This window comes from Orcinus orca, chromosome 8, assembly GCF_937001465.1.
Source record: "Orcinus orca chromosome 8, mOrcOrc1.1, whole genome shotgun sequence".
Lineage (NCBI taxonomy): Eukaryota > Metazoa > Chordata > Mammalia > Artiodactyla > Delphinidae > Orcinus > Orcinus orca.
Window position 1 is genome coordinate 33,747,818 of NC_064566.1, and position 288,358 is coordinate 34,036,175.

A 288,358-nucleotide genomic window follows, 5' to 3' on the forward strand; every position below is an offset into this window, starting at 1 on the left:
CTCAATAATAGTGGGGGACATTAACATGTCACTTATACCAAACGACAGATCATCCAAACGAAAATTAATAAGGAAACACAAGGTTTAAATGACACAATAGACCAGATAGATTTAATTGATATTTACAGGACATTCTAACTGAAAACAGCAATTACACTTTCTTCTCAAGTGCACATGGAACGTTCTCCAGGATAGATCACATCTTGGGTCACAAATCAAGCCTTGGTAAATTTAAGAAAATTGAAATCATATCAAGCATCTTTTCTGACCAGAACGCTATGAGATTAGAAATAAACTACAGGGGAAATAAAACATAAAAAACAGACACATGGAGGCTAAACAATATATTAGTAAATAACCAAGATATCACTAAAGAAATCAAAGAGGAAATCAAAAAATACCTAGAGACAAATGACAACAAAAACACAATGATCCAAAACCTATGGGATGCAGCAAAAGCAGTTCTAAGAGGGAAGTTTATAGCAATACAACTCTACCTCAAGAAACAAGAAAAATCTCAAATAAATAATTAACCTCACACCTAAAGGAATGAGAGAAAGAAGAACAAACAAAACCCGAAGTTAGTAGAAGGAAAGAAATCATAAAGATTAGATCAGAAGCAAACGAAATAGAAACAAAGAAAACAATAGCAAAGGTCAATAAAATTAAAAGCTGGTTCTTTGGGAAGATATACAAAATTGATAAACCTTTAGCCAGACTCATCAAGAAAAATAGGGAGAGGATTCAAATCAATAAATATAGAAATGAAAAAGAAGTTACAACAGAGTCCGCAGAAATACAAAGCATCCTAAGAGACTACTACAAGCAACTCTATGCCAATAAAATGGACAACCTGGAAGAAATGGACAAATTTTTGAAAGGTATAACCTTCCAACACTGAATCAGGAAGAAATAGAAAATATGAACTGACCAATTACAAGTAATGAAACTGAAACTGTGACCTAAAAATCTTCCAACGAAGTCCAGGACCAGATGGCTTCACAGGTGAATTCTATCAAACATTTAGAAAAGAGCTAACACACAACCTTCTCAAATGCTTCTAAAAATTGCAGAGGAAAGAACACTCCCATACCATTCTATGAGGCCACCATCACCCTGATACCAAAACCAGACAAAGATACTACAAAAAAGAAAGAAAATTACAGACCAATATCACTGATGAACAAAGATGCAAAAATCCTCAACAAAATACTAGCAAACAGAATCTAATAACACATTAAAAGGATCATACACCATGATCAAGTGGGATTTATTCCAGGGATGCAAGGATTCTTCAATATATGCAAATCAATCAGTGTGATACACCATATTAACAAATTGAAGAATAAAAACCATATGATCATCTCGATAGATGCAGAAAATGCTTTTGACAAAATTCAACACCCACTTATGATAAAAACTCTCCAGAAAGTGGGCATAGCGAGAACCTACCTCAACATACTAAAAGCCGTATATGACAAACCCACAGCAAACATCATTCTCAATGGTGAAAAAATGAATGCATTTCCTTTAAGATAAGGAACAACACAGGATGTCCACTCTTGCCACTATTTTTCAACATAGTTTTGGAAGTCCTAGTCATGGCAATCAAAGAAGAAAAATAAATAAAAGGAATACAAATTGGAAAAGAAGTAAAACTGTCACTGTTTGCAGGTGACATGATACTATACATGGAGAATCCTAAAGATGACAACAGGAAACTACTAGAGCTAATCAATGAATTTGGTAAAGTAGCAGGATACAAAATTAATGCACAGAAATCTCTTGCATTCCTATACACTAACATCAAACAATCAGAAAGAGAAATTAAGGAAACAATCCCATTCACCATTGCAACAAAAAGAATAAAATACCTAGGAATAAACCTACCTAAGGAGGTAAAAGACCTGTACTCAGAAAACTATAAGATATTGATGAAAGAAATCAAAGATGATACAAACAGATGGAGAGATATACCATGTTCTTGGATTGGAAGAATCAATATTGTGAAAATGACTATACTACCCAAAGCAATCTACAGATTCAATGTAATCCCTATCAAACTACCAATGGTATTTTTCACAGAACTAGAACAAAGAATCTTAAAATTTCTATGGAGACACAAAAGACTCTGAATAGCCAAAGCAACCTTGAGGGTAAAAAACAGAGCTGGAAGAATCAGACTCCCTGACTTTAGACTATACTACAAAGATAAGTCATCATGACAATATGGTACCAGCATAAAAACAGAAATATAGATCAATGGAACAGGATAGAAAGTCCAGAGATAAACCTATGCACCTTTGGTCAACTAATCTATGACAAAGGAGGCAAGGACATACAATGGAGAAAGACAGTCTCTTCAATAAGTGGTGATGGAAAACTGGACAGCTACACGTAAAAGAATGAAATTTGAACACTCCTTAACACCATACACAAAAATAAACTCAAAATGGATTAAACACCTAAATGTAAGACTGGATACTATTAAACTCTTAGAGGAAAACATAGGAAGAACACTCCTTGACATAAATCACAGCAAGATCCTTTTTGACCCACCTCCTAGGGTAATGGAAATAAAAACAAAAATAAACAAATGGGACCTAATGAAACTTAAAAGCTTTTGCACAGCAAAGGAAACTATAAACAAGACGGAAAGACAACCAACAGAATGGGAGAAATTATTTGCAAACGAATCAACGGACAAAGGATTAACCTCCTAAATGTATAAACAGCTGATGCAGCTCAATATTAAAAAAACAAACAACCTAATCAAAAAATGGGCAGAAGACCTAAACAGACATTTCTCCAAAGAAGACATACAGATGACCAAGAGACACATGAAAATCAGCTCAACATCACTAATTATTAGAGAAATGCAAATCAAAACTGCAATGAGGTATCATCTGACACCAGTTAGAATGGGCATCATCAGAAAATCTACAAACAACAAATGCTGGAGAGGGTGTGGAGAAAAGGGAACCCTCTTGCACTGTTGGTGGGAATGTAAATTGATACAGCCACTATGGAGAACAGTATGGAGGTTCCTTAAAAAACTAAAAATAGAATTACCGTATGATCCAGCAATCCCACTACTGGGCATATACCCTGAGAAAACCATAATTCACAAAGACACATGCACTCCAATGTTCATTGCAGGGCTGTTTACAATAGCTAGGTCATGGAAGCAATCTAAGTGCCCATCGACAGACGAATGGATAAAGAAGATGTAGTGCATATATACAATGGAATATTACTCAGCCATAAAAAGGAAAGATATTGGGTCATTTGTAGAGACGTGGATGGACCTAGAGACTGTCATACAGAGTGCAGGAAGTCAGAAAAACAAATATCGTATATTAACGCATATATGTGGAACCTAGAAAAATGGTACAGATGAACCGGTTTGCAGGGCAGAAACTGAGACACAGATGTAGAAAACAAATGTATGGACACCAAGGGGGCAAAGCGGTGGGTGGTGGGGGTGGGGGTGGGGGTGTGATGAATTGGGAGGTTGGGATTGACATGTATACACTGAGGTGTATAAAACTGATGACTAATAAGAACCTGCTGTATAAAAACAATAAATAAAATTCAATAAATACCAAAAGCAAAAAAAAAAAGGTTGTGTCTGCTTTGATTAAATCATTCATGTGACAAACTGAAATACTTCCTCCCTGACTTTCTGGAGCAAGAAAGGTGGATTTTGTCTTTGTTGAAAAATGAGGAAATGACAAATTAATTTCGCCTATACTTTTTATTTCAGGGCAGCCCTTAAAGTACTGTTTATGATAAAACCTAGACTCTCTGCTAAGGAAAACAAACACCAGCACCACTCAGCTATCCAAAGTGAAGAAGTGCTAGGTAACCATAATTTGACTCTTCCTTTAGCTCCCAGGGGACGTTGCCATTTGAATATGATCTTTATTTCAGAATGAAGCATTGATATAGAGACAGGTAAAATTTTTTAACATCTTTTTAATTCTTCAATCAGTGAGGACAATATTTTGCTGTTTATGGGTACAAAACAGCCCTGTCCTAGGTATACAAGGGTATACATAAGTCTGTAACATTATTAGCTACAGTGAAATTACTTTACTAGACAGCACAGCAAAGTTGGATTAACTAAAGATATAATAAGAAAATGCTTTGAAATAACATGAAGTCAATGGACATTTGACTGTACAATTTACTCTTTCAAAATATAAACGTATGTCAGCTTATGTGTGTGAATTACACTCAGTCTCAACACAGCCACGTGTCTAGGAATGTGTAAACAACTCATAAGCCATTCTCTAAGGGGTGCAGTGAAAACTTCCAAAAGTGCCCCAGGTGTTTGTTCAGAGATAAGGGATAAACTTTAAGGCATTCTTCCAAGTGAATGTAAACTTTTCTGAAGTGGCCTTTCCAGTAACGTATTACTGTCGTAGATACACTGTACTTTAATTTATAGTGCTGTTGGATATTTTTAGCAGCACATCATCACACTAATTGTCACTTTTAAAAAATCAGCTTAAAAATCCTGCAATTATAAAAAATGTCTGGGGTGTTGTTATTCTGTACACATTAGGCAGGCACTTTCTGTTGACTTAACTGTAAATCCTATTTTCTTCTAATAATTTTTATCTTTAGCTAGAATTGTATTGCTAGTATTGTGTTCTAAATACCATGTTCACATATTGAGAAACAATGATTTGCCTACAATTTGTCTAATTTAAATCTGAGTTGATAATTTCTTTTAATAGGTCATTTTCTACAGAAGCGTTCAAAATAAATAGTGCTACTCTTTGAGCATGTTTCAACATGATGACGTCTTTCTATCTGTTATGTCTTTTTCCAAAGTAATTTTCAGAGCATGTGAACTAAACTGACTACTGGAGATGTGGATACAGGCCATTATGAGAGTCCCCTTGTAGTGACCAACTAGTTTCATTTAATTTCCTTCTTTCCCTTATAATTGGCAGAGACCACCAGGTAATTATCTGGATTCATGTCCTTGAGGGTTGGAGATTTGCTCTGGATGGGGGATGTCTTGCCATCCACACGGGAGATCTGCAGCATCCGGCAGGGGTCGTGTTTCAACAAATACCCTGCAAAAGTTTCCCAACCTCCTCCCACACGGACCATGACATGCTTGTTGTGCAGCATCTGGAATGAAAAGAGAGCAAAAGAGTTAAATTCTGAGAATTCTTGCAGTATCTCAAATCAGCTTCCAGCTCTAGCGTTATTGTTTTCTGTTTTGTTTTTCAAGCCCCTATTGTCCTTCCACTTCTTGCACAGTGTCTGAGTTAGCATACAGTTTATGAGAGAAGCTTTGTTTTTCCCATGCAAGTGGATCTTGCATGGTACATATCCCCAGGATCCTGCTTTGCCCTGCTGTGGGAATCAGGGTGTAGGTACAATCCCTTGCTTGGTTCAGCGAGTCTAGAGGCTCCTTGCTGACACTGACACCTGATTTTGCATCACAGCCTCATCATTGCCCAATTTCCTGCTTGCTGCCTCAGATCAGAGCTCTGTACTCCCCACTGGGTTATTCCCCTCTGAACCAGGACTTAAAAGACCATGGAAATGCCTGCTATGGAATATAGCTTTTTTTAATTGAAGTATAGTTGATTTACAATATTGTTAGTTTCAGGTGTGCAGCAAAGTGATTCGTTTATACATATATATGTATATATATTCTTTTCTTTTCAATTCTATCCCATTATAGTTTATTACAAGATACTGAGTGTAGTCCCTGTGCTATACAGTAAATCCTTGTTGTTTATCTAGTTTTGGAATATAAAGTTAATAATCACACAAATACTCAATGCAAAATAGAATTGAAAATGCACTCAGAAAAATTGAAATCTTCCCTAGTCACTGTCTGAGGCTTTCAAGGAAAGATACTATGGAATGGCCAAACATTTATGTTGTCTTTACTCTCATTCTTCTTAATTATGATAGAATCCTTCTTTAGAAACAAAACAAAAACAAAAAAAAACAAAACCCTTACCTTCAGGGCCATGAACCATCTAGAGCTCCAGGGTTAACAAGGCTACAGATTGAAAAGGTGAAGAATATGTGGTTCTTTCTACCTAGTAAAAACATGTCCGAGTTGTGGAGGATTGGCACAGGGAGCCAAAGATTTGATCTTGGCTTCTTTCAAATATCACAAAATGTAAGAATAAGGGGGAATGTCGCACCTTCACCAAAGACCTCTCCCCTGCCCGAAATACGATGAACACAGAGTGGCAATGTAATCTTGGGAAGGGAATATAGGTTTGGGAGGGGTTTGGTAAGTACTTTTCATGGTAGAGCCTATGAAATCTCTCTGAATTTCTCTCACTCTGTGTTACCTTCAGATCTGGATTTTTTTGACTCCTATCCAGTGGGGGAAGACTTTGCCCTTAGCTGTTGAGATTCTGATGAAAGTTTTGGATTCTCTTTCTGTATGCCTATACCCACAAAATATTGCATATATATTTAGGGCTTTCACAGACTCCCCAAAATCCATCCATAGGCTCAAGGTATGAAATCCTGAAACATGGGGTTGACATAAGGCAGTTTTCAAAATCAAATATCGTGGAAAGTAATAAAAATGTGCTGAATAACAATAATTAAAACTATTAGACTCATGAGAATTAAGTGTAACTATACTGGTAATTCTCACTTAGAATATTAGAATTTTAGATAGAAAGGATCTGGGGAAACATTTTCTAACAAGAAGGCTTCAAACTTATTTTAGCACCAGCATCTACTCATTAAATAAAATCTCAGTGGGAACCCATGAAATATAAAGCATATAAGAGGAGACAGGATTTAGCTTATAACCATTCTGCCTCCCCAGGTCCGCCAGTGGTCCCATGTTCCTGTTGTTTAGGATGGAGATACTGAGGCCCAGATCTTTAATGTGATTTCCTGACTCCCAGTCTAGTACTCTTCCCACAACGGTTCCTCCTTATAAAATCCATCAAGGCTTTTATAATTTTACGGGCCTATTTTCATTGCCACAAGTTCCTGGGTGTGCCTCTATTTCCTGTTTTCAAAACTTGGGAGTTACTGGGACAAAAACTGCAAAGGCCAGGGTCAAAATAGCACTTTGACCCTTTCTCCCATTGTTCCAAGAGCACTGCTTTTGCCTATTGTTGAAGTTCTGGTACCTCCTAGCCCTGTAAATTACATTTAAGAATTGTCTCTAAAGGTCCTTGGTATGAATGTCCCTGGAAGAATGCCCAAGTTCACTTGACTGTAAGCAGGCTGTTTCAACCAGAAAGAACCGCCAGCCAGAAGCGTCTTTAAACAATTAGTGAACTCTGGGAAACAGTGACAGAAATGCTTTTCAGCCTGGAGTATATGATCATGAAGGTAAAAACTCTGCTTGCGGATTCTTTAATGAATCCATAGGACAATGCAAAGTGGATTCAACATGAGACAGAGTCATTCTGAATGTGAGTAACATAGGAATTAAATTTCTGCTCATCTCGTCTTCCAGAATCTTCTTATAGCTAATCAGCAACGTATAACTTCCCAAAGAAAGCCAATGGTCAAACTGGACAAGTTTCAAGCATGGGATTAAGGTATAAGAGCTACAGGTATTCCTATAGCCTGATTGTAGAGATTTAAATTCGATGCCTTTTCTTAGAACATGCTCAGTCTCAAGAAAAAAAAAGGAAGAAACGAATGCCAACCTCATGTCCATAAACAAAATCCCTATTGTTTAACCTAAAAGCAAATCAACCTGCTATAAACTAAATTGCTCTCAACCCCTCCTTCCCTTCACAGCATTTACCGTGTCAAACTCCAACCTTGGATTAAGTGTATAATCTTCTTCCTAAATCAGGGCTGAGCTGCTGAGCTCTTCGGGAAGAACTCCTTCCACCTCAGAGATTAGTGACATTAGATCAAGTGCAATTAACTGAGCCTTTTATTTTTTGTTTTGGTCAGTCCCATTTCTTATTCCTCTCTATTATTCTCAAGTACACTACCCATTTCATCCTCATCAGTCTACCATGACTTCATCTTTGTCAGGCATGGCTTCCTCTCTCTTGGTACCTCCACCGGCTAATTCACTCCAACCTATATTTATCCTTTACCCTGCCTTTCTTGTCACATAAATAAGTCCTTCTGTTCAAGGTCAAGTCCTCCCCCCCCCACCCCCGCCCCGTCCTAATCCCCATTTCCGCTCATGAAGAACCCAGCTACATCAAACATCTTATCCCTCTTCTCTCTCTTTCCAATTTAGTGTATAATGGTCCTTACCGTTTAGGAAATAAACGTATCCAAGCCCCTCCCACTCTTGTGCAAAGAAAACTCTTCTTCTTTCATCCCAGTCTACTTTGCTCTCATACCTTCTCCTTACACCTGAGCTTCCTGACAGTTAAGTTTACACTCAATGTTTTCACTTCTAATTTCCTATTTACTGTCCAACCAACAGTAGGCATTGCTTCTGCTTAACTGACTGCATGAGAAAGAAAACCAGATGACTTCTAGAATTATCAAATCCAGTGGACTGTCCCTAATCCTTGTCTTCTTTGATCATTCAATAAGGTATCTGATAGTACTGACACTCCTTCCTTGAAACTCCCTACTCTTTTACTCTCCATGACAAGACTCTCTTTCCTGGATGTCCTGATACCTACCTGAGGGTTCTCTCTCTGCTTCCTTCACAAGTTGTATTTCTTCTACTTATTTTTAAGTTTTGCTTTTCCAGAGGATTCTGAAGTTATCTGTCCTTTCTCTACTGCTTTTCTCAGTCTAACCACTCTCTATTTGCAACCTCATGGTTTTCACTGCCATCTACTTTTGCATCCCCAAACTATAACTCTAGCCCTTGTTTCTTCCTGGAGCTTCCAAATGCAAAGGCAACCTGCCCTCTTCCTTCCACTAGGGCCCCACAGGTCTTTCATCATAGGGTTGGTGACATGAGCAACCTCCATACCTAGTCAGATACCAAAAACATTCATTTCCCACTAAATGTTTCTCAGGATTTTTGCTACCACTGCCACTACTTAGTTCAGGAATTCATCTTTCCCTGGTCTATTGTAGAGGGCTCACTGCCTCCAGGCTTGCTGTGTCCAATCCATTTAGTAAACTGCCACCAAATGGAATTCCATAAGTGCAAGTGTGATCGTGTCCTGCCTAAATACTCTCACGACCTCCCTGTCTCCTGTAGGGTGAGTCACTTTATTTGCATATGTTACTCTCCGTGACCACTCCTGCCAGCCTCATCCCTTCCCTGAGCCCTGGGACCCATGAATACTTGTAGTTCTATATTCCCAGATAACATACTCTTTCTTTCATGCTTTTTGCACGTTTGCCCCTAAATGTGGAACGTCCTTTCTGTTCTTCCCTCCCTGCTCACCAGGACCATAAACATTTCCCCAATTCAAACATCACCTCCACCTGAAAAAATCTTCCAGGGTCATACCCCTCATGGATGAGGGAATCCTTCCTTGACATGTGCTGTTTAGTTTACACATGATTTCACTGCTTTGCTCATTCTAACGAATTGTAACTATTAATTTACCTGTATGCCCCTTTTAATAATATGGCGCTCTCTGAAAAGAGTGATGATGTACCTCTCATGTTTGGACTCTCACATATGTGATCTCAGAACAGTGTCAATAGTGTAAACATATAGTACTCCTTTTCATGTATCTTTCCATACTACTTACTTTGCCTAATGTAAGATATCAGTATCAGTATTACTCCCATTTTATAGATAGCAAAACTGATGCTCTTAGAAGAACTGATGCTCTTAAACAACTTGTGCAAGATCACACAACAAATCAGTGGCAGAACTGGACAAGAATCCTTTTGTTTTTGTCTATTATACCATATCCACTTATTCTGTAAAGCTCCTAGATTTAGATTTTCATACCTGCTTAGTTACTTACAAGTGATAATTTAGCACAGGCAAGGAATTATCAATGTCAGGAATAGTTATAAGTTGCTTAAGCAGATTAAATGCTCACATAAAATGATTTATAGTTTTATGTCCTAATAAACTTTAAATAAATATTGCATTTAATTTAAGAAGGTTATCCTCTAAGTGGCCCTAATTATTTCAGAAATAAATATGTGTCAAGTACAGGTAATACAATAAAATATATTTATAGGTATCTGTTGGCATAAGGAGAGCTGGGCTTTGATTCTCTGTTCAGTGTGCATTTTACAGTTCCTTTATTTTTAATGCTTCACAATGTTGAACAATTTTGTGTTCTCCATTCCAAAAGATAACTCATTTTGGCTAATAGGGCTAATATACATGTGAATTGAGTATTCAGTGTAGTTTTCTATGTTGTTTGTTGCATTTTTCTCTTTTTAAAATATCTTTATTGGAGTATAATTGCTTTACAATGTTGTGTTAGTTTCTGCTGCACAACAAAGTGAATCAGCTATGTGTATACATATATCCCCATCTCCCCTCCGTCTTGAGCCTCCCTCCCACCCTCCCTATCCCACCTGTCTAGGTCATCACAAAGCATCAAGCTGATCTCCCTGTGCTAGTTGCACTTCTCTTGAGTAAAGAAAAATAAGTTAGAGTTGCTACAAATATTCCCCAACACTGCACATTGCAAAGCAGTAGTTTTTGCATATTAGGCTTATTCTAACATTGCTATTTTCTACAGTTGACCTCATTCCTCACCATGCCCCTGATTCTAACAAAGGGAAAAAGATTCTTTACCAATTTAGCAACATTTCTCAATGCTGAAGGGGAAAAGAACAAAATAACAAAAATCTTGTCTCAACATTTCTCCCAAAGGCCTTAATGAAGTTTCATAAGCAGATCTGGGTTATTGTAAACATTTTTTTTTTTTGATGTCTATGAGTGACATACATACTTTGCCCAGGGAAAAGAATCAGTAGGTCTCAAAGTTATGTTTTTTAATAATTTCTTCTAATAATGGGAAAAAGAACTCCCATTCTTACCAAGGGCATTTTGATTTCTGCCTTTGTTCTATTATGATATTTAACTACATGTTGTTTTCTTAGTAGGTCTCTTCTCTTGTGCCAGCAAAGGGAAACTTTTTTCTTAGTTGACACAGAGTCGTAATATTAGAGCACCTACTATGTGCCAGATAATCTACAAATATGCCTTCTTGAATTAAGGAGGATAAAAAAATTGAGGTCATTGGCAATGCTGTCATTTCACAGATGTACAAACTGGCAGACACAGGGTCACACAGGGGGTTCCCAGAGCCAGGCTAGAAATCACACCTCCTTTACTCCCAATCTAGTACATGGCCTTACAATTGAACAGCTATACTCTTCCAAAAATTATTATTCTAAAAATGAATCCAATCTTGAAAGGTGGATGAATCACTTAATATATTGACCCAGTAGTGGTTTATAACATGTCAGATAAGTCTTTTGATTTACTGGATTCAGTGCACATCTTGTCAGGCTACACTATGTTTACCTAAAGCCCACTTTCTAGTACCACCTTTCAATCTTATTTTCCTAACATAGTAAGGTAACAAACTATCCCATAAACAACAAATTCTGTAACTCATCCAGATACTTAATTTAAAGAAACAAATGGGTTGAAAGGAAATAAGTTAATTCTCTTATATCAACTTACAACATAATGGAAAATCCAAAACGTTGTAGAAATGATTAATCAATAGCTTCCTACAAATTCTGAGATCACTGCGGTATCAGGGGGTCTAGTGGTCTGGCTCTTATGATGTGTGATAACAGGACTTCAGGAAGAAGATTTTTTTTCCTTTCTAATTATTGGAGAGACAGACTGCAATCACATTATATGCAGTTGTTAAACTTAAAGCAAGAAAAAATATGTATTTTTCTTCTTCTTGGGCACATTAATCAGAATTACGTCGACTCACTTTTTGTTGACAAGGCAGAGCTGATATTTATGTATGGATCACAGAAAATCATATGTTTTACTAAATGAAAAAAATGGTCACATAAGAGAGCCAGGAAATATTATGGATTTACTGGTAATGTATTTGGTTTTTAAGGTGACCAGGTTGTATAAATTTATATTATACAAACAAAAAACAAGCAAAATACCACCAACAAAAATAACTAACTAACAGGAAATGTCTTTTAGGTATGCAGAATTTAAAGTTAAATGCTTTAGGTCCATATTTGATAGCTTTATTTTATTAATTCCCCAGTACAGATCTGCTTGCATGTTCACATCTGTCCTAAATCATAATTCCTATGAAATGCTTCAGGTGTCGCCACCTTCTCAGCAAAACACTGACACATCTCTTTCATTCTGATTTGAGTCTTTTGCCGGTGAACTTGAAAATGCAGGGAAGCAGGAGTGTCTCTCTAGTGCTCTGAATACAAATGTCATTAGACCCGGAGGATGTGAAAGCTTTCCAGCAGGATGCCCTCATCATCCCTCACACTTCACTAATCCACCCTCCACTCCAGTGCCAGAGTGATCTTTGAAAAAGGAAAATCTGATCAGGCTACTGCCTTGCAGTGGACCTGTGAGTGGTTCTCCATTGTCTGCAGTGTTCCTCAGCCATTTTTAGTTCCAGTCCATCTGAGGAATATGACTCTTTCTCATCAGAACAAAAGCCCATGGCAAAGATTCTGGGAAAGCAAGGGTGTGAGCGTGCGAGCATGCATGGGTATGTGTGCTTGTGCGTGTAGGGATGGGGCAGGATCTGCATCTCTAGGGTGGGCAGAAGAACACATAATTTGAGGAAACAATTTGCCAGTGTTTCTGATATCCCTTCCCCTACCTCTGTCCCTCTCCTGTCCCCATGAGAACAACCACCCGGAGACACCAAGCACTTCACAGTCCAGTTCCTTTCCCACCTTCTTTCTCATTATGCCTTAATGATCACATACTGTTGTGCAGGTTGCACACTGCACAACTATGCGCTATACTGTGGCCCTACCTTTCTGTACCCATGACCACCTTCCAAATTATTTACCCAACAAATATTCTGAACTCCTTAGAATCCCATGAAAGTTTCATCCCTTTCTACATGCAGAGAATTGTTCCACATTCACCAGGTGAATTAAAGTGAGTCTCTTCCATTGGCCATTCAACAAATATTTGTTGAGTGCCAGACAAGGTTATTCCTTGCTAAATTTTATGCCCTGAGGGCCTAGGGCAGTGAAAAGTACATAATAGGCAATCAATAAATGCTCGTTAAATGGATGAATGAACAATGTTAACACCTACTAATGCTCCACCCAGGCATCACTGCCTTTATGGAATATTTTTGCACTCTCTGACATTTAGATTACCTTCTTTGGACCTTGAGATTTTCCTGCACAGACCTCAAGCAAAGCACCTACAATACTTTGTTGCCTTATTTCTTGTCCATCTTTCCGACCTCTCTAAAGGGTACCTGGCAACTATTACCATATGTGCTATGTAAAACATCACATATGGAAAGATAAGAAAAAAGAAAAGATGAAATGCTTTGTCTTTAGAAGGAAGAGTCTAAAAAACAAACAAACAAAAAAAAACCAGGATGTGAATGATAATCCACATCAAACATTGTTTAAAGAATTCCTTTGAGAGAGACAGATTTTGGGTCAGAGAAGGAAGCTTTAACAGAGATCATATTTAAAAGGGGGAGATTGTATTGAGAATCAATAGAGCAATGGACAGAAGAGAGAGAAAGGAGAAGGGGAAAGAAGGAGAGAAGAAGAAAGCGTCCTGAATGAATCCAAAATATTATTCTCTTCGTTATCTCCCTTCACAAATTCTCATAACACCAGGAATGCATATTTTTTAAAAATATAGTTCACTATAGTAACAAACCACTTGATAAAAATTTCAAACCCTCCTCTTTCTCTTTCAATGCTTAAGTGTTTGGGGCCACTCTCATTAAGCCCTTCCCCACTTAACTGACCACAGTGGCTCATATTTCTGCCCAATCTGTGAACTGCTCTCCGCCTGAGCCATCCTTCTAAGAGGCAACCATCTCTGACACGGACTGAGGAGAGGAGACAACCCACCTAAATTTAGATCAGTTTGGCTTCCTGGGACATCATATGTTTCCAACCCTGCTCTCTGTATGCTTTTACAAGCCCTCATAACTTGAGTGAAAATATTGTTTTTAGAATGCAGTCATCCAGAGAAAGAGTGTTAAATTAATTTATAGGACAACAGACTCTGTCATCATCTAATGTTATATTGAAATGGCATACGCTGAATATTGGGCAACTGGGAATTCAGCTCTCTGCCTAAGGTACCCTGACACCTGGAGGAGTAAGATGGCAGGTGTTCAATCCCTAGTTGAAAGGCTGAAACCTGCATTTTCAAGATACGTGTTGAGGTCGCCTGTGAATAGGGCAGCGGAGGCTCTGTTAACCACAGGTGACATAGGAAGGCTCCTTTTTGTCAAAGGTTGGGGATTCATCTCAACATCTCTAGCTACTTGAAATTATAAACGGTTAAATACTACCCAAATAAACAAGCTTCTGGAATTATTGTTTACAAAGAATTTTTCATGTTTATTGTCTCATTTTTATCTACCTAACCATCCTTTTGTTTATTACGCCCTTTTCCTAAATAACGCTTCAGAGATTTGAACTACAGTCACCAGAGCAGAAGCTACCATCTGTTTTGTCTTTACCAGACTGCCTAGGTATGGTTAACACTAACTAGCTGTACAACCCTAAGACATTTATTGAATCTCTCTGTGCTTCAGTTTCTCATCTGTAAAATGATTATAGAGTTTTTTGGATAAAGGTATTAATATGTGCAAGCATTTAGCCACGTTGCCTGGGGCATGATACTCAATAGCAACCTGCCGTTATCATAATTATTATTGAAAGAATAATACTGCTATTGTGATAATGATGATAAGCTTCTTATGGATTTTATTTCAGTTACTTCTTGTAGCAACTCTAAGTGGCTTGCATTATTATCGACATTTACAGATGACAAAATGATAGCTCAGAAAGGTGAAGTAAATTGCCCAAAGTCACTTAGCTAGGAAGTGACAAAGTTTAGATTTGAACTTGAGTTTCTCTGACCTCGAAGGCAAGACTCAGTACCCCTTAACTATACATTCTAAAGGGGCTTCACCAGGAGTCATGGTTGCCTGAGTTCTTACCTAGACTCTTCCCACGGACAAACCTCTTTTCTTTAGGAATAGGTGTTGTCAATTTATGATGTCTCCATTTATGATCCTATCGCCCAGCTCTCAATGTACCCAGACCCAGAACATAAAGGAACTTAATACATGCTTGGAAGGATTTGTTTAAATTTGAACCTGATTGTTTAACCCATACAAGAATACTGAAAATTAGGTATACCCAGAGTGCTTTGCCCTGGGCCCCATACTCTGAAAGGAAACTGTAGAGCAGAAATCTCTGACAGCCTGCAAAATACTTTCACTTAAATCATTTCATTTTGTTATCACACCTGCTCAGTGGTTTGGCAGGTTAATATTTGTTCCCATTGCACAAATGGGGAAAAAGAGGTTAGGTGGGTAGCTCATGGACACACAGCAAGAACACAGACCTAGTCTCCTGATTCCCAGTTTTGTGACTTGTTGTCTTCAGTAATAAATCACAGCAGGGGGAATGTAATCCTCGAACCCTCATTTGAAGGGTGAACTGTTGCAGTGTCCTAATGATGAGAGCCAATCCTCCAGCATGAGCAGGGCCTTGAATCAGAAACCTTCTGGCTGTTGAGGCTGGCCAGAAAAATATTCCTGGCCTGCTTTTGTTGTTTCCCTCTGGAGGGGTAAAAAGTTTAATTCCCAGGCTCAATGTAGACAAATGACTCTCAGTAGCTTCTTTCTGGAAGCAAACATGAGAAAAGCAGCTAGCAGACGAATGTAACCATTGACTGGTAAAAAGTTCCCTTTGCATCTGCCTTGAAATATGTGCAGGAGCCCTTACTGCCAACTGTCTGTCAGTTCTCATCTCCTCGTTATGTAAGGTCTCCATTTTCCCAGTTCTGCACCAAAGGAAATGAAGAAGCCTTAGCCGCAATCTAATTACCAGTCCATGGCAACATTTCAGACGGGGAAGGCAAAGTTACCATAAATATTTAATAGAATACTCAGCATAGTGAAAGCAGCGAGCTGGAAAATGATGGTGCCGGAAAGGGAACACTTGTCTACAGGAAGGATTTGTAGCTGGTATACACCCAACTGAAACTAGAATTCATCTACCCCAAAGATGCAACATCTATTCAGGAAGGGGAGCTGAGCTCCAAGAGGCAATGAAAGCCCAACCCTTCCACTAATCAAACAGGGCCATGTTTGTCTGACTCAATCTGAACTCCATTCTCTTCTACGTACTGATAACAAAACCCAACAGACTGGAATCAGTACTGGGAGAGCCAAAGGTTAACATTGCCAAAGGTGGCAATTCAGGTCCTGAAAAGTAACAACAGTGTCTGGAATCCAGACGCTGGAAAAATTACTGCTTTGCCCCTGTTTTTAATGTATCTTTAGTATATTGGTAGACCCATTAAAGTGGAAAACCAAGTATTACTAAATATATTCAGAACTTTTATATTGACAAAATATTTGAAAACCTGAGTCTCCTTTTTCTCAAAGCCCCATTCAAATGAAAGGCAAGGAATAAAGATGTTATAAAGCTACCAGGGCAAAGAGAAATTAAGAGGATATAACAGTAGACAAAAAAGGTCAAACACAGTTTTAGAAGATGGAAAAAAGATAAATGAGTCATAACTGACTGAAGGTAGAGAGAGCTGAAACTAAAAACTTGAAATGACAGCTGACAAAGTGAAGCAAGTCAGATCAGGCCTTGAAACTATAGGAAACTCAGGTTTTAAAGTCCTCAGGTACTTCCATCAGGTAAGGAGAGAAATATAGCTGAAAAAAAAGAGAAATGGCTGAAAATCAGTATAAGGATCAGTTAGCCCCCAGATTTTTACTGCACCCCACTCCAGAGTTGCTATGCCTGTGACTATCTCCATGGTGCCAATGACCACATCATCACAGCAGGAGACTGAAGGTTTCTCTTTGTAGAAATTGAATCAGAGATGCTCCAGACTAGGGCTCAGGAACAGGATGAAAAGATGGACAGATACATGATAAAGCAAGTCCAGCAAAGTGTTCATTGTAGAACCAGATGGTAGTTCTATGGGTATTGACTTCTCTCTGAAATATTTTCACAATAAAGTGTTAGAGGAAAAATTCATCCCAAATCCGAATCCAATCTGTTCTCACCGTCTCCACTGCTATCTCCCTCATCCCAAGGTTCCTTCATCTCACCTGGATTTACCACAATAACCTCCCAACTGTTTTTCCTGCTCCTGTTCTGCCCCTCGGTACACTCTCAACAGAGAAACTAGAGGGATCTTGTTCAAACAGAAGTTACCTTGGGTCACAGCTCCACTCGAGACACTGCCTGGCTTCCCATTTCACCGGGAACACACTACAGGGTCCTTCCAACAGCCTCCAAGTTCCTCCGTGACCTGAACTCCTGTTACTTCTCTGACTTTATGCGCTACCACGGGGCCCTTCATATGCTCTGATGCAGCCACATTGGCCTCCTTGCTATTTCTCAGACACTCCAGGGCTACTCCAGGCGCATTCTTGACCTGGTGTTCCTTCTGTCTAGAAAACATTTCCCCTAGACAACTGGAGAGCTAACTCTGCACCTCTTTCATGCCCTTGCTAATCTCTCATCTCCTCAGTAAGCTGACCTTAACGACTCTTAAAACTGCAGTCTCTGCTCCCGGCACTCCCAGCCTACCTTACCCTGCTCTACTTTTCCTTTCCCACTCCAACACAAAACTTATCACTTCTAGCAAGCTCTATAATTTACATATTTATTATATTTATGGTTTAGACAGTAGAATCCGTCCCAACTAGGGTTGCCAGATTTATCATATAAAAATGCAGGGCACCCAGTTCAGTCTGAATTTCAAATAAGCAACAAACACTCTCTCAGTATAAGTATGTCCCCTGCAATATTTAGAACAAACTCATTCTAAAAGGTATCTGTTGTTTATCTGAAATTCAACTGTAATTGAGCATCCTGTATTTAATCTGACGGCCCTACACACACACACACACACTCACAGGAATATAAGGTCCTCAAGGGGGCCAGGGATCATCTGTTTTGTTCTCTGATATATCCTCAACTCCCAGAACACGGCATGTTTCAGAGTATATGTTGAATAAATATATGTTGGGTGAATGAATGATTACATTTTCTCAGGTGCGCTGTAAGAATACAAGGGAATAATCCCCAGAAGACACGTGATCCAGGAAATAGGGAATCCACCATCAAAGCAAGTTTAAAAAACATCAAAGCAAGTTAAAAAAAATGTCTCAGATGACACTGTGAGGCCAATCTGGGGGAGGAGGACACATGTGAAGAGGCCAGAAATGAAACCAACAGATGAACTGGTGCTTCTGCCTGTGACATGATCATTGTGATGGGCTTCACAGTTCTTTCAGGGCATCTGATAGGGGTTCTTAGTCATACTTAGGACCAAAAACAAGACATTATTGACTTCAAGGAAAATAAAAATGGTTACAAAAAATAAAAGTAATCATGGCACACTACAATATTTACGTGACCATTATAAAGTAAATACTGACTACAGTACTGATTTGACCAACATTGTGGTACCACCAATGATGCTCGGCAAATAGGAGGAAGGAAAGTGTATGTGTGTTGGGGGGTTAGGCGGAAGCATCAGATTGCTAAATTGTCATCTTCCTGCTCTTGCTACCTTGGGTTTATAAGCAGACCATAGAAAACGTTTAAAATTTAGAAACTAAGGAAGAACAGCATGATTACATAACTTAGAAATTTGGAGACAAATGAAAGAAGAAACAGCTTCCAGAGGTGAAACTAGCTGCCTCTAGGGAAAATTTGGGAGAAGAAGAATGGAAAAGGGTAGAAAGGGAAGGGGCAGGTTTGCTGGTTTTGAACATAAATCTTACAGCACCACTTTATTAACTATATATATATATATATATTTACAAAAATTAAAATTTAATTTAAAACCCTCAGTTCTGCTACTTAAGGAAACAAAACTAAAAGGGGAAAAATAGAATTTCTAAAACATCAACATAGAAAACATTTTATTATCCACAAAATTATATTATTGCTATAAAAACTTTATTCTTCTTTTGCAAACTCGCTGGCAGGCTCTCATACACTTCACTATATAAGGATGCAATGTTACATGAAATTACTACACATTTAATGATGAATCTTTTTTCCTCTTTGACATACTTCAGGAGTAGTAGATAATGGAAGAGTATTCAGACCTGAGTTCCAACCTGGCTACCTAATCTCAAATGTTTACTAACATTTTATTAAGACTTTTTGGTTTACAAAATCCTTTATACCACCATTTCATTTGATCCTCTAATGTTACTTTAAAAGTTATTTTCATATTATACATATTTGGATTTCTCCCAACATTAAACAAAAACATCACAATTTCCTCAGATAAGATGGCTACATGAACTTAGGAGGGCAAAGCTTTGCTACTTGCATTGTTTCCTTATAGTTTACTTTATCCTCCCCTGTTCTTTCTGACTCTTGAACAATTATAAGTCTACAATTAAAGCCTTAGCATTTCTTTTCCAGAAACTTTCCTTACAAGATCACGCTTCCTGGTTCTTCCTATTTCTCCCTCCATGCTAATTAAATGCCAGTCACTGCTTTCCTTGTAAACCTCATTGTCTCCAAAAACCTTCTCTGAGGCACAAAAGTATTGCTTTTCCTTTCAGTTTTTCATGCTATTAAAACAGTTCAAGAGCATAGAAGAAGAATATACACCAATCTCACTTACCAATATATACGTAAAAATATTACTTTTGCATGTGGCTTTTAAAAAAATCTTTATCTTCCACACAGTTACTCTTTGCTACATCTTTTAAATAGATTGTACTATTCTGAACTCAAAAATCTTTCTTTATTGAATACTCTATTTCCAGCCTTCATTTTCCAATATGAGGAGGTGAAGTTTGGAGCTCACTTTCAAATTATTCAGTCTTCCTAAAGACCAAGTGCAGAACAATTAAACAATTCATCACTGACTGTGTCTACCCACCCTTGCTTCAGGGACTGGTCATACGTTCACTTATAAATGAGCCTACTGTTCCATGGGGCCACCCAGAGGTTCCCATAGGGAGGATGACACACACTCTCTTGATAAAAGCCACACCTAACTAATACCCTAGGAAACGATCACCTGAAACTGCTCAAATTCACCATATTCAGACAAGAACTTTCAAAGCTCGCATATTGATTTTCTTTGCTCTTAAATTCACTTTTGTCTCCAAGAATTCAGGTATCTCTTTGTCTGTCCAAGTTTCCATGAAAGTTTTCAGCAGTCTATCTTTTCTTTTTATGTTTCCATAATTTTATATTTCTATTCTCTCATTTCTGTAATTTTACTCATGATTTTTTAAAGTCTTTCATACATGCATGCATGTGTGTGTGTGAGAGGTGTGTGTACAGGTATGTTATAGCAATAAAAGTTAGAGCAATAATTTTTATAAATGTATCCCAGCTGATATAAATATATATACATCCATCCCCATTACCATGTCTTTTCTTCCTTCAACTATTGTTGGAGGGATGTTGTTTGTCTAACTAGGGCCTGGCTGGAGCAATGGAAGACTTTCTTTCTGGTTTAGTCCATCTGTCTTAAATAATGTGAATTTTCTCATCACAAAATCCACAGAACCATTCCTCAGTCATGTGGGTTCCACTTCATTTTCTCTCCTCAACAACCCACTGCACATGATGATATGTTTCTGTTTACACAAGTGTCCTCACATATTTCAGGAACCCACCTGCACAGCTATACCTCTTCATGTCAATGAGAAATCGTGGTTTTTCTGATAAACACTTCCCTGTGTCCTTTTATTCCAAGTCAAATTATGATGTTGAAGGAGCAGCAATGCCCACTCCTCAGTGACAAATCTAGTCTGTACTTCCTAGTGCTTTGTTTCCAATTCAGCTAAGCCTCTGGTAATGTGTGTGTTAATATAAGGGCCTCAGATACAGACTCTGTCCCTAGCTTGCTAATAAAAATGTCACCACTGTAGACAGGTTGAGGCCATCCCCTTATCTGCAGTGTAGGTCTACAAGAGGGAAAGCCACCAATGATGTAAGTCGCTCTGATTCTGCTCTTTCCTTCTTCAGTCTTAAATGTCCTCTTTTGTTTGTTCTAATAACTTTTAAGGCCACTCAAAGTTCTTTTCTGTCACTTTGTGATTCATGCCCCCTAGCATCTAACCAGCTTATGTTGCAAGATCAAAACCAAAAATTTTGTAATTAATGTTAGAGTCACATCAGTGGCCTTCAGAAATGGATACTCCATATTTTGCCCATTAAGTAGTTATTAAAAGCATGACTGTCTGAGATCTTGAAGACTTCAGCACTGAGGCCTACAAGCTGAGATGTACTTTCCATCTACATCAGCCTGGCAGTGGTCTTTGAAGTGTGACATCTTCACCTAATGCCCTCCTCTCCGCGCTTTGCCTAATTTTCCATTTAGAGAGCTCTCCCTGCCCTCTATACCTTTACAAGCTCTTTGTGCAATTTCATAAAACTCCATTAACCAGTCTCAGCACATTCACCATCTATTCATTCTTAACTCTCAAGTCTACCACCCTTTCTTCCCTGTCTCTCCCATATCCTAAGAGGTCTTCAGGAGGGTATTTAATCTTGCCTGACTTATCTTTTTTTTCTTTCCATTTTGAGCCTATTTGATCCTTTTATTCTAACATAATTTAAATTATCTCCCACATAGCTTTGTCAAGCTTATGCTGATAAAGGTTTGCAAAGGATGTTATGAAAGAATCTTAGAGATACCTTCAGCTTAGTCTTGAGGGGCAAGAGTTCTTGAGAATATTTCTTGGAGGAAATGATCTGAGTCTCAAAGAGAAGTAGGATTTCACTGGATAAAGAAGGGCTAGAAGGGCATCCCGGGTTGGGGGAAAAGCACATGCAGAGGGACAGAAATATAAAGCAGCACAATCTGAACATAACACCGAGTAGTTCACGGCTACCATGGCTAAAATGTGAGAGGGATGAGGAGAGACTGTTAGGAGATGCAGCTAGTGAGGTAAAGAGTGATCAAGAATAAGATGACCCTCATGGAAGCAACCTACATGCCCATCGACAGACGAATGGATAAAGAAGATGTGGTACATATATACAATAGAATATTACTCAGCCACAGAAAGGAACGAAATTGTAGAGACATGGATGGACCTAGAGACTGTCATACAGAGTGAAGTAAGTTAGAAAGAAAAACAAATATCGTATATTAATGCATATATGTGGAACCTAGAAAAATGGTACAGATGAACTGGTTTGCTGGGCAGAAATAGAGACACAGATGTAGAGAACAAATGTATGGACACCAAGGGGGGAGGTGGTGGGTGGTGGTGGTGGTGGTGGGATGAATTGGGAGATTGGGATTGACAGGTATACACTAATATGTATAAAATACATAACTAATAAGAACCTGCTGTATAATAAATTAATAAAATTAAATTAAAAAAAGAATAAGATGACTTTGAATTCTGTACACATGGGACAGGGAGGGCCACTCATGGGTTTAAAGCAAGGGATTGGCATTGCAAGATTTCTATTGCTCAAAGATCTCCAGCAGATCCATAGAAAAGTCAAAGCTTGAAGGAAGAGAGGTTGGATAAGAGGTTTTTACAGTATTTAGGAAAGAGGTGAAATGACTGAGACTTGGATCGAGGTGAAGAGAAAGGGACAACTCGACTGATCTTGCTGGTGCCTTCTCACCTTCGAGTAACTTCATAAGTTATCTCTTCCATCCTTGGACCTTTATTTTGATTTATAAGAGACAACATAAAATTATGAGCATTATGTTTCAACTCCTAATCTTGAAATCCCTTCTAGCCTGGGGTTAGGACACCAGGAGGTCACGGGATTTCAGGATTTGAAAGGGTTTATTCTTGGGAATGAGCTAGAAGAAACCTCAATGAGGAGTAAAGGAAGCTTTGGGGAATGTTTCAGAGAACATGGCTTTGGACAGGGGACGAGCAGTACAGACTCAAAACAAGACAGATAGCTGATAAGCCAGCCCACACTAAGAAGTTAAGACGTTGCCAAGCTCAATAGGCTTTAATTTCTGATATCTCTCAAATCAGTTCCATACTTTCTTACTTCTATCAACCATTATCAGATTTTTGTTCTCTTTTTGAACAAACAATAATTGCTTTCGGTTTCTCTGCCCTTCTTCTCAGGGCCACCGTACACACTGCTATGGGACTGAACTTACTGTGTACTGAGAAATCTTTGATACATATATTCCAGGTTCTTAAAATATGGCCTGAACTCAACTCTTCAGCTTTCTTCCCCATATATACCTACCTTACGTAGACATTAGCCAAACTATATCACTCACTGTTTCCTGAATACTGTCATTTTCTTTGAATAGGATACGTTCTCCCTGATGACATATAGAAAGTCATCCCCAATCTACTTCTTATCTGGATGCTTTCATGGCTTTCATACTTTCCTATCTCCAAATCAGATACCATTTGTCCCTCCTTTGAATTGCCCTCTTGAAAATTTTTTTAAATTATAATGACTTGTTTATTTGCCTTATCTCTTGTAAAATGCTCCCAGTGAGCACCGAGTCTCACTCAACATTTTATCTTCCACATTGCCAACTAGGTCCTTTGCACTCTTTATTCTTTCTTTCCAAAGATATTTATTAAGCAACTACTAGGTGGCAGATAATATATTAACCACTACAGAAAGCATATAGTATAAATCCAATACATCCTTGCCTTCATGAAGCTTAGAGTCTACTGAGGAAACAGACATTGAACCAATAAAGGTAAATATGAGTACCATCAAGGATCATTCCAGGGGGCTAAGGGATCGAAAATCATGTTTTGAAAGTCAATTTAGGTTAACGGACTCAGTAGCCATTCTCAATCTCCTTCTTTCTTTTTGCTTCTTTGCTAGCGACTGAGAAATCAAAACACCCACTTTCTCAGCTTTCCTTGCAGTGGGGGTGACTATATAACTCTACTGGCCAACAAGGGATGAGAAGATCTCCAGAAGGAAGTCATTACCAGTACCACTTCTTCCACCTTCCTCCTGTCTTAAACTCAGAACCACTGGCCCCAGCCATCTTAAAACCACAGGGAAGAAACATGAACATGGAAGCCAATACACTCAGGGCAGCAGAGCAGAAGATGTAAAAAGCCCATGTCCTTAGTGGGATACCATGTTGGTGAAGAAGCAGCAGCGGTGATCTCTGAACTTCACTGTCTATGAAGTTTAAGGCACCATCAACGCATTTCTTTTGTTACATGTAATCAAGTGCAATCCAAATACATCCAAAGGAAAACTAACAGTGTTGGGAAGTCTAAGAAGGCTGCCTGGAAGATGAACCTTTTGTGCTGAACCGTGAAAAATGTGTATATGTTAATCTGTCAAAGGAAGTTGGGGGCAGTAGTAGACAGAGAACATTGCAGACATAGGAATCAAGATGGTCCCCGATGTGGGGCACTCGACTCACTGAAGATGCTACAGAGTGTATGTGGCGATGACATTGCAGAAAACAAAGGGAATAGTGTCATCATACCAGCCTGAAGAACCAGGCAGGAGCCCTGTAGAGCCATTTAAGGCTTCTGGTCTCCAACTTCAGCGAAAAGCCTTCTACAGACTCTGAGGGGGGAAATAATGTGTTTGCATTTTTACAAGCACTCTCTAGCGGCACTGTGATGACTACATAGAAAGGAGGACGGAGTAGATGTAGTGGGCCAGCTTGGAGACTGTTGCAGCAGTCCAGGCTAAAGATGGTGGCCTGGGCCAGCAGGCTGTGCCTCATAGAATATTTTTCATAGTGTCCCAATTACCTCATTCCCTCACCCCCCAGGATTGATGTTATCTTCTTCCCAGAATGCACCCTGGATTCCCAGGTGGGAATCATGACATGATGTAAGGCAGATGAAATGGGGAGGGTATACATTCCCTATTTGACAGCAGAGAAAAGTTAGACACAGAAGGCAAACTGCCTTGGCAAACATTTCATCCCTTTAGAGCGACTTCCAGGATAGGTTCTGAGGCCCATGCTTGTATATCATGCCAAGTTAGAAGAACACTTTGTCATAATTAATGTGTTATAATAAACCTTCACTCTGAACTCTTATTTTATAACTCAGCATAAAAGTGAGTTACAAACATAGGTAAAACATATTTCAGAGGTAAAACATATAGCTTTTCTGCTAATTAATTTCAGAGTGTATAAGGTGGTATAGGTTTTTTAGTCTAGGGGCCATGAGAAGGCTCCAGGAAGTAGGATTTTTCTCTACTTCAGCTGATTGATTATTGACTAGCAGTTGATTCTCTAAAAGCATCTCTGTCATGTTAGTATCATTCCCAGTAAAATGACACCTAATAGGGTCATGTTCTTCTCCTTCATCTATCACAATAGCAATCAAAATAATTATGTAAATCTTTATTTAATTTCGTTCTCCACCACAACGTTAGTCTATTTTGGAAAAATAGGTTAACCAGCATTATCTCTCTAGTGACTGGCATCATCCCTGGCACAGAGCATTTACTAAAAATATATGTGAAACAATAACCAACAATTATTGAGCAATCACTAATTAGTAGATACTGTGTTAAGGACTTTAAAGGCAACATCTCATTTATTTTCATGCTAATTTTATGAAGTAGATATAACTACTCTCTCCAGTTTAGAGTTGAAGAAAATGGAACCTAGAGATATCAAGTTGTTTAATCACAAAATTTAGTAAGTGGCAGAGCTGGATTCAGACTCAGACCACTTATTAATATATGATACTGCCTTTCTTGAATATATGAGTGAGTGAGTGAATAAATCAATGAATAGATTGACTGAATTTTCTGACAATGCACCAGGCATCATACAATCTGTTTCCAACTAGTACAAACCCTAGACTTAACTAAAAAGTATAAAAATCACCTGTTCATATACCATAACATGCTGTCACATTTGTGTTTCTCAACCCAGGAGACATGCGGCAATTTCTGGAGACGTATTTGGTTTTCACAGCTAGAAGGGGGGGTTGCCCTGGCATCTAGTGGGCAGAGGTCACAGATGCTTCCAAACCTCCTACAATGCACAGGACAGCCCCCCACAACAAGAAACTGTCTGGGGGCTTCTCTGGTCCCGCAGTGGTTAAGAATCCATCTGCCAGTGCAGGGGACACAGGTTCAAGCCCTGGTCCAGGAAGATCCCACATGCCGCGGAGCAACTAAGCCAGTGCACCACAACTACTGAGCCTGCACTCTAGAGCCCGCGAGCCACAACTACTGAGCCTGAGAGCCACAACTACTGAGCCTGCGCACCTAGAGCCTCTGCTCTGCAACAAGAGAAGCCACCGCAATAAGAAGCCCGCACACTGCAACGAAGAGTAGCCCCCACTCGCCCCAACTAGAGAAAGCCCATGCACAGCAACGAAGACCCAATGCAGCCAAAAATAAAAATAAATCAATCAGAATATATCACTAAAAAAAAAGGAACTGTCTGGTTCACTATGTCAATTGTGCCAAAGTTGAGAAACCTTGTTCTATTATCATATGACTGTTCATATGAAGTTAGATTAAAATCATATTTAAACCACTCCTGTAAAAAAAAAAATTCTCATCAGGTTAAATAACATGCAAGACTCTCACAAAATAACACTTTCCTATAGGAATAATAAGAGTGATAATAGAGGAAAAGTGGTGGGGACATTCCTTTTTCCTGTAGGTCAGCAGTGCCTTGCTAAAATGCAGAGCTGAGGAGGAAATGTACACCATTTCACTTTGTAGATACACCTTGACACCTTAAAGGCAGACAAGCCACATGACCAGCAAGGAGCCAGTAACCCATTCTGCTTGGGCCTGAAGCTATCAGCTATTACATACTTAAAAAGGGAAGGGGAACAAATAAATTCCCACAGACACATCTCAACGTTATTTAACATCTGTTTCAAAATAATTAACAAGGTACCAAGCTGTTTTACAACCTTGAAAAACCTGTCAAAAAAGGAACGCGTAGCAAAATTGCAGTTGTTGAATCTAGGCACTAGGGGGAAGCAGCACATAAGAGCGTGGGTTCATCCCTGAAGAAAAATTTAGTGCTGCATTGCTTAAATTCTCTTGGAACAAAAGAAGTAAACATGCTTTTCCCCAACATTTCTCACCATTGCCTTGTATTTTTTTTATTGGACTTAAAATTATTAAGCTGCTTTTGTTTTCTAAATAAATCTTTTATTCTCGAATATTTGTTTCTCTGTGACAAATATGTAGTGTGTATGTAGACATACAATTATGCATATTATATGAACATAAATTGCATATATTGTATGTAATTATATAAATTATACATATGCCATTTATAATAATAATGCTGGTGAACAGAATCCAATAATATCTGTCACTCTCTGTCAAGCATTTTATCTCACTTAATAATTTTAACAATTTTATGGGGAAAGTATTAGCTTTTTCCTTTTGTAGTTTAATTTCCAAGGATCAGAGGGATCAAACAACTTGGCCAGGGTACCACAGCATAATGAACTACAGAAGTGGGATTCATGTTACACATTTCAGAGAACCCAAAGTCTGCGAGCATTTTGAGATCAGGGGTCTTGTCTTAATTTCTATTCTTCCTCACCAAAGTTAAGTGCTACAAATGTATCAGTTGTAATAACAGCTTGTGCCCATTTCATGGCATTCAAGAAAAATAATTCATATGGGAAAATGAAGGAAATTACTAGGATGCATGTTAAAATGCAGATGACCAGGCTCACTCTGGACTAATTAAATCAGAATTTCTCATGAAGGGTATTTTTCTTAAAGGTCTCCAGGTGATTCTAATACACAACTATTACTGAGAATCCATAGGGTAGTGACTATGAGAGTCAAATTTTGAGTAGTTTGAGAAGCATTTTCTCACTTTTTGGTAAGTCCTCAAAGACAGAACTGAAAATGACAAATAGCTGTGGAGAAGGTTATGAAGGTGATGTTTGCCACTGAAGGAGACACAAGTTTGCAGCCCACCAACACTGCTAATGTCCCACTCAATTGTGTTCTATTCCATTTGTGGTCAATTTTGTGACTTCAGTGACAGAGGCAGGAACCTATTCTTGTCTATTTCCATAAACAGCATTTCCATGCAAGGCCAACAACATTCATAGAAGTTCGTGGTAGATACAATTAGAATCATTTCTGTCCTACATCACTGATTACCTTCTAGAACTTCAGCAGAACGTCCAAGATACATCTCGAGATGTGATTTATCATTAATACTAACTCTAAATTACTATTATTGAACACAGATCCTTGCACATAATGAACAAGTGACAACCTTTTGCTGTGTGGCTAAGTGGATAAACGGACTGACAGTGACTTATTAATTGATGAGATCCCTTGCTGGTCTTATTAGTTAATCTTCAAAAACCCACCACAAGGCTACTTAGTTATCTCTACCAGTACTTCTATCTACCCAATTGCTTAAAAAATACAAATCGATGTTGACAGCTCAGATAAGTTCTCCTTTTCCCATTTTTTTTTAAACTCAACTGAGGTAAACGTAGATCTGAATTTAGAAATGAAGGAAGGTCTGAAAAGCTTTGTGATTGTTTTAACATAACTATGAGATATAATTAGGAATATTTTATTTTATTTTATTATTTTTTTTGTAACATTTTTTATTTTAAAGCCTATTTTATCTGATATGAGTATTGCTACTCCAGCTTTCTTTTGATTTCCATTTGCATGGAATATCTTTTTCCATCCCCTCACTTTCAGTCTGTATGTGTCCCTAGGTCTGAAGTGGGTCTCTTGTAGACAGCATATATATGGGTCTTGTTTTTGTATCCATTCAGCAAGCCTTTGTCTTTTGGTTGGAGCATTTAATCCATTCACGTTTAAGGTAATTATCAATATGTATGTTCCTATGACCATTTGCTTAATTGTTTTGGGTTTGTTTTTGTAGGTCCTTTTCTTCTCTTGTGTTTCCCACTTAGAGAAGTTCCTTTAGCTTTTGTTGTAGAGCTGGTTTTGCGGTGCTGAATTCTCTTAGCTTTTGCTTGTCTGTGAAGCTTTTGACTTCTCCATCGAATCTGAATGAGATCCTTGCTGGGTAGAGTAATCTTGGTTGTAGGTTCTTCCCTTTCATCACTTTAAGTATATCATGCCACTCCCTTGTAGCCTGTAGAGTTTCTGCTGAGAAATCAGCTGTTAACCTTATGGGAGTTCCCTTGTATGTTATTTGTCATTTTTCCCTTGCTGCTTTCAATAATTGTTCTTTGTCTTTAATTTTTTCCAGTTTGATTGCTATGTGTCTTGGTGTGTTTCTCCTTGGGTTTATCCTGTATGGGACTCTCTGCACTTCCTGGACTTGGGTGGCTATTTCCTTTCCCATGTTAGGGAAGTTTTCAATTATAACCTCTTCAAATATTTTCTCAGATCCTTTCTCTCTCTCTTCTCCTTCTGGGACCCCTATAATGCGAATGTTGTTGCATTTAATGTTGTCCCAGAGGTCTCTTAGGCTGTCTTCATTTCTTTTCATTCTTTTTTCTTTATTCTGTTCCACAGCAGTGAATTCCACCATTCTGTCTTCCAGGTCACTTATCCGTTCTTCTGCCTCAGTTATTCTGCTATTGATTCCTTCTAGTGTAGTTTTCATTTCAGTTATTGTATTGTTCATCTCTGTTTGTTTGTTCTTTAATTCTTCTAAGTCTTTGTTAAACATTTCTTGCACCTTCTCGATCTTTGCCTCCATTCTTTTTCCGAGGTCCTGGATCATCTTCACTATCATTATTCTGAATTCTTTTTCTGGAAGGTTGCCTCTCTCCACTTCATTTAGTTGTTTTTCTGGGGTTTTATCTTGTTCCTTCATCTGGTACGTAGCCCTCTGCCTTTCACCTTGTCTATATTTCTGTGAATGTGGTTTTTGTTCCACAGGCTGCAGGATTGTATTTCTTCTTGCTTCTGCTGTCTGCCCTCTGGTGGATGAGGCTATCTAAGAGGCTTGTGCAAGTTTCCTGATTGGAGGGACTGGTGGAATATTTTAAACTATTCTCAGGTGGCACAAGAAAAGTGGCTTGCCTTTGGGAAGACGAGAGGGTGGGGTTTTTTTTGTTGTTGGTTTCCGTTGGATTTTAACCAAACCTCCCCATGAAAAAACGAAGTCATTCTACAGGACTTTTTCAAGAAGCCTGACTCCTATGTGTTGTACTCATGTGTTGTACTCATTGTGTTCAGAATCCATTCAAATCACTACATATAACTAACTCATAGTCAGTATCAGCATGAAAGCAATTCCTGGATGTGCTAACATGTTGATATCTTCCAGAATTATCATGCCAATTCCCACATAAAAGTAAAACCGTCTATGCCAATTGTTTGTCTGTTGCTTTGTTTTGTCATTTATATTCCAATAGGCACATCATTCTGAAGAGTGGTACTCAGGAAGCTAACAACCCTTCCAGTGAAGGTGGCATAATATCCAGTACTTTGAATGGCAGAGAGCTCAGAGCAAAAACTCCAAGTGTTGCAATGTAGTAACAAAAAGTAAAGGTGGAGACACACTTAGCAGAGTTCCCAAAGAACCTTGTAATCCACACAAAGTGTCAAGGCACAGCTGTGGAGGTGACTGGGGCATCCCCTGGTTCCCAAGACACCAGCAAAGTTCTTTAATCAGCACGAATACTGTTCTGTTCTGTATGTAATATTGTTCTTAAATATTAAGCAGCTGCCACCTGGCAGCTCTGATACAGTAGGAACGTGTCAGGAGCAAGGAAGAACAGTTTCCAATGAGAATACTAGGTCAGAGTGAATCAGAGAGACCAAGTGAGTGTGTGAGAGAGGACAGACTACACACCCACCCAGGATTAATAGAAAAAGAGGGGGTGGGAGGGCACTAGATACCTCATGCCACTGACCTTCTTTGTCCACCCAGCCTGCAAGGATGTACTTTCTGAGTGTGTGGGTTGTTTGGCTTTTTTTTTCCATCAGCAAGGATGTTGTGCAGTGTTGAGTCTGTGATACACAGAGTAGGTTGGGTTTAGATGATAAAACAGCCACGACTCTCGCGGGCCAAACAAGCTGTCCTTGTCATTCAGAATTCTGAAGATGAAGCCTTTAGAGTGTGACAGAAGAATTTTAGAGTTTTTTCAATCCCCCCTGCCCTTTTGTTCTCCAAGAGGAAGGATGTCCTTGCAATTTAACCACAGGCTTTTGCCTGTCTCAGGTTTACTGGAGCCTTCTGTGGCCAGGCCAGACGATGGAATATGGTCTGCCAATGACTCTAACCCATGATCTCAGACCTCACAGTTAGAGGCAACAACCAGTTGAGAAATAGTGTCAAGAGAGATGTCTCAGAAATGAAGCTTAAATGCCCTTACAGGAGAGTGGAGATCGAAGGTAGGCAGAGGACCTAGACCCCTTCTGAGAACATGTGTGCAGGACTGGGTCTGATTCCCAGGCATAGTGGGGGAAGGATAAAGCCCGCTTCAAGTGTGCCCAGAGGATGGCCAGGAAGGTGAAGAGCCTAGGAAACCTTGGTTGTGAGAAGGGCTGAGTGGACTCCTTAGAGCGATCAGCCTCCACTTACAGTTCAAGCAATTTCTACTATATGCCAGGCTCTTGATATGCAACAAATCCAGAAGGCACATGTTTCTATATCCATTTTGTAGATAAGGAAACTTAGGCTCATTGAGGAGCAGTTACCTGCAAGAAATCACTGTCCACGTAAGGCAGAGCTGGGGAGGGGAAGTCTTGGTTGGGCGGTGAGGAATATAAACTACCTAAGCTACAAAGTACCTTACAGATCAGCATCCAATACTTTCCTTTTCACAGATGGTGACCAGGAGCCCTTTAACAACATCATGACTTGCTCAAGCTGGCTTTGCCCACATCAGCTGAGTCTTATCTTTGTTGGGTCTTCAAACAGTGCTACCCAATAGGTTCTCAACTAAGGAAGTGATTTACTTTAATTTTCTTTTAAACCCCCATGTGTTGATGGAATGAGATAACTTTGAGGATGATGATGATGGTGATGATAACCATCCTTTAATGAAGTGACTACTATGTGCCCGTTGCTGGGCTAGCTTTCCTCTCTAGCTCCCACAATGACTCTGTCATAGATATCACTAATCCCCTTTGCATAGTTGAGAAAATTCATTCTCACCGTAGTTGCCTGATTCACTCAAAGTGACCAAACAGTATCAGGTCTCCATCTTATATTTTATTCTAAAATCTGCATTCTTTTTACATATCATGCTGAGAGAATTTGTCTGCAAAAATTATTCATTAAGAAATAACTTAGTCCCCATTTAAACTAATCAAAAACAAACAAAAATGCTATGTAGAACATCCATTGATTAGTATAAAGAAACGATTATTATACTGATTTGACCTAAAGCCTAATGCTTTGGTGAGCTCATGCACCCTTGCCTTTGATGAAGGTACAAGTTCCACTTTGCTTTTTGAGATACTAAAATTAGCCTATGAAGCCCCATTTCTGCAAGTACCAGACACAGGGAATCTAGATATCTCAAGTTGAGAACTACTTTGTTACAAAATATTAAAAATAATTCCTGCTGATTTTACACTTTTGGACTTTGTATTACACTGAATTAAATGATAAACCTCAAGGAGTTTACTCACACATTTTTGGCTAAAAGCACAGACCAGCATTGTGATTTGATTTCCATTAAGGTTACCAATGAAAATCTATGAGTTGCTAAAGGGTTACAAATCTCTTCCTGTAGCAACAAAAGCACTATAAATCCGCAAGAGCTTTTCCCTCTGAGGGAGAAAAATTACAAAAGAGAAATGATAGATGGGGCTTGCTAGAAATTTTAATTAAAGGTGTGAGTGAAAAATTCTGAATCAGGCCAGTGGCAGCTGCACTCAGACATGACCTGCTACAACAGCAGAGGCGGGGACACGTGTCGGGAAATAGCTATCCTGTGAGAACAGCCATAATACCCTTGAATTTCATTTCATATGGCTCTCCATAAAGTCTAGCTCTGAAAGGCCTTGTGCGAGACCTCCCTAGCTCAGAGAATAAGTCAGAATACAAAGAAATCGGCTCTTGGTTGCTCAGTGAAACCAGAGTGTAGACCACAGCATGTCTTTAGTGTGTGTGTGTGCTGTCCCTTGTTTGTCAAAGGACAGTATGCCCTGCCACCGTGCACTGCTTGCTGCAGTAATTAAGTAGTTAAAAGCCCTGGCCATGGAAGGTTCCGTATGAAACTTCTTTAAGAACTAGGATTGAAGAATATCAGCTACCCATATAAATATTGTAATGTTCTCCTCTTCTATTGCAGGCTTTACCAACAGGGCATTTAGGAGATGCATCTTTTCTTATCCCTACTTCCACATGTTCACTCACCAGGTTTTGACATGCTTTGGGGGACAGGAAGAAGAACTTGAACTTAATATCACATGAACATGGTTCCATCTCGACTCCATCACTTATAAATTGTCTGACTCCGGTCTGTTAATTTCTCAGGTTCTCATCTATAAATCTCACTAGCCTTGAGGGCTATTTGTTATAAGGTCATATGCCCTTAATTCAAAGTGCTTGGTAAATAGTCAAGCATTAAATAAATATAAGATGCTGTGACTATTTTTTCCTTTATTTCTAAATCACACTTACTCTCCTTTACCATACTTATTGAAAGTTAAAGACTTCTATGGCTGATTGAATTTAATTTTGACTTTAAGTTAGAATCAGACCGCTTACAAGTCAATACATTTCATGAGAAAAGCATGCTACTCCTTATTACAATCATCCTCATCGTTAGTCTCCTGTATGGATTCCCCCAAAATAACAAAGCAAACACAAAAACCACTATTCAAAAGAACAGATCATTTTAGTAACAGTAATAAGTAACTCTTATGCCTTTAATTTTTGTTACAAATTATAGAATCAAAGCCTTAAATCCAAGGGCACAGGATGATCTGCTAAGTGGTCACTCAGATATGCCTGATCTCTGTGATGTGTACCCTGACCTCCTGGGAAAGACATGGTGGATCCCTAGACCCTCGTATTTTCCTCCAGAGCAGTAGAAATCTTAGTTGGGCACACAGCTGACTAGAATAAAGGCTACTTTCCTAGTCTCCCATGCAGGTAGATATGGCCACATATCTAAGTTATAGCCAATGAGATGTAAGTAGAACAATCGAGTGAATCAGGAACTCCCCTTAAGTGTCCCTTCTTCATCCTTCCCTCCATGTTTCTGCCTGGGACACAGAGCCACCCTGGACCATGTGTCTGAGGCCCACCACTAGTGATGGTAGAGTGTTGAGCTGGAGCAACCGAGTCTCTGAGAACTTTGAGGAGCAGAGTCATGAAACCAGCGCTGGACTTTCATGATGGAGAAATAAACATCTATATTCTTTAAGTCACTGATGTTTTTCTTGTTTCTGTCACTCACAGCCAACTTATGATGTTACTTTTCCACAGCTTTGTTTCCAGAGTCCCTCAACTTTCAAAAATCCTGCGTTATGCCTTAATATTTGTTTAGTTTAGTGCAATACATTTGACAAATATTTATTAGGCAACTTTCATATGCAAGACCAAGTACTGGAGAGTATGTTGTACTGAGAGAATCAGTGAGCAACTCCAACACAAGTCACACCCCTAAGATCCTTAATAGTGAAAGAAGAAGTTATAGGGTGCCTAGGATCAGTACCTCTTAACAGAGAAAACTAATCTATCAGGGGCCCAATGTGCGGAAGGATGAAACATTAGGAGTGACAACTTAAAAATGAGATGTTAGGCAATGGGCAGTGAGTGGAGGTGCATTCCAGGAAAAGGAACAGTATTTCCAAAGGCCTTTGAGCAGGAAACAACATAGTGTGTTGAAAGAGGAGAAGTCAATATAGTTAGAGCAGAACAAGGGAGACACCAGATTAAGTGTAGAGGGAGTCAAGGTTGAAAATCTCTCACTCTATTCCTTTTTGTCTCTCTGTCACCTTCTAAACTATGAGAATAAACCGAACAATGAAAAAAAAAATGACTACAGTTCATAAAGAACAAAATTCTAGGGCCTGTTTTTCAGAATTTTCTCGTGGGTGAGGAGATGATAGAATGTAAACCCACACCAATCAAAGTATTTCCTGATTCTAGTGTTTGATTTTTTTCCCCAAAAGGAAAAACACTGAAGTAAGCAAAGATAACACTTAATGGGGTCATTGTTTTGCCCTAGTTTATATAAGAATGAACAGACCAAACTGAAACATGCAAGTCATCCCTCAACAGAACACTGTTTGTTTCCCTCTGTTTCCAGTCCTTCTCATTTGCAAAAATAAATAAACAAATGGAACTCTCTTCTTTGACAGAAGCTGGCCTCTCAGAATTTTTTGTTTCCTACGTAAGAAAATATTAATGCATTTCACTGAACCAATGTGTGCATACATCCTTTTCTCCATGGTACTGAGAAGAGTTGGGGAAAGCCTATTACAAGGATTAAAATGATCCATGGAGCACACTAGAGGGCAGGTATCCCTTTTAAATCTGCTGTAATGTCCACCCACAGACTAACAGCCAACCACTACCATTGTAGATAGCGCTCCTAGAGTGGCCCCATTTTCCCAGAATTGTTCAAATATAAGGTAAAAAATTTGCTACCTTGCTTCTCAAATAAGCCAAGCTTTGCTCTTGTTCCTCCTGTCACCTCTAAACTGTTTTCCCTGAATTCCTCAAGCCCGGCTCCTTCTCAACATCTAAGTCTCACTTCCGAAATCACCTCCTAGGAGAGGCCATCCCTTAGAGCTTTTCCTGAAATAACCCCTCCTGCTTTATGTTACATCACATGTTTCCTTCTAACATTTACCAACCTCCAAATTGCCTTGTTATATGTGCTTACTTAAAATGCATCTGTCTCTTCTAGAAAGTTACTCCTTAAAGGCAGTGACCTTGCCTTACTCACTACTCTATTTTCAAGAGGTAGAAAAAACTTTGTAGAGTATCTGGTGAATGAGTGAAACAATGGTCCTTTAAAATGAATATTATCATAATTCTCATTACAGATAACTCACAAAGATTTGAAAATAACTTGATCAAGGTTATATAGCAAGTTGATGGCAGAATCACTTGACCTCAGGGACTCTTTTAAGCTATCAATGTTTCTTCTCTTAAATTTTTTGGGAAAAAATAATGTATCTTAAGAAAATCTTCATTTTCAAAATTCTAGTCTCTTCTTTGCCTTTTCCCTCTATTCTATTAATATCCAATCAAATCTACTTTCAAACTACTATTTACATTGTCCATCCTTTTTCTTTCTACTCTCTCTGCCACCATTTTAATTAATAGTCATATCCTATGAACAATTGGAATAGCCTCCTAATTAGTTGCATTGCCTTTAGTTTCTTCCTGCTCCTGTCTATAATTCTATATGTGTCTCTCCCAGATTAATTGCCTTAAACTTCAATTTTATCATGCTATTGATCAGCATCTCCAGTTGTTGTCTGTTGCCATCAGGTTAAAATGTAAATGTTTTGGCTTACATTCAAGGCCCTTCACAGCTGCCCCCAACCTACCTTTCTCACATTATCCTCTCCTTAAACTCTCTACATGATCTCCAGCTAAACTGGCCCACTCACTAGTCAAACATCTCTTGAGTTCTTCCTATTCTTCAACCACACTTACCCTATTATTCTCCAAAAAATGTCTCGCCACATTCAAATTACATTTATTTCTCAAGACACTGAAGAATTTCCACCTTCTCTTGGAAAGTTTTCCAGATAACTCCAATGTACATGGATCCACCTGTCTCTAAATTCATCAGTACCTAGAATAGTGCCCAGCTCATTGTAGGTATGCAGCAAATTTTTGTCCAGTGAATTACTGAATCTGTGGTTGAAATCATGCTCTGTCTTATGGCAGCTTTTATTTTGTCTTATTTTATTTTACTTGTATGATTAAACCTCGGGTCCCTTTCCAACTGGGTCTTTGAGATATGAGGCCATGATTCCTATTCATCTCCTTACACACAAGAAGTAATGCCTCTTGTCTAACAGATTACTCCACATGCTTTAACCAAGTAAGCCAAATGTCACATTGTATTACTGATAAACGTACACTTTCTGATTTGTTTTATGGCTCAGGATTTAACAACTACTAAACGTAAAACAACTGACCCTACAGATCTTATCAGAGACGCACTTGAGATTCAAAGTATATCTCTCCTTTTTCTTCCGTGAGTATTTTACCATCACTGATACATTATGAAAGCAAATCGTCAATCTGAGCCATCTCTTGTTGGAATTCTAGCTGCATTCTTTTTTTTAACTTTTCTGATCCTCATGAAATGATAACCCACAGTTATGGTGTGCCAACAATGTAAGGACACCAAAACACACTATAGGATAGGTACCTATAGCTATCTACCTATAGGATAGATAACTATTTCTATCCTATTCTATACTAGGATAGAAACTAGTATAAAACAGGGTCCATACACTTCTGGGCAGCACACACAAAAGGCAGCATATACAAAAGACATACTGACCAATATCACTTCTTCTCAATACTATGTGAGTATCGTCAGTTAATAAATGTCATGGAAATTCGAAGGAAGTATGAATTAATGAAGGCTGGGGCATTACAAGAAGATACCTGAAATTCTCTTCAACAACAGTGCAGTTATTTTTGAGTCCATGTACATGTCAACCTGCTCTATACAGTCTCTACCTCCTATAAATATGTAATCTGCAATTTAACTTTACTACCTTCACGTATGTTTTTAAGAGAAAGAAAAGTAGATGATATTGACAACTTGCTCTTTAATCGCTTGGACATTGATTTAACGCAATCACAAAGAGGTCTTGCATCCACTGTAGCCAAAGCAGCTACACCCCATATCTCTCTTCCACATTATCCTATTCTGTTCCATTTCTTACTAGTACATGAGAACAGCTAATTTATTTATTGACCTATGTCAGGGGCTGCCAAAATATAGCCCATAAAACAAATATGACCCTAATTCTACTTTTATAAATAAAACTTTATTGGAACACAGTCATGTTTACTCATTACATATTGCCTAAGGCTGCACTTGTGCTAACACAACAAGGTTGAGTAGTTGTGACTGAAACCGTATGGCCCACAAAGCCTAAAATATTTATATCTGGCTTTTTCCTATCTTACCCTTGGCCTATGAATCTCTTGTCTGTCTCCTCACTCTCAGAACTTGAAAAGAGACTTTTTTGTTTACTGCTTTGACCATGACATTTGTACCTGGGACATAATAGATGCTTCATTCCTGTTGCTGACCACTCTTGGGGACTTATCAGGAGGAGTGTAAATTGTGTTAACATGGACCCAAAGCTCTGAACTCAGCTGCACATCTGGAATCACTGCTTTCTGGGTATATATGTAATGAACTCATGTAAAGAAATTTTTAAATGGCCAAAGAATACTCTGGGGAGGATTCTTGGCCCAAGAAACAGTTTTATAGAAAATGTCTTGGCCTCACTGTTGGGCTTACTGGGAGCAGAGCACTGTATTTTTCATAGCCCTGCTATGCTAAACAAAACATGTACCAAATCACCAGGCAGGCCTGGAGCTGAGAATCTGGGTAATATTTGGAGAATAAGAGTTTAGGGTAACACATTTCTAAAAACTTGTTGATAGGACCACCAGCCTGTGCCTTTTAATTAATTTATTTGACTCTTGTCAATTGATATTACCCAGAGGTTTTAAGAAAAACACACACACACACACAACAGTTGTAAAATATAAAAACACCACTTCCCATCATTCTCTTCTAGTTTCTAGGAGTAACTTACAATTTTATTCTATGCAACATTCTCACCAAAGAAACTCCTTATTAACAAGTGCAAAGTCTGACCTATTGAAACCCAGCCAATTCCTCTATGCCAGGCAGATGTGTCAGAACAAGTCAACACCAGCATGTCGATTTTTCGATACTCTATTTAAGGGACAAAGATGAACGTAACAGTGTCTCAACGTTAAATAACCTATACACCAAGATAGAGAGCCTTGCCCAGTAGATCAGAATATGTATTACATCTGGAAGTTTTATCAGATAGGTCTCCAGGTTGAGCTGCCCCTATCATGACCCATACACTCCTCAAGGCAATATGGGTGGACGGCATTCCTCCAATTTTACATCATTTCAATCCATTCTCCACTCTATAGCCTTAGCAATTTAAAATGTAGTCTACTCACATCTCTCCCCTTCAAAAAATTCTTATCTCCACACTGCCTTCAGGAGCTAAAGCTCTCATAATACAATATTATGGACATAATACATAATACTCATGAACTCATGGTTCATGAGTTAGCTCTGTGCGTCTGCCTGCCTGTCTCCCCTTTGCTACAAGCCTCTCTCCACCCACTCCCTCCCTTGTCCTCTGCTCTGAAGGCTGCACTTCTAAGAGTTTTGATAATGTCTCATTCTATCTCTGGCCCCCATTCCTCCCTTTCTATCTTTTACCCTATCCCTTTTTCTCTGGCGCTTCTGAGCCTTTGTGTATGCTGTTTCTTTTCTGATTCTGATTGAAACACTCTCCTTTCTACTCTTTTTTGGCTAACCTAGACTTATTATTTTAGTCTCATTTCAGATTATTCTTTCTCCTGATAGCTCTTCCTGATTCCTGAAGCCCACATTAATAGAAAAACCCCATGATAGGTAACACTTTATTTGGAATTCCACCCCCAAATCTAACCCCCAAAAATGTTTTACCTGAAAAGACTAATGAAAGGTAGAGCTCTAACTTAACTGTGATGTCTCCCCCAACATGATCTAAATTCTTCATATCAATGTACTAAGTACAGCTTTAAGTACTCTCCCAGCTCTCCCAAGCAATTTAACTATGCATCTCTTGGATAAATCTTTAAATGCTTTGCTATTTAAAAAAAAACAAAACCACAGAGATTGTTCTATTAAAATATGGAAAAAGTGCTCTGTTTAAAATGACACACTAAATGTATTCTAATCAAGGACATAAGACTTGTTTTGAAAGCCTTTCACTTTAAGGAAATCAAAGACAGAACACAGATGAAGGCAAGCCACTTGTAATAAAAAGCTCCAATGCCTATAGTAATATGAGAAAACACCTGTTATCCTGGAGACGTACTTGTAACAGAGTAAGTAGGCTTGCAGATAACAATATGAAGTTGCATGTAAAATAAAAATGGAGTGTTAATGTTTTTAACTGGACACGTCCGGGCAGCAAACACTGCGTGGAGGCATTTTAAGTACATCAACAGCTCCCTCACTAGCTTCTGGTTATGTGGATATTGCTGTAATCTAAGTGGTTAAAATGATGCTTGCCACCTTTCTTATAACCTGCTGTGGGTAGAGGGTCAAAAAGTGGTACCTTGGGAGTGAAGAAAATTGATCTCAGAAGTGCCAACAACAGTAGGCAGAAGAGGTAATCTTGCTTCAGAGAGAACCAAACAAATCCCAAAGCAGGCACCCAACTCTAGGCCTATACAGACCTGGCCAGATCCGAAGCTGGTGTAGATTTCAGAAACTAAGGTTGAGGTGTGGCATTGGATATAAGGAGCAAAGATGACTAGAGCATAAGTCCCACCTGTGGAAAGGGGTTTGAACGAGGCAGGGAGAACTGAAAACTGGGAACAGAACTGGGTGATGAGGCTCGGGAATGAAGATAGCTTGGCAGGCCTCCCTGGCAAAAGTTGGAGGGGCCACAGGGCTGAGATTCCTGCGGGGAATAGTGTGAGAGCAAAGTGAGACAACGAGCAGCAGACTGCAGCCCCCAGGAGGAGGAAGGACTAGGGGCTTGGCCTCAGCTGGCCTCTGGTATTTCAGCCTGCAGGTCCAATGTACAGCAAAGCTTTCTAAACTGTGCTCGTCACAGCCTAGGAAGCTCTTACTGTTCTTCCAGAACCTCCTGCGTTCACGGGTGAAACTCCCAAGAGGGGCTGTACCCACCAAATGATAAAGCTCAGCTCCAAACTCTTGCTTTGGGCATCATAGGGTCTCTGAGAAATGCCTCCAGGAAGCAAGTCTGATTTTAGTGCATTTCACTTCAATTAAGACAATGTCCCTGTTGTCATTCTATGTTTGTATTTGAAAGAAAACCAAGGGACCAGAATGGGGATCCCACCCCCAAAACTTAGCAAAGTATGCTCTCTTCCTCTACTCATCTTCTTAGGGGAAAAAGGGAAGGTAAAGAAAAGGAGAGAAGAGAATTCTGCACCATTTTTAGCCTTCCCAAAGGAGATGTTAACTGCCTGCAAAAGAACTAGCCTGCCAGCTCCATTGCAAACCTCCCCTATAAAATCCACGATGCCTACTGAAATCATACCAACTTCAAATACAGAGATCCACCCTAAAATGTGAAGCACTGTGATGAGGGTTATCAGATAACTATATTCCTGACTTTCTAGTTCAATACCCATGCCCTTTTAAAAGATATGTATGAAAAATTTTTAAAAAAGAGAAAAGCAAAGAGAGGTGTGGCAATTTTAAGTCGTGAAAAGAACACAGACATTCATGTTCTTTGAACAAAGAAAACCTGTCAGGCAACATCTTCCTCTTTAACCAAGTGACATCTGAAAAGTCAAAAGGGAAACTTCACACCCAGCTAGGAAGAGTGGTTCAGTCAATTTTGGTGATCGATGGGGGTCAAGGCTGTCGTAGTCAGATCAGAGCAACGGATTTAGGTTTCACGTTCATTTAGCAGTAAGTTGCTTCACAGGTCATTATGCAACGACTTTCAACAGGTCCAAGGAAAGTTCTGTGTGGTGTTTTTCTGCCACCCAAAACAGTCATGTGCTCTGTTGTTCTATAACATTTTCAGGTTCAGTGAGGAGATTTTAGAAGTGCTTCTAAGGGAACTCATCTCCTTCTCCTGCTTGTCAATTACTAATGTGGATAACCGGTTAAGTTATACTTCATTGTCAGAATTATCAGTAGTGTGTGACCAATTATTTATATAATTAAGCATGATCTTTATAAGGAAACACAGCTTACAGAGGAACTATATCCTTGGAATTTCTAAAAGTTCTTTGCACATGCCTCATACTCGTGCATTTGGTGAATGAGTGCAGAAATAAATTACAGATAAGTAGATGCATTCAACCACACTTCTTCTGAAATCTAAACTAGTTCTCATAAAGTAGTTTCAAGATATATTCATCCTGTTTAAAGAAGAATTGACAAAATGGATCTTTTCTAACAGTTATTTGTTTATGTGAAATAGACAAGACTTACTCAAGTAAGCTATTCTTTCTAGATCACAATTATTAATACTTAAAAACTAAAAATGAGCTAATGTTTCTGTCTACACTGGAAACCTCAGGGCCTCAAATTCGAGTCCTATCCCATTCCTATCCCCTGTAACTTTTCTTATACTGAAGTAATAAATCACACATGTTAATTTAAAGTACTACTGATATATCTGGAGGTTAGATATGGTGTCAGGAGCAGAAATTTGGCAAAGGTCCGTGGGGTTCCATGTGTTAAACCACACAGGGCAATTTGTGCTATGGGAGTAGAATGAAATTATAATTTCAGAATTAAATATTCTGAAATTATATGGTGTTTCATTTTTATTCCACAAGTGTATTCTTTTAAATGTTTTAAAGTAAAGGCTAAGATGATACTGCATACAGAAGCTGAACTCAGGTTTATACTTTCAAATAATTTAAATAATAAGCTCAATGAAGGAACACACTGGAGTATGGGAATTACACTAAGAAAAGACAAAAATTACTAGGTTACTGCCTACCACCTATCCACAATAAGCTCCAGATTGCCATTTTTACAAACTGCTACAGGAACACTAAAGGAGAAGCAACATTTTAATACCTCACCAAAAAAAAAAAAAAAAAAAAAGAATAAAAAACTGGAAAAAGATTCACTTTTGGATGCCCAACTTCCCTCATTTGATGGGAGGCCAAGGCTCCACAGTGAAAGCAAAGTGGAGAGGTTTTCCCCTAAGGTTTTAAATTACTAAATCATTACTTAAATTATCTAGGTAATTACCTTAAACGTCTGCTTTGCTTTGGCTGTGGAGACATAGTCACAACCATGAAGACCCTACTGAAACAAGAAGATATGAAGTTCATAAAATGTTCTCCATCTCCACTGCAGAAAGGAACACGAACGTTACCTGAAAATGCAAACTGTGATCTTTTGTGATGAGATTCAAGAAAACCTTTACTTTCAAGTTATAATGACTATTCCTATATTTCTTCATATCCTATAGTCAAGGGAAATTTTATTGCCTAATTATCTACATTAAGTGATAACTAAAGCATACATAGTCTGAGAATTGTAGACTGTGTTAGTCATTCACATTTTAAAACATAAATGTTTAGAACTATCCATTTTCTGGGGTCCTTTGGTCTCTTGTTCCTTTCTGAGTTCTTACTATAACAATAAGAGATACATGTAAGGAAATAATTTTTCCCCAAAAATAACATCAAGTCTGTGTCTCGATTCCACAAGTGAAATATACCAGGCTCTAGAGAATGTTTCATGAAACTGTAGAGAAAATTGTTAAGTAAATGAAGTGTTTATTTTCTGTACGAAACTTCCTGTTTTAGGGGAATATCCTGCCATCTTGACCTTACTTCCCCACTTACTTGGTCTATTGCTTTTATTCAAGGCCTTACCATTGTATTTCCACTCAGAAAATTGTGACACGTGGGTACACTACCATTTCCTTCTGTTGTAATTAAAAAGGTATTTATGCAGTGTTCTAATCTCACAATGGTCACATACTCACAGCGAGATGCCTAGTTTATCTGAAAGGTCATTGGTTGAAAGTCCTTCAGTCAGAATTGAAGGACAGGTCCCAGATTCTCAGCTTAAGCGTCAGGGTTCCAAAGTAAAGTTATCCTTGGGAAACATTCATTTCCCTTCCCATGATCAGATAGTATTATGTCTGTAACTTATTATTCAAGGCTATCTTCCATTTTATCCTTAGAATATTTCATCTTTACCTTTCCTCTAGCTGATATATATAATTGTGTTATCCACCAGTTCTATGGATGCTGTACATGAAGAAAGACCTTACTCAATCCTTGGTGCCAGGATGTCAGTTTAAAAACCCAGGCTTCTTTGGAATTCTTTCAGTGCTCATTGGAGGATTTCTCTTTGTTATAAGACGTTGAGTAAATACAGGAGATAGATGAGCTTTCCAAGGTTGGATATGACACACACTCCGCTCTTGGCTTCTGAGAACACTTTGGCTCCTTGTCATGTTGGTTGTAGATTGTTAGGGAACTTAGAAGAAGGTAGAAAGACATTTTGTAAACATCACCATGGGAGAGGGATTTTTTGACATATACATTTTGGTCCAAAGTTCCTCTCTGTGCAAGGCTGAAGCCTACCTTAGCCTTAGGTAGACAGGCTAATAAAACTCCTAAGGTTCTGTGTGCCATATGACTTTCCATAATTTTTCTATTAGCCCAGGACTTCTAAAGACCATGATTATCTAAAGAGTCCCAGACCGGGTGACATTATCATGGCTAACACACTGGTGGATGATGACAAATTAATGTGTTACTATTTGTCTGGGTGTTGCAGTTAGGGAATGGGATCCTTGGAGACGTTATGCCTAATGCCAAAGTTAGAAGTGAATTTGAAATCCCAGGTCTTCCCTTTACCTGCCTTCAAATGAGGCCTCAGAGAGACTATCCAATCATCTCTGCCCCACATGTTCTATGAGGCTGGATTTCAAGAAAAATACAAGTGACCATCTTTAGAGTAAAAGTTAAAGACTGTTAACTAAGGTGTCAGTTTCTGTGAAAATGAACCCCCAAAAATTATAGAGTTAGTTTAAAAAAAAGAGAGAGAATGAGAAAGCCCTTTACATGGTGATAGCTCAAATAATTATAATTTTTCCATGGAGTTTATAGTGCCCTAAAATGTAGCTGTATTACAAGTTAGGTTATAAAACCTCTGCACTAGAGAGAAGGCATTTCTCCATAATAGCCAAGAGCTCTGGAAGAACAAGTTGTGAGTATAGTGCAGGAGAATTAGAAGTTGGCAAGAGAAGCTAGTATGTAAAAGGAAATGAATATAAGAGAAAGCTGCAGCTAGAAGAAGAGTGATTTCTTGCTGATGTTCTTTTTAGAGAAACAGGGCAAATATCTCTAAATAACTCACTGTGATGTAAAATTTTTTTGGTAACATCAGGATTTTCATTATAGTAAAGCAAACTGAGTATATATTCTATTGAGTATATATCCTAAGGCCAATATTAAACCCAAATTCTTATACCTTGTTCCTCCCAAAATCTACACAACTATTTCCTCAAGATCTTAGTATGCTTCTAACAAGATGGCAGGAAATGGCAGAATATATCCTGAACAACATACAACCAAGCTTCAGATGAAAATGTTAATACTAATAAGAGCGGAACACACCATTCCAGCGAATGAAAAGTTGACGTGAATCAGTAAGATTCCTGAAATAAAAGTCTTGGCAGTTAGGTGGTGAAGGCACCTGCTGGGTCCAGAACCAAGATTCCATGTTTTTACTGAGGAACTGAAATTCAAAATGTCAAGTATTAGAAGATAAAGACAAAGCAAGGTCTAACATGACCAAGTCTGCAGAAATTTAACTCATTGATTTTATGAAAAAGATACCACTAAATAAATGAGCTTTAATTTATTATCGTCAATGTTGTAATGACAAAATTGCTACCATGCTTGACTACATTCAGTACAAACTCAAGATGGCCACAGTGGCAAAGTATGTTTCTTAATGAATCTGGCTGAATCCTGTTTATGCAACTTGAGCCCTTGGAAGGATTACATACAATTTATAATGACAGACATTTCCCAGGTTTGTTCTCTGGCTGCTAGAAGACTCATCAATAATTCAAGAACACAATACCCTTTGTGTATAATTGTTCCATTTCTTTCCCTTTTGCAAAAAATCATTCAGATTTCAATCATTAAAAAATCATTCACATTTATACCAGCATAGAACATGTAAACCAAGAAATGTTCTTGTTGGGAAGACTACAAAAGGAAGAAAGAAAGATCTTATAAACTTTACAATTTCATATTATTATGTAACACAAGGCAAATGATTCTTAAATCAAAAACATAAGGAACAACAAAGGGTTTTCAGTTATGCTAAAATTTATAAAAATTAAAACTTCAAAGCGAAATTTTATTGTGTGACATTTTAAATATATGGAATTTAGTATATAAAAATTATAATATGATTTAATCCTGGATCAACCACTTACTAGCTGGATTACCTTGGGAAAGTTCTTAAATCTCTATTATCTGCAGTTTCCTCATCAATAAGATATGTAGATTAACAATCACACTGATTTTTTTAAAGAGTAGTGATTAAAAAAAAGACATAATGTATAAGTAAGTGTACTTTACAAACCATATAAAAGTAAGAAATACTCTAGCCTCCATCAAGTAACACGATAAGGAAAAAATGTTATTTAAAAATTACTCAAAACTTATTTTTAGGAAACTTGCTTCAAAAGCATTAATTTCCATGCCAAAAATTTTCAGTTCATACTTCGTCATAAGTCTAATTTAATCCCTTTAATAAAAATATTAAAAGGTACAAAAGGCAATTTCACCTCCCTACTCCACCACAGTATGTTCAGAAAATCCTTTCATATATAATCAAATTAAGGGGATTTAATCTTAATAACATAAAAGCAAACTGGAAACGGAAATATATAATTGCAGTAAATTGAGAATATTCCTTAGTTTGTTCATTCATCAAATAAATTGTTGCTTTGGGAAGACTTTTCAAGTATGGTCAATATATGAAAAAAAAATCAATAACTATGTTGAACAATGTGAAAGCTATCCTGGTTTTTCTGAATTGTTTGGGGGGGGATGGTTTGCTATTGTTTTATAAGACTGTTTCCTGGGTACTCTCTTCTGTCTCTCTAACAGGGACTGGCTATTAAACTCCATGTTTTACCAAACCACATCAGCAAAGGAATAAGCAAATTAGGAGCTGCACATTAAGAACAGGTCAAGCATTAGTGGATGTTGAAACGCTGAACAGCAATACTCACAACACCACATGCCAAATGACTAGATAGTCCGAAATAGAATGAATAGCATGTAGTTAAGATCATGGGCTCTGAAATCAGATATATTGAATTCAAAGAAAGGTTTTGACTCCTACAGCTGCGTGACATTTGGCAAGTAATTAACTTCCTAATACTGGTTTCCTTATTGTTAAAATGGAGATAATAATTGCACCTATCTCAAAGAGTTGTGAGGGCTAAATAAAAGAATCCAAGGAAAGTACTTAGAAAAGCACCTGACACACAGAAAACAATCCATGAGTGTTAAATCGTATATGTAAAGAAATGTAGACAAAATAAAAGATTAATTTTTCTCACAAACTTCTTGATAAGGAATTCAAATCTCTGGCACAGAAAAATCAACCTGAGATCTCTTTTAAAATAAAAAATGCCAAATCATTGGACTTATTTAACTCCCTAAATTGTGCTTTTTCACTACGCACACGCGCATGTGTACATACACACACATACATATACCACTATATAAGATGCATATAGATGTGGGCTTCCCTGGTGGCGCAGTGGTTGGGACTCCACCTGCCGATGCAGGGGACACGGGTTCGTGCGTTCGTGCCCCGACCCGGGAGACTCCCACATGCCGCCGAGTGGCCGGGCCCGTGAGCCATGGCCACTGAGTCTGCGCTTCCGGGGCCTGTGCTCCAACGCGGGAGAGGCCACAGCAGTGGGAGGCCCGCGTGCCGCAAAAAAAAAAAAAAAAAAAAAAAAAAAAAAAGATGTATATATATGCAACAAATTTATCTTAATGTCAGGAAGGGTATAGCAATGCAGAAATTGGGAATGCAGATCAGAGGACCTGTGTATTTCCTCAATGAAGCCATTTAATTTTTCAATGCTTCCGTAAGTTTAAATAATTTTGATTTGTGGCTAGTGAAAAAAAATTGTCCATTTATTCCAGAGGCAGTGTACTGGCAAAAGAAAATGATTCAAGGTGGAATAGAGTCACACGTGTATTGTACAACTTAAAGGCATGCTAAACCTTGCTAATTCAGTCGGAGATGAATAAAAATGCTTATCAGTTCAGGTAAAAGGAAGACACAAAATTTTTAAAATCTACTCATTGCTAAGTGGCTAATAATGGTAAATTCTCAGGGAAAAAGGATTTTTGGTTTTGAGCTCTCATTTATTTATTGTTCTTCACACTTGATGTACTTCCTAACAATTCAACGGGAAGAGAATAAGTGAATTCCCTAACTTAAATAGGAATATGGAAAATGGCCCAGATACACCACTCTTTCCATTCTTGTAAGAGATATCAAATTGCATTTTTTCTTGCTTTCAAATTTGGTGTCAAATGTAGTGTTGGGTGTAATCTTAGACAAAGTCTGGTATAAATTTTTCTATGTTTAAAGGTTTTCATTCTCAAGGAATAAATCTCAGAAGGGCAATATACCATCAGCTGATTTTTTTTTACAGCGGTGGTTGATCACTTTGTTTATTTTGCACTCATCCAAGATATATGCCTTTCTCCGAAAGAAGAGGTTAAGAAGACATTAACATTTGCAAAGTCCTTTGAGAGATGTGTTACCAAAGTGTAAATTATATCCTATTAGACCAGCCTTATTGAACATGAATAAATTACAGAGAAATGAGTGTCTTTAATAGAGCAAAGATATTATTAAAAAGAAATCTGAATTTAAAGAGTTTGAATATATTTAAAATTTTGAATATGCTTGCTTTTCCTGAATTAGTGTTCAGTTTTGAGGCAGCTGGGCAAAGAAAGGTACTAAGTCTGGAAATATTCATGTGCTAGTAACAGCCATGTTTCTCTCATCATGGATTAGAACACTTATAAATGTTTTGAGATTTTACATATATCAGTGGCAAACATAGCCATATTTTTTCCTAGAAATTAATATAAGCCATTAGATAGTTTTGAAATCATAATCACTGCTCCCATAAATTGCTAAATTAGATGAAATATTTATATCCTTGTTATTCAAAAAAAGTGAATTTTCAACATTCAACTGCTGAGTAATGGCTGTTTGTGCAATGTTTCCACTAAGATAAATGAAAGTTTTACTCCTTGCTACTAGTTTAAAACTCCTTTGCATTTTTACACAAGAGCCCATTTTTCATTACAAGGAAAGGTATGCAATTTGAACCATGCTACTTTTTATTCACAGTAAATCAATATGTGTCATAAGAACAGAAAAGAAAGTAATATTACTCGCTATCATTGGACCTTCCCTTAGAGCAAGTCCTAGAAGACATCGCCAGGTTGGGTTTCTATAGCAACAGAGCTCTGGTACCTCTCTTGCTTGGCTTGTTATAGTGAGTTGATTTCTACCACACAGATATAACCCAGAAGAATTTTTATGGTAAAGAAGTAATTACAAAGAATCAACAGCAATGTGTGTGACTTTTCCATTGATCTGCGATGATTTAATTCAGAACTAGTATAATGACTCTATAACATTTCAAAGCCCTTTGCTGACTTCCAATTAAATTATTCATTGCCTTTTCTTTAGGCTTCTTAAGTAGTCAGATTTCTTAAAATGTGAAGGAAAAAAGAATACCGAGACCCTTTAGAGTGTTAGCATGAAACCTGATATGGTTTTACCCAACTATGAAAATCTGCTATTAAAATGTCTTGAAATAATATTAATCCACTTAAAAATATCAACAATTAGTAAGAAGACTCAAGAAGACTATACTGGCAATATAAAAAATTATCTTTTGACTTCTAAAAAGATATCAAGACAGAAAAGAATATATCTTATTTTCTTATATAGGCCATATAAGCCATTTTGAAGAGTGTCTGACATACATGTAAACACCTAATAAATATTGTTATAATTTTATTACTATCCCAATACAGTCAAGCAAACAAATTATATTCCTTTCCTTACATTACATAGCACTACTGATTATGCAATTGTAATGCCCTTTGTATTCTGAATATATGTAAAGTAAAAATGATATAAGGAATACACTACTATACAGCTGAGCCTTAAACATATTGTAAAAAGTCGCAAGTCCTTTTTAGAGGACTAACTAACCTTGTGAATAAAAATCTGCATCTGATGGACATTCCATAGGGAAGCTGCTTGGAATGGAGTGTGTTATGGGTTTGGGAGACAGGATCTAGATTTTGTGTATCATACTATTTACTTGAGATCTTAACCTAAGTCTTTGTCTTTTTACCTGTAACAAAAGGATAAAAACATTTTCCCAGCTGAGTGGTAGAGGATTCAGTGAGACAATGTATGTAAAGCACCTGTTACAATGCCTGGCACAAATGATACTTTAAAAATTTTAGCTGCCTTTCCTTTAAAGTTTTCCAGTCATTTCCTTGAATCATAATTTCCAAATGGAACTTATAGGTAAAACTGAGTATAAATTCAGTATTTCTTAGAAGTACTTTGATATATATGGATTTTAGTTCTGGAAAATGTAGAAAACTTTCATTTCCATATAATTCTATGTTACAAATTATTTTTTAATTGATTTGATTGATAATGTCTTTCCCAAATTATGTTTTCATGACCCCCTAGCCCAGGATAATGCTCTGGGGAAAGAAAAAAAAAAGGTGGCAGAGGGACCATTTCTACAGTCAGATACATTTGGAAAATGCTACATAATACATCTCATTCTAGTGATTAATAGATCACATTAGTATATTCAACCCTCCAAGAAATCCCAGATAAATAAATCAGTATTGCTTAGTGGTAAAGAGTGTAAATTCAGGAGTTAGGCTTTTGAACCTCACTTTCCTCACTTATTCCCTTATAACCTGGGAAGTTACTTAACCTCTATGTTTCTCAGCTGTAAAATGGGAATGGCAACAGTGCTTCCCACACCACAATGAGAGGTTAAAGTGAGATATATCACACCTGCTCAGACAGAGGCTGAGTCAATTATCAATAATAAGAGTTATTAAAGAAGCCTGTTTAAACCCATTACTATGACCCTTCTTCTTTATGAATTATATTTTTGAACATCTTCTGGAACTATAATTCCTTGGAACACGCTTTGAACAATGCTAAAATTAGGGTAGTGGTAAATTGTAATTAAGTAAAAAATTATTCATCATATTAGTGCCCAAAGCAAGTAGCACCAAAAAAGTCAGCTACTTCACAACATGTGACCCCACTGGCTTGCTCTCATGCTTCTACTATCAGAACACTAGAGCAACTGTGTTAAGTGTAAAGATCTTACCCCCATGGATGTTCTACTCATTAGAGCCATTTACACCCATTTCATGCATTATCACAGATCAGTTTATTGCGTAATATTAGATTATTTGCATGTCACTAAAAATTGAGCCTTAAAGGAAAGAGATATCAAATGATTAAAGCCTTAATGACTAGCAGAGAGAAAACTAAGCATATGGCTTACTCATGGGGTCTGCAAAGAGAAGGGACATTATTAAGATGTTTACACATTTCCTAGTGCTAACGGAAAACAACTTGAGTGAATTTTCAAAATGGAGAAATAAAATAGTACAGAACAATAAGGAAAGGTAAGAGGTTCATCCCAGGAAAAATATGGTACAAGTGCACAACAAAATGCAAAGCCCTCCCTGGTCTAGACAACACCATGTCTCCAATGAACTTCCTTACCCTTGTCCAGAAGATCGGAAGCTTAGGCAAAGGACCAGAAAAATGAGCAGTCAGCTGATTAATCTGACACCTTTTAGAAATCCTTTTATTTATTCTCACATTTGCAACTGTATCAGGTTGCTGACTTCTCTTCTTTTAAAGAGTTCTTATTTTTCATCATCAGAAATAAATGCAAAACAGAAAAAAATAATCACTCATAATTTAATGACCTCTGAAAATTAAAAACCATTTTCAATTATTCCTGTTCACTTCAAGTCTTAATCATAATTATACATCATTTCTACACGGGTATTTTTATATGTAAACACAATTTCAAAGCCTGGGTTTTTTTCCACTTAACATTATATCTTCAGTTTTTTTCTCACAATGGTACAGAGAAGTCTTCAAAACCATCATTCCTAGTACCTGAATGGTTATATTCTTCCATGATCAAACATGCAAGTGATTTCCAATTGTGCTGTTATATTGATACAACAAATCTCTTCCTTCATATAGTTAGTTCTTTCTTTTAGATTAGTGGTTTCAAACTTTAGTATGCATCAGAATCACCTAGAAGGCTTGTTAAAGCACGGGTGTCTGGACCCCACCCTCAGAGCTTCTGATTCAATAGGTCTGGGGTGAGGCCCAGGAATTTGCATTTCTAAAAAGTTCTCAGGTTTTTCTGGGAACCACTTTTAAAAATTACTGTTAGATTGTTTACATGGACTATTATCGTTGTTGCATTGGGGTTGACAAATCAAATAGTATAGACATTTTCATGGCATCTAACACATATTTCTGAAAACCTTCCTACAAGCTTATTCAGCTTTATATTGTCAAGTGACTTCTCAATACTTGAAGCCCGGGTAGATACCAACTAACTGAATGAACAAAAGAACAAAGGAAAATTCTTACTTCTCTCCTCCTCAAAATCATAACATTAGGCTGAGATTCATCTATTTACATTTCAAAGATACACAGCATGGCTAAATAGTAATATCTAAATCTGTTACTACAGACATCAGCAAGGAGGTTTTATCATCGCTCAAAAGTCAGTGAAAAATAGCTGTTATATTTAAACCTTGGAAGAGAGTAAATCTGTATCTGTACCACACAGTTAGAAATTAGCTGCATTTAGCTTTGTCCACCAGATAGTTCAAAAGCAGTGTTGTTCATTGCAAGGTGCAGGGCAAAAATCTGGCTATGAGAAATTGTGTTTGATAAACTAGAAACAAGAGAATTCCCACTTTAGCGGGGGATTATTAGCATATTTGCCTAAAAGCCACTGTCAGAAACCTTGGAGGTTTCCCCTTGTACTAAAGGATTCTTTATATTATATATAATATATATAATATATTATATATATTCTTTATATTGAGATTACTCCTTCACCTTTAAATGGAGACCTGTGCATATAAACAAACATGTCTACATGAGAATATAGATGCATCTACATAAGTAACATTAGATAGCCATGTATGCAAAGTATCTATTCATACATTGGTTTCTAGAAACCCGCAGACAAAACATATGCTTAGCAAAGATATCATCTGGAGAAATGTCTTCTGCACTCTTTCTCTGTAATCTGCACACATTCTTAATTTTTTCATTCTTTTGTGTTGTTACTGTGTTGATTTGAATGCATAATGAGAAAATGTGTTCATATATATGATAACCATAAAACCATATATAAGTCAAGTCATTGGGTGTTGTCAACAAACTTTGGAATTTGGTTAGACATAAAATTGTTAACTCTGGCTCACGTTAAGAAGAGTAAATCAGGAGTAATTGTGTTAGATAGAGACATTAATAGAATCATGTATTTATGACTTTCTAAGGGATAGTGTTTTCTATTTCAGTGTTTTTTGGTGATTGTGCTCTCTTTATTTTTTTTTAAACAGTAAGCAATTTATTATAATGTTAAAAATAAACCTGCCATACAAATCAGGCTTTGCATTCCTAGGTATTTACCCAACAGAAATTAAAGCATATGTCCATACAAAGATTTATACATAAATGCTCATAGCAGCTCTATTTGTAATAATCTCTAACTGGAAACCACCCAAATGTCTTATTGATATAAGTGAATGCATGGACACATTTTAGTGTATCCATATAATGGAATGCTACTTAGCAATAACAATAAATTATTAACACAGGCAACAACGTTGATGAGTCTTAAAATAATTATGCTGAGTGAAAAAAAGCCAGAAAATAGAGTGTATACTGTAGAATCCCATTTACATATATATATAAACCTTGGTAAAATGCAAACTAGTGTGTTCTCTTTAACTAAAAGTAAGTCAACATTCTTAATAGCTTGAAAGGAACCTAAATTGTTTTTTTTGCATGGATAGGTTCATTATGACCACAGGAAGACATGGCTGCTCTCAGGACAGACAGAAAACTAGGAGACAGATGCTAAGATACCATATATATTTCATGTTATGAAATAATATGCATAAATGTATCCACTTACTATGTACTATGTCGTAAATATGACTATATTTGGAAGCCTTAGCAAAGAGGACAAAGTTTAAAATACACCAATGTTAAAAATGCAAACTTAAGAAACCCAGAACAGCAACGCAGATACCATGAGGCAATCATTCCCCTAGTGTGTCTGAGAATTTGACCAAAGGCACTCTCTACTTAATTCAGGTGTTCAAAGAAACTTAAAGTTAAGATATTAGCGGCAACAACCATCTAACTATCGTTTGAAAATCAATACCTCTGAGTTTTTTTTGACTAATAACTGCCAACTCCTTATAATGTGTTAGTGCAGAATGACAATCAATTAAATATAGCCCCTGCCACAAATCCAAAAGTACTGGCCAAAGTGCGCACACATCAATGAGACATTTCTAGTTCATCCATTCAGTGCAGAGAAAGAAACAGGGAAAAATATGTGTTGAAAGGTGCATATGGCCTGCCTGTGAAATTTCAATTCCTGAACTCCAGGGAATGAGAGGTAAAAAGTCTCTAGGGATAACCAGATACAAGAAAAGTTTTGGTAGAATCCCTTTACTCCATCAGGGTAGAAATGGACCCCTGACAAGCCAAAAGATAAGAATTGAAATGAAAATATATTAATGGATATTTTCCTTTTTTGACAAGTAGTTTCTTTTGCAATTTAGGCAGTAATAGATTCTTTCTTTTTAAAAAATTAAGATTAAAAAAAAATGGGTCAGGGCTTCCCTGGTGGCGCAGTGGTTGAGAGTCCGCCTGCCGATGCAGGGGACACGGGTTCGTGCCCCGGTCCGGGAGGGTCCCACGTGCCACGGAGCGGCTGGGCCCGTGAGCCATGATCGCTGGGCCTGTGAGTCCGGAGCCTGTGCTCCACAATGGGAGAGGCCACAGCAGTGAGAGCCCCGCGTACAGCAAAAAAAAAAAAATAGTACAAATTAAAAAAAAAAAATTTTATTGTGGTAAAAGTCACATAATATAAAACATACTAGTTTAACCATATGTAACTGTACGGTTCAGTGGCACTAAGTACATAAAAAATAAAATAAATAAAATAAAAAAGAAAAGCTGATGGGGCCTGAACTAAGGCTGTGGCTTTGGAGAAGAGGTAATTAGAATGGTTGCTTCACTCAAAACTGATGAGGTTAAAAAAAAACCCAAAAAAACTGATGAGGTTACAAGAAGGTAGGAGGGTTTAAAAAAAGAACCAAAGGAGAACAATAAAAGAAAGTGTTGTTATTCCACAGGCAAGGTCATGCTCCTCTGAGATCTTTAGCCCTTTGTTGGGGGAAATGACTGAATGGGCCCTTTGGTTACACAAATGTAAAATAAAGGTATGGTCTCTCCACCAAATGGGGAAGTTTCCACCAAAAAAAGAAAAAAAAAAGTACAGATTATATGTGGATGGAGCAAAATGAGAAAAAGTGAATGACTAAAATTCACAAAAACACTATTTTAAAACATCTATCACAGCAACATGATGCTATAACTTGCTGGGCCAATCAGTGAATAACCACATTACAGTCAGTTCTCTTACTGCAGGCTCTCCTGGAACTATAGAAGCATGAAACTGCACATTATGTTCTACTGTGGTAACTGATATTAAATTCGAATGCTGTCACTAAGGAATCTGATGCAATTTTCTTCAGTAAAGTGAGTCTCAATTCCTTTACAAACAATACATGCATAGGTTCACCAAAAGGAAACTATTTACTGAAAAGAAAAATGGAACATCAAAAAATATTTTAAATGTTAAATATGATACACTTATGTTATTCACAAATATAGACATCAAATTCTTTGAGAGTTGACTAAATATGGAAGACCAGATACAAATAAATGTATGTAATATATATATTTTTGCCTAAAGATATTAGGTTACATTAGAGGGAAAAACATCTAATTTATTAATCATGTGTTTTGTCAACACTTTCATTATAAAAAAGAATAATTGGTTAAATAAATAAAACCCTATGTTTTGATTCTAAGCTTCAGGACTTAATAGTCTCAAGAAGGCTGAGCTTCAGTTGAGAAAGGCCAACTTAGTAAAATTTAAACACATCTGTGGAGGTACTACTAAATCACCATTTACTAATGTGTTAAAGCAAAAGCAGGCTGGTTGGCTAAAATAAACATGTTATCCTTGTAACAAAAAACAATAAGTGATGACTGGGCCAATTGTCTACTCTAGGGAGGCCAATCTCCTAAACTGGTTCTCAAGCCCCTAATAATAACATATCATTATATCCCTTTCATTGCCTTTCCAAAGCAAAATAGCAATTATTACCTGAACATTTTTGTTAGATCAATAAACACTGACCTAATGTTAGATTAAAATACAAAATGATTGACATTATTTTTGAAGGCTAATTATAATTCAACTTTTCTTTAAATTACATCTTGTAGAGCCTTAAAAAATTGTCGTACAAATAACTTTCAGTCAAAAGTGGTCATTAAAAAGAAAACTTTACACTGGAAAAAATTTCTACTGGGTCATCACTGATTTGAGTATGTTAAGAATGTTCATTTGATGTATTAGATGTACACATCCAAATTATTCAGCTCTACAAAATAAAATAAAAAGGAAAATATTTTAACTTATTCAAATGACAAGACAATATAGCTTCTCAGAATCATAACCTCTATTCTTTAGGAAATGACTAAAAATAAGCTAGAAGGACTCATACTTATTAATTGCAGATTTCTAGGAGTATATCAGTGCTTTATTTTTCACTTTCTTATTTTTGAAAAGAAGAATTCTTGGTCTCAGGAAAAGCAGCAAATGTAATTTGAGAGATTAACTTCTCTTGATTATTAACAAAACAGATCACAGCCTGAAATGCTACCTTATTGAGCCAATAATTACAGTCAAGAATTGTTCATGACATCTAGTCAGATTTTTCATTAGGATGATTGTAAAATGGATAGAGGCCACCAAATCATTCATTGGCACAGGCCCATGTTTCTTTATTCTAACCCAGAAAACCAGTAAAAAAATGGCAGTCATCATTTAACCATGCCGTTGTAACGAGTTTTGACTGTCCTCACTCTGGTTTACAACCCAAACTTTTTGAAAAGTCATGTTCCAATAATTTGAAAGTTATCAGGACCTATAGGTTAATCATTTCCCAAACTTGAGATATGGAAAACCAGGGCAGAATACTGTTTTTATTACCCATTGAGGTGGATTTTCTTCCTTTGAAACTAAATGCATAGACAAAAAAGGAATTTGTTTTCTCTTCTTTTCCTCATTCTATTTGATTTCTATGACCTGTTTGGGGTATATGTTTGTGTATACATAAAAAAAGATGAAGTTCTATTTATTTAGCTCTCAGTGATAATTATGTATGATAATAAAAAATTTTCATACCTCATGTCTTCAAATCCAATCGTAAGCACCATAAGGGAAGTTCCTGCTGAGTTACTGGTCATATTTTCCCTGTAACCTGCAACTTAAGTCCTGTATATGCTCTGAAAGGACAAGCTGTCAAGTGAAAAGTAAAACTTTACCCTAATGAAGAGGATCTTCTCTCCCACTCGGTATCTTCCTTGCGAGAGCCTCTCCACACAGAACTTGCTTGGGCATTTGCAAGGAGGATCTTCAGAAATCCGTTTCACCTGAAATAGAAGAGCAGGCAAGTTCATTCTCCTTAATCAGGTTGCCTTTAGATTAATTTGTTCCATGGGTTCAAAGGCCCCCGAACCATTAATGCTTTTAAATTTGTTCTATATCAGACTATGGACACGATGTGAGCATAGACATATCACATTAAATCTTAACTATGTAAAGGTCAGGCCCTGAAGGCACTTTGTGAAGGTCAATAGCTGCACTAAGGCATAAGCTGGATGATGACAATGATAATGATGCTGGAGGATAATCACAAGCAAATCAACTGGCAGTGTAGGGATGACGAGCTGGGTTCTCACGTTTAGAGGATTAAAAAGATCGTGTACATTGGATTGTCAAGATAAATATATTGAGAACTAGAATACAAGGCACGTTAACATAGTCTATATATATATATATATATATACACATATATATAAATTGTGTTTATTGCATACTATTGCTAGAAACAGTACAGTTTTCCTTAGCACCACAATAATTCCATGAGAAAAGAAGGAAAGGAGGGAGGGAGGGAGGGAGGGAGGGAGGGAGGGAGGGAGAAGGACTTTGGCCACCCTGAAAACAAATCCAACACTCAGCAACATAAAAGCACATGGCCCAGACTTTAGGAGAGTCATGCCTGGCACAGTTTTACCGCGATGTAGTAACTGAGCAGACAGTAAATTGGTGTTCAAGTGGTTCCTCTGCTAAGAAATGACAATCACAAGTATGGATGGAAAGTATTTCCATCTTGAAGTGTTTTTAGACAAAATACAGAAACTATTGGTACCAAATGAAATAAAATACAAGAAACACTTTCTCAAGTGGCCTGTCCTTCTCTAATGCCTTCCTAAGCTTTGAAAATATACTTGCTTTTTAAGATCAAGGGTTTTTGTGTGGCTGTGTGAGAGCTGGAAGCAGAAATGGAAGAGACAAGGCCAGGCTGTGGGGAGTTAAGTAAACAGTGACTGATGACATCTTGCTTCTTACATTACCTTGGGGTAAGTCAGTCTGGCAGGTGTTCTGGTTTTGGCCAGGAACCCAGCCAGCTTTTGTTGAAATGGGATTTCAAGAGGAGCCTGATTACTCAGAATTATACTATCTCTCATCCCCAGACTGAGGAAGTTGATGGAGAAGAGGAAGAAAGTAAGAATGGCTTCTTAGAACTGTATTCAACTCATTGTGTGGGAACAGGCTCAACACGAGGGCACTAAACCTGACCCCATCATTTTATCACAGTCGAATCACTCTATCAGGACATCAGGGGAATAAATTAATCCGAATGGACTCCACTGTGTTTCTCTTACGATGTCTGGCTTGATTAAAGAAGTTGGGATGTATTATCCACATAAAAGGTCACCTATTTTGTTTTTCAATTTTCCACAATTCTCCTAAGTAGCAAACAAAGAAATGTGAGGACACACTGAAAGTTTCAAAACTGGCAGTCATTGAAACGGTTCACTGGAATATGACATCTTAGCACAGGTCTGCGTCTCTTTCTTTTTCTTTACTCTTTTCTCCATTTTTTTTTTTTTTTACTCCCCTTCTTTATTCTCCTTCTTTTCTTTTCTCTTTTTTTTTTGATGTAAATAATAACTTTGCCAGAGTAGAAATAGCCAATAGTATTAACTAAACACAGGAACTTTGCAAGCAATATTTTATATCCCTATTCTAAAGAACATGTTGGAGTATATGAACTTCAACTCCCCAATGGCTATATATGCCTCATAGGCAGTGAAGCAGTTGCCATAGGAACTATTTCCTTTTTATATCTGACATATGAAGCTCTGATTTAAGCCATTAGTGAGGTTCATATGTTTTTTCTCTCTGTTCCACTGTCCCTGAAATAAAACACTCAATGAAAAACTATCACTTAAACAGAATGCAAATATTTCAATGCAATTTCCCCAATGTAGAATGAAGAAGACTGTAAGAGGCTTCTGTGGCCAAATAAGCATGGAAAATTCCAGGTTAAACAAGATCTTATTACGGAACGCACTAGTGCCTTTGATATGCCAGAATGCATTGCCAAACTCTAGGTAGGGACTATAGTCAGCTGTATTTCTCAAACTAACCTAAGCATGGAATTCTTTTTCCACGGGTCATCTGGTGGTGTGAGTGTTTGATTAAACATTCAAACTAGCATGAGAAATGCTAGTTTGAAGACTGTGAACATAGTATTCTAGCTGGCAACAGTATAGAAATATATGCTTAGAACATTTCCTACATTCAATGAAAACCCCTTCACTATACAGATGGTTATGTTCCCAAACCCTGACAAACTTTAAAGCTTCTCTGAAACCCCCTTCATTGTTTCCAGCTAAGAGAACAGAACTTGGAGTAGGGAAGAACAACCACAGAGCGACAGTCTTGCCATTTTGAAGAGAGTCCCTATCTCATCTACCTCTTCTGAACTGGAGTATAGGTAAAACTTTTCCAAAATCCCTTTCATAGTTGTTTCACCACCTTCTCCCTCCTGTCCTTCTTCTCCCCTTCTCAAGGATGAGGGATGGCCACATGTGAGACAAGCTGGTGAAGAAAGGGAACCATTCTAACTACTTTTCCCAGGCTCATGGAAATGGTTTCAAGGGGCGACATCTCCTCACTCTGCAAAGCTACAGCAGAGCTGAGAAGTGCACATATTTCCAGAGCACATGGCCATTCCAGATAAATAGAAAAAGGGAGAGTCTTTTTTAAACTTTGATTACCCACATTAATAATTTATCCAATAAGCATGGTACTAGATCTAGCTGAATAAAATATGGTCCTTGTCTTTGAGAGCAAGGACCATACCTAGAGAAGAATAGGTATTTATGCCCAATAAGGTAAACACTTCATTAAATATATAAAAGAACTTGAGGTACCAAGGACAAATTTGTCAATTTTACCTGGGATGAGAGATGCCAAGAAAAGCTTTCTATAAAATTCAGAAAAACCTGAATTTTAGAAGATGAAAAGGTGTCTAAAAGTAGATTTCAAAGATGAGCAGTGTGAGAAAGCCAAGTGAGGAAAAACACAGGGTATAAAAAATCCTTGGGAGTTTGGGATTAGAGTATAGGTTTACAACAGATACATCAGAATGCAAGAATGAATCCATAGGGCAAAAAAGTCTGGGAAAGACAAAATGGGCCAGAACATGGAGGGCTTATGTGACACATACCTGAGTCTGGGCTTTACCCTGGATATTATAGAGCCCTTATACAATTTTAATCAATTCTGAGTTGCGTTTAGGTTGATCATTCTGGTAGCAATAAAGTTCATGGAGAAGAATTTCAAGAACAGAGTGCTCAACAGTGTCAAACACCAGAAAGTGGTCTCATAATTTGAGGACTAAGAAATTCATTTGATTCAGTAATTCATTCATTAGGAGGTTAAGGGTCAGACCTCTGACTCTAATGCATTAAAGGAAGTGAATAGAGGTAAGAGCTGAGAGGAAAAGGCCTAAGATCAAGCATAGTAACCCCAGAAAAACACTTTTATGAGAGAAAGACTAAAAGGAAGATCTTACTCTAAAGTAAGTCTAATCAAAAAAGTATAACTGAGAGAGAAGAAAAAATTGTTGGGCTTCCCTGGTGGTGCAGTGGTTGAGGGTCTGCCTGCCAATGCAGGGGACAGGGTTCGAGTCCTGGTCCAGGAAGATCCCACATGCCGCCCGTATGCAGCAACCAAGGCCCAACGCAGCCAAAAATAATAAAATAAATAAAATTAAAAAAAAAAAATTGTTCTCATCAATATATAAGTAATGTGCCATTATCTACTATTAGTACAATGTTATTCAATTACCTTACAAAATAAAAATGAAACAGCAGGATTCAAGACATGTGGCTGATCATTAAAAACATTCCTGTGATTTTAAAGTCCTTTTAGGTGTATTATTAAAATGCCCTGCCTATCCTTTCATTTCTGAGTGGATTGAACAAAGGAAAACTAAATTAACCTGGCATTGGATAAGATACCTTGATGGGCTAAGTTTATGTGTGCTACCCTTGGCAGAAATAGGAATTCTCAATCGGTCAGACAAATTGTTATATTTCTGCTCATTTAAATCTGCAATATAGGTTATAGTGTCACATGGAAGAAAGAAAAGATGGGGGAATCTTTCTTTCTGCATCCTACAGCACCAAACAGCCATTTCCCCTGCTCTTTTCAGCTCAGACCCTTGGGAAGGAAACTCTCAGCTACAGGCTAGCTGTCCTTTTCAATCCTGCCTATTCCTTATAACTGGCATTATAGTTGGTGCTAGTTTCTAAGAACTCTCCTTGTGTATGTGAGACATACTTCAGTCTGACATCCCCGAGGTTTCCATTTTTTATAAAACCCATAGGTTTTTCCTTATTTTTTTTTTTTTTTTTTGCGGTACGCGGGCCTCTCACTGTTGTGGCCTCTCCCGTTGCGGGGCACAGGCTCCGGACGCGCAGGCTCAGCGGCCATGGCTCACGGGCCCAGCCGCTCCACGGCATGTGGGATCTTCCCGGACCGGGGCACGAACCCATGTCCCCTGCATCGGCAGGCAGACTCCCAACCACTGCGCCACCAGGGAATCCCTCCCATAGGTTTTTGACATTTACGCTCAAAACATATGTGCTGGAAGTAAATGCACACACATGACACACTACTTAAGACACAACAGAAGTAGCCAGAGAATTTTATTTCATCCTGTTTACTGTTACACCCAGAATCTGTTTTCTGTAATTATGAGGGTATAATGAAAATATTTCCTGATCTGCCAAAGATGGTGTCTCAAGAACTCTGAGGGTTGGTGACCTCAGAGAGTTAGACAAAATTAGGTTGGAATCTAAGCTCCTCTCTTCCTCTCAGCAGGTATTTCAACTTCAAGTCTCAGGTTCCTCAATAAGAAACCTGCCCTAAAGATAACAAGAGCACTTGAAGAATACTGGCAGAACCCGGCCCATAGCAGGCAGTCAATAAAGGGCAGTTATCTTCTCCATGGTATTTTGCTTTTCCTTCTTTAAAGATCCTCAAGTCCCATGCCTCAGGCTTCTTATCAGTGAATAAGGAAACAGGAACCAATAGTATCAAGGCTTAAGTGTTTTCAAAGACAATTTTCGGGAGGATGACTTATTATCCTAAAATTTTAGATACTACTCAGCAGAATTAAGTGACGCTTTATTTTAAATAAGTGGCTCAGTTTTGAATCTCAAAATGAATTGCAGGACTATAAACTTCCTCATAGGATTTTTTTTTTTTTTTTTTTTTGCGGTACGCGGGCCTCTCACTGTTGTGGCCTCTCCTATTGCGGAGCACAGGCTCCGGACGCGCAGGCTCAGCGGCCATGGCTCATGGGCCCAGCCACTCTGCGGCATGTGGGATCTTCCCGGACCGGGGCATGAACCTGTGTCCCCTGCATCGGCAGGCGGACTCTCAATCACTGCGCCACCAGGGAAGCCCCCCTCATAGGATTTTAAAATAAATTTCAATAACATTGGAATAGGTAAAGGTTAGACTGATCGAAGATTGTCCAGAATAAGTTTTGAAGTTCAAAAAAGACCAAGTGTTGATAAGAAACTTGACCAATTTTACTTACTGCATCATCCAGTAAGTTTCCCGTACTCTTTTTTCCAGAAGACTTTGATGAAGGCGAAGGTGAAGGAGAAGGGGCAGAGAGTGTTTCTTCTTGTTCAATTTCTTTTTCCAACTTTATCAAACCAGGAGGCTCCACACCATACCTTTTTAAAAGACACCAGATCAATACACATGCATAAGTTGTAATAATGATACACTTAGCCGTATGTTGCATCCAATTATACCATAGGACCAAACTGCTAACTTTTCAAAACAACATTAACTTTTCTCTGGCATTGAAATAGTATGTTCTTAAATTGGCACCCTTTTAAGCAGGGAAAAACACGCACACCCCCATACATACATACATATATATTTATAGTTACATATACATATGCATATATGTTTATATCTATATATGAACATATAAATGAATAGATGCATAACATACTAAAAATAAATTAAAATACTCCATATATTAATGAGTCAATAACATGAATTACCATATTAATTTAGTCTTCAGCTTTCAGATTTACTAGCTTTAATGATATTAGTGCTATAATTGAACTCCTATTTTGAATATAAGCTTGTTAAAAATGGAAATAAAATCAGAGAGTCAGAGTCAAGTTGAAAACAGCAATTTCCCCAAATAAATGTCCTTAAGTGAATTAACAGAGAAGAAATTCACTCTTACGTGTATATCTTTATGGGCCCAGATCAAGGTAGAATGGGTAATACAGTACATTGGTTATGCTTTTAAGACCAACATAATGAAAGCATGTACAGTATTACTGAGGAAGAAAATGAATAAAGAAACAAAAAATAATTTAGAATAACAATATGTTAAAAATTATGTGTTGTAAATTGTAAATGCCACAGCAGTTCAAAGACAGAGATGTAGTTGTTAACAGCATTCTAATCTCCCATATTTTTCTTAGGCTAAGTTTAAATTTGGTTTGGTTTCCTAGATGCATATCAATTGTACCTAAGTGAAGGAGGCCAAAGATAATTCCAGAATTTGAGAATTGGGAAGGATCTTTGGGTTCATGTAGTTATACCCTTTCATTTTTACAGAATAAATAAAACAGATCCAGAGGAAATATAGAACGAGCTAGGAACAGAATAAAGATGCAAATCTAGGTTTTCTTACTTCAGGTTTTCTCTGACATTTTAATCAGGTGATCACGTGTTAGAAAGAAGAGGAAAAAGTCACTTGGAAATTTTTTCAAAATAGGCTGTGGACTACCTACAAAGTAAATAACCTATATAGAGAGAATAAATATGTTGGCAATATGTCTAATACCTTAGAGTGAGTGAATAGTATATTAAAACATCATTAAATGTAAAAGCTTAGGTTATCGTCATCCTGTTCTAAGGGCTTGTTATTTTAACTGACATCATCACACACGTCAGGTGGCCTTTGAGAGCTGGAAAACTTATATCAGAATTCAGTACAAAACAGTGTAAGCTGGCACAACTCAAATAATAATTGCTGCTTTGCTAACTGCCTCTAGTGAACAGAGTAATTTTTAGTTACATAAATCATTAGCTAAAAGACTTTAGGCACTATTTATCACATTTCAAACCTTTTATACAGATTAGCCAGTTAACAGGACATTTGTAGAAGCATGCAATAGACCGCAGATTCTGTAACAGTAGAGACTGTCTGATTCACAGCATACCTAGCAGCCAGTGTAGATCATGGCACACAATAGATACTTAATAGCTACTTTTTTTGAATGCAAAAAATTTCCATATTCTCATATAACAATGAGTTCAGGCTCCAAAGATGAATTAGATTTCATTGTTTTGGACCTTTAAATGCATATCACTTTAATAAAACATATCGACATTAAATGTAAATAAGTGTTTTACCCCCCAAGAATGTTCTTCTAGAAAACTTTAAACCCTATTCAAAACTAAAATACATTTTTAACTTTCTAGCACTCATTAATTACACTTAACTCAACCTAGCATCTCATTACTGTTGACAAGTACCAGTAATATTCACTTGAAGATTTGGGTATCATTCTTCCCTGAGGCAGACTTGAGCTAACTATGCCATTAACCTACTCTTTAAATTTAGCAAATCACTTAACCTCTAAGAGTCTGTTTTCTCTCAGGAAAACACAGATGAAAGTGGCCTGTCGTAGAGGTCTGATGTAGCAGGAGAGAGAGAGAGGGAGGGAGGGGAGGAGGGAGGAAGAAGAAAGTTAAAAGAGCAACTGTTACTGAACGTCTTCCATGTGTCTGGAACTTTTGGGCATCTTGACGTACATTATTTCTGAGCCTCAGTTTTAGTTCACTGTAAAATGCAAGTTCTAATTCCTGTGTTTTAATACAGTTAGAAGGAATTAAAACAGTATCCATTACACTCCCAGTACAGTGTCTGACACATGGCACCATCTCTGAGACGGCTGTTGATAACTGATGTAACAAAGCTTGCACAACCAGGAAACTGCAGCATTGAGGTCCTTTTGCCAAAGTTTTAACTTTTTAAAATATACCACCCAATGAAATTACGTAACAGCCTCAAAATTAAGATGTAGTGTTATTACTATTGTTATATTATTACTATTGTTGGTATCCTTTACAAAAAAACTCACCATAGGCTTTCTTTAAATTAATTTTCCTAGAATTGTAGGATGGCAGGAATATGTTGGTGCTGGAGCATAGCAGAACAAGTTATAAATTCATTTTTGCTGCTAACTCGCTGGATGAACTTCAACAGGCAACCCTTTTTAATCCCTCTAGACTTATGTGAATTCTTAGTTCCAACAAGGTATAACATTTTGCTACATTTAATGTTTTCAAGATAATAACATAAACTGGGCAGTGAAGCTAGAGGAATTTAACATGCTAGAATTCACAGCCAATTAAAAGTCAATCATAAATGAAAACATCATATTTGAAAGTATAAATTGGGTCAATTGGAAAATATGATTTCATTTGTAATTGTAGGTGGATTCATGCCACCTTTCAGGAGCAGGCTGGTTGGGTTGCACAATTTTTTCTTTTTCTTTTTTAACAAAGTGAAATAATAAGAAATATGTTATTAAAGTAACAACAAGTTCCACTCCATGTTGAATACAAAACAAAATTTGAATGAAGTTGGTAACAAAGTCATACATGGAAAAATTTGCCCTGGAGATTTTTCTTTATCTGGGAATGCTGAAAATTAGCTATGCCACTGCATAGAAAATCAACACTAAGCCCCAAATTTCTGCTTATATTGGCTTTTGAATACTTCAAGCTGCTTAAGGTACAGTCAGCCAGTCCTGAAATACACACTTCAATATGATTCATTGGCTTCCTGTCTGTCTGGAGGTGTCAACAGTCTGTAAATCACGAAATTCCCCTTGGGTTGGGGGTCTGCACCTGAAGCCAGCTTAGTCACCAGTAGGTCTTTTTTCTGCTCTCCAAAAGGCTGCTTCATTCTGGTTTCCATGATTAACTGTATACCACTCTACATTTTGATTTTGTTTATAAGGTTTTCAAAAATTTATAGTGTTTTCTATTCTTGTCCAACTACAAGATTTCAAAGCTTTGCGGGAGAAGGGGCAACTGTTGCTTTCAAACTGAATAAGGGTAAACTAAAGATAGCAAGAAGGCTGAATCCACTAAAACCAAATCTTTGCATCTGTATACCCCAGTGATGTGAAAGTAGGGGGGGATACTGAAAGGGCAATATCATATTATAAATTTTTGGTCTCATTTCAAAAATGCATAGTGCTAGGGAAATGGTCTTATGGTTAATAACTTTATGATGAGATCTTAGAAATGGACTTTTCATTTTTCTGGCACAGGATATAGCTTTTGAGATTGGTCTAGATGAAATAATTGAGCCCCTAAACTAAGCCCTGAACTAGAAAATTTACTCAAACTATTTACTACACTATAATTTTCAAAGAAAAGACATCTGGAGCCTATTTTACTAGAGTTGGAGGGATAAAGTTTAGAAACTCCCCCTTCTTAAGGCATACAACAGATAGTTTATAGATTCTTACAAGATGGTTTTTGCCCCATTTTTTATTCTGTTTTAAAGTTATTTAAAGATAGATTTAAATTTGGATGGAAATTTCACTCATATGAAAACAAATTTTATTCTTAGCAGTCAGAGTCAAGCTCTTTAAATAGGGTGAGTTAATTAATAAGTCTTGTATAAGAATATTTTCTTTTAAGTAACATTTCATTAAGGCATGGATTAAAATAGGAGACTAACAAAAATATTCACAAATATTTCTTTTGAATGGTCATAAATTTTGTTGAAAATGAAGAAAACACTCAAAAATAAAAATATAAAAAGCTTCCCTCTGATGTTGACTATTCATCACAGCCCCAAACCAAAATATCAAAAGGTTTTTTTAGTTTTATCATAAAGCTAATCTTAATTCTGCAGTCTTAAAAAAGGTTGAATTCATAGTAACCTTTTTTAAACAATGAATATCAAAGCACCCTCATTAAAAAGATCTTTTTATTGACCTGTTTTTGCTGAATGTTTTATTTCGCAGAAGACAAACATGCATATTTTACACACAGAAACTGACATGGTTTCTGAAATATTAACAGAGGGATTTCACTCTCCAGTGATGACAGCTCTGTTTAGTTGAAAATAAAAGCAAGTTTCACCCATGAGAACAAAAATAAGTGGTCTCATTCTCCCACCCCACAGCTCTCAAAGGAGCTTCACGGAGTGTTCCCAGGCAAAAGAATACAGCAGGGAATTAGAAATATTTAGTGAATCATTTCTAAAGTGATGTTGATGCTTTTAAGATGACATCTATGTAAATTTGAGAAATAAATGTTTAGAATCAAGTGTAAAGAAACATCATCTATCAGTGGAAAAAACACAAAACTTGCAAGGTTGTATTAGGATTTTGTTATGGTCAAACTTCATCTGTTATGTGTACAAATTAATGTGATTCTTGAGAGCTCTCCAAATACCACTTCTGGTTTTGTCTAATGCTGTCTTAATTCAATAATTCAATAACTCTGTCTTAATTCAACTCCATAGAGGAGTACAGGGAGGAGGAAGCACACATACAATGATCTAGATAAAGGTTTAATATATCTAAAGAAAAAATTAGGAGTAAAATAAGATGGAATGATGAATTTCCCTTTTTTCCTTCAACTATTATGCTTCAACGCGGGGCTAAGGTAGTGATGTTTGGGTTTATTGGGTTACTGTTTTTAAAGCACAATTGAACTTCCATTAAAATTTTGATAAAATCTTCAAATGTGTACAGAGAGAAACTTAAATAGACATTTATACTTAAATGTTCAATCTATCCATTTGGCATTCAGCTGTTTAACCTTATGCTGCACACAAAAGTGATGCCCTGAATAATCTGTTAGCGTGTTTTTTTCTTTTTCAGGGTAAGTGTGCAATACTTCACATCACTTAAGTAGGTGAAGAAGATAAAAGGCAAAATTTACAAATTGAATATTGTAATGTATTGTCTTAATCCTTAGATCACTGCGCTGTGAAATTAGTAATTTTCTTTTGTAATGTGAATAATCTCTGCTTTTATCACATGGTCATAAAGTGAGGTCAGAAATGTAGCCACCCATTCTTATTAATAATAATAATAATGATGATGATGATGATAATAATAAAGAAGGCAGAGGAAACTTTTGGAGGTGATAGATATATTTATGGCATAGATTGTGGTGATGGTTTCATAAATGTATACTTATATCCAAACTCATCAAGTGGTTTGCATTAAATATGTACAGCGTTTTTTGTATGTCAACCGTATCTCAATAAAGTGGCTTAAAAAAAAAAAAATCAGGCTTCCCTGGTGGTGCAGTGGTTGAGAGTCCGCCTGCCGACGCAGGGGACACGGGTTCGTGCCCCGGTCCGCGAAGATCACACATGCCGCGGAGCGGCTGGGCCCATGAGCCATGGCCGCTGAGCCTGCGCGTCCGGAGCCTGTGCTCCGCAACGGGAGAGGCCACAACAGTGAGAGGCCCGCGTACCACAAAAAAAAAAAAAAAAAAAAAAAAAAGAAATGGAGCAACCCAGAATCTCAGTTTTAAAATATTTGGGGAAAAACACACACAAAGCACTTCATATAATGCTTCACCTTCAAACTGACCAGGCCATTATGATTCCCTTTCATTAACCAAGATATTAATTTGTTTTATATACGATGGCAAGGGGCAATTCATGACAGACTCAGTAGCTGGAGGAAAGGTGATTCCTAAGGGAATTTTGTCATTGGATAGCATGCCTTCTTCTTTGATGACTTGTCATAGTTAAAATGTTTAGTTCAGCAAGATTCCTAACAGTGTTCAGATAATAAAGAGTACAATTACAAAAAATAAAATAAATCCAGAAAATAGGTAAATAATTACACCAAGCAAGGGGAAATGACAACTCCCAGCTAATTCTGTAGATAGTGCCACTCCTTTTTACCTCTATCACAACTTTCAGAATCATGACGCCTGTTTGATCCACATATTTAGGTTATCAAAGCACCAAAATAGAATCTGGCATTTCAGAATATTCTAATGATATAATTAAAATAACCAAGTAAACAAAAAGTTTTCTGCCTAATCTCCTATTACCCAGGAACTCTAGACAATCTTTCTTTTACTCTAGCATTTCAGGGGCAGCAGCTCATTTACTGAGATTTTACTTTGTGTGTATTCCTCCCTCCTGTATTTTTAATATCACCTTTCTTAGGGGATATCTGCTGAGCCCAAGGACTCAAGGCTGAGTCCTTTGACTCATAGCTGTTTGTCCTGCAGGTCAGAAGGCTTAAGCATGGTAGGGGAGTGGCTTAGCGGAGTCCTAAAAGCAATAGGTACCTTTGTCTCGCTCCCTCTCAGAACCCAAGAAAGTGACAGCATTGAAGGGGAATGGGGTCCTAAGAAACAGTCAGATACTATGAACTGTCCCTGAGTAGTAGAGACCTGAGTGGTCAGAAGACAAGGGGACCCTCTCCAGAGGCTGTCACACAATATAGCTGGGAAAGGTGTGGGAGAAAGTAGGGACATCCCTAAATGTCTCAAATTGATTTTTTTCACTCCTTATTGAGTGGAGCCTCATTCTTATTTAATTCAAATTTTTTAAAATTAAAACAATCTCTCTCATCCAATTATTATGATAAAGTAAAATCCATACCTGATGAACAATTTGTTAAGATTATGTTGACTATGATGTTTTAAAGAACTTGGGGTTACTTCTGATTACAGTGAATTTTCCACTGGCTCAAAAAAAGGGCTATTCATTGGCAACAAGTTTTCTACCCATTGCTGTAATTTGCTGATGTGCTCACCTTGTCTTTTCTTTTCTTTATAGCTCTCCCTTTAAGAATTAACACCCAGAGCAAACTCTTACTTTGTCTTATTGGTTCATCTGATCTCAATGCTAGAAGTATAATCAGATCTGGATGAGAAATGAATTCTAATTAATTCTGAAGTTTTATTTTGCATCAAGATCTATTGAAACATTTATATCTTCATTTATAATTCTTTGGGCTTTATAAAACTGTCAGAAGCCTTGTTTGAGGATTTGCAATGTAATAAGGAGAAGACATGAAACCAAATCAAGTCAGCTGAGCTAATAAAGTCCCTTCTCCTGCTTATTTAGCTACAGTTATGATTTCTACAATTACTTCTTGTTTTTCTTTTCTAGAAAAAAAAGATTCCAAAGATATCTCTACATATGAAGGATAATATTCTTTTTCCAATCAAATTATGGAGAATAATTTTAAAACTATCCATCCACTCAGGAGTAGAAACCAAAAGAGTTGAGGGATGAGATGTTAAATGGGGAAAATGAGGAAAAAGGAACAAAAGAAGAGGCTGAAAATTATTAAAGAGTAAACAGGAAGAGAGGGGTGAAGGAGCTGAGAAAGAGAGAGAATAATGGGAATAGACTTTCCACTAAGGAAAGCATAATTGTCACATACAGTTTCATGTACAAGATCCTCCCCAGCCTCCCAAGAAAGAGTTGCAAGGAAAATGTATTCAATTAAAGGATATTTAGAAAATGCTTAAACACAGTGACTTTGACGATAAGGCCACGATGTTAAGAATATTGGTGGTCCACTTTTTTAGTTTGAACAATTGCTCTCAAGATGTTTATACTGATCATATTTGAAGGAGTTGCTTCTCAACACCTAGGTTAAACATCAGCGATGAAAAGGCAGCAAGCTTCTCAGCTGCTTGAATGCTGAGATGGTCAAGTCTTAAGTAGCGGCAGTAGTATGACCTACCTGGCTGCAATCCGGCCAAGCTCCAGCAAACAGAGACACACTTCTCTGGGTTGCTTGTGGAGGACTGAAAGACAAGACAAAGGTGGACACCTTTACAATAGAAAGGACAGTAAAGCAGCTCAATGGGGAGCAGGATGGACTCCCTCATCGCTCATGGTCCCAATAAATGAGCTAGTCTTCATTCTGATATTCATAGAAACCATCCTATCCCACAGTACAGTTAGCTTTACTAAAGTCCTAAAGCAGTTTTCAAAACTCTTTGCCCAACTTCCTCCCTAAAAGCCATGAGTCTCAGGAATCCCACCCTGAAAATATTTTCTTCAATTAGTTAATATTTGTAAGTCAATATTGGAAACACATGTAGCTATAATTATGATATAAATAGTTGATGGATTACTTAAAAACAGACAGCAAACATAAGACTATGAAGCAAAGTCTGGTCTTTTAAAAATCCTAACTCTATCTTCACCAGTGATTTTAGCAGAAATAATGCAATGAATAAGGATTAAATTACACATCACGGTCCTTTGTTATCCTCCAAACAATAATGTCAAGTGAGCCCTCTGAAACTTGATGTCTTCTCCTAATGAAATTTGATTAAATGATACTTTAGAAAGAAACACTTTCAACGGACTGAATTTTGTAAATATGTACAAATATATACCATCAGCCAGTTTTGCCCATAAAATGAGCAAATTAGAAGATGGTTCTTTGCATTGATATTTCTTTTCTAATATAATATGATTACTTAATAAAGCTGCTTTATCAATTGCTCTGGACACATTCAGTAATGTTGACAAATCATACTTGCATTTGTTGAGCCTACCAGAGGAGTACGTACTGCTTATACTTTTTTCTTTTTAAACTAAGATTAGAGAATTTTTAAAATGTTATTATATACAGCACCTAACAACAGATATTGGGGGGAAAAGATTGAATTGAGAATGGTCTTTACATAGACACAATGTCCTGATAAAAGAAAATACTAGCTTATTGATAAACATTAAGAAAAATAGCAATATTGCTTCAATTCTTAAACATAGAATTTTATAGTAATTTAATTTCCCAGCTTTATTCTATTCCCCGCACTTAAATATCTAATTCCTTCTCTCCACAGGTTATGGCGATGGCAATATTTGCCACTGACGCCAGGATGGAATTTGTTGGGAGTGTGTGGTGAATAGAAAAATACATTTACTTAGATTATAAAAGTATATGATTTCACTTGGCTTTAAACAAACAAAAATTTATTACCTTGCTATAAAATGTCATCTTTAAAGCTTTTAAAATAAGTTCTAATATCATCAGCAATGTTCATTAAAATAGAATTGATTATGGGAAATCTGAATTACAGAATCTTTCCATTCTTGGTAATATAAACTTGAGTTTCAGCTAACGCTTAGTGAATTGTCATAAAATCCAGGTTGGGGAAGTCTAAAATTACTTTAAGCTAAAGGGCCTTAAAGCAAAGATATTTACTACCTCCAATTTCAAGTGCGCCATTAGCTGACTCTGGCTAAATGATACAACTTTTGATATATTAAATCGACTTCAGTGCAATGAAATGTACGGACTGTAATATCACATAGGCACCAAATTCAAACAGAGAACAATAACAAAAATCATAAAACAAAAGCAAACAAATGAAAATCAATCTTCTTGTCTAGATAATCAGTTTCTTCTGATTTGGACTTTTTTTATCCTGTCCATGGTACAAAATAACAAACAGGAAAAAGGAATACATGAAAGCTGAAGTGAAGAAGATGTTTAAGGCCCTGCTAATACCCTCATCTTCAGTGAAAGCTGTGTGAAGCAAGTAGCTAAAGCTCAAGGAGACTTGGATACAATCTCATGCATTTTGTGATGGAAACAGTGTTAAAATATGAAAATTATTAGTGAACTGACCAAACTGTGCCAATATGCAGTCAACACCAACTCTAAAAAGCAACACCTGACTCAACTATCATGATTCTTTAATCAACGTATTGTACTTAATTTGAGAGTATGTAAGAATTGGAAGTAAATACCAATAGATACATTCAATGGAAAATAAAATTCATTCTGAAGAAAAACAGTAATGTGGGTAATGTAAGAAAGACAATGTGATATGTAGGATGCATTGCTATTGTGTATTCAGCTATCAATTTAAAACAGCCTTTGCATGCCAACACTAAAATATTGAATCTACCATGGACTCATTAGAAAATCAATTTGGCAAACCGAAAAGTAACTGCATGATTCTCCTTTTTATATCCTTAACAGAACCAGCTTATAAAATTTAAGACAAATAAACATCTCACTCAGCATCATTCCTTAGGAAAATGATAATAGAAAGGTGATGTTTTACTTCCCAGTTTTCTTGGAAGTGTTATCTTTAATAAAGCAATTGCTTTGTTGCTTCAAAACACACCTATAATATTGTCTCACTTGTTAATGGCATTTTGAATATTGGGCATATCATGCCTGATCCATAACGGCCAAAAATATCATGTTTGGGGCTTCCCTGGTGGCGCAGTGGTTGAGAGTCCGCCTGCCGATGCAGGGGACACGGGTTCGTGCCCCAGTCCGGGAAGATCCCACATGCCGCGGAGCGGCTGGGCCCGTGAGCCATGGCCGCTGAGCCTGCGCGTCCGGAGCCTGTGCTCCGCAACGGGAGAGGCCACAACAGTGAGAGGCCCGCGTACCGCAAAAAAAAAAAAAGAAAAAAAGAAAAAAAAAAAAATCATGTTTGATGACTTGTAAGCAATGAATGAGTTAAATCTGCAGAGGCATAACAGCACAATGACAAGAACAGAACAGAGTAATTACTCAGTAAACACCATGTCACAAATTATCAAGGATGATGACAATTATGTCGTGATGATAATGGTTGTGACAATAAACTGAATAAAGGCTAAAATCTTACCTAGCATATTTAGAAAAGGCAAGAATTTAAATTATGTCAAAGTTTATTTAATTGTAAAAGCAAACACTCTTACCTTATTCTATAAAATTAAATTCAGGTGTCTTTAAGTAGTATCTACCTTATACCAAAGATGTGACTGTGTTTGGCTTTTGCACTCAAGAAAGTTCTAAACTAAAGTTAACAGATGGAAAGAGAATAGTGACCATGGGATTTGAGCCACAAGGATCTGGGTCTGAGTGTGAGCTCTAACATTTACTAGTTTGTTATTTTGGGAGATTATAAAATCTCAGTTTTCTGAGGGAAAATAATGGTGTGTATCTTGCAATATTTTTGTGCGGATTTAACACAATATTATTCGTGTTATTCCTAGCCAATGTTTGGCACATAGAAAAGAATTCCCAAGGTTACTTTTCTTTCTTTATTTTTATTTTTGTTGTAAATTATTTGCTTAAAGATTATCTTCATTTAGCTTAGTTAATATTAATACACTCTTTTTTTTTTCCTATAAGCATTTTTTTGTCTGTGCACCTGTCATATGTAAGCCACCATACTAAGCAGTGGAAGAAACTTCAGAATTAAAAAAACTACTATGGATAGATGTGTATAATTTAAAGCGGTTATTATAATGAGTGTATTTTGAATATTTTGTCAGTTATATTATATCAGAAATAGTTAATTCTAAATTTAATCAAATTTAAGGTTAAGTAGGTCAATTTGGCCGGCATATATAGACAGATATAAAGGAGAGAGCCTATCATTATTATGGGTTTGTGCTAAGCATAAAACTTAAGTAACAATTACATTAGAACATGTCATTTTATAAAACACTAAACATCTTACTGTCAATTTTTCTGCATCTCTGGGAATAAAATAATTTAGATGAACCCATTTTCAGTAAGTTACCTAAGTTGATTATATATTGTATATATGAATGCATGTTTTTGTCAGGATGATTAGAAAGACAATTTTTAGTATATTGCATTTGAACTAAAGCCTTTATGTTGAGTTGTATGTACTACTCATTTTAAAGACATTTTACTGATTTGTCTTTTCAAAAATATAAGGAAATTTATACTTATATTGAGGTTTATGGTAGGAAACATTTTTTCACTCTATCATTACAATATTAATATGGTCTTTTGCTTTGAGTTATGGTTAGAAGGGGGGATCACTATGGCTTTCTGAACAAATTATCTTTAAAACAAATTATCTTTAAAACAAAAAGCTGTCTAGTCACTGGTGATTATTATGCAAAAGGTCTTATCATTGGAGGCTTCTTTTTAAATAATCAAAACTGTTTCGAAGAAAAGTATAAGGCAGAACACCTCTGGGAAAAGCAACATAGATCCCTGTTCAAAATATGTGGCAATCTTATAACCTAGATTCTGTTAAAATCTCATGGGCATCAAATGTCAAATGGAATGCTGCTAGCTCCAGGAATAGAAAATGAGACCTTCTGCTAAGGCAAGGGGTAGAGTTTTAATGTCACAGAATCTGCAAGGATAAAATGCATTAGACCATGAATGTATAGTTTTCCTATATATATTAAGTTTCAACAGATGGACAAAAAATGAAAATAAGAAAATTTCATGATCTATTTGGTTTATATACATTAGAGGCAATAGTATTCATTTTGGTTTTAAAGGAAACTATATTTTAGATTTATATTTAAGAAAATATTTGCAAAACTTTTATTTTTGACTGAATATTAAATTGTGAAAATATCATAAATTTAATAGCTTCCCACCTCCCCAGAGCAGAGAACAGATTCTCATACTCAGAAAGAGTGACATAGTAGAAGACATTAAACTAGATGTCAGAAGAACTGGTTTTACACCTTTGCTACTTAAGTGATGGTCCACAGACCAGTAGCATTGGTATCAGCTGGGAGCCTGATAAAAATGCAAATTATTGGGTCCCACTCCAGATGTATTGAGCAAAATTTACATTTAAGCAAGGTTTCCAGGTGATGAATATGCACATTAAAGTTTGAGAATCATTATATTAATCAATGTTATGATTATTACAATAAACGTCAATTATAATTCTATATCTATTTTCTATATCTATTTATCTAATTATAAATCTATATCTGTATTAAAATGTGATTTGATATATGGAACATGTTCTAGAAATGTTTAAGATAACGGTGATGATGATGATGAAGATGATGATGAATGGAGGAAAAAATAATTTGTGAATTGGATTAGCCCTTAATGGGTATTATGGGCATTTATCACCTACCAGGATCTATAAGGTACAAAAGATGCCTCCCAAGAAAGTAAAGGGATGGCTGTCTACATCATGTCACTCCCAGAAAGTCACACGCAGAAATCCTTGAGTTTAAAGGTAGGGAGCAATTAGGAATAGCAAAGAATTTAGGTGCCTTAATACTGATCTGAGGGAAGCTAAAGAGAAGAAAAGGCAAACAAGAATAAACCTCACAAGCTCAAGAATGCTGAGTGTGTGTGTATCCAAATTTCTCAGAATCACTGTTCCCATTTAAAACAGGATACAGCAGCCATATAATTCACATAAACAAAGAGAATTCATTCATAATCTCATCAGTGATGGAAGATGTATAGAATAAAATATAGTTAATTGCCTTTGCCACTAAGTCAAAAAATGTCCCAGAGCAAGGAGTGCCCTTTCTGTCTCTAGCACCCAGACCTTATGTGAAATTAATGGATTAAGTCACTATCACTCAGAGCAGCAATAGGAGTCAAGAGTCTCTTCTAATTTGGTTTTTATTTATATTTTACTTTTCCTTTTACTTGAAATCATCATATGAACTTCTAAAATTAACTCATACGAAGCATAACTTTCTGTAACACAGGGATATGATCTTTGAAGGTTAATGAAGCTGAATTCAAATCCTAGCTGGGTCACTGAGAAGTTGTTAATATTGGGCAAGTTATTTAATTCTCTTGGTCCTAACCTAGTATTTTCATTATAAAATGGTGGTTGTTGGGAAAGTAGATATGATAGCACATGTGCACTGCTAGGCTATCCTTATTGAGCATATAACTATTGTTATTTAATATCGCACAGTGAAAATTTGATTCTGGGAAAGCTAAAAGGCTGTCCCCTCTCCTAATTCAACCCTGACTCCATCAAATCCTTGATACTGGGAGACATTTTGTTCTCTCAAAGCGTGAGCCATGGCCGCTGGGCCTGCGCGTCCAGAGCCCATGCTCCGCGGCGGGAGAGGCCACAACGGTGAGAGGCCCACGTACCGCAAAAAAAAAAAAACAAAAAAACCCCAAGATGCTAATAAAGTACTTTATAAGAACAGGTGTCAAAAAATCCAAAGTCTAAAATAAATTGTTCCTGGGGAAGAAATAATGTGAATATAAATGATCCAGAGCTAATTTGGTATCCTGAAGTTGTTATTCTACATTAATATTAATAAAAGTAATATAACTTTTTTTCTACAGAAATACTCTTATAGTCCTCAATACAGACAACAACAACACCAAGGGATGATTTATCAAACACTGGAAGGCAGGCATAGATTCTTTTTCTGATGCAATATGTATAAAACAGAAAATGTTAATGTTTAAAAATCCACACACAATCCTTTTCACTTTTGTGCAACATCAGACCAATACTGTAGGTAGGTCAGTGCTTGACCAGTGTTCAATAGAACAAAGAATTGTATAAAACTACTCTTTAGAGTCATGCATCAAAAGAAGACAGTGCCACACAGCAAACACAAATACAAAAAATAAAAAACAAATCACACACATTTGCATGCTAGCACAGCAGATAGCAAACCCTTTTCTTGCTGAGTAGATTCTTTCTCAGAGAAATAGATGAAGAATAGTCACTGGCCTCCAAATCCTATAATCATCCAATAACATAATAATATTGACACAATTACAGCAAGCAAAAAAATGTGCATTTTTCAAATATTCCCTCCCCCATCCTTTTATCTTTTTCCATCTTCCAGCTCACCGGAATGTACATAAGTAAAGCAAAATAAACAAAGCTCTGAGGAAAAAATTAAGCTAACTTAACAATTTCTAAATCAGTGGGCTAAAGTAAATTACAAATAATAAATCCTCCATGCAAGAGTATCACTAATTCAAGGAAATAGTTTCTACTTAAAATATCCTAGAAAAAAATCATATAGGAGTATCAATTTTAGGGCTCATAACTTAAAATTTTTTTAAATTGAGAAAAAGTCATAGGTATTTGGTCCTAATATAAAACAGCCCTTATAATACATTGATATATAAAATATACTGATGTATAATATACTGATGTCAATAAATCTCTACGCAACTTCGTTCAAATTATCTTAATATAAATAAAATTGTTCATGTTTCAGATTACATGCCACACCTGTTCACGGTCTAAAGTGTGTTAATAGAGAACTGAAGAAGAAAATGATATTACTTACAACCCAATTACTATTTATCTTACTTTCAGATTCTGAATATAGTATTTTTTTTTGATATTTACTAAGGTAAATGCTGAGACCTCATGTTCATATCATATCATAATTTTCCCATATTCTTAAATAGTCTCAAAAATATTATGAATATTATTTTTGCTTGGTATCTATGAATGACTACAGTTTAAGCTACCACCAAATAGATTCATTTCATCCCCTTTTTTACTCTTATAAAAAATGTTTCAATGGACATTCTATTGCTTATCTGTACTTACTTCCTCCAAATAAACTTTTAGAAGTAGAACAACTTGATAAAAAGATATGAGCACTTCTTAGATCTTACAAACTGCCCTCCAAAGAAGGCATGCCAACTTCCAGTTTTTTTCAGCAACGTATAGAAGATCCCACTTTCCTCTATACTCAGCACTAAATATAAAATTGTTAATCCTCACTAATTTTTCATAGTTTTTATTTGCATTTGCCTTATTACTAAGATGTCAAACATTTTAATCTCTGTTTTGGGCTTTTATAAGTCTTTTATGAATAAGCTGTTCATGATATTTATCCATTTTTCTATTGTCTCACTTCTGAAACACTATTCTGAGATATTTGTAAACTTATAATCCAAGAACTGACATTTGACAGAGGAAAAATTCTCTCTCAAGAATGTCTTAGAAGGTAAATGGAAGGTTACACCCTGTATGTGATCGCGTCATGTGGCATAGAAAGTTATCTGCCAAGAATCAAAACGACAAGCACGAGAGAAGCATATGGAATAAGATGCTGTCTATACTCCCTAGTTCATCCCTGGCATCCCTTCCCCACCCACTGAGATTTCTTGTCATTAGCTGTTGTGGAAAGAGGACAGATAGAGTGAGTCATGAATTAAGATCCTCCCGCAAATAATCGTACAAAAAAAGCACTGCAACAGAGGGTAACGTATCAGTTGCCACAAAGATAAGAATGCTTTATGCAGGCGAAGACCTTTGAAGAGCTAAAGACAGAAGCCTCTTGATACACATTCAGTACAATGATCTACTTTATCATTCATTCAAACAGATTTTTCCCCTTCATCAGGGCATCTTGTCCTTTTATTTGGTGTTCAAAACACTAGGACACAAAGGATGCTCTTCATCTTGTGTGCTACTGAAATGAAATCTTGAGGTAGGGAAAAAAGAAAACACCCTTGCCCTAAATTCCCTTTCAAAAGTGAAGTGTGAAAAGACATCAAGCAGAGTACACAGTATTATTGTTGCAAGAAAGTCAATTCTGCAAGTGCAGCGGCTCAATCACTTCCTCACTCACAAGCGAATAATAAGAAAAATCCAAGGAGAATGGGTTCCACCTGGGGAAATGGAATTTCTCATTGGGCTTCCTCCTGATTATCATTAACATCTATGGGTACAGCTGTTTCCTTTCTCTGAATAATCCTGAAGTCAGTGCTATAGTATTGGCTCCCTTCTTCCATCTCCACAGGGCCTATTGTACATCACCTCATGCCCTATTCTGAGCAGCAGATATTTCAAATTTATCTTTTCATTGAGTAGCAAACTAGAAAGCCTAACTATTTGATTTGGTTTGGTACTGAGAGGATTCAAAATTATTTTAAAAATTTATAGCCTTGAAAATTTGGTCTTATTAAACCTTCTTGGCTATATAAATACATTTTAATTGCAAGGTATAAGTGAAGTTATACTGTAGAAGGTAACCAGAATCAAAGATATTTTAACAAACTACTCAACAGTTATGACATATAAATTATCATGTATTTAATTTTTATATAAAAATTTCTTGTTTATAAAGTCAGCTTTTTTCAAACAGGGTGAAGAACTCGACCATCTAAAAATTCTTCATGACATAATTTTATATGCTACAGAGTATGTATTTATATACCAGGACCATTGTTACATGAGCTGCTTTATGCTTTATTGTTTCAAAATAAAATGTATTATTTATTACCTGAATGGGGTTTTAAAAAGCCATCCAAGCTTCTTGGAGTCCAACTGAAAGTTTGGTTAGTTCAATTAACAAAAGAACTCATGAATAGTAAGAAAATTGAGACAAGACCATATTTACATTCAGAGCTCCTAGTAGTCCACTTGGCCTACAATAGTCACTGAAAAAATGTTTTTTTTAATGGAAACCTGTGTAGTAAACAAATTAACAAAAAATAAAGCAGTTTCCCCATGTGGCAGTTCTTCAGCAATGCAGGGGCACTCCAGAATTTTAAATCATGATGTTATTTGTCCACACATAAAGAGTGTGCTTCTTGTGACTAAGATTTGAGTTTTTAAAATTTATATATATAAAAATGTGTGTGTGTGTGTGTGTGTGTAGACACACACACAGACATTTACTAGATCTTTCAAGGTTTTTTTTCACAACTCATCCACGTGCATAAACCTATAAACATGAAAGTTAAAATCTATTTGTAAAATTACCACTGCACTGAAAAAGAATTATATCCATACATATCTTCCACCAACTTCTTTTTACTTTGATGTGAGGAAATGGTAAGAACACTCAAAGCTCACATATACAATGAGCATTCATAGAGCACACTGTTGTATACAGTATGCTTCTGTGCAATTTTTCTGGTAAATTTTTCTTTCAGGTACAAAATGTTCTCCTAGTCTAAGTTCATGTTATTCTCTTCTCTGTTGGGAGACTTCTCAGAAATTTGATGACAGTATTTCCATATCACATCAACTCCTCTTAGTACAAATACAAGTTTCCTTAACCACATAAAATGAGTAAGACTTTAGCTGCTCTACCATCAATTTCCTAGGTTCAGCAGGGGAATGCTGTTTTGTGAGGTCTCAGGGCAAAGTGTATTCTCATTGTTCAGAAGGCAGTTTGTATACTTGTTCTCTCTGAAGGATGCTCAGCTTACTGTGATGTTAATATTTGTATTACGTGGTTTTGTGAATTGATTTTTTAAAGCCTCAGGTAAAAGAACCAAAGCATTCCCCGCTAAATGTCTCCTTTCTTCACTTAGTTCCACTTTACTAGAATTGGACTTTAATTCCAATACCTTCCATAGTAGAGTTCTACTGGGGTAGATCTTATATTGAAGGTTTGAACATTTAAGGGTATCAAGTAATGTCAAAACACTGAATGAACCAATGTATGTTTTCTCCCAAGGAAATACAAAACTATGGTATGGAAGTGGACTTGCCAAAATTCAATCATAAAACAAAACAAAAACCCTACAATTATCTGGGTAGGCCTAGGCACTAACGTATCTGTCTCTTGTTCCATCGTCTCCAATGATCCTAACCTCTTGCTTGTTTGCCTAATTTTTAACTAGCTAAAAAATAAGTTTCATTAACTAAAAATAAGCTTAACTAACTAAAAAAATCAGTTTCAAGAAAGATAGAACTTATGAGAGATGGTGTTTTCATACTTTTGTAGAGGTGAAAAGACGAAAATGCTCTTGATGGAGGGCTGGAACATATATAGCTACCCTTCTAGTCCAGATAAGAGCCTGGTGGTAAAACTTAACCCTACATTTTCCAAATATCCCCCAATTTTGCATTGTATGTACTTATTTTTAACCAGGAAAGGATTCTGCTACTTAATGTTCCTGTTATTTTGTGCACAAGGTGACCAAGATTAAGAGGGTGAATTTTTCTACCTTCAAAGACTCAAGTTTACAAAAAAACTGCAAGTTTACAACAAACTACAATTCTTTTTTAAAGTTAACAAAGCATGAAATGACATCACACAAAAAAAGTTAGGCTTGAGAGTTATACAGACAAACAATAATTTTAATATTATATCAGCTAAAATTCTGAAGGAAATGTACATACCCAAACCTTCTGATTCAAACAGACACGTTTCATCTACCCCTAAATCTCGGCACCAGGATAAGAAGTTTGCTGTATTGTCTCTGGCAAAAAAGGATCCTGAGGGTGCACTGGCCTTGCATGGAATCTTCTTTAAGGGCAGCTTCTGAAAAACAAAGAAATCTCACTCTGGTGGAATATCTGGCAGTCATCACAGTGACACGTTAAGTGTACATTTATGTTTTCAACAAAACGCTTTGGTACAATCTTATGTCAATAAATAGGTTTGTAAAGAACTATAGGAAAGGACATGAAACTCAAATGAAACTTAGTTCTTAATTAAGAGACTAGGAAAATCTGTGCCTGTAAACATGTACTTGCCTTTTTAGTATCTAGAAGTAAACATACATAAATCCCTTCCCTGGCTCAGATTGCCTCTTTTCTTTCTCTTCTACTATTTTTTTTTTTTTGGCCTTCTCTTTCATCTAAGTATTCTGTCAGTATTTCTCATAAAGTATGTATAAATGAATTTCTCACTTGTGAAAGAAGAATGAAACACAAATGCAGTATACGAATATAGATAAAATGTAACACACACACCTGCATTTTTATGTGTATACATACGCACACACAATAAAAATTACAATAGAATTATAAAGTCAAAAGAAAGCAGCAGAATTGTCTAACATCCATAATTCTCTATCACCAATATAAGAAAAGGAAATATTAAAATTTTTTATCTTTTAACAATAACAGTTTACCATCATTCTTCCAGACTATTTCCTTTTAAACCATAGATTATTGCTCTCTTATGTAATATAAAAATAATTCTGGTTGGATTTCTGCTATCTGACCTTGAAACATGTTTACATTCTGCATCATTTCTCTTCCAGGATAAGAAAACGCTTAAGAAAAGGGAGTGTGTGAACCCGGATAGACTTTTCTATTATCAGCCTCATAAAATTTTAGCCCTGGAAATCTCCCTTACCATACCAAATGTTATAAAGAGTTGTGTGAGGTTTTTTCCTTTAATAGAATATAACCAGTTTTCACGGCATTCCATGAAGTCACAGAATGTGATTCTATGTGATGTGAAAGATTGAGCCAAGTCTTTGGATGATCTGGGCTAAATAGAGCTTTGCCTCTGAGAGCAAAAAGATCAAGGGAGAAGCATTTTGTGATTTCAATTCACAGATAGGTTATTTCCTCTATTCTCTGTGAACAAGAAAATATAAACAAAATGTTGTGGATTGTTGAGGTCATTTACAAAGATGGTTATCAAAAAATGAAATAGTGGTCTTGGTGTACTGGTGAAGCCTACTATCATCAAACTATTACTAGGGCTTTTTCTGTCCAGGGATTTTATGGCTACATAACTAAAATATTCAGTTACTACATCACTCAAAGACTGTGTCTGTCCAATAGCAAAGATCCATCTCTTTGTTGCTGACTGAATTTGTTTTAGGCTTAGACATAAAAAAATTTTTGCATGAATACACATATATTTATATATACATATAACAATACCCCTTAACCAATTTGGTTAAGTAGTGGTTTTCAAAGAAATGCTTTCCTATATGAATTGTAAAAAACAATAAGAAATAGCATAGTTTAATGTCCCCTTTATAAAATATTCATGAACATCAATTAGTCAATATTTATTAAAATTAAAAATCATATATCCCTAAATCTAGCAATTTACTCCTAAAAATATATCTTGCAAATATAATAGTATTATTACTTTAAAATATATGGACAAGTGTATTTGTTGCAACACTGATTGAATAGGAAAAAAATAGACATAGAATGTGTCAAGAAAGGTCTGGTTGAATAATATAAAGTATACAAATACAGTGGAACTCTGTGCAATAATTTAAAAAGAATAAGATAAATATATATGTGTTGGACCATAAAAATGTGCAGTATATACTCTTAAGCAGAAACCAATAATTTGCAAACACATATGTACTCTACAATTTCATTTTATGATGTGTGTGTATGCACATACATACTGGTGCATGTATATGTACATACACACACAGTATAGATGGTCATATATAAAGTTAAATCGCATATAAATATGTTGTATTATAAATATGAATATTGTATTTATTTATATAACATTCATTTAGGAAGAATTCAAAGAGGACATCCATCAGATTGATAGTAATTACCTTTGAGGAAGGTGATTGATGCATAGAGAATCATTTATATCTTAATTTACATAATTCCAAAATATGTAGTAGGATTTTGAGTGACTTTTACATTTTATCAATATTTTCCAATTAAATAATCAAATAAGGTAAATCATGTCAGCCAAAACATAACAAAAAGATCTGCTGAAAAAAAGTCTTCAAGAGGTGACTGTAAAGCTTCTTTATGATGCAAATAGGAAAAGAACATAAACAGAGTCAAACACTAAGCCATTTTAAAATCTACCACCTCTATCCCTGGGTGGGGAAAAAAAACCTTCTGAAACCACTTCAAACTGATGAATGAGTTTGCACACTTGCACACAGGAACTATAACCTAGGAACTATAAAATACTTGACATATATAAGGGCATGCCAAAGGACATGAGGTGCATGGGTTTCATGGCAAAAAGGAATACAATATCCAGATTGCACCAGAGAAGCTAGATTGATTTGACACTTAATCCACCAAGGGACATAGCTCATAGCTTGTAGAATCCAATATTATTCCTGGCTGCATACCAACCAAAAATCAAAGGGTCAACAGTCTTCCCAAGGTTGCTGTGCCATTTATACATAAGAGTCTTAGAGCAGATGTCATATTTCACTTGAATTAAAGAATAAATGATTCGATAATATCAGTACTCAATACCTTTGGAACTTATAAATATTTTTTGACATATTTTACACAAAAATATTCATAAAGTTCCAAAAACCTTAGCAATTACTGTATATCTCTCCAAGTTCTGTTATTTTTAAAAAATTATTAATTTCTCTAGGTTCTCATGAAAATCCTAGGAAAAATGACAGCTCTGAATCTCTTCTTTAGTATCAGTAAATAAAATAAAAGCAAATTGATGTATTGAATAAAATCAGCTTTCACCTTGCCACAAAAATCTTGAAGAAGAGGTTTAGAATAGAGAGCTGTCTTGAGTAATTATGACAGTGTCTACTTGAATAGCTAAAAAATTGACCACAGATAAGGAGAGGAATACTTCAGATGTAAAGAACTAGGGATTCAAAAGAGAACCTCCACATATAGCTCATCTTCCATATTAGTTTTCCCTTTACTGCTTAACTCTCCAAAGAACTCCTATGGCATTTAAATACCATCTCTAATTATTTACTCAGATGAGTTTTCCAGACAATGCTGCTATATATTATGTCCTCAGAACCTGATTGATGAATACACGAATGAATGGTTAGATTTGACCCCTCACACTAGATCATAATCAACGTGACGGCAGGAGCAAACAGTCTGCCTTAGAGATTTTACATCTCCAAGGGACATGTTTTCAGGGCCTTCAAAATTCACTAAATTTATAGTACGCATAAAATGCTTCCCATAAATTAAGAAAAGTATAAGTGAAAAATAGAATAAAACCTTTGAACAGTTTTTGAAAGTTACTGAATATGGAATGAGTTGAGAATAGTTGCCAAGCTGAGCTGAGATCGGGTAGAAATTTAGGCTCGCTTCCTCACTAGCAAAAGTCATGCTACCGTCCTCCAGCCTCCATGCTATAGGTTTCAATATTTTGTGTTAGCAAAAGGAGAAATGACTACCAATAAAACATTAGAATCATGTACAAGTAGGATACATGTTAATTTTTCTTTCTTTTTTTAAAATTGAAATGTAGTTGATTTACAATGTTGTTAGTTTCAAGTGATTCAGTTATCTCACACACACACACATACACACACACACACACACATATTCTTTTTCAGATTCTTTTCCCTTATAGGTTATTACAAAATGCTAAGTATATCTCCCTATGCTATCCAGCAGGTTGGTTATCTGCTCTATGTATAGCAGTGTGTATATGCTAATCGCAAATTCCCAATTCATCCCTCTCCCCTCTTCCCCCCTGGTAATCATAGGTTTGTTTTCTATGTCTGTGGGTCTATTTCTGCCTTGCAAACAAGTTCATTCGTATTATTTCTTTTTAGATTTCATGTTAATTTTTCTAATATTGATAGTCTAATGTTTGTCCTTTTATCTCTCAGCAGGATTAACCTAAGTTATATATTCTCAGCCTCTATACTAATACTTATGAATTGAATGATGAACATACAAGAGAATGGATGGTTTGAAATCTGAAAGTGTCCTCCCCATTCCCTCAAAGCAACAACCAAATTATGTTGAAATAAAAAGAAAGATTTTAAATTTATTTCTAAAATCTTTTAATTCAATCCATTACCTCTTAGGTTAATCACCTGCTAGGGTTTGGAATTCAATTACCTGAGTTCAAACTCAGCTATGTGACCTTCTTGCTATGGTACTTTGGACAGATTACTTAATGTTTCTGCGCCTCAGTCTCATACTTAATGTTTCTGTGCCTCACTCTCAGCTTCTATTCAACGCACATAGAAAAAAAAAAATGCATCTCATCGACTATGTGTGAGTGCAAATTAAATAATATAACTCAAGTGTAGAAGTGTTCAATAAAGTTATTATCACTGCCATCAATGCAAGTAAAAATATATTGAATTGCCTATGATTTCCTTCTCTCATATTTTCTTGAAAACATTTCATTTTTTCTTCTGTTACAGGTACAAGAATTCAGAAAAAGATTGGCAAACAATTTATTTCTATCTTTGCCCTAAACTTAAACGTCACTTTAAAAATAGCTTTCCGATAGAACTTTCTGTGATAATAGAAATGTTCCATATCTGTGCTACCCATTATAGTAACCACTAGTGGCATGTGGCTATTGAGCATTTGAACTGTGGTGAGTGTGACTGGAGACTAATTTTTAAACTTTATTTCTTTTTAATCAGTTTACACTTAAATAGCCACATGTGGCTTGTGGCTATCATATTAGGGCATTCATAACAGGGAAAGTAAAGCCATTATTTGGGGGTTTAGAGAGTCCAATACTTAACCCCTTGACTACTTTGTCTCTAACTAATAGTGTCCCCATGTCTTTCAAGTCCCTCAAATCCAATAGTTCCCCTGGATATAGTTACTGAGATGCATAACTATGTTGGTCATTTAGAAAGAGTTTACTTATGTGCTGCAGAGTACAGCATGTATATGTCCTAGTTATGGTGTTGTGGGTGTTACAGCTTCAGAAGGGCAGTAGTGACTAATTCTATTTATATTACTTAAAATAATCTACACCTAGAGAACCACGATATTATTTATCATTATACTGCCACAGTGTCAAATACAGTGCTTCACACATAAGCAGTCCTGACTTCTTGTTTTCTGAATCTTATGGTAGATGGGGAAGGAATGAATTAACATTGTGAGTGCTTACCGCACTCTAGGCACACAAAACATATACTTTCAGATAGATTATCCTCTTTAATTCTCAAAAAATAATGCCATGAATTAGGTAGATAATAGTATCTCCATTTTCCAAGATGAAAAAACTGAGCTCACACATAGTTGAAATCGAATCATTCAGTCTCTTATACCCGTACACTTCTAACTGCTCCATGAAAGTTCACCATTGCCTGGAATTTAATATATTTCAGCATTTGATTTATTTCCCAAGGTTTTAGCCAGGTAACATTACAATAAAGAAATACGTATTTTCTTTCACCTATTAAACCTAGAAAAAATGGAGAGAATGGCATCTTTAGTTCTCCATAGGCAGTGAACTGAAAATTTAATGCTAGTAGTTTATTTTTTTTACTTTACTAGTAGTTTAAATAATCCATTCTTCAAAAAAGTTTGAGATAAAATACTCCCCTTGATTACATCAAGTAGACATTTCAGCTATGAAACAGAAGAGATATATAAAAGAAGAAACGGAAATTGCCAGGAACTAATATCTTCCCTTTTCCAAAGGGTATATAGAATGTACTTTCAAATATGCAGGCAATGGGCTTCCCTGGTGGCGCAGTGGTTTGAAGTCTGCCTGCCGATGCAGCGGACACGGAGTCGTGCCCCGGCGCGGGAGGATCCCACATGCCTCGGAGCGGCTGGGCCCGTGAGCCATGGCCGCTGAGCCTGCGTGTCTGGCGCCTGTGCTCCGCAACGGGAGAGGCCACAACAGTGAGAGGCCCATGTAACGCAAGAAATAAATAAATAAAAAGAATTACTAATATTGTAATGTCAACCAGGAGTTACAAACTCAAAGGCCCAGAAGAAGTCAGGCAGATTAAATAACAGAACAAAGTGGCTAGCACTAGGGGACTATAAGAAATGGTGGCAATTGTGGAAAACTAAAGAGCTCATGCCATGTCCAGGAGGGGCAGCCATATTTATTTAGTTCTAACTCAATGTTTCCATAAAGAAATGCAGTTCCAGTGTTGTTGGATCTTCCAGTTTCTCAGAAGAATTTGGAAATCTGGATATTTTAATGTGAAAGTCCCCTGAGTTTGAACAATTGGATCTATAGGCAGCTCTATGTGGTTGCCAGTTTACAATCTCAGTGTTCATATGGGGAATAATAAAAAACAAAAATAACATTTTAAACTAAGAAGTAGTTTAAATTACATGCACACTTTGGAAAAATAACTAGGTCATTTGTTGTAGAAGGTGTAAAGGAATAAAAATTTTTTAGATAATTCTACAGAAGTAAAAACCAGTGACTTCTTTTTCTTCTGTCACTTCTGTTTTAATTGGAACACCTCTAAATCACAGCTATAGTAGTCAGACTTGAAAGAATGAGGTTTGAATGGAAGGAAGAGAAACATTCTGTGAATATGAAAGATTTCTTAGAGGAAGCAAGTGTTGGATACCAGGTGTGACAGTCCCTCAGAGTCTTAACAAAATTAATGATAATTGTTAATTAGTAATTAATTATAGGAACTCAAACAAATGATGATAGTTGATGATAATTAAAAAAATGTTTTTGAGAATGTATGTCAGTTTTCTGTGACCTTTCTACAAATCAAGAAATTACCTTAAGGAAATAGTCAGGAAAATTCTTTTAAAATGTATCTTGAAATTTTCCTTTCCAACAACATTTTATACATTCTAAGGTGTAATAACTTACGATTACTGGCAGCAAATTTTGAGTTCACAGGGTCACTGATTCTAATATTTTAGTTAAAACTACTTTTAGTACCCATCTGTATAATATCCAATAAAGAAAAGCATTTTCAAAGGTCCAAAGATTGCCTTATGGATGGATTCCAGGAAACTCAATTTATTTTAGTGACTAACTGATTTCTAAACACTTTTTGAGCAGACTTTTTTTTTTGTAACTCCATGGGACTGCAGATTTGAGGCACCTTGTAGATGCCCATCAATTGACTAATGATAGCTCCATAGATGCTCAGTAGTTTGAAACACAGGGATGTTAAACTTTTAGTAATTCAGAGAAAAGGCTTAAGCCTTGAAACTGCAAATCACTAGCAGTAAGGCCGTGACAAAAAATGGCTATTTATTTAACCTTTTGGAACTTCAGGTCCACCATTTGTAACTTTTTACGAGAATTAAATGTTTGGGAAAGTGCCTAATACCAATCCTAGACCATAGTTTATCTCCAATTAATGTTCCTTTTTTTTCAAATACATGTCTACTTTCAGTCTATTTACAAGAAATACCCTGATGAGAGTTGAAAAACAGATACATCATCACATCTGTACTTACTATAATAAGCTCACAAATACATAGGAAAAAATAAAAGACATGCTTTATATTTATATGGTGATTTAATTCCAATTTGTTTTTATCCATCCTCTAATTTTGTTCATCATGCTGTGCATTCATCTTCGTACTCCATACTCTAACCACAGTGGACTTTCCGAAAGGCAAATTTAGCTTCCCAGTGCTTTCAGGATAAAGACAAAGCTCCTTATAATATGGCTTCCACAGGTTGTATTAGCCTGGTTCCTCCCTACCGACCTAGCACCATGGTCCTTCCCTATCTTCTGTAGCCACACGAGCTTCTGTTCCCACTCCTGCATTCTCCCGATGCTCCCTCCCACTGCACAGCCCTTACAGAGAACTGTCCTCTCTGCCCTTCCCATACCTGTTTGCCCAAATACCTCCCAATCCCAGATGACAGATCACTTACCCCCTAACACCACCCCTCAACACTTCTTTATAATTGCTTAAAATCCACAATGTTCAAGGGCTCCTGCTGCCATGTTCCTGTGTGAGATTAACTGATTAGCAACTATCTCCCTCAGGACGGTTTAGTTCCATGAGGAATGGAACAGTGTCTGGTTTTGTTCACCATTTTATCCCCAGCACCTACTGAACAGTATTTACGGAATATTTGTTGGATAAATACAAGTCTGAGTGTAGCTAAGGCATATATTATGTCCAGAGAGGAGCAGGAGAATGGAGTGGTTACAAGCACAAACTTTGGAGCTAGACTGCCTGTGTTTGAATCCTGGACCTTGATTTACTAGTTATGTGACTTCAGGCACGTGAATCAACTTCACCTGTGAAATAATACTAGTGTCTACATCATAGGGTTGCTGTGAGGGATGTATGAGTTTATATAAACAGTTCCTGAAATAATGCCTGACATGTAGTAAGGTTTTCTGTTTTGTTTTGTTTTCTCACAAGATCAACTCTTTATTGATTTTTTTCTAAAATACTATACATTTAAAGAAACTCCTAAACTGAAAAGACTTGACAATTTTTGGTACATCTGTAGCAAAGGAATAAGGATTTCTGCTGGTAAGTTTTCAGGACAAGCAGACACACATCCATTTTCCAAGCAAGACATGAATCTCACTGGAAACGTTGAATAAAATGCATAACTTGTGATAGCGGCAGCCATTTCTCCAATGTCTGAGTTACACAAAATAAAGGCTTTCCCTCCCTCCCCTGCCCAGTGATTACAGTGTAGCTTCCTGCCCTGTGATTACAGTGTATTTTCCTGCCCCTGCACGTCTGCTCCCTGATGACTAAGGATGCTCAGAAGAGACCCTTGTGCTACAGGGTGAGACCCAGCTTTTGTTTGCTCATGAGGAATAAATATATGTTTGTTAGAAAACTGAAACAAAGAGAAGTTTTAAAAAAATGATATAAAATTCAGCCTGCAGCTTCAATGACCTGTTGGGGATTTTAATGATCACTGAAACACATTGGCAGTCTCAAAAATATTCCTCATTTCCATTTTCATACCTTGCCATCTGGGATAACTATCAAGTTCTTATATTTCTCCCACAAACAGAACTTCCTTCTTTTAGTTCTGTCCCCTCATAATTGTAGTTTTTCAAACTTCAAAAAGCATAGTATAGCTTTTATTCTTTCCTCACCTCTTCCTACTTTGGCTAATAAGTCACCAAACCAGCTCACTGTTATTTTCTAATAAATATGTATTGAAATGTCCTGCCCCTTTCAACGTAGTATTGACACTCTTACTTTAAATCCTTTAATATCTCATGTATGAACAAATGCAGAAACTTCACAAAATATTCTTCCTATCTTTAACCTCAGATCTTTCTAACACAATCTGCACATCATCATCCTATTAATCTTTCTAAATTTAATGGTTTCAGTCTCCAGCTCACTGTCTACCAAACAAGGATTCAAATGCTTAAGCCTTGCAGCTATCGACTTAATCTGTCCATCTACAAAAAGTTCTCCCCATATACTCTTCACATCAATCAAGTTGGTCTATTCACCATCCCTAGAATATCCTTACATGTTTCCAACTTCAATATTTGGTTCATTAACCACGAATTTACATTGTATTTGCTTTTTCTCCGTGTTCATCTATTTGCACCAGGTCTGGGCAATTCAAATTCTAGTGCTTCCATGGAAACTTCTCTAAGCACTCCGACAAACTGACTTTTTTTCTGAGCCCCTATAGAATCTACTGTCTATATCAGTAGATGTCCATGTACAATGATGTGTTTCAATTGCTTAAGAGTTAAGTCTCCAGATGTTTGTGATTTAAAAAAAAAAACAAAAAACTACTGATCTAACAGTTTAAAACTGAAAACCTTTTAAGGACTTATGGCAATTAAGGCAGCCCCCCTGGCCCCTTATTCATTTGCTTATATTTTTTCTTGAGCAGAAATGAAAGGATTGGTGTGACAGGGAGCCCACAGCACCCATAACCCTTGGGCACCCATGGGGGTATATTGCACAGTATGTAGGAACCCATGATCTTTCCTCAGTCTGACTCTTCCCCTGCCTTTTCAGCTGTAAAATAAAGCACGATCATCTACCCATTTCTTCATGTACAAAATCCTGGGCCAATCTCCCTAACCATTCTATCTAATTCATCACCAAACCCTGCCAAGCCTGCCAAGTGTATATCCCAAAGCCACTTACTTGTTTCTAGTACTACTGCTACCATCCTAGGCTAAATTGTCATAATTTCTCACCTGACCTGGACAATAGCTTCCTAAGTGGGTCCTCAGTTCCATTTTCACCTTTCCTAATCCATTCTCCACACTGCTAATGTTATCTTTCCAAAAGACTTGATCATGTTCCTGTTCAATAGTATAATATTGTTCTTAAAATAGATGACAACAGGGCTTCCCTGGTGGTGCAGTGGTTGAGAGTCTGCCTGCCAATGCAGGGGACACGTGTTCGTGACCCGGTCCGGGAGGATCCCACATGCCGCGGAGCGGCTGGGCCTGTGGGCCATGGCCGCTGAGCCTGAGCGTCCGGAGCCTGTGCTCCGCAATGGGAGAGGCCACAGCAGTGGGAGGCCCGCGTACCGCAAAAAAAAAAAAAAAAAAAAAAAATAGCGCTGGTCTCACCTCTTGATGCTCTAGTGTTACATTCTAGTATCCAGACACTCATTTTCCTTTAGTTCCTCAAAGTCATCCTGCACCTCCACATTTAAGGGTTTTCATATGTGCTATTTTCTGTATTTAAAACACTCAGTGTTCCCTCTCTACCTGGCTAATGCCCATTCCTACCTCAGAATTATAGAAAAATCTTTCTACAAGACTAAGTTAGGTCTTCCTCTTACTTACTCATGTACTTAGACTTTCCCATACTTAGTCATAACACAGCTGTAATTCACTGTTGAATTCATTATTAGCTTAAAGTTATTCTCCCTTCCCTGCTATTCCACAAGTTACCTTGTCCTGCATATTTTAGGTGTCCAATAAATATTTATTGAATAATTGATAAAATGTCATCAATGTAATATATGTTATGGTGATAAAAGTTTGAGAACCATTGGTATATATCATTTATTGAGCACTTACCATTGATATCTGTATTTTTATATGTTCATATTTTATTTTCTTAACTAGACTGTAAGCCCTTTGAGAGGTGACAGTAATGCTTTAATCTTCTTCTTTTTAGTTATCAGCATCTTGAACACAGTTATCACTCAGTAAATATCTATTTGTTGAAAAATCTAGAACAGCATCTTTAAATGATACTTTATATGGGGTAGTTAGGAATGGCCTCAGCCAAGGGATGACATCTGAACAGAGATGTGAAGGGAGTGAGGAACAAGTCATACATGCATGTGAGGAAGGACTACCCTAAGAAGCTAGAAAAGCAAGTGCAAAGGCCCTGTGGTGGGTGGAACCTGCTTGTTGGGTTCAAAGAACAGCAAAGAAGCTAGTATGGCTGCAGTAAAGTGGGGTGAGGGGAAAGTCATAGGAAATTATATCAGATAGATAGCTGGGGAACAGAGCACATAGTGCTTATAGACTTAGAAAGATTTCAGACTTTTCCTGCAAGTGAGTCAAGGTGCCATTGAAGAATTTTGAGCTAGGAGTTGACATGATATGACTTAAGTTTTAAATTATCTGATGATTTAATCCATGTAAAAAACTTACTTACTGACCTAGAGTAAGTACTTAGTAAATGGTTGCTTTATTATCATATCACATGGTATTCATTTAGTCTGAGAAAAAAGATCAGACATTTATGTTTCAATCTTTAAACAATGCTTAAATATAGCAAATATGACAAATAGAATAAAATGTGGTGTTGTTGCTCTTATGAAATTATTAACATAATAAATAAATAAATATAATTATATTATAACAATATAAATTATAATAATTTATAATATAATTGATACATGTATATTTATACATATGTAAATGTACATATGAATTGCTACATTATTTCTTATATGAAGCAGTGATGCTAGCAAGGCATTCTTTAGACAAGCAGCCTAAACTGGCGTGAAATTAGACATGACTAGCAAAGTAATATAAACATCAAATACATACTAGACAGCTTCATGCATGATATGTAATGCATTTTCAAACTGCTAAGTGAAACAATAGAAGGTATTCATGTAGTCAGCCCCTAAAAGCTTAAGATACAGTTGAAAAGCTCTATATACTGTAAACTCAATTACCTCATCTAAAAAACATTATGCCATTAGCCTGTGATATACCAGTACCACATACCTTGGACCACACACACATCAATATGGTGAGCACTTATATTTTAAATCACCAAGCAATCCCTAGACATGTTTAAATTAAAAAGAAACTCTTTTCCCCTGATTTTCAGTCCCTTAAAAAAGGCTCTTGTTATAAAATCTGTGAATGTTCTTCATTAAGAAATGGCATGCATAATCATTATTGATTTGTTAAAATGACCAGAATTTCTCCAAAGCATTTAGTAACAGCTCATTTTAAAATGATTAATTTTCTATTTTCCATGTGGTGAGAGTGACTTTTCTTGACATAATATTCTATACCCACAGAGCTTCGAAACAGCAGTGACCACAATTAGTGCTATCAAATATCATGAAAACACTTCCCCAGTTATACTCCTTTTACAATCTTGTCTTGCCCATGTGCCTGCATGCAGTTAAATGCAGTATGTAAGCGTGTAAGGGGAAGAGATGATGTCATCATGGAAAAATTTGATCAGGTTTGCTTTTATGCTCAGGGGGCAATGTTCTGCTGGTGCTATGAAATCATGTAGATGAAAAATGTGTGTGTGTGTGTGTGTGTGAACCTCCTTCTTCTAATCCAAAATTTGTTTTAATTTTTTTCACATTTTCTGGAATTTCAATTCAACATGTTTTATTTTTAGTCTTATGTTTCATATGTCTTTTTTTTTGGCGGTACGCGGGCCTCTCACTGTTGTGGCCTCTCCCATTGCAGAGCACAGGCTCCGGACGCGCAGGCTCAGCGGCCATGGCTCACGGGCCCAGCCGCTCCGCGGCACGTGGGATCTTCACGGACCGGGGCATGAACCCGTGTCCCCTGCATCGGCAGGCAGACTCTCAACTACTGCACCACCAGGGAAGCCCTCATATGTCATTAATGCAGCCAACATTTACACTACTAAACAATAGCTTACACTTTGAACTTTTGAAACAGTTTTCAAAAACACTTTTGAAGGAGAGTCCTTTATCAGCAGGTCCACATAAACTTGTAGGCTCTGAAACTTTTCAAATTTCTAGATTAAATGCTGCCACCTGGCCTTTCTCCTTCTCTCCCCTCACTCTGGATTTTGGGGATTCTCAGCAGAGCATTAGAATAGGGCTAGAAATACCCTCTCTCACATCTCTTAGCACAAAGAGCTCATCAGAAACAAACTCCAATGTGAAAAGAACATTAGAACTTGGGGAAAAAAATGACTTGCTTTTGCTCATGTTAAAAAGGTCAGCAGCTACTGGTCTACAACAAGTAAGAAAGAAGGTAAACATAATAGTAATAAAATTTATTTTACTCTCTTGCAATTTGAGGGAAATTCTGAAATGATTCTGATTCTTGTCATTTGCTTCTTTTATGTAAAAACCTTACTCAAACATGAGCGCTTGTCACAAAGGTTAATTCTATGCTTTGCACATGGTTATTTTCCATTTGGCTATACAAGGATCTATACACTTGTCCAAATAATTATAAGTATGTAAAGCCAAAATGTAGTTGAACTTCTAATTCCATCTACAGATAATTGAACAAACTTTATACTGTTTTTAGTAATTTTCCCAAAGAACCTCAGCCTGCCTTTCTAGACAATGGCTTTCTCCACCACCCACCAAAAGAATTATACAATAAGAGGAAGATTGACAATTCTTCTATGATTCATTGAGAACAATCAAATGAGAATAACTTAGATTCTGACTTTGTAGTAATAAAAAGTAAGATTAAACAACGTAATAATGTATGGGTACTAGACATGGTCAAATGAATGTACTAAAATCCAGTTAAAAACCATTGCAATAGGCCCATATAAGTGCACACTGGGCATTCAAGTGTGTGTACAGCCATTATTTTACAAAGCAGGTATTATTATTTTTAATTTGTATACCTTTGATCTAGGAATTAGATGAGACATACTCAAAATAATGTTTTTAAAACGATGTGTATGAAAACTTTTCAGTATATATTACTATATGTTTTAAGTTCTATTCTAAATTTAGCCACATAATAAAATATTGCCTTTCTCTTTTTTAATCTGTGACTGCTTAAAATTCCTTTCTTCCAAATCATTTTGTATGCTTGATCTGAACATCTATGTACTACCACCTACATCTATTCTCCCTGATAGAGAGTAAACTCCTTGAGTAGACTGTGTCTTTGTCACACCCATTCTCACCACCAACAGGCAGGCACATGAATATACAGAGCAAATAACATCACCTCCTGCTCCTAGCATATACTCATCAATCATCTAACAAATGTCAAAATGACATGTACAAGTAGGACTCAATTATTATGAAATATTTGTAGTTCATAATATTCTATATTATTAAAGATTGATAAAATGATGAACTTGTTACCCTTTAATGACTTTTATATTTTCTTTTTGAGCTATCCACTGGTGAATAAAATAACACGTTTTTTGGAAAGCTAATAGCAGTATTTATTGCTCATGTTCCTAAACACTGCAATTTTCTGATTCCCTCCTGCAGTTTTACAGAAACTGTACTTTTACCTTGGTCGTTAAATAGTGTTTTGGTAGATGACTAATTAGGGGCTGAGAAGAAACAATAGTTCTTCTATTCTCATTTCACTCACCAACTATTTTATTGGGCAAAAGAGGCAGTTACTGGGAAAAAGATGTAAAAAAAGAAAAGAAAGAAACATGGTGATTCCATCTTTACGGCTCCTTCAGTAATTGAAAAACACAACCCTTAATTGCTGTAACAATACCTCATTTCAGGTCAGAACTCTCTCTTGAGAACCTATTCCATGAAAGGCCCTACAATTATTCTTCTTCCTAATTCTCAATGGTGAGCAAATTCATAAAACTACTGGTTATCACTCATCTCATCCTTATTTTACAGGAACTGTGGCAAACATTACAAACAGGCCTTGAAAAGTAATCCCGAAACTAAATAAAACATTTGGATATTAATATGATCATTTCTATCATCATTTTTTTTTTACCTTTAGATAATGCTCTGAACTCAAATAATAAATGTATCATGTGACTATCTAATAACATCTACAATTACCTAAATGACCGACCTCCTCCAGCATTCATTTACTAACTAGTTTAGACCTCCACGGTCTATTGCTTCAGCCAGTCTCTTGTCAGTACTTTTAATGTCTTCAAATCCTTGTTCTTCCCCTGCACCACCCTAAAATTCTCTAATCTGTTTTCTCCATTACTTAAAAAGTCAACTTTGTTCCATATGATTTTGCACATCAAAGACTTCTGAGCTAAGCAAAACCAGCAGAGGGAGGAATTTTCAAGTCGATAAGAATAAAAATCTTCAGGATTAAAAATCGTTTCATAACAACATCTGGATCTACAAGTAAATGTCTGCATTGGTCCATTTATTCACTCATTCATTTATTTATTCATCCAAAACATGTCAACTGAGCACCTATATGCCAGCTATTGTGATGGACTTACATGTGAATAGAACACAAACCATGTCCTCAAGGATCTTAGAGTCTAGTAAAGGAATAAAGAAAGAATAAGACAAGAAAACAACTAAATATAACAATAGGGTACAGGTGTTCTGAGAGATGAGAGCCAATTTGTAGACCCTGAGCCCAGTGAATGAAAGGAGTGCTGATCTCAAGTCTTTACTGTAAAGCTTCCTTCTTATAAAAGAGACCTCAACTGTTTACTATGCATTAGGGAAAGGGAAATGCCTTGTGGGGATCAGGTGATAGATGGATATATGACCTAAGTCCACATTACACTATGACTATTGTGCCTTCCAGAATGTGTATTTGGCATGGATATTCTCAGCAACTGTCACAATTTTTATTACCTGATACAGGGAATAAATTCATATTTGACAGAAGGACCAAATAAAATATCACAATTTTGAAAAAATCAGAGATTCACACTACTATCAATGACTCGAACATTGCAAAGAAAGTAATTTCCATCATATCTCCATTCGATTCAAGGCCATATATAAGACAGATGGGATGCAAAGAACAGTGGGGAAATTATAATGAAGTAACAGTTTCAATCATAGTTGTTCCAGATGTGGTCTTTTCATTGAAGTATATGAACAAACATCCTGGTACTTGGCATGCATCTACTGATATGGAAGATGCAATTTTCTTAATCCTAATAAATAGAAAAATCCAGAAGCAGTTTACATACACTTGACAAAAATAACAGAACACTTACTATCCTGCATCTCAAGCTCCAGCTCTGTGACATAGCCTACAGGGACTATGGGGATTTCAACATCCCACAAAATACCAAACTCTTCTACTATATCATGATATTTTGCTGATTTGATATTGAAGAACAGGAATAGTAGGCAAACTAGATGAGTTCATAAAATACACGCATTCTAGTGAGTGTAAGATAAACCCTATGAGAATCCAGGAAGGGGGCTTTGCCAACTAAGTAAAGTTTCTGGGGCCAGTAGTGGAGGCCATGTAGGAACATTGCCTTTTTTGTAAAGGGTATCTTGTAAGTGTTCCTAGCTTGCTATGGTTGTTTGATGGAGGTTGAATCCCTGTCTCGGGATACTAATGACCATGAAACTTGAACAGCTTATAATGAACTTAGCTCCAGATAATTAACTTGACCATATTTTTAGTTGTGCCCAGCGACACTCTATCATGGAGTAGAAGTGTAATATATGGAATTAGTTCAATCAGTCCTGAAGGTCCAGGTAAATTCCACAAGCACATCATTCACTTCCTATCCTGCTCACTTTTCACACGACTTTTTTTTCTCAGCCTGCACATAGAGTCCATATCAAGTCCCCTATGACTAGCTGACAAAGGGTGAAAAAAAAGTCAAGAAGCTTTTTATATCATTCTACATTTTATGTATGCTATTCTATAAATGTTATTATTCTATAACATTTACTGCTATAGCGTTTAAGCCCCATTTAGGTATATCCCTGTAATATGGTATAGAACAGAAGAAACTGCCAATGATAAAAACATTAACCAAGACATTTCATTGTCTCTGAGCTAGAGAAGTCGGGACAAGAGAATTTAATTTTATAATGGGGAATAATTTATTTTAATATATTTAAAACTTGAAGATATTTATAATTTCTTTTAATTCCTAGGAATTGGACTTTATCACTAACTTTCCTATTTTTTTCATCTCTCCTCAATCCCAGGCCGAGAAATAACCCATCAAAAAAAATCATTTATTTCCATATCATTCCACCTATATTCCCTCCCTCTCATCATGATTCACTCTCTTGGTTTAATCTTGGCAATACATTTGCATTTCAAAATCATGGATTTCTTAAGGAATATACGATTATTTTAGTTGCACAGCTAGATACAAACACCTGTAGATTAATCACAGCTGAGATTTTCTTTTCAAGAAAAACCTTTTACCACTTCTACCATACTTGTTCTGTCAGAGACACCAGCAGTACACACAAATTTCTGGATTTCTCTGAATTTAATCTTGGTAAGACGTTCCCTCAACAGAATGTGCTATTGATTTTTGAGGGGAAAAACTCTGATCTTTATGTCTTATTTAATTCCTGGATGGCACAACATCCTGAGGTATTGCTATCTCACAGCTCAGAGAACTAGGTTTTCTTGATGGGCAAACATACTATGGGCCTTCTATCTGACTAGGATGTTCTTTCCCACAAACAAGGGCTGGATTCTACATTTAGATGGTGAATGTTCAGTTCCTTCCTTAGAGCATAATGTAGCATTCTACTAAGTAACAGAACTTCTTTTTTTTTTTTCTTTTCCCTTCATGTACTTCAAACCTGATCTAACCACCCAGAGCTCTTTGAAGTCAAAGGAAACTCTGAACCCAGGGAAACTCTGATGTCTGGAGCAGAGACTCTTAAGATAAATGAGACAAACAGGAATGTTAGGAGAAAAAAAGAGGTTGAATCCTTTGAGTATTTTGCACCATGTTGATGCCCCAGTGGTTCAGAAAATCGTGTACACAAATCAGCAAGTCATGATTGGGAAAAAGAACAGAGTAATTATACAATAGCAAGTGAACTCTCTAGACCATATGAAAGTTCATACAACAATGTAACAATTATTTTGTCTTGATTGGAGACGCCAAGTAACTAAGGGTCAAAAGGCATAAAACCTAACCTTGAACTTATCACTTGTTTTGGTTTTCTCATCCCAATAGGATATTGGAAAGATTAATAGTTTAGATTTTTGCCTTTAAAGTTCCTCAGCTCTGGGAATATTAACATTTATATTTATAATAAATTGATTGTATTATGGTACATATAAAGTAATCAAAATCAAACTACACATTAAATTGCTGCACCCTGGTCTCAAATACTTGTAACCCAACTATGGCGTAACTCTGTGAAATCTCTGCATTGCTTCCATGCAAAATGAGAAAGTGCACAGGCTAAGATTAACTACTTAAAGCTAAAACCATAGAGAGGCTATTTTTAAAATTGATCCATTGATGCTTGGAAAGAAAGAATCATAGGATATAATTTATTTTCATTCAGGGTATTTTATCAAGTCAGAGTAGGCTATGAGTCATGCATTTATAAATAAAATATTAAATATGTAAACTGTCTAACATATTTATTAAATTTACTTGCAAATATTAATAGTGTTTAAATCACTCTTAACACAGACATACTTCACACATACCAGACATAACTTACTCGCTCTAAAGTATTTACACAGCTGTAAAATCCCCAAATTAACTATCAATCAGGAAAAGTAAAAATATTGCTATGAGAACAAGAATATGAGATTTAAGCAGCTGGAAAAGAATTACAAAGGACTTCCTATAACGTGACTTTAGATGAGATCAAGTTTGCCGTTGATTTTTTTTTTTAAGTAATATTGTTTTAACATCTTTCTAAACATAACAGTTTCACTAATTCAGCAAAGTAATTGGCCAACTCATCTATCTTCACCACTATTGTCCCTAAATTTCAAAACGCCCAGGTGGAAAATAATTACTTACATACACACATAAGCAAACAATATTGTGATCTTAATATTGTAACCTCCAATTTGAAAGTCTCCTTTTTTCCTAAAGGAAACAGTCAATGTAAACTCAACTACGTGGGTCTTAGAAAATCTATTCTGGTTTAAATTTAGATTTAATAATAACAAAATATTGTCAAATATCATATAACAGCTATTTCTGTTTATAGACAAAGGTGGACTGAAGACCATGACTCTTGAGAAAATTATATTTATGAACAATAATAGCCATGAAGATATTAGCCATTTGGCTTTTCATTTTGAAAAATTTCTCATAAAATGCAAAAAGAAAAACTAGCTGTCTTTGCATTTTTCATAAAGTTAAGCACATGCTATTTTGATTTAAGCTGCACTGGAAGTAAGTTGTGAAATATATGAATTTTGCCAAGGACACAGAAGGCAATTTAGTCAAGAGTAATTGTGTCAACTTCTAACTCAGAGTAAATTTGATTTTTTGAGCATTGAAAGTTAGGTCATAGTGGGTTTTTTAAAACCTACACTTGTTTAATAATGATGGTTGAATTTTTATACTAAAACATTTATCATAGTCAAAATATTACTTGAGTTTTTTATTCAATTAAACAAATGGCTTAGGGTCAATAAATGAAAGGAAAATTTCTTTTGTTTCTTTTTATGTTTTACAGTTTTATTATAAAACTAATATAATTTGAAATAAATGTTTCAAAGGAAACAGCTAGCAAATTCCTGACTCATACCTATCCTCAATATTACATATTACTATGGAGATCTGGGGCAAATGTATCAATACATATATTTGCATAGAGTAGCTATCCCATTAACTATAAACTTTTACAAGGTACTTATTTTTTTCTTCTAGTTTCCTCTAGTTAATCTAAAATTCTCATCAGGGTCTCTTAACTCAAATGCATGAGAGGTAATATTTACCAATAGTCTTTTTTGTGTAATGCTCTTTGGCAGGCATAGAGGCATAATTATTAATCCTATTTTAAAGATAAGAAAACTAAGGCTCAGATACATCCACTCAATAGATAGTAAAACTAGAACCCAAGCAAAATGTGTTCAACATCAAAGCCTTTATGCAATAGACTAGTGCTTTGTGGGCTGTCTTACACTTGACAGTCTTATAATTCTCTTCAGGGATCTTAACTTCTGTTTTAAAAAGCAAAAGTTGACAAAATAAACAAAATCAGAAAACTGTGCCTTAGTAGAGTTGTTTATTCTTTGTTACTAGGAAGGATTCAAGATCTTAATATGGAGGCAATGAGCTCTCTTTCCTCAACAATAAATAATACAAACAGAGGTTGCAGGACCTATACAAGCATTATTAAGATAATGCTTTCAAAAATCTGGGCACAACCCTTTTTCTTCCCTCTGTTAATTATTTTAGAGTGAATTTTCTATGCAAATTGTCCTCCTACTATGCATTATGTTTTCTCATTAGTGAACTGAAGTAAAAGCCAGTTACATTACAATGGAGGACACAGCAGAAGAAAAATCAGTTTCCTAACAGTCCTAACATTGTCTGCATTTTCATAAGCGATCTCTTCGTGTCTAAGCTACGCATAGTGAACCAAAGTGAGAGAGCATTAGACTTGGAAAGAGGACGTCTACGTCAAGTTCTTGCTCTGTCACTTACTAGCTGCGTGATCGTTCATAAATCATTTAGTCTGCATCTAAATGCAGGAAAACAAAAAATGAACTCAATGGTTCCCAAACTTTGCTGCACATCAGATTCACCTGCAGAGCTTTTTAGACATCCCAATCCCCAGGTCCTTCTCCATGGGGATTAAATCAGAATGTTCAGGTAAAGGAGCCAGGCCTCATAGTTTTTAAAGATCTTCAGGTGATTCCTCTGCACAGCAAGGTTTGGGAGCCAATGAGTTAATTAACATTTTCACAGAGCTTCTTTTATTTTTTAAATTTTTAAATTAAAAAAAAAATTTTAAACATCTTTATTGGAGTATAATTGCTTTACAATGGTGTGTTAGTTTCTGCTTTATAACAAAGTGAATCAGCTATATGCATACATATATCCCCATATCCCCTCCCTCTTGTGTCTCCCTTCCACCCTCCCTATCCCACCCCTTTAGGTGGTCACAAAGCACCGAGCTGATCTCCCTGTGCTATGCGGCTGCTTCCCACTGGCTATCTATTTTACATTTGGTAGTGTATATATGTCCATGCCACTCTCTCAGTTTGTCCCAGTTTACCCTTCCCCCTCCCCGTGTCCTCAAGTCCATTCTCTATGTCTGCGTCATTATTCCTGTCCTGCTTTTAAGATGGAAAAAAAAATGAAGAGGCTTTGTATGTTATGTAATACTTTACAGAGCAATATAAAATATTATCCCCAAACTAACTACAGCGCTATAAAAAGAAACCCATTGTTTCAGGGAGCTTTATCTTTTGTTTAGATTTTAGTTCAGTAATCATAAAGAAATCTGACATAAATAATAAGTTTTACTTTTTTTTTGCCAGAGTTGCAGAAAGTTTAACAGCTTTTCCTTTTACATTTAAGCTGTCTTCAACAATATTTTAACCTCATTTTTTCTTACCTCTTTTTCTTCTGTCTAAAATTAAGGAAAGTAAAAAAAAATAAAATTAAGAAAAGTGTCATCTACCTTGTTCCTTTCAAAAAATATCAAACACCACACTTTTATTATGTGTTTATAATAACCAGGAAAAATATTAGAACAATGTGCAGAAAGGAAATATGAGCAGTCAGAAAGAAAATAATTTGTTCAAAGTTACTTAGTACTTAAGTACTTAATACTTAATACTACTTACTTAAAAAGAGCAAAATATTACACACTCCAGATATTTTGTTCCAGTATTCAGTCTTAATCTATCTGGAAACAAAGACCTATTCAGTAAATCTTTCTTGGCCAGATTTTGTTCGTTGCCTGATGACATAAGTTATTTCTCTGTTAAAATTTTAATCAATAGATCAGATTCAACCAGTTTATATACAGCATTTGTTTTGTATTAATACCATCAACTTCCATAACCTTCTATTTAATTAGACTTATTGAAAGGATTATGTAATTTATGTAATTAGAGTGCAAACAACACGTTACCTAATTAAAAAGCACCCTCTGTGCTTTTTAATAGAGGACTTAATGCATCCATTCACAACAAAATCCTCAAACTCACTTCATAAGCGACTACAAATGCAATCCACCATCTGACAGCGACTGATTTTGCCTTGGGATCTTTTACCTTGGCGGGCTTGTTAGCATCCATGCTCTCTTTGAATTTCTCCTGCACAGTTTCTACAAGTTGACAGAGCAAGGCACCATTATCCAATTTCTCCATAAAAGTTTCTGCCGTAATCTCCTTCCCTGAAATAACAAAAAGAAGCATTATAAAAACACAATCATTCCCCAACCCAAATGTGACATTCATGCCAACATATGCAGTTTTTATCACCAAAATTCCAATTCTAGCTGAGTTACATATCTGAGATAGGAAATCACTGGAAAGAATGGTTTCTTTGGAATTTTACGTTTTTCAGTTACTTTGGCCTGTAAGGCAAGAGCATAAAGCGAAACTGGTATTTTGTGTTGTGTATATGTCTTTCATCACAAGAACTCCATAGTTCCCCTTTAATATAAAATAGAGCCATAGTATATCAAAAATCAACCACCACTGGCAATTTTAAGAGTGTGGCCAATGCATAAAACCACATCTCTATGGGCTTCCCTGGTGGCGCAGTGGTTGAGAATCTGCCTGCCAATGTAGGGGACACGGGTTCGAGCCCTGGTCTGGGAAGATCCCACACGCCGCGGAGCAACTAGGCCCGTGAGCCACAACTACTGAGCCTGTGCGTCTGGAGCCTGTGCTCCGCAACAAGAGAGGCTGCGACAGTGAGAGGCCCGCGCACTGCGATGAAGAGTGGCCCCCGCTCGCCGCAACTAGAGAAAGCCCTCGCACAGAAAGGAAGACCCAACACAGCCAAAAATAAATAAATAAAATTAAAAAACAAAAAAACACATCTCTAAATTCCATTGAGTTTGTTTTCCTGATGAAGATAATACAGGTAAAATTAATGCAAGTAAGAAACTCTCTATAAGAAAACACTGCCCCTCTAACCACTCTTCCCCTTCCTGATGCAGTGCTTGAACTGTGGAATTATTAGGTTCAGATCTCTCTGCTTTTTTTTTTTGTCTCCTCACAACCACTCACAGCTTCAATTACTGCTTTTATGAACATGATTCACAGTTGTCCATCCCTGCCATTTTATTGGTTAAAAGTTATTTTTCTTTCTTATATGCTCCCAAAGTATATTTTCTTTCTTCTTTTCTTTCACTTTGTAACAGCTTTATTGGGATATAATTCACACCCCTTACAATTCACTTCTTTCAAGTGCATAATTCAATGACTTTTAGTATATTCACAGAGTTGTGCAATTACCACCACAGTCAATGTTAGTACATTTTTATCACTCCCCAAAGAAACTGTACCCTTTAACTATCACTCCCGATGGCTCCATTCCCCACCCCCCAGGCTCTATAAAATCATTAATTTCTTTTTTGTATGTTCCTCAAAACTCCTTTCCCTAAGCTCTCTCCTTTTCCTGGTGTTGTAATTCTCTAAGTTTCAGAATATTTTATTTCCCTGTCTTAATTTCCTATAACTTATTAGTCACAAGTCCTGTAGATTCATGCTTCCTTCTGTTTCTAGAACCATAATCTTAATTTTAAAAATTCATGGGGGCTTCCCTGGTGGCACAGTGGTTGAGAGTCCGCCTGCCGATGCAGGGGACACGGGTTCGTGCCCTGGTTCGGGAAGATCCCACATGCCGCGGAGCAGCTGGGCCCGTGAGCCATGGCCGCTGAGCCTGCGCGTCCGGAGCCTGTGCTCCGCAACGGGAGAGGCCACAACAGTGAGAGGCCCGCGTACCGCAAAAAAAAAAAAAAAAAAAAAAAAAAAAATTCATGGTCTGATACCTAAACTCTAGCAGCAAGAACAATGGTTAGTCCTCGTATGCTCAACGTCTGCCTCCAGAACATACCATAATCACTGCTAAAATTAATATTGCTAAACACCACCCTCATTGAGCCAATCTTCATCTTTACTGCATAGTCCCTAATCTTCTCCTCTACGTAAAAGATGAAACAAACCCGCTTTAACCCAATATCCAAAGTCCTCTCATATGCCGCTAATCCACCTTTCTATTCTACCTTGCTTACACCCTGCTCCTTGGTCTGCACCCTGCCTTCCTAGTTCCATGGGCAGATCTTCCCGTTTCCACTCCCATGCCTTGGTCCAGGCATGGCCCCTTCCTATAACAGCCCCCTATCTTCTATCTGCCTGGCCACATTCTACTTTCCCTTTAATCAGAAATCCAGAAAGAGATTCTCCCAGTGTACATCAGTCTCCTTCCTATATGGTCATACTCAGGAGTATCACTCACTCTGGCACTCATCAAACTTCTTCTGTGGCTAATAACATGCTTTGTACAAAGTTCCTGTCATCACCAGTACATTAGAAACCTCTTGAGGTATATTGTTTTGTGTGTGTGTTACTACAGAGGTAAGCATAATGTTACTTACATAGAAGGTACCTAGTAAAACATGTTCAGTGAGTACGTGAGTTGACAAATGAAGAAACAAACTCTTGGAAAACTTTGAGAAAATGTTGGGTATTATTTCCGTGAAAAGTAGTTGTTAAAGCAAAAAGAAAAAAAGGAGGTATTTTAAAGTTTTATACTGAGAGTCATAGGATTACCTTTTATCTTAAGAAAAATGCATGCAGCTCAATTCCATGAACACTTAAGATAAATGTAAACCAACTGGAACAACAGATATACTACTGGCTTAAAGTTAAACTCACACTATCTAATATATTTGGTTTTTAAGAAACATCTGTTTGAAATGATTTTTTTACAGTTTGGGGGGAAGGGCAGGTGAAGGAGGAAAAAGAATTACTTTTTTTATGTTCTTTTTTTCCCTACTGGATAGTTCACATTTTAGCCCTCAGTTAGGATAATGACTTCTGCAGGTGGCAAAACATCAGTAGCTCTAAGTACTCACCACAGAGGTAGCCTATACAGAGCTATTAGTATTTCAAAATTGTATGCAGCTCAGCTCAATTAAGGAATGAAAGTAATAGTCTCAAGATACAAAAAAGCCAGCACAACAGAATTTGTATTATGCATTCACCATATTGGCTTGCATTTTCTAATGATAATAAGAAAGTTATTTACAAACAAGCATAAAAATAAATATTAGAAATATTTTAAAAATTATCAATTACATTTCAAGGTAAAGAAGGTAAACTTTACCTAAACTGTTGAATGATTCCTTTATAAATTACTTATAAGATTTTCTACATTTGGAAGCGGTCTTTAGGCATTATTTCATTAAGCTACTTGAAAATTTAAAGATTCTATTCATAATGTCAAGTGATGAGATGATGACAATAAATTTACAAGAACTTGTAAATTATAAAAAGAAAAATGGCTTTCATTAAAAAGTCATTAGCAATTTACCAAAAGGAATGATTTTTACTTTTTCTGCATTATACCTGAACAATTTTTTGTTATCCTCCTTTTCATGAATACTTGAGGAATTTAACATTGAACATCTGTACCTAATGAAAAATATATTAGGTCTCAGCTTTCAATTCTGTATATTTTATAGCTCCAAAAGGTGGGATTTTTTTTTTTTTTTTGGCTAAAGCAGACACTATTACATACTTTATGGTTGAAATGTACTGACTCAAATGAAGGAAAAATGCAAGACAGAGAATTTTTTTTAAACCTTCATATGTAACATTTTCCATCCAATGATTAAGAATCATAAAATATACATTTTAAATGTACTGTATAATTTTAAGAAATCAGTTATAATCCTTATATGGGGTGATATATTATCATACTCTTTATTCTATTAATATTACCAAAAGTATATAAAAAACTGAATATAAAGTTGGCTGAATTTAATCATGACGAATCCATCAGAATAGGCTATGAATTACTAATTACAGTTTCTCAAGTAAAAGCTATACACAGTTCAATCTCTGTCAGGCAGAACCAGATCTCCTTTAATATAAATTGTGTAGCTGGTTTGAGACATTAGACTATAAATGCTAGAAACAGTAGGATTCTAGTAGCATAGAATCATTTCTTCCCCAATCCCATCTTTCCACGTTTTTGGTATATTTAGTGAAAGAAGGGGCAATGAACAGACACAATTAAATCACCTTGGAATGCCGACACATACTGGGTTGTCTTTATTATTGACTTGAAGGTCAACCCAAAATAGCCAAGTCTAAAAAGAATATCTTTACTTACTGGGTTCATAATTATGAACTTAGATCTTCACATCATCAATTCAGTCATGATTTGCCAGTAGACAGAGATCAGGTGGTTTGGTTAAATATTGTGATTAGTCATTTCCTCTTAAAATATGAGGATACAATGATATGAAATAATCATGTACCTGAAATATTTTGTCAGGTAACTAAAATCAACACACATACTTGTACATACAAGTGTATTCCTCCCAGAAATGTAGGCTTGCCATAATTTCCATAAAGATTATCCCTTTTATCTTCTATTTTGCTAGGAAAGAATGTTTTCCTCCTAGTAAGTTAGCAGTACTACACTCAGTTTCCTAATAATATATAATATCTAATAATGATATTTAACATTTGAGTTCTTACTATATGCCAAGCACTTTACATGTATTCATGTTTTTAATATTTTTACAAAACTGCCAAGTGAGTGCTTCTATTATATCCATTTTACAGATGATGAAATTGATGTATTTAGGTTAAATAACTTGCTTAAGCTCACACAGTGAATCTGACTCTTTAACCCAAGAAGTCTAGGTTTAGAGTCTATGTTTTTAGCCACCACTCTTAGTTAGTTAAATCAATATTTGCTGGATACACAAATGACTATTTTCTATAACAATGCATTCTCTTGAATGCAGTTCTTTTTCTTTTTAGAAAATCTACAGATTTTTTCTCTCTAGAAACTCCTTCAGAAAAAAACAAAACAGTGTAGGGCTGAAGACAGTGGTGCTGAGAAATGAATAGCAAGTCACCTTGCTGATGATTGGAGAATGACCGAGAATAGCATTCAGGCATGCTCTGTTATGTAGCCTGATTCATTGCATAAGAAAACTAGTATGTTTTATCTATAAGGGTGATCTAGATATGATCAAACTCTACTCCAATCTCCACTGTACCTCTCAATCACAGTCTATTTCTCCAATTAGAGAACTCGAAGCAACTCATCTGCTATCTTAACTCAAATTAGTCAGTGTTTTAAGACTGAAATATAAATGTTGTGAGATAGGAAATGATTGATTATATCCAGAAACCCTAGATCAGCACCTGCTCCACACTGATTCAGAGTCTACCCTGTATTTGTATCAACAAAAGACAAAGTCGGTTCTGTTGGAAAAGTTGAGTAAAAACATTAGGGTGTAACTGCTCTGAAAGGTGTCAATTTGTGAACATAGACTTGATTCTTTAAACTTTTGAACTAGCATAAGACACCACCTTTCCTAAGAAATTTTTATTGACTACATCAAGAATATGAGAAGTCTGCAGGACAAGTATCCAGTAAAAGGACTTTAAGAAAAAAGAAAAGAGAGCTGTTCCAAACTCATTAGACAGCAGCAACTCCAGTAAATAGGTGCTTAACTTTCTAATGCTAAAAATAGGTTTTTTCAGAAATAACTGAAATAAGGAAAACATTACCTATTGATCATACTACGCATATAACAACTGAATTTTCCTTTATGTGCATGTAGGAAAGTCAGAGAAAGGGACAATCATCATAACATCAACTGTCATAATGCATTTCTAAATATTAGTAAAATCAATTTAGCTTAACTTGATTTGTAATATATTTTTTGATTTATTCAAATTCCCTGCATATATCCAAACACATATGCCTACATCTTAACGATCTAAAATCCTTAAGAGCAATATCAATTTCTGTGATGCTTAACAACTACAGTCTTTTCTCAAAATTATACTCCCATGTGATTCATGTAGTGTTATTAAACAAATACTAATTGAAGATAAAGGTCATTTTCAAATGATTAAAGAAACACAAAATAAATAAACAATCTGAGAACATCTATGTTAGTATATTCATTTCAAAATTAAACCAACAACAGTCTTCAATAGTCTTCCAACAATCATGAAATCTGTAGAATGCACCTCATCTATCTGAATGATGGGCAGTTGCTATAATCTGGGACTGTTAATTTAATTACATGCTGTTTATTCAAAGTAACAAGTTTTTCTCCAAGACTTATTTGTATAATCATTTGATGTTCAAATATGTCCTAAGGACATAGTTAATTAACAAATGAGCAATAGCTAGTTCATGAACAAAAATAACAAAACAGAAAGCCTAAAATAAAAATTACATGTGTATATTTAATGTACAGCAGGGGACAATGGCCAGAGAAATGTTTTAGAGGCAAGATTCTCTTGATTCAGGTTTCTTTTGCTGTCTTTTCTGAGTGTTGGTCATAAAACTCCATAGTGTCAACTATTATCAATAGAAAACATACTTGGACTACAAAGATATGTAAGTAGTCTGTAAATATCACAGGATGATTTTCTCACGAATCAGACTGGTATGCTACCACATAAACAAATCCCAACCATCATGACAATTTATTTAACTCAACTAGTTAACTTATAAAATAGTTTTTTATATTCTAATATAGAAATTTTAGTTAGTCTAAAAATTTGCTATTGCAAATTTGCTATTGCTGCTTTAATTTTATGCTGAGGAATCTAAAGTGCTATTATTGTTACTGATTAAGTAAGTATATACTACTTGAAAATTACAGTATTATGCCTTCATATTTGGCAAGAATGTGAATATTGGTCTATGAACCAAAGAAATAATTTTCTTCTCTATCAAATAATTTTTATCCACCAAAAAACCTGAATGCAAAGTGAGCATTCTTTAAAAAATTCCACCTTTCAATTGACATTTTATATGTAGGATCAGAAATACCTGAATTTAGAATATCATTACTACTTTTTTTGAAAGGCAAAAAAGGAAAAAAAGTTACATTTTAGTCAAGTATTGCTAGAAAGAAATAGGAAATCTTTCCACAAGTAAGGTCCACACTACAATGGCAAAGTCTAGTTAGAAGCTTTAATTTAGTATGTGAATTTCCACCTCACCAAAAAATTCAGATACTTTATCTAGAGACCAGATCAACTTTGAAACTACCTTCAAGATATCTCTAACCTTCAAGTAGATAAAAATGGAGAATTGAAATAGAGCTGTATAATATAAATTTGCAAATATTTCTGAGGCAACAAAATGACCAGTAAGAATTTTAAAATTTACTTTAATGACTCCATTTCTAAAATACGTGAATACTAAATGTATCTATTATGTGTAGTAAAAATACCTTGTCACATAGCCATACATTTTTTCTCTCTTCCTTATTATCACCATTCTAGTACATAACATATTTTCTTACCTCTGAATGTTTTACCACTTTAAATAACCTCAAGCTATTGGTCTACTTTCCAAGTTACCATGAGGATATTTACTTGAAATCTATCATCTACCTACTTTTATGAATTCAAGTTAACAGAAAGTGGCACTTTACTATATTTTAAGATTCTTTTTTTTTTGAGATTCTTTTAAGCTTTCTTTTCTGAGAAAATTTCACAAGCCATCAGTTGCTTCTGTGTTACCAATAACTGGCATTAAGAACATTAGCCTTTTTATTCTTTAAAAGAAAGATTATTCATTTACGTAAACTGTTTTCTCCTTGTTTATACATATTGATGATTTCAAACTGGGTCTCAAGAGCTGGATTTCTTGGAAACTTAGACTTTTGGAACTGGAATGGACATTAGAGATCATCTACTCCAACCCCTTCATTTTATGGTTGAGGACACTGAGCCCAGAAAAGATAGCTGAGTGACTTTGGGCAAGTTTACCAAGTGAGAGAGCCAGAATCAGAAGCCAGGTCTCCTGACACCAGTTAGGAGCCAGGTCTCCTGACTTTTAGTCCAAGGATATTTCCATTACACATACACTGACTCTCTATTCTTTGAGGCTGTCTTGGGGCTGCTCACACTGCTCAAGCTACTTTGTAAATGATCACATTCACCAAATAAAATGCTTTTGATGACAAGTCATGGGACCTTGGAACACACCTGTGTAGTCAGGCTATACTCATAATCATGATTTCCCCCTGCCTGGAACACCTCAGGGACTCCTCGTGGAGCATGCAATAAATTATAAGCTCCTCAACATGGTATTCAAAGCAGTATACGCTCTAGCCCCAACAAATCTCATGAAAGTCTCCCCCTCTTGATCTACGCTGTTGACACTAGCCTTTGTTCAGTTCTTCTAAGGCGCCAAACTCCTTCCTATCCCGCACATGCCATTCTTTCCACACAGGCTTTTTTCCCCACACTTTGTCTGGCTAGCTATTAATTATTCTTCAGATCTCAGTTTTAAATATAAGACCCCTTAAAAAGGATTTCCCCAAGCCCTCTGATCATTTGCCCCATTCCCACCTCCTTGTTTTTACATTCTTATTGCAACCTATATCTTTTAGTGTTTATACCAAGTCCAATTAATGAATCATTTATTCAGTCACTTATTTATATTAATTTCTTGTTCAATCTACTCCAAGCTCTATAAGAACAGGCACTCTGTCTATTCTTAGTCACCACTCTACCCTCTAGCACTTAGCAGACTGTGCTGAAACACAATAAACACAATAGCTAGTATATTTACTATAGCTAGTTGATTACTATGTGCCAGACCTTGTTCTAAAGCTGACGATCTTACTTGATGCTCCAACAATCCCATGAGGTTGGTACTAGTATTATATGTATTTCACAGATGACGAAACCCAGGCACAGTGCATTCAGAAAATTGCCCAGTATCACAGAGCTAGTAAGTGATGGCACTGAGATTTGAATTCAAGCATTCTGATTCCAGAGTCCATTTTATTCAAATAATTATTATGCTGATGTACACTCAAATATTTGTTGAATAAATGAATAAACTTACCCACCAAATCAAATTAATCATATCACTGAACTATATAAATGGAATAACACCACCACATATAGAGTTATAATATTTCAGGCACTAAGTAGTATACATATTTTAATTATTTAATCTCACAGCAACCCTACTGTCATTACCACTTCATAGATGAGGAAACTAAAGAACAGAGAGATTAAATAACTTGCTCAAGATCATATTGCCAGTTAAGTGGCACATCTGGTGTTCAAACACAGGCAGTTCATTCCAAGTCTGTGCCTTAACTTCTATACTGCCATGCTGTGACAGCCCATATCTGAAAACAGCTCAAAGTTAATAAAATACTAATATAACAATAATTAGTGAACACACAAAAGAGGGAGGAAACCCATCTGTTTAGGCTAAATTGACATCCTCTATATAATGGAGATAAATAAAAATGCTCTTCCCTTGTATAAATGAAAGGTAGCCCTTCCTTCTGGTGGATATCACTCCATAGCACAGTGAAGGGTCTTTCTGGGGAGTGATGGATGTGAAGGATGCCTTCTGCATTTCTTCTCTTACCCTTTAACTGGGCTCCCTTGCAAAAGGCACCACCTGCATTTCCATATGCGGTAGCCCTGGTTAGACTACATAGAATTGTCAAAAGCATGTGCACACAGTAAGGAAAAAGGAAAGATCTAACTCTAGGATAAAGGCTTAAAAAATGCAAAAGCAATGTAAAAATCCAGAGCCATGGTGAGCAAAAAGAAAAATCTTGCTCAGATGTGCTAAAACCTTGTCAAACCTTGCTAAAATTACAGATGCACTATGCTCTTCACTAAACTCTTCAGTTTCAGCAGCTAGAAAGTGACGATAACAACACTTACCTTGAAGGAATCCTTTCAATAATAAAATAATATTGGTGAAATCCTTTCTGTAAATGATAAAGCACCATGCAAATTCTATGTTTACTCAATATTCAAATCTTATAGACTCTATAAGGATCCTTTTTTCAGGTCTTAAAACAATTTTGTTCTCTGTGAAAAATTACTAGTGAAAAAGCATTGCTTTATATGATGATCCTTTGAACGTATGATTCCACTTTGCACATGGTTGAAATTGTATACTCTGAATATGCCAGCACAACAGAAACAAAAAAAGAGGCAGCCTTAGCATGAGGTAGCCTTTTTCTCTAAGATCGTCCTTTTGGAAGAATACTTAAAAACAAAAGTGTAATGAAAAGAAAAATTTTAGTTCAAGGTTGGATGACTCCAGTCAGCTCATTTGGACAAAGGATAGATGTTATTGTTCCAGAGTCTGGGTATTCAGCAGTTTTAGAAGGTGTGCTATAAAAGTAGGGCAACGAAATCTAGCTTTAGAAGCCAGATCTCACAGACTGTGGCCCGTGTGCAGTGTCAAAAGAATAGACCAAACTGGTCAGTTGCATGAAAGAAAAGTACAAATAAATCAGATCAGCAAGAGTGTAGATGAAATGAGCAATTTGACCACACAGTTACAATGCATGATATTGGAATTACTGAGCACAGTTAATGTGAGAGACATTGGGAAATTCATTTAAATTCTCTATATGCTTCAGGTCTCCCAGATGCAAAATGCAAATAATGAAAGTCTTTCTTTCTAAAGTGGTGTCACATGCTTAGGAGAAGGACACTACATGAGCAGGGAGAATAAACCTGTTATCTTTGATGACAAAATGAGATCTTATAACCTTACCTAACAGATTGGTTAACCACAAGGCCAGATCTTCTTTCATCGGTAGCAAATTAGCTTCATGTCTGCTGGCCAGCCACTGGCTATACTGATGCATATCAGAGAGGCCAGGTCCACTGCGTACCTTTGGGCTCAGAGCAGTGCACATTATTTATCCACTTGTAATACCTGTTTTGGAAACAAAAGAGCAATTGCTTTTTATACAGACTTCTCTTGTTAAAATCTCACTGCCAATGACACAGTAAGGAACAGGATCTGTGGAAGTTCGGATGACAAGTCAGGTTATTAATTATTAAACCCTCATGAAACACTGTTTGCTTTACTTGTACTGGCCCTGTCACTTTTGACCAACTACTTGGTAGGAAGCAGCAGCTGTCAAAGGTCAAATAGAAAAATCAAACAGTAAGCTCTCTGCTTGTGTAAAACATCAGATTTGGAAAAACGACAGTTTCTAAGGAAAGAAATTCTACTTATTCAAAAACAATAAAAAGTGGTTGATTAAAATTTTGGTATCCAAATTGTAAACTCCCATTGTTTGGGTTAATTTTTGAAGCCATCGATTTCCACAGAATTTTAGGACTGAATACTAGCAAAATTGACCTTTGTTCACCGCAATTTAAGCATTTCATTTGGAAACTGCTTCAACATGGAGTAATTCACACTCCAAATTTTGATCTGCAAAATTTGGACTTGCAAAATTTCTTATAAACATATGACCACTACTCTTAAAGCTATTACCTATGAGATTAAGCACAGCCCTTGGTTCTTTGCAGATGGCCAAGTAATCATGCACTTACACTTTAGAGAATTGGGTGGGACATGGGGGAGTGCATCCTTTTAGAGTCCCTACTACACTTCTCTTATTTTACAGTTAATGAAAACAAAATCAAAGAGGAAGGGTGACTCAACCAAGATCATATAGCTAGATCACGGCAGAGTCAGGCTTGAACTTGGGTCTTTACTCTAAGACCATTACTGTTTTCAGAATGACACATTTTACAAAATAGTGTCATCAGGAACCCACGTTATAACCCAGGAATTACACCGTAATTCTAATAAATATCGTCACAGGTTTTCTTTTGTCATACTTTGTACCTTCTCACTTTGTATGTTTTGCATACTAGGGTTTGTTTGTATTCATGTTTAGCAAAGAAGTAATTACATTACATATCTTATATCTACACAGTAAGGGATGATTTCACTAACCTATGAGTAACACAATCTTCTATGTGGGTTGCAGAAAAGATGTATGAATATATACTTGGCCTTAAATGTAGTACTATTGTATGCATTACTTATAGGACCTAAAACTACAGATGTAATATTGGAGCGGGAAGGTAATAAACTCATAAGTTTATGTGTAGAACTCCATTCTGTATGCAAATAGTGACTATAAAATAACCAAATGCATTATGACTGAATGAAATGAAAATGAAGATGTTTGCAAATGACAAAAAGTAAGATTTATATGATATAATGGGGTTTTCAGCTATATTTATTACTAATGGTATTTTAAGTTCACCACTATAAGTTGTATATATCCTTGTCAGTTTTATCATTTGAAACGTTACATAGCATTCTTTTCCAATTAATCTCAAACTCTAATTCTCTTAGCCTCGGTTAATTTTTGCCTTTTAAAGACAGCTTTTAAACAAAATAAGACATTGGTGTTCAGAAAACTGTAAAATGTGACAGTTTCACAAACATTTTGCTGTAGCATTAGAAAAGACTGCTGGGAACATGGTTAAACACCTAAAAAGTGTCATAAATATATAATTTAAAAGCACAGACAATTTAATTTCCAGAGAAATTATGCTTTGAAGTAATTTTTGCAGAAAAAAATTACTGTAAGTTTTCTTTGAAAACACCGTCCATAAATCTCTGTATATCTAGTCATCTAAAGTAATAACTAGTGAAAATGTGAAACATTTTAATATACCTTGTCATATGCTACTAAATTGTCATTACAGGGACCAGAAGATCACAATTGTCTATTTTCTTTTGCAGTTAATCATGACATTATTCATATAAAGTCCTAAAGATTCTCCAAACCCTGTGACTAAACCAGAAGGCTAAAACATTTTTTGCCCCAGTTCTTTAAAAAATAGGTCCAACCCCAGGAAAACAAAACATTTCCCAGTAGTTGGTTAGGATTCCTACAGGCTAGCTAGCCTCAGAAACAAACATTTAAGTAATAATACATTTAAGCACATGATTCATACATTTAAATAACTAATTGAAATCTTAAAAGGGTTACCTCTAAAATGCCTTTCTTCTCAAGACACAATATCTCCCGCTACTTTCCTGAAAGTGAGATGTGGTAGTTCAGTAACTTTACCTACATCCTATTATGTTCTCTGCAACTTCCATTTAAGCATCAGAGTCCTATTTTGCTTTGTAAAAGCAAGAAGACACCTCAGATTCGTAAGCTCATTGTCCAGCAAAGAATTCATCAAGGGATAGTTTACAGTAAGCCTAATGGCATGTAACAGTTTCAGTGAGCCAGAGGGACACAATCTGTCCCCTCAATGCTTCTAAACAGTGAAGTTTTTATTTTCCTTGACAGTGGCACATTTATTTCTCATGTAGTCTGTCCTGTATTTTGCCAGAAATGTAATTTAAACTATCTTCTAATATTTACAGATGATCATTAAGTTAAAACAATAAGAATAACTAAGCAATGTTTGTTACGCTGCTTTGTATATAATCAAAATTATATGTAAACTGAAAAAAAAGAAAGAACAGAGTTATATTTTCCCAGGAGGCAAAGGTAGGAGAAAGAAGGCTTAGTGGGTAATTAGCATCTGATAGTAGTTAAACAATGAAACATATGCCAAATATGTAGACACCTAAGTCACTGTCATAGATAGGGACTCTTCTGTTTAAGGGACTCTTCTGTTTAAGTCCCTTTTGAAAAAAATTAGGATTTTGATCCAAATTCTTCTGATCCTTTTTTCACATTTTAAATCACCATCAAACTTGGCATGACTCTATGGTTTAGCTGAAAGTCATTACATGGTGGTCTTGGATTTAAATATAGCTGAGATATGAATAGAAAAGATGAAAATGGACCCAGCTAGCCAGATCAAAATTTGGAGTGTGAATTACCCCATGTTGAAGCAGTTTCCAAATGAAATGATTAAATTGCGGTGAACAAAGGTCAAATAAATTTATATTACCCAGATAAAAAGATCACTACAGGATTATAAACCTTTTATAATTTTCAACAAATGTTTAATCCATCTGAATGAGTTGAATTAGATCACAAAGAACAAATTACAAGACAAAGGTCATTTCTGATCTTTTGAATTCATTCAAACATTTTCGAAAACCACCAGAGATACCAAGGGGTAGCTTTTAAGACAGGAAATGAAATGATACACTGACGTGAAGAAAAAAAATAGGTTTTGGAGAAAGAGAAACTTCTTTTTTTGTATAACATATCTAAATACTGAAAGATGTTACTATTAAAATTCATACAACCTAAATATTTAAAAAGCTTGATAAGTAACTTCAGTAATTACTAAGCAAAGCCAATCGCTTTGAAAAAAGGAGTAAGGATTCAAATGCTTGTATGCCTTCTTCAGACTATGGCTTCTCCAAGCTTTATGGGTCTATCTAAAAATGGATAACTCAACCCTCAGGATTTGGAATTCAGAAAAATAAAACTTAAAGGGAAAAACATGCAGAAACTTAATACAGAATTCTTCAAAGAATGTGTGTGCGTGTATTTTTTTCTTTCTTTCCATAGAAGTGATTCTGGAATAACCATTATGAATATGATGAGACTTGAACCAGCCCAGGGGAAGAAGAAAAAATTAATGACTCCATAAGTACAATATCACATGTTTTAAAGATTCTGTTTAGTCTGTTGTTCCAGAATCCCAGTTGAAGACATAGTTTTGACTCTGAGGAAAAAGTATTCTTTTTCACCACCTAGAGGTGTGCTTCGATTATGACCAAGATGGTTTCTGGTTTATCTCTAGTCTTTGTTGCCATATTATAAAAAAAGTATCGCAATATTGCATGGAAAATAAATTGGAAAGACAGAAAAATAGGAATAAAATGATAAACATTATATCACTACTGTCTGATATGAAATTCTGCTAAGAAGCGTGAATAATAGAATATTAGAGCTGGAATCAGGAGTCCTGGGGTCAAATACTGGCTCTACTACCTGGCCATTTAGTAGTTGTTCTATCCTAGTTATATGACTTTTTCTCTTTGTACTTGAGTTCTCCAGTATGTATAATGGAGGTTAACACCTCACATATACGTGTGAAGATGAAATATTTGTGTCAGTATTCGGCATATATTTTACATTCAACAAACACTAGCTAAATTGAAATCATCACCATAGGAAATATGCAAAAATAAAGCTTCCACTGACTTATTTTAAAAAGAAAAGAAATTCTGTAACAAAAATAGGAATATTTTGTAGAACTCTAGATAACTAAGAAATGGCAAAGGCCAGGGGGAGAAATGAAAACAGATAAAGAATTGATGAAATAAAACCATAAATAATGGAAAATCCCAAGTCTTCTTCATATTGAGAGGGATGAAACTCCCAGGATGATGAGTGAAATGCTGAACTCCAAGATGGGTAGTTTACATGTTTTTAAAAACAAATTTTGGTAACATATTATACTTCATTTTGGCATCAAAGACTCATAAGCTATTAAGAAAGGGGAATGCCATGCCTCTCAAAATAAATGTGAAAGGATGTCACCACACCCTTCCCCCCCACAAAGACACCTAACTGTGGCCATTTAAAACAGAGTGCTAATGAACCCACAGTCAAGGGTCCCTGCACTAAAGGTCACCTTTGTTCTGATTTAGAGCATCGACCTCCCCTCTGTCTAGTCAGTTTTGTGTGCTATGGGTGTGAAACAACTAAGAAAACAAAGTTTATAGGCCAATAACACTGTCTTTTACAATTAAAAAAAATAAAAACACCTTAAGCCAAACACCCTTCCATAATCTGGAAGGAGAAAATGCTATCTTTCAAACTAGACTCAAAGAATTAACAACCAAGGATAGCTCTAGATGGCTCTTTCACCATTCTGAGTTCTTTACGCCTATGTGATTCACTTTGGCTGGCCAATAATATATCTACAAAGCTATATATTCTCAACCAATGTCATGAATGTAAAATCTTAACCTAAGAATCTGAACAGAAAATAAAAGTCCAAAATGTAATCAGAAAGGTAATTCTAGATCTTGTAAATGGACCTCTGCTTCTGGCTAAGGGGAGCAACTTGTCTGAAATTAAAAAGCGCCAAGTGTAAAGGCAAAATGACACTCGTTACTAGTTTTTCTAATTATATAATAAAATCTTTAAACTCAAATGGACCTTAGAAGATTTACCAGCCAAATTTCTGGTTATTAATAAGGGACTGGAAGCCTAAGACATTTTGGCCTAAGTAACAAGTCTAGTTAGTCATTAAAAGTACCCTACTCAGCCCTTCTGGTGCCCAAACTCAAGGAATGCTAACTCTCTTCCAGGAATCTTTTTCTTATTTTGCAGCCCCATGATGAGTTGTCTTGAACCAAATGATGGTATACCTACAATAATAATTCCTTCTCAAATCATGACCAAAATATTAAGACTGAGTGGGAACTAATTTCTTATATTTTCTTGGCATTAGAGATTTTTAAGTTTTTTTTTTTTAATTATACTAAAGTATTCTTCCAAACAATTTAGCTCAGGTTTCTGGACCCCTACCAGATTAATTTCAAACTTAATTTGAATAGAAAATCACCTGAAAGCCATTAATTGATTAGGATGTTTGAGGACTTACATCAAAATTTAACCTAAGTTGATTAAGTAAATCTTAATTCATAAGAAGATGTTGTTGTGTGTGTGTCCATGTGTGTGTTGTTTGCAATAAAAAGATTTCTGTTTTACGTAACTATAGTGTAGTTGAGAGCTAGCAGAGTTCTACATTCTGTTGAATATATATGTACTCTCATGTAAGGGGAGAGCATTAGCAAAAACTCAGTTGCTTTGACTCTGAAAACATTTAGGACAGAAAAATTACACAAGCATCTTACTCTTTTTGCCAAGAGATATTTTCTACCTTTACTCCAATTCTTTTCTCTAGTCAGAAAACACTGAGTGGAAAATCTTGATAGTCATCCAGGAGAAATTAAAAGAAACAGCGGGATCTCTGTGCCACCATATCAAAACCACAAAGATACCAAAATTACCTTAACATCAGCTCCAGTTTTAACAACTCCCTCTGCAAACAAACTGTTAGAGCCTCATTATTTGGTTTCAACCAAGGTAACTTTGGCCTTCCAAAGGCTCCCGAAGTCTATAAATATAAAGCAGGCTTGCAGGCTTGAAGCAAAATTCTAAAATTATGCATAACATACTTAGGATTAATATAAGACCTGACATTCTTCCATACCTGCAAGTTTAACTAAAATTTCTTACCAAGATACTAGGACACTCAGTGGCAATCACAGTACCTTTTGCACCAGATGAAATAAATTTTGCCTTGTGAGTTTATTTCCCAGCAAAGCACAGTCCACATCACAAAAGTATGGTGTGTAACACTAAAATGAAGAACTAAGCCCCAAGTTCAGTAGCACACAGGCTGAAATACAAGCTACCTTTCCCTTTCAGAGCCCACTCAGGGAACCGTGTACTAAAGCTGCAAGGTGCATTGCAAAGGCTGCCTGTCCCATGCCTCAGATATCTGTCCCTTACCTTGTCTTAGGCACTGAGAACCAAGATGCCCATGCTGGAGAGGACTGCCACAGTCACCACCTCCTCCTCCACAGTTAGGGGGGAGCATTCCTCGAGAAGGAACTCATTGATCAATTTCAAAGACAGGCTGGGCAAACCAGATCCAGCTGGAGTTAATCAGCGTCCACACTGCTAAGATGTTAGGGAAGAAAACCAGTGAGCAGAGGCCTCCTCAGCCTTGTCTCTGTGAATCTCAGGGGGTAGGTGAGGAGAAAAGGTGGATTTCCTCTGCCTGGCTGGCACCTCCGACCTGTCTGAGCCTTTATTTAACACTAGGAGGCCTAATGGGTGTTCCTGTGCACATGCAGATCTTATTTCCTGGGCATAAGATCTCCCATAGTTGATCTAGCTTTGTAGGAGAGGGTGCTTGGGGAGAGGGAGGAGTTTACAAGAGAGACAGTAAAGTTTTGCAAACTCTTCACTGTAAGAGGATGAAGATGAAGAAGGTGGGAGAGAGGAAAGGTTTTGATTTCCAAAAAGGTTAACTGGAGGAAAGTGGACAATCCCCCCGCCCCACACACACACCCCAATTGTACTGAAAGGTAGAAGACAGAATCTGTTAACCCCTGCTTTTGCTTCCCCTCTATTCATGACAGTAGAAACTTCGGATGTCTGGGCTAGGCTAATGGCAATTTATTAGGCTGATAGAATTTAATCTTGCCAGAATCGTTAATGCCTCCAAAGCCAAGTTGGCTCCTGTGCTCCCCAAATAATTTCAGATTCCAAAACCTTGCTCTTTGGACGAGAAGAACAATACCAGGCAAAAAAAATCGCCCCAAAGGGGGTTGATTCATAGGCTAGCCTAGCGTTTGTTTATTCACGTAGCAAAAGCTCGACTCTGTCAAACTCATCAGTGGAAGACAGCATCACCCCAAATCACGCGTGTCGTGCTCTTTCCCCCCCTCCCGGCCTCCTTGACTCAAGTAAAGCAATAAGGATCAATCCATTAAGACCATCCCCCCTCCGCTTTCCTCTCCTCAATAAGGGACAACGCTGAGCATGCAGACAGAGACCCTCTGCACGAAATGCATATGTGTGTCTTTACAATCGTTGTGCTAATGAGAAATCCTCACTCCTGTCCCCGGCTGGCTGAGCCGCCCCAGCGGGTTTCTTCGTTGCGGCGGTCATTTGGACTGTTCCACAATAGGGATGAGGAACACATGGTCGCTTCCAGGGAGTCAGAGAGTCACCCACTGCAGTGACCACACACCGAGCGCCACAGCCCGTCCGGCTGTCCGAGGCTCTCCACCCTTCCCAGCCGCGTGCCCGACGTTACTGGCAACGACGGCCCCCCTCCCCTGCCGCCAGCCGTGCAGCAGAGGCCGGGGCTCCGCAAGCCGGGCTGCAGAGCGCTCACGCCGCGGCAACGGCGGCGGAGAGCGGGGCCCGCCCGCCTGCTCACCCCCGCGTCCGGAGCTGGGCTGCTGGCGGCTCTCAGGGGCACCGGGGCTCCCGGCTCGGCTCCTGCAGCGTCTCGGGGCCGGCCCCCTCCCGGCGCGGGTCCTGCGGCAGCCGCTCTCCGCACCCCACCAGCCCGGCGGCAGCGGCAGCAGCTCCAGCCGCGCTGCCCCTCTTCATACTTCTCTGATGGCTCCTCTCGGTGCTGTTTGGGAAAACGATTTTTTCCCCCTGCCAGAAACAGATTTCCTACATTTCATCAGTCCACATAGACCGAGCGGAAGTAAAATGCTTACTTTTTCTGGTGGACAGCAAACGCAATTGACACTGATTTACCCTTCAAACGGGGAGAGATTGTATTACAAGCCCTTGGCAGCAATTCCGAGGTTGGGGCCAAGCTCCGGCCCCCTCCCAGTCCCCCAAACACTAACCTAAAGGGCGGGGGAGAGCGGTGGGGAGGGGATCATATTTAACTCGGAGGTTTTAACAAAGTCAGTGGCTTTAGCACAATATTAAAATTGGGTGTTGGGAAGGTTTTGCTTTCCTGGTCAGTGATTTTGCAGACTCGGAGGCATGAGCTTGCCAGTAACTTGGGCCACTCTTCGTTAAAATTGAACAATTTGATTTCTTACAACTCCTTTTAAATATCAGACTTTAGAAGAGGCTGTATTTCACGGCTGTTTTCGCTTTACAAAAGGAAATACAGTTCCACCCTTCCTTCTCTCAGCCTCAGCTCAGTATTATGTTGAATGTCATAGACAATTTTCTCCAACTGTTGTTTATTAGGGTATGTATTCTGAGACGAAAAGTCTCCCCATGAAGCAGACAGATGTTCAAGTGTCTGCTTCACCTCTAATAGACATGTGACCTCTTGTTGAGTGTCCTAATCGCCTCAGGTTACTACTTTCCGTGGAGTGTAGGCGAAAATGATCATACTTTTTTGTTGTTGTCGTTTCCATGTTCATCAGTTTCACAAGCATTTCTATCCAATGATCGTGTGGCACATGTATTCTAGTCCTCTCTTGGATATCATGTTTAAGGTGGTGAGCAATGTACCAACACACCCAGCCCAGCCTCCCCCCCACCCCCCCCCCAAAAATAGAAACTACCTGTGGATGGATAATAGCAAACTGATGTGGGTAATTTTAGATATAACTGAAAAAATGCATTTTGTACTTATTGCTTTCATCTGGAAATGGTTATTTGCTCTAAAACAGCTAGAAACTGCATCAGTTCTTTGGTTGTAGTAGCGGTGCAAATAATGAAGAAGGGAAGAAAACAGATGGAAAAGTTTGCTGGCGCTGAACTCCAAGCTTTTTATTTCAGTTCAGTTGGGTACTGCAGTTAGCTCCATATTCCTCCTTAGGCTTCCCGGAAGAAAGGGAAAAGAGCCATTCCTCATTTTAAGGAGAAACAGCGTTATAAAAAGGCCTATCTTACTGCTTAGATATACATCAACGAGAACAACAAAACATACAGAACAGGATACTGATGAATTTGAGCAATCATTCTGATAATAAAAATTTTCAAAATTTAACCAGATAGATCTGAGTGTTACTACAGGCCCAACAAAGAACTCTTAGTTTCTGAACCTATAAAATTTAAGTAAAATCAAACATCCTTGATAATTCTTCATGATCAAAATATCAGCAGCCAATAAATGTTAATTTCAATATCTTCAGGGTATAAGAGTTCAAAAAGTTTAACACCTAGATTTTCAAAAGCTCATAGTCTCCTTTCTATATAAATATTCTTGTCACATTATTCAATATTGACATTATAAAAAGCAAAGTGTAAAGACAATATTTTTGTTGATTGAGGGACAATGTTAAACCCAGTTTGGGAAAATAAGGAGGCTTCCAGAAGCTTTGGGAGAACATAATCATTCAAATTACTCCCTTTCATGCCCCTTTCTTCCAGGTATTTTTAATTTTAAATTCTGCCTTATATCAGATCCTCTTTCCTTTTTAGCAAAAGCCAAAGGGATAATACTAGGAGAAATACGTATTTTCTCCCTTAGCATCTATGAGTTGTGCTGAGTATTCTTTTGGTGACAAAAGAGAAGTAATACAAAAGATTTCTGAAGAGGCAGCAAAGTAGTGTTTTCATTTAAATTTTTTTCAGCATTTGTAACAATTTCCATTTGATCTTTATTTTGTGTTTTTTAAATCAAATTTATACTTATGTATTCCAATCAGTCACTTATAAAAATTTGTCAGAAAATCTTTTCATCCAAGAATTTTCTTGCCTTGGTCTCAACCTAAACATATTTGTCTTAGGAAACCATAGTGCAACTGACTCAATGATAACCTCCCTGATGTGAGGTGAAGGAAGCGAATGCCTCACCTAACGGGGTGAAAAATGTCTAAATACATTCTTGAAACATAATGGCATAAAAAGGAAAAGTCAAGCCAAATTTAAAGAAAACATAGTATTGTTTTCCTTTTTAAGTTATCACAGTTTTGAAGACTTTATATTAAGAATTCCTGGGTTACTATGTTTTTCAGTGTTCTAAACCTTCAACATTGTCTTCAATATGAACTGTGCCTTTTTCTAAATGTAAATATATATATGTGTGTATATATATGAATATATATGTTTAAAATGAGCAATAAAAGTATTTTTTTCCTCATTTATAGGTTAGCCTCTCCTCACCCTCACCCCTCACCCCCCACTCATGGAAATAATATAAATGCACTTATTCTGAAAAGTGGGACAAACCTTCAATAGATGATGGAGATTATCAGGAATTTTGAAATAAATTATGTGGGAAGAGACACTAGATTAAAGTAAAATAAATTTCCAAGGGTGACCAAGACATTCTTATATCCCTAAATAGCTTTGAAAGGGCACTTAAAGATGGCAAGTGATAGCTTTAGAAGCAAGTGAGAAAAATGCTACAGAAAGCAGCATGAAGACATGTAATGGTGCTGAAGAAATGCATAAAGCAATGTAATAAGTGAAAACATTTATTTATGTTTTATTGAAATAGTTTATCAGTGATGTAAAATATGTTGGTATTTCCCTACCTAGCTAGCATCTTGGCCCATGATACAGGCCTTCAGTTGACTTACACTGAAATAAATTTTTTTAAATCTCATAAGGCAAACAAAATGGATTTTATAAGTCCTAGTATGGAAATTACAAATACTGTTAGGGATAAAAAGTCAATGCTATTACTTTTTATCAGTATTCATGTATAAAACTACAAAGAATGAATTAAATGGGAGAAATTTCACGGGAAAATTCAAGATATACTCTCAGTTTGATATGCAACTTTAAAAAATCTATTGCTTTACTCTCAACGGAGAACTTTAAACTTTATAAGTACAACACAACAGTAGCACAGATATCTGTTCCCTACTGGGAAGACGCATATTTTTGCAAACTGTGTGTTATATATGACCATATGTCTTCTAATTTTTATACAGGGGATAGATTGAAATCATTTTATGAAATATGCCATCTATCTTGTCTAGTTTTAAAATATCCTATGAAATATATCCTGTTATGTGATTTTTCTTGTGTAGGTTGGAGTTGTGCTTTTTATTTTTCCAAATATTTGTGTGGCTTGTTTCAAAATCTTTTATTAAAATATCATGCCATCCTAATTGCAAGAGGCTCGAACTTAATATGAATGTTTAAGATAAAATATTTTTACTTTTATAACCTTCTCTTTCTTTTACACGACTGTCATCTCCAGTATCTAAAATACCATTGAGCATAGAGTAGGCACTCAGTAAATAATTGTTGAATGAACAAATGACCATTATAGAAGAAGCCAATCTCTTAAGAAGCTTACTGCTAATTGGTTAGATTTTTATATATTGTCTTTAATTTAATAGTTTGGAACTTGGAATAGAAAAATAATGTTAAAATAACATTATAAATGATGGTTTCATCCCCAAGTTAGAATAATTTCATCTGGTTAAATGCAACTAGAGTTCAGTAAAACAGATGCTTGCCTGTGTGCCAGGCTTATAAATGAGGTCAGTCTGTGTCACTTGTCACTTCATTAAAAATCAAGGTTGACTTGGACTCAAGGTTTAATCATAACCAATACTATGAGTGCAATGAAAAGTAATAGAAAATATTACTACTTCAGTGGCTTTCAAACTTTTTTTATTGTGACCCACAATAAGAAATACATTATGGAACAGACACATAAAAACACACTCAGACACACAACCAAAACATGGTTCACAAAACAGTACTTACCTTCCTCAGTTAATGCACTCTGTTATTTTTCTGTTTGGCTTTATTCTAGTCTTTTCTATGCCATTCAGTTGAAAAGAAATGTTGTTGGGGAATTGCTAAATTTATTTCAAAGCCCAAAATTTGAAAAAGAAATCTGACTTAGAAACTAAGCTAAGGAGAAGATCCATCAAAATGGAGGTAGGGCATCAATGAACAGATGGTTTCATTATAAAGAACAAAACAGACGTGCATATATATTCTCAGAGGTAGATGATGTGATGTCCGTCCCAATATCCCAAACATTGTACACCTCATACCTCCATGTCTTTGCTCATGCTGACTTGAATGATCTTCACCTTTAACTTTCTCCCTTTGAAGAAATCAGATGCATTCTCCCAGGACCAGCTTAATCGTCATCCTCTTTGTGGTTCTCTTGATCTCCCTGACAAAATATTGCTATGCCTCTGGGTCCAGTGCTCTGGGAATTTTTCCATTTCTTTTATATCTCATTTAGGACATAGTATCACAATTATTTTCGTATGCATGTATCTCCTCTACTAAACTGTGAGTCCCTGGAAAGCAGAAACTAGTTACCTATCAAGTGCTCAGCACAGCACCAAACCCAAGGGTGTTGAATGATTGAATGAGTAAATAAATGAACCATAAAACCACTGAATATCTGAAAGGGAAAAATCGGGTGTCACTGGGTGATGGGACAAATACAGGAAGGAAGGACTATGCCCATCAAAAGGGAACTAAATGGAAATTCCTCTGTAAAGATGGCACCAGCTATTAATTTTGCATCATTGTGAATAGAAAAATTTACATTATAGGCGAAATTTTACTGTCACATTTCTTGGGACTCTATTGCAGGTAGACCGCGGTCCAGTTATCCATTTATTTTTAATCCTGATAATGATAAATTTAGGATTACAGCTCTTCCTCCGCTTATGGTGGGGTTACATCCCGATAAACACATCATTGTAAGTTGAAAATGTCATAAGTCAAAAATACATGTAATATACCTAACCTACATTAAACATGCTCAGAACACTTACCTTAGCCTACAGTTGGACAAAATCATCTAACACAAAGCCTATTTTATAATAAAGTATTTAATATTTCATGAAATTGATTGAATACTGTGCTGAAAGTGAAAAACAGAATGGCTGTATGGGTAAAGAATGGTTGTAAAAGTATTGGTTGCTTACAGTAGTGATCACATGGCTGTCTGGGAGCTGCGGCTGCCCGGCATCATGAGAGAGTAACGTACTGCATATCACCAGTCTGGGAAAAGATAAAAATTCAAAATTTGAAGTCTGGTTTCTACTGAATGCATTTCACTTTGGCACCATCTTAAAGTCAAAAAATCATAATTTGAACCATCATAAGCTGAGGATCATCTGTATTTTGTTGAAGGATGAGAAAACTTGCTGAAATTTCCATTACTGAAACTATAACTTAGTTCACAAATATGGAATCTTTGCCACTGCTGATTTATATGAAGCATTTAGAGAAATGGCTCTTAAATTTATCTCATCAAAGGGCTTTTCTAGTACCAAATAGTTGACCAGGCAATATGCCAAGAAAGGTAGCACACCTAACTCAAAGTGAGAGATGTGGAGAGATACTCTGACACCAGGAAGGGGTCAGGGTCGGTGGGGCTTCTCTTGGCAGAAGGAAGTGTTGCCATCCTGCTGCTGTCGCCAAAGCCACTTGGACTCTAGAGCCATTTGCAAAGAGATTTCACCAGCCATTATTCCCACCAAAGCTGCCAAGGAAGAGACATATTAAATTGTATTAATAATAGTTACCGCAGTTGAAATAATAACTAAGAGTCCAGATTTGGAGACAGATAAAACCAGGGTCAAGTTCTAGCTTCTCCACTTACTTGCTGAAAATTATAGGCAAATTACTTAACCTTTCTAACTATAAGTTTCCACAACTGTGAAGTGGGGTTAACAAATAGCCCCTCTCATAGGCATGTCTTGAGCATTATATAAAATAATACATGTAAAATATTTAGTTTACTGTCTGACATACAAGTGTGAAATTAAGGTTAGGTATTTTATTATTAATTGACGGCCTAAATCATCTTATTTACTCATTATAATAATCCCCTAGGATAAGGAAATTCTCATCATTAAAAATACAGAAGATCAGCAAATTTTATGTGTCCTTTCTCTGAATCTTTCTCTCCTCCCCACTTTATGACATTCCATTTTATACCCTTTTAGATATCCATGTTTTTTTCATTCGTTATTTAATCATTCATTCTCCACTTCCTCTGTGTAATTTTTTTTTGATTTGTTACTCCTTTTATTTAAGAGGCAATTTCAAATTATGAATGGGAAATTAATTATAAAATACTACTGATGATTTACAAAGACATCTTGGTTATTGCCTAATACTTTGTCCTTATCTTTATAGAGATTGGTTTTTTAAAATAAATATTCTGATCCTATGACAAGCATTTCAAATACCATGTACTTCTATGTAATAGTCATCCTATTTAAATGTTAATAAAATCTGTTTGCATGTAGATTAAAAAAATCAAAACATGAAAATATCAAAATGCCAAGTTATAATACAGTGTTACAAGTGGATTAAAGTATAAAATGAAGTCATAATACCAAGGCTTTTTTCCTAGTTTATGAAAGCTTCAGTTTAGTGAAGCTTAAATCAAGACCTAAAAATATTTGGAATTGTAACTAAGTTACAAACAAATAAATGGTCTGCTCCCAGAGATCAGGAGTCTAATTGGAATTATTGACTCTCCATGGAGAGTCATTCTGAACCTCTGTGTAATTTTTTTTTGCGGTACACGAGCCTCCCACTGCTGTGGCCTCTCCCGTTGCGGAGCACAGGCTCCGGACGCGTAGGCTCAGCGGCCATGGCTCACGGGCCCAGCTGCTCCGCGGCATGCGGGATCTTCCCGGTCCGGGGCACGAACCCGTGTCCCCTGAATCGGCAGGTGGACTCTCAACCACTGCGCCACCAGTGAAGCCCTGTGTAATTTTTATATAAAGATGAAGTTGCAGGACCAGATCATAGGTTAATAGGAAAAATGAACTATTAAACTGCACAGGTTAAGAGTCAGATTCATGTCTGAGTTTGACTGATTTGAAAGTCTGTGTTCATTTCCCTCCTTCCGCTCTTCCTTCTTTCCTTCCTTCCTTCCATCCTTGCTTTCTTTTTTCCTTCTTTTAAGGAGGGGGGAGAGTCTACACATTAAATAAATGTATGCTAAAATGTTTAAATGTAATAATAAAATACTCTGACAAAAAAGTAAAATCATTTTTGAAAAGAGGAGACTGTTTCCGTCAGGTACCCTAACTCAACCGGATGAGCTGCCCCTGGTGCTGAGGGTTCCACATCACATAGAATTATGTTAAATCCCTTACAGCAGTGTGAAAAAGAACTCACACTAAGAACACAGCAGAAGACATTGAGAAAAAGCTTCTGAGCAGGAAAAGTCAAGAGAAGGTTTCAAACTGTACGTGAAATTACCTCTTTTCTTTTGGCTTTAGCTGCAGGAGAGGACAGACGAGAGTCAAGGAAGGCATCTTCCTAATTGGCTCCTGCAGCCTGAGCAGACTGAATAGCCCAGAGACTGAAAGATGTTTATTATACAGAATTGGCTCATGTGATTATGGATGCCAACAGGTCCCAAGATCTGCAGGGTGAGCAGGCAACCTGGAGTCCCAGATCTGATGATGTAGTTCCACTCGGAAGGCAAGCAGGTTCAAGAACCAGGAAGAGGCAAGGTTTCAGGTTGAATCTGAAGGCAGGAAAAGGGTAATGTTCCACTTCAAAGTCAGTCAGCTAGGAGAAATTCTCTCTTACTCTGGAGAGATTCAGCCTTTTTATTCTAATAAAGTCCTCAACTGATTGGATGAGGCCCATTCACATTAGGGAGGTCAATCTGCTTTACTCAGTCTACCAATTTAAATGTTAATCTCATCCAAAAACATTCTCACAGAGACACACAGAATAATGTTTTACCAAATATCTAGGAACCCTGAGGCCCGGTCAAAATGACACATAAAATTAACCATCACAGGAGAAATAGGTGAAAAGAAGCATTGGTGCTGATTTAAACGCTCTGTAATCCTTAAGACTTTCAGCAACATTGTGGAGAGGAGGAACCAAGGCAGTGGAGTAGAAGGACGTGCTCTCACTCCCTCTTGCGAGAACACCAGAATCACAACTAGCTGCTGGACAATCATCGACAGGAAGACACTGGAACTCACCAAAAAAAGATACTCCACATCCAAAGACACAGGAAAAGCCACAATGAGATGGTAGGAGGGGTCTAATCACAGTAAAATAAAATCCCATAACTCGTGGGTGGGTGACTTACAGACTGGCGAACACTTATACAACAGAAGTCCACCCACTGGCGTGAAGGTTCTGAGCCCCACGTAAGGCTTCCCAACCTGGGGGTCCGGCAATGGGAGGAGGAATTCTTAGAGAATCAGACTTTGAAGCCTAGTGGGAATTGATTGTAGGACTTCGATAGGTGGGATTGGGGGAAACAGAGACTCCACTCTTGGAGGGCACACAAAAAGTAGTGTGCACATCAGGACCCAGGGGAAGGAGCAGTGACCGTGGCAGAGACTGAACCAGACCTACCTGCTAGTTTTGGAAGGTCTCCTGCAGAGGCGGGGGGTGGCTCTGTTTCACCATGGGGACAAGGACACTGGCAGCAGAAGTTCTGGGAAGTACTCCTTGGTGTGAGCCCTCCCAGAGTCTGTCATTAGCCCCACCAAAGAGCCCAGGTAGGCTCCAGTGTTGGGTTGCCTCAGGCCAAACAACCAACAGGGAGGGAACCCAGCCCCACCCATCAACAGTCAAGTGGATTAAAGTTTTACTGGGTTCTGCCCACCAGAGCAACAGTCAGCTCTACCCACCACCAGTCCCTTGCATCAAGCCTTTTAGGTAGCCTCATCCACCACAGGGCAGACAACAGAAGCAAGAAAAACTACAATCCTGCAGTGTGGAACAAAAACCACATTCACAGAAAGATAGACAACATGAAAGGGCAGAGGGCTATATACCAGATGAAGGAACAAGATAAAACCCCAGAAAAACAACTAAATGAAGTGGAGATAGGGAACCTTCCAGAAAACGAATTCAGAATAATAATAGTGAAGATGATCCAGGACCTCGCACAAAGAATGGAGGCAAAGATCGAGAAGATGCAAGAAATGAAGAATTAAACAGCAAACAAACAGAGATGAAAAATACAATAACTGAAATGAAAACTAAACTAGAAGGAATCAATAGCAGAATAACTGAGGCAGAAGAATGGATAAGTGACCTGGAAGACAGAATGGTGGAATTCACTGCTGTGGAACAGAATAAAGAAAAAAGAATGAAAAGAAATGAAGACAGCCTAAGAGACCTCTGGGACAACATTAAATGCAACAACATTCACATTATAGGGGTCCCAGAAGGAGAAGAGAGAGAGAAAGGACCAGAGAAAATATTTGAAGAGATTACAGTCGAAAACTTCCCTCACATGGGAAAGGAAATAGCCACCCAAGTCCAGGAAGTACAGAGAGTCCCATACAGGATAAACCCAAGGAGAAGAACGCCAATACACATAGTAATCAAATTGGCAAAAATTAAAGACAAATTATTGAAAGCAAGGGAAAAATGACAAATAACATACAAGGGAACTCCCATAAGGTTAACAGCTGATTTCTCAGCAGAAACTCTACAAGCCAGAAGGGAGGGGCATGATATACTTAAAGTGATGAAAGGGAAGAACCTACAACCAAGATTATTCTACTCGGCAAGGATCTCATTCAGATTCGATGGAAAATCAAAAGCTTTACAAACAAGCAAAAGCTAAGAGAATTCAGCACCACTAAATCAGCTCTACAACAAATGCTAAAGGAACTTCTCTAAGTGGGAAACACAGGAGAAGAAAAGGACCTACAAAAACAAACCCAAAACAATTAAGAAAATGGTCATAGGAACATACATATCGATAATTACCTTAAACATGAATGGATTAAATGCTCTAACCAAAAGACACAGGCTTGCGGAATGGATACAAAAAGAAGACTCATATATATGCTGTCTACAAGAGACCCACTTCAGACCTAGGGACACATACAGATTGAAAGTGAGGGGATGGAAAGATATTCCATGCAAATGGAAATCAAAAGAAAGCAGGAGTAGCTATACTCATATCAGATAAAATAGACTTTAAAATAAAGAATGTTACAAGAGACAAGGAAGGACACTACATAATGATCAAGGGATCAATCCAAGAAAAAGATGTAACAATTATAAATATATATGCACCCAACAAAGGAGCACCTCAATACATAAGGCAACTGCTAACAGCTATAAAAGAGGAAGTCAACAGTGACACAATTATAGTGGGGGATTTTAACACCTCACTTACACCAATGGACAGATCATCCAAAATGAAAATAAATAAGGAAAGAGAAGCTTTAAATGACACAATAGATCAGATAGATTTAATTGATATTTATAGGACATTCCATCCAAAAACAGCAGATTACACTTTCTTCTCAAGTGTGCATGGAACATTGTCCAGAATAGATCACACCTTGGGTCACAAATCAAGCCTCAGTACATTTAAGAAAATTGAAATCATATCAAGAATCTTTTCTGACCACAACGCTACGACATTAGAAATCAATTACAGGGAAAAAACATAAAAAACACAAACACATGGCTGCTAAACAATACGATACTAAATAACCAAGACATCACTGAAGAGGAAATCAAAGAGGAAATCAAAAAATACCTAGAGACAAATGACAATGAAAACACGATGATCCAAAACCTATGGGATGCAGGAAAAGCAGTTCTAAGAGGGAATTTTATAGCTATACAAGCCTACCTCAAGAAACAAGAAAAATCTCAAGTAAACATTCTAAACTTACACCTTAAGGAACTAGAGAAAGAAGAACAAACAAAACCCAAAGTTAGCAGAAGGAAAGAAATCATAAAGATCAAAGCAGAGAAATGAAATAGAAACAAAGAAAACACTAGCAAAGATCAATAAAACTAAAAGCTGGTTCTTTGTTAAAACATTATCCAGACTCAACAAAAAAAAGAGAGGGGGAGGACTCAAATCAATAAAATTATAAATGGAAAGGGAGAAGTTACAACAGACACCGCAGAAATACAAACTATCCTTAGAGACTACTACAAGCAACTCTATGCCAATAAAATGGACAACCTGGAAGAAATGGACAAATTCTTAGAAAGGTATAACCTTCCAAGACTGAACTAGAAAGAAACAGAAAATATGAACAGACAAATCACAAGTAATGAAATTGAAACTGTGATTAAAAATCTTCCAACAAACAAAAGTCCAGGACCAGATGGCTTCACAGGTGAATTCTATCAAACATTTAGAGAAGAGCTAACACCCATCCTTCTCAAACTCTTCCAAAAAATTGCAGAGGAAGGAACACTCCCAAATTCATTTTATGAGGCCACCATCACCCTGACACCAAAAGCAGACAAAGTTACTACAAAAAAAGAAAATTACAGAACAATATCACTGATGAATATAGATGCAAAAATCCTCAACAAAATACTAGCCAGCAGAATCCAACAACACATTAAAATGTTTATACACCACGATCAAGTGGGATTTATCCCAGGGATGCAAGGATTCTTCAATATATGCAAATCAATCAATGTGATACACCATATTAACAAATTGAAGAATAAAAACCATATGATCAGATCAATAGATGCAGAAAAAGCTTTTGACAAAATTGAACACTCATTTATGTTAAAAACTCTCCAGAAAGTGAGCATAGAGGGAACCTAACTCAACATAATAAAGGCCATATACGACAAACCCACAGCAAACATCATTCTCAATGGTGAAAAACTGAAAGCATTTCCTTTAAGATCAGGAACGAAACAAGGATGTCCACTCTCACCACTATTGTACAACATAGTTTTGGAAGTCCTAGCCATGACAATCAGAGAAGAAAAAGGAATAAAAGGAATACAAATCGGAAAAGAAGTAAAAGTGTCACTGTTTGCTGATGACATGATACTATACATAGAGAATCCTAAAAATGGCAGCAGAAAACTACTAGAGCTAATCAATGAATTTGGTAAAGTTGCAGGATACAAAATTAATGCACAGAAATCTCTTGCATTCCTATACACTAATGATGAAATATCTGAAAGAGAAATAATGGAAACACTCCCATTTACCATTGCAACAAAAACAGTAAAATACCTAGAAATAAACCTACCTAGGGAGACAAAAGACCTGTATGCAGAAAAGTATAAGATACTGATGAAAGAAATTAAAGATGATACCAACAGATGGAGAGATATACCATGTTCTTGGATTGGTAGAATCAGTATTGTGAAAATGACTATACTACCCAAAGCAATCTACAGATTCAATGCAATCCCTATCAAATTACCAATGGCATTTTTTACAGAACTAGAACAAATCATCTTAAAATTTCTATGGAGACATGAAAGACCCCAAATAGCTAAAGCAGTCTTGGGGGCAAAAAACGGTGCTGGAGGAATCAGGCTCCCTGACTTCAGACTATACTACAAAGCTACAGTAATCAAGACAATATGGTACTGGCACAAAAACAGAAATATAGATCAATGGAACAAGACAGAAAGCCAAGAGATAAACCCACGCACCTATGGTCAACTAATCTATGACAAAGGAGGCAAAGATATACAATGGAGAAAAGACAGTCTCTTCAATAAGTGGTGCTGGGAAAACTGGACAGCTACATGTAAAAGAATGAAAATCGAATACTCCCTGACACTATACACAAAAATAAACTGAAACTGGATTCGAGACCTAAATGTAAGACTAGACACTATAAAACTCTTAGAGGAAAACATAGGAAGAATACTCTTTGACATAAATCACAGCAAGATCTTTTTTGATCTACCTCCTAGAGGAATGGAAATAAAAACAAAAATAAACAAATGGGACCTAATGAAACTTCAAAGCTTTTGCACAGCAAAGGAAACCATAAAGAAGATGAAAAGATAACCCTCAGAATGGGAGAAAATATTTGCCAACAAATCAACAAAGGATTAATCTCCAAAATATATAAACAGCTCATGCAGCTCAATATTAAAGAAACAAACAATCCAATCCAAAAATGGGCAGAAGACCTAAATAGACATTTCTCCAAAGAAGACATACAGATGGCCAAGAAGCACATGAAAAGCCGCTCAACATCACTAATTATTAGAGAAATACAAATCAAAACTACAATGAGGTATCACGTCACACCAGTTAGAATGGGCATCATTAGAAAATCTACAAACAATAAATGCTGGAGAGGGTGTGGAGAAAGGGGAACCCTCTTGCACTGTTTTTGGGAATGTAAATTGATACAGCCACTATGGAGAACAGTATGGAGTTCCTTAAAAAACTAAAAATAGAATTACCATATGATCCAGCAATCCCACCACTGGGCATATAGCCAGAGAAAACCATAATTTAAAAAGACACATGCACCCCAATGTTCATTGCAGCACTATTTACAATAGCCAGGTCATGGAAGCAACCTAAATGCCCATTGACAGACGAATGGATAAAGCAGATGTGGTACATATATACAGTGGAATATTACTCAGCCATAAAAAGGAAAGAAGTTGGGTAATTTGTAGAGACATGGATGGATCTAGAGACTGTCATACAGAGTGAAGTAAGTCAGAAAGACAAAAAAAAGTATCGTATATTAACGTATATATGTGGAACCTAGAAAAATGGTACAGATGAGCCGGTTTGCAGGGCAGAGGTTGAGACACAGATGTAGACAACAAACGTATAGACACCAAGGGGGGAATACCGCGGTGGCGTGGGGATGGTGGTGTGATGAATTGGGCGATTGGGATTGACATGTATACACTGATGTGTATAAAATTGATGACTGATAAGAACCTGCAGTACAAAAAAACAAAGAAAAAAAACAATACTAAACTTTCTTTGGGTTATTTGTATGGAAATATGTTAATATAAATGTTTCAGACATTACATGAAATTTCTAAAAATCTTATATGTTCTGGTATAATGTCATAAGTCATAATTGTAGTTATTACTTTAAAATATATATCTCAGAAATAACTAAATTTTCTTGTCAATTGCATTATTATGAACTTTCATCAAATCTTTAACCGTGGTTATTTTTAAGTCTTTTGTCATTTACAGACAGTTCTGGGTGTACTTTGATGCTTTTGCAAAAATGTTCCTATAAAAGGGTTTCATCTTCAAGGAATTCATGGAAAAGACTCTGACAAGTACAGGTTTCTGGTAACTGACTATACTGATGAACTGAATGAATAAGCATTTTCAGAACTCTAATGGAAAACTGATGAATTCATAAAAGTGCTAACAAAAGATCAAGATAAAAAAAATTAATTACATGGGACTAAGTGAACTGAGGAGGATGCTTATAATTTTTGTGGCTTTCTGTTTGAATGAAAAAAAAAAATCCCACAAGGACCCAGAGGCAAAAAGTATACAAATCAATTTTCACTGCAAAGTAAAGGAGCTGTTACAGTGGAGGATTACTGGACTGAATGTCAATATTATGACATAGTGTGAGTGTGTTTCGCGTTTGGTAATTGCAATCATTGTTGCTTTTGTTGTGGTCATCATTTACAATGCTTGGTGTCAGTTTATTTATCTCTTGTAAAAATAAAATATAGTGTGTGTGTCTGAAAAAAAAAAAAGACTCTGAGCAAATCTAAGTTTCATCATGTTCCATGCAAACTAAGATGCTAGGATGAAAATAAACATGTATTAGCTTAAAAATAAAAAGAAAAATTGAAAGTAGGAAGGGTTTGCACTGTATTCCAGTTGAAATAAAGTATAATGACTGAGATTCTGACATGCTCTTTTAGTACCAGAATAGCATTTATGCATCAAAATCTGCTTATGAATACACAGTAAATGTAAATGTTCAACTAATCTTGTATAACAAATGTAGCCACTAACTGTTCCTTTACATATATTGAATAGGATCTTTATCTCTTTACATATATTGAATAGAAAATCAAAAGAATCTTTTTTCTAGAAACTTCTTTCCCATTAAAGTACAATTTATTCTGCTAGCAATAAATTAATAAAATGAGGCATGCCTTGTTCTTTCCAAGTCAAAGTCCATAACTTCATGGAACTTATATTTCACCAAGGTGAGACAGAAATTAAACAAATAATCCAATGAAATTAATCCACAATATATCAAGTGATAATAAATGGGTTCTGCAGAAAAATAAAATAAGGGTAAAGGTGATAGAAAGGGCTGAGAGATGGCAGATGTTATAGGTGGTCATGGAAGGCCTTGCCAGTAAAGTGACAACTGAGCAGAAACCCAAAGGAAGTAAGTGCACTCTGCAGAATCCCTAAGGACCATTGCAGACAGGGCAACAACTAGTGCAAAGTCACTGAGGCAGGGGAATGCCACAAATCAGATATTCCAGAAAATCAAAAAGGCTCTTATGGCAGAGATGAGTAAAGGGGGAGTAGGAGATAAAATCAGAGAGATTGGGGGGGAGGGGGGAGTTCAGATCCCATAGGGCCTTGTAAGCCTTTGTAACTTGCTTTTCCCTCAAGTTTGAGCAGAGGGGTGACGTGAACAGATTTAGAGTTTAAAGCTGTCACTCCGATTCCTGGGTAGACAGTAGACTGCAGGACATTGATTACGTACAGGGAAAACAGTTCAATGGTTATTGTAATAATGCAGATGAGAGGTGCGAGTGACTTGGATGAGAGGGATAGCAATGGAATTAGAGAAAGGAATCGGATTCTGGATATCTTTTGAATGGTTATTCTCTTTGATTCACACTCTTTTCCCCCAGTTATTCATTTTGTAATAAGGCAGATGACTTACGTGAGCATCAAATCTAGTCTACACTATAACATCATCCATGACATATTTCACTATGATTTTTATTTTATATTATGATTTAAATTTTATCACTGATGGCTGGGTAGGCAGTGTGAGAAACAGACAAGGCGAGCCTAAGATTTTTTTGTGTAAGAAATGCTGCAGTTTACTGAAATGGAAAAGACTTTGGGAAGAAGTTGTCTTGTTTTATTTTGCCTTATCTTGTTTTGTGTGGTGTAGAAATTAGGTTTCTAGTTTTGCATAAGTTAAGTTTGATGTGACTATTTGGTATCCAAGGGAAGCTCTCGTGTGGTCAGTGGAGCCCAGTAAAGGGTGAATCAAAAATAACTGAGTCTACGGTGCTTTGTGTCCATCTAGAGGGGTGGGATAGGGAGGGTGGGAGAGAGGTGCAAGAGGGAGGAGATATGGGGATGTATGTATATGTATAGCTGATTCAGTTTATTATACAGTAGAAACTAACACACCATTGTAAAGCAATTATACTCCAATAAAGATGTTAAAAAATATTTTTTAAATAAAAGAAAATGAAAAAAAAAATGGAGCTCTGCACATACATGACCCTCAGGGCAAAGAGCCCTGGCATCAACAGTAACAAACATTCTCAAAGCTTCTTATGCACGTTAAAATTTGAAAACCTTTGCCAGAGATTAAAAATAATAATAACTGAGTCTTTAAAAAGCAAATCTTATGTGTACACACAAGTATTCAGTTGTCTCCATTCCTCTTCCCCACAAACACATCGGATTACTTAAAGTCTCTCACCTTAAGCACTGGGGAATTGCTGAATAAAAGTAGAAATATTAATTGTCATTTCTAATTGTTTAGCTACCAGTTGTTATAGAACTCCGGGTGAGACCCAGCTCATTACTAAATTGTTCATTTAAATCCTAATAAAATGTATTAGGAGTAATGGATGATTATGGGCCAAGATACGATGCTCACATAATTGAGCTGCCCCGTTTGACAACCAATGCCCGGGGTAGAAAGAGTGTAAGGAAACAGTTGTCATGACCCTGAAGGTTAAGAAAGAAAATTAGCTCATAACGAATCTCTGGTTCAGGAGATAACCTACTGTTTTTTCCTTCCCTGCTATTAATATTTTCTCTGTTCTTCTTTGCCTTCTTTATATTTAGAGTTTAATTCACTCTCTTTGTGTGTTTGTGTGTGTGTCCAGGTAAGTATAATAAAGTGGCGTTTGATTGTTTTTATGCTGTCTTGACCTGGTTTCCAGGTCCTGGGTAGAGTCTGGTCAGTTCCCCTTCTGAAGCAACCAATTAAGTCTGCACCCTGACCACTTCCCTTATTGAGGTTTCATACTCTGAACCACAGTGCACTTACCCTAATCTCCATGGGGCCAGGAAACAGAACCAGGGAGAACCCTCCACCCCGTAATGCCCTGGGGGGTCCACAGAAGATTTCAAATTAGCCAGTTCACAGGGACTAAAAAGTAACCCATAAGTTCGCCATACAGAGGCTGCCCCTACAGCTCCAGCTTGCTGTTACCCTGTCCCAGGATAAAAGTGCTTATGCGGCTCTGCCTGACAGCCTTCTTTCATTTGGAGCTGTAAGAAAGAGTTCTGACTTTCATCTATCCAACTGTCAGTGTATTTTGATGTGTCCTGCCCTGAAAAGAAACCTTACGTTTTATAAAAACAGAAAGGAAGGAAGGGATGGAGAACTCTGTTTTTATCCTACTTCCCTTTCTTCATCTCATTCACACTCCTAGAATTCTCTCCTCTTATATAATTTCTAGATTTTTTCTGCTCCCTTGTCCTTCTCTCTTAAAATGTTCCTTCCTTCTCACTATCTCCTCTCTATAGACATACAATGATCACAATTCCCTGTGCTCATGAATTTCTGTAAGTTATCTCAAAAGACTTTATAAAAGTTAAAACTAAAAAAAAAATGAGTAAAAAATATTAAAACTTTAATAGAGTAAAAGTGAAAATGTCAGGTATAGAGTGTAAAAGCTTGGAAGTGCTATAACACACACACACAAAATAATAACAGACACCATAAGTGGGAGAGTAATAAGCAATAACTTTGCATGATATCCATTTTAACTTGAACTACCTTTGACTATTTCCACCATCAGCAATTTTCTCTAGCTCATACATCTTATGGCTTATGAATAAAGTGTGGAGGTGGTTTTCATTTGTTAATACTGCTTTACCACTTGGTTGTAGATTTGTCAAAGCGTAAAGTTTACTTCTCGATACTTTTTATTTAAGTTTTCTTAAATTCCAGTAACTCTTTATAGTTTACCTGGATTATACATTGTTCTTTTTTCCTCCAATATGTGAACACTCTTTTTACATTAAATTTCTCCTTTACACAATTCTTTTTTTTTTTCCACATCAATCCTCTTTGTGTCATCAGATATTATTTTCAACGTTCTATGCCTTAGGCAGATCTTCCTAATTGCTGCCGGTGTCTGTCATATGCTGAATTAAGAATAATAGCAAGGGAGGTTACCCAATTCTCTTCATTAATGACATGTGTTGGTGCAACTCATAAGGAGATGATTAAAAGCTTCAAGTTTCAGAAAATAACAGCCAAGTTTAAGACCCCAAAAATCTAAGCCAAGAATCAGAAGAGACATCAGCAACTAGTATATGCTATGGTTTTACAGTTTGTGGAAATTATAGGTGTGATGAAATAAAAAAGTTCCAATTTGTTTTGGAACATTTTTAGTTCCTTGTTCATGAATAACTTTAAGCTGCAGTTTATTCAGATAATGATACTACATAAAGATATTTTTACTTTTTAGTAAATAAGAACATTTTTACGAAACAAGAATAAAGTATGATACAAGAAGCACAGGAAAGATATGCAACAGACATAATGTTTATTTAATATTTTTCCTCAGAATTTTAAAATAATTTATAACATCTCATATACTCAGTCTTAAATATTGCACTAATTTTGCTAATTAAATTTTAACACTTAGTCTTAAATATATAAGCTAGAGACATAGAAGGTAAAGAAATAAGGCTAGGCTCTGTACCAAGAAAGTATATGATTTATATCTTATGGTTTGGTTTAATTTCTTTGCTGAGCCAGCAGAGGAGACATTTATGAGGGCTGCCAGAACATACATTAATTTTTTTCACTGAGGCAGAGTTTACAAGTGGAACCAAATTACGTATGGGAATTATACAGAAGTTCTCACAAATAGAGACACTAATTTTTTCCAAAACAAATTGGTGATTTTCACAGTCTGGGGAGTTTATGATTTCAAAAAGTACAGTCATTTTTGGTTTGGTCTTGTTTTTCAATTTTGGAATTAAAGAGTGGATGGAGACTCTGATAATGTTTTTGGAATGCTTCTTGCTGTATCACAAACTTATCTCAGAGAGTTTCCTATATATATATATTTTTTAACTATTAGGAAATCTTTATTAAGTACCTAAGCTGGGACCATGGGAATACAAAGATGAATTAGAACGACTACTTCCTCTGAAGAATTTTCCATTGGTGAAGGAAAGAGACAAATGCAGAATTAGCTTAATGCAGAGTAAGTGTTAACTATAGATATTAACAATGTAGAGAAGAGAAAACAGAAGCAATGTCAGCCTGTCTCTGGAATCAGGGTAGGTGAGGTTGTGGGGTGAGCCCACCCATTTGGGTGACCCCAATATAAGGTAAGGGAGTTGAGCCTAGGCATGGAGGTGTGAAAGTGTCCAGTCTTCAGGGAATGAGAGGCAGTCTGGAGAGGCTGGGGATTCAGGTGACGGGATAGTAGTGGGGATGAGGCCCTGATCAGAGTTTAGATGGTCTTGAATAGCATATTAATAAGTTTAGACTCTGAATAGCATAACTCAAGTTTCAAGTCAATTAATTTTCTAACAGATTTGGTTATTAATTCAGGAGTATACATCACACAACTACACTTTTTCCTCTGGTGAAAATTTTCATTTTCTAACCACCAGAAATAGTTATATAGCTCTACATTAACCATAACTCTTTATGGTCTATATTTTAGTTTCATAATAAAGATCCAGGGATGTACTTCACATTAGGAAGGAATCTCCTTTATCAGAAAAAAATAGGTACATCTTCTATTATTTATTAATTATTTCTCATCACTTGGACCTACGAGTTCTTACAGGTTATTTTACACTTATTTAGAAAGAAAACTATTTAAATAATTTCAACTAGAGGGGTTTAAAATATTATTGGACCATTAAGTGATAATGACCTCATAGTATTTGGCCAGGTTTTGAATTAAGCACCTTCACCCAGGTATCACCTAATGCTCCAGTTACTATTGCTGTGTAACAAACCACTCCAGATTTAGTGATGTAAAACAACCACCATGTAATTTTGCTAATGAACTCTATGGAAAATATCAGACAGAGCACTGCAGGGATGGCTCATCTCTGTCCCACAATGTCTGAGGATTCAGGTAGGAAAACTCAAACAGTTAAGGACTGGAATAATCTGTATGCTTTGTCAGTCTCATATCTGGGCTTGGATGACTGAAGGCTTCTCCTTGTGAACTGGCCTTCTCAAAGCATGATGACCAGATTCCTAAAGGGAATGTTGTTAGAGCAATATCCTGAGAGCAAGCAGTCTAAGAGAACCAGGTGGAAGATGCGTGGCCTTTTAGGATCTAGCCTCAGGATTCACACTGCATCCCTTCTGTCATGTCAAATTGGCCACAAGTCCATCCTTTCAATAGGAGGACTGTCAAATATTTCTGGGCCGTGTTTAAAACTGCCATACCTAGTATCTTAATCCTAACTCAGACTATTGGCTATTTGAAGATTTCTTCTCTCTTAGACTGGGTCTTGCTGATGCAGATTCCATTATATTCATTATTTTATCCCTAGGACATAATATGGCACATAGTATGGGTTCAAAAAGTATTAGTTGGAAATATAAACTATTTCCCAAATGCATCTTGCTTGCCTCATTTTTTTTGTCTTGCCAGTTCTGATAGGTAGAATATCCCTTTCATTCCTGTATGAATTCATATATATATATATATATATATATATATATATATGTATATATATACATATAATATTTGAATGAGAAAGAAGAACTCTCTAATATCAATTGTATATAGTAGCTGTTCTAGGTGCCTTGCAAACATGATTTTATTGAGTCCTCATAACAACTTTATGGCAAATGTTATTATCTCCTGTTTATGAATGAAGGAATAGACTCAAAAGTTTAAGTAACTTGCCTGAGGTGAACTTAAAAGCAACAGAAGTATTAAGCCCAGGTGTGTTTGATTCCAAAATTTTGCTGAGCTTAACAAACACTTACTAAACACCAACCATGTATTCGTGGTTATGTTAGGAACCAAAGGTACAAAAACTTAGCCTCTCCTTTTTAGGAGCTCAGAGTCTAATGAAAAGAAGTCTCACCATCAAAGAAAGTGCATAATTTTTTCCACTCCATCACCTTGCATCCCTCTATCCTGTAAGGTACTGTAGAAAGTACTGTGTACATTAAAAATACCATTAAGAGGCAGTCATCCCAATTTCGTTCCTTTTTATGGCTGAGTATTATTCCATTGCATATATGTACCATATCTTTTTTATCCATTCATCTGTCAATGGACATTTAGGTTGCTTCCATGTCTTGGATATTGTAAATAGTGCTACAATGAACATTGTTCTGAATTATGGTTTTCTCAGGGTATATGCCCAGTAGTGGGACTGTTGGGTCATATGGTAGTTGTCAGTCATACAGAGTGAAGTAAGTCAGAAAGAGAAAACTAAATATCATATATTAACACATATATGTGGAATCTAGAAAAATGGTACAGATGAACCTATCTGCAGGGCAGGAACAGAGACGCAGATGTAGAGAAGGGACATGTGGACGTGGTGGGGGGGGCAAAGGGGGATGGGATGAATTGGGAGATTGGGATTGACATATATACACTACCATGTGTAAAACTGATATCTAGTGGGAACCTGCTGTATAGCGCAGGGAGCTCAGTTCGGTGCTCTATGGTGACCTAGATGGCCGGGATGTGGGGGGAGGGAGGTCCAAGAGGTAGGGGATATATGTATACATACAGCTGAACCTTCATTGTACAGCAGGAACTAATACAACATTGTAAAGCAACTATACCCCAATAAAACAAACAAACAAAAACAAAACCAACAAACAAAAAAGAGACAGTCATCTCATTCAAAATGGTTAAGCTGGAGCTAAGATGCACAAAACCACTTGAAATGTAATTGGCCTGCGTATTCTTGCCCTTTTTGTGGAGGAGGGACCCTGCACAATGAACCCAGACTACTGAATTCAATCCTTGAGGTAGCAATATGCCCAGCTTGGGGATGGATCCAGTAGGTTCATGTCATTAAACATTTGCATCATAAAAGGAACCTAACTTCTACTGAAATGCAGTAAATAGTAAATGACAAATTAACAATCCAACCACAAGTGTTAAAAGAATCTAGAAGTGAAACAGATTACTTTCAGCTGGAATTATCAGGAAAGGCTCATAAAAGAGGTAGGATTTGACTTGCATTTTGTAGCATAGAAGGATGTGTTTCATGTGAAGTAGAAGGGAAGACAATGATTCCAGGTACAAGAAACATTAGGCACAGCAGTTGAGAAAGGAAAGAACAAGACTGTTCTGGGCTAGAAATAAGACTAGTTTAGTAAAATTAGAGGTAAGGTGCATTTTTAAAGGAAACATCATAAAATAAAGCCTGCATATATTTGTGACTATTTTTGAGCTCCTATACTATACAAAATAATATTAGCTCCCTTTCACTGAGTGCTTTGTATTATGCAAAGCTGGTGAGTCTTATTCTGGCCATATATGGAAACAAATGAGTGAGCAGAAATGAAAAAAATAAAAAACAAAGAAAAAAGGAAGGAAGATAGACAAAAGGAAGGAAGGAAGGAATGAAGGAAGGAAGGGAGGGGGAAGGGAGGGGGGAGGGAGAGAGGGAGGGAGGGGGGAAGGGAAATTTTAGAATTAGAAAGCAAACTTGGCAGTGTGCAAATACTACTTAACTAAGCCACGTACCATGGGTAGTGCATAAAGTAGGTTTTTGATTTCTGGATTATTGTCTAAAAGAGATGCCATACAAAACCAATTTAGCAAAGTTAGTCAAATGTCTTATGACCCGTTTCCAAATACCCCACCTTTCACAAAATAGAATTTTCCTTTGGCAGTTTCGATTGCCTATGTCTTTTAATGCTGTGCTGACAGTCTTTCCAATGTTCTGTCATCTGGGTATCTGATTAGTGTTCATACTTTATGTTCCTCAACCATCTACCTAATGAGATTACAAAATTCAAGAACACATAGATTTAAAGTTGAAAATACTTGGACTACTAGAAGTTGAGTGCTAGATTTAGTGTCCTTTAGGCTATAAAAAAGTAGAGAAAAATAGGGGAAATCTGGCTGCTAGTACAGGCAATAAAATGTCAATTGATCTTAAAGCACACTGTAGAGGTATTCAGTCATCCTGTTAAGATTAAATTAAGCTCCCCCCCTTTTAATTAAAATCTGTAAATAAACTAAGTAAAATTATCACATCAGAGAGCTAGAGAAGAACATGGTGTCCACTTTAATCACTTCTCATTTTGCAGATTTGCAGATATTAACTGATATTCTGGTTGGGCAGAGGATAAAACACCAAACTTTTTTCTCACTAATGAATACAATAGAATGAATACTGTTTTTAACAACCCAAAACACTAGGAACAGAAAACTTTATTTGAACTAGAAAAAGTTAAGAATGTTACCCTTTAAAAATTATAATTTTACTAACAAAATTTTTTACTATAAAGTTTGGCATTCTTGATTTGCTTAAATTATATTGTTGATTGCCATCCCTAACTTTATAATATTTCAATAACATTATTTAGGAAAATATTTATCTGAACATTTTCTCAATACTTCCCATTACACAGTCAAATTTAATCTGCTACATATATATACATGTGTGTATATATATATATATGTTTTTTTTTAATCTTGACTTTAATATTATCGTTACCTTCCTCTTTCTACCCTACAATCCTCTCTGTAATTTTATCTTGTTCTGAACTCTTGGCATTTAGCATTTTCTAACATGCTGAATTGTCCATGGGATACTGAAATGTCTTCAAATGGATCCAGGTTCTACCAATATCCTGATAACAGAGATGTTGCTCGGTTGTATACAGTCCCTCCTCTATGTCCAGCATCAATAAAACAGATGAACACAAAAATTATACCAACTAGGGGAAAGGTGAAGATACATCATATTCTAAGATAACCAGAAATAGGGGTTTTTACCCACTGGATCTGTTTAAGTAGAGATATGCAAACTGTTAGAAAATTACAACATTCATTAATCCACTCAAAAGAAAAAAGGGAAAAGAAATACTAACTATAGCACTTTTGCTTTAACACCCCTCTTGACCCTTAAGTGGAGTATTTCCCTCAAACCTGATGGAATATTCCCTTTAAAGCTTTCCTTTATGCTTAAAATTTGGTAACTAACTGATAAAAACATTACCAAAAGAATTTTTACATACCCATAAAATGTTCTGTGATATTATGAATTTTGTTTTAATCACTTATTTGGCTTATTTCAGGCAGTTTATTTTGAAATGTTAGGAATCTTTGGGGAAAATACTTGACATTAATGGTATTAACAGACTAGCCCAATCTAAGAACTTAGATTAGGTCTGGAAGTTATTAAAAACAAAAAAAGTTTCTTGATAATTTTTCCACTATATTTGTTACTCAGAGAATATTAATTAGGAAAATCAATTCATCTATTACTTTTTTAAGGAAAGTTTAAAATGAGTTTACATGTGCATATGCATGTATCACACATGCCTATTTTTTCTTTGCTTTCCATTTCCTTAGCTTTATTTTTTTATATATTAATTCTCTTAGGACATTTCTGGTTATATGTCTGGAAACTTCAGCCACCTAGAAAAAAAGAAGGTTGGGAAATAATGAAAAAAATGTGGTGAAAGAATTCACATAAAAGTTTTGGAGACTTGAAAATGGGAACAACAGACTCAAACAATTACTGAACTAGAAAAAAATAGGCCTTCCTGGCAGGTGCTTATATAGCAATATACTGATAACTGTGGGATAAAAATAAAGGTACCCAGACATTATTACAGAGTTCTCCTCCAAGAAATCAAACTTCTAATTCAAAGGTAAAGAGAGATTGTGATTCATATTTTTTCTTTCTGCTTTAGACATTAGAAAAAAATTACCAGTTGTAAAAGAAAAATGAAATCTTAAAAATAAATTTAGTTCAATTATTTACTTCAAGTATCTTCTTAGGAATTTCATCCCATTTACTTTTATGCAAATACACACATATACACAGAGGAGGATGTATAATCTGTGTATTGACATATAATGTCAAAACTATATATTATATATTCAATTTATGTCAATAAGAATCTCATCATTGTCCCTTATATATAGATTTTTTTTCAATAGGTGTCCAAGCAGTGGAAAAAATATAAAAACGACAAGTCAGAGGAGTTTCTTCCAGTGGGATGAATTCAAGTATTTAAGTAGTTTCTGAATATTAGCAATCCAAGAAGTATTAAGTTAAATGTTAAGATTCTGGGAATTGAATTAGAGATTATTTAAGGAAGAGGAGAAATTCTTGTTTAAATTCTTCCCTTTGAATAATTCAATCCATGTTTTTAATAATTCTCATGCAACCAAGATGTCTTCTGGAGTTACCACTAGTATTCACTAATTACTAATTACTAATAAAATATTCTATTACCTAATTTGCTAATCCAGGGGATCCTGAAGAGTGTGAAGAAAAACAGTAATTTGGGATTAAAAAACAAATGCATAAGAGTTTCCACTGAGCCGTGATTTGCTCTGAGATTTTTTTCCCTCTTCCAATTACAGGCATTAGCTAAAATCAATACCAATCCACGTTCCATTCCAAAGGTAAAGAGACTGCACTCAATCACTTCAATGAGAATATGCACAGTAATTTTGATTCTTTTCTCCATTAAGATCTAATGATTCTTCTTCAGAAGGAATTTTCAAGTCTGAGCACCACTCACTCCCCACCACTTCTTAGTGTTTCCTCTGCTACTTCCTTAGTGAAACTCATTTTGTGCACCTGGACTATTGCAATATTTCTCTAGGGGACCTCCATCTCTAGCCATTTGTCTCAGCTGGCTACAACCAATTCTCCACATTGCTTTATAACATATATGATCATGTCATTCTTGTGCTCCAAAACTGTCAATAGCATCTGAAGGCCAATTGAACACAAACCCTATTCCTTACTAAAGTATTCCAAGGTCTTCACAAGCTGGGTCTATGTACAAACACTCCTACCATTTTCCACACATGAGACGGGAGATTTTCAGAATTATAGATCTCATAGATTTATAATCTATCTTTTATCTAGCTATAGATATATGCATATATCTATATATGTGTACCCATAAACACATAGTTTCTAAAATAGGTGTCTAAGATAATTGCAAACTTTAAAATTTTTCCAAATTAAGAAAACACAAAATTGACATTTAACATCACCTTTACTTTACAAAAAAAAAAATACTTTTTCCCTTCACTTAACTATGTTTATGAAAGCGCTTCACATTGTTATGTCATTTATTTTTCATATATCACTGTAATAATGATGACTTTGTCATAGATTGGCAGGAGTGTCTGGCAATGACAGGTATTTGGGAATCACTGCACTAGACTAGTCATCATTCCCTAAAAACATACTGATTGATAATATTATGACTCATAGACTTATATTAATTATGAGAATGGTTGAAAACTCAGACGACTGTGTCAGTTAAGGTCTTGGCAGGAAACCAGCACAGTCAGCAGGGATTTTGAAATAACAGGGATGTTTGCAGAAGCAAGGCCAGGGTTAAGGAAATCGACAAGGTATGTTAGGGCATCCAGGGATTAGCAACAGCAGGAAGGGCTGCAGAGAATAATAGGTGGTATCAGAGGCTCAGGAAGGCCTCATGGCATTTTAAAATGAAAGAACCAGAATCCTGATGCCTTAGCAGAGAGCAGAGGAAGAAAACCCTACATCCCTCTCCTCTTTCTGATTGCTAATGCCTCTCATTGGTCGATTCAGTGGCAAGTCAGAGGGCAAGGGAATAAGGCTGACAGAGTCAATAAGGATCAAGCCAGTCCTCTGCACAGAATAGGGAAAGAAAGGAGAAAATGGATGGGGTGACATGGGAAGGACAAACGGAGAATAACTAACCAACTAATTTTCTTCCTGTCCTATTTGTAGAAATTTAAGGCAAGCTTCATTTGAATTGCAGTGCCCTCTATTTTGCCATTTTTCTTTAGCTAATTGTGTTAGAGTGCCTATGTTAGAGCAGTGCTTTCCAATTTTTTTTTACGTTATGGCACTTGTCAGTCGATCAGAGGATTTGGGATGCATACAAACAATTCCGAATTTACAATGGTTCTACTTATGATTGTTTGACTTTAAAATGGTGCAAAAGTGATATGCATTCAGTAGATTCATACTTTGAATTTTGATCTTTTCATGGGCTAGAGATATGTGGTCTGATACTCTCTTATGATGCTGGGCAGCAGCAGCGAGTGACACCTCCCGGTCAGCCATGCAATCATGAGGGTCAACCACCAATACACTGACAACCACTCTGTACCCATACAACCACTCTGGGTTTTCTTTAGTATAGTACAGTGTTCAATAAATGTCATGAGATAGTCAATGCTTTACTATAAAATAGGCTTTGTGTTATATGACTTGCTCAACTGGCTAATGTAAGTGGCCTGAGCACATTTAAGGTAGGTGAGGCTAAGCCATAATGTTTGGCAGGTTAGGAGTATTAAATTCATTTTTGATGAACTTAAGATATTTTTAGCTTATGATGGGTTTAATGGGACAACTCCATCGTAAGTTGAGGAAGTCGTAAAAGTCTTGGAGAAAAAAATTTTTTTTGCACTCTCTTTGTACTATGTACTAAATATTTTTTTGCACTCTCTTTGTACATCGTAAAAGTCTTGGAGAAAACAATATTTTTTTGCACTCTCTTTGTACTATGAATAGACATGATTCTACATATTAAATTTATATGAAACTTCCCAACAACTAAACATATTAAATTTCTATGAAACTACATATTAAATTTATATGAAACTTCCCAACAATTAAATAGACATGATTCTACATATTAAATTTATATGAAACTTCCCAACAATTAAAACTGAATTTTTTAAATTGGAAAATTAAGCTTGCTTTCGTAATTTTTTTCAGTATTGTTTTTTATGCTTGAAATGGTCAGTCACAATTCCTGATCAAGACCTTAACAAAGTTCTCCTCATAATCTTGAGTCACCATTGACTAGAAATGTTGTTGATAAAATAGGTAAAACCATTTTTATAGGCTTTTAAAATTTATAAGGAATGAGATTATATTTAAAGAAAAGCTCTTTTTTCTTTTCTTATGAAGGCAATATGTTAAACGTATACTATGAAGATGAAAATGAATTTCAAGTCCAAAAAACAATTCAAATCACTTGTTCCAAAGTTTTAATGAAGTTCTAATTTTCAGAGTACACACGCATTGTCAGGGCAGTCCTTCTACTGCTAGCTTTGAGGCCACTTAAAGTCACATCCACTGCAAATGGAAAGGAGTGTCTCAAATTTGTGAAAACAGAGATTTGGAGCCATCATCCAGATCTGTGCCCACAAGGAGATCTCATCCTCTAACCCTTCCTCCAACACCTTCCTCTGAACTCACTAGGGTTTGCCCTGTCCTTGTGGACATCTAGAACTCCTCCATTAACTTCTTGATGGGCTGCACTGTGCACTCACTCTAGACACTGAGTAGATGCCCAGGTGGCAGAGCATGTCCAAAGAAGGACTGAAGAATGGTTATCAGATCTCTCATTATGTCAGTAATGACTCCAGCCTCCCAGACTTCATTCATATGCCCCAAGGCCAAAGGAGATTAATATTTCAGACATACGATTGTAACCTTTACTACTGTACACTGATTGGGAAGCTCAAGACCCAGAAAAAACATTTGCTTAGTTATAGTCAGTTACCTTTATGAAAACAATTCCAAAGGGTAAAAAGATCAACATTGTTGGGTTTTTTTTTTCTTATCAGGTATACAAATTTAATATTTTTGAGATTTGGTATGAGGTTCTACAATCTGATCAGGGACTAGTTATAATAACATAGGATGCAGGACAAGGCCATTTGTTCCTGGAAACTTAATTGTCAGATTACCCTATACCTGTCTAACATCCTCTGTCCATTATAATTCATTTGATGATTTCTCCCCTTCGTAAGGGAAATAAGTAAAACAAAGAAATTTTGATTTTGTAGAAGGAACACCCAATAAGATCTATAGTCACCTCTAAGAAATATAGTTTGCATTGTCACAAAAAAATGGCAAATATGTTTGCAAAGTTCCTATAAGAAATCTCTCTTCAAAAGTTGTGCCAGCTTGCTATTTATTGTTGCTACTAAAGAACATAGAGAGACCTACTCTTACTCCAGTCTTGAATGAAGTAACAGAGTTAGGATCAGGTGTAATCATTGCCCATAGTATTTGCCCTCAGAGTGATTGTAAAAAAGTCAAAGCACTTTCCTTCCATGAAAAAGATTCTGGAATGAGACAAAAACCCTTCAGGTCCACCCTGCCTGAAGATGTAGAGTCCAGGTCTGCTTGTTCATATAGAAAAATATTATTTCAACAAGCAGAGGGCTGAAATAAGTGTGTCAATATAATATTGAAATAAGTGTGTGAATATAATATTGTTCAAAGTAAAATAAAGGGACATCAGAATACTTTGTTTGCATTGGTCTCCCAGTTCCATAGTGTCCTATAATTTCCGACTTAATGCATATCTTAAAATAACTAAAAAATTAGACCTAAACTAGAGCATGGAATGAACTCGATTTTTTAAGTCTTAATACTCCATTGGAAAAGACTGCAATAAAAACGTCTCAGGACCAACAGTGAATATTGCAGCATCAAGCTGTATGTTTCTTTGCTAAAATTTTCTCTACCTCTGACCATAGGGTGTTGGTGGTTGCTCTTTTATATTAGGGAGGAGTACAGTTTGGAGAAGACATGGGAAGATGTACACTTCGGAGGCTTATATAACATTAACAACAATAGCCAATGTTTACTGAGTGTTTATATGCACCACATACCACACAATGTTCTAAAGGGCTAGTATTAGTTGGGTGCATTTAGTTGAAAGCAATAGAAAATGAAAGTTGCAAGAAAAAAAATTGGTAATATACAGGGTTATAATCTTAAACAGGGTTAGTTTGAGAGTTGTCTTAATACAATGTATTCTTTGTGATTATGAGATTCTATTGGCTCAGGGAAGAAGAGGGCTATGGTAGCTTTGGGCCTCATATAAATATACAACATCAAGAGGAAGAAACAATCTCTTAAGCATGCTTGATACCCAGCTTGTATACAACTACATTGTCTAATATGACTATCTCTTCATATTGGTGAATGTGCATGATCTACCAACTCTGAAAAGAAAAGTAATCATCTAGGCCTAACTTATTGGAATTGATTCATCTGGCCACTTCTGAACAAATGTGTCATTAGAAAATGCTGAAGATTGGTTCAAGATGGCGGAGTACAAGGACATGCTCTCACTCCCTCTTGCGAGAGCACTGGAATCACAACTAACTGCTGAACAATCATCAACAGAAAGACACTGGAATTCACCAAAAAAGATACCCAACAACCAAAGACAAAGGAGAAGCCACAGTGAGATGGTAGGAGGGGTGCAATCACAATAAAATCAAATCCCATAACTATTGGGTGGGTGACTCACAAACTGGAGAACACTTATACCACAGAAGTCCACCCACTGGAGTGAAGGTTCTGAGCCCCACGTCAGGCTTCCCAACCTGGTTCTGAGCTCCACGTCAGGCTTCCCAACGGGAGGAGGAATTCCTAGAGAATCAGACTTTGAAGGCTAGCGGGATTTGACTACAGGACGTTGACAGGACTGGGGGAAACAGACTCTCCACTCTTGGAGGGCACACACAAAGTAGTGTGCACATCGGGACCCAGGGGAAGGAGCAGTGACCCCATAGGAGATAGAACCAGACCTACGTGCTAGTGTTGGAGGGTCTCCGGCAGAAGCAGGGGGTGGATGTGTCTCACCATGAGGACAAGGACTGGCAGCAGAAATTCTTGGAAGTACTTCTTGGCATGAACCCTCCCAGAGTCCGCCATTAGCCCCACCAAAGAGTCTGGGTAGGCTCCAGTGTTGGGTCACCTCAGGCCAAACAACCAACAAGGAAGGAACCTAGCCACACCCGTCAGCAGACAAGTGGATTAAAGTTTTACTGAGCTCTGCCCACCAGAGCAACAGCCAGCTCTACCCACCACCAGTCTCTCCCATCAGGAAACTTGTACAAGCCTCTTAGAGAGCCTCATCCATCAGAAGGCAGACAGCAGAAGCAAGAACAACAATCCTGCAGCCTGCAGTACAAAAACCACATTCACAGAAAGATAGACAGGATGAAAAAGCAGAGGGCTATGTACCAGATGAAGGAACAAAATAACACCCCAGGAAAACAACTAAATGAAGTGGAGATAGGGAACCATCCAGAAAAAGAATTCATAATAATAATAGTGAAGATGATCCAGGACCTGGCAAAAAGAATGGAGGCAAATCGAGAAGATGCAAGAAATGTTTAACAAACACCTAGAAGAATCACAGAACAAACAAACAGAGATGAACAATGCAATAACTGAAATGAAAAATACACTAGAAGCAATCAATAGCAGAATAACTCAGGCAGAAGAACAGATAAGTGACCTGGAAGACAGAATGGTGGAATTCACTGGTGCAGAACAGAATAAAGAAAAAAGAATGAAAAGAAATGAAGGCAGCCTAAGAGACATCTGGGAAAACATTAAATGGAAAAATATTCACATTATAGGGGTCCCAGAAGGAGAAGAGAGAGAGAAAGGACCAGAGAAAATATTTGAAGAGATTATAGTCGAAAGCTTCCCTCACATGGAAAAGGAAATAGCCACCCAAGTCCAGGAAGGGCAGAGAGTCCCATACAAGATAAACCCAAGGAGAAACATGCCGAGACACATAGTATTCAAATTGGCAAAAATTAAAGACAAAGAAAAATTACTGAAAGCAGCAAGGGAAAAACAACAAATAACATACAAGGGAACTCCCATAAGGTTAACAGCTGATTTCTCAGCAGAAACTCTACAAGCCAGAAGGGAGGGGCATGACATATTTAAACTGATGAAAGGGAAAAACCTACAACCAAGATTACTCTACCCAGCAAGGAACACATTCAGATTCGATGGAGAAATCAAAAGCTTTACAGACAAGCAAAAGCTAAGAGAATTCAGCACCACAAAACCAGCTCTACAACAAATGCTAAAGGTGCTTCTCTAAGTGGGAAGCACAAGAGAAGAAAAGGACCTACAAAAACAAACTCAAAACAATTAAGAAAATTGTCATAGGAACATACATATTGATAATTACCTTAAATGTGAATGGATTAAATGCTCCAACCAAAAGACACAGGCTCGCAGAATGGATACAAAAACAAGACCAATATATATGCTGTCTGAAGTGGGTCAAGAGACCCACTTCAGACCTAGGGACACATACAGACTGAAAGTGAGGGGATGGAAAAAGATATTCCATGCAAATGGAAATCAAAAGGAAGCTGGAGTAGCAATACTCATATCAGATAAAATAGACTTTAAAGAATGTTACAAAAAACAAGGAAGGACACTACATAATGATCAAGGGATCAATCCAAGAAGAAGATGTAACAATTATAAATATATATGCACCCAACAAAGGAGCACCTCAATACATAAGGCAACTGCTAACAGCTATAAAAGAGGAAATTGACAGTAACACAATAATAGTGGGGGACTTTAACACCTCACTTACACCAATGGACAGATCATTCAAAATGAAAATAAATAAGGAAAGAGAAGCTTTAATAGACACAATAGACCAGATAGATTTAATTGATATTTATAGGACATTCCATCCAAAAACAGCAGATTACACTTTCTTCTCAAGGGCGCACGGAACATTGTCCAGGATAGATCACATCTTGGGTCACAAATCAAGCCTCAGTAAATTTAAGGAAATTGAAATCATATCAAGCATCTTTTCTGACTACAACGCTATGAGATTAGAAATCAATTACAGGGAAAAAAACACAAACACATGGAGGCTAAACAACACATTACTAAATAACCAAGAGATCACTGAAGAACTCAAACAGGAAATCAAAAAATACCTCGAGACAAATGACAATGAAAACATGACGATCAAAACCTATGGATGCAGCAAAAGCAGTTCTAAGAGGGAAGTTTATAGCAATACAAGCCTACCTCAAGAAAAAAGAAAAATATCAAATTAACAACCTAACCTTACACCTAAAGGAACTAGAGAAAGAAGAACAAACAAAACCCAAAGTTAGCAGAAGGAAAGGAATCATAAAGATCAGAGCAGAAATAAATGAAATAGAAACAAAGAAAACAATAGCAAAGATCAATAAAACTAAAAGCTGGTTCTTTGAGAAGACAAACAAAACTGATAAACCATTAGCCAAACTCATCAAGAAAAAGAGGGAGAGGACTCAAATCAATAAAATTAGAAATGAAAAAGGAGAAGATACAACAGACACCGCAGAAATAAAAAGCATCCTAAGAGACTAACAACTACAAGCAACTCTATGCCAATAAAATGGACAACGTGGAAGAAATGGACAAATTCTTAGAAAGGTATAACCTTCCAAGACTGAACTAGGAAGAAATAGAAAATATGAACAGACAAATCACAAGTAATGAAATTGAAACTATGATTAAAAATCTTCCAACAAACAAAAGTCCAGGACCAGATGGCTTCACAGGTGAATTCTATCAAATATTTAGAGAAGAGCTAACACCCATCCTTCTCAAACTCTTCCAAAAAATTGCAGAGGAAGGAACACTCCCAAACTGATTCTATGAGGCCACCATCACCCTGATACCAAAACCAGACAAAGATACTACAGAAAAAGAAAATTACAGACCAATATCACTGAAGAATATGGATGCAAAAATCCTCAACAAAATACTAGCAAACAGAATCCAACAACACATTAAAAGGATCATACACCATGATCAAGTGGGATTTATCAAAGGGATGCAAGGATTCTTCAATATATGCAAATCAATCAACATGATACACTATATTAACAAATTAAGGAGTAAAAACCATACAATCATCTCAATAGGTGCAGGTAAAGCTTCTTAGAAAATTCAACACACATTTATGGTAAAAACTCTCCAGAAAGTGGGCATAGACAGAAACTAACTCAACATAATAAAGGCCATATATGACAAACCCACAGCAAACATCATTCTCAATGGTGAAAAACTGAAAGCATTTCCTCTAAGATCAGGAACAAGACAAGCATGTCCACTCTCACCATTATTATTCAACATAATTTTGGAAGTCCTAGCCACAGCAATCAGAGAAGAAAAAGAAATAAAAGGAATACAAATTGGAAAAGAAGAAGTAAAACTGCCACTGTCTGCAGATGACATGATACTATACATAGAGAATCCTAATGATGCCACCAGAAAAGTACTAGAGCTAATCAATGGATTTGGTAAAGTAGCAGGATACAAAATGAATGCACAAAAATCTCTTGCATTCCTATACACTAATGATGAAAAATCTGAAAGAGAAATTATGGAAACACTCCCATTTACCATTGCAACCAAAAGAATAAAATACCTAGGAATAAACCTACCTAGGGAGACAAAAGACCTGTATGGGGCTTCCCTGGTGGCGCAGTGGTTGAGAGTCCACCTGCCGATGCAGGGGACACGGGTTCGTGCCCAGGTCCGGGAAGATCCCACATGCCGCGGAGCGGCTGGGCCCGTGAGCCATGGCCGCTGAGCCTGCGCGTCCAGAGCCTGTGCTCCACAACAGGAGAGGCCACAACAATGAGAAGCCCGCGTATCGCAAAAAAAAAAAAAAAGACCTGTATGCAGAAAAGTATAAGATACTGATGAAAGAAATTAAAGATGATACCAACAGATGGAGAGATATACCATGTTCTTGGATTGGAAGAATCAATATTGTGAAAATGACTATACTACGCAAAGCAATCTACAGATTCAGTGCAATCCCTATCAAATTACCAATGGCAATTTTTACAGAACTAGAACAAAAAATCTTAAAATTTGTATGGAGACACAAAAGACCCCAAATAGCCAAAGCAGTCCTGAGGGAAAAAAACGGAGCTGGAGGAATCAGACTCCATGACTTCAGACTATACTACAAAGCTACAGTAATCAAGACAATATGGTACTGGCACAAAAACAGAAATATAGATCAATGGAACAGGATAGAAAGCCCACAGATAAACCCATGCACCTATGGTCAACTAATCTATGACAAAGGAGGCAAAGATATACAATGGAGAAAAGACAGTCTCTTCAATAAGTCGCGCTAGGAAAACTAGACACCTCCGTGTAAAAGAATGAAATTAGAACATTCCCTAACACCATACACAAAAATAAATTCAAAATGGATTAGAGACCTAAATGTAAGACTAGACACTATAAAACTCTTAGAGGAAAACATAGGAAGAATACTCTTTGACATAAATCACAGCAAGATCTTTTTTGATCCACCTCCTAGACATGGAAATAAAAACAAAAATAAACAAATGGGGCTTAATGAAACTTAAAAGCTTTTGCAAAGCAAAGGAAACTACAAACAAGACAAAAAGACAATGTCAGAATGGAAGAAAATATTTGCAAATGAATCAACGGACAAACGATTAATCTCCAAAATATATAAACAGCTCGTGCATCTCAATATTAAAAAAACAAACAACCCAATCCAAAAATGGGCAGAAGACCTAAATAGACATTTCTCCAAAGAAGACATACAGATGGCCAAGAAGCACATGAAAAGCTGCTCAACGTCACTAATTATTAGAGAAATGTAAATTAAAACTACAATGACGTGTCACCTCACACCAGTTAGAATGGGCATCATCAGAAAATCTACAAATAACAAATATTGGAGAGGGTGTGGAGAAAGGGGAACCCTCTTGCACTGTTGGTGGGAATGTAAATTGATACAGCCACTATGGAGAACAGTATGGAAGTTCCTTAAAAAACTAAAAATAGAACTACCATATGACCCAGCAATCCCACCACTGGGCATATACCCAGAGAAAACCATAATTCAAAAAGACACATGCACCCCAATGTTCATTGCAGCACTATTTACAATAGCCAGGTCATGGAAGCAACCTAAATGTCCATCAACAGACAAATGGATAAAGCAGAGGTGGTACATATATACAATGGAATATTACTCGGCCATAAGAAGGAATGAAATTGGGTCATTTGTAGCGACGTGGATGGATCTAGAGACTGTCATACAGAGTGAAGTAAGTCAGAAAGAGAAAAACAAATATTGTATATTAACGCATATATGTGAAACCTAGAAAAATGGTACAGGTGAACCAGTTTTTATGGCAGAAGTTGAGACACGGATGTAGAGCACAAACTTATGGACACCAAGGGAGGAAAGCAGCGGCGGGGGGGGGGGCGGGAGGGTTGGTAGGATGAATTGGGAGATTGGGATTGACATATATACACTAATATGTATAAAAGGGATAACTAATAAGAACCTGCTGTATAAAAAAATAAAATAAATTCAAAAAAAATTTAAAAAATAAAGGACAAAAAAATAAAATAAATAAGCATCCAAGATATATTTTATAGCACAGGGAATTTTAGTCATAATCTTGTAATAATATTTAATGAAGTATAAACTATAAAAATAGCTGAATCACTATGCTGAAACTAATATAATATTGTAAATCAAGTATACTTCAATAAAAAGAAAAACATTATTGAGACAACTGTATAAGTTTGAACGGGGTCTGATGATTAAATTATAATAATACATTGATGTTAATTTCCTGACATTGATGGTTATATTTAGCTATGTAGGAAAATTTTCATATTTATAATAAACACAGTATTCAGGGTAATGTTTTATTATGTCACTGGCAACTACTTCTCAATGTTTCAGAAAAATAAAAGTTCTATATTTTCTCTGAAAAAAAAAAAAAAGAAAATGTTATACATCGATAGGCTTAAGGCTGGGTTCCTAAATTAATTACTGAATTAAGAGAGGGGTGGATTAACATGATTGGCTCAAATTGGCCTACCCCTTGAGCTGAGCTGGAGTCAGTACTCCAAATTGCATCTTTATTATGCAAAGAGGGTGGGGGTAATAATAGAATGAATATTAAAAGACAGCCAAAATACCAAGGATGGCATTTCACATTTATTATTTCATTTAATCCTCACCAGAACCCTATGAGGTAAACTTTTTGTGAATGTCTCTTTTTCTGATGCTTAAGTTGTTTATGATGCTTAACTCTCATGGTTTGATTGATGTATTTTAATGAAATCTCCCGAAATCTGGCCTTTCAGTCTCTGTCCTAATTTACTGTATCCCAGAAATTTAGGAATCATAATGAAGATATGGGAGATTCGTACTAGTATTTGTAGCACACACTATACACGTTAACATCCTTATGTTATTTTTCTCACTTGCATTTTCCTGTATTTCATGATAGTTTAAGGCCTAACTGAAGTATCAGTCCTTTGTAAAGCCTTCCTTGAACTCTCCTGTCAATTTATATCTGGTCTCTCATAGCATCATTCTTAGAATTTTTTAAACACATAAAATCTGAATTGCACTATAGTTCAGTGTTTTTGTGCCCCTTCCACCCCTGCCTCAAGAATGTAGTTTTCTTGAAGCAAAGGACCTTGTCATAATCATTTTTTCAATCCCTAATACTTTACATGTAGTAGAAGCTTAATAAATGATCATTGAATTTTGTTGATTAAATGGAACATTGAGGAGAAGCTCCAAACCCTAGGCTTTTCTTTCTTCTAAAGGGGAAAATTTCACAGACATTGTGTTCATTTAATGAAAATAAGCGAATGTGAAATATGCATAAATTTACATATTATAATGCCTAAGCAGGGATTTTAGCTAAAATTTTTTTTTTTTTAGCTAAAATTTTTAAAAAGTGTAAAGATCTGAAACTAATCTGCACAATTCCTGCCATAAGGTCTCACTCCCATCCCGACCTGAAGGCAGATTTTTTGGACTTTTTCACCTCCTTGAACAGATTGGGCTCTCTCAACTCAGGTACCTGTAAATTAACTGTTCCCTTGACCTTGAAAACGTTTTTCAACATTCATCTTTGGGCTTTCAGGAGAAAGTCAGTTTCTTACAGAGGGAGGCCTTCCCCATCACCTAAGTCTTGGAGATCCACCTTCGTTATAGCCTCCTATCACATTTGAGGTTATTTGTTTAATTTTGCTCTTAAATGCTAGGAAATGAACTTCTCCACCAGGACAAGGACAACATCTATTTATTTACAAATAAATCCCTAGTATCTTACACTATGTGACATAATAAGTGCTCAATTTAAGAATAAATTGGTGAAGCCTGTGCATTTGCTAAAAGTAGACTGCACATTTGGCTCAAAGTTTCTAGTATCCAACACAAAGATAAAATCAAGTAACCGCTACAGACCAACTGAGAGTTTAGGCTAAGTGATAAATATCAGATCTTAAAACTGAATTAACAGCATGAACACCACTGCTTTATTCATTTTTTTTAAAAAGTTAATAAATGAAAAATGACTCTTCCTGTTAAATTTGTTTCTCTTCTTTTTGTTAAAGCAAAACAAAACAAAACACCAGTTTCGACTACTCATTAGAATACTTTTGCTCGGTGTCTTTAAGACTGGAAACAAACTCAGCTCAAATGACTTATTGTGTCATCAACTTCAGTAGATTAGAAATTGTTGTAGGTTTCTGAACAAAACCCCTACAGGTTGGCAGATAAACATCTGTAGAACACATAAATTTGTGAATAATCCAGATAACATTCCAGAAGTGGATTCTTCTTCCCCCTCCCCCTTCCCACAATCTTTAGACAAGCATTTGTTTTTGTTATATGCTGTTAAATGCCACTTAGTTCAATTAGTTGTTTGTGTGAAATAAGAGTCAATTAAGTTATTCTGCCTTGAGAATTACAAAAACAAAACAAAAAACAATAATGAAACTTTGAAATAAAATTTAAGTTCCTTTACTATTTTAATAAAGTATTAATCTTTAAGTTTCAGGATTCAAGTTCTAAAGGATTCAAGTTCTAATAATGAAAGGATAAGGTCAAGGCCCAGATTTTAGCATAGTGTCTGGTATTAATTAATTGAAGGTCAGTACCTTTCTACTAAACTGAATTGAACCAAAATTTTTATTTAACTACATTTTGTTATATGCAACAGCCCGTGTCTGGCTTTCCCCAATTACGATAAACCTTAACACAGATTCACTCACGCAAAACTCAGGAAACTTCTACTAGAGATGCTTATAAAGCGAAAGGAAGCACGGAGACCTCCGTAACTAACAGCATCTCCCACGTGGCTCCGGGAATTCTCTAATCCTAGCCCTCCCTTTATTCTCCCTCCCGTTGAGCCTCCTCGATAGCTACGGCAAAAGTAAAACCAAGAGCACTTTCCCGGGGCTTACATTTTTCGGAGTGCAGGTACCCGGATTAAAGCCGCTGTCAGATTGACAGGGATTTTACCCAATAGCGTTGCAGAGACGCGTATCGTTTCACCAACACGCCAATCAAGCACGCAGAGAGTAGCTCCAAGGTGAAGGCGGAAGTAAGGCTCTAGCGCGCTCAATGGAACCGCTCTTGCAGCACCTGGAGCGGTTCTCCGAGGTTCTGGCTGTCTCCCGCACGACCCACGTCAGCACCTGGGACCCCGTGACCGTGCGCAGGGCCCTACAGTGGGCTCGCTACCTGCGCCACATCCACAAACGCTTTGGCCGCCATGCCCGCATTAGCAAGGCGCTGGAGCGGCGACTGCAAAACCAGTGGAAGCAGCAGGGCGACTCTGGGCCTGCTCCAGCCCCGGGGTTGGCGAACTTCCAGGCCTTGGGGCTCTGCGACCAGCTGCTGTCCCTGCGACTGCTGGCGAACCCGGCCCTCGGGGATGCCTCCTTTCACTACCTGCTGCAGCAGCTCTTTCCCGGCCCTGGCGTCCCGGACGCCGAGGAGGAGTCGCTCCAAGGCAGCCTGGCCCGCCTCGCCCGTCGCCGGGCCGCTCTTCACATGCTGCGCTTCAACGCCTATGGAGAGAACCCGGCCCTTCAGGAGGACCCACTGATGAAGACCCAGGCGGAGCTGCTCCTGAGGCGTCTGCAGGAGGTGGGGGAGGCCGATGCAGGGGGCCCTGGTAAGCTTCTCAGCAGCCTGTGGGAGCGCTCGCCCCAGAACAACTTCCTGAAGGTGGTAGCGGCCGCGCTGTTGCTGCCGCCGTCGTCTCCCCGGCACCAAGAAGAGGAATTGAAACTAGGTAGCCCCAAAACTCCGGGAGAGGAGGGTCAAGAGCTGCTTCGCTGGCTTCTGGGGAAATCGGATGTCATGGTTGCTTTTTGCCGCAGCCTCCCAGCCGAGCTTTTAACTTTGGTGGCGGGGCGCCATCCAGAGCTCTCTCGGGTCTATCTGGGCCTGCTAACAGACTGGGGTCGACAGCTGCACTACAGCCTTCAGAAAGGCCTTTGGATTGGAACTGAATCCCAGGATGTGCCCTGGGAGGAGTTGTTGAGCAGGTTTCAAAGCCTCTGTCAGGCCCCTCCACCTCTGAAAGATGAAGTTTTTACTGCCCTGAAGTCCTGTAAGGCTCAAGATGGAGATTTCGAAGTCCCTGGTCTTAGCATCTGGACAGACCTGTTGCTGTCTCTTGGGAGTAGTGCGTGATATTGCATTTGGGCAGAGACAAGTTCTCAGCCCAGGCCCCAGTTCTCTATGGGCAACGTTCTGTAACTGAGCAATCGAATATACGGTTTACAAAATTAAAATCCCAGTGTTCTCGCCAAATGTCCTGTACTTTGATGTGTCCAAAATATTATTGTAGGTCCTAATATATAATAGGTGTAATTGTAACTTAATTACAGATATGTAAGTAACTGGCTTGTAGTGCCATGGATTTTCTGTTTAGAGGAGGTAACATTGGAAGTATCCTACCTAAAGCCATGGAGTTAATAGTTTGCATTCTAGAAGGCGCATTTCTAATAACGTTGAAAAGATATGTGCTTGTCAAAGAAAATGCAGCTTTAAAGTGACAAACAAGACACCTTTTTTAATATTATTAATGCCTTACTTTTGCAGGTTTTTCTTGGGTTTTTTTTAAATCCCCAGAAGTGATTTCTTTAACCAACAACATGTGCTGTCAGAAATGGTTTGGAAAGCCAACTGGCCTAGTTGGACTTTAAACCCTGGACTTTGGCCTTGTTAACCTAACGTTCTAACCAATTAACCAGTGTCAACATGTATTAAAATTGTGTTATTCAGAAATTTTGTTTCTCATTTCTGTGCATTGAAAGATCATACAGTAATTTAAAGCATTGACTTAAGAAAAAATTTTACAGCATGGTAAATACAAATATATGCCTTTGGATATTAATTTAGCATTTGATGGTAAAAGAAAACAAACTTCTGAATTAGTGCTGCTTCCGCCGTTGACTAGGTTAATAAATCACAACCTTGGTGTTACCGTTGCCTCATGTTGAATGAAGTGTTGAGACTAAAATAGTCAAATTCTCCCACTTTGTTCTTGTTAGCTGCCCTATGGGGACAGTTTAGAATATTTGTTTAGTGTGTGTAGGAACCTAATTTTGTGAGTTTACCCAGATGCTCCACTACCAGCAGAGTGATTGCCAATCACCAAACTTAAGAATGATTTATTCATTTTTATTAGGGGGAATATAACTTTCTGTTCATCAAGATTTTTTTTTCCATAACCAAGTTAGTTGGTTGCAAGATTCTTCTAATTCCAGAAATGGAATTAGAGCAAAAGGAGTTGTATAATCTTGTAGAATTTTTTATTCTATAGTGAAACCTGAAGTAAACTACTGTTCTGCTAGCAAGTACACTTTTCCAGATGATCCTGGGTTAACACAAGCAAGTTTGTATTTCCTGTGGTTTGATTCCTTTTTCTAGCTCTAATCCATGTAGACCATCTTTTAGATTTAATTTGCCATTAATGCAGGAAGAAAGGCAATTCCTTCTGTTAGTTATCTGAAAGTCTTTTTTCGGGAAGCATAACCCAATGAAGAGTTCTGCCCACACAAGTCATAATATTGACCCATAAACCTAAGTCCCATAACCCTAACCTTTAGCTTTAAAGAATGACAGTTTGTAAACTTATTTCCCTATTTCTGCTGCAACATTGCACACTCTTTTTCAAGATAAAATGGTAAAAATTGTTATAGACTTCAGTAAAAAAAAAATTTTTAATCTATTTTTATACTCACCATATCTTATTTTAGGCTCCATGCTATGTTCATTGCATAGATAACCATATTTAATCTTCACATCAAGACTGTATTGTTATAAATCAAGATACAAGCTAAAGAAGATTAACTACAATGCCCAAGGGCACACAGAAAATAAGCAACATGAGAGCAGAAGCCAGTCTGTTATTTTTTTCCCCCAGAGCCTAGCACAGTGCCTGGCATGTGGTAGATACTCCAAATGTTTGAATAAATGAAGCCAGGATTAGAACCTTAATCTATATTCTTAACAACAGTAAAATTTTTTTTTCTTTTTTTGACTATGCCACGTAGCTTGCGGGATCTTAATTCCCAGAGGAGGGATCGAACCTGGGCCCAGCAGTGAAAGTCCCGAGTCCTAACTACTGGACCAGCAGGGAATTCCTCTTAATCTGTATTCTTTATCTTGTTTTAAACAAAGTTAAAGACTTGAAGAGGTGTTATTGAATATAGAAATCTTACTATCACTCTGAATCTATAGGAAGAGAGAAAAAATGAGAGGAAGAAATGGGAAATTGAATAAGTAAATTCAAGATTCTTATGAGCCAGCAGATAAAATGACTGCATGTGCCTGTTGTTTTTTGTTAGTATTAGTTGAGGACAAATATCTCAATGCTTTCTGAAAACTTTCCTTGGACTGAGTGTATATTTATTGAGTATATTAGAATGTTTTAAATCTACATGCTGTTGTCCATGTGCTGGCTGCTTATTAAGGTTCTGATTCCAATGGAAAATGTGTAAGATTTGGCTTTGAGTACATAAATAAGGCTATGCATTTGTATGGTGTCATACAGTATACAAAGTTTTGCAATTAAATCATCTTAGCAGAACCTCTTAATATAACTGTAAGACAGGATAATGTGCTGTGAACTTCAAGTTTTATTAAGGAGTTGTGACTACAGGTAGTGATTTGTCCAGTATTTATATGACTCTTGAGTGGTAAGGTCACCAAGGATATGGATCTTTTCTAACTTACATTCACACCACAAATCTTTTCTAGGGAGGTAGATTGCTGATTTGAAAACCAATACTGTATTAAAAAATTTTAAATGTCTGTATCATCAATGTATACTCTAACAGGGACTGGCACATGGGAGAAATTATATTTATCAAATATGGTTTCAATTTGGGTTATTATCTACTACTATAACTTTTACCTAGTTATTTCACTGTAGGAATCAGAGTTCATTTATCTATGAAACTGAAAAATTCCACCCTTTTGAACTGCTTAGCACAATTAAAAGATAAAATGATAATGCATATGAAAATGATGTCAGAAATTATAAACAGGCCGATTCATCTATTTTCTCTAAATTGATAAACATAAATAAATGTAAAATATGATTCACACAATGAATTAGTATTTATGAAAAGCAACCATACCTGAAGGTGTAATAAGAACTGAGACTCATCATTAAGATTTGACCATTAAAATAAATTTGAAATAAAATGAGGAGTTTAATATTTTAATACACTTTTATTGGATAAATAATATGGTAACAAAGGAATACCCTATCGCCTTGGCACTATTTTCATTTTTGTGTATTCCTATCCATCTTTTGGTCACGTGTCTGCTATTTCCATACCTGTAATTAATGTATATAACATCTCTAGATTTTATCAAGTTATCAAATATTTTTATGTTTAGTCTTTAAAAATAAAGGAAAATATGTACTTATTAGAAAGTAAGTCCTCAATAAATGCTAGTTAAATGCTTTTCCTATGTTTAATGAGATGAAAATGTTGAGGTCTTTTTTCTTTTCTTTTTCTTTTTTATTTTTTTTTTTTGCCCACATACGTGGCTTGCAGGATCTTAGTTCCCTGACCAGGGATAGAATCCAGGCCTGTGGTAGTGAAAGCGCCAAGTCCTAACCACTGGACAACCAGGGAATTCCCTCTTTTTCTTTTATTATGTTAACTTTTCTAATGATAATTTGTTGTTGCTTTTCAGAGATGCTCAGTCAAATGTATTAAATTTTTAATATTCTGTTCAATTCAGCTTATATTTTATTTAGATTTTTGATTCTGAGTTCATGAGTGAGATTGACCTGTAATTTTTTATTCTTATATACTTTTGTTTGAATTCAGTATTTTACTGGCCATATAGAATGAATTAGAGACTACTCTTTTTCTTATTGTCTGTGAGAGTTTTATAAAATTGGAATGAACAATTCCTTGGGAGTCTTATAGAATTATTCTGTAATACAATCCGAACCTGATTTTTTTTTAATTGAATGACTTAACTACAATTTCAATTTCTTTATGGCTATTGGAACAAAGTTGTTTCTTACCTTTTTTATCACTAGTGTTTTCCTACCTTTTTATCACTAACACACCTACAATTCTGTTTCATTTTTATTCCTTTTTTTCCTCTTTGTCTTAGCTTTTCTTGATTTGTCTTCCCAAGTGTTATCTATTACATAATTTTTCCCAGTGAATTAAGTTTATTATATCACTTTTTCTATTTCAAAAATCTATGTTCTTATTTTATTTATTTTCTTCTTTGCTTTTATTCTGCTGTTCCTTCCTCAGTTCTTAAGCAAAGTCATTTAGCTCATTTGTAACTTTTTTTATTATATAAGTATTTAAATTGCCCTTTAAATTTTGCTTTCACTGCAAGTCTCTTGTTTTGATATTTAACATTTTCATTATCATTCAGTTCTAAGTATTTATAGCTTAGTTTCCACAATGATTTCTTCTATAATCTATGGATTACTTAAAATTGTTTTTTAAATTCCTCAATGGATAAATATTCTTAAAATAATCTTTTTGTTATTTTTTCCAAATTAATTTATTTTTGTCAGAAAATGTAGTTTATATGATACTGAATCTTTGATATTTATTGATACTTGGTTTATTGTCCAAATAAGTGGTCAGTTTTTATAAATGTGCTGCATGTACTTGAAAAGAATGTGTTTTCTCTAATTTGGGGACACACATTTCTACATATATATTTTAAATTAACTTTGTAAACTTTAAAAAAATTATTCTGCATATTTACTACTCCTTTTCTGTTTGTCCTATCAAAAAAGTGAGGGAGCAGTGCTGAAATTCCCCACTATGTTGGGAAAGTTGGACAGCTTCATGTAAATCAATGAAAGTAGAACACACCTTCTCACCATACACAAAAATAAACTCAAAGTGGCTTAAAGACTTACATATAAGACATGACACCATAAAACTCCTAGAATAGAACATAGGCAAGACATTCTCTGACATAAATTATACCAGTGTTTTCTTAGGTCAGTCTCCCAAGGCAATAGAAACAAAAGCAAAAATTAGCAAATGAGACCTAATCAAACTTACAAGCTTTTGCACATCGAAGGAAACCATAAACAAAATGAAAAGAGAACCTACGGACTGGGAGAAAATATTTGCAAACTATGTGACTGACAAGGGCTTAATTTCCAAATTATACAAATAGCTCATAAAACTCAATAACAAAAAACCAAATCAAAAAATGGGCAGAATGGGCTTCCCTGGTGGCGCAGCGGTTGAGAGTCTGCCTGCCGATGCAGGGGACACGGGTTCGTGCCCCAGTCCGGGAAGATCCCACATGCCGCGGAGCGGCTAGGCCCGTGAACCATGGCCACTGAGCCTGTGTTTCTGGAGCCTGTACTCCACAACGGGAGAGGCCACAACAGTGAGAAGCTCACATACCGCAAAAAAAAAAAAAAAAGTGGGCAGAAGACCTAAATAGACATTTCTCCAAAGAAGACATACAGATGGCCAATAGGTACATGAAAAGATACTCAATATTATTAAAGAAACGCAAATCAAAACTACAGTGAGGCCCCACTTCACACTGGTCAGAATAGCCAACATTAAAAAGGCTACAAATAACAAATGCTGGGGATGGTGTGGAGAAAAGGGAACCCTCCTACACTGCTGGTGGGAATGTAAACTGGTGCAGCCACTGTGGATAACACTATGGAGGTTCCTCAAAAAACTAAAAACAGAGTTGCCATATGATCCAGCAATCCAAGTCCTGGGCATATATCCAGACAAAACTACAATTTGAAAAGATGTATGCACCCCTATGTTCATAGCAGCACTATTTACAATAGCCAAGACATGGAAACAACCTAAATGTTCATCAACAGATGAATGAATAAAGAAGATGAGATGGAGTATTACTCAGCTATAAAAAAAAAAAGAAATAATGCCATTTGCAACTACATGGGTGGACCTAGAGATTATCATACTAAGTGAAGTAAGTCAGAAGGAGAAAGACAAATACCACATGATATCACTTATATGTGGAATCTAAAATATGACACGAGCATATCTATGAAACAGAAGCAGACTCATAGACATAGAGAAGAGACTTGTGGTTGTGGGGTGGGGAGGGTTGGATTGGTATGTTTGAGACTAGAATGTATAAACAACAAGGTCCCCTATCATATAGCACAGGGAACTATATTCCATATCCTGTAATAAACCATAATGGAAAAGAATATGAAAAAGAATATGAAAAAGAATATGTATATGTATAACTGAATCACTGCTGAACACCAGAAACTAATACATTGTGAATCAACTATACTTCAATTTAAAAAAATTCCCCACTATGATCTTGGTTCAAGAAATTTTATCAATTATCGTTTTATATATTTTGAGCAATTTCATGATATGCAGGCAAATTCAGAATTGTTATATCATCTTAATGAATTGAACTTTTTATTTTGTAATGACATTTTCTGCTTTAAAATCTTTTTCCTATTATTATTATCATTATTAATATGACTGGACTTTTTTCTGTTACCCTACTTTGTGCTTTCTATTGATATTTGTCTTGACTTTTCTGCTTAATTTTCTTTCTCAGTTCTTTTTAATTTCCTGAATTTTTTTTGTCTTCCTATTCCACTTCTCCCTCTGCTAATTTGAGATGCTATATTCTATACCTAAGCTTTTCCTCTTGAAACTTTTACCACACTTAACTTAAAAATATCTAAAATTAGTTCGAAATCTTTATTTCCCTTTCTAACAATACAGTGGGCCTTAGAAACCTTTAACCCTGATCTCATCTCCCAACTCACAAGTTATTAATTTATTCATTTTTAGTTTTGTTCTTTACAAGAAAATTTCCAACAAATTAGAACACTTTAATTAATATTTTATACAGACAAGTGTGTTTTTTTTGTTTTCTGGGGTTTTTTTTGGACAAGTGTGTTTTTTGTTGTTGTTGTTGTTTTCGGTACGGCGGGCCTCTCACTGTTGTGGTCTCTCCCGTTGCGGAGCACAGGCTCCGGACGCACAGGCTCAGCGGCCGTGGCTCACGGGCCCAGCTGTTCCGCGGCATGTGGGATCTTCCCAGACTGGGGCACGAACCCGTGTCCCCTGCATCGGCAGGCAGACTCTCAACCACTGCGCCACCAGGGAAGCCCAACAAGTGTGTTTTGATTTACCTACATGTTTAAAATTTTTGTTTCCCATTGCTCCTCAGACATTTCCCCTGGGATCAGTTTATTATTTTTTTTTAGAAGTTCCCCTGAAGAAGGTCTCTAAATGGTCTCTTAGTTTTTATCTAAAAATATTTTTATTTTGTCAGTGTTCTTAGAAGATAATTTTGCTGTGTACAGGATTCTAGGTTAACATGTTAAAGATAGTAATTCACTTTTCTGTTTTCCATTGTTGATATTCAGAAAGCTGTTGTCAGTCTTCTCATAGTTTTTTCTAAGTGATCTCTTTCTGGTTTCTTTTGAGATAGTCCTTGCTTCAGTATCTGCAGCCACTATAACATATCTAATTGTGAATTTCTCTTTTTTTCTTACTTGTTATGTGTTGTATTTCATTTATCTGTGGAGTTGTGTTTTTCTCTGTCCAGTTTTATTCTAATGTTTCCCTTCCTCCACTTTTTCTAATGTCTCCTGTGACTCTGATCAGGCCTGTATTAGATCCTCTCATACTACCCTTATATCCTACAACCTCTCTTTCATAGTTTTTATCTCCTTACCACTCTATGCTGGTGTGGAAACTGCTGTTACCTCCTAGGATATATTTCCCTATCTTCATTTTAGTAATAATATCTCAGCCCCAAATTTCAGCTAGAAGTGGCCACCCAGCTAGAGAGTAAATTTCCCTGTCTCTCTTGCAGTTATTTACATGTGGCCATAACACTAGATTTTGACCATTTGTGAATAAGAGGAATTGATATGCACAACTGAGGGTTCACACTCCTGACATATGAAATCATTTTCCCTTAATGCTCTGTTTGTCTCTTGAAATTAGCTGGAAAGTCATTGTGGTGCTGAAGACTACCTTGAATCACACCGCTGAGAAAGATTGGAACAACTGCTGCAGACAAAAAGATGTGGCCACATGTTCAGGGTGGCAGAACAGAGCCCACTTGCCTCATTTGTCTTATTATATGGGATAGAAATACTTCTCTCTCTACCCTACTCTCTTATCCAAATCACTGTTTTGAGGTGTAGTTGCCACATCAACTTTGCCTATAACCTTAGTAAATGTATTGGTATATTCTTGTTAATTCCCTCTTATTTATCTGGTGTTTAAGCAATCCATTAGGTTTTTAATTTCAACAATATTTTTTTCCTAAAAGTTTTATTTGTTTTTTGTTCCCCTCAAGCCTGCCTGATCATCTTTTATAATCTCATATTATATGTTTATTTTTTGTGATTCCATTTTTTTACATTGTTATTTTATATTCTGTAGTAATAACTTCAAAACCTGAAGTCCCTGGGGATTTAAAACTGTTTGCTGTTTCTGTGATTCTCACTCATGGTGATTTGTTTCTTTACATACTTCTGTACATATATTGTGAGTTCCCATTTATTTGATTTAATCTATGGAAACCTAGATATCTAAATAGGGTATTCTTTCCCCATGATGGCATTTTCAATAGTTCCTGTCAGAAATAGTGAACACCTGTAACCTAGGCCACTTTGGCAAGATTCCTGGCTTAATGCAAGAGGTTTGGCTTCAATTTCCCTACATTGTGGCTTGCTCAAAGCATAGTTTCCAAATCTGATTTGCATAATACTCACACCTCTCTGTTTTTGAAGAGATATATGTTTGGTGGTGAAAGCCTGGAAATTTCCTTTATTTCCTAAAATTTCAACAAAGCATTAGAAGCATATATTATTGAGAATCTAAATGTTTATAGCAGTTGGGTCTTACTGAACATACAGTCACAGCTTTGCCGAAAGTGGAAGTCCTCATTTTCCCTTTAACCCAGACAGACCTAACTTTTGCCCTCAATACTCCCCTTTAAGAAGTCTTGTCAAGGTCACAAATCATCCCTATGATCCCATATTCGAAGGACACCTTTCTGATCTCAAGTTACTTGACCTCTCAGTAACATTAGACATTTTGACCACTTTCTTCTTTTTGAAACTAGGCTTGAACTTCGATTCTCAGAACTTGTGTGACACTGCTCTATCCTGGTTTCCTCTTACATTTCTAGCTATTTTTTCTCAGTCTGATTTTCTGGTTCCTCCTCCCCTAATCAATCTTTCCCAGGATTTCTCAGAGTTTAACAGTCTGCCTTCTCTTTCATGTGTGCTCTCATCCCAGGTGATCTCATCTCTTTTCCACAGTTTTAAATACTACCTGTATGCTTTCAACCGCCCAATTTACATCTGCAACCCAGAGCTCTCATCAGAGCTTCAGGATGAATATCCTCACTTAAATGTTTCACAAGCCTCTCAAACAAAATATATGCAAAACAGAATTCTTCATATCCCCCAAAAGCCTGCTTATCCCCCTATATTTCTCCGTAAATAGCCAGAAGCCTGGGAGTTATTCTTGAATACTTTCTCTCTCCTAACCCTCATATCCAATTTACCAGTACATTTCCCCTTATCTAAATTTGTACTCATTACCCTAATATAGGATAGGGTGACCATAGATTCTTGTTTTCCCAGGACAGATTTGGGTTATGCCTGTTGTCCTGGCATAATTAATACAAGTACAGTATCTTTTTTCATTCTCTAAAATGCCCTGGTTTGGCTGATAATTCGTATATTCACCCATCTATCACATCTCTGCCATTAGCTGGTTTCTCTGCTTGCTTTTTTGCACCTCTTACAATCTATACTCCACCTAACAGCTCAAGTAGTCAACTCTCAGTCATGTTCTCTGAGAAATTTAAAGTCAATGGCAGAGAACTTACACAGACTTTTACAACTGCATCTACCTATACTAGCATCTATACCCACATATTTCACCTTCTGTTTGTTTTCAGTCATAAGCTCTTCTATATTAAGCCAATTTCTATACACTCCAGCAGTACAGGAATTCTTTCAGTTCTTGGAGTAGATAGGCTGATCTTTTTCCTGTCTTAGAAACTTTGCTTACATTATTCCTTCAGACAAGAATGTTCTCACCCAGTCCTTCATTTCTCAGCTTAATTTCATTCTCTCACCATAATGTCTCTATCTAGATATGTTTCACTCTGTTATTTTCCTTCAGACCACCCATTTTCCTATTAAATATAGTTGTGTTGTTCATGTGTGTCTGTCTTTTCTACTAGAGTATAAGTTCAGTAAGGACAAAGCTGTTTTGCTTGAACGTCCAAGGCCCTCACAGTATACTGGCATATATTATGTAGTTGGTACCTATTTATGAATGTATAGGACTGGAGCAAACATTTGATTAGAGCATCACCCTTTGGGTCATATCTTTAAGAAGTATACATAAATTTAGTAGTGGCTACATGAAGTACAATATAAATCCAAACAATGAGAGTGGGTTCCCCAATATATGGTAACATTTCCAAACTACAATCAATCAAACGGAAGAATCTTCCAAAACTTCTTTGCTGCATATGAGTTGGATCAACATTCATCAAGGTCAAGATTTAGTTGCTGTGGTTAAGTTACCCAGTTATAGCTCTTTTATGCATTTTTTTGAGCTCTGAAATAGTATACTGAAGCTCTAAATTAGTAACCAGTTTATAAATAGAATGGCCAATCTTCCCTAGCAAATTGTGGATATAAGGTATTCATATTAACATAAATTAGTTAATGCAAATGCTCTAGGAAGAAACCATTGATTTCTCTCAGAACTTAATTGGAAATGATCAATCTCTACATTAGAAGTGTGGCAGTAGCATCATTTATCAGATGCTAATTGTCATGGTGGACCAAGAATACACTTTTGGCTTAGAAATATGGTAGCCCTAAGGGAAAGTAGCTTGAATAATTACAATAATTAATGTGTATACAACTGTCTCTTGAAGCTTCATTACTCTTAATATTGGGGTAAAGGTTTGAGTTCAAAAGAGCTTGCAGTGTTTTAAAGTCTTATTGTGGTTTTATCCTTTTATATCATGAATGACCAGGACTTAAATCTTAGGAACATTTTAGATGCAGTAATTCAGAAGTAAGCATAGGGATATAAAATGTGAATAATCAGTTTATATTTTATATTTATACATATAATACAAATAGCATTATCACATTCTGAATGAAGTCTATAATAATCTCAATGTCAGGCATATATTTGATATTTGGGTTTTACACATCAATATTTAAAATAAATTTATTTTAGAGGCAAATTTGTTTATCACTACAAAAATGTTCCTCACTTTTTATATATATCCTTTCAGTTTGATATTTGTGTTGCAAAATTTTACTCATTTATTTATTCAGTAAGCTACTAATATGTCAGACTATGATTTGATGCACTAAAATGATACAAACCAATTTATTTAACGTATATATTTTTATGTTATGAACCAAATTTCATATTTCTTAAAAAATACATCTGGAAAGCAATATGTGAGGTATAGAGATATATATGTAGATCGATATTGGATATTTTATCCTCCTTAATTGTTCAAAGCTCTGTGGGATAGCTGTTGAAATAATCATTATTATACCAAGCATTTGACACATTATCAATACTTATTTGGTAAGATATTCTGCTTGAGGCTATGCATGTATCTATGAGCACTGACGATGTGCCAAAATGGAATAAGAATATAGCATACTGTTAGCTTTCACTGAATACAGAAGCACCATGGACAAGAATGGATAAATGTTCTTTGCTAATCTCAAACACTTTAGGTACCTTAAAAAATGTTAACTGAATTTGAATCCACAATGAATGTTAAGATCAGATTTCAAATAATCTATCACTAATAAATTGTCTACTAAAATGCAGATAGGAAAAAAATGCAGATTATAAATTATAGTTTTTTCTAGAGATAAAGAGACCTCAAAATTCTGTAATAAATATTCTTGGCAGACAGAGTATGTTTTCTTACCTTGTATTTAAAAAATATCATGTTGACAATCTTTGATGAGCTTCAAAAATATTCAGTAGTCTCTGTAAACATTAATAGCCAAGAGTGGGATGAGGTTGGAGGTACACATTCTCTGGTTTGTTTTTCCAATAACTGCAAAAACATGTGTTCCTGACACTGCTGGTTTGAAATTGCTGTTGGAAACATAAAATAAATTACAAGTGACTAACAAGAGCAATTTACAGAAGATACACGATCTAGTTCACTAGTCAGCAGGCATATGGAATTACTATAGTAACCAAAACTAACGGAGAGCAGGCGCCATTTTCTAATTATAGCTAGAAGCACTGGACCTTGTGCACTGTACCAGTAAATTGGTCCCAGTAGATTCAAAATGATTTCACTGTTTGTCATTATAGATGTTAGCAAAGGCAGGATATTTGAAGAATATGGTTTCTGCAATTTGTTAAAGGTATTATACCCATTTTATAGTCTAGTTCTGTGAATGGAATATTACACTTACTATTACAATATTACAATTAAAAGGCGTTTATAATTCCATTTAACAGTTAAAGAAGTTAAAAAAACTATGATTTTTTTTATGATGGGGGAACTAAAGTATAAATGAGGAGACAAAGGTGGGAAATACATAAAAAACCTTGTTAAATGGCTTTGTTTTATGATTAATTTTTATAATACAACACTATCTCTGGACAACCTTGAATAAATTCTTTCATAGCTCTAAGCTTTTGTGTTCTTATTTGCAGAATTTTGATGAGAATAACTATATCTTTCTTTAGTAAAACAATTAAGACCATGAATATTCAAGAACTTTTAGTAATTCTTTTAGAATAGGTTTACTGGTGTCACATTCTCCTAATTTTCCTTCATCTGAGAATGTCTTGATTTCATTCCTGAAGGATAATTTAGCTACATATAGAATTTGGGCTGACATATCTTTTCTTTCTGCATTTGAGAATGTGCCATTTCCCTCTGGCATTCAGGGTTTATGATGACAAATCTGTCATTTGAATGTTTTTTTACCCTGTAGGCAAAATGTCATTTCTCTCTTTCTGGTTTAAGATTTTTCTCCCTGTCTATAGTTTCCAGAAGTTTAATTATGATGTATCTTGGTGTAGATTTCTTTGGGTTTATCCCTCTTGGGAACTGATCAGCTTCTTGAATCTATAGACTTATGTCTTCAGCCAAATTTGGAGAATTTTCAGCCATTACTTCTTAGAATATTTTTCAGCCCTCTCTCCTTCTCCTCTCTTTCTTAGAGTCCCATGACATGTTAAATATTTTGTTTTAGTCCAACAAGTCACTGAGTTTCTGTCATACTTTTTCCCCAGTCTATTTTCTTTTGTTCACGTTGGGTAATTTCTACTGTCCTATCTTTGAGTTCATTGATTTTTGCCTCTGTCCTCTCCATTCTATTATTGTGTCTTTCCACTGAATTTTCATTTCTGTTATTATATTTTTCAATTCTAAAATTTTCACTTTTTTTTTCTTTATGTCTTTTATTTCTTTACTGAAACTTTGCATTTCTTTTTCATTTGTTTCAAGTGTGTAATTGCTCGTTAAATCATTTATATGACAGTTGCTTTAAAATCCTTGTCAGATAATTCCAACATCTGTGTCGTTTCTGTGTTAGTGTCTGTTGTCTTTTCTCATTCTCCAAGAAAAATTTTTGATGGGATGATTTTATTTTATTTTTTTAATCAAAAATGAGAAGAAAAACCTAGCTTCTTGAAGATTTAGTGCCATAGTAGAAAGGAGTATTTCAAAGGTTAAGACCAAGGGCTTTCAGCAGAGGGTCTGCCAAACTTTAGAGGCTCAAAGAATGGCCCTGAGTTATCTTTGAAATCCTGAAGTTATATGCCAAATTTGGTGTCCACATGTTCACTTTTATGGAGAATATCATCAGATTCTCAGATGGGTAAATGATACCAAAAGCTTTTTAACTCATGCTGCCCTAGGCAGTACCAGGATGTATAAAACAAATTTCTGTGTCAAAATCAACTTAATCCTGGACATAATCAGTAATTATAATAAAATAGCTAATACTCTTTAATTATTCCTTTTGCAAATACTAATGCATTCAATCTTCATAACAACTCTCTGAGGCGGGATACTATTATTTTCTTACTTTTGAAATAAGAGTTTCTATGGAAATTATGAAGCTTTTTTTTCTTGAATAAATGCCCTGGTAGTGTAGCCTTTAAAATTTCACATTACACCATAATATATTTAGAATTATAGTTTTAGTTTCCTATTGAACTTAGCTTTCAAATCCTAATTTCTGCTGATGTCAGAAATTTTGATTTTGCCAGTTTAAGATAATAAAATTTCATGTGATTTAAATCTCAGTCTTCTTTAGATAAATATTCCCCCTTCTGTCCCTGTATTCTGTAGGTGATCTCAGCTCAGGAGGGCCTTTTATGTCATTCTGGCATCTTTCAGAGAAGAGCTTCTGACCTGTGAGCACTCCTCTACTGATATAGCTTTTCTGTTCTTTCCACATGGGTAGTGGTTAGATAACTTCACGGTCACTATTTGATGACTATGTCCACAACTCAGCTACCTCTGGCAGTACTAATGTCACGAAAAGTAGTCATATCTTCCATCCAGACTGCAGTTTGGGCTTTCCATTTCCCAGCTGATACTAGTGGTTCCTCATGAACCTGCCACCTCATTAGGTTTAAGTACAGGCTTTCAATTATCAGGCATGCAAATAATTTTCACATCTGGTCAATGTCCTGTGGAAGCTAAGTAAAACTCAAGGGGCAGAGAGATGAACAACCTGAAGTCCTTATTCTTTTGGGACCTTCCATACATATATGATCGCATGGGTGCACTCTGCATGACTGTCTCAACTCTGTCTCCAGAGTTCAAGATGGAAAGTGCTGCAAAAGTTCACAAGTAAGTTCCTTCAGCTTTTATTTAGCCAAAGATTCCCATGATTTTTCTACTGTTTTGACTGCATGTGGGTGTGAAGGGGGAGGTAAAGTTGGGAGCAAATTTCCACACTGTTCCACACTTACATCTAAATTCCCTTACTCTGTCTTCCAAATCCTCTCCAAATTCCTATGCCTATCCCAGAAAATAATTTTAATCTCTTTTCTATGGGAAGACTTGTCTACGTTCATTCCATAACCTTCCTTCATTATGTAGCTCATTGTATAATCCTATGGTCTGAGTCCTCCAGACATGCACTCTTAATATGCAGGTTCTCAGAATTCAAAAACAGACAAAAACCCACAATAATAGTTTTGAAAAATATGTTTTGGATCCTACTTGATATCATTGTTCAAAGTTGTATCCTCCCTTTCCCCAAGGAAACAAGCATTTCTTGCTCACTGGTGGATAATGTAAATGAGGTCACAAGGAGTATTGGCTATCAAAATATTATAGTGTCATAGTAGGATAGAGTTAGGTTAAAAATAAATAAATAAAGAGGTTTTAGAGTGTATCTTTTAAGAAAAAAAAAATCCCATATAGATTTATTTTTGATGGCAAGGGGAAGAGAAGGGAAAGAAAGTATAGTTATTCTTGGAATTGAGATTAAAACTCAGCATTCTTCATAACTTCTTGTGTCTCATACATTCACCAAATACTTCTTTCTTAAAAGAGTGACAATACTTCTATGGAAATAGCAGTTTCTAGTTAAATGAACAAAGCATTTAGTAATGAGTAGGGAGTTCTGGGACCCTCAGGGAGAGAGATTCACATTTACTGAGCTTCTATTCTTTGCCAGATACTTTGTTAGGCTTTTTGCTTACATTATTTTATTTAATCACCACCATAACCCTGCAAAATAAATAACATTGTTATTTGTTAATTTTATAAATAAGGAAATGGAACTTCAAGTAGGTTAAATCAATTTTCTAAGTTCATTAAATTAGTAAGTGAGAGAGTATTATAACTCCATTCTTTCCAAACTTAGTTTTTTTCTCTGCTACACTGATTTACAACACTTGGACCAATTATCCAGAGTTCATAGAAGAACATTTATAGAGTCTTTGAATTTATATTTCCTTATATATATTCCTAATTAATGGATTCTAATAAGACTCATTAATGAATGCAAGCAGAAAGTCTAGACAGAGATGCCTGTATTAAGCAGGAATAAGATGAAAAGATGTGGTTTGGACAATATACAAAGACACAACAACAAAAGGAAAAGAGAAAAAAAAGAGAGAGAAACAAAGAAAGGGAGGAGAGAGAAAGGAAGGAAGAAAGAAAGAAAGAAGGAAAAAAGAAGGAAGGAAAAGAGAAAGGCATGTAATAAACAAGGGCAGAATTATTCTTGAAGAAAACTCAAGGAAAAAGGGAAATCTTCCAGTGATTCTTCATGCTACAGAAAAACATAATGAGCTGATGAATTCAAAGAAAACAGAGCTCAAAGACAAAAGATGGAAATGAAGAGAGATGCAAAACTGAAGAAATAATTTGTGAGCCAAATAAATCTACTACTATAGAAGTAACAGTAGATTACTATTAATAAGAAAATAAAATTCTACTAAAGAAAATTTTAATTTACTGACATAGAGAAATGTTTGAGATGTGAGATAAAAATATTAATGAAATAAGAGAGAAGATAAATGTGGAGGATATGGATGGTTTAATAGAAGGGTATTTGATGTCCTTGGACTGTCAAATTATTTTGGGATCTCCCCAAAATAAAACAAATAAAGATATGTCAATATTGCCACCATCCAATTGATTTGGTAACCACTGTCAAGGTGACTGGACACATTAATTTTTATACTCATCAGCATTGATTTGATTACTTTAAAAGGTGGATCTGTAGACCCTATGGAACTGATTTATGTCTACTTTGAGAGCAATTGCACAGCAATCAGAGACATTTTCTCCCTTGACTATTAATATATATTATAACAGCAGAAGGCACAAAGATGAGAAAAGCCAAAAAACAACAAAAAAAACCAGACAACTGGATGAATGATAAAAACAAAATCTACATATGTTGTTATTAACAATTATATATAATTGACAACCAAACTTTCTTATATATACACACACACACGCATACACATCTAGTTATTTATTTTGTTAGAAGTTGTTTTTCTTTTTTAAAGTTTAGAAGGAATGACATACTTTTTAATAATTAGATCTATAATTGAAAATGAATTGTCTGTGACTTTGAGATGGAAGTACCAAACCAAGTTCCTTTCAAATATTCTTTTGAGTCAGGAAAGACTGATAGAAAGTAGAAATGACTGTGGCCTTTCTGCAACTGGAAGTTGTAGACTACTGGCTTGTCTTTGAAGATTACATATTGGTTAACATTTTCTATTAGTCATCAAGTAAATCTTTACATTTCCTGGTGTCCAAATTATGGTTAAATACATAAAAATACACAGTGTTAAGGTTAGAAGAAAGAAATAAAAGTGTAACAATTACTGAAATGTCCTATTTTGCATTAAATTAAATACATAGAAATCTGTTTGTTATACTTAAATATTATATTCAGAAACTCTGATGTGAACAAAAATATCTGATTTACAATAGCTTCTTGGAGATATAATTACACATAGTGAATAATTTAAACAGTAACAGTGGCAGAATAACTTTCAAGAAATGGTCACTCATAACATTTTGAAGATAGGATATTATTTCAGTGTTTGTCCCCATAACCATTTCTTCAGGCTGTTCCAAAGGAGATATACAGCTAAGCTTTAACGGAGTCCAGAAATTGCTAAGGGAGAATTAAAAAAAAAAAATCTTTGGCAATACTGCCATTCATGCACTTCATAGCCAGTCACCATTCTTTTTGGGTTTCTTTGTTTTTAATTTTTCATTTGGCTTCACCTCACGGCTTTTGGGGTCTTAGTTCCCCGATCAGGGATCAAACCCATACCCCCCTAACAACTGGACCACCTGGGAATTCCCTTGTTTTTAATTTTGATCCCATACCATGTCAGAGAGAAAGTAACAGCTAAAATGGGTGACTTCAAGTTGACCAAGACTCTTCCACTAAACTTTAGTTAAGTTCCTTTGAACTCTCTTGTCAGCCAATGCTCAATCTTGGCTGCTGTCCAGTCCTGTCTTTGGCCTGTTCATCCCTGTCTTAGCAAATAATCCTGCTAAGTCATCTCCCCACCCTTGCTATTTGATCACCCTTGATATCTGATCAATTTCTTCATCCCCCCACTTTTGATGTCTAAGTCCTTGGCTTGCCTATAGCAAGAATCTTATAAGGCCAGTTTAGCAAAGATCCCCTTGTCTTTGATGCCTCCTCTTTGTAATTATCCATTCACTTCCCCCTCACTCTTCTAACTGGCTATGAATCCCCAGCTGTCTTTGCTGTATTCAAAGTTGAATCTGCTCTCTCTCCCCAATGCGATATCCCTATTGTGATAGCCTTGAATAAAGTGTTCCTTACCATTTTAACAAATATCAGAATAAGTTTTTCTTTGAGTCATAACAGCAAGATAAAACTTAAAGAAGTAACTTTCCAGGGTTTTCTATATAATCTGAGCACAGGTAGAAGAATATAGAAAACAAGTATTATGCTATCTACTTTAAATTTCATAAGCAGTCACTGAACAGATGCTTTGGTGAGCACTTGCAAAAGGACAAAGTAATCAGTGGCAGCCAACAAAGATTCACTAAGAACATGTCATGAAAAAAAGATTATCTCATTTATGTGAGGTTTACTAGGCTAATATTCTTGGCAATGCCATTGACAAAACTTATGATTTGGGCAAGATACTTGACAAAATATTTCATAGTATTTTTGTGTGCCAGATGGAGGAATATGAGCTGGGTGATTGTTGGTTGGGCTGCTGATTGTATGAAGTAGACCTCCCTCCACGACCTACCCTCTGCACACTAGATTAACTCTGCTATATGTCTGTTTTACTTTAATAATAGCATTTATCAGCCCGCCAGAGCAAGCTCTACCCACCACCAGTCCCTCCAACCAAGCTTCTTAGATAGCCTCATCCACCAGAGGGCAGACAGGAGAAGCAAGAAGAATTACAATCCTGCAGCCTGTGGAACAAAAACCACATTCACAGAAAGATAGACAAGATGAAAAGGCAGAGGGCTATGTACCAGATGAAGGAACGAGATAAAACCCCAGAAAAACAACTAAATGAAGTAGAGATAGGCAACCTTCCAGAAAAAGAATTCAGAATAATGATAGTGAAGATGATACAGGACCTGGCAAAAAGAATGGAGGCAAAGATCAAGAAGATGCAAGAAATGTTTAACAAAGACCTAGGAGAATCACAGAACAAACAAACAGAGATGAACTATACAATAATTGAAATGAAAACTACACTAGAAGGAATCAATAGCAGAATGACTGAGGCAGAAGAACGGATAAGTGACCTGGAAGACAGAATGGTGGAATTCACTGCTGTGGAACAGAATAAAGAAAAAAGAATGAAAAGAAATGAAGGCAGCCTAAGAGACCTCTGGGACAACATTAAACACAACAACATTTGCATTACAGTGGTCCCAGAAGGAGAAGAGAGAGAGAAAGCACCAGAGAAAATATTTGAAGACATTATAGTCAAAAACTTCCCTCACATGGGAAAGGAAATAGCCACCCAAGTCCAGGAAGGGCAGAGAGTCCCATACAGGATAAACCCAAGGAGAAACACATTGAGACACATAGTATTCAAATTGGCAAAAATTAAAGACAAAGAAAAATTATTGAAAGCAGCAAGGGAAAAACAATAAATAATATACAAGGGGACTCCCATAAAGTTAACAGCTGGTTTCTCAGCAGAAACTCTACAATCCAGAAGGGAGTGGCATGATATACTTAAAGTGATGAAAGGGAAGAACCTACAACCAAGATCACTCTACCTGGCAAGGATCTCTCATTCAGATTTGATGCAGAAATCAAAAGCTTTACAGACAAGCAAAAACTAAGAGAATTCAGCACCACAAAACCAGCTCTACAACATATGCTAAAGGAACTTCTCTAAGTGGAAAACACAAGAGAAGAAAAGAACCTACAAAAACAAACCGAAAACAATTAAGAAAATGTTCATAGGAACATACATATTGATAATTACCTTAAACACGAAAGGATTAAATGCTCCAACCAAAAGACACAGGCTTGCTGAATGGATACAAACACTAGACCCATATATATGCTGTCTACAACAGATCCACTTCAGACCTAGGGACATATACAGACTGAAAGTGAGGGGATGGAAAAAGATATTCCATGCAAATGGAAATCAAAAGAAAGCAGGAGTAGCAATATGCATATCAGATAAAATAGACTTTAAAATAAAGAATGTTACAAAAGACAAGGAAGGACACTACATAATGATCAAGGGATCAATCCAAGAAGAAGATGTAACAATTATAAATATATATGCACCCAACATAGGAGCACCTCAATACATAAGGCAACTGCTAACAGCTATAAAAGAGGAAATCGACAGTAACACAATTATAGTGGGGGATTTTAACACTTCACTTACACCATGGACAGATCATCCAAAATGAAAATAAATATGGAAAGAGAAGCTTTAAATGACACAATAGACCAGAGAGATTTAATTGATATTTATAGGACATTCCATCCAAAAAGAGCAGATTACATTTTCTTCTCAAGTGCGCACGGAACATTGTCCAGGATAGATCACATCTTGGGTCACAAATCAAGCCTCAGTAAATTTAAGGAAATTGAAATCATATCAAGAATCTTTTCTGACCACAACGCTATAAGATTAGAAATCAATTACAGCGAAAAACACATAAAAAACACAAACACATGGAGGCTAAACAATAAGTTACTAAGTAACCAAGAGATCACTGAAGAACTCAAACAGGAAATCAAAAAATACCTCGAGACAAATGACAATGAAAACACGACGATCCAAAACCTATGGGATGCATCAAAAGCAGTTCTAAGAGGGAAGTTTATAGCTATACAAGCCTACCTCAAGAAAAAAGAAAAATCTCAAGTAAACAATCTAACGTTACACCTAAAGGAACTAGAGAAAGAAGAACAAACAAAACCCAAAGTTCGTACAAGGAAAGAAATCATAAAGATCAGAGCAGAAATAAATGAAACAGAAGCAAAGAAAACAATAGCAAAGATCAATAAAACAAAAAGCTGGTTCTTTGTGAAGACAAACAAAAAGATTGATAAACCATTAGCCAGTCTCATCAAGAAAAATAGGGAGAGGATTCAAATCAATAAAATTAGAAATGAAAAAGGAGAAGTGAAAACAGAAACTGCAGAAATACAAAGCATCCTAAGAGACTACTACAAGCAACTCTATGCCAATAAAATGGAAAACCTGGAAGAAATGGACAAATTCTTAGAAAGGTGTAACCTTCCAAGACTGAACCAGGAAGAAACAGAAAATATGAACAGAAAAATCACAAGTAATGAAATTGAAACTATGATTAAAAATCTTCCAACAAACAAAAGTCCAGGACCAGATGGCTTCACAGGTGAATTCTATCAAACATTTAGAGAAGAGCTAACACCCATCCTTCTCAAACTCTTCCAAAAAATTGCAGAGGAAGGAACACTCCCAAACTGATTCTATGAGGCCACCATCACCCTGATACCAAAACCAGACAAAGATACTACAAAAAATGAAAATTACAGACCAATATCATTGATGAATATAGATGCGAAAATGATCAACAAAATACTAGGAAACAGAATCCAACAACACATTAAAAGGATCATACACCAAAAAAAAAAAAAAAAAAAAAAAAAGGATCATACACCATGATGAAGTGGGATTTATCCCAGGGATGCAAGGATTCTTCAATATATGCAAATCAATCAATGTGATACCCCATATTAACAAATTGAAGAATAAAGACCATATTATCATCTCAATAGATGCAGTAAAAGTTTTGACAAAATTCAACAAGGATTTATGATAAATACTCTCCAGAAACTAGGCATAGAGGGAAACTACCTCAACATAATAAAGGCCATATATGACAAACCCACAGTAAACATCATTCTCAATGGTGAAAAAATGAAAGCATTTTCTCTAAGATCAGGAACGAGACAAGGATGTCCACTCCCACCACTGTTATTCAACATAGTTTTGGAAGTCCTAGCCATGGCAATCAGAGAAGAAAAAATAATAAAAAGAATCCAAATTGGAAAAGAAGAAGTAAACATGTCACTGTTTGCTGATGACTTGATACTATACATAGAGAATCCTAGAAATGCCACCAGAAAACTACTAGAGCTAATCAATGAATTTGGAAAAGTTGCAGGATACAAAATGAATGCACAGAAATCTCTTGCATTCTTATACACTAATGATGAAAAATCTGAAAGAGAAAATATGGAAACACTCTCATTTACTATTGCAACAACAAAAAAATAAAATACCTAGGAATAAGCCTACCTAGGGAGACAAAAGACCTGTATGCAGAAAAGTATAAGATACTGATGAAAGAAATTAAAGATGATACCAACAGATGGAGAGATATACCATGTTCTTGAATTGGAAGAATCAATATTGTGACAATGACTATACTATGCAAAGCAATCTACAGATTCAATGCAACCCCTTCAAATTACCAATGTCATATTTTATGGAACTAGAACAAATCATCTTAAAATTTGTATGGAGACACAAAAGACCCCAAATAGCCAAAGCAGTCTTGAGGGAAAAAAAACAGAGCTGGAGGAATCAGACTCCCTGACTTCAGACTATACTACAAAGCTATAGTAATCAAGACAATATGGTACTGGCACAAAAACAGAAACATTGATCAATGGAACAAGAAAGAAAGCCCAGAGATAAACCCACACACCTATGGTCAACTAATCTATGACAAAGGAGGCAAAGATACACAATGGAGAAAAGACAGTCTCTTCAATAAGTGGTGCTGGGAAAACTGGACAGCTACATGTGAAAAATGAAATTAGAACACTCCCTAACACCATACACAAAAATAAACTCAAAATGGATTTGAGACCTAAATGTAAGACTGGACACAATAAAACTCTTAGAGGAAAACATAGGAAGAACACTCTTTGACATAAGTCACAGCAAGGTCTTTTTTGATCCACATCCTAGAGGAATGGAAATAAAAACAAAAATAAACAAATGAGACCTAGTGAAACTTCAAAGCTTTTGCACAGCAAAGGAAACCATAAACAAGATGAACAGAGAACCCTCAGAATGGGAGAAAATATTTGCAAACGAATCAATGGACAAAGGATTAATCTCCAAAATATATAAACAGATCATGCAGCTCAATATTAAAGAAACAAACAACCCAATCCAAAAATCGGCAGAAGACCTAAATAGACATTTCTCTAAAGAAGACATACAGATGACCAAGAAGCACATGAAAAGCTGCTCAACATCACTAATTATTAGAGAAATGCAAATCAAAACTACAATGAGGTATCACCTCACACCAGTTAGAATGGGCATCAACAGATAATCTACAAACAACAAATGCTGGAGAGGGTGTGGAGAAAGGGGAACCCTCTTGCACTGTTGGTGGGAATGTAAATTGATACAGCCACTATGTAGAACAGTATGGAGGTCCCTTAAAAAACTAAAAATAGAATTACCATATGATCCAACAATCCCATTACCGGGCATATACCCAGAGAAAACCATAATTCAAAAAGACACATGCACCCCAGTGTTCATTGCAGCACTATTTACAATAGCCCGGTCATGGAAGCAACCTAAATGTCCATCGACAGAGGAATGGATAAAGCAGAGGTGGTACATATATACAATGGAATATTACTCAGCCATAAAAAGGAACGAAACTGAGTCATTTGTTCAGACATGGATGGATCTAGAGACTGTCATACAGAGTGAAGTAAGTCAGAAAGAGAAAAACAAATATCGTATATTAACGCATGTATGTGGAACCTAGAAATATGGTACAGATGAACCGGTTTGCAGGGTAGAAGTTGAGACACAGATGTAGAGAACAAACGTATGGACACCAAGGGGGGGAAACTGCGGTGGGGTAGGGTTGGTGGTGTGCTGAATTGGGCGATTGGGACTGACATGTATACACTGATGTGTATAAAGTTGATGACTAATAAGGACCTGCAGAATAAAAAAACAAACAAGAAAAACAACTAATACTGAACTTTCTTTGGGTTATTTGTATGGAAATATGTTAATATAAATGTTTCAGACATTACATGAAATTTCTAAAAATCTTTAAAAAAATAGCACTTATCACTATTTGAGATTACTTTTTTATTTATTTAATTATCCACTTTTTATTTTTTCACAGCACTACATAAAATAGGTACCATTATCCTCCTCATTTTATGGATAAAAAACTGAGGAATAGAAGGTTAAATAACTTAGTCAAGGTTATACATCTATGCTTGCTGCATGGTACCACCTTCCTTACCAGGGATTAAAGATGATGAGTTTTTATGGGCATATAGGTCGATGTTCATTACTCAAAACGTCATACCAGACACTGGTCTTATGACTGTTAAATTCTCTTCTAAGCTCCACTCAATGGTAAGGATTTGCTGGGTGAGCAAGCTGAGCCAAGTATACTGTTTAGACATATTCAGTCCTGGGGATCAGAGTGACTGGGGAAAATCTAGGACTAATATTAATTAAACAATCATCATTCCATTATTTAAAAGGCAATTTCAATGATCTAGGTAAAATTCATGAAATAATTTAAAGAGTTGACATGATTTAGTGGCCTAATCATACTAATATAGATATATTCCAAAAGGCAGTCAACTAAGATATATTTTATCTATAAGTTTGTGAGGTTAATATTCTGCAGACAGCTGAAAATATGAAATTAGAATTTAAAGAGCTAGAAATAGATATATAGCATTTGACATAATTAGCGCTGAGAAATGATGGGTATAAGACTGGATTAACTCTCTAAGAAAGTTGGCATAAAAGTTCTGTCCTTGGCCTTGGGCTTTTGGTCTTCAGCTCTTATATCTTGCATGCTGAGAAACTCTGTAAGAGTTATGATACAAAAGAAAGAAGAAAGATCTTAGGAGTTGATGTATAGAAAGATGAGAGGACAAAAAGGGCATGATGTCATGAAAACTGGAAAGAGTATTTTAAGAAGAGGATGATCCATGCTGTCATCTGGAAACAGAAGGATGAAAGGAATGGAAACTGCCTTGGATATGACTAAAAGAAGGTTTTTGATAAACTGAGAAGCAGTAGTTTCTCAGGGATTGAGAGGAACATAAGACAGTTTTTAGAAGACTAAAGAGAATGTGTCAACGAAACAAAAATGTAGGAAACAGACCACAGATCACTGACTGACTTATTAAAAACAGAAATATTACAGATTATTTGCTAAGAACCCAGTATTTGGAATCAGGCAGGTACAGATTGGAACAGATTGGAACACTACTAGAACAGACTTGATTTCTTCATCTGAAAAAAATAAGGATTATAATAGTACCTACCAACAGAATCTTGTAAGGGTAAATAGTATAGTGTATGTAAAATATTTAGAACAGTGTTTACTTATGATAAATGCTCAGTGAATGATATATATTATCATGGAACCAAAGTTGTAGGAGGCAAGCGTTAGTATTTTAGCATGTGTATTTGTGTATGTGTGTATTTAAAATGGTTTTCTGCATATTTGAATGAGGAGAGTAATGTAGATTTGTAGTTTATGCCTTCTAGAATGCAGAATCTCGTCCAGTAATAGCACCCTGTTTTTGCTTTAGGAAAATTACACTTACCCTTTGTACAAAATCCAGTGGGGCTCTGGTTAAGGTACTCTGTTCTCCTCTAGGCCAAAATATGAAAAAAATATCTGGAGTCAATTCACCTTAATCATAGTGTCCTGACAGACTTGAGCTCATCGTCTGGATCTTTAGAGCTTCCCTGGTTTTTGGCCCTTTCTTGTTTTTCTCCAACTATTTCTGTAAGTCTGTGAGAAATTCATATGCTTCCAATAAGTTTTCTTTTTCATAGTCTGACCAGGGACAATCTCTGTTGTTTGTGACCATATAATCCTATCTGATATGAAGAGGAACCAGGAAAGAGTTAGAGATTTAAGATGTTAGGGAAAGAATAAGAGTGGAGAGAATTCAAGGCAGTGGATGGAAAAGTTATTTTGGAGAAGATAAGCTCTCTTTCATCTAAAATTACTACATCAGGGAGGGCAGAGCACAGAGACAAGAATGACAGAAGACAAGAAGAGAGAACAGAAGACAAGAACGTGTTGAAGCAAAAGGTATTAGAGAACTTATATGTGAAAGCACAGGTAGATGACTTTGATCCCAGTAAACTTTACACAGCCATACACTCTAAATGAGGATGGTGGGAAAGAAGTGGGACCTTAAGAAGAAAAAAGGTATGAAATAACCATAATGAGGGGTCATCTGCAAAGAGAAATCATAAAACCAGAAGGATTTTTCAGGCCTTGGCAGAACAACTTCATATTAAATTATAGGGGAAAGAGCACTGAGTATGCAAATATATATATTTTTTCTCATGATAAAACCATCCAATATCAGTAAGCCTTATCTAATGCAGGTTCCTTGTTCTTTGGCAGCAAGTAATGATGAAATGTAATTACTTCACATTCAAACAAGTTGAAAAATTAGGTTTTCAGTTACAGTGAAATGTTTGTGTCTAAAAGAGTGATGGAATCATGGGAATTAGTGGCATAGTCCCACAGTGAACTCACGGCATGTTGTGCCCTAAAGAAACAGAAAGATAATCACATCCATGTCACATCTGTCAAAAGGGTGCTGGAAACATTATTTATTATCTAATGGCTGTCTCTGTCATTGAAATATCAAGGAGATTGAAAAGAAAAACTTGAATTATTTATATGCAACACTGTGACTTCAGGAAAAATATCTTTTTGTTCTTATACCTGATTTTATCTCAACTCTCTAGTCCAGAATTGAGCAATAGAACTTTTGTGATGATGAAATGTTTTATAGTGACAAAGATAATTATAACCCAAATAATCTGTGCTATCCAATATGGTAGCCACATGTGCCAAGTAAGTACTTGAAATATACTAGTGTACCTGAGGAACTGAATTTTTAATTTTGTTAAAGTTAATTATAATTCAGTTAAATTTAAATAGTCACACATGACTAAGTGGCTATTGTATTGAACAGCACAGCTCTAAACCATATATATCTTATTCATCTACTGATATTCTAAAATCATATATGCAATAGTCAAGAATAATCCAAATGGATGGTATAGGTAATAATCAAGAACAGCTAAAATAGCTCGGATTTGATTATAGTTTCAATTGTTTGTAAAAGGAGTACTAATTTTTGTCACATATGCTAATGCTATCATGTATTTCCAGTTTAAGCTGAAAAGAAAATACATCTCTAAATTCTAAATTAAAGAAGTTAACTACTATCAAAAGCATTATAATCACAAAAGATAAATTTAAGCCAAATATAATATTTTCTGAAAATTGTACAGTATATATCAATGTTTAAGGAATAGTTCCAGTAAAAAATATCAGGGATCTGAGGACATTATTCAGATATTTCTATCCTATTTCATATACCTAGCAATGCAACTACAGCCTTTGAGATTGATTTCTCTGCTTTCAGAAATACACAAATGAGGGAGATAGCATAAGTAATTTTAAGGCAGAATAGTAAAGGACATACATGAAAGTATAAAGGAAGAGAGATTAAATCAATCTGGGACATCTAATAGAATTTTAAGTGGTGTACAGAAAGATCTGTTCCTGACCACATAGGTATTACATGAATTATTGTGCTAGAATTATAAAATATGGGAAATAAGAATTCATATCTTCTGAGATTCCTATGCACAAGGACTATTTAAGTAGTCCATTAACTTCCAATTTCTTAGAGTTACACAAGAAGATAAGCATCAAAGATGTAATTTCTTACGAGAGCCTTCACAATGCATAAATAAGTAGCTTATCAACATGCAAAATACATATTTTCCGCATCTATAATACTTTTCATGCAAGTGGAAACTTTTTAAAGTTACAAGAGAATATTTTTAAACTGAGTTTTACTTAACTTACATATATTGATTTTGGGGGGAAATGATTGACTCATCTTTGGAAGATTTACTGATTTGACTGACATATCCACTAAATATATTTTGATGAAATGTTGAAATTATATTTTGCTTTATCACTAAGAATTTTACTCCTAGAATTTATACCTTAAGGAGCACAAATACATATTTTTATTACTATTGGTAGTTTAGGCTATAACAATAACAGAAAAATATATAAAAGGCACATGCAGGTGTAGAAAATTAGAAGGCAAAATATTATATATATTATATACATTATATAATATATATATAAATTATATATATTATATAATATATCTAAATTATATATATATATATAATTTATTTGTAATGGCTTTACCTCAAAGTCTAGAAGATTAAGCCTGTGACTGAACCTACGTAAAAACACGTTGTCAAGTGAAAAGTGTAACTTTCTTCAAAAATATGGATGTATTAACTTTATAAAAGAAAGCTATTATCATATCTATTTATCAGTTATCATATAGATGCTACTAATATCATAGGAGAGCATAGTACTTAATGTGGCTCATGTTGAATTTAGATATACCTTAGGTTAACATATGTATGAGAAAAATACTTAAGTAAAGAATAGTACTAAGGTAGTACTTCACTCATTTATAAGTAGCAATACGTGTATGGGATTCAAATAACTAAAAACTAAGTTAAATCCTCCAATGTTATAACCATATTCAGCAAAGCTTGCTTAATGCCTACATAGATTACAAAATGAGTTCTGCCCTAAAAATATATTTGATTTGGATATCTATCCTCACAGCCATTTTTTTCTACTTTTACCTTTATATTTCATATTGACTACATTAGTTGGAAAGCTGCATTTAGTTTAGCATTTCAATTCTTCAAAATGAATTCCACTAATACCGATTTTGAAGGTCAACAACTTACAAAATATAAAAATTTAAAAATTAAATAGTTTTCTATATGAAGAACTAGTTAGAACTATTAATATGCTAACACACATCATTGATTTCCAACTGAAAAACATTTTAATTCTAGTAAATTTAAGAAGAAGGTGTTGCTGAGGGCTTACTCTTTGTTATGCTATAGAAAAAATTATTCACGGCATTTGCTAAAGACAGTCAGCAGAATTTATTCAGCACTGTCATGATAGGTATAAGGACCACTGCAATGGACTTTTTGTAGTAGGAGAGACAGATTGGACTCAGCTCTGAATACAACAAGGAAAAGGGAGGATTTTATAGTGAAGAAGCAGGATAGGGGGTTGGTAGATGACAAATTACTAAATTACTAAACATCAGGGGTAAGGTGGTTTCTGGCTAACCAAGAAGTAGGCTTCTGAATTTGTGATCATACATCACCTGAGCAATGGTACGAAGATGAGGAACCATACCAGATATTGTGGGTGATTAGATATCAAGACTGGGATATTCTGGTTAAACCGACTTAACAGGATCTTTGCTAAAATTGAACTATGCAGAGACAAACAAGAAGACCTAAAAGTCAGGGCCAAGTTGAGAAGAGAGTTCAGAGGAGCCTGATTAAACTTGGGCAAGGAGAGAATATTTATCAGTTTGGCTGAATATAATAAGCATGAATACCATCATCATGAAATTTATAGACTAATGGGGAAGACAGATATGAAATGAACACACAAACACACATATGTAGGCAAGCATATATAGAAGCAAAAGATACACAAAAAGTAAATGTGGTATTTTCCCCAAATAAGACTACGTGACCATTTTTTGCTTAGAGCATTTCACAACACCAGTATTATTAGGGACACAAGGGTAGATTTTGATAACAAATTTCCTAATCTGATCGTTTTTCTTTACATGATTCAACACATTTGCCTTTTGTAACTGATAAGTAACATCTTCTTAAATATAATTCCTTTTTTAATTGGGCAATGATTTCTGTGTTCTGATTGCTCTGATATTTTTGTGGTCACATGAAACAATTGTGGTAAAGAACTTGAGAACTTTGAGATATAAGGTTTTTTCCTTTTTGGTTTCTAGCTGTGATAAAGTAGCATTTTACTAAAGTCATGAGTAAATTCCAACAATAAAAATAATGCAATATTCTGTGTAGTTTTGTTAGAATTTATTAATATGTATTATAGATTTTACTATGCAGACTGTGTATAATATAACAAATATATTAACTCAATAATAATTGAATCAAATCACATTTCTCTAGGCCATTTTCAAGAGAAGTAATGACAGATTCTCCAGTCCTTTAGTGAATATATGTTTATTAATTAACGTTTTTGTTTATCTTAATATGATAAATATCCTAGATTACATCTGAAGCACATATTTGTAGCTTGATATATTATCTTTTAAACTTTACCTTTGATAACACTTTTACTTAAATTAATGGCAGTGAATTTCCACAGCATTGGTTTAATTGTGCTCCTAATGTACCTATCAGTCTGGAAAAGCTCACCAAGCAATTTAGCAATGTAAATAATAACATTTAAAATGAAACCTGAGTGCACATTAAAATATACTCAACATAATAGGTTATTTGGGCTATATGTTCTAATTTTTAAAGATATAATTAACAAAACTTGTTTTTCTATTCTACACATATTTTGCTTTTGAGTCATTATTCTGGTCAATACATCTATTTTTCTTGAGAAGAACAATGATTGTGTGAGAGATGACATATTTCTACTGAGTACATATGAGTAATACAGAGTGTAGAATTTAAGAAAACTTTCTGGTCCCAAATTTCCAGTGTTGTATGCCACTTGTCAAATCTCTTCATATTTTAACTGCTGAGACAGCTTTTTGGCCATGCAGACCATTCATCACTATCATTCAATGTTGAGTGTGAATGTTGTTTTCATGTAATTCTGGCTACATCTTCATGTTTCTAGAATAAAGAGGTGGCTAGAGAAGAGTCTGTGAGGACCGTTTAAGTTAGAGGCAGGTTCTACAACTACTCTATTTCCTGAACTACACGAAGCTGGATATTGAAAAGTTTACCACCCCATTAAACATGGCCAACATGTGACTTTAAATCGAGGAAATACAGTTAGCACTTCCTGGAATATATTTATAATTAACTTTATTGTAGTATGTTTTCACTAGTAAAATGGTTAAGAGTTTTTTAAATGTTGAGCATCTGTGTGGTAACACAGAATGAAAACAGAGTATGAGTCCATTAGAAATAAGCCCAACAAGTACACACAATATATTTTATAAATCAGTGCATAATATGCTACAATTAATCATCCTTTAAATAACTACATCAATACATAACATCTATTTGTCAAAAGAACCCAGTCTTCCTTATTCATTTTGTCATTCATGCATTTAGTTCTTCATTCAGTCAGTCAATACCTTACCAAAACTCTTACTATGTAGGGCTCTGAACATAACAAGAAATTAGCAAATGCATAAGATAAACACTTTCATTGTATAGTTTAAGACATTTACTTATAAAAACTATGTTAACACTTAAATTACATTAAATTCCAACAATGGAATACAAAATTATAAAATTTAGAGTTTCCTGTTACGGAAAGTTATAAAAAGCAATTTCATCCATTCGTAACTATGAGGCTTTAAAACTAAGCAGGTTAACAGAAATTAATAAATAATTTGTTTTGACAGTGGAAATTTAACCAGGACCCTAAGCTATATATTTGCTAAGTGTTTGTTTTATGTCAAGTAAGCTTTTACTTATTTGATTGATTTCTTTTCTTAAAATTCTATTTATTAATATATTTGTATAATAAATAGATAATAAATAGAATGCATGGAAATATTAATCAAGTTATTTTTTCCTATCTGTAAGTACTGAAAATAAAATAAAAGCAAACCAAAAAAGAATAAAAAAGAACTTAAAAGCTGGCTCTGAAATGATAAAAGCCAGAAGAGGATGAAACCTCATGTTAAACTTTTCCTTTTGTACTGAAGTATTTGTGAACCATGTTTCCCTGTCAAGAGCCTTGGAAAGAAGATGATCTTATATGGTAAATATTTACTAATGACTAGTTTCAATATAGTGAGAAAAAGACTGATCTTTCTGGCTTTGAAAGTATAAATCAAAAAAAATTTTTAATTAACTTAAAATTAAGATAAATTTTTTTTAACATAGAATACTAAAAAATACTGGGTGAATTGTTAGGTTCTTTACATTCCATTTAACTCATAGTATGTAAGTATAAGAACAAAAAATCATGTGAGTATTGCAATGAAAGTATTTCTCTATTGAATGTGATTCTCTCATTACTCTCATAAACTATCAAAAGTAACAAAACTATTAAACTCTCAAAATCAACAACAGAACCAAATATCTTGATCTACAGGAAGTATTGTAATGGAAAAATTGAAATAGAAAACTGAATTTTTTGACTTTCACCTGGATTGGTGATAATTCTCGTTGATTGATAGTAACAACTGCCTGCAGGGCTGAGCTGAGGATTTTGACACTACCTCAGGGCTCCATATTTGCTGATTAACTACTCCACTGGGATGACAGAGTAGGAGCATGTACACAGGTGTTTAACATGGGCTACGTCTAAATTTTCACTAATATTTCTGTGACGATTAAATCAGTGACAGAAAGTCCCAGTCCTTAGCTTAGTTCCACTGATTCACATCATAAGTAAAGATCACTCTATATCATTACATAAAATGGATGGTATGGTTGGGCTAGAGTTCTGTGACTGAGCGGGAACAATGATTCAGAAACGACATTGGTGGATGTGATTATTTTACTTTTTACCTGGCATATGGTTCTTTTATTGAGGGAAAGAAATCCCTCCTGCTGATTTAGTTATTTTTCACATTTATAAGGTGTAAGTATAGGCTCATATGGTAGATCCATAAAAGCAGTCAATTGCAAAAAACTTATAAAACATGATTTATTTATATTAGTTCCACATTTTCCTTTTTATATAAAATGGATTTTATATATTTTGCCAAAGTTATCACATTTTATCATTTAAAAATTCAAAGACTGTGGCTATGCTTTCTTTGTTTTTTAGTTTAATATGAGATTTATTACTTTTAGCTGAAAAGGCACTTTCGCAATGGGGATACCATATGTCCCACCGAAGGCAGGCTGTGTTCCTGCTCGTGCTGGCCTTGGCTGTCATTCCTGTTGACACACCTTTTCATCCACTGCAATAGGCAATCTCCACCTTAGGGTCTCAGAGTGTGGCCATGCATAGGATTTCAGAGGCTGACCTTTTCTAGAGAGTTCACGTAGGTCCCTGCCTCTCACATCTCAGATGGTGTTCTTAATATTTTTATTTTTTAATTTCAAAAATAATTTAAATCCATACAAACAGCAAAAATAATAAAAGTTCCCTTCACATTGCTCCATCACCTGTACCCAGTCTCTCTTCATTTTTCAGGGATAGCCCCATTTAACAATTTAGTGTGTACCCTTTCATACAGAAAAGATGTCTTTTTTTTTAACATAAATCATGTGATACATATTGTCCAGTCATTTGCTTTTTTCATTTAATTATATATTTCTTGGAGATATTTCCATCTTTATTTATATGGACCTTACTCATTCCTTCTAATCACTGCATGGTATTCTGTAATGTGAATATATCATTATATTATATATATTTTATAAATATATAAAATCATTCCCATAGTAAAGACATTTAGATTTTCAGTTTATTGCTATCAAAATACTGCAATATGCATCCTTTTGCAGACATTATTTTGTAATATTAAAAGTACTTCTGCAGGATAGCACCTGGGTCCCAAGGCATAACAATTTTAAATTTTAAAGCTCTCTCCAAAATTCTTCCTCAAAAGGTTATACCCATTTACAAATGTACAGATATCATTTGATCCAGCAATTCTACTTCTAGGAATTTATGTTACAGATATAGTCACATCTATGTGATACAACTTATGTATAGTATTTTTTATTGTACCATTATAATCCACCTATATATCCATCAGTTATGTCACATCTATACAATGGAATACTATAAAGTCATAAAAAAGAATGAGAAAGCTCTCTGTGTGTTTGTGTGAAAATTAAAGTGCTGAGCATTATGTATTTGCTTGTAAATGCATAAAATATTCTTGTAAAAATTCATAGAAGATTCATCAAATTAATTGCCTGTAAAAGGTAAACTGTTGGCAGGGAACTGGGTGGGAAGTTTTATTATATAGTATTTTGACCCATGTGAATATATTACTTATTCAAAAGTTAAATAAAAATACAAAAATTGACTTATCAAATTTTATATGAATTATTCATATCTTACATGCTAACTACTCACTTTGAAATGTATTTCCCTGATTATTGGTGACATTGAGCACCTCTTATATGGTAATTACCCATAGGTATTTCTTCTTTAGTGAAATATCTTATCCTCTACCCTATTTTTATCTTACAGATTTTAAACCTCCTTCTTTATTTGAGATGCTAGTATTTTATGTGTTAAAAATGTTCCAAATACTTTCTCTCCAAACTGACTAATATTTTAACTGTTCTTATAGCATCTTTCATCGTAATGATGTTTTAAGTATTTAAAAGCCAGTTCTGCTTTTTCTTTACAGTCTCTGATTGCTTACTTATGGAAACTTCCCCTACCTTATCAAAGCTATCTTTCTTTACTTTAAAAATTTTATAGTTTTTGGTTTTTATGTTTCTTATGTATATTTTTGTTTATATTTAACCTAAAGTTGATCTTTATTCTAACTGTAATTTATTTTTTACTTTAGTGGGTACAAATGGAGCTCTCATTATCCAACCACTACTCAACAAATAGTGTATATTTTCCCCATGGATTTGCAATGTTAATTTTTTTTTTTTTTTGCATTACGCGGGCCTCTCACTGTTGTGGCCTCTCCCGTTGCGAAGCACAGGCTCTGGACGCGCAGGCTCAGCGGCCATGGCTCACGGGCCCAGCCGCTCCGCGGCATGTGGGATCTTCCCAGACCGGGGCACGAACCCGTGTCCCCTGCATCGGCAGGCGGACTCTCAACCACTGCGCCACCAGGGAAGCCCTGCAATGTTAATTTTTTTATATACTAAAATTCTCATGCACATGCTCCTAGACTCTCTATTCTGCTTGACTATTTTTTTTTACTAAAATTACTCTGTTTTAATTTTTATATCTTTATAATGTGAGTTGATATCTGGTAAGATGTTTCCTTGCATTATTTTTATCAAGAATTTCTTAGCTATTCTGTTACATTTTCTAATTCTTTTATTTGAAAAATATGATTTTATATATATGTATATACACCAAATATATACATTATACACATGTACATACACACATAGACACACATACTTATGTTTGTTGGTTTCTTAAAAGCTTCAGCTATTTGAGGGTTAATCTAAAGCTTGCCTTACCCAACTGAAGTATCAACATTTCAGGGGAAAATATTCTATATTTCTTGTCCTTGGGAAAAGGCAACTTCTCCTTTTCTTTCAATTTCAGTATTTTTGGTAACAAGTACAAAAACCATATTCAAGTATGTCTAGTTTTTCACTTCAGATTCAGTTTGTGGGCAATGTGAAATATGGGGCTAAAGCTGAGTGCTTGAATTAACAGAACATTTCAGTTTATTTTTACCCTAAGACAGTTCTTTCTACCCTCAGCCTCTAAGTTTCTGCCAGTCAAGTTATGGAATTTAAATTTCCATAGCTATTTAAATTCATTCATTAGATCACTAACTCAGCTCTATGCTTTCCATGATAGTTCATTCATTTCATAAAGTGGGAATGCAAACAAAGGAGGGAAACAATTTTTAAAGTCATATAGATTAACCATATTTTTTATATAATACTTTGTTTCATTACTGCATGTCATTTTGGACATTCTCCATTCTGATCTAAAATATTAGGTTTTAAGCAACTTGGCTACAGCTACTGTTCACCCCAATTTCTATATGTGTGTGCTACTGACATGTCTCTCATCTTGTTTACTTTCACTACTCCTCTAGTAAGGAATGATTTTAAAAAATGAAACAAAAGTAAAACAACATAAAAACTCATGCTGAAAAATCATCCCGACTTTCAGGAACCATTAGCATTTCTGTTTAACATCTCACAGTAAGAAGCCGTAAGCACTGGAAGAATCACAGAGATGAATACTTTCATTATTAGCAGTTGTCCTGGGAAGGTATAAACAATAAAGTTCCCCTTGTAATCTAATATCTCAGAGTCTGGCATCTATCATTTTTGTGTCCCTTCCCTTCCTTCTGTATGGTTTGGCTTTAAGCCTCTCAGACCTGTGGCTCTTTATTGGAAGATTGCTTTCAGGCACTGGGGCCTGCTTTGCCAGCACTTGTGGAGAATTAGAAGTGTGTGGGGATTTAAATTTATGTCTCTCCCACTTCTCTGGGGTAGCCTGAAACCAATGGATAAAACTCCAGCTCTCTCTCCTCAAATCAGGACACCTTTGAGGCAAATTTACACTCCGGGAATTCCCTGAAGTTTCCTTTGGTGAGACTGCCTGAGAGCCAGCCCACTTTTGTTTGGCTTTCTCCCTTTCCCCAGTCAGTTCCCACCCTCTTATGTGTCTTCCTGAGAACACCTCCTTACTAAGCCATTTACAGTGAATCCTTGACTCAAGGTCTTTCTTGCGGGCAACCTGACTTAAGACATGACAAACAGAAGCATTTTTTTAAAAATGTAATTTAATTAATTTATTTTTTATACAGCAGGTTCTTATTAGTTATCGATTTTATACATATTAGTGTATATATGTCAACAGAAGCATTTTGAATTCAGTTTTTAAATTTTGTGCTCATTTTCCCCATTAAACAGATTGGCTCTCTATACGTTCTTCTTTAGCCTTTTTCCTTCTTATTCACGGTAAAACTGCTTTTTTTCAGTAATTACCCCTACATTTCTATCTGGGATCTTTAGGTCTTTGTTTCTTGCCTTTTCGCTCAGACCTACCTCACAACTCTGGGTTTCCTGCATTTGCTAGCAGTTTCTGCAGGGGGGTTGGGGGGAAGCAAATTTGGCAAGATTACGCTTGAGGTTTAACTTCACTCAGCCTACAAAGAGTTTTGGGAATGTATAACCTTAGGCAGAGGCGGGGAACAAATAAGGAGAATGCATAGGTACCAATTACTGAGTGCTTGCCATATGTCAGGTACTCTGCTAAATACTTTCATATGTAATTTTATTTAAAGATGATACCCATATAAAATCTTGACACTGTTATCAAATTTTTATGTATAAATTATGGCACAGAGAGATTAATAATTTTCCTGTATTTACTCCAATAATTACAGGAGAAGAATTTGAGCTTGTGTCTCCCTGACTCCAATTCATTGTTTTAATCACTATGCAGCATTGTCTCACATAAATAACCCCCTTAGGAGTTAGACCCTTGATTCTGAAAGTATAGTCCAAGGAACAGCAACATCTAAATCACTTGGGAGCTTATTAGAACTGCAGAATCTTGCGCCCCACCTAGATCTCCTCAATCAGAATCTGAATTTTAACAAAATTCTCAGGTAATTATATTCACGTTTGTTTGAGAAGCACTTGGCTAGAGCTCTTGATGTCATCAACCTAGATGGAAATCAAACTGACAGCTAGTTCATTCATTCCACAAACTCTCCTTGAAATTTGACTATGAGCAAGCACTTGGGAGAAGTGCTAAAATTGATTCCTGCCTTTAAGGTGTTTAGAGCTGAGTTGGGATTCAGATGAATCAACCAATGAAAATTTTCAAGATTCTCAGCCAGACTGTCACTGTGTAAACCACTGTAAACCATAGAGTCAGTCACACAAGAAGTAGAGAAATGTACCATTTAGAAAAGTTAGACCTGATTTTCATTAATCTCAGTTTCTTACTCGGATCTACCTCACATCCTGGATCTCTTGCATTTGCTATCATTCACTGCAAGGGTAGGAAGACTCTAACTGGGCAACATGAGTCTTGGGCTTTAGCCTCACTTAGCCTCTATCTATCTATCTATGTACCTATCTACCTATCTATCTATGTATCTATCTATCTATTTATCATCTATCTATCTCTCTATAAAATATTGTAAAACAGACAATGAATGGTATATCTGACCTTGGATCTCAGACCAAAATTACTCATGTTTTAAAGGACACTAGCATTTTAGCATTTGTTTACAGTTGATAAAAGGTACTGGGCTGATCAGGTATGTACCACAGGTAAACAGTAGGAGGTCTTGTTTTTACCTTGATGTACCTGCTCAAAATGGAAACTCGATGTCTATTTTAAAGGGAGAACAGCATTAAAAATAATGAGAACTCGATTATTTCAAGAAGTAATGGAGTCCTATTCATTTCTGTACTTGCTTTTACTAAACTCCCCTGTGGTTTGAGCACAATACCTGACAGCTCTAAAACTATCTTTACACAAGTAGGTCAAGGATTCATGCAAATATTATCTTGCTAAGTGTGAATATTTATCTTGGACGCAGCTAGACTATTTCTTTCCATTTTATAGTTTTAAGGCTTAGGTTGTCAGATGTCCATAAAACTACTTGATTACCGAAAGAGTAATGAAAAGAACTCTATTCCCCACTCCTCAGTCTAGAACTCAAGGTGAAGTTTTTGATAATATGGTTACTGAGAACTCAAGAATAACTGACTATTTCTTTGTCCATGACCCAAGAAGTCCCCCAGGAAGCTCCACATTCAAACAATAGCAGAATAGGCATTGCTTTTTTATTACATGTGAAATGCCTGGCATTACTTAAGGTAGCATTCTGATAAAACTCAGTTGGAAAATCAGCTTAGATTTGTGATCTAAATAGTCTTCATCTTTTGTCTTAGCCCAATCGAAAACTTACCTCTAGCTGGTCTCTGAGTCAGAAGAAATGCAGTACTGTAGCATACAGAGAAGAAATGGGGAGCCAAGAGTGAGATGAATCTGCTTGGAAGAAATAAGACTTAGTTTACCTATTCAGCATCATAGCATGCACATGGGTGCAATTAACTCTGTCAGTAGCCAGTAAGCCAATAAGGCCCAATCAGTATCTGTAATCCAGGCATTCTAATATATATACTTTTTTCTCATTTGGGAAGAGCAGGAGTTTTTCTTGGCATGGGAGGACAAATGAGAGCTCCCTCCCAGGATTATGAGAGCCTTTTTCAAGTAGAATTTTTGACATCTCAGTCTGAAGTACTTTCATTTGATTAACTCCACCAAAATCAGGGGCTGAATGGAAGATATTGAGTAGGAACTTAACCAGGAAATTTATAAAGTGATCCCTCTTAAAATTAAAAAAAATAATTGAGTAAAAAGAAAAATTTCTCTTTCTATCTTTAAAGTCATAAACATTTACCAGCTTTAGAATTTAATCTCTGCTTTTATTCTTTAAAAGTTTAGAAAAAGTGAGTTTAATTTAAGCTAACAGACTTAAATAGAGCCTTCATCTCTTATCTCAGCCCAAATTGAAAACTTACCCTTATTTGGTCGCTGAGCAGAAAGAGATTTAAAACAGCATGTTAGGTGCTTATAGAATCACTAGGAGGGCTAGAGGAGCAAGCTCTAGCCTTGGTTTCCTAGGAAAGACTCCCAGAATAAACTGCAAGAATTACTTACTATGGGAACTACTATCTCTTCCACAATAAGGAAGCTGGGGAATCAGGAAATCGTTATACCAACTACTGGATCTGGTACCATATTACCTCATCTACAATCCGATCAGGAAGCTGTTACTTCTAATACATCATTGCCTCCAGAAAATCATTGCTTAGCAGTGATATGGAGGTCAGGAGGAAACTACAGGAAAGGTTGGCTTTAGATCCATGTTTTACCTGCAGATCTGCACCTGTAAAATGAAAGCCTGAGATCTTGATTGTCTCCTTAAGAATCAAGAATCTCCTTAATTCTCTCCTCTTCCATACCAATATCATGTCTGGAACTCTAGCTTCAAATGAGTCTGGGAAATTCCATTTTCACCTTTCCAGACTCTGTGTACAGAAATGCACTATAATAGGAAGACTGGAAAAGATGTTGAGCAAGTCAATCAAGAGAGAAGGATATGGCCCACTCTAGTCTTAGAGAACCTTGCTACAAAACCAAGAATGTTTTAATAATTAAGAAATAACAGGGCTTCCCTGGTGGCACAGTGGTTGAGAGTCTGCCTGCAGATGCAGGGGACATGAGTTCGTGCCCCGGTCCGGGAAGATCCCACATGCCGTGGAGCGGCTGGGCCCGTGAGCCATGGCCGCTGAGCCAGCGCGTCCAGAGCCTGTGCTCCGCAATGGGAGAGGCCACAACAGTGAGAGGCCTGCGTACCGCAAAAAAAAAAAAAAAAAAGACATTTATACAACTATTGTTTTCTTATTTCATTTTCTATAAAGGAAATTAAAATGTTAAATTCTTAAGTTAGAGTTCAGATATCTGGCAAAAATAAATAACTTGGGAAGTTTAAGTACCAAAATGAAAACTACAGAAAAGATCAGTGACAAAATTATAGAAACCAGGAATAGGAAATATGTTTCAATTTCTAAGTATACTATTTCCTTAGTCATTATAGAAAAGTGTATGAATGATTAATGAAAATATCTTCTATTCATTATATGTTCCATGATGAGTTCTGGGCATTTGGGAACATCTTTTAATTTTTCATGGTTTAATGATTTATCTAATAACTATTTGAGCAGGAATTTCAACTATGTTAATGACTGGCAATGCTGGATAAACCAGTGTAATATTTTAAGATGCAAATCTGAGTCATGAATCTGTTTTCTTACATAAGACACAATATTAGACTGTTTGGCTAACACCCTACTCCACAATTTTGAAATATATAGGGTAGCTGTGAATATCTCAGCTGAATTAATTAATAAAATTATTCATGCCCTCACTTTTCCCATTAGTCTTTGATTCTGCCTTTGATTAAGAATTCTTTGCACCATATGCATACTATTTAAGGAAGTAAACCAATGGATTTACAATCCCTTTGGGTAAAATGGCATCAATATTCCACTGTTTGAAAAATTGGAGTGCTCTTCTGTTCATACAAGTTAATCTGTCATTCCTCAACCTTTTAGAGAAACTGCACAATATTTTCTACAACTTTATATTCACTATAAGCTTAGTATCATACCAAGGCAAAAATATCATATTTCCAAAAGGATATAATTAAAACCTTATCAACCCACACAATCAGGTAGTCACACTCTAAGACGTGTACTGCCTGGAAGATTTGAGGAGACCTTCATTCTTTGAGGTGGCTTGTTAGATGTGGAGCTTCACTATAGGGATGCATCTAACTATTAAGAAGGAGAATTAGAAAGGATGACGAGATCCATGCATTGTGAAGTTTTAAGATTCAGACCTAGATAGTCATACAAGATCACTTGAAAAAAATTTTTAAAAGGCCAACACAAAACCAGAGGTGGATCAAAAGGAAATAAGCACGATGTATCAGGCATATCTGGCTTTTTTTTTAATTGGGATATTGTTGTTTTACAATGTTGTGTTAGTTTCTACTGTACAGTGAAATGGAGTTCCCTGTGCTATACAGAAGGGTCTCATTAGTTCTTTATTTTATACATATTAGTGCATATATGTCAATCCCAATCTCCCAATTCATCCCAGTTCCTCTTTCCCCCTTTGGTGTCCATTTGTTTGTTCTCTACGTCTGTGTCTCTTTTTTGACAGTTAGATCTCAACACAGCCTTCACTAAAATTGGCTCTTCCAGAAATAAGCTACCTATATGTTGAGACCAGTTACTTCCTATTGCATCATTCTGTTATATTTTTTCATACATCTTCCCATTTATTGTTTAATTGTATATCGCCTTCCAGTAGAATATAATCTCTACAAGCACAGATTTCTTGTCTCTCTTGTTCCTTGTTTGTCTCTCTGGGCCTTAGAACAAGGTCTGGTATACAGTAGTCACTCAATAAATATTCCATGAAAGAATTAATAAATGGATTCTTAGCCAGGTGCTTTCACTTTCTCTGTGGAAGTTTTATACATACACCCTTATACACATGAATTATAATATGCAGTTTCCGGTATTATCTACAGTTGAGTGTCAACTGAAAATTCCATAAGGTTGTTCCAATACCAACTTATATCCCTTGGCTATATTGAGTCTACTAAAACCAGTCTATAAATTTCAAAACTAATAACTTGACAATTCTGGTGAGAGCCAATGTTACAAGCAAAATTTGCCTCATGATTAGATGCTCTGAGAGGGTTTGTGTCACAGCTGTTATTTATTGGATATTGCTAATGAATCAGGTCTTTGTATTGTCACCCTCGATCTATTTTCAGAACATATATTTATATAGAAAATAATAGTAACATTATAGGCCTTGGCTTAAGCCCTTGGAAAATTCTCTCCCAGGGATTTGCTTTTCCCATAACAGTAATTATTTTTCCTGCACAATGGTTCAGGCCCAAAAAACGAACATTCCATCTTACCAAGCATTGATTCTCCATTATTGAGCTTGGGTGTACATAGCTTTCTCTGACTATCCATTTCCAGATTTCGTCCTTATTGTTACTCATCCTTTTATTAAATTTCTAGTAGGATAGTTATGCTTTTCAAATTAACAGATGCTTCCAATAGGTGGATTTTATTTTTGATGGAGGGTTACTTTCGCAAGAGTGGGAGTATCATTTAATATTTGATGGTGGTAATTTTATAGTTCTGAAAGTCATCAGTCTGAACATTGACTGCCAGTTAAAGCAACTTAGATGCAGAAGGAAAGGATCTGTAGACTTCCATGAAAGGAATTTTTAAATTCATACCTCAGAAAAAGGGTAAATGACAGATGGAATAGTTAATTTCTTAGAAAAATAGAGAGTAGGAGAAAAATCTGATTAATTAAAATATGGTCACTTTGTAATCTAAAGTATTGATATTTTTTATAAAACCAAATTATTTTAAAGATCTGTAGTAAATTTTGGAGAAAAAATTGTTCTTAACATTTATTCAGAGACATTCACATTATTAAAACATTTTAAATAATTCATAAACATCTTTAAAATTCATTTATAAAACAGACTATTATTCCCCTCATATTGTGGGACGTATGAGAATCAGAAGTGTTCATCTGAGTACTCTATCTAAAAACTACATATTGCCTGTGCAGGCTCACAGTAGGAAAGTGAGAGAGGTATCTATTATGTTTTGAGAGCTCAGAGCTTATAGAAAGTTTTTAAGAGCTTAGTTTTGTAGCTGGATTAACCTGGCTTCAAATCCTGGTCCTGAAAATCAGATTTTGGGCAAGTTGTTTAACTCTGAGTTTCCGCATTTGTAAAATAAGAAAAACTATAATATCTACTTCATAAGGTGCTGTTAGGATTGAATGAGAAACTACTAGCACAGTAACTGAAACAAAATGAACTATCTCATATTAACTATTATGACTGTTGGTTTTATCATTCCTTGAATCCAGAAAAAGTTGCTCCTAAACTACTCTGCCTTGTAAAAGTCAATAATCAAAATCATTATGATGCATTATAAGATCTTTGGATGAGGGACTAAATATATGAACCTTAAGCTAACCTTAGCAGTTTAAGATTTATTGATTGGTACAAACTAGTGACCTATCAACTACCTCTCCCTACGAATTTGTTTTGTTTATCTTATACCTGTCCTGAGTCACTCACTTGTATTACCTACCAGCATTCTGTAGGCATTTGAGTTTTGACCCTGGGTGTATAAAGTAAAATACATGCACTTAAGAATGTAATATATGCTCTTAGAATATATATATATACACACACACACACATATATACATATATGTAGGAGTGTACATATGTGTATATATACATATATGTATATATACATACTCTAAGAAACTCTAAGTCACATGCATGTATTATTTTTATTTTTTTAAATGTCAACGTAAGTTATGTGGCCTTGGTAGGTAGTGGGATTATGTTTACTGTTTGTTTTTATTTTTCTGAGATAACAAAATTTTACAGGGAGTTCCCTGGCGGTCCAGTGGTTAGGACTCTGTTTTCACTGCCGATGGCCCAGGTTCAATCCCTGGTCGGGGAGCTAAAATCCCACAAGCCACTTGGTGCGGCCATAAAAAGAAAAAAAGAAAACGTTTACAAACAGAAACACTTAAGAGACTTATTAAAGTGGTGTCTCTCTTCCCATCTCTTCCTATTTCATTCTCCTGGTCTCAAGAGCATGGTCTAGTCATAAATTATGGGATGAAAAGTATGAAAACTTTTGTCTCCTATTATCTCAATTCCTTCATTGGTTTAACAAAATTCTCCTTATGAAATTGGAGATAAACAATGCTAATTGTACAACCATGTATTCATTCATGAAAGCCACAGCCAACTGTTAATTGCCATGGGTTTGCAGATACTAGTTTAGTTACAGTTTTGCACAGGAGAGGGTTTGTGAATGTTATAAACCTCATTCCACACGGGATGCATAACTCGCCCTTGGAAACTTTGTGTGCACAGATTGAGGGTGCTAGGGTTTCTTTAGTGGAATCTGGCTCAGTGATGGTGGCTGAGTCAAGAAAACACCCAGAAACTTGACCTAGTTCTCACTCATTTAACACAGAAACTATGGATGGAAATGCTTTGAAATATGTCTGCTAATCTATAAATTGCAACAAATCAACTTCAGAGGCCATCTGGAACAAACTTCCAGAGCACAATATCATCAAAGGTGAAGACATATATCATTTTAAGACATTTGACAGGAACAGATTTTCAATAGGGAAGAAACTTGAACTATATCTAATTAACTATCTAGTTTTAGCTTCTTTCAAAAGAATAGTATGATGGAGTGATAGACATTTCTTTGGTTTAAGGTACACTTCAATATGGGCTATAAATGAACTCAATATGGTTTCCTAAACTGCACCATAAAACATATCAGTACCCTATGCTGTACGGGGATCTATTGGAAAGGTATTCATCTAATGAGAAAGGTAAAAGGATAACAGGCTTTTTTTACTTGTGAAAAAGTGAGCCAGGTAAATTGTTAAGCTGACATAAGAGCTCGTTGCTCTCACAGCATTAAATCTCTTGGGACTTCAATGGTTAAGACTTGTTGAGTTTTTCTTTGTGCCAGGAAATGTGCTGAGTAATTAACATGTATCATCATATTTACTCCCCTTAAAAACCTGTGAAGAAGGTACTATTACTATCTTCATTTCAAACACACACACACACACACACACACACACACACACACACACAAACACACACTTGAGTTTCAGAAAAGTAAAGCAACTTATCATGAAGTAAGTGGCCAAGCTGGGATTTGAAGCTAGGAAGTCAAAATCCATAACATATGCCCTTAACCAGAAAGCTATTCCGATTTTAACAAATGTAGAGCATTTAGCTGAAGGACATATTACATAGTTTTATGGACTCTTTGAGGAGTCTTTTAACGTGTAAGTAACCTTCTTAATTGATTTATACAGACCTCAAATTAGGACCACTGCAGGTGCCTTACCTGGGATTCCCAACTGTTTAACTGAAACAATCACCTTATTTTCTAAAAAGACTTTAATCGTTCTAAAATGAATAAAAGGTAAAACCTTTGCATGTGGAGGGGCAATTAAGGAGAAATGTACACTGCTTTGAGTCATGGTAGGACTTCTTTTAATAATTGCTGCCATTCATTTGTGGAGTATCCTAGACTAACTTTAAATCTTGTCATCATTACAAACCTACAATGGTAAGCATTATTTTCCTGATGAGAAATTAAAGCTGAGAGACGTTAATCAACTTGCACAGAGTCACACAGGACTCTGATAATTTGTCTCCTGTGGTTTTTCTCTGTACCATACTGACTACTTATGATCAATCAGGTAAAATGTAGTGATTAAAGAACTCTTAGGGCATCTTAGTTGTCTTTCCAGGAACTTTCAGCCTTTGAACATCCTAACCATGCAAGGAGTATGTGGAAAATTGATGTATGATCCATTCTAAGAGGATTATTGGTATGATCTAAAACTAATAAATAAGAAATAATTGAGACCAATAAATAAGCACAGAGTTCTTTCTGACCCATGCTGGAGAATCTCATGACCTTAAGGGATGGATAAAGAATCACAAATCAAACGTGCAAAAGCCCTGGCGTAATATATCCCCCTCCTTCATCTACTTTGATGTGCTCATAAAAGACACTCTGATTAAAATGATGGCTGGTGAGATATATGTTTCATGCAAATATGACTCAAGAAAGGCTGGGTAGTGAAAAGGATATGGATAGAATATGATGCTGAAAATTTAATCCACCTAATCAGTATAAAAAGAAAGAAGAACAGAGCTAAGAATCAAAGTGACTTAGAAGTATTAGCAGTAAGATCCAGCAGAAACCTGGTGAACATATTGTATTAACTGGAAATATTCTAAGATACTTAAGTATCGTTGACTAAGCGGTCAAAGATCTTTCAAGAAATGGAGGTTCTTCTGGCAGAAAGTACTAAGGAGCACAAAGACTGAGGTAAGAGACTATGGCTGGCATCAATTCCCCTCGTCTGTATTGGTTATCAATAACACATCACGTCACTAAGTACCTTAAAGCAATGATAATCATTTATTTACCTTGAAGTTTCTGTAGGTGGTATATTCAGGAGCACCTCAGTAAGTTCTGGCTAAGGGTCTGTTATGAGATTATAGTCAGATGTCAGCTGGGGCTACAGAATTTGAAGGTTTAATTGTTGGAAGATTCACTTAAGGTGAGTTATTTCAAGGTGGATTTATTGCCTGGCAAGTCAGTGCTGGCTGTTGGCAGGAAGCCTCAGTTTCTATCCTTGCAGGCATCTCCACAGGACTGCTTGAGTGCCCTCACTGCATGGCAGCAGAGCAAGAATTCCAAGAGACCAAGGCAGAAGCTGTCCTTTTTATGACTTAGCCTTGCAAGTCACTCACCACGACAACTACTGTATTCTACTGACCACACATACATGCCTTGATTCTTTATGAAAGAGAAATACGTAAGGATGTGAATATGAGGGAGTGAGGATTATTGGAGGCTGTAGGAGGCTAACTACCCTATTTTCCAACCTCCTCCCCACATCCTTGAAAAATGGCTTGTGAAATATTGCTGACTACCAATGTGAGAAAAGTTTGTGGATTTAAGCCAAGTTCAGAGTTACAAAAACGTAGTGTAGGGGCTTCCCTGGTGGCGCAGGGGTTGAGAGTCCGCCTGCCGATGCAGGGGACACGGGTTCGTGCCCCGGTCCGGGAACATCCCACATGCTGCGGAGCGGCTGGGCCCGTGAGCCATGGCCGCTGAGCCTGCGCATCCAGAGCCTGTGCTCCGCAACGGGAGAGGCCACAACAGTGAGAGGCCCGTGTACCGCAAAAAAAATAAATTAAAAATAAATAAATAAAAAACGTAGTGTAAGAGATCTATAATTAGTTGCATATGTCTGATTTAAATATTCAGCAAATCTTATCATTATTTTATCCACATTGTATGTTATTTTTATTTAATACTTTTTATTATTAAGAAAGTTATCATGTTATTTCATTAAAAATATCTGAATAATATTTACCAGGAGTACCATTTATTAAGTTCTTAGCTATGTACCAGTCATATGCCAAAGCTGTAGAAGTATTACCTAATTTAAGTCTCACAGTAACAGTACTATCTTCATTTTGCAAGTAAAGAAGCTGAAGCAAGAGAATTTAAGGAAGGTGTGCATGGCACTGGAGCTGAGATTTGAACTTATACTGATCTGAATCCAAAAATTGTTCCTATTAACCACTATGCTATTCTTCTGAGATCCTATAGCCCTCTATCACCAAACTTTGTGTCCTAACGTTAGTAGCAGGAAAGGGGTAACAAAGTTAACATCAAAAGAGGGAGAGTTACAAGCTATAAGCAATAAAAAGAGAGACCAAAGTATACTGGGGCATTGGAAAAAATGTAATGAAGCTAGAGAGAGTACAGCAATGGTGGAGGATATCAAGAAGGAAAATATGCTGTAGAGGAAAGCATGGTAAGTATGATGATCAGATCCACAGCCCCTTGAAACTTCCAGACAGAAAAAAGAGAAGATAGGAATACCTGGGCTGTATTAAGTGCTAAGGAGATAGTGAGGGTAAAGTGTGTAATAGGAAAGGTAGGCATGTACTTGGGATTCAGGTTGACCAAGGTTCAGATCTTGGCTGCACTACTACTAGTTTCTTGGTGACCTTAGACCAGTTACTTGAATTCTTTGAGCCTTAGTGTTCTAGTCATTAAAATGGGAATGATAATGATAATATCCACCTAACTGGGTAGATGTAAGAAAGAAAATACCATTATTAATGCACCTAGGAGAAGGCTTGGCACATAAACATCCAATAAGATCAACATTTACTCTATTCCAGGAACTCTGCTAAGTACTTTATACTATGATTATAATACGATGATTATTTTATTTAATCATTAATACAAGTTTTTATTCTCCACTTTATAACGTAAGATCTTGAGGGACATAAGGGGAGGTGCCTATAATGTCAGAACAATTTAAAGTTGAGCTTAGTTAACCTAAATGTAACAGCAGATAGCCATTCTCCATAAGAACTCTTTCATTAGAAATGAATATAAATATTCTTTTTTTTTAATTAAAGACTCAAATTTTCTCCTTTAGCATTCTGTAATTCCAAAATTATAGCATTTTATTTGCTCTTTTATGAATATTTGTTAACTAACCCACATTCCCTCTGTTTACCCCACTGAGTCATAAACTCTGTGAGGGCAGACACTTCTCTCCCTGATTCATTCTGGAATCCTCAGCACTTGATACAGTGCAGAGTGAGGCCTCAAATGTTTATTTAATCAAATAAAAGGAGTTTAACGGCTTATGCTGAAGAATAGGCATAAATTAGTTTTGTTATTATAAAACAACACACATTTACATGAGGTTTTATTATAATGAATTTTTTACATTATTTTATTCAGGTATCACTTCAACTTTAATCCAAGCTTATAAAATGGATTTGGGCTGTTCTCCAGAGGAACACCAGGCAAAAGTCAGAACATAAATACTATCTTTCATAAATAAAATCAAGTTTTTTTCTTTTTAAAACTGGTATTCTTTTATTTAAAAACATTTTTCCAGCTTTACTGAGGTACACTTGACAAATAAAATTGGAAGATATTTAAAGTGTACATTGTGATGATTTGATATATGTATACAAGCCAATTGTGTTTTAGCAGTCATAACAATGTATTACATTCAGTGCAGAAATGGTGAGTATGAAAAATTGATCCAGAAGCCTGATATATTTAAGCAGACACTGGAGAAGATTGTTGTACATCTTCTAGTCCTTGAATGCCTCCATAGACTAGACAAAAAAAAATGGATTATGGTTCTTTTTTCACTCTCAATAAACCCACCATGTTAGTCACTGTGACGGGGCATTGTGCTAAACCAAGGGATACAAAGATGAATACATAGGCCTTGCCTGCCCTCGGGGAACTTAAAATCTAGTGGGAGAGAAAGCACTACTGTAATTCAGGTTAGACCATAATAAGTAATATATTCAAATACTATGAGGCCTGTTAGGGGGCACATATTTTGAAATAAAGGATTGAAAGTAGCCTAGAGGATAACTAGGATGTTGAACAACAGAAAAGGGACAAGGAAAAAGCATATATTTTTATGTTTATTGATTGTTTTCTTATTTTACATAAAATAATCCTTACTCAGTGCTGAGCAATTGACACAGAAAGTAGACCTGGAGACTACTCTCCAGGCTTTCAGCATTGAGAGGCCATGCATGTCTCCAAACCCTCAAAATAGGATGTGTCATTGTATCTTACTAGAACAGCATGTTTTAAGTTAATGTTGCAATATTTACTTTTAGTTACAGAAAAATTAGCCTGGTATATTATTAGCCTGTATTACAGTTTGGTTTTCAACAATTGCTGAAGATTGTTACAAGATTCACAGTGTAAATGGTATTTTTTAAAAAATACCATTTGTATTTCTGACTACAAAAGCAGTATATGCATTCGCTCATTACTCATTTTCTGAAGATTGACTATGTGGCTTCTACCAGAAGCACCAAAGTAAACAAAACCACCAGGAATGCTTACAGTAGAAAGGAGTGATAGCAGCAGAATAAGTATCTGGTTCATCAGTAAGAAAAGAGGGCATTCACGAGGTGGGGTATCAAGATAACCATGGACATCCCAGGTTATGCAGTGGGACAGACATCCTAGACATCATCTGAAAAGGAAGAATGGGAGGAAAGAAGGCAAAGGCCAGGGCTTTAGAATATTTTACTGATAAGAAAATGAGCTTAAATATTTTTTCTTTCCATCATTGGGACCCACATTTTTTTTTTTTTTTTTTTAGCGGTACGCCGCCCTCTCACTGCTGTGGCCTCTCCCGTTGCGAAGCACAGGCTCCGGACGCGCAGGCTCAGCGGCCATGGCTCACGGGCCCAGCCGCTCCGCGGCATGTGGGATCTTCACGGACCGGGTCATGAGCCCGTGTCCCCTGCATCGGCAGGCGGACTCTCAACCACTGCGCTACCAGGGAAGCCCGGGACCCACATTTTTTAACTGAAAACTTATTCTGGTATGGCCAGGATAAAGTGTTTTCCATATTGCTTTACTTGTTTCACTGTGCTTATACAGTACTACCCATCTTTTGCTGCCAATTATGTATTACATATTAAACAAATACTCATAGAACGCCTACCATACATGAGTGCCATGGAAACACAGTGGTAATCAAGAAAAAGTGCCTCTTTCATGGAATTTACAGTTATTAAATATACAAAGAGTGACATATTTCAAGTTTGAAATAATGCTTTTGACATGAGAGATTTCAAAGGAAAAATATGTTCAGTTATGCTGGGTCTTTCTAGAGATAACAATGAGTGTAACTTTTATTTAAGTTTAATTCCATTAATCTGTAGAACTACTATGTAGAATTACTATGTAGAATTCTATGTACTATTCTACTGTATAGAATTCTACTATGTAGAATTACTATGACTATTTTTACTAAGGTGATTTTTTATTTCCCTTGTAGACCTTGTAAATTAGTGTTGAACAATAACCAGCATCAAGGCTGCAAAGAACAAATGCTCTATTTGGGGTCTTAGAAACTGCAGTACAGGAGACACAGATTCAAGTAATACCAAAAGAGTATTCTGGGGAAGAGAAAGAATCAGGGGCTTATAAAGGCAAAAGCCATGAGGCTGTTCTCTGACACAAGAAAGGAAATATTTGTCTTTAAGCGATGGCTGTCATGATTTTTTCTAAATAAGGGTCTGATATGTATCTTGAGATTCTGGAACATTTGGAAAATATTTTGGAGCCCATGTTAAGACAAGGAGTGGTTGAAGTTCATATTCCCTCCAGGCTGAGACGTGCATAAGTCATACTTCCTCAGTGGCCTTGCAGCTCCTTTCCAGAGAGCTCTCCTAAAAATACCGACTCCATTTTTATTTTCCTTTCACATTAGTTTTCATCTAATATAGTTAAGTAATGGCAAAATGATATTTTTAAAATTATTTTTTTCTATCAGCCTCCTGACAAACAAGTATTTAAGGTGGGATTTAAATGTAAACCTTAAACCCACTACTCAGCATGGAGGTATCTCTGATGTGCTTGCATTCTTATAAAGCTATAGGAAAGTAAGGCACGGAGAGTTATTGTAATACATGATTTGGTGATGAGAAGAAAGTGAAACAGCTGGGGCGAGATGAAGCCATGGACTCCAGGGAAAATCAAATTCATGTCCACACTAATGCTCTTATTAGCTGACTCAGAAGACAAATACAATTTATTAGATAAATTTGCTGCAGTGAAAGTGGTTTTTTTTTTTGAAGAATCACTGGTGTACCACTACTCAATATTATAACAATAAACAGAATAAAGATTTTTAATCATGTTGATTACTGATTTTTTTCATTAACTTCAAAAGCTGTTAAAAAAGAAGTGATTAACAACTGTTTCATTCGTATTGATGAAAAAGTGAAACCCAATATCTAAAAAAACCATGAGTTTCTTTTCTTTCTTTTTGTGGTGCAGGCTTTCAGCACATAATAATTTATAATGCATTTCCTTCTAATTAAACTTAACTAAAATTTCAGCTAAAGTAGGCATGGGTGCTCTATTGTTTTATTTAAATCATGACTGGACAGAAACCCAACTTTTCATTCAAGGCAGAATGGAAAGCAGGTCTAGAAGGTTGCCATTGAGAGGAGCAATGACCTTTTTTTATTTAAATGGAAAATTCTAATTTGGTGACCTTGCTGTATGATGTGATATATTTTTTTTATGTGTGCATGAGATTTTTATTTTTTCACAGGGAGGTGAGACCGTGTGCTGTGGGGTTTTCTCGGGAGGCCTATTCTCCTGGCTGGATGTGTATGACAGGTTTAGACATTAAATGGCTTTAAGCTTGTCAAAGAAAGGTTATTAAAAATGTCCCTGGCTTTCAGGCTTCGTGCTCAGTAGGAGCCCAAATGCAATCCTATGGGGCTGTCTTTCTATTTAGTCATGTCATTTGGCTCTTTGCCTATAGCAAAAAATGAGACACCATCTGTTATTTCTCACTAATGGCTGTCGGTTCTGAGCTTGCCTGGCTCACTATGCCTTTTCTTTTCTCACTGGTGGCTGGACACAGCTTCGCTAACATGGCTCTATTGAGAAGTGTGCTTTCTCATCAAATGGGCTTAGAGATGTGGAAGCACTCACACACACTAAAACACTATTCCAGTCTAAGGTGTTGTCATTATTTTATTAGCACTGTGAAATCTATGTAATTTTTTTGTGTTAGGGTGATCCAGGTTATATGTGGAAACCTCCTTTTCGTTAACAACAATAGCTCATATTAATTGAAGGCTTATATGAGTTATCCCTTTAATTTTCCCAAAACCCTAGAGCTAGACATTATTCCCTCCATTTCATAGGTTAGAAAGTAAGACAAGTTTATGAAACTTGCTCAGTTCCACAACAATAAAGAGCAGAATTAGAATTCAACGGGTTCAAGCCTTCCTCCAGAGCTGTACCTCTCAACCACTGTACTCTTGCTTCTCCAGGTAGCATGCTGGGCTCTTTGGAGTTATCAATGGAAAATTGAACCTTAAAACCACTACAAATTGGAAACAAATTATTTTCCCTTGGGTCATTTTCTGTGTTTGCATTTATTTATGAGAGAAGAAACACCTTCTGTTTAGCTTCAGGAACCATTGTGGATTTTTCAGCTTTGCAGTTGGCTTCACTAAAAATTCTCCTCAGTTTACAGATGGGGATTCAGAACCCAGAGAACACCTACGAGTCAGCCTGTTGTCAGGCTCTCATAAGCAGTACTCACTTGGAAAACATTGGCTGAAACACTACTTGTCATCAGGGCCGTGATGTTTTTCCATTTCAAAGCCTCAATAAGAGGCAGTGCTCTGGGGACTAACATTTGCTATATAGCAGCAGATAACTATTGTATCAGACTAAAAGCTGGGTAAATTTTTCAGCTAGATACATTTTGTCTTCCAAGGTACAAAGGTTTTTGGCATGGTTTTAAAAACTTTATTGTGTATTGGTTTCAATAGAGGGAACTGCACATATTGAAATATCTAAAAGAATAAACACCAATTTGATTCTTTTTGTAAATCCAACTCAAGATTAGTTCCTGAAGACTTGACTATGATTAATGTGAAGCTAAAAAAAATGGTTAACTACCTCGTTGCAATGTCATTTCTGGCAATTTCTTAATGGACATTTAGTGTTGAATTAGGCCAACTGTAGATTATTACAAAGTGTTCATTGTTACCCAGAATGCTCGAATTGTAGTATGTTGATAGAGATTGAGCAAAAGAAAGGTTTCATTATGAAATATGTTTGGGAAAATTATCTTGCAAATATATGGGTCTCTTCACTGGAAAAAAACAATAAAAGAACTTTGATCTTTAATATATTGATGTGCATTGTCATCTCCAACAGTGTAAGATTCACAGTATTGTCTAAACGAGTATATCCACGGAAACTTACTTTTTGAAGTTTTCACATGAGTATTTTCCCATTGAACATGCATTGGAAAATGCATATCAGACATCTCAACTCATATTGATGCTTTATCCTCTCCCCAGTTACAGCCTCTTCTAGCTCTCACTTCAGTTGTCGAAAGCTCCTGAGCTTCATTCATGTCTTATTTTCTCTCATTTCCCAAATCAATTCATTTCCAATTCCTATACATTTTACCTCCTAACAAACCCTTGGAAATTATCTCTCTCTTATCTCTTATCTCTTATCTCTCTTTCCATTTCCACCGTTCCTGCCTCTCTGCTCGTGTCACTGTTGTGTCTTGTCTCCATACACATGTAATAGCTTCCCAACCGATTGCTCTGCTTTCCATCTCCACGTTATGGCCAGAAAAATCTTCCTAAAATATACATTGGGTTTTGTAGATCAGTCAGTTTTTCCATGGCTTCACACGTGCTCCACAGTGAAGGATAAGAGTCACCCTCCTCGGTATGGCTTTTAAAGTCTCCCGTGATCTGAAACAGACTCACATTTCTCACTCTTCATAGGCTTTAGCCCCTTTGGGCCTCTTGTGGTTTTGCAAATACAAGGTGACTTCTTTTCATGTGTGTGTGCTTTTCCTGTTTTATCTGCCTGGAGTGTCTGCTTGCCTGTCTACCCTACTCACCAATGAAATTATCACTCTTTCTGCAAGGCTGTGATTAAACTTATCTCTTTTGTTATAACTCTCTGGCTTCTTCAGGAACAGTTATGCATTTGGCCTTCTATTGGTACAGGGTTTCTTAGACATGGCTCTATGGTGCATTTCTCTGGGAAGAGGTCCATGGAGAATGTAGTAGTTGACTCTAAAGATGGCACCCGAAGACCCCTGCCTCCTGGTGTTCATGCTCTTGTGTAGTCTTCTTCTACCATTTATCAAGGTTGATCTGTGTGACCAATAGAATACTGCATAAGTAATCGTGTATCACTTCTGGTGCTAGGTCATGAGCAGCATCAAGACTTTCTCCTCTGTCTTTTCCAAAGATCAATTGTTCTGAAGACAGCCAACTGCCATGTTGTGATCAGTCCTACAAAGCGACTCACGAGGCTGGGAACTGATTGTTTCTGCCACAGCTTATAGGGAACTCCCTGAGGCCTCCTTCCAGTAGCCACACAGTGTGAGCTACGTTGGAAACATATCCTGCAGCCCCAGTCAAGCTTTCAGCTGACAGCAGCCCCCAACAGATAGCTTGACTGCAACCTCATCAGAGACCCTAATCTAGAACCATCCAGCTAAGCGTCTTTCAGATTCTTGACCTTTAGTAATTGTGTGAGATAATAAATGTTTGTTGTTTTAAGCTGCTAAGTATTCAGGCAAATATTTGTTCATAGCAACAATACAAACCATCATGTTCTCAAAAGAGTCCATGGCCCAAAAGGGATTAAGAAACTCTGACATGCACATTGTTCTAGCTACTATTAGCATTTGTCATTAGGTATCATTTAATTTTTGTGTGTTTACCAGGTTCTTCTTACTGTAAGCTACCTGAAAACAACAAAATTGCATTTATCATTATATCTTCAGTACCTACCTCATAGCTGGAAATATAATAGACAGTTTTAAAATAGATTTGCTTAATTAAATGAAAGTTTGACTTTCATGTGGAGCTTAAAGCAAATGCTGACTTTTAGGAAAGATTCAAGTCACTGGAAGGCCATCTTAAGGGCTTTTGATGCTGTGGCATGTTTGCTGGGAAGGGCTAGAGAATTCCAAGGTATCTGAGACCTTTACATGAGTTCTCTCAGTAAAAGAGATGAACAAAAACGTGTATATGTAGATGAAAAACGTTGGCATGGAAAAGGACTACAGCACTTTTCCTTGTCTCTAAACAGAATTTGAACCTATGTCTTCTATGATGTTAGAGTCAGGGGAAAATAAATCTCCCAGTCATTTTGAGCTGATTGGGCCAACAATGAATAAGGACATTATAAACCAGGTATGTCCTCAGGCTAGTCCGTGTGTGTGTGTGTGTGTGTGTGTGTGTGTGTGTGTGTGTGTATGTGTGTGTATTTGTGTACTTCAGATATGTGTGGCTAGGAGGCAATTAGAAAATGTTACGTTTCTATAAAACCCGACATCTGACTTGAAGGAATTTTTCTGGGATTCTATAAAAGGCACACAGAGCTCTTGCATGGGATTAACTAAAGCACATATGCACAAAAAGAGAAGATACTTTATAATTCTCAATAACCACTGATTAAGATATTTCATATCAACTTTAGTTTATTATTATAAAAAAACCCACTCTTGTTACCTATAATAAAGAAAATTACTTCTTTGTATTCCTTGTTGTTTTTGCAAGAGAAATAACTCTTTTATACACTTGAGTATAATGGCCGAGTTATAATAATGGCTGAGTAAACAGTCTAGCAAGAGTAGATCTATACCATGCACAAAGAAAATTCTAGAAATTCCAGATAATTGAAAAATATAAAATCGAAAGGAATTAGGAGAAAAGAACGGACTTATCAAAACAGAGCTGACTTACAAACACTTTATGTCCACCTATATTTTTTATTCAACAGTTGAATCAAAGTTTACAATTTTATAGGGAAAAATTGATGCTGCCTGGTTGTCCTCTTGTTTTCTTATCACATTTCAGCTGCAAGCAGGTTACTGACACTAGTCTCATACAATCACCAAGAGTGAGTCAGTGTTTTCCACATTTTTATATCCTTTGGGGAGGAAACAAGCAAAGAAGAAAACAACTTTCCTAAAATGTAAATGCTGTATTCCCAGGACTGTACAGCTCTAGCCAGAAATGAGATTTCTGAAAGTCTTTCAATTGCCTGATCAGAAAGGAATCTCTAAGACTTTACTTTGTCCTTGGGGAATTTTTAATGGCATCTTTTCACCAGACATTTGCCCCAGTGGACTAGCTTGCTTTTTGTTGCTATTGTTTGTTTATCTTTAATGGAAAGAAATCGATTCACAAAACCTTATTGAGATGGACTTAAATATTCAACAGGCCCGACACCCTTTTATTATCTCTAAGAAGTTCTAAACAAGTTGTGATCTAGCTTACACTTAAACAGGTTGGGAGGCAGAAGCTCACAGCTTTTGCAGCATTGACTCAAGAAGTTCTTTCTTATTTTAAATTAAAATATTTTCCTACAGCCTTTATCTGGTGGAACTGTAACAGGCTAGTCCCCCTTCTATAGGACAGGTTATCTGGAAAACTCTCACCCTGCCCAACTCCACCCCATTCTCATCCCACCACTGTAATCTGCTCCGTTAGACTAAATATGCAACTTCCTTGGCTCAGCTTTTCTTTCAGTTCCTTAATGAGCTCCTCTTTCATGTTTCAAGAGCTTAGTGCACACCCTTTGCCAAGCCTGGAATGTTTACCCTTCCTTCACCCAGTTAACTGTTAACTCACCCTTTAGAGCTCAGCCCAACTGTCACTTCCTTAGAGAAGCAGGCTGGTGCACTGCCCATAGAGTCCCAGTTATACTCTACTACAAGCACACTGTACATGTCTTTCATTGCTCTCACATGGCCAGTAATTTTATATCTGTCTAACTACAAGATAAATGTCTTTGTCCCCTAGCAGACTCTATGTTCTACAGAGCAGAAGATTCTGGATCCTCAATACTGGCACATCTCCTTCAATAAATATTTGCTGAATGGATGAAAGAATCCCTCAGATGTCTTGGGGTTGATCATTTGAACAACCAAAGAGCTTTTCTTTTTAAAGGAAGAGAGTTTCCCAGGATTGTTTTGGCCAGCAGAGCATAGCACGGGTCTGTCACCTCCCTTAGACATCAGGATGATTTTAATGTAACCCATGATCTCATTAGCATCGTGATAGCCACAACACCCTGCATCATCCTGGTGACACATGGGGAATCGGTTTCCTCCAGTGGTGCTATTATATCTTCACCTTTACTCCTCTCCCCATTTTCTAAATCCAAGCATAGGAACCAACTAAGTCAGACTGCAACCAAAATCAGCAACAGTCTTGTCTTGTGCATATGAGCAATGTTCTCCAAATTGTTCAAGAGCGAGAGGAAGTTAATTTTAGTCACCCCACCCCCACAGGGTTTGGTCAGCATCTTAACTTGGACTACTAGATTTCTAACTACTTAAAGGCAGGTCCCTAGTTCTACAGAACGTTTGAATACTAGGCAGGCTAACTCTCAGAAGCTATGGAGAGACAACCTAGTTAACACTCAGTTCTAAAAATTGGCCCAATCCAGAACTAAGAAAAATCACAATGTAATGTCCATAGGGGCATCTAAGTCCTACATAATTTTTGTACTAAATTTCCTGCCTGTGTGGAAGCACCTAAAATTCTAAGTGGGAGGTAAATAAAAGGTACAAGGGCACAAGAACCCAGCAGAATTGCTGGGGCCACAGAATTCCATTTCAAACAAGGATGATGATTATTGTGACCATATAACTAAATTTGAGAACAAAGTGTGTGGGGGAGATTATTTAGATTAATGTCAAGACAATAATATAGCCTAGGTAAACTAAGATGTATGATCATTCTAGTGATGGCTTAATTCTCAGTCCAATCACTTCTGACACTGTCTGTTTCCTGCTTAATTTTTCTCATCTGTGAAAAGAGAGCTAATAATATTTTCCTTATGAACAATGCCTAACACACTACTTGACACAGTGTGGATGCTCAGTTATAATCACTGTTAGTCATTCTCCACACTTTCCTCTGAATCTCCCTAGTACTGACTCAGAAATTGAGAGATTGCTCCTGGAAATGGGGTAGAGAAGGCACCAGCAGACACTGCAGAGTGTCAGTAGAGAGACAGAGAGAAAACTAGGTCTTCCAGGTCAAAGAGATTTTTTTTAGCCTGGGTGTGTGTGGGCTGGGGTGTTGACTTTCCAATTTCCATCCAATTGTACACCACAAGAAATTGTCATTTGCCTACTCAGAATGCCCAGGACTAATCAGAGAGGCTTCAAGTGTTGCAGTAATCCTTAGGGGGAGGTATTTTTAACAACTAACACTAGAGGTCTAAAATAACTATTGTTGCAGCTGTTTGATTTATAAGCCAAGTATTCAGGGAAAACTGCATAGGAAAAGGAGAAAAGAAGAAGGAATGATTGGTCCATAGATTTAGAAGTCCAGGCGCCATCCCAGTGGAATGCTCCCAGGCCATAACACTCAATTCTCCCCAAATCACACTTCATTTTCTTGGTTCATGTATTCAGAATTTTCATTGTTCTTTATTCTCTCTGAATACTTTTTCCAAACATTAGAGTTTTGAAGGCAGGTTTCCAGGGAAGGGAAAGAAAACACAAAATGGACAGTGGCTGATTCCTTTTATTTTTTTTCTTTGAAAGTTTTCAGATAGATTGCCAACTTAAAAAAACAGTGACATGCACAGGATGCAGAAATCAGATGACTATATGAGTCAACCGGCAACAAAAAGTAGCTGTGAGAAATGGGATTGTTAGCATCTTCCCAGGGGAAGTCAGAGAATAAGGGAAGTTTTCAGGACTTGCTTCCAACTCTTCCTAACTCATTATTCATAAGATAAAGCTGATACTAAGGTCCTGTGAGGTGGAGAGTGTTGGTGATCAAGGCAACTGAATTCACAGGTTCACTGTTCCTCTGGAGGAAAGTGGACGGATTTCTACCTGAGCTTTGGGGAATTGGGAGAGGAGAGAAAACAGTGGAAAACTGCCTGTCTGCTCTCCTCTGTCCCTTGTGGTGAGAAGTGGAATAACATGATGATTAAGAGTGAACTTGAGCTGAGCTGCTGGGTTCCAATCTCTGCTTTTCCCCTAATTAGCTGTGTGACGTTAAGCATATTATTTCATCTCTTCACATCTCACTTTTCTTATATATAAAGTGGGAGTAATTCAACCTCAGAGAATTTTTTTGAGGATTAAATGACTTAATACGTGTGAAGTTCTTAGGACAGGTCTGGCTCAAAGTAAGTACTCTACGAATATGATCTGTTAATATTATTATTTTTGTTATTATTTATCTTTCTCCTTATCCTCACTTCAGATGCATCAAGAGTCCATACACTTTCTCATTGGGTCTAACATGTCCTACCATTGATTAACCCATCCCACAGGCAAACACATGTCTTATTACCTCTATGTGCCCTCTGTTTAGCACAGTGTCTGAGATATAACATTTTATAAATGTTTGTTGAACTGAACAATTGTACATCCGTGTGTACAATGTAGAAAAAATACCCCACTTGGGATCCCAGTCTGGCAGGATCTTAGGTTTACTTAAGATATATAAATGAAAAAAAAAATTCAATACAGTGCTTAACTCTGACAACAAGAGATACACTGTGACGTTTTTATTTTACCCTATTTATTTCTCTTATGTCCTGTTCTAGTTTAGTGGGGTTGATTTTATAACTACAATAGGCAGTTTTTAAGCACTCTCCCCCATCCCTGGCATATTGATTTGCCTGTATTGAGTTTCATGGTTCTGATTTTTGGAAATGCAAACTTAATCTACATTCAAATGCTTATATGTGGAATCTAAAAAAATGGTACAAATAAACTTACTTACAAAACAGAAACAGAGTCACAGATGTAGAAAACAAACTTAGAGTTACCAAGGGAGAAAAGGGGGGGGAGAGATAAACTGGGAGATTGGGATTGACATATACACAGTACTATATATAAAATAGATAACTAATAAGGACCTACTTTATAGCACAGGGAACTCTACTCAATACTCTGTAATGGCTTATATGGGAAAAGAATCTAAAAAAGAGTGGATATATATATGTATAACTGATTCACTTTGCTGTATGCCTGAAACTAGCATAACATTGTAAATCAACTAAACTCTAATAAAAATTGTTTAAAAAAACTTTTGGTTCAGAAAGATATTAACTTTGCTGGTGAGCTGGAGTGCAAGGAGTTCAATAGAAGCGAGGTTACAAGGGAGATTTACAGCCCACCCCCCCCAGAACAGTCTAGCATGGTGGAAGCATTCTGGCTTAATGGGCTGTTACTTGAACTCTGCCTCCCTACCCAAAAAAGAGGTTAAAACACATTGAGATTAATGGAAGAACCTCAGTAACTTCCACTTAAAAATTCTCAATCTCTGGGAGGTGGTATTAAAATTATCTTGGGGGTTGAAGTCATTACATTTCTGAAATCATGAATTTGAGTGTTAGTACAAGTTTATATTAAAGTTCTATATAGGTAGATCTCTTACTGCCTTCTCCCTTCGAACCAAAGATTTTATCCATAAATCTGGTAAATGGGTATCTGGAGCCCTGCACGATGATGTCATTGTACCAGAGCCTTTCCTCAGGTTAGTCTTGGAGGTTGGGTTTTGAGGGATAAGTAGATAAAGGGGTAGGTGATCAAATGCAGCAAAAGAGGATTTTGAGTTGGGTGATCTAGTCTGGATTATATGAAGAAGGAGAAATTCATTAATAGGTAGAGCACATCAGAATGAACCATTCATCCATAAAATCCAAACATATGCTAAGAGCCTGCCTTTCCATCTGTACCTCATGGATTTGGTTTTAATATGGTGTTCCATTCTGAAGGATTTGCTCAAATCAGCAGTTCAAAAATGATTCACAAAGGAAAAGCTTGCATGAAGAGTTCTTGTTTATGTTTTATTAATAGCATTTGCCAACACTCCCATAAAAATGAAAAAAGCCCCCTTTCAACATAACAATCTCTTGTTGCTCAGATTGCTCTTGTGATTGTTGTTGTGGTTTTTATTTTAGGTGCTTGAGATTTTTTAAAATTTGAACACAGTTTTAATAGAATTCATCATTTTTGTCTGCTGACTAAACCCTACCAGGAGGCATCATCTGGCAAATGTCCCCTGTGCCTCTCTAATTGCTTAATTAACATTCAAATCCAAGGTTTAAGGAAAGGGTTGGTATTATTATAAGTTATAAGGTAGTCAGTTGCTGCCATGACACCTTTGAAGCTGTCATATAGTATCTATAAAGAGATTCAATGGGAGATGGGTCTAGCTTGAGGTAAAATGAAAAATCACAAGTTTTTTATTAAAAACTTTGCAAATAATAACTTATAGAATAGTATTCCTCTTCTAGAAAAACTATATCCAACCATGAAATGTATAATTTGGTACTCTTTATTCAATCCAAAAAATGAATAGTTCTTTAAAAATATCCATAGATTTTTAAATTATTTTATTTTGTTTTAGGCGATATTTACACAAAATGGTTAGGTGCCAGTGTATTTAATTTTATTTACAAATTTAAGAGAATTTAATAAACAAGGCAACTTGAAAAAATATGGTAAAAGAGGATTTAGTGATGCGTATTTAGGGTATATGCCCTATAAATGTGTACAACTTTTTTGATCTACTAAAATATTTTGTCAGAAAAATATTATCTCCTAAACATAATTTCAGTTACTTCTATCTCCTGTAGAAATAATTTAATCTGTAATATAATCTTTTAAATTTTGCAACTGAAAAGCAGAGACAACAGCTTAAAGCACTGTTTACACAAACTCAAATCAGAAAAAAAAGTTTTAGTGGAGAAATACAAATCAGTAAAGATCAAGATTACAATGGATAGATGGATAAAGAGCACAAAACATAATTCACAAAGGTGTAAATATTAAACAAGGCTGTGTAAATAACCTTAAACAAATTTGTTTATTATATTTTATATTTTCATTGTAAAGAAATGAAAATTTAAAAACAGAGCAAAGTTCTTTACATCCATTAACTTAACAATTAAAAGCAGAAATATTTAAGGCTACAGAACTGTGGAAAAATTTGTACACTCATCATTGGTCACACAGTAAATTGACATAACACATTTAAAAAATAATTCATCAAGATCTATCGAGACCATAAAGCATTTTGTATAATTTAGCTGACATCTTGTATTTGATCATTTTTCCACTGAAATTTTTCAAAGGCACTAAAATACTAGATACACAAACATTTTTTTTGGGTATTTTGGTATTACCCATTATTACAAAGAAATTAGAGACAATATTAACATCAGAAAATGGGGGAAAGTCAGTGGTACCAATTGTCAGCCAAGAAATATAATAATTAATAACAGCTTTAATTAATAATATTAAAAATAATATTAGGTGAATAGTGAAAAATGAAACTACCTTTGTGCCAACTATAAGAAAAATCTGCATATGACAAAAGAGCACAGAGGTATAAAAATGGTTGCTGTGCTGGCATAGTGGAATTAGAGGTGGTATTCAGGAGACAGCTTACTATACTATAAGAGAAGGAAACATCTCGGCTGGGCTAGTATTTGCAAAATATACTTTTTAATAAAATTATATAGCTTCTCTGAGTCTCAGTTTTCTCTTTTGCAAAATGAGGTTATACCTGCTTCATAAAGTTGTCAGTGTTCAGTGACATAAAGCATGTACAGCGTTTAATGGAGTCTCCAAAACCAAAAACTGTTATCGTGCTATTCATGGCAGTCCTGGTATCAAACAGTATGTGAAAGAAGTAAAATACAGCACTCATGAATCATTAAAGGAGCTTCTCCTTTACTTTAAATGCTGTGGTTGAACATTAGCACGAGTACAGTAACAGCAAAAGCTCTGGAAGATGGAAACAGACACAAAATCAATCTTGTTCAACCCTGAGAGATGGTAGTTACTATTATATCCGTTTCCGTGGTAAACTAAGAGAGGCTAAGAATCTTACTGAAAGTAACACAACTAGTAATAGTCATTAGAGTGAACATTGCTGAAAGCTTATTATAGGTAATGAACCGTCAAATCATTTTAGAGCTGTTTGGTCAAGTAATATTCAGAAAACCTCTGTGTTGTAAATACTGTTATTATTCTAACTTTTAAGAAGAGGAACTGAGACAAATAGGAAGTAAATACCTTAATGTAGGTAAGTAAGGTTTTACCACTAGTCAGTTAGCAGAAGCAGGATTTAAATCAAACCACTTATTCCAGACCATATACTTTAATCACAGAGAGCTGACATTCAAACAGGAGTCTGTCTGAATCATGGCACATTTCTTGATAGTTACAAAAATAATGCTTTTTTTGAATAAAAGGCAATTTTAAAAGTGGGTTGTTTATGAAGACCAAGAAAGATGTTTGTTTTGTAAGATTTCTTTCCGCTTGGGATGTGGAATGTGTAAAAAGATGCTTCATTACCTTGACAGAGGAAAGTTACAAGCATCTCCCAGGTAAAATGACTTCCACTGGGCTGCAGGTTTATCATAAAGATTATCCAATTTTGTAAAGATTAACTATGGAATTGAATAACCAAAATTAAAAGTAAGAACAGGGCTTCCCTGGTGGCGCAGTGGTTGAGAGTCCGCCTGCCAATGCAGGGAACACAGGTTCGTGCCCTGGTCCGGGAAGATCTCACATGCTGCGGAGCGGCTAGGCCCGTGAGCCATGGCCGCTGAGCCTGCGCGTCCGGAGCCTGTGCTCCGCAACGCGAGAGGCCACAACAGTGAGAGGCCCGCGTACCGCAAAAAAACAAAGTAAGAACAAACCAACTGGTATAATAACCTGTGATCCACCGGTCAGAATGGCCACCATCAAAAAATCTACAAACGATAAATGCTGGAGAGAATGTGGAGAAAAGGGAACCCTCTTGCACTGTTGGTGGGAATGTAAATTGATACAGCCACTATGGAGAACAGTATGGAGGTTCCTTAAAAAACTAAAAATAGAACTACCATACGACCCAGCAATCCCACGACTGGGCATATACCTTGAGAAAATCATAATTCAAAAAGAGTCATGTACCACAATGTTCATTGCAGCTCTATTTACAATAGCCAGGACATGGAAGCAACCTAAGTGTCCATCAACAGATGAATGGATAAAGAAGATGTGGCACATATATACAATGGAATATTACTCAGCCATAAAAAGAAACGAAATTGAGTTATTTTTAGTGAGGTGGATGGACCTAGAGTCTTTCATACAGAGTGAAGTAAGTCAGAAAGAGGAAAACAAATACCGTATGCTAACACATATATATGGAATCTAAAAAAAAAAAAAAGGTCATGAAGAACCTAGGGTCAAGATGGGAATAAATATGCAGACCTACTAGAGAATGGACTTGAGGATATGGGGAGGGAGAAGGGTAAGCTGGGACGACGTGAGAGAGTAGCATGGACATATATACACGACCAAATGTAAACTAGATAGCTAGTGGGAAGCAGCCACATAGCACAGGGAGATCAGCTCGGTGCTTTGTGACCACCTGGAGGGGTGGGATAGGGAGGGCGGGAGGGAGGGAGACGCAAGAGGGAAGAGATATGGGGATATATGTATATGTATAACTGATTCACTTTGTTATAAAGCAGAAACTAACACACCATTGTAAAGCAATTATACTCCAATAAAGGCGTTAAAAAAATAATAACCTGTGATCATGGATCTTCCAGTCTGCAGGGAGACAGATGATAAACAAATAAACAATATGTGAGGAGGTGACAGTACTTTGACCAAAAACAAAACTCACTGACAGTGGTTCTTAACCTATTTTCATTCACTGATGCTGTTAAAAATGTTTGAAAGCTATGGAATTTCTTGAAGAAAAATAAACATTTGTACCACATTTACAATTTTGTATACATTTGCAAAGGATTGACAATCCCCTGTCCAGAACCCCTCTGAGGGGTCCCTATATCCCATGATAAGAACCACAGGCAGAGGGATGGCAAGTGCTGGGCAGTGACAAGTTAGATAAAGTGCCTATCACAAGGAAGGTCTCTGATGAAATAGTATTTTAGTGAAAACTGAAGGAGGTGAGAGAGGGACTGTATAGATATTGAGAGAAAAGTTTTCCAGGGAAAGGGAACAGCAAATGTAAATACCCTGGCATGGGAATGTGTATGGCTTTTGTTGAAAATCCCATACATGATAATAGTATCAATCATTATTTAATAATTGTTTGGCTAGCATCTCCTGAGTACTAGGAACTAGGTGTGCACAGATATAAAATAGTCCTCCCCCTTGATGGATTCAAAATGAAGAATTGAAAACATAAATTTTAATTTATGTATTATAAACACCCCAAATCTCAGTGACTAAAACCCACAATTATTTACTATTATAGTTAATGGGTCAGTGGTTATGTTGGGAGCTGGATTAAGGTTGGCTGATCTTGACTGGCTTGCTCATGCTCTTGTTAGTTGGCTGGGGACCCTACGTTAGACTGAGCTTGACTTGGGCACCTATAGTGGGGGAGCTCTGCTTCTCATATCTCTCATATTTCTTCTGGGACCAGTCAGTATGTTCTTTTCATTGTCTTGGAAGAAATTCAAGAGGGAAGCCCAGTAGCTTTTTCAAGCCTCCAGGGCCTGAGACACACCCCTAAGAGTGAATACTGCCTTAAATCTTGCACCCTAGGTACTTCACTCAAACACCTCAATCCTGGCCTGTCATCCTTTATTTGTACATCCCATTAGCCAAAGCTAGTCATATGGCCAAGCCTGAGGGATTTACACTCTTTCCACACTGGGAGAACCCTATGAAGTTGACAAAGTAAAGGGTATGGATAGAGGGAGGGTGGAGAATTGGGACTATTTAAACAATCCATTATTTCACCACAATAAATACATAATCCAGTGGTTTTCAAACCATGAGATACATTCCATCGGTGATATGAGAAATGATTTTTGATTGTGTTTGAAACAAAAACGATTGTTTTTATGTTAATAGTATATATTTATTTTTCATGTGCTGAATAAAACAATAAGCACCTCAGGCTTTTGATTTGATTTTACAAGTATTGAATAAGATGAAGTTAAATTAAGTAAAAGTAGTGGGTCAACATATGCAAATTATATAGTTATAATGGCATAAGTGTATGGGTCTATAGGAAAAAAACTCAAGAGAGAGATAAGCGAATGAAGTTTGGAAAACATTGCTGGTTGGAATATGAACCAACCAAGTGCTTGGGAACAAGGAGTAGAGGGAAAAAGGAAGGTTCCATGGAGGGGGTAACATTAGAGTAGCACCTTTAACAAGGTGGAATTTATAAGGCACCAAAGTCCAGATGGAGAAAGCAGTATATACAATGGTCCAAAGAGGTAAAGGTATATGATAAATAGTATAATAATGCATCCCATTCATTGGCTATCCAATGGGCCAGGCCCGAAGCTAGATTCCTTTTGCACAGTATCTGTAATCCCCTGGATGATTAGAGAGCCTCAACTCTTTTCCTTATACCACAAACAGGGTCATATAGCAAATGACCATAGCAAATAACTGTTGGCTAAAAGATTGACTAATAAACTCTTTCAGAAGATGTATATTCTATTATAAATCCAAAACCCAAGGCTCTCAAAATCGTCTCATTTCCAATATTCCTACTTCTTGGAGGAGCAATTTTATCTTTTTTTAAGGCTGCCTCGATTTGTTTTTCAGGGTGAGCTCTCTGATTCCCAAATGGGTAACTTTACCCAGGGCTATGAGAGTTGAATATACACAGACAAAACAAGCCCAGATTCACAATCTGACAGAAATATTTATAAACTAAGATACTGGAAACTGTATTCAGAAAAAAATAAATGGAAACTCTTCCTTTAAAATCTGAGCCTGAAGAACAGCTACCATCTGCCTCTCTTGGCCCAGGAGCCTGTGTTTGAATCATGCTGCCGATTTTCCTCGTAAAAATCAGTCAAAACAAGGCTTTCAAGGCAACTGCTCTTTTAAGTACAGTTTTATTCAGTGCGACTGTGCTGTATGTTTCATGCATTATTTACAGTCCTCAAACTGCCCCCTTTCCAGCGTTCACCATAGAAATAAATAATATCACCTGTTATCCAACGGCTCAGAACAAAAACCTTAGAATCACCCTTGACACTCCTTTCTTTCATGCTCCCCATCCAATCCATCAGGAAATACTGTAACTCAACCTAAAAATTTTATCCCAAATGCTATCCCTTCTATCTGTACTGTTGCACCTTTTTTCTCAAGGCACCATCACCTCTCACCCACATTAGAGTAAGAGCTATCTTACAGCTCCTTCTATATGTGGTCACCTTAAATAAAATTGCAGTCTCCATCATTGTCTATCCTGCTTTATTTTTCTTCACAACACTGAATTTATGTTCATACATTACATATTATTAGTCTATTCATTGTTGCTCTCTCTCACTAAAATATAAGTTCCATGAAGGTAGATGTGTGTTTGCTTTGCTCATGGTTTTCTTTATTTTCTGTTTCTAGAAGAATGCTAGGGACATAATAGATGCTCAATAAAATATTTGTTAAGTAAGTAACTGGATAAATTCAAATATTTCTCCCAAAGCTGCATCATGATACTTCGAAAAGCCCAATGCCTTTAAATAAAAACAAAAACAAAAACAAACAAACAAAAATCCTTCAGCCCTTAGAGCCTTATTATCTCTGCCAAACACCTCCTATCTGTTGTTTCATTTGAGTCTGTGTATGATGGTTCTATTTGATAAATAAGACACCTGGGACCTACAGATGATCCATTACTTGCTTCAAGCCATGTGGTAAGTTGGTTACAGACTATCCGTCTCAGTTCTCCAGATTCCTAAACCTGGGGTCTTTCCGCTGGACCACATATAGATGGGTTTTGCCTCCATTTCAGCTTTGATCACACACACACACACACACACACTTTTAATGTAGTAAAATGATATGGACACTGAGTTTTCTGAGTGAATTTTCCCTTCCCTCTTAGGGTATCCCAAGTGAGAATATCATGCTATTTCCTAGGAAGGAAGGAAGGAACTAAGTGTGAAATCAGCTCTTCTTGGCATGGCACCTGGTTTTCAAGGAGACAACAGCTCTGAATAGGTCCAAACTCCCTCCTATCTAGTTTTTGGGACTGAGCCAGGGACTTCAGCGTGTGCAGACCTATGAATATTATCGATCATTGTGGTAAGTCTCTAAAACAGCAGATCAGAATGTTCATGAATTTGCTCACTCATCAGCTATTTCCAGATGCCCATTATACACTAGGCACTGTGATGGGTGATCTGGCAGTGGCAGGGATGATCAGGCACAGCTGAATCTTCCAGAAATTTACAATTGATGGAGATACAACTTATCAGAAAAGGATTAACAGTGGGAAGGAAGTACAAGAGGCTCCCAAGGAAATTTGAGAGCCAAGAAATGAATAATCAGAGACCTGAGAATTAGGACTTCTTACAGGGAGTAAAAGCCAGGGGTATGATGAGAAGGTAGGACATAACTACAGAAACCTCTAGAATGAACATTTATCAATGTATGTGCAAATACATAATTTATATTTATGTCCATTTTTGTTTTAGTCACATGTACATACTCTTATCTCTGACAGCTTCAATTGAAAAATACTTTTTTAAAAGAAACACTTCTTATTGTGTTATGAGAAGATAACAATGAACTCCACTCCTGTTAAAAGTAAAATGATCATTGGGGTACATGTGTCTTTTTGCACTATGGTTTTCTCAGGGTAGATGCCCAGTCGTGGGATTGCTGGGTCGTATGGTAGTTCTATTTTTAGTTTTTTAAGGAACCTCCATACTGTTCTCCATAGTGGCTGTATCAATTTACATTCCCACCAACAGTGCAAGAGGGTTCCCTTTTACACTCCAATAAAATATAAATAAAATAAAATAAAGTGATCATAAACCTTCAGCAACACACATTATATTTCTATTTTAACTGAGGTGTTCTACTACTAGAGAAACGCAGTTATTTTCTTCCAGGTATTTTCTGGGTGGAGAGGGGCAAGTTTCTTACGTGAGTTCCACCTTTTACATGAAACATTCCCTTAGTCATGTTTTGAAACCCATGATTGGTGGTACATTTTTAAAAATAACAACGACGACTGCTAATCCTAGTGCACCTCCAGATCTTCTAGCCTACCTCCTTCGACCACTAGAGTGCACCACAATATTTATTACCAGCATGGAGAGCCTAGGGACTGTGGTTCAACTATAGATTCTCATGTTTTCTTTCTATCTGACAATTCTATCACATAAACATTTACATGTCTCTGAGAGATCATGCAGTCTAGGACCACTGGCCGATAGAAAAAAAATCCAGTTGTTTGAATCGGACGAGGATTATGACTTCATTCAGTGGCCAACAATTGTAAAGAATCGCTCTTTTTGGTGTGTGTATTTTGAATTATAAGTTTGTACTGGAAGGGGAAAAGGGAGTCTGTTTGGCAAATGTAATAGAACAGCTTGAAATACACACAATCGTGGTATCAGATTTGGCAAAAGATCTTTTTTCTTTTCAGTACGCGGGCCTCTCACTGCTGTGGCCTCTCCCGTTGTGAAGCACAGGCTCCGGACGCGCAGGCTCAGCGGCCATGGCTCACGGGCCCAGCCGCTCCGCGGCATGTGGGATCCTCCCGGACAGGGGCACGAACCCGTGTCCCCTGCATCGGCAGGCACACCCCCAACCACTGCGCCACCAGGGAAGCCCAAAAGATCTTTTTAACTTGTGAGTGGTGTTCAACGAATTCCTAGAACATTCTAGGGAATATACAATTTTTAAAATCCAAACTATTATCATTATATTTTGGTAGTATTCCATCTACAAACATTATCTTAGTACGTAGTACATACTGACACTGGATGGGCTAGATTTTAAGGTGGATCTCATATAGAAAATGGCAGAGGTTATTGATTTCGCATTCTGATTGAAGGCTACAAAATACTGTGCTTCCAAAAGTATTTCTCCTGTAATAATTTTCCTGCTAATGTTTGTCTTCACCTTAAAATTCATTATTAGAAAGTCGTTATCTTTGAGTAAAGTATTATTTTCATGATACTTTAATTAAGAAGGAAAATTTACCCCCAAAATTTAACCCATTGAGCTACTGATGATGATGATGATGATGCTAGCAGCTAAGATTTATTTAGGGTTAATATAAGTAGAAATTTTTCTAAATTCTTTACATGTATTAACTAATTTATATAAGATAGTTGCTAGCATCATTATCACAGCTTTATAGGTGACAATTCTGAAATCAGATAGGTTAAATAACTTGCCCTAGGCTGCAGAGCTAGGAAATTGAAAAGCCAGATGAACTCAGGCAGTCTGGATTCAAAACCATGTTTTTAACTGCTATTTTATGTGATAGCAATCACCAAATTTGTATCTCTAGTCCATATACTTCCTCTAAGTTGCAGACATGTATAGATACCTAACTTGACATTTCCATTTGGATGTCTCAAAGACATCTCAATGATAATGTGTCTAAAATTGATCCCTTTATTTATACAACCATTCCCCAGAAGTCACACATGGATACACCCCAAAACAAATATTCCATCTTCTTTACAACTCTCTCAGTTCAGTTAAAGTTACCACTATGAGGCATGACCATTAGAAGCATGCCCAACTCTTTCGGGTATCTCACCCCCTACATCCAAAATACCTGCAGGTTCTATTAGTTTTACATCCAAAATGTATTCCAGATTTGTCCACTCTCCCCATCTTAATCCAAGTCACCAGCATCACTCACTGCAGTAGCATCCTATCTGGTGTCTGTGCTTCCTCACCCCATCTCTCCATCATTTCTACATGGAAATCATTATGAACTCTTATAAACCTAAGTTCAAAATGTTGTGCCCCTTTGTAAAAACTTTCAATGTTTTACCGTTGGATTTACATACATATTCTTTATCATGACAAAAATGTTCTGCTTTCTCTCTTTCTAGTATTCTCTTTGGACTCTCCAATCCCTTGCTCACAGTGTTCAAGTTAGAGTCTTCTGCAGATCCCAGAGCATGCTAAATTCATACTGACACAGGATGTCTGTGTGCATTTCTTTTCTGATTTTTTTTTTTTTTTTTTTTTTTTTTTTGCGATACGCGGGCCTCTCACTGTTGTGGCCTCTCCCGTTGCGGAGCACAGGCTCCGGACGCGCAGGCTCAGCGGCCATGGCTCACAGGCCCAGCCGCTCTAAGGCATGTGGGATCTTCCTGGACCGGGGCACGAACCCGCGTCCCCTGCATCGGCAGACGGACTCTCAACAACTGCGCCACCAGGGAAGCCCTGTGTGCGTTTCCCACTCTGGTATGTTTGATTTCCTAGCTCCTTGCATGATTGGCTCTTTCTTATTCTTCAGGTCTTAGATTAAGCATTGCCTTCTTTTAGGTGTCTTCCTTACCCAAACTATCCAAAGTAGTCTGCATCCATTATCCTCTATCCTAGCACTCTGTTTCTGTACCTCATAGTACTAATCACAGTCTATAACCATTTTGTTACTATTTGTGTACATATTTATTTTATTTCTCCCATATCAATGTACATTTCATGAGGTCAGGGAACTTATATCTCTTATTCTCCATTAAATCACCAGTACCTAACCAATTAATAAATTACTGCTGAATATTCTATCTACAAGGAACACATCTAAAGATTAAGGACATGAAAAGGCTAAAATTCAAAGTTTAGTACAAGATATACTAAGCAAAGACAAAACGAAAGAGTTAAAGTAACTGTTAACAACAGAAAACACACACATACACAGACTTGATTTAAAGGATACGACCTGATTAAAGGATAAAACATGATCATACTTAATAAATGAAGGAAAAGCCTTTGATAAAAATTGAGTGCTCAGTTATGATAAAGACTGCCCTAGCAAACTAGTAATATAAGGCAATTTCTTAATCTGACTAAAGGCATCTTCAATACATTTTCAGCAAACATTATTTTTAATAATAAAAAGTTAGAAGCTTTCTTTTCAAATTCACATACAAAACAAACTTGTCCACTATCACTGCTCTAGACAGTGTGGTAATAATTTTTTTTAAATAGAAATATTAAAATTTGGAAAGAAAAATCTTGTCAATCATCACAAATAATATGAATGTTTACTTCATAAGTAAGTCAGAACATCCTGCATTGAACAATTAATACTCATAAGAGTTTAGGAAGCTGTTTGTCTAAGATTAATATATCAAGTTCAATTGCATTTCTATACAAAGAATGTGGACAGTTCCTTAGAGCTTGTTTTAATGTGATTTGACCTATTAAAATGCCATCTTTTTCCCTTTTTACACAACTGACTGAAAACCAAAAGGCTATTTGAGTCCTCATGCTGTTCTCATCTAAGTCAAAGGAAAAGGTTTTGTATTATAGTCATTAATTTTTGTAAAGAAAAGAACTAATACAAAGGAGAATAATTATATTTCCTAAAGATGAATGTATTCTGCAGAAAGAAAATGACAGCCTAGTGCCATTATTTAATTTCCCTGCTTCTCCTTACTTTACAAATAACCAAGATTTGAAATATTAATGCTTTCCATGATTATAAAACTTGCATAAGAACATATCAAGACAGGAAGACTAAGTACAGGAAATGCACAGACTAAGTCTCTGAAATGCACAGGCAAAATTTTGTTTTGAAATTTCCCAACACAAATCTTTTTCTCAGCTTTTCAACCTGAAATTATTCTGGGGGAACATTTTTAGACGACTTTGAAAATATAATCATTCATGCTTTTTTAGATACAACACCAAAGGCACAATCCAAGGAAGAAATAGTTGATAAGCTGGACTTCATTAAAATTAAAGACTTTTGCTCAATGAAAGACATTGTCAAGAGAATGAGAAGATGAGCTACAGACTGGGAGAAAATGCTAGCAAAAAACACATGTGATAAAAGATTGTTATCGCAAATGTACCAAGAACTCTTAAAATTCAACAATAAGAAAACAAACCACTTTATTAAAAAATGGGCCAAAGACCTTAACAGACACTTTATGAAATATGGTATACAGATGACCAATAAATACATGAAAAGATGTTTCACACCATACGTCATCAGAGAAATACAAATTAAACAACAATGAGATACCAATACGTATCTATTAAAATGGTCAAAATCCGGAACACTAACCACATCAAATGCTTGCAAGGATGTGAAGCAACAGGAACACTCACTCATTGCCAGTGGGAATGCAAAATGGTACAGCCATTTTTTAAGATAGTTTGGTGTTTTTTTTTTTTAAAAATCTAAACATACTCTTACCATATGATCCATATGATCATATGATACTCTTTGGTATTTACCCAAAGGAATTGAACAGTTATGTTCACAAAAATCTGCATATATATATATATATATATATATATATATGCACATAGAATAATGGGTAGCAGGGGTAAAAACAGGTAATAGCAAAAGATGAACATAGAAATGTAGGCAGAATAATGGTTTCAGAAGGTTTGCATGTCATGGTAATTCATCCAGAGAGTAAATTATTATGTAGATCCACTGAAAGATTTTAAGTTGGAGAAAGACAAAATGAGATGTTTATTTGGAAATTCAGGCAGAAAGTGGAAATTCAGGAGGAAGGTAGTAAAGCTGGTCTGGGGACACAGTTAAGTCAGTTCAGAAGCTTTTGTGGGTTGAATTTTGTCCCCCCAAAAGATATGTTAAAGTCCTAACCCCTGGTACTTGTGAATGTGACCTTATTTGGTAATAAGGTCTTTGCAGATAAAATCAAGATAGAATGAGGTCACACTGGATTAGTTTGCACTTTAATCCAATGACTGGTGTCCTTATAAAATGAAGAAAATTTATACAAAGCCATGCAAAGGAAAAACACCATGTGACTACATAGGCAGAGAGTGGAGTGATTGCTTACAAGTCAAGGAATGCCAAGATTGCTGGCAACCACCAGAAGTTAGGAAGAGGTAAGGAAAAGTCATCCCCTAGAGCTTTTAGAGAGATCAAGCCCCAGCCAACACCTGGATTTCAGACTTCTAACTGTGAGCAAATAAATTTTCATTGCTTAAGCCATCCAGTCTGTGGTATTTGTTATGGCCTCTTTAGCAAGCTGGTATACAAAGTGATAGAGATGATAAAAAGGAACGAAGCCTTGGAATAAAACTGTGGCTATGGAGATGGAGAAAAGTGCACAGGTTTGAGATTTAGTAACAAGATCAAACTGACAGAATGTGGTGAGTCATTCAGTGTGCTAAGAAGGAGAGTGAAGGAAAGGAATTATCCCTGATGAACCCACAGATTCTGATTTTGACCACTGGGTTGCTAGTGGTGTTTTTCCCTGAGAGAGGGAGGAGGAAAATACATAAGGAGGAAAGAGGAAGATACAGACCCCACTGGTAAGCCTGCTGTGAGTCTGAGGTGCTGTGTCTGGATTGAGATGCAGATCTGGAGGTGGAAAGAGAGATCAGGTCTAGAACTACAGCCGTTAAGGTCATTATTCTACAGAAAGTCCGTGGAATCATGGGAGATAACAGGATCACTTGGAGAGAAAGGAAAGGAGAATTAAGGATCTATGGAACAGACTGAGGGAGAGGAAGCCCTGAAGGTGGTAGCAGAGTGATGGGAGAATTATGAGTGGGCCATGGAAAGAGAGAGAAACCATCAGATCTGGCAATCAAGAAAACTCTGGCAGAAGCCAGAACATTCTCATTTGAGTGATAGTGGCAAAAGTAGACTCCAAAGATAGGTTGTGGGGTACACGAGAGAAAAGGAGCGATACATGCAAGTGACTCAAGAAGGGAAACAGGATGAGGTTTTGGCATCTAAGAAATTTTTAGCATCAAGGGATGATTTTTTTTTTTTTAAGGTTGGAGACAGCTAAGTACATTTAAATGGTGTTTGAAAGCAGTCAGCAGAGAAGAAGAAGAGAAGGAAGATAACCAGTAGGGAAATATACTTGAAGAAGTGGGTAAGTTTCGAAACCAAGAACATGGTTGAAGAAATTCGCCTTCCAGAGAAGGAGCAACAACTAGTCCATTGGCAGAGCAAAAATGGAAGTATGAATGGGAGGTGGGGGAGTGTTGTCAGGGAAATATGAATAAATTGGTGGATGAGGTTGCAGGAAACTGAGAGTTTCTATTTTAGTTGTGAAATAACAGGGCATGCGATGTATCATAAGTGATGTATAAAGTGAGGGGGAGGATAGAGAAGCAGGAAGTTTAAGGAGAGCTGAGAAGGTTTAAATAGCTGCTGTGATGAAAGGGATGGAGTGCTGCCTAGGGGCAGATAGAAAGTGATCAGGGCTGTGTGAGGGATTGTTTGTTTGCAGCTCCCAAACTCCTCAGAGGTTTAGGACTAGATGCTGAGAAAGCAGCCTGTCCTGGGAATTTAATCAATTTAAGTTAATACTTCAAGTATTTATTAAGTACCTAGTTAGTGCCAGGGAAAGAGATAGGGACTGGGGTACAAAGAACAATGAGGCATGGTCCCAACTCTAAGTACTTTATGATCCCTGAACTATTTAATATGTATCCAGAAGATTAAGTGAAGCACACATAAAACTTTAGAAAATACAAGGATGCAATAAAGGAACAGATGTACAACTATGAGGGTTCAAAGAATACTTCAAAGAAGAGGTGTTGAGAGCCAACTATATGACCTCTCAGCCAGGAGTTTTGAATATGTAACTTAATCCTTAGCACAAGTTTGTGTGTTTGGTATTAATATCCCCTTTCTCTGATGAGGAAACATGCTCAGAGAGGAACATAATTTAGGGGGATAAGGAAATTCTTCATGGGCTAGTTGGTATTTAGAACAGTCTTTGGAAGCTGAGTGAGATTTTGCCAGATGAAGATGAGGGACTGGCAATATCAATCCCTGGGTGTATTTGGAGAAAGGCAAATTATTCTTTTTGATTGAATTATAGGAATGAGCGATGAGACTATTTGGGTCTTGGGTACTAACCAAAGAGTTTGGTCTTTTATTTTCCAGGCACTGAGAAAGGATGGAAGCCTTTTGAACAGAGATTGACATCTTCAGAACTTCAGTGGCCTTAGGCAACACAGACTGAAAAAAGGAGAGCTCGGGCATGGCAGACCAGTTGAGAAGACCATACAGATCTTCCTCGACTTATGATGGCGTAATGTCCCCATAAACCCATTATAAGCTGAAAATATTTTTAAGTCAAAATGCATTTAATACACCTTACAAACTGAACATCACAGCTTAGCCTAGCCTACCTTAAAAGTGCTCAGAACACTTACATTAGCCTACAGTCAGGAAAAATCATCTGACACAAAACCTATCTTACAATAAAGTGTTGAATATCTCATGGAATTGATTAAATACTGTACTGAAAGTGAAAAACAGAATGGTTGAATGGGTACAGAATGGTGGTAAGTGTATCAGTCGTTTGCCCTGGTGACCCTGTGGCTGACCGGGAGCTGTGGCTCGCTGCCACTGCTCAGCATCACAAGAGTGTATTACTGCATATTGCTAGCCTGGAAAAAGATAAAATTCAAAGCATGGTTTCTATTGAATGCATTTCACTTTTGCATCATCATGGGAAAAATCATAAGTGGAACCATCAAGTCAGGAACGGTCTGTACAGATATCTGAGAGGGTGGTATGGGGAAATGAGACTAGGGTGCTCATCCTTGCTCCCTATCTAATTCTGTGGTTTGGAAATGCCACTTAGACTCTTTTAGTCTCAATTTCTCATCATAAAATAGAAGAGATTGGAAGGAATAACCTCAAAGGATCCTTCTGAAGAATATAGTTTTATGATTCTGAGGTCCTAAGCAGGAATGGTGGCCGTGAGAAAGGGAAGTATGGGGTAGAGAGGAGAGAATTTACTTAGGGACTTTTGGAACTTCTAGCACAATATAAATATAAATAATTTTACAATTTACCTCCATATATAACCTGCAACTCAGTTCGGTATGTTGATTATCAGGTCTTCTCCTGCATCACAAACATGCACAGACACATATACACAGGCAGCCTCTCCGGCTCAGAAGATGAGATAAAACACTTACTGTTCATCCCTCCTCTGGTGTACTTTCTACTCATCCTTTCACACCCAGAGGCATCCTCTTTTTTTTAGGAAGTATACTTGTACTCAAGATATTCAAAGATCAACTCACGATTTCAGTATCTTTGGCCCCTCATCAATAAATTGAGTTGTCTTCCAGTATTCCGCCTGGGAACTGACTAACATCCACCCAGGTGCTCAAGTCATCATGACTGTCTCCTTCTCCCTCCTGCTTTCATAGCCAATCACCCGTCTCAGAGATTCTGTCTCTGCAAATATTTCCATTCAATCCTCCCCTCTTACACCCCCTAGCGGAGGTTCGCCTCACTTTCCATTTGGATCATTACAGTTGCCACCTAATTCATTTCTGGTTTTCCATTACAGCTCATTCTCTTTGGGCTGAAAAACTTATTTCTGATCATTTTACTTTCATGCTTCAAACAGTTCAAATATTTGAATTAGAAATTCACTCACACTTCACAATGTTATGTATACTTGCATGTATATCCGCTCTCTTCTTCATTCTTTCCCAAAATTACTTTTAAATAGCCTTCATATATAGATATATATATGCATACAAACATATGTGTATATATATGTGTGTGTATACACACACATGCATATATATGTACACACACATGCTAAGAGATGGGTAGCAGTTACTTGGAGGTAATACTCTCTAGTAAGGGCCTGGAGTGCAGATAATCTAGGATTCTGATTAAGAGCAATTTCATATATTTCTAATCACCCTAGAACAGGGTAAGGTTTATCTATAAGGAGGAAACTTGAGGATCCTACCTAGCACATTTGGCTATTTTGCCAACATGCTTCTAAACAGAGGTTGCTCAAAAATGCCTAGGAGTGAGGCCCAAATTTTCCTTAGGAAACAGATTTGGCTCCACATAAATAAATGGGTAGCCAAGGCTTAATGTTCTTACTCATTTATTAAATATGACTGGAAATTTTTTGAAACAGGTGTTACTAATCACCATAGTGATTGCATTTCTTCCTGGCAATCTCTCTGAGGTAAATTAATTGTGAAATGTACTTTCTTGGTAACTGAGAGATTTGAACTGGTGCATCAAATTGTTAAAGGTAAGCCAATTAAATATTGGGAGACTTCTGCCATAAAAAATTTTAGTTTTAGAAACTTGAATCTTTCTTTCTGAATATAGAGTGTGTGACCCATTGCTTTCTAAGGCAACCCTTAGTATGAAGCTTCATGTTATTGTCATAGAGAAAAATAGTTATCTTTCTATTCTCCGTGGCAGAATGGTATGCATCTATTTAATCCAGAAATATCAAGCCCTTAATATACAAGCTCAAAAGGAGAATAGGGAAGAAAACACAACCCCGGTTTTTATATTGCTTAAAATTTTCATCCAAGAACTTTGACTCTGTGGTATTAGGGTACATCTGTAAATTAGGGTTAACAGTGAGTTTATACAACTAATTCCATGTACAAAGTCTCCATGGGCTTTTGTCTGTATTAATATGAACAGATAAAATAGTATAAAATACCTAATAAAAGCAACTATTTAAAAAAAGTTTTACTCAGGTATTTACCATAAATATAGGTTGAGTGTAAATGCAGTGGTTGCTTTGATCATATCTTGAGAAATGTACCAAATTAAACACTTATCTTGAGTAATGTGAATTCAGTTCAGTAACCCATATTTTCCAGGTTATCCAGGGTCAAAACTTTGCATAGTATTTAACTCTCTCACACCTTACTTACGTAGCTTCTGCAAATTCTATTTATTCTTTTTTCCTAAAATGTCTTTCTCTTGGGATGGCAAAGTATGCTTTCTGAAGGCATATGCTCTTAGTTTTAGATTTGGGTCTGTCAATTCCCTACTGTGGTCTTAGGCAAGTCACTTAAACTCACTAAATTTCACTTTTATATTTTGTAAAAATTAAAATAGCCACAATACCTATTTCATGAATTTATTAGGAGGATTCCATAAGATAATGCATGTCGAAAATTTAGTGCAGAGCCTCACAGATAATAAGTGCTTGGTATAGGTGAGCTGAATAAATGAGTAAATTAATGAGTGATTAAGAAAAGTCAAACAGATTCCATTTTCTTCTCTTTGACATCTGTGATCTGCACCAACCCTTATTAAAATAGCAAAAGAAAGGAAAAATCATAAAAGTTATAATGAATAATGTGTCCTGTGCACTACTGTGAAAAGTCACTAAGGACAAATTATGCATGAAGAATTCAATAGTTCTCTTTTCACTAAGTGACACATTTATTGAATAAATGGTCATTTAATATCATTTTTGTGTTCTTCAAAAAATGTTGGCTATAGTGCTTAATAATACTACTTTAAACAAGCTATAAAGACATGTTTAATAGTCCCCAAGTCAAAGCAAGGTCCACAAATGACAAAGATAAATTTTAAAAACTTGGAACTTGGAACATTGATTTTACAAATTTAATGATTGTTTTCAAATGGCAATGATGATAGAATTCACTCAATATTTACTGATTACCATTAATGATAAATGTTTTTCAATATCTTTAAAGTATCCTACATAATTTATTTTACTAAATCCTCATAATAGTCCTGCAAAATGGGCATTATAATCCTTTAACAGTTGGATAAATTACGACAGATACATAGACCAGAATTTTCTTTTCCTTTTTTAAAAGTGAAATATAATTGACTTGTAACTATATTAGTTTCAGGCGTACAACATAGTGATTCAATATTTTTACACATTACAAAATAATCACCATGGTAAGTCTAGTTGTCATCTGTCACCACACAAAGTTATTACAGTATTATTGACTATATTCCCTATGCTGTACATTATATTCCTGTGACTTATTATTTTATAACTGGAAGTTTGTACCCCCTAATTCCTTTCCCCACATCCCCTTACCCTACTTCTCTCTGACTGAGTCTGTTTCAGTTTTGTTATGTTTGTTCATGTGTTTTCTTTTTTTGGATTCCACATATAAGTGAAATCATACAGTATTTGTCGTTCTCTGACTTATTCCAGTTAGCATTATAACCTCTCAGGGAACAGAATTTTCTTGACTGCAATGTTATGATTATTCTTCTATACTTTAGTCTTTAGTGTATATGTTGTTGTAGAACCTATTTTTTTATTATACTGGATTAGACATTTGATTTTTATTTTGAATTTTATTTTATTTATTTTTTTATACAGCAGGTTCTTATTAGTCATCCATTTTATACACATCAGTGTATACATGTCAATCCCAATCTCCCAATTCATCACACCACCATTCCCACCCCCCACCGCTTTCCCCCCTTGGTGTCCATACGTTTGTTCTCTACATCTGTGTCTCAATTTCTGCCCTGCAAACCGGTTCATCTGTACCATTTTTCTAGGTTCCACATATATGCGTTAATATACGATATTTGTTTTTCACTTTCTGACTTACTTCACTCTGTATGACAGTCTCTAGATCCATCCACGTCTCTACAAATGACCCAGTTTCGTTCCTTTTTATGGTTGAGTAATATTCCATTGTTTTTATGTACCACATCTGCTTTACCCATTCGTCTGTCGATGGGCATTTAGGTTGCTTCCATGACCTAGTGCTGCAATGAACATTGGGGGGCATGTATCTTTTTGAACTATGGCTTTCTCTGGGTATATGCCCAGTAGTGGGCTTGCTGGGTCATATGTTAATTCTATTTTTAGTTTTATAAGGAACCTCCATACTGTTCTCCATAGTGGCTGTATCAATTTATATTCCCACCAACAGTGCAAGAGGGTTCCCTTTTCTCCACACCCTCTCCAGCATTTGTTGTTTGTAGATTTTCTGATGATGCCCATTGTAACTGGTGTAAGGTGATACCTCATTGTAGTTTTGATTTGCATTTCTCTAATAATTAGTGATGTTGAGTGGCTTTTCATGTGCTTCTTGGCCATCTGTATGTCTTCTTTGGAGAAATGTCTATTTAGGTCTTCTGCCCATTTTTGGATGGGGTTGTTTGTTTCTTTAATATTGAGCTGCATGAGCTGTTTATATATTTTGGAGATTAATCCTTTGTCCATTGGTTCGTTTGTGAATATTTTCTCCATTTTGAGGGTTCTCTTTTCATCCTGTTTATAGTTTCCTTTGCTGTGCAATAGCTTTTAAGTTTCACTAGGTCCCCTTTGTTTATTTTTGTTTTTATTTCCATTCCTCTAGGATGTGGATCAAAAAAGACCTTGCTGTGACTTATGTCAAAGAGTGTTCTTCCTATGTTTTCCTCTAAGAGTTTTATAATGTCTAGTCTTACATTTAGATTTCGAATCCATTTTGAGTTTGTTTTTGTGTATGGTGTTAGGGAGTGTTCTAATTTCATTTTTAACATGTAGCTTGTCCAGTTTTCCTAGCACTACTATTGAAGAGACTGTTTTTTCTCCATTGTATATCCTTGCCTCCTTTGTCATATTAGTTGACCATAGATGCGTGGGTTTATCTCTGGGCTTTCTATCTTGTTCTATTGATCTATGTTTCTGTTTTTGTGCCAGGACCATATTGTCTTGATTACTGTAGCTTTGTAGTATAATCTGAAGTCAGGGAGTCTGACTCCTCCAGCTCCGTTTTTTTCCCTCAAGACTGCTTTGGCTATTCGGAGTCTTTTGTGTCTCCATACAAATTTTAAGATTTTTTGTTCTAGTTCTGTAAAAAATGCCATTGGTAATTTAATAGGAATTGCATTGAATCTGTAGATTGCTTTGGGTAGTATAGTCATTTTCACAATATTGATTCTTCCAATTCAAGAACATGGTATATTTCTCCATCTGTTGGTATCATCTTTAATTTCTTTCATCAGTGTCTTATAGTTTTCTGCATACAGGTCTTTTGTCTCTCTAGGTAGGTTTATTCCTAGGTATTTTATTCTTTTGGTTGCAATGGTAAATGGGAGTGATTCCTTAATTTCTCTTTCAGTTTTTTCATCATTAGTGTATAGGAATGCAAGAGATTTCTGTGCATTCATTTTGTATCCTGCAACATTACCAAATCCATTGATTAGCTCTAGTACTTTTCTGGTGGCATTTTTAAGATTCTCTATGTATGGTATCATGTCATCTGCAAACAGTGACAGTTTTACTTCTTCTTTTCCAATTTGTATTCCTTTTTCTTCTCTGGTTGCCATGGCTAGGACTTCCAAAACTATGTTGAATAATAGTGGTGAGAGTGGACATGCTTGTCTTGTTCCTGATCTTAGAGGAAATGTTTTCAGTTTTTCACCATTGAGAATGATGTTTGCTGTGGGTTTGTCGTATATGGCCTTTATTATGTTGAGGTAGGTTCCCTCTATGCCCCCTTTCTGGAGAGTTTTTATCATAAATGGGTGTTGAATTCTGTCAAAAGTTTTTTCTGCATCTATTGAGATGATCATATGGTTTTTCTTCTTCAATTTGTTAATATGGTGTATCACATTGATTGAGTTGCGTATATTGAAGAATCCTTGCCTCCCTGGGATAAATCCCACTTGATCATGATGCATGATCCATTTAATGTGTTGTTGGATTCTGTTTGCTAGTATTTTGTTGAGGATTTTTGAATATTCATCAGTGGTATTGATCTGTAATTTTCTTTTTTTTTTTTTAGTATCTTTGTCTGGTTTTGGTATCAGAGTGACAGCCTCATAGAATGAGTTTGGGAGTGTTCCTTCCTCTGCAATTTTTTGGAAGAGTTTGAGAAGGATGGGCGTTAGCTCTTCTCTAAATGTTTGATAGAATTCACCTGTGAAGCCATCTGTTCCTGGACTTTTGTTTATTGGAAGATTTTTAATCACAGTTTCAATTTCAGTGCTTGTGATTGGTCTGTTCATATTTTCTATGTTCATATTTTCTATTTCTTCCTGGTTCAGTCTTGGAAGGTTATACCTTTCTAAGAATTTGTCCATTTCTTCCAGGTTGTCCATTTTATTGGCATAGAGTTGCTTTTAGTAGTCTCTTAGGATTCTTTCTATTTCTGCGGAGTCTGTTGTAACTTCTCCTTTTTCATCTAATTTTAATGATTTGAATCCTCTCCCTCCTTTTCCTTGATGAGTCTGGCTAATGGTTTATCAATTTTGTTTATCATCTCAAAGAGCTAGATTTTAGTTTTATTGATCTTTACTATTGTTTTCTTTGTTTCTATTTCATTTATTTCTGCTCTGATCTTTATGATTTCTCTCCTTCTGCTAACTTTGTTTGTTCTTCTTTCTCTAGTTCCTTTAGGTGTAAGGTTAGATTGTATATTTGAGATTTTTCTTGTTTCTTGAGGTAGGATTGTATTGCTATAAACGTCTCTCTTAGAACTGGTTTTGCTGCATCCCATAGGTTTTGGATCATTGTGTTTTCATTGTCATTGCGTCTAGGTATTTTGTGATTTCCTCTTTGATTTCTTCAGTGATCTCTTGGTTATTTAGTAACGTATTGTTTAGCCGCTATGTGTTTGTGTTTTTTCCGTGTTTTTCCCTGTAGTTCATTTCTAATCTCATAGCATTGTGGTCAGAAAAGATGCTTGATATGATTTCAATTTTATTAAATTTACTGAGGCTTGATTTGTGACCCAAGATGTGATCTATCCTGGAGAAAGTTCTGTGTGCACTTGAGAAGAACGTGAAATCTGCTCTTTTTGGATGGAATGTCCTATAAATATCAATTAAGTCTCTCTGGTCTATTGTGTCATTTAAAGCTTGTGTTTCCTTATTAATTTTCTGTTTGGATGATCTGTCCGTTGGTGTAAGTGAGGTGTTAAAGTCCCTCACTATTACTGTGTCACTGTCTATTTCCTCTTTTATAGCTGTTAGCAGTTGCCTTGTGTATTGAGGTGCTCCTATGTTGGGTACATATATAATTGTTATATCTTCTTCTTGGATTGACCCCTTGATCATTATGTAGTGTCCTTCCTTGTCTCTTGTAACATTTTTTATTTTAAAGCCTAGTTTATCTGATATGAGTATTGCTACTCCAGCTTTCTTTTGACTTCTATTTGCATGGAATATCTTTGCCCATCCTCTCACTTTCAGTCTGTATGTGTCCCTACGTCTGAAGTGGGTTTCTTGTAGACAACATATATATGGGTCTTGTTTTTGTATCCATTCAGCAAGCCTGTGTGTTTTGGTTGCAGCATTTAATCCATTCACGTTTAAGGTAATCATTGATATGTATGTTGCTATTACCATTTTCTTAATTGTTTTGGGTTTGTTTTTGTAGGTCCTTTTCTTCTCTTGTATTTCGCACTTAGAGTAGTTCCTTAAGCATTTGTTGTAGAGCTGGTTTGGTGGTGTTGAATTCTCTTAGCTTTTGCTTGTCTGTAAAGCTTTTGATTTCTCCATCAAATCTGAATGAGTTCCTTGCCCGGTAGAGTAATCTTAGTTGTAGGTTCTTCCCTTTCATCACTTTAATTATATCATCCCTTCTGACTTGTAGAGTTTCTGCTGAGAAATCAGCTGTTAACCTTATGGGAGTTCCCTTGCATGTTATTTTTCCCTTTCTGCTTTCAATAATTTTTCTTTGTCTTTAATTTTTGCCAATTTGATTACTCTGTGTCTTGGTGTGTTTCTCCTTGGGTTTATCCTGTATGGGACTCTCTGCCCTTCCTGGACTTGGGTGGCTATTTCCTTTCCCATGTGAGGGAAGTTTTCGTCTCTAATCTCTTCAAATAATTTCTCTGGTGCTTTTTCTCTCTCTTCTCCTTCTGGAACCCCTATAATGCAAATGATGTTGTGTTTATTGTTGTCCCAGAGGTCTCTTAGGCTGCCTTCATTTCTTTTCATTCTTTTGTCTTTATTCTGTTCCACAGCAGTGAATTCCACCATTCTGTCTTCCAGGTCACTTATCCGTTCTTCTGCTTCAGTTATTCTGCTATTGATTCCTTCTAGTGTATTTTTCATTTCAATTATTGTATTATTCATCTCCGTTTGTTTGTTCTTTAATTCTTATAGGTCTTTCTTAAACATTTCTTGCATCTTGTCCATTTTTGCCTCCATTCTTTTTGTGAGGTCCTGGATCATCATAACATTATTCTGAATTCTTTTTCTGGAAGGTTGCCTATCTCCACTTCATTTAGTTGTTTTTCTGGGGTTTTATGTTGTTCCTTCATCTGGTACATCACCCTCTGCCTTTTCATCTTGTCTTTCTGTGAATGTGGTTTTTGTTCCACAGGCTGCAGGATTGTAGTTCTTCTTGCTTCTGCTGTCTGCCCTCTCTTCTCTTTTATTCTTAAGCAGTAGTTCCAGCACTCACTTTCTGAGTTAAAAGATTTTGAGGTACTTCAAACTATGACTCTTCTGGAAATAATGTCCAAAATTCAATGTTGCCAGCCACTAAGGAGGGCTACCCTTCCCAAGGCATGGAGAGACAGAAGGTCAAGTCAGTATAAGCTTGAGAAATCTTCTGGTTTCTGCTAGTGTTAGAGGGTCTCCTGCAGAGGCGGGGGATGGCTGTGCTGCATTTTGAGGAAAAGGACACTGGCAGCAGAAGTTCTGGGAAGTATTCCTTGGCATGAGCCCTCCCAGAGTCCGCCTTGATATTCTATAGATGATTATGAAATGGATTCCTCCTTTAAAATCAAAGCTATCTGGAAATCACCACTTGCATATGTTATGGTGGAAATGTAAACTGGTAAAACTATTCTGAAGGATAATTTGGTAATGTATTTCTCTCTATGGGATGATTATATTTTTCTGCCTCCTTGAAGTCAGACTTGGCCATGTGAGTTGATTTGGCCAATGGATTTTAGCAAGCTAAAAAGAAACTTGAAAAATCACCATGTGCTTTGCTACTCTCTCCTTACTGCCTTAGTAACCAGCAGGGCCTAAGATAATGACTGCTCTGATGGCCTGGGCCTGGACTGAAGATGACATGGAGAAGAGCCCAAGCAACCACTGATGATCCACTGTCATGAACCATTCTCTTAAGCCTCTGAGATTTTGAGTTGCTGTTAATCCAATATAATCTATCAGAAATTTTTCCACTGTGAATTTACCCTAATGAAATCCCTATATATGTTCACAAAACTTTAGCTAACTTTATCTTCATGACAGTGAAGTTGAAGATAAACTAAATGCTAATTTAAACTTTCCAAAAACTCATAGCATGTCTAAGTACACCTAGAAATTCAAGATGAAAATAAGTTAAAAAGTTCAAACCTTAATTATTATGTAATCATAATTTTAATTATTATATAATCATAGTATTTTTTCAGAAACAATATGCTGCAAGTTATTTACATGGTTATTTCTAGTTTGCATTTGGTTTTAAATCTTTCTTCTTTTTACATTTCCCAATTTTTTGTCAATAAACTTTTTAAGAATAATCATGAGAATATCAGCAACAATAACAAGAAAAAGATCTTATACTTTCTCATCTCAATGGCTGTTCTCTTTGCATTATACTATGCTACGTCATTCACGGTAAACCTGTGTATTTCTATAATGAATGGAGGAGAATTCATGAAGTCTTGGCTTTGGCCACTAGGGCCAAACAATTGGACACTGCTTTGAAGGAGTCCAATCATAATGATAGCAGTTTTCTCTGGAACCTTTGCAAACTGGAATCTAATGCTCTGGCAAATTAAGCAAAGATTTTGCCTCTCTGTCTTTGTTTATGGGCTGAAAAAAGAAATGCTATGTACTCAGAGTAGAAGCAAACTGTCAGAAACCTGTGTTCTTCAGTACTCCTCAAAATGCAAAGGTCAAGAAAAACAAGGAAAGACTGAGAAATTGTCACAGACTAGAGGAAACTGGGGAGATATGACAATATACAATGTGGTATACTAGATTGGATCTTGAAAGATGAAAAGGACATTAATGAAAAAAATAGTTACATCAAAATCAGTTCTAAGTTTAATTAATAAAAATGTACCAGTGTAAGTTTCTTAGTTTTGACACATATACCAGACAGGGTAATGTTAAGGAGTTAACAATGGAGGAAATGGGTAACGGATATGGTAGGCAAAATAATGACTTTCCAAAAAGTTCCTGTTCCAAACTCTGAAACCTGTGTTTATGTTAAATTATAAAATAAATGGAATTAAGTTTGCTAATCAGCTGATCTTATAACAGGGAGATAACCCTGGATTATCCAGGTGGACTTGGTGTAATCACAAGGGTCCTTAAATGAGGAAAAGGCAGGCAGAAGAATCAATGTTAGTTATGCAATAGGAGAAAGACTTAATTGGCCATTGCTGGCTTTGAAGATGCAAAAGGCCTACACATCCGGATGCATGGGAAGCCTCTAAAAGCTGGAAAAGGCAGGGAAATGGATACTTCTCTAGAGCTCTCAGAAGGAACACAGACTCTTCAGCATCTTAATTTTACCCAGGTAACTCCATTTCGGACTACAGACCTTCAGAATTGTAAACTTATTTTGTTTTAAGCCACTGAGTTTGTGGTATTTTATTACAACATCTGTAGAATTTGCAACTGCTCTATAATTCTAAAGTCTTTCCAAAACAAAAAGTTTTTTTTTTTTTTAAAGTGTGCCTTTAAGAAAAGTCAGGGTGCATTTATAGACCTGCAATCATTCAAAGGATTCCTCAACAGGATACTGAACTCTAAAATATGTTTGGACTTTCTTCTCACAGACTCTGGTTTCTTGGTCTTGCCTCCTGTTCAGTCTCCTCAGTTCTGACACCTCAGCTGGATGCAACTTCAGGTAGCTAGGATTTGGCATCCCTCCCACCTCTCATGGATATCTGACTACCGCGTCTTCCCTAACTGTGGCTTTGTCACACCTGCTCAGGTACTAACAGCTCAAATAGTTGCCACCACCTCCCACAAAGTTGGCAAAAGCAACCTTTTTTAAAGTAACACATTTACTAAGGGGTAGAAATTCAGAAAAGAGCTGAGCTGTATTACCATAGCAACCAGACAGAAATGAATACATGCAGGCAACTCATTTGTTGGGGCTACAGAGTATCAGAAAACTGTGAGATCATCAAACTGGTTTGAACAGTCCTCCTTCCTCACCAGACCCCAGCCAGTCCTCTGATTTTGTATTGATACTATGCTGTCAGTCTGAGATGTTTTTTAAGTGGAAGACAGTATAACCCTTAAAGATACAAAGAATAAATGTACTTTAGAAATAAAAAAAAAAATCACCTTCCAGAAAGAAGACATCCTTAAACAAAGGCTTTCCTCAGTTTTTGTTGTTTATTTTTGTTTTTGTTCTTCACACCTCAAACCTGGTTATTTCATATGTACAAGGTCAGCCTTTTAAAAAGTGCCTGTCCACAGATTCCAGGAAGTCTTTTCTGTCCTGAATTATTACTCTTAATTCTATTCCAGGTAGCTGAAATGCCATCACTAGTGTTTAGGCATGTGTTAGAATTTAATTTCTACCATGTATATATACTGTGTACAGGTTAGCAAACCTTGCAGAATACTCCTGGGGTATAATCTCGACCTGTAGGCTTTTTGTGAAGTATCAATGCCAGATACCAGGTACTCCAATTATTGGGTTTTTAAAAAATTTTTTTAACATCTTTATTGGAGTACAATTGCTTTACAATGGTGTGTTAGTTTCTGCTGTATAACAAAGTGAATCAGTTATACATATACATATGTTCCCATATCTCTTCCCTCTTGCATCTCCCTCCCACCCTCCCTATCCCACCCCTCTAGGTGGTCATAAAGCACCGAGCTGATCTCCCTGTGCTATGTAGCTGCTTCCTACTAGCTATCTATTTTACATTTGGTAATGTATATATGTCAGTGCTACTCTCTCACTTAGTCAGTTATTGTTAATTCTCTTCTTCTCCTTCCCCTTTTCCTTGGTTTTGATGGTCTTCAAATATACACTATGAAATGCAGGAGAGATAATCAGGAAAGACAACTAAGTTCATGAACTTTCATAACTCCAAACATCTGTGGGAATACTTTAGTTCAAATCTTCAGCACATAGACGTGGAAACTGAAGCCTGCAGATATTGTGAGCTCTTCCAGAGATCAAAACATCAATTACTGGCTGACTCAGGATCAAAACCTGGGTTTTTCAAAGCTCTATATTTCCTCCTCTAGCAGAGAAGGTACGAACTAACACTGTCAGTATAGGGCATATGGTGGTAATTAGTTGACAAATCCCTAGGAATACACAGAAAGGACATAGCCCAAATGACAGACTGGATCCCTGAAAAGAGAATTAGGAACTCATCAAATATCATGACTTCTTCAAACGTAATCCAGCTCACGGCACCTGAGGAGAACTTGTATGTTTACACCTTGTGTATCACTCATGGTAAATAATTACCATGCCTCTAATTTTCTGGATCCCCTATTACTTTTCATGTACCACAGGAGCAGAAAGCATGGTGATATTGATTATTTTTGTAATACCAATGACTGGCAAAATGTCTGTCCCATATTACAAGCAAACATTTTATTTGCATTTTTTCCTGATAATTTAAATGCTTCTATAGTGAAAAACCTCCTTATAAAAGGAATGCAATTACTTATTGTAACTATATATATGTGTATTCATTCATTCAATATTTAATCATACATTTTAAATTCTCTAATATGGAAATTAATGTATGAAATTACATAAGGTGTGTATTAGCATGCATGTAATCAGAAAAATATTCTGAGTGCAATTAATAAAAGAAATATAAAGCAATTGTTTTTTAATAGTTTCCATCATAATTTTTCTTGTTTTCCATGATGTTATGAGATATGTTTTGTCAATTAAAATAACCAGGCTATATCGGTTAACCCTATGAAAGAATAAAAGAATTCCTGGCTGGCATGGTCTAGAATTTGCAGATCTTAAGACACTATAGTGTCTTGAAGGAAGAAATCATTCACCATTCTCTAACTTCATCTCTCTGGATCAACATGAATGGAAAAAATACCAAGAACATTTATTTAATCTTATTATTATTGGAGAAAAAATAAAATATACATGATAAAATGTCCACTGAGAATAGATGACATTTTTTTCCTGGATACAATTTGCAAGAAAAGACTGTGTGTGGTGATCAGTTACCACTTATTCTCCTTTCTAGATAATCAGCTGCATTCTTTAATATGGTTTTATTTGCATGATTATAAAAAAAATCAAGATATGAATCTATGATTTATTTTTCACACGAAAAGCTTTCCTGGAGTATGGGGGATGGAAAAGAAGAAGGAATGGATTTCCACAGCCCCACTCACATTAGTCTAAATCTTAAAATAATATGTCTTTTAGCAATCACTAAATCTTGTTATTGGTTTGAAGCAATAAATCTTCCAAGGTGTTGGAAAAAAAAAAGAAGAAATGCCATTGTAGTAATGAGATTACTCTGAAAATAAAGCGGTGGATTAGTAAAATCTAATTTGGAAGTGATGAAGTACATGTGATGTCCAAGTAATTATTCCTGCACAGTCTCCATCCGTGGGGAGCTCAGAGTTATTGGACACTGCACTATGTTAATGATGCCACTGCCTGACATTTGGGTGAATGTGCTGACTGTCTGCTGTGTTGCCTCTCCTATTGTTAATACTCGCCATTGGGTCCAGCAGCTGCATTCATGATGCTGCCACAGACACAGCCAGACCTGAGCCTCTGTGTGTGTGTGTGTGTTCATGTGTCTTCTCTTTCTTAGGTCAATGTTTATTCCATTTTAAAATCTGGGCTGAGACAAAAGTGCTATATTGAACATGGTTATATGTAGAATCAAGGTCCAATTACATTTCTCTTAGCTTTATTTAATTACTTAGATGAAGCAGGTTATTTGCATTCTCTTTGTACTACTTGTCTTCCAAAAGCATAAACCTAGACGTACACTTGGACAAAAGCAGGTTTTCAGGTATTATACCTCTTGTGGTCAGTAGAATTATTTCTAATAAAATGTTCTACTTTATATTTTGATAATGAAAATCTCTATTATAAGATAATAGAAAAGTGTTCTTTCCGATACAGAATTCTGTAGCTTTAATACATAACTAATCTGTCTCCAGTGTCAAGATCGCTTAGGGAAGTTGAAGGATTGAACAAACTCAAAGTAAAGAAAACACAAATTATGAAAAGCCATTTTCTGTCCAATCCATTAGTAGTTTAATCAAGCTTCCCATGTAAGAGACATCCCAGAAGACTGATATCAGATATGTTCAGGGAGGGCTTCTCAGAGGAGGAGAGACTTGGCTGGGTTGATTACCATAGGCGAAGGCAAAGTCGAAGAGGAAAGGAGGCAGTCTGAGTCATGAGAATGACTTCAGCAAAGGCTTAATGATGACATTTATCTTGGCACGTTCAGAGTTAGACAGATTTTATTTCAGTGATCAAATTTAACTAGAACTACCTAAAATAAAAATAATTTATTATAAATATATGAGATGTCTCAAGATTCCAGTCTTATCAGGGATCTCTCTCTCTCTCTCTCCCCCACCCCCACCATTTTTATATGTCCATTCTTCTCTTTCTCAAAAGACTGGCTTCTTCCTTCTTGTACATAACAAGAAAAATATCCAAGATAGACCCTAAGCATTTTCTTCTTACACTTTAGACCCTAAGTTCAAATATCCTGGAGAAGAGATTCTTTGGCCCACTTTGGGTTAGATTCTCTTTCCTGGGCCAAACAATAGAGGCTGAGGGAAGGAGAAAAGTTAAAAAATTAAAACATAGCTGCTGCCACTGCAAATATAAGTTTGGGTGGAGGAGAAATTCCAAGAAATGGAGTATTAATCAGAAAACCCATGGATGTCTATTATACACATTTTTTTTTAATTGCATCATTCCTAACCACTTGAAAGCCACAGGAACCCTATAAAAAGCCCACTGCTTTCTTTGGAAAGGAATAGCTCAGTTTTCACCTCCCACTCTTTGCAGCAAATCTCTACCACCCCATTCTTAAATGGTCTTCAGAGACCCTGTGATGCTTAGCTTCATGCCCTGATTCTCTCTGTACCCTTCCTCCTTGGGATGCTGACTGATTTGGAAAGTCCCACTTGACACGTCATATGACTAGAAAACAGCCTCTCTCACTGCTCCAACTTTATGATGACCTAGGTCCCAGATTTGGCACCTTTATTCCTTCTATCTTGAGTGATAATCCACTGGAATACATCAAATCTGAATAGAAAGATGCTATTTAATCAGAAGGATATTCAGGATTGACAACTTAGAGAGACGGCAACATTTGGAGCCAAAGGATAAGGCAAGAATGAAATAACAGAAAAGGGGGAAAACTGACAACTGGAACATGCAAGAAAATGAAGTGAACAGTACAGCATGGAACAGGCATGGAACAAGTTAGAGTTTCAAGGGATCAAATATCCAAATATTGCACATATGGTAGAACTGGGATTGTTGCACTAGGTATGTACGATCACTAAATCTAGAAGCCTCAACTATGTAATGCTGAATGCTAATTAAATTCTTATTATGTCTGAGACATAGTGTGGAATTTGTATCCTAAATATTCTGTAGCAATTCCGTTTGTGTGTGTGTATGTGTATGTATGTGTGTGTGAGAGAGAGAGGGAGAGAGTTTAACCCACCATTTAGGGAGAATCTTTGAAACACTTGTGCCTAAATAATAGAAGTGTATCTTCTTTACTACCTTTGCTGTCTTTCTAAACAAGTTTTCCCAGCTTGCCCTTGGGTATTCATGAAGTTGGAGAAAAATAAGCAAATCCTTTATTCCAGACCAGTTCCTTTATCCTACTTCTCAGGTTGCCAAGGTATAAATTCAGGCAATTGGTATAAGGTTGTTTCTGCTTTCTTTATAGGTTCCTTAAAAGGCAAAAACAGGGCTGGTGGTGTAAGCTACCTCATCATATCACATCCTGACTATGGATCCCTCTTACCCATCTCAGAGTCCAACTGATTTGCACACTGGCTGGTTTTGGAGCCTTGAGCTGGAGTCATATAACCCAAGGCTGTTTGCCAACGGCCAGTCAATTTCCCTTGGCCCCTCCATGTGATCAGGTAAAAAATAGCCCACCTAGACTGAGAAAAGAAAACACACACACACACACACACACACCCTACTTTGAGATCAATTTCTTTATTTTTAACAAGATGTACAGATCCTGTGATTATTGTGAAAGACTTTTCATATGTTATCTCATTTAAATCTCATAGCAAGACAGGGAGGAGAAATCATGACCTGCATTTCACTGATAAGGGATGTAAAGCTCAACAAATTTAAGAGGCAGTATGGTGACATAGTTTATATCCTAAATGACCTGGATTTGCATCCAGGTGCCACTTAGAAGTTGTCTTAACTTAAACAAGTTACTTAACTTTTCTAAGTCCCAGTCTAATTCACCTGTGTAATGGAAATAATAAAAATAATTACAAAACAATTTCTTTGCTTCTATTGGGTTGTTTTAAGGATGAATAAAACTGTATACACACACTCTGTGCTTATCATCTTAGTAAAGCTTCCAAATAGAACTAATTTGAGGCAGAGTCAAGAGTTAAATCCAAAGCAATGATCTAATCCCTCTACCCTACTGATTCCCTCTAATTGCTTAACTATTCCAGCAAGATTTTAAAGCAATGGAGTCATTCTGCAAAAAGAATTGGAGGCTGCTCTCCTTTTATAAGTCAGCACCAGATTTCATCCTTCTCAGGGGCCACTGTCTCTACCGCGCCCTTTTGCTCCATGAATTCAGCATAAGCAACTCTAAAGAACATCTCTCAACTAGTCCTGCTAAGCATCCCATTCCTCTCGTCATCCCTTATCTCATTGAATCCTCACCATGCAGCTGAGCCCATTTCATGAGGACCCCAAAGGGTTGAAAACACCTACTGGGTGACATGTGGGGATTAAGCTCTTCCTTTTTCTGTTTGTTACATCACACAGCACATTGCCAGCAAAGATTCTCATTCCTCCATCTGGAAGATTATAAAGTTATCAATCCATGACCCACTAACAAAATATTCCAAGTAATTTAACTGATGATTGTGTATTTTGAAAATGATGGGGGAAATAAGCCACTCTACAAAATCTTATGGTGTTAGACATTCCTGTAGCATGGCCAAGCCAGTAATTATTACAGTGTCTAGCAGCTAGTCATGGGGAATGTACCTTAATTAAATCAGATTCCTTACAAATATTCCTCTTTAACACATTGAGATGACTGGCCAAACCAATTTTCTGCACAGCAACTTGCTACAAAACACCATAAATCTTCTTAGTCTTGGAATCTCAAACAGCATTTGACTCCATGAATGTCTCTCAGAGCCTCTGCTTTGATAAGCAATGGGAAGATTGTAAGGCTCTGAATAGTTTCTAAGAAACTGAAAAGCTTTCTAAACAACAGCTATGTTTTAGGAAATATACTATATTCTAGGGATGCAGAGGTAATTAAGAAATCTTTGATGCTCTTAAATCTAATATCAGAGACCCACATGTCAATAAATAATTATAAAAGAGTGACATATGCTCTGTAGAAGTCTGTACAGTATGCTTTGCACATATGTGTGCAAAGAGGTAAGTGAGCAATTTTGGGGGAATGAGGAGAGGCAACTATGGAGAACTTATTTCCAGAGCTTGCTCTGGAAAGCTCTGTGAGAACTTACCAGGACAGTGGAACAGGGAAGGGCGTAATCAAATACGCCAAGACATGACTCAACATGGTATGTTTTAAGAAACTGAAGTATTTGGGGTCTTGGGGTAGGAGAAACAATAGGAGATGAGCCTAAAGAGAGACAGAGGCACACAGACAGAGGCACAGGCTACCCGGGGAACATGTAGGCCATTTAAAGAATCTGCAATTTCCTGTAAATTGCAAAGTCTTTAAAACCAGGGTTCTTCATCTGGTTATCAGGGGTTACATAAATCCTCCAAAATTGCATGAAAGGCTGCATAGGGTACTGCACAGGGGTGCTTGGAGTCCTGAGCAGGGTGACAATGGAAGAGGGCTGATAGCTTCCCTCAACGTCTCAAAGTGTCCATGACTTAAGAAAGGAACTGACAGAATAAGACCTATTTTCTACCCTATAGTTTCTTGGGGAGAGCATATTCAAAAGGGATTTGGAGCTGAGGGAACTGCTTTAATCTCTTAAAGCATCCTAGAGTGTTCCAAATTTATCACAGAAAGTAGAGGTGATGCAGTAGGAGCGGTAGATGACACTCTCAACCTTCATTGGCCCAGGAGAGAGGTGGGCGGGGCAAGCACTAGCATCATTTAGGGCCTCAGAACTATTATCACCCCGGGAGTCCATGTTTGGACCCTCGCCATATACACTCAACCTCTTCTGCAACTTGGCTTTTCACAGCTTGAGCAATAGGCAGGCTCATTCCTGCTCCACTCAGTGAGGTCAGGTCTGGAAGCAATAAACGAAAACCAAAACAAACAACATACTGCTTAATGACAGTTTTTTAAAACATCAGCTCTGCTTTCTACTCCGTTGATAATCAAAACATATCTGTACCCTGAGTTCCTGCTGGAGAATATAACCTAGAACTCTTTGCTTATCAGTTATAATCAAAAGCTTGTTTGTAAGAGACAATCTTCATAGAGGATTACCTTAGTAATATTCCACCCATTTTTTCTCTCTGGCTTGTTGACATTTTGAACAAAATGTCAGAGAGATGAGTACCTGGACTATGCTGTTTTAACCCTTCTCAATAAAATTGATTTTACTAAATTTCAATTGATATGAAAGTGATTAAACTTCCTTCAGGTGTATTAAAGAATTTGTTATAATATTGATTATAGGCATGTGAATGAGGATGTTGATCCTATAGTCTCACTGAAAATCCTCTTACTGAGGACCCTTAATGTGTAGTTCCAGGAAAAATTTATCTCAGATCTAAGTACCAGGTAAAATATACTGCTGAGAAATTATACAGTTTATAGCTTACATCTACAGTGAATTTTGAAGCTTGCTTTTTAAGTTTTTGCTTTGGCCACTAGGAAATTTAGAATCAAATATATGACATATTTCTAGCAAAGATGTAGAATTCTATAGCATATAGAGAAGCTCTTCTTTATTTCTTACTCTAATTTTTCTGTCACCTCCATTTCTTTGTCTCATATTTACGTCACCCAGTGGCATCATACGTATTTGTGTAAACTGACATTTAGGAACAGGTTGGATGTCACCAATGTATACTACAAATTGATAATTTTTAAAAGTATGTTTTGCTTTAAATTCATGAACTGAATATTAACTAAATAAAACTCCAGGTGCCAGACCTGAGTATTATGTTTCATTTTTAAATTCCAAATACCTTTCATCTGTAATCGCTCCTCAGAGGTGTCTTTCACAGTTCAGTGAAGCACCCAGGGGTCATGGCAAGTGACCTGTGAATTTACATCCCTATAAATAATAATTCACAAACAGGCTATGTCTCCAGTGCTCACCCCAAGCAGAGAGGAGCCTTGCATGGGTTAAATTAACCAGCCAGGAGAACATGTGAGCTGAACATATGGTGAAGTGTTTTGAGGTTTAGAAAAGCAAGTTTCTGGTACAAACAGAGTCTGGCCTCTGAGACCCCACTGTCAGCATGAAAAAAAAATCTCCTTGTTTACCAGAGTAAAAAGAGAGGGGAGCTTTCAATTATTTCACCTCTGTAGCTGTACACAGTGAAACGGGAGGAGAAATTGCACATTCATAGAGAGGAGAACAAATGTAAGTTCCTCAGGGAAGTCAGAGAAGGCGGCCGAAATCATGTAAATAGCAGTTTACAGCTCTGATTGGAAGTGAAAAAAGAAGAAATCGGAAGTGAAGCACCACAAATTAAAATTAAAATTGCAATTCCCGTGAGCTCTCTGGTCTCTGCATTCGCAGACCTTCCCCCATGCTGCTCTAATTGTTCCACTTCAAACCTAATGAGCTGGGTTTGGGATGTACTGAGTCCTGTAAATGAAACCGTTTATCATTGTAACACTCTTATTTGATATTTGATTGAGCACTTGTTTTGAAAGTTTAGGAATAAAACATAGAAATAGGCATTGGAAGTATCACCTTCTGTATTTTAAAAAAATGAGAAAATATGCTTGCTGTAGAAATAGTGAATTGTTAAAGACATTGTTTGGTTGATTCTTTAATTTGTCTTTAGGAATATTTGAAGCTGTAAATTCTTATTTTGTTAGTTAGGATTGACATTTTAGTTTGGTTGTTGTTTGGTTTCAACATGTGAGAAATAAAGGCAGTTTCCTCCTGAAGCTGAGCAATTAGGCAAATATCTTATTTTCTCTATTACCTATGTTGTAGAGTTGTGGTGATAATTAATGATATAATACGAGAAAAGTGCTTAGGGCAGTGTCTGGTGCATGGTAAATGCTTCTCATGTGGTAGCTGTTATTATTCTTGTGCAGACAGCACTCATGCTCAACCTTCTGGAAGTGGAATCGCAAATCAGCACGTGTTTGATATCACATCATTCCATATCCTTCCGAAATGCACAATTAAAGAAAGGCGAATTAAAACAAGGAAGTACAATGCTTGTAACAATGACAAAGATTTGAATATCTGCTGGTACTCAGTATCAGTAAAAGTAAAGATACTTTTAATAATTATAGGTAAGGATGTTTATTGAAACCTTTTTTGGAGGGCAATTTGGCAATATCTGTCAAAATGGTAAATGCACATACACCTAAACCCAGGGATTCTACTTCTAGAAATATTAAGAAATAATTTGTGCCAAAATAATTTGCACAGTGTCAAAAACAAGTTATAGAACAATATATAAAAAATGTATAAATTATATTAAAAATTTCTATAGTATGACCATATATAAATCATTCTAACCATCATATTAACAAATTAAAAAGTAAAAACTATATGATAATCTTAATAGATTCAGAAAAAGCATTTGACAAAACTCAATATCCATTGATAATTAAAAAAAAAAAACCTCTCAGCAAGCCAGAAATAAAAAATCCTCAATCTGATAAAATATGTCTGTGAAAACCCATAACTGACATCGCAACTAATGGTGAAAAGACTGAATATTTTTTCTCTAAGGTTATAAATAAGACAAGACTGTCCTCTCGCAACTTTTATTCAATATCAGATAGGAAGACTTAGACAAAGCAAGAGGAAGACATAAAATTGTATTATATGCAATGGACACGAATGTTTATATAGAATACCCAATGGAAGCCACCAAAAAAGTTACCAGAATTAATAAGTGAATTTATCAATCTCACTGGATACAAGAAATATATATATATATGTACATACATATTTTAATATATATATATATAAATCAATTGTATTTTCTCTACTAGCAAAAAACAGAAATTTTAACTAAAAAACAATAGCATGAAAATTACAAAATACTTAGAAATATATTTAACAAAATATGTGAAAAAGCTATACACTGAAAACTATAAAATATAGCTGAGAGAAATTAAACAAAATCTATGAAAATGAAGAGATACTATTGGACCAGTAGACTCAACATAATTAAATATCTGTTCTCTCCAAGTTGACTTAACAATTCCAATTAAAATCCCTGTAGACTTTTTTTTTTTTTTTCTTTTTGCGATACGCGGGCCTCTCACTGTTGTGGCCTCTCCTGTTGCAGAGCACAGGCTATGGACGTGCAGGCTCAGCGGCCATGGCTCAAGGGCCTAGCCGCTCCACGGCATGTGGGATATTCCCGGACCGGGGCAAGAACCCATATATCACCATATCCCCTCCCTCTTGCGTCTCCATCCCACCCTCCTTAACCCACCCCTCTAGGTTGTCACAAAGCACCGAGCTGATTTCCCTGTGCTATGCGGCTGCTTCCCACTAGCTATCTATTTTATATTTGGTAGCATATATACGTCAGTGCCACTCTCTCACTTCGTCCCAGCTTACCCTTCCCCCACCCTGTGTCCTCAAGTCCATTCTCTATGTCTGAATTTTTATTCCTGTCCTGCCCCTAGGTTCTTCAGAACCATTTTTTTCTTTCTTTTTTTTAAGATTCCATATGTTAGCATATGGTATTTTTTTTTCCTCTTTCTGACTTACTTCACTCTGTATGACAGACTCTAGGTGCACCCACCTCACTATGGATAATTCAACTTCGTTTCTTTTTATGGATGAGTAATATTCCATTGTATATATGTGCCATATCTTCTTTACCCATTCTTCTGTTGATGGACACATAGGTTGCTTCCATGTCCTGGCTATTGTAAATAGAGCTGCCATGAACATTGTGGTGCATAACTCTTTTTGAATTATGGTTGTCTCAGGGTATATGCCCAGTAGTGGGATTGCTGGGTCATATGGTAGTTCTATTTGTAGTTTTTTAAGGAACCTCCATACTGTTCTCCAGAGTGGCTGTATCAATTTACATTCCCACCAGCAGTGCAAGAGGGTTCCCTTTTCTCCACACCATCTCCAGCATTTATTGTTTGTAGATTTTTTGATGATGGTATTCTGACTCGTGTGAGGTGACACCTCACTGTAGTTTTGATTTGCATTCCTCTAATGATTAGTGATGTTGAGCATCCTTTCATGCGTTTGTTGGCAATCTGCATATCTTCTATGGAGAAATGACTATTTAGGTCTTCTGCCCACTTTTGAATTGGGTTGTTTTTTTTTTTGATGTTGAGCTGCATGAGCTGCTTGCAAATTATGGAGATTAATCCTTTTTCAGTTGCTTCATTTGCAAATATTTTCTCGCATTCTGAGGGTTGTCTTTTCATCTGGTTTATGGTTTCCTTTGCTGTGCAAAAGCTTTGAAGTTTCATTAGGTCCCATTTGTTTATTTTTGTTTTTATTTCCATTTCTCTAGGAGGTGGGTCAAAAAGGATCTTGCTGTGGTTTATGTCATAGAATGTTCTATGTTTTCCTCTAAGAGTTTTACAGTGTCTGGCCTTACATTTAGGTCTCTAATCCATTTTGAGTTTATTTTTGTGTATGGTGTTAGGAAGGGTTCTAATTTCATTCTTTTACATGTAGCAGTCCAGTTTTCCAAACACCATTTATTGAAGAGGCTGTCTTTTCTCCATTGTATATTCTTGCTTCCTTTATCAAAACTAAGGTGACCATATGTGTGTGGGTTTATCTCTGGGCTTTCTATCCTGTTCCATTTATCTATATTTCTGTTTTTGTGTCAGTACCATACTGTCTTGATTGCTGCAGCTTTGTAGTATAGTTTAAAGTCCGGGAGTGATTCCTCAAGCTCCGTATTTCTTTCTCAAGATTGCTTTGGCTATTCAGGGACTTTTGTGTTTCCATACAAATTGTGAAATTTTTTGTTCTAGTTCTGTGAAAAATGCCATTGGTAGTTTGATAGGGTAATTTGATAGGGATCGCATTGAATCTGCAGATTACTTTGGGTCGTATAGTCATTTTGGCAATATTGATTCTTCAGTCCAAGAACATGGTATATTTCTCCATCTGTTTGCATCATCTTTAATTTCTTTCATCAGTGTCTTATAGTTTTCTGCTACATGTCTTTTGTCTCCTTAGGTTGGTTTATTCCTAGGTTTTTTATTCTTTTTGTTGCCATGGTAAATGGGAGTGTTTCTTTAATTTCTCTTTCAGATTTTTCATCGTTAGTGTATAGGAATGCAAGAGATTTCTGTGCATTAATTTTGTATCCTGCTACTTTACCAAATTCATTGATTACCTCTGGTAGTTCTCTGGTAGCATCTTTAGGATTCTCTATGTATAGTATCATGTCATCTGCAAACAGTGACAGTTTTACTTCTTTTTTCCAATTTGGATTATTTTTATTTCTTTTTGTTCTCTGATTGCTGTGGCTAAAACTTCCAAAATTATGTTGAATAATAGTGGTGAGAGTGGACAACCTTGTCTTGTTCCTGATCTTAGAGGCAATGGTTTCAGTTTTTCACCATTGAGAATGATGTTGGCTGTTGGTTTGTCATATATGGTCTTTATTATGCCGAGGTAAGTTCCCTCTATGCCTACTTTCTGAAGGGTTTTTATCATAAATGGGTGTTGAATTTTGTTGAAAGCTTTTTCTGCATCTATTTAGATGATCATATGGTTATTCTCCTTCAATTTGTTAATATGGTGTTTCACATTGATTGATTTGTGTATAATGAAGAATTCTTGCATTCCTGGGATAAAACCCAGTTGATCATGGTGTATGATCCTTCTACTGTGCTGTTGGATGCTCTTTGCTAGCATTTCACTGAGGATTTTTGCATCTATGTTCATCAGTGATATTGGCCTGTGGTTTTCTTTCTTTGTGACATCTTTGTCTGGTTTTGGTATCAGGGTGATGGTGACCTCATAGAATGAGCTTGGGAGTGTTCCTCCCTCTGGTACATTTTGGAAGAGTTTGAGAAGGAATGGTGTTAGCTCTTCTCTAAATGTGTGATAGAATTTGCCTATGAAGCCATCTGGTCCTGGGCTTTTGTTTGCTGCAAGATTTTTAATCACAGTCTCAATTTCAATGCTTGTGATTGGTCTGTTTATATTTTCTATTTCTTCCTGGTTCAGTCTCAGAAGGTTGTGCATTTGTAAGAATTTGTCCATTTCTTCTAGGTTGTCCATTTTATTGGCATAGGGTCACTTGTAGTAATCTCTCAGGATCCTTTGTATTTCTACAGTGTCAGTTGTTACTTCTTTTTCATTTCTAATTCTATTGATTTGAGTCTTCTCCCTTTTTTTCTTGATGTGGGTGGCTAATGGTTTTATCAATTTTGTTTATCTTCTCAAAGAACAAGCTTTCAGTTTTATTGATCTTTGCTTTGTTTCCTTCATTTCTATTTCATTTATTTCTGAGCTGATCTTTATGATTTCTTTCCTTTTGCCAACTTAGGGGTATTTTTGTTCTTCTTTCTCTAATTGCTTTAGGTGTAAGGTTAGGTTGTTTATGTAAGATATTTCTTGTTTCTTGAGGTAAGATTGTATTGCTATCAACTTCCCTCTAAGAACTGCTTTTGCTGCATCCCATAGGTTTTGGACCGTCATGTGTTCATTGTCATTTGTATCTAGGTATTTTTGATTTCCTCTTTGATTTCTTCAGTGATCTCTTGGTTATTTAGTAGTGTATTGTTTAGACTCCATGCGTTTCTATTTTTTAAAGATTTTTTCCTGTAGTTGATATCTAGTCTCATAGCGTGTGGTCGGAAAAAATACTTGATATGATTTCAATTTTCTTAGATTTACCAAGGCTTAATTTGTGATCCAAGATATGATCCATCCTGGAGAATGTTCCATGAGATTTTGAGAAGAAAATGTATTCTGTTGTTTTTGGATGGAATGTCCTATAAATATCAATTAAGTCCATCTTGTTTATTGTATCATTTAAAGCTTGTGTTTCCTTATTTATTATCATTTTGGATGATCTGTCCATTGGTGAAAGTGGGGTGTTAAAGTCCCCTACTTTTATTGTGTTACTGTCAATTTCCCCTTTTATGGTTGTTAGCGTTTGCCTTATGTATTGAGGTGCTCTTATATTGGTTGCATAAATATTTACAATTGTTATATCTTCTTCTTGGAGTGATCCCTTGATCATTATGCAGTGTCCTTCTTTGTCTCATTTAATAGTCTTTATTTTCAAGTCTATTTTGTCTGATATGAGAATTGCTACTCCAGCTTTCTTTTGATTTCCACTTGCATGGAGTATCTTTTTCCATCCCCTCACTTTCAGTTTGTATGTGTCTCTATGTCTGAAGTGGTTCTCTTGTAGACATCATATATATGGGTATTGTTTTTGTATCCATTCAGCCAGTCTATGTCTTTTGGTTGGAGCATTTAATCCATTTACACTTAAGGTAATTATTGATATGTATGTTCCTATTACCATTTTCTTAATTGTTTTTGGTTTGTTATTGTAGGTCTTTTACTTCTCTTGTGTTTCTTGCCTAGAGAAGCTCCTTTAGCATTTGTTGTAAAGCTGGTTTGGTGGTGCTGAATTCTCTAAGATTTGCTTGTCTGTAAAGATTTTGATTTCTCCGTTGAATCTGAATGAGATCCTTTCTGGGTAGAGTAATCTTGGTTGTAGGATTTTCCCTTTCATCACTTTAAATATGTCCTGCCACTCCCTTCTGGCTTGCAGAGTTTCTGCTGAAAGATCAGCTGTTAACCTTATATGGTTCCTTTGTATGTTATTTGTTATTTTCCCCTTGCTGCTATTAATATTTTTTCTTTGTATTTAAATTTTGATAGTTTGATTAATATGTGTCTTGGCATGTTTCTCCTTGGATTTATCCTGTATGGGACTCTCTGCACTTCCTAGACTTGATTGACTACTTCCTTCCCATATTAGGGGAGTTTTCAACTATAATCTCTTCAAATATTTTCTCAGTCCCTTTCTTTTTCTCTTCTTCTTCTGGGATCCCTATAATTCGAATGTTGGTGCATTAATGTTGTCCCAGAGGTCTCTGTGACTGTTCTCAATCCTTTCATTCTTTTTTCTTATTCTGCTCTGTGGTAGTTTTTTCCACTATTTTATCTTCCAGGTCACTTATCCGTTCTTCTGCCTCAGTTATTTTGCTATTGATCCCTTCTAGAGAATTTTTAATTTCATTTATTGTGTTGTTCGTCATTGTTTGTTTACTCTTTAGTTCTTCTAGGTCCTTGTTAAACGTTTCTTGTATTTTCTCTATTCTATTTCCAAGATTTTGGATCATCTTTACTATCATTACTCTTAAGTCTTTTTCAGGTAGACTGCCTATTTCCTCTTCATTTGTTTGGTCTGATGGGTTTTTAACTTGCTCCTTCATCTGCTGTGTGTTTCTCTGTCTTCCCATTTTGCTTATCTTACTGTGTTTGGGGTCTCCTTTTTACAGACTGCAGGTTCGTAATTCCCATTTTTTTTTTGTCTGGCCCCAGTGGCTCAGGTTGTTTCATTGGGTTGTGTAGGCTTCCTGGTGGAGGGGACTGGTGTCTGTGTTCTAGTGGATGAGGCTGGATCTTGTGTTTCTCATGGGCAGGACCATGTCCGGAGGTGTGTTTTAGGGTGTCTGTGACCTTATTATGATTTTAGGCAGCCTCTCTGCTAATATGTGAGGTTGTGTTCCTGTCTTGCTAGTTTGGCACAGGGTGCCCAGCACCGTAGCTTGCTGGTCGTTGAGTGGAGCTGGGTCTTAGCGTCGACATAGAGATCTCTGGGGGACCTTTCACTGTTTGATATTATGTGGAGCTGGGAGTTCTCTGGTGGACTACTGTCCTGAACTCAGCTCTCCCACCTGAGAGGCACAGGCCTGATATCTGGCTGGAGCACCAAGACCCTGTCAGCCACATGGTAGTTGTGTGTGACCTTGGGCAGACTGCTCACTCTTTTCTAGTCTTCTTTTTTCCCATCTTTTAAAAAAATTTTCATCCGTGCTTCATCTAGTTTCATTTGTTCATAGAGTGCCACACACAGAGGCTGGCCCCCAGCATTTTAGACCAGATTTTCTAGTGTGCACTGGCTTCCCAAACCCTGCAGCTCAGGGGACCATGTACTGAAGCACTGCCCTCAACACCTCCACTCAAGATGAAGGTGGGCCGTGCACAGAAAGCTGCACCTGGCACTGTGATCTGGAGCTTGAGCAACACAGCTGCACCTGCCTAGCAAAAACCCCACCCCTGTAGACATTTTTTGGTAGAAATTCATAAGTTAATCTAAAATATGTATGAAAATGTGAAGGACATAGAGTAACAAAAATAAGTTTGAAAAAGAATAAAATTGTGAGACTTTCACTACCTGATTTCAAGAATTGATACAAAGCTATTGTAATCAAGATAGTGTAGTTTTAATGTAAATATAGAATATATATCAAATAGTCCAGAATTAGGTCCCCTCTAATATCATCTATTGATTTTCAACAGTCACCAAAGCAATTCAAAATATAGTCTTTTCAACAAATTGTGCTGGAAAAATTGGATAATTATACACACAAAAAATGAATCTTCATTCTTACTTTATAAGACATACAGAAATTAATTTGGATAATAAACCTAAATGTAAGAATCACACATATAAAACTTGTAGGAGAGAATCTTTGTGATCCTAGGTTGAGCAAAGACACCTTATCTAGGACACAAAAAGCAATAGATAATAAAGAAAATAATTATAAATTAGATGTAATTAAAATTACTCTTCAAAAGACATTGTGAGGAGAATCAAAAGGCAAGCCACCGATTTTAATATTTGCAGAACATGTATCTATCTGATAAAGGATTTGTTTTCAAAATATATAAACAATTCTTAACAATGAATAACAAGAAAAAATAACCTGATTAAAAGCAACAATTTTGAAGAAACACTTCACCAAGAAGATACAGGAATAGCACATAAGCATATAAAAAGATGCTCAGAGTCATTAGTCATTAGAAAAATGCAAGGTAAAACAAAGAGACTGACAACACCAGCCTTGGAAAGGGTATAGACCAACTGGACCCTTCATACACTGCTGCTGGTGGAAAACGTTTTGGAAGTTTCTCATTGACACACACTTATCATATAAACCAGCAATTACACCTCTAGCTATTTGCCCAAAAGCAATGAAAACATATATGCACACTAATATTTGTGCTTGAATGTTCACAGTAGTTTTATTTATAATAGCCAAAAACTGGGCAGCATCCAAATGTCCATTAGATAATAAATGGATAACCAAATTGTGGTATATCCATACAATGGAATAATATTTGACAATAAAAAGAAATGAAGTATTAAGAAAGAGAAAGAAAAAGAAATAAACTATTAGTATATGTAACAACTTGAATGAATCTCAAGGACATTTTGCTGAGTGAAAAGAAAGCCAGCTACAAAAGATTACAAGCTGTATGATTTAATTTATTGAATTGCTAGAAAACGTAAAACCAATAGAAATAGAAAGCAGATCTATGGTTTCTAAAGGCCAGGAGTATGAGAAGGACATTGATTGCAAAAGGATACAAGGAAAACTTTTATAGTAATATAAATATGATTGTGCTGATGGCTATATTAACTATGCATATTTATCAAAATTCATAAAATGCACACTTAAAATTGGTGAATTTTATTATATGTAAGTTATAGCTCAATAAAGCTGATTTAAAATAAGTAGTTTACAATGTTTTGATTGTGAAAAGATAATCAGGATATAGAATTAAGTGCCAAAATCATTATGGAACAATATGTGCAAAATGATCTTTTTACTTAAAAAAATCTATATGTATATATATGTACCTTTCTAGAAGAATAAACAAGTAACAAGTATATACTTCTGGGACAAACAAGTAGCTTTTGAGGGTGGGGAAGGGAACCTTTAAAATTTTTTATCTCATTCTCTTCTGTACTTGTTGAATTTCTTGTTACCATGGGCATGCATTACTTTAATGATAAAAAGTATAAATTAATGAAAAATCAATAATAAGTGACTGGTTTGAGTACTAAGACCATATTTTTTCATTAAAAATCAGGATATAGGGACTAAGTACATGGTGTGAAGTAGAGATTTTCCCAACAGAAATAGTTGGTAATCATGAATTTGAATTATAGTTACATGTATAAATACATTTATTTTCATGGTATTAAACTGATTTCTATGAGAGTAAATTATGATTTCTATAATTTAGAAACTCTCTTGGCACACCCTTGGATGCTGCAAAAGCAAGAATGGTGATCATTGATTTGTGACAAGTCAATCTCTCACCATAATAATGCCCATTAAGTTTTGGCTTAATATACTAGTAACCTATCATTTTTGTATAAAGACGTATTCAAGAATAAAAGAAAAGGAAGCACTTGTACTATAATTCTGATCATGAATGATAGCACTCTGTTGTGAGATGTACTAATTATCTCATTCAAAATATGGCCTCTAAATCAGCATTTCCAAGAGAATATTCCATGACCACATAAATCTGGGAAACACAATGAACAAAATTCAACAAGAGACATTAGGTATTTTAATAGACCTGTAAATACTGAGAATTTTCAAAAGAAGTATATGAATTTCAGAGTTTTCCATACTTTTTTGACCTCTGAACCTCTCATTGGCCAATAATTTAAAAGTTAGCCTTTTGCAAAGTATATCTTTAGTAAATACTGCTGTAAAATTAGCTGTTGAACACTGGAGAAATTAAAGAGTTGAACAATGGTTATTGACTTTTTCCAGGTAGGACAAATTATTCTCTCCTCTGCTCTCCAGAAACATTGTGGTCATAGGTCAGCTATATTACTTATCACCTTGTAAACAAGATGCAGTGGAAAGAGTATGGTCTTTGCCATCAAATAAATCTGGGTTTTATTCTTGCTTCCATCAGCAGATTCATTTGATGGCTCTTTGAGCCTCAGTTTCTTCATTTGTAAAAGGGGAATGTAATGCTGACAATGCAAGGATATAATGACATATTACAAACACCTATCATTGTACCTAGACATGGTTATTTTTTGCAAATAAAGATTCTCCTTACTTTACAGCTTATTGCTTCAGTAGACGGTAGACTCCTTAAAGCAGGTAACAGGTCTCTAATATATTCATCTAGGTCTCTATTATAGTCGTTGGCACAGCTGGGACCAAACATACATTAATTGGTTTGATGTAAATCGACCTTAAGGGTCAGGTAAAAGACATGTGACAGCACCAAATTTCAGTCTTTCATTTTTATCCACTTCTGTCTTCTCTTTCTTTCTTTTTTCTGTCTCCATATTCTTTTTTCTTCTTTGTTTCTGCCTCTTTCTTTTTATTTTCTTCCTTTTTCTTTTCTATTCTGCCATCAACTTTTCTCTCCAATATTTTTTTCTGGGCTGGACTTTGTTGAATAACCAATCTTTCCTTTTCTTTAAGAGCAGATAAAAATAAATGTTTTATAGTTTGTGTGTGTGTGTGTGTGTGTGTGTGTGTAAAAATAAACAAAACTAAATAAAGTTTTTCAGTTCATTTGATTTATTCTTGTTTATTTTCTGTGTGACGCTTAATAAACGTGAAATCTTCTGGAAAAGAGTGGTTCAAATAGAACAAAGGATCCTCATCCTGGTGATACAATGTGAACATTAAACTAACTGTGCTGATATTTTCCGCATGATGACTGGCAATTTTAGCAAGGAGTCAAAACAAACAGTATGCCTAGAAGACACAAATCTACTTAGAGTAAGAAGATCTGAATACTCTTCTTTTTGAAATTCTATTTTTCTCCTCTTTACCAGAAGAATAGATTCTGCAGACCTCAAAGAGAGGAGAGGTCCAAATAATTCTAATGAGAATTGTTATTTCCCTGGTCTCTTGTCTATGACCATGGCTTTAGATGATTAGTAACTCAATGGGAAATTCATTAGTTTTGGATCACAGCCCAATTCCCAGAAACATTTTATTTTCACCTTCGCACCTTTTGAGAAAATTTTGCTCTTAGGTGCCTGGGTTTTGGATCTGAGTGAAACTGTCATATCTTAATTATATTCAAAGCTACCCTCTTGACTTTTATTTCAGCTGTGACATTAGCCTTCACACTTGGATTGGCTTGAATTCTTCTGGCTTGAGAGTGAGAATTTCATATGTTTTCTTTTCATCTGCAGACATCTGTATTCTGTTTAACTCAGGATTGTAAAACTCATGAAGCAGGAAAGGCTCGAGTACATTGTGATCACTGTGGGACTTGTTCCTTCCAGGCCAAAAGCTACAAAAATCCTCTTACTAGTGCTTTTAAAAAATATCCTCATAATAAAGGCCAAGGACAGGGAACATCAAATTATTACAATTATGGTTTTTAAAACCCCTTCTGTTTAAATATAAATGTTTTACTCATTATTTCTTACTTTCTCCATATCAGCTGTATAAACTGAATTATTTAGAAAAAATATATGTATAATTTGCAGTAATGTCGAACTTTCTTTGGTGCTGAAGAGACACACATATTACTTCTTAACAAATCAGATGTATTTACTGAATGGTTTTTGTAAATGTGGAAGAATCAGTTACATAACCTGTATAGAGTTTTCTAATCCATAATGTACATTTGTATATGTTACCGCACATGATTCTCATTGCAATTCTATAGAGGAGGAAATGGGTATTATAAATAAAATATATGAGACTAAGATTAAATGGCTTGCTAAGGCTGCATATTAGTGATGAGTTAGGATGAGAATAGATACTTTGGTGCCTTCTTAACTATTATATCTACAACTTCATACTGCCTCTTAAAAATATGGTCACTAGCTTGAGGGAATAAAAACGTAAATGAAAAGATAAATAAAATAATACAAAATAAAAATCTAAGAGAAACCATAACACTCCATTTTAGCTCAATTAATGAGGTGTTTCAGTCCATTAAACTTGACTTGTGCTTCCAATTTTTGCCCAAGAATTTTGTCGTTAAATTGGGCATTTGACATCTTCATTGGTTCATGCCCTATAGAAACAGCTATAAAAACCATCTTAGACAGCATTAGTAAGTAGTAATAGTGTGTTCTAACATTAGCAGGAGATCCTGCTATTCTCCAAGCTGATCACATTCCAACTGGAGCTGTCTAGTGAATTCAGTGGATAAACTAATGGAGGACCAGGAGAGTGACCATACTGAAATATCATGGTTTTAATAAACAACTGAAGAATCTAGGGACACACTAGAAGTGTGTCTACTCTGGGGAAAAATGGCTCTAGAGGACATGAGTATCACCTTACATTTTTGAGTGAGCATCCTGCGCAAGAGAACATAGATTTAGCCACATACTCTCCATGTTTGAAAAGCAGTGATAAATAGCATTTTGAATACTGGCAGAAAAGATAGGAAATATAAGATTTGTATATACTAATATCCATATTATTTTTCAAAATTATTCTCTACAGTAAGTATGTTACATTTTGTAATGGTCTTGAATTATTCAATAGTCATTGGAACTTCTGGGCTTTTCAAAAACCATTCAAAATATTACACCATTAAATTTCATTTTCATGGAAAGATAATGCCAGAAATGCAAAATGCTTTTTTCTATAAATAACCTGTAGTCCAAAATAACCTACAGTCCAATAACCTGTAGTCCAAAATAAACTGCAGTTTGGACTGAAAAAAGAATTGGGATTTCTTGGAAACCGGCCAATGCACAATGAGATACTAAATATTCTGGGTTGCTTTGATATACTTTGATGAGTCAACAGGGCTCCTCACAATGGATCCTGAAAGTTCACAATGAATTCTTATAGCTGACTCTTGCAATCTTAAGAGTGAGTTCTTTTCCATGATAGGTTTCTTTGTTAAAGGGGTCTGGCAGGTAAGTCTCAGCCTTGACAACCTGAGCATTTGTGGATTTCCAGTGATGATAAACTACTCAGGGGACAATGTGCACGAGGAATTTTGTGTTTGTTTTATTCTTGGATAAGAACTCCAAACTGATTGGATGAGAATTATCTGGGAAAGAATAAGGCAGATATGAAGAACATAATGGAGATGTGATGAAGTCCAGGGACTATCAGAGTGCTGGTCCTTCACAGGCACTTGATAAATATTTATTGAATTAATAAATATATAACTGAGTGAATGAATGAGCCATGCCCTCTCAAACTAGAGAAAGAAACTTTAGAAAAGGAAACTTTAAAGTTTGAAGGAAACTTTATAGAAAAGGGATAAGATGAGAGACTTTATGACCAGGGAAATGTAACTTTTGAGAGTTTAGCTAAGCTACTCCATGTTACTGCTGCTTCAATATCCATTTTGATTAAAGAAGATGTGGCACATATATACAATGGAATATTACTCAGCCATAAAAAGAAACAAAATTGAGTTATTTGTAGTGAGGTGGATGGATCTAGAGTCTGTCATACAGACTGAAGTAAGTCAGAAAGAGAAAAAAAAATACTGTATGTTAACACATATATATGGAATCTTAAAAAAAAAAAAAAGGGTTCTGAAGAACCTAAGGGTAGGACAGGCATAAAGATGCAGACGCAGAGAATGGACTTGAGGACATGGTGGGGGGAAGGGTAAGCTGGGACAAAGTGAGAGAGTGGCATGGACATATATACACTACCAAATGTAATATAGCTAGCTAGTGGGAAGCAGCCACATAGCACAGGGAGACCAGCTCGGTGCTTTGTGACCACCTAGAGGGGTGGGATTGGGAGGGTGGGAGGGAGACGCAAGAGGGAGGAGATATGGGGATATATGTATATGTATAGCTGATTCACTTTGTTATAAAGCAGAAACTAACACACCATTGTAAAGCAATTTTACTCCAATAAAATATGCTAAAAAAAATATATCCATTTTGTTTGGCCAAGAGCACTACAAGGGCCTGAGGCTGACACTAGCCACCTCACGCAAGTTCATGCCCTAAATAATAGCCCTCAGAGTCGCGTGCAAGTTTGAGTGCCTGCTATGACTCTCCTAACAGCCCTGTGATTAACAGTCTCCTCCACCTGCCAGGGCCTTCCCCTTGTGTGCCATTTGATAAGGCCCCAAACCCCTGCTCTTTTTGGTTGGAACTGACCAATTTGGCCTTAGCCTGGGAACCCAAAAGTGCTACACCCATGAACCCAAATAAAGGCATGAGCTCAGGTCCAGCCTCCACTTCTGCCTGCACTCTGACGTGGCCTTCATATGTGGCCCCTCAAGAAGAGTCCTGTACTTCCTCCAGGGCTTGGAGTAATGAACTGCTTTATTTCAATTTCTCTTGTGGTCTTTGTTGAACCAAGGCTAGTCATTTGTCATCCTATGCTCCACTTAACAAATGTTAGTCTAACAACGTCATAATAGTAACCTTATTTGACCACTCCAAGGGTTTTACAGCTTTGGAAAGAATTTAAATGTCCCTAATTAGGACAGCACTTTTCTAGGCCAGAGGTGGCAATGCTGAATATTGTAGGACATTGTCTGTAGGCAAAGGGACCAGTGGATATGGCAGAGCAAAGATGAACTTGGGTGGAAATTGAGCAAAATCTAGAACATGGACAAACGTCAGAATTATATATCTACTGTGAACAATTCTCTTATCAATATAGAGTCCATCCAAGTCTTACTTCAACTTCCTTTCAAGGTTCACATCCTACTGATTTCTCTCAATGAACTCTTGTTTACCTTAGATTATTTGTTCTTTCTCCAAACTGCATATAAATATAAATGCTATTCCTTCTAATTGTGATACACTTCTTACCCTTCTTTTCCCATCTGGAAAACTCCTACTCATTCCTTAGGGCCAAATTCAAATGTTGTCTTCAATGTTACTTTCATTCTTCTTCCTGATCCTCCATCAGAAATATTTTTTTCCTCCAATATAGTTCCCACTGTGACCTTAGTAAACTAACCATGTCATTTTATGATCATTTATTCACATCCTTTCCTACTAGATTAAGAATTATTTGAGAGTCTTTGTGTCATATTCACGTCGGAATCCTTGGCATCTATCATAATGCTTGGCATAGAGTAAGTCTGGTAAATAAATGAATGGATGGTTTGAAGGAGAGATGATAAATATATACCTTTGAATCACTCTTATGCACTCTTATGTCACTCATTAATTCATTCAGTCAAGCATACATTTAGTCAGAAAGAAAATGTGTATTGAATACCTCCTATGTTATTGCCAGAAGTATTATTTACATCATTAGATTGAGAGGATTGATTTTTTTCCAACATTCAATATCCACCATTCTCCTCCTGACCATCCTGACATTGTGAGCTGTTCAGTCTCCCAGTCCACAGTAACTAAGAGCTGTCTCCCATACTCTTTACCCTGGAGGCTATTGCTGCTGCACAGCTTAGTAGCTGAGTTCTCTAGGGAATCTGTTTCCAGATTTGATTGATGCCTGTGTGCAACCCTGTAGCCATTTGGAGGTGAGGTCAATAGTTCCGTGAGGGTTTCTGCTCTTTGATGCTGTGGAGAGCCAGCTTATGAGCAACGTGGCAAACTGGGTCTAATATAAACTAATAAAACTAGCATATATTTCCCTGGTAGTCACCTTAGCCACTGTTCTCCATTTATTTGAACTAAGATGCCTCCTGCTAGCCTAATGTGGCTCAGAGGAGAGGGCACTGCCTTCTAGAAATGAAAGAATGGGGGCAGAGTGAAGAGTACAAAGTGCTCTGTGATTGCACTTCATAATGATGTAAACAGATCTCAACCAAACAGCACAGTAACCCTCTGCAATAGGGACAATGGTCCCCTGCTTACAGAAAAGGAAAATGAGGTACAGAGATACTGACAAGTTAGATCCACAGCCAGTAAGTGATAGTCAGATCAGGTTGATTTCAAAGTCCAAGAGTGCACCATTTTTTTCTGTCCAAACCACCTACCATTCCATATTTCAACTCAGTATAAAGCAAGACTTTCTAAAACTTAGAGCTATCAAATGAATAAATGTCTTTAAAATTTAGGGAACTCATTAAGCAGAATTCACCCAGAGGTCAGAGGAACATGAGAGAATAAAACTGTCAAGGAAGTTGGAAAATAAATTACTCTCTTTGTCAAGATGCTGTTTTATAGATTCCCCTCTTTGTTAAAACTCTATGATTATTTACCGATTACAGAAATATACACACACATATGCATGCATACACAGGAGGTCCTCATAGTGATGAGGTAAAGAATGACAAGTTTAAAACTATATGTGTCCCAAATGCAAGTGTACATAATAATTACAATACTACTACTATTAATACTACTACAACTAGGAGTGGAACTTCTAAACTATGCCAGGAGATGTCCTTAACACATTTCATACATTATCTCATTTAGTGGGCATAATAATCTCTGCCTTACAGAGATGTTATAAGAATTAAATTAATATATGTAAACTGCTTAGAACAGTGGCTGACATATAGTAAGTGTTGAACAAACATTAATTGTTCTTACTACTACTATTAACCCCTTGCACCAAGGAATATAATAGAACACCAATAAACCACATGTACTGGAGACTATAAATTCAGTAAGGAAGTAGGGAAAAAGAAGAGAAAAGAGAGGAGTAAGCAAGGTGGCTTACTATTTATTACAATGTGGGAAAAGGAAAATTGGTGTTTTTAAAGCACTATTTGTCATAATCCAGAGTAAATAACTTAGGCAAGTGTCTTAATCTTGTGAAGCTTTGATTTCCTCATCCTTAAAAGGGGAATGATTATAGCCCTTACCTCACAGAGTTGTTTTGAAGATTATATAATATCATACACCCAAAGCACAAATTCTAGTGCTTGGTAAAAGGATGCCTTAAAAAATTTCCCAAGTATTTAAAATAATTGAGATTCACAAATTAACATAAAACACAGGATATTTTCTTTGTTCTGCCTCCTTTCCCTCCTACATACCATTCTATTGAATCTTATACAGCTTATCAGAAAAAAAGAAAACGAAGATACGTGTCATTCCAAAATAAACTTTCAGGATTTCCCTGGAGGTCCAGTGGTTAGGACTCACGCTTTCACTGGTGAGGGCACAGTTTCAGTCCCTGGTCAGGGAACTAAGATCCCGCAAGACACGTGGTGTGGACAAACACACACACACACACACACACAAAATGAACTTTCATGATTCTATCAAAAATATAATTTAATAAGAATTCATTGAGCATTTATTATGCTATGACAGTAGTTGTGAGGGTCACAGGAGTATATGAAAAAACATAGCATGGGAAAGGCATAGTATGATGTAGTTGGAAGTACCTGGCTTGGAATCCCATACATACCATTGTACTATCTATGGGATTTCAGGCCAGTGTTTTAACTACTCTGGGCCTCAGTTTTTCCCATCCATAAAAATGAGAATGATAGGGGCTTCCCTGGTGACGCAGTAGTTGAGAGTCCACCTGCCGATGCAGGGGACACGGGTTCGTGCCCCAGTCCGGGAAGATCTCGCATGCCTTGGAGCGGCTGGGCCCGTGAGCCATGGCCGCTAAGCCTGCGCGTCCGGAGCCTGTGCTCCACAACGGGAGAGGCCACAACAGTGAGAGGCCTGCGTACCGCAAAAAAAAAAAAAAAAAAAAAAAAAAAGGGAATGATAATAGTATCCATCACATAAGGTAGCTGTGAGGATTAGAATTATCCATGGTAAGTGTTGGTACACAGTAAGCATTCCATGTATGTCAACCATTGCATACATTTATATAAATGACAAAAATTTCTAAATATATATTAGGATACACTGTTTAACAATTTTTATGTGCATTTAGGGTAACAAAATAAAATATTTAAAATAAAAATTGGCAGGAAAATTCTATAATTTAAGAACACTCACATACACACACACAAAATGTAGCTCCTAAGAACTTCTCATTTTGATGGGAATACAATACTTGCACATAAGTAACAACCAAAATCAATAAACACTTGTGAATATATTAAAATGTGTGAGATCTCAACTCTAAAAAAGTGAGTTCAATATGCAACTTACACTCCCTGGATGTAGCCCACACTAACAGCTCTCTGAGGGCCAGGACCACATCTCCCCCATTCCACATTTGACTTCCAGCACCTCACACTGTGTCTATCACAAAGTCCTTGTCAACGCATTCACTGAATAAATGAAAAAAATACAAAAATTATGGTTATAAAGTCTATTGTGGCACCATGAGACATGTTTATGTTACTCTATTCAAGAGAAAAATCACAATATATCATTCTAACTACAGATTACTAAATACACTAAAAGGAATTAAAAGTAAAAGGAAGTTGAATTGTCAATACTGTCACATGTTTTGTTTTGACCCACAGAATTTGAAGACATCTTAAATACATACTGGCCCAATGTGCTCATATTCCAGACAAAGAATGATGCCTAGAGAAGAGAACTGATTTACTCAAGTCTATCAAATGGCAGATTTCTTATTTCTTAGTCTCTTGGGCTTTTTCCTACTAGACCACACTGCCTCTCACTGTTGTGGCCTCTCCCGTTGCGGAGCACAGGCTCCAGACGCGCAGGCTCAGCGGCCATGGCTCACGGGCCCAGCCGCTCCGCGGCATGTGGGATCTTCCTGGACTGGGGCACGAACCCGTGTCCCCTACATCGGCAGGCGGACTCTCAACCACTGCTCCACCAAGGAAGCCCTCTAGTCCTTCTTTATACTCACCCCTCACTCTGCTCATTTTTTTTCTCTCTCTCCCTCTTCATGTCACACACACACACACACACACACACACACACACACACACACACACACACACAAGTACTTGCTTTAAGTGAATTTTATTTTTGTCTCTTTATTCAAGATTTGTTCATGAATTCAGGGAAAATAATCCCTCTATATTGCCCATCATAATATAGGGCACATAGAATATTTTTAATAAATATGTATTTGAAGACTGATTTCCTTTGATGAAATTAGTATAGGGTTTCAAAAGATAAGATTTTTGAGATCTGAAGGCAGGGAAAGAGTAGAGGCCATTTAAATTGATGAAAATTCAGCTACATTCTCATAAAAAGTATTTATACTACACTTACCATATTAGGCCCTAGGAATACAATAGTTAACAAACTTACACTGTCCCTGTTCTCACAGAAACCTCTGTGTAGGAGAGGCAGGCATTAATTACTTAAATAGTTTGTACTAGCAATGTATAATTATACACTGAAAAAAGTCTTCTGAAGTAAATGAACATGGTTCTTGAAAGCATATAATAAAAGAATCTTTCACTAGGAAGTGGTGCTTGAGTTTGAGGTCTGAAGGATAAATAAGAATTAGGGGATGACAGGAATGAGTATAACATGATGAATGAAAGCTCAGTGAGGAGACTATCTGATTAGAGTGATGGGTACCTGGTGGTGAGGAAAGGGGTGTGGGAAGAATGATACTGGAAATAAGGATGGACAGATGGATGGGAAGGAGGCCAGATTACGAAGGACCGTGAAGATAAATGGAAAATGTTAGCAAAAATAGGAGCCATTAAATAATAGTAAAAATAAAGGTAATAGAAGATACATGTGTATATATAGTTATACGATAAATATTTGTGTAATAACCAAATTTAAAAATGGACATTATCTTCTTTAACTTAATTATCTCCATGTTTACAGTTGAGAAAACAGGCTCAGAGATGCAAGATATGTTCCTGGAATACGCCAATTGATAAGTGCTGACTTCAACGCATGCCGGCCTGCATTTCAGTAAAGGTTTTCCAGAAGAGGACTGAAGTGATGACAGCTGATGATGGCTTATAGAATGCACTGGAGGAACTAGAGCCAAGGCCTGTTTCTGAATCCAAATGTGAAGAAATCTGGGCCTTAGACCAGAGTATTGGTCATGGGAATGGAGAAATAGGGTCAAAGTAGGGGAGAAAACCAAAACCAAAAAAACAGATGACTGGGTAGATTGGGGAATGAAGACAAAAAGTTAGTTAACTATGACTTCACTATACTGAATTTTGATGATTTGGAAATAGAAGGTACCATTGTCTCTAGAGGAAAATTTTGATACGAAGCTATTTTTCTAGGAGGGAAGTGTTAAATTAGGTAAAGGAAAGTCTGTTGAAATTAGACAGGGTTAGTAAGACTATAAAACTGATTTTAAAAACTAAGTTAGTAACTCAAGGTTCAAATTTGTCTGAAATGGGCTTTCAAATATTCATCAGTATTTATGACTAAATGTCAAATGTATCCAACTAACACATATGTTAAAATGCACACTACACATCTTACTTTTGACTAATGAGATTTCAAATGCATCCTGATTCACTCCCGTTTACAGAAGGAAATTAAAAAATTGATTGGTTACTTCCTTCACTGCCTGTGGACACCTTGATTGGCCAGCTGCCGGTGGCTAGGCAACCGGGCGGAGAATCTTTGGAACAAGTAGCAGACTTCATCACAGCAGGAGCCGTGAGGCAAGAAGCTCTGGGATCAATTAAAATGCCAGGCTTTTCCAGGCTGGTTTCCAGCGCATCTGTGCATGATTCCACATAAATTTAGGGAATTAGAGATCAGACAAAGGTAAACATTTCTGTGCTTTGCTTAGCATTGATTTAGAATGAGAGGATGAAATATGCTACAGTCATTCAGCCTGGAGGGGGTTTACACCTTCAGCTGATTTTTTCTCCCTCAATTGCTTTATTATTTTAGGTATGTTGTAATCCAAGGCTGCTTAAATCATCTGTGTGTTTCTTTGAGGAGGGGAAGAGAAAAAGAAACAAAGGAAAAACCAGTTCTTAGTTTCATAGACTAAACAGTAGAATATGACTCATTCTTTAAATTCATAGTCACACCTCTGAAAGAAAAAAATTATTAATGCTCTTTATTTTCCAGGTATTTGGTCTCCTGACCTTGGCTTAGATAAAAAGCTCATTTATGTCCCCATAGAGAAGGAAAGACATTTTCTCTTTAAGAGTCTATAAAAGTCTGACATTTGCAGAAACTTCTCCACTTCTATTTTTTATTTCTTATTTTATCTATCCCTTAGAGTCCATAGTTACGGCTGTTTCCCTAGGCAGAAGGTGTTGTATTGCCTGTGTGCTGGGGAGGGGTTGAACTTCCACAGACTCCTCTATACCTGGGCTGAGGTAAGGTGTTGGAGGTGAATCTCTGAGGTAGCAAGCATCAAGACAAAAACAGTTCACAGAGATGGAGAAAGTGCAGACAAGAAACTGGAAGACAAAGACTAGGCAAATACCATGAAGTGCAAACAATAATCTTTTAAATCCTATAGAAAAAGACAGTCACAGACATAGCACAGATTTACATTTTTATTAAACAACAGAAAAAGCAGAAAAACATCAGCTTTGTTTCACTAAGCACAATACTCTCGAGGTCCAACCATATTGTTGCAAAAGACAGAATTTCATTCTTTTTTATGGCTGAGTAATATTCCATTGTATGTATGTATTTATGTGTGTGTGTATATATATATGTATATCAATCTTCTTTATCCATTCATCTGTTGATGAATACTTAGGTTGCTCCCATAGTTTGTGTATTGTAAATAATGCAGGTGGAGAAAGACAAATACTCTATGTTATCACTTATATGTGGATTCTAAAATATAAAACAAACAAATGTATATAACACAATAGGCACAGACTCACAGATATAGAGAACAAACCAGTGGAGAGAGGGAAGGGGGGAGGGGTGAGATAAGGGTATGGGATTAAGACATACAAACTACTGTGTATAAAATAAATAAGCAACAAGGATATATGGTACAGCACAAGGAAATATAGCCATTATTTTGTCATAACTTTAAATAGAGTATAAGCTATAAAAATATTGAGTCACTACATTGTACACCTGAAAATAATATAATATTGTAAATCAACTATACTTCAATGAAAAAAGAAATGAAAAGAAAGACATCAGCTTTGGCTACATATTTAATGTGGAATTAGACATGGGGCTTTGAGGTAAGTTCTCTGTGAACTTGACCAACTCATTATCTCCTAGCCCCTACATCAGTAACAAGTTTTGGAAAAGAAAACCTCCAAAGTTGTTTTCATATTTATAGTTTTTAAATTCTATGAATTATTTTTTTGCAGGGACCTATATTTTTATTTCTCTTGGGTAAACATCAAGGAGTAGAATCACTGAGTCATACCGTACAAATACATTTAACTTTGTAAAGTTTGCCATACTGTTTTCCCAAAGTGGCTAAAATTTTTGTCTCCACACCAGCAATGAATGAGTTTTACTTTCCCCACAAACTCAACAACAGTTGGTAATGTCAGTATTTTAAAATTTTACTCATTCTGGTCTGTATGCAGTGGTATCACATTTTGGGTTTAATCTACATTTATCTGATGACTACTGATGTTGAACATCTTTTTTGTAAAAGTGAATTTTTGATCACTTTATGAATTAATTTTAAAAATTTAGGTACAAAAATAAGTTTGTTTAGAATGAGAAAAGAAATCACACAAATTGCAAGTCTTACAGTTTTAGAAATAGTAAATCATTCTAGTGATTTGAACCATTCATCATTATGAAGTGACCCACTTTAATATAATGCTTTCTGTCTGAAAGTCTACACCTATTTTCTTTTTCCATGGTATGTTTTTTCTCATTCTTTTACTTTCAACCTTTTGTTTTCAATATTATTCTTATAAACAGCCTATAATGGGTAAATTCTATGTGAAAAATCTTTGTCTTTTAACTGGAGCACTTAAGGTTTTAGAAAAGCAAGGAAGGAAATGAGTATTTGTAGAGCAACTAGGGCTGGGCTCAAAGCTGTACACCTATTTTATTTTTTAATTCTTACAACAACCCTGAGAGGAAGATACTGTCTATTCTGCAAGTGAAGAGCCTGATGTCCCATAACATGCCAAAGGTTCCATAGTGATGAACGACAAAGCTCCTGTTTTTTCTGACTCTCAAGCCTATATTCTTTCTGGCTGATCACACATAATTCTCTCCCTCTTAAGAAATCTTATATAATGAGAATTATCTGCCTAAAGTTAGACTTAAATCAATCATTCATTCTGTATGTAATTTAGGCATAATTATAGTATAATGTAAATCTATAATGACCACTTCCAGGAGAACACATAAGCTTAAGAAAATTTCAGTTTAACTCTCTCCTGCCATTTGGTCTCAACAAAGACCATAAGAGAAATGGTAATCTCCCAACAGAACACAATATGTGAAAAAGTTAAGACTTGGACTCTTGAGTCTAATGTTCCAACTCTAGGTACCTTCAGAGTAATGTCATACAGCTCTTGCCAAAGTACACAGTGAAATGTTTTAACAAGAGAGCAAGTGGAGGTTTAAAACTCAAGCAACTTGTAGAAGGGTATTTTAATTTTCTGTCATCCACAAGTGCCTGTAACTAATGCTGCTTATATGCAGTTGGCATATTTATGACTTGAGTTCCTTTCTTATATCCACTTTTCACTTTTTTTCCTATGTATTAGCAGTGCTCAGACACATGTGCGAACTAACTGCAATTCAGTGGAAGCTGAAAAATTGTTCAAAGAGATATCAATAAAAGAATAATTTCCAAATAGCAGCGATTACTTCTGCCACATTCTTTGTGATGATATAAATCTAATTTAGGAAATTCTTCATTAGCTTAGAAAAATTCTGCTTCCTCCTTAAAGGAATTGTTTTGGTTTTTATTGTTTTTTTAAATAAGGGAGTTTCTCAATAATATGACTCTAAACGGTAAATGATTATAGATTGTGAATTTAGTAGGATATAAATGAACTGACTGTAATAGCATTAACCATTGAGTTTTCAATGATTATCTAGGGAAAGCTCATTGTAGTTGTAGCTAATTTTGCACAAAGTGAATACACAAAAATATGTAAGAGGGGACTTCTGATTTTGGCAAACAGAAATAACTGATCTAACACAGGCTCTTCTCTTCAAAAACACATAGTAGTGCTAGATAAAATTTAACAAAAATAAGTAAATAAAATAAATAGCTGAACGCATAAAAATTAATAGAGATCCTAGATTCCAGAAAATATAAGGGAACTCATAGTGAAAAATGTAAACAACTGCATTAATCCTGCAATATTCTGGGAAAAAGAAAACCCTAATATAGGTTCTGTAATCTAGGGGTCTAGGTTTTATTCCTTACCTAAAAGTAGAAGAACCAGTGACTTAAACCTGGAACGGAGGCCCTTCATAAAGCTAGGATGCATTTAGAGCAGCCTCCTTCATGCATGTGGAAATAAAAAAATCTCAGCACAGAAAAAGCAAGGAAGGTTGACTCTGAGTGGGGAAAAAAAGTTCCATTAGAAAACAAAATTTTGGTTAAAAGAAATTTAGGACAAAGTGTAATCATTCAATATACATCTCGTACAAGTTCTTAAATGAGTTAATAAAAAGAAATGAGGAAAATTAATATTTGAACAAATAATGATTGAGAATATCTCATAATTTTTTTTTTTAGCTGCACGGCATGTGGGATCTTAGTTCCCACACCAGGGATCTAACCTGCACCCCCTGCATTGGGAGTGCGGCGTCTTAACCCCTGGACTGCCAGGGAAGTCCTGAGAATATTTCATAATTGATGAGAAACAAAATCCTTATATTGACGAACCCTTATATCAGGACTGAACTAGGGCAAATACAAACAAATTCCCACATAAACATAGTATCATGAAAGGACAGAACACCAAATTCAAAGAATACATCATAGAAGCAATCAAAGAGAAAAACAAATTAGTTAAAAAGGAATGACAATTAGATTTTTCAGCAGCAAGAATACAAGTCATAAAACAATGGAATGATATCCTCAATAAAATGAGATATTAAGATGCCTCTGTCAAAATTGCTGAATCAATCCAACACCAAATTATTAAGGATTATATCCTTATAATCATTTCAATAAATTCAAAATTTTATCTTTGAAAAGACTTAATAAAATAGATAAATCTTTGTCCAGATAGTAGTAGTAGGAGTAGTAATAGGTGTAGTAATAGTAGAAATCAAAGAAGAAGAAAAAGTGGAAAGGGCACATACTATAAACAATGATATGAACTAAAAAGCTATTAATGAAATATAATTAGAAATCGATGAATTTGAAAAATTAAGCAAGTTTTTAGAAAACTTATCAAAAATTTTTAGAAAAGTTATCAAAATTTGCTCCAGAAAGAAACAGCAAAATCAAATGGGCCTCTAAATTATTAAATAAACTAAATCAGTAATCAGAAGTCCACACACAAAAAAGTTACCAGGCCATATGGTTGCAGAGGTAAATTTTAGAAAAAACTTTCAAATAACTGATAGTTGCTACTTCATACTTTGTACTGTTACAAAAAATATAACTGAAACAAAACAAAATGAAGAAAACCTCATTTTATGAACTTGCATACACTTGGTACTAAATCTGAAAAGTGTGAGAAAAAATACATAAGCCAATTTTATATATAAGATCATGCCTAATTCTAGTAAGTAAATAGCTATGTATAAAAAAAAATACATCATTCGTAATGATGAAGTTCTAAAGTCCCTTTAGAGTCAGTAACCAAAAATGATGGCTGCTTTGCTGCTTCTTCCAAAGTTGTAATGGTAATCCTATCTAGTGCAATAAAGAAAGGAACAAAAAAAAAAAAAAAGAAGAAAGAGACAGGAGATAAAATAATTGGAAAGGGAGAAATAAATGAATATTCACAGGTGAGATGAGGTTTTACATGAAAAAATTCCAAAAGAAAATTAGAATTCTCATGGAAATAATAAGGGAAATCATCAAGGTGGATAGCCAACAAATTAAAAGAAAAATTCAGATTTTCCATAAACTAATAATAACCAATAAGATAGATAGATAGATGGATAGATAGATATCACTTCACAATAGCCTCAAAACTATGTTTTTTAAGAATTATCTATCAGTATAATACAAGATTTGATAAAGGCAATTATAAAATTTTATTTAAAAGCATAAAATGAGATCAAAATAAGTAAAGAGATATTCCATGCACATGGATAAAAAGATTCAATATTCTAAATATGTACATTTTTTCTAAATTAACCTATAAATTCAATGCTATTCCAGTCAAATTCCAATAAAGTTTTTGAAAAATTGTAAATTACATATTTACATGGAAAAGCAACAAACCTGGAAAAGCCAAATTCAATTTGAGGCAGGAAGGCAGAATTATTCTATCAGACTATCAGCTATCAAGATGACTTGCAAGGTTGAGTAATTAAAACTCTAAACCTGTGTGGTATGGTCAGGGCCCATAAAGACATGAGTGTAATGAAATA

The 288,358-nt window shown here is 36.3% G+C and overlaps 2 protein-coding genes across 14 annotated transcripts; one reads left to right on the forward strand and one right to left on the reverse strand.

Annotated features, from left to right (window-relative positions):
• Nucleotides 1-3,960: 3,960 nt before the first annotated feature.
• On the reverse strand, nt 3,961-163,510 carry GAS2 (growth arrest specific 2). 13 transcript variants are annotated; one of them, XM_049713497.1, is made up of 10 exons: nt 163,389-163,510; nt 129,085-129,160; nt 115,528-115,692; nt 105,024-105,145; nt 82,462-82,600; nt 71,346-71,409; nt 63,143-63,284; nt 57,501-57,608; nt 42,921-42,974; nt 3,961-5,148 (listed from the first exon to the last, which is right to left on the reverse strand). In XM_049713497.1, exons 3-10 carry the CDS (start codon nt 115,670-115,672, stop codon nt 4,930-4,932), a joined length of 993 nt encoding a protein of 330 aa, XP_049569454.1. In that variant the 5' UTR covers nt 115,673-115,692; nt 129,085-129,160; nt 163,389-163,510; the 3' UTR covers nt 3,961-4,929. The 13 variants fall into 13 exon arrangements, with proteins under 13 accessions (XP_049569454.1, XP_049569455.1, XP_033265398.1 ...); XM_049713498.1 differs by lacking the exon at nt 42,921-42,974 and adding an exon at nt 30,867-30,963 and having other exon boundaries at nt 82,462-82,603; nt 163,389-163,503; XM_033409507.2 differs by having other exon boundaries at nt 82,462-82,603; nt 163,389-163,499.
• Nucleotides 163,424-165,225, forward strand: FANCF (FA complementation group F). Its single transcript, XM_004263925.4, has one exon. It carries the CDS (start codon nt 163,549-163,551, stop codon nt 164,626-164,628), a length of 1,080 nt encoding a protein of 359 aa, XP_004263973.1. The 5' UTR covers nt 163,424-163,548; the 3' UTR covers nt 164,629-165,225.
• The last annotated feature ends 123,133 nt before the right edge of the window (nt 165,226-288,358 follow it).

Bases quoted from the DNA above. Each gene is read 5' to 3' on its own strand.
- GAS2 (XM_033409507.2), bottom strand. From the start codon at position 115,672: ATGTGCACTGCTCTGAGCCCAAAGGTACGCAGTGGACCTGGCCTCTCT. The intron at 105,146-115,527 runs GTAAGGTTATAA...TTGTTATTTCAG, and splicing joins GTGGTTAACCAATCTGTTAG to GGAAGGAGATTACGGCAGAA. The intron at 57,609-63,142 runs GTAAGTAAAATT...CTTCTATTTCAG, and splicing joins GAAACTTACTGGATGATGCA to GTGAAACGGATTTCTGAAGA.
- FANCF (XM_004263925.4), top strand. From the start codon at position 163,549: ATGGAACCGCTCTTGCAGCACCTGGAGCGGTTCTCCGAGGTTCTGGCT.